The sequence below is a fragment of the Muntiacus reevesi genome, chromosome 3, assembly GCF_963930625.1.
Source record: "Muntiacus reevesi chromosome 3, mMunRee1.1, whole genome shotgun sequence".
Classification (NCBI taxonomy): Eukaryota; Metazoa; Chordata; class Mammalia; order Artiodactyla; family Cervidae; genus Muntiacus; species Muntiacus reevesi.
The window spans coordinates 72,079,240-72,323,153 of record NC_089251.1 but is presented as its reverse complement, the minus strand read 5'-3'; the positions used below and the strand labels follow the sequence as shown (position 1 = coordinate 72,323,153).

The 243,914-nt window shown below is 40.1% G+C and overlaps 3 protein-coding genes and 1 pseudogene across 7 annotated transcripts; 3 read left to right on the top strand and 1 right to left on the bottom strand.

Moving 5' to 3' along the window:
• The first annotated feature begins 34,453 nt into the window (after positions 1 to 34,453).
• PPP1R21 (protein phosphatase 1 regulatory subunit 21) lies at positions 34,454 to 106,140 on the top strand. 2 transcript variants are annotated; one of them, XM_065929302.1, is made up of 22 exons: positions 34,454 to 34,561; positions 47,138 to 47,206; positions 50,181 to 50,327; positions 64,048 to 64,149; positions 65,975 to 66,139; positions 66,689 to 66,747; positions 67,935 to 68,029; positions 70,680 to 70,732; positions 71,218 to 71,367; positions 73,142 to 73,243; positions 73,332 to 73,420; positions 76,265 to 76,401; positions 81,604 to 81,696; positions 85,718 to 85,845; positions 88,497 to 88,649; positions 91,326 to 91,418; positions 95,340 to 95,582; positions 97,740 to 97,772; positions 98,912 to 99,028; positions 101,380 to 101,478; positions 102,511 to 102,548; positions 105,484 to 106,140. In XM_065929302.1, exons 1-22 carry the CDS (start codon positions 34,505 to 34,507, stop codon positions 105,632 to 105,634), a joined length of 2,373 nt encoding a protein of 790 aa, XP_065785374.1. In that variant the 5' UTR covers positions 34,454 to 34,504; the 3' UTR covers positions 105,635 to 106,140. The 2 variants fall into 2 exon arrangements, with proteins under 2 accessions (XP_065785374.1, XP_065785375.1); XM_065929303.1 differs by having other exon boundaries at positions 102,511 to 102,639.
• LOC136162780 (ATP synthase F(0) complex subunit C1, mitochondrial pseudogene) lies at positions 50,920 to 51,361 on the bottom strand (annotated as a pseudogene).
• Positions 106,141 to 117,615: 11,475 nt separating the features above from the next.
• Positions 117,616 to 178,781, top strand: STON1 (stonin 1). Of its 2 annotated transcripts, none has more exons than XM_065929304.1 (4): positions 117,616 to 117,703; positions 154,945 to 156,918; positions 166,802 to 167,004; positions 169,177 to 178,781. In XM_065929304.1, exons 2-4 carry the CDS (start codon positions 154,992 to 154,994, stop codon positions 169,249 to 169,251), a joined length of 2,205 nt encoding a protein of 734 aa, XP_065785376.1. In that variant the 5' UTR covers positions 117,616 to 117,703; positions 154,945 to 154,991; the 3' UTR covers positions 169,252 to 178,781. The 2 variants fall into 2 exon arrangements, with proteins under 2 accessions (XP_065785376.1, XP_065785377.1); XM_065929305.1 differs by lacking the exon at positions 117,616 to 117,703 and adding an exon at positions 153,844 to 153,976.
• A 622-nt stretch (positions 178,782 to 179,403) lies between these two features.
• Positions 179,404 to 237,633, top strand: GTF2A1L (general transcription factor IIA subunit 1 like). Of its 3 annotated transcripts, none has more exons than XM_065929307.1 (10): positions 179,404 to 179,839; positions 196,124 to 196,262; positions 198,920 to 199,021; positions 199,211 to 199,334; positions 207,503 to 207,558; positions 211,442 to 211,526; positions 212,553 to 213,139; positions 226,127 to 226,387; positions 227,070 to 227,159; positions 237,396 to 237,633. In XM_065929307.1, the coding sequence occupies exons 2-10, from the start codon at positions 196,242 to 196,244 to the stop codon at positions 237,501 to 237,503; spliced, it is 1,434 nt and encodes a 477-aa protein (XP_065785379.1). In that variant the 5' UTR covers positions 179,404 to 179,839; positions 196,124 to 196,241; the 3' UTR covers positions 237,504 to 237,633. The 3 variants fall into 3 exon arrangements, with proteins under 3 accessions (XP_065785379.1, XP_065785380.1, XP_065785378.1); XM_065929308.1 differs by lacking the exon at positions 179,404 to 179,839 and adding an exon at positions 193,885 to 193,986; XM_065929306.1 differs by lacking the exon at positions 179,404 to 179,839 and having other exon boundaries at positions 195,617 to 196,262.
• The last annotated feature ends 6,281 nt before the right edge of the window (positions 237,634 to 243,914 follow it).

Genomic DNA, 243,914 nt, shown 5'->3' with positions numbered 1-243,914 from the left:
TTTTAGTCTCTGTTTCATTTAATTGTGTTATGATCTTTATTTGTTTTTTTCTACTGACTTTGGATTTTGTTTGTTCTTCTCTTTCTTTTTCTTTTGTTTACCTGTTCATCTATTGATGCACATTTCAGTTGTTTCTACCTTTTGTGTCTTGTGCATAACGCTGCTGTGGACATTGGTGTACAAGTATCTGTTTAAATCCCTACTTTCAGTTCTTTTGGGTAGACACCTAGAAGTGAAATTACCAGATGATAGGGATAATTCTGTGTTCAGTTTTGGCTTTTTTGTGTGTGTTTGTGGAACCACGATACAGTTTTCTAAAGCAACTGCACCCTTTTACATTCCCACAGCAATGTGCAGATGTTCCAATTTCTCCATATCCTTTCCAACACTTGTCCTTTTCTTCCTTTCTCCCTCTCTCCCTTTATAATAGTCATCCTAAGTCATCCTAATGGGGGTGAAGTAGGGTGTGTCACACTTTCGCATGTCTTGCAAGCAGAGGCATTGCAATATTTTCTTGCAGACTATATTTTCAAAAATATATGTATGGTAAATAACTGTGGAAAATAAAGTGTCTTCCTTCAGAATGGAGGACAGATTTGTTTGCAGTCCAGCATAATAAAGATAATGGCTCCCTCTGGGGCAAAGGTCAGACACATTTGCTTGCAGCCTTTATAAAATACTGGGGTTTCCTAAGCAGCATTCAACTGGGCTGCTCTGCACACCCCATGGGAAAACTAAGACCCAAACCCTGAGTATGAAGCTCATGTTGCTTGCTGTGAGTAATAAATTCCTTTGTCTCTGACCCAGAGACATGTTTTCTGCCAGTATCCATGAAACTGGAGCAAGCAAGCTTGTTAGCATGAAAGTATTGTAAAAGCTCACATCCCTCACAGTTTTTTTTCTAACTAATCAATTGTTCTTTGTTTGTTTTTCCATTTATTTGTTTTTGGTTGTGCTAGGTCATCATTGCTGTGCGTGGGCTTTTTCTAGTTGCAGCGAGTGGGGTCTACTCCGGTTGCAGTGCACGGACTTCTTATCATGGTGGTTCTCTTTTTGTGGGACCACAGGCTGTGGATCCTGCAGGCTCAGTAGTTGCAGCTCACAGACTCACTAGCCGGGGCACACGAGCTTAGCTGCCCTGCAGTATTTGGAATCTTCCAGACCAGGGATGGAACCCATGTATCCTTAACCACTGGATCACCATGGAAGCCCCATCCTTCACAGTTCTTGACATTCTTGTGTCTGATAAAGGCATCTGTGAAAAATCTACCGCTAACATCATATTGAGTAGTGAGAGGCTAACCACGTCCCCTCTAATTACGCATAAGCCAACCCATGTCCCCTCTCATTACTACTATATTTTACTGGGCCTCTTTGCCAATTTGGTAAGGTGAAAAAATAAGGGGAAGGAAGAAGGTGGGATAAAGGGCATAGTGTTTCGAAAGGAAGAAATGATGCCAGCTTTGTACAGACTACAAGATTGTATATGTAAAAATTCCTAAGGAATCTGGAAAAGGCTACTGGAACTAATAATTGAGCAAGCCCTCAGGATACTAGGTCCAATGATCGATAAAAATCAATTGTATTTCAATATAGTAGCAACAAACTTTTGGAAAATGAAGCTTTAAAAAGTACTATTTACATTAGTATGCAAGAAATGGAGCAATTGTAATGAAATATGCAAGACCTATGAACAAAGCTAGTGGAGGTGATAGAATTCCAGTTGAGCTATTTCAAATCCTAAAAGATGATGCTGTGAAAGTGCTGCACTCAATACGCCAGCAAATTTGGAAAACTCAGCAGTGGCCACAGGACTGGAAAAGGTCAGTTTTCATTCCAGTCACTAAGAAAGGCAATGCCAAAGAATGCTCAAACTACCGCACAATTGCGCTCATCTCACACTCTAGTAAAGTAATGCTCAAAATTCTCCAAGCCAGGCTTCAGCAATACGTGAATTGTGAACTTCCAGATGTTCAAGCTGGATTTAGAAAAGGCAGAGGAACCAGAGATCAAATTTGCCAACATCTGCTGGATCATCGAAAAAGCAAGAGAATTCCAGAAAAACATCTATTTCTGCTTTATTGATTACGCCAAAGCCTTTGACCGTGTGGATCACAATAAACTCTGGAAAGTTCTGAAAGAGATGGGCATACCAGACCACCTACCTGCATCCTGAGAAACCTGTATGCAGGTCAGGAAGCAAGAGTTAGAACTGGACATGGAACACAGACTGGTTCCAAATAGAAAAAGGAGTATGTCAAGAAGGTATATTGTCACCCTGCTTATTTAACTTATATGCAGAGTACATCATAAGAAACGCTGGGCTGGAAGAAGCACAAGCTGGAATCAAGATTGCCGGGAGAAATATCAATAACCTCAGATATGCAGATGACACCACCCTTATGGCAGAAAGTGAAGAGGAACTAAAAAGCCTCTTGATGAAAGAGGAGAGTAAAAAAGTTGGCTTAAAGAAAAACTGAGATCATGGCATCTGATCCCATCACTTCATGGGAAATAGATGGGGAGACAGTGGAAACAGTGTCAGACTTTATTTTTGGGGGCTCCAAAATCACTGCAGATGGTGATTGCAGCCATGAAATTAAAAGACGCTTACTCCTTGGAAGGAAAGTGATGACCAATCTAGATAGCATATTAAAAAGCAGAGACATTACTTTGCCAACAAAGGTCCGTCTGGTCAAGGCGGATGTAGTCATGTATGGATGTGAGAGTTGGACTATAAAGAAAACTGAGTGCCGAAAAATTGATGCTTTTGAACTGTGGTGTCAGAGAAGACTCTTGAGAGTCCCTTGGACTGCAAGGAGATCCAACCAGTCCATCCTAAAGGAGATCAGTCCTGGATGTTCATTGGAAGGACTGATGCTGAAGCTGAAACTCCAGTACTTTGGCCACCTTATGCGAAGTGTTGACTCTTTGGAAAAGACCCTGATGCTGAGAGGGATTGGGGGCAGGAGGAGAAGGGGACGACAGAGGGCGAGATGGCTGGATGGCATCACCGACTCGATGGACATGGGTTTGAGTAGGCTCTGGGAGTTGGTGATGGACAGAGAGGTCTGGCGTGCTGCAATTCATGGGTTGCAAAGTCAGACACGACTGAGTGGCTGAACTGAACTGAACTGAAAGATTTGAACAGACTGTTAACCAAAGATATATATGAACAGCCAATAAGACCATGGAAACATGCTGAACATCATTAGCTGTAAGAGAAATGCATACTAAAACCCCAATGAGATACTACTACACATCCAATAGAAATTATAAGAATTGACACCACCAAATGTATTTAAAAATACAAAGCCAGTATAAACTTCATGGTTGCTGGCAGGAATATAAAACAGCACAAACACTTTGAAAAACAGTTTGGCAGTTTCTTATAAAGTTCAACATATATAGCCCAATGTACTAGTCGGCTCGGGCTGCTTGCTATAATAAAATGCCACTGACTGGATGGCTTAGAAACAAAATTTTATTTCCTTACGATTCTGAAGGCAGGAAGTCCAAGGGCAAGGTGCGGTTCCTCCTGAGGCCTCTCTCCTGGGCTTGCAGGCCTTCTCACCGTACCCCACATGGCCTTTCCTTCGTGCACTTTAATCCCTGGTTCTCCCTTTTTGTCCAAATTTCATCTTCTCACAAGGACACCAGTCAGATTGGGTTAGGACCCATCTTCAATGGTCTGGTTTTAGGTTAATTCCCTTTGTAAAGTCCCTATCTCCAAATACAGTCACATTCTGAGGTACTAGGGGTTAGTGCTTCAAGATAAGAATTTGGGAGGGGAGCACAGTTTAGCCTGTAACACTCAGAAGTTTTGTTCTTAGGTGGCCACCCAAGAGAAATAAAAGATTTTTTCCTAAATGTTCATGTCAGTAAGCTTTCATAGCAGTCATATTCAAAATAGCTCCAAAAATGGGAAAAAATGCAAATGTCCATCAATAGGTAAATATTAATACATTATGAGTTCCTGCAATAGACCACTACCCAGAAACAAAAAGAAACAAACTGCTGGTATTAGTAACAGTGTAGATGAAAATTATGTCAAAAGAATACACACTATGTGATTCCATTTACATGGAACTTTAGAAAAAACTAATTGGGCTTCTTTGGTGGCTGGTTGGTAAAGAATCCGCCTGCCAATGCAGGAGACATGACTTCAGTCTCTGGTCCAGGAAGATCCCCTGGAGAAAGAAATGGCAACCCTTTCCAGTATTCTTTCCTGCAGAACTCCATGGACAGAGAAGCCTGGCGGGCTACAGTCTATGGAGTGGCAAAGAGTGGCAAACTTTGCAACTGAACAACAGCAATGGAATCTATAGTGACAGAAAGTACATCCATATACCTCCAGCTGGCAGGCAGGCAGGGTGGGTGGAGTGAGAGCTCAGAAACATACAGTGTCTAGAGAAAAGCTCCTTGACATTCTAATTTATTTTTTGCAAACCAAAATTAAGTTGTCCTATTTGAACTGCAGAGTAAGGGAGTTAATAAAAATTTGTTTGTAAGGAGCAAATGAGTAGTTAAATTCAACAGCTTCAGAGCTGAGAGTTGAATAAAAATTCTTCAGTTTTTATTCAGACAGGTGGTTCCCCTACAGAATATGAGCTAGATTGAAGAGAAAGAAATATTCTCTGGGGAGGATTGGGTGGGTATGGAAAATCACTTGCTGGGAGTTTAATGGCTTTTTAATTAAGAGCTACCTGAATCTGACTTAGTAATCTATGAAGGGTATTACCTGAAATGTTATAACTACTTACTGAGTATTTTCTACTTGACAGACTTGGCGACTACTAAATCAAACATTTAGATAGCTTATTTTATTTAATTCTTACATCACGTCTTTGAGGTTAATGTTGTTGCTGTGTTTAGTCGCTAAGTCGTGTCCAGCTCTTCTGTGACCCAGTAAAGTATAGCCCGCCAGGCTCTGTCCAGTGGGATTCTCCAGGCAAGAATACTGGAGTGGGTTTCCATTTCCTCCTCCAGGGGATCTTCCCAACCCAGGGATTGAACCTGTATTTCCTACATCTTCTGCATTGGCAGGCAGATTCTTTACAACAGAGCCATCTGGGAAGCCTAAAAAAAAGCAAAGTCTAGTTCCTAAACTTGTGCTTTAACTACCAGATTTTACTGCCTCTAGTTTACAGAACTAATCACGCACAAGAAGAATGCTTGGCCTTTTCTTCATTTATTCAACAAATCTTTGCCTAGGCCCTCATGGTTTGGCAGTGAGCAAAACAGATAAAAATCTCTCTGCCCTCATGGAGCTTACATTCTAGTGCGGGGAGACTAGCAAAACAAAAACTTGAAATAAAATACTGAAAGTGATAAGTGCTATGAAGAAAAACAGGTAAGGAAGGGGCAAGGTGACAGTTGCTATATGATCAGGCCCCTCAAGACGGCTATTCTCTCTTGTACATCCCGCTGCTTGACTAATGCCTGCTTCACCTGCACCAGTCACATGACTGACCTTCCTACATACTTGCCCCCGGCCCTGCTAGTGATTGTTCTAACTATCAGATCAGATTATCTCCACTAGGATAGCTTATCAAAGGGGCAAGAGGGGCATGCCCCTCGGCTAGTTTCCCTGGTAACCAATGCGTCAACATGATGTCAGTTCCCCTGTCACTGGTTAACCTCACCCTTCCACCGGGAGCAAAGAATGCCAGCATGTCTAGCTAGTCACCTACTGCACACAGTGGGAAGTCGCTCCAGGACCTTGTCTCAGGCAGGTAACCTCCCCATCTATTAGACCAGTGGTATCTGTTGCTGACTCAGAGCTCTTCAGTCTTGAAGCTAGGCAAGTCCAGGACTTGCAGGCCTGCAGGATACAGCCCAGCAGTTGGCCTTTTAGGTGGGGAGGACCTCTCACCTAAGTGGCTCTAAGCAACATTAGAATGATGTGCAGGAGTGCACACACGTCTCCAGAGGAAAGGAACGGTGAAGGCTAAATCAGAGGCTGCGGCTCTTTGATGTTCTTACAGCATTAGCAAGAAGAAGAGCTATTTGCCTGGAGCATCCCTTACAAAGGAAAGACTGGTAGGAGGTGAGGCCTGCAAAGTAGTTAGGTCCCAGGGGCCAGGTCTTAACAGAGTTCTGTGGCTACCATGGTAAGAACTTAGAATCCAAGATCTAGAAGCAATGGAATCAAATTGCATTTTCTAAGGATGGCTACCACACCTTGAAATTTGGAGAGTGTCCATAGCAAATTTTTAATACAACACAAATTAACAAATAATTAATCAAATACCTCTGACAAACAGGACATCTCTACACTATCACCTGTTACAGTTACCCTTCCAGCTAAAATAACTCCAAAACCAAGAAATGTACATAACATTATTGTTCAGTTGCTCCCAACTGTTTGTGACCCCATGGGCTGCAGCATGCCAGTTTTCCCTATCTGCCACCATCTCCCGGAGTTTGCTCAAATTATGTCCATTGAGTCAGTGATGCCATCCAACCATCTCATTCTCTGTCATCCCCTTCTCCTCCTGCCTTCAATTTTGCCCAGCATCAGGGTCTTTTCCAGTGAGTTGGCTCTTTGTATCAGGTGGCCAAATTATAGGAGCTTCAGCTTCAGCATCAGTCCTTCCAATGAATATTCAGGGGGTATAAAATCTATGCAGTTAAGAAGAAGTGGTATTTCTCTAAACTGCTACATATATTACAGTATCTTATTAATAAGTTTCATGGATAAAAATCTTACTTCTTCTCATTAGTATAAAGGTCAGGCTACATTACTGCAAAGTCTATTAAAATATATATTTACTAGTTTTAAGTGTAATTTGTTCTAAACCATCCACATTTTTTATGGCATTAAGGGAATAGAGAAGAATAATCTTACAATCAACCTGTCTGAGGGGTTTCATTAAGTAATGCAAGTATTTCCATAAGATGGGGCTTACAGTATTAAATCTCTTAATAAAATAAAAATAAATATAAAACTCAGTCTTGATCAAATTATAGCACTATCAGTTCTGCAACACCTAACTCACTGTTGTTTCCAAGCAAAGAACTAAGACATTAACTAACAGTCTAAGAACCCAGACATTTGGTATCTTTCTGGAGCAAGAAGCATGTTGCAGCAGACACTGCTCCTCAGGTCTATTAAGATTTCATTTAAAAGAACTCCCACCCACTTTCTACTTGCATTTACACACCAGTCTGAATTCTTAAAGAAAATTATATTACAAATGTAATTGGTTTTTCCTGAATTTATATTGTTTGATGATAATTCTGAGATGAAGTGTTTCCTTGTAACTTGATTCTGTGTAAATACTCTCTCTCCCTTCTTTTAAATAAATTCTCCCCAGGAATGTATGGTCAGCTTTAATTCACTCTAAGAAAAAATGTTGATTATTCAAATAAGAAATTGCAATCTTCAAATACTTGCAGACAGCTCTTGGGAGAGGCAGTGGTGTATTTACACATTTTAGCTGACACGCTACAGATTCTTTATCAGCGCAGGTAAAAGCAGGACCATATATAATTTATTAGTACTCTCTCTCTAATTGCTTTCCAGGAGAATTACAGAAAGGAATTCTCATTCTCTGTTTCCCCAGGAGGGTGTTGCCTTTGTTACAGCTTAACTCTAAGCTTTATATGGGATTGCAGCTTTTGAAATAGAGCATTAATTGGAAGTAATTGTCCAATTATAACAGCTGTGACTATGCTATATACCAAATATTTACCAAGAAAAGAACACATTTAACAGATGAATTAATATAGCAGCCTGGCATAATGAATCTGCAACCGACACTCCAGTCATATAGCTAATGTCTTCAATGGCTGAAATATTCAAGAGTATACATGTAGCGCAAGTCAGTGCAAAAAACAAAGACTTATCAAGCTTGATTTTCAAAGCAGTGCAAGTGTGTGATGTAAATTTTAAAAAGTGATCAAAGAATTTATGTTTGTTTATTATCAAAAATGCCTGAGAGTTTTCCAACTGCTTGATTTTAAAAGTAGGTGTGCTTTCAAGTTTAATCGACTTTCAAAAAACTTTTTTGGTGTCTGGTGTATGTGCGCTGAAGGAGTATTACAGGGCTGTCCTTGAAACTGATGCTTTGAAACTTCTTCAGGTACTTTTCAGATAAGCACCCAGAAGAATCTGCCTTGTGTGAAATTCCACACTGCAACCAGTGGTGTGATAATGAGCTCCGGGGCACTCATTTTCTGCCTGTAATCTGTTCAGCTTGTCAAGTGCTGACCAAGTGCATGGGGGAGAAAAGACTTCGGGGGGACAGTGTTGATTAAATGGATGGGAAGATAATCCATACACTATCAAGGAATATCTTTATGGGGAAAAATTCACTACTAACACCTGCAAAATTGGCTCAGCAAGAAAAGAGGAAAATGTTTCATCCAATTTGTTGGCTCTATATTAAAGAAACAAAACAAAGGAACCAAAACCCTTGGCCACCAACTCTTGAGTCATCTCATTGGTGCTGTCTTGACAAAGAGATGCCGTTCCTCTCTGGGCTATGATGTCAGCTTTGTCCAATCATAACCTTCCTTATGAGAGTGGGGGATAATTCTCTGGAGACAAGGTGAGTGACAGCAGCAAGCAACGCAGCAGTCACTAGGCAACAAGATCAGCCTTCAGTGGAAGAGAATTTTCAAACACTTAACCCTCACGCTGTCAGGGCTTCTTGTTGCTGATATGGCAATGATCTCTGGACAAAAGGCCTAATAAGAATATGACAGCTTTTTTTTTAAAGCTGTGTTTCTAAGGGCAATGAAAGGAAACTTTCTATTTAGACCAAGGACCTTACTTGGTTTAAAAAGACTGGTAAATTTGGAATTTTTTTTCACAGGGGTCATGATTTAACTCCCATGATTATCTCCTTGGTGTCTTCAGACTTTATATTCTCTTGCTCACTGTAAGCCAGGCTGTCACACAGGCGTGTGGTCAGTGTCCAACACAAAATCCAGTCAATGAGTGGAGCTGAGATCAGTCTAGGCTCCATGTGCCCGCACACACTCTTGTTCAAGTATTCTCAAGAAATGAGTCTTTATCTGATTTGTTGCCCTGGGGGGTGCCATTTTGTAATTTGTCTGCCTGGAGTGGTGGTTTTTCCTAATTTGCACAGAGTTGCTCTCTGAGCTCTTGGGTGGGGCACTTTGCAAGTATATCTTATTTCTCCAAACAGAAAGTTCTGCAAGCTTGTCCCTCCTCTTTTGCACTTGACTCTGCTAGAGAATTTAGCATAGGGCTTGACAGACCCACATGTGAACTGGTGGTACTGCTTCCAAACTACATTTCCAGAATAATCTTGTTCAGACTGCTTCCCAGACAAGCAAATTCTTTTTTAATTTCTCTCATGAAACTAATCTTTTGTTAATTTGAGAGCTCTAATTGTTTAACATTTTTTCTGCCCCCCTTTATACAGTATAATGTTTTCCTTAGGAAGAGAAATCTTTTTTTAACCTGAGGTAGAGTTGATTTACAGTGTTGTATGATTTACAATGTTATCATTTCTGCTATACAGTAAAGTGATTCAGTTATACATATATATATACTTTTTAATTATGGTTAATTACAGGATATTGAATATATTAATAGTTTCCTGCACTGTGCAATAGGACTTTGTTGTTTATTCATTCTACATGTGATAGTTTGTGTCTGCTAATCCCAAACTCCCAATCCAACCATCCCCTAACCCCTTCCCCTTAGCAACCACAAGACTGTTCTCTATGTCTGTGAGTCTGTTTTTGTTTCATAAGTAAGTTCATTTGTATTGTATTTTAGATACCACAGATAAGGTATATCATATGGCCTTTCTCTTTTTCTTTCTGACTTACTTCACTAAATATGATAATCTTTAGGTCCATCTATGTAGCTGCAAATGGCATTTTTCCATTCTTTTTTATGGCTTAGTAAATATATCCCACTGTATGTGTATACACACACACACACACCATTTTCTTTATCTGTCGATGGACGTTTAGGTTGTTTAAGATGTTTCCATGTCTTGACTATTGCAAATGGTGTTTCTGTGAACACAGGGGTGCATCTATCTTTTTGATTATACTTTCGTCCAGATATATGCCCAGCAGTGGGATTGCTGTATCATATGGTAGCTCTATTTTCTAGTTTTTTGAGAAATCTCCATACTGTTTTCCATAGTGGCTGCACCAATTTGCATTCCCACCAACAGTGTCGGAGGATTCCCTTTTCTCCGTATTTTCTCCTGTATTTGTTATTTGTAGACTTTTTTATGTTGGCCATTCTGATTGGTATGAGGTGGTACTTCATGGTAGTTTTGATTTGCATTTCTCTAATAATTAGTGATTCTGTGCATCTTTTCATGGGCCTATGGGCCACCTGTATGTCTTCTCTGGAGAAATGTCTGTTTAGGTCTTCTGCCCATTTTTTGATTGGGTTGTTTGTGGGTTTTGTTATTGAGTTATATGAGCTGTTTGTATATTTTATAAATTGAGCCCTTGTTGGCTGCATCATTTGCAAATATTTTCTCCTAGTCCATAGGTTGTATTTTTGTTTTGTTTATGGTTTCCTTTCTATGCAAATACTTATAGGTTTGATTAGGTCCCATTTGTTTATTTTTGCTTTTATTTCTATTGTCTTGAACTTAGAAAACATGGGTATAATTTATGTCAGAGAATTTTTTGCCTGTGTTCTCTTCTAGAAGCGTTATGGTGTCGTGTCTTACATTTAAACTTTTAAGTCATTTGGAATTTATTTTTGTGTATACTCTGAGGGTGTGTTCTGACTTCATTGATTTACATGCAGCTGTCCAACTTGCCCAACACCCCTTGCTGAAGAGACTGTCTTTTCCCCTTTGTATATTCTTGCTTCCTTTGTGGAAGATTAATTGACCATATGTGTGGGTTTAAAGAACAGAAATCCTTATTATTGTTGTTTTAGTCAGATAGTAAATGAATTAGCAGACACTGAGTTTCATGAGGACAATTGGTATCATGTTTTCTCTTGCAGTGCCTGGCACATAGTGAATAAACATATATCTTTGCATAATTAATTAATGGTATTCACTTGGGGGACCCAATAGAATCATATGTAATTCATTAGCACTGTAAGAAAACTTAGAAGTTAACTAATATAATACTCATTTTTTAATTCAGGAAATTGAGACTCAAATAACTAACCAATTCATACATCTAATTAAAGTGACCAGGTTTCCTTATAACTAGGTCAGTGTGGAGACTAATTTAGATTGTAATCATGCGGGAGGCAAAGTTCATTTTCTACTGACTTGTTCTATGCCTTACGAGTATTGTTAAATCTGTCCTCAATATGTTGGTACTCATATATTTGAAGACTATACTGAATTTGAGAAAATAAACCCAGGTCCAATTCAGAAGTAAACAGGCTCGTCAAGGCCACAAATACCAAAACTGTCTTGAGAGTTCTGTGTCTCTAGGGATTGGTGCAATATTTGGCTTATGGTAGGTGCTCTATAGGGCTTTCCAGGAGGTGCTCTATAGGGCTTCCCAGGTGGCGCTAGTGGAAAAGAATCTGCCTGCCAATGCGGGAGATATAAGAGATATGGGTTTGATTCCTGGATTGGGAAGATTCCCTGGAGGAGAGCATAGCAACCCATTTAAGTATTCTTGCCTGGAGAATCCCCAGGGACATAAGAGTCTGGTAGGCTACAGCCCATAGGATCACACAGAGTCGGATACAACTGAAGTGACTATCACACGTGCAGTTGCTCTATAAATAATTGTTGAAAGAATAAAAGGGTAAAATAAAAGAATATAAATTAAAAAGTGCTTTAAAATTTTTAAAGCTCTTATTCCATGGGAGATTGGCCTGTATTTTAGTATTAAAGAGTAGCAGACTATAGTTGTGTGAACCAGTAAACACAAGGGACTTTGAAGCCCTGAGAGCAATTTAAAGCAGCAAATGGATATCTAAAGTAGCACTTATTGTTCAAGTCAATCCCAAGGGGAGCCTGAACAGCCAAAATATCATGGCAGGGTGGAACACTGTCTAAAGGGTATTATTGGGTGGATCAAATATAGAATATATTCCAGTTTCATTAATTTGAGTCTGGTCAACTAAACACTCTTAAAAGTGAAATTTATAAGAAAAATAGAAAAATAAATGCATAAAACAAAAATCCAAAGTACCAAAACTTATGGGATGCAAACTCACAGATGTAGAGAACAGGCTTATGGTTGCCAAGGAAAAGAGGGTGCAGAGGAGGGAAGGAATGGGAGTCTGGGATTAGCAGAGGTAAACTATTATATATAGAATGAATAAACAATTAGACCCTACTGTATAGCACAGGGAACTTATTCAATATCCTGTGACAACCATAATGGAAAAGAATATGAAAAATAATGTGAAAAAATATAAATGAGTCATTTTGCTGCACAGAAGAAATTAACACATTGTAAGTCAGTTCAGTTCAGTTCAGTTGCTCAGTTGTGGTCCGACTCTTTGTGACCCCATGGACTGCAGCACGCCAAGCTTCCCTATCCATCGCTAACTCCCAGAGCTTACTCAAACTCAAGTCTATTGAGTCGGTGATGCCATCCAACCATCTCATGCTCTGTCATCCCCTTCTCCTCCTGCCTTCAATCTTTCCCAGCATCAGGGTCTTTTCCAATGAGTCAGTTCTTCACATCAGGTGGCCAAAGTATTGGAGTTTCAGCTTCAGCACCAGTCTTCCCAATAAATATTCAGGACTGATTTCCTTTAGGATGGACTGGTTGGATCTCCTTGCAGTCCAAGGGACTCTCAAGAGTCTTCTCCAACACCACAGTTCAAAAGCATCAATTCTTCTGTGCTCAGCTTTCCTTATAGTCTAACTCTCACATCCATACATGACTACTGGAAAAATCATAGCCTTGACTGGATGGACCTTTGTTGGCAAAGTAATGTCTCTGCTTTTTAATATGCTGTCTAGGTTGGTCATAGCTTGTCTTCCAAGGAGCAAGCGTCTTTTAATTTCATGGTTGCAGTCACCATCTGCAGTGATTTTGGAGCCCCCAAAATAAAAGTCTTTCATTGTTTTCACCATTTCCCCATCTATTTGCCAGGAAGTGATGGGACCTGATGTCATGATCTTAGTTTTCTGAATGTTGAGTTTTTAGCCAACTTTTTCACTCTCCGCTTTCACTTTCATCAAGAGGCTCTTTAGTTCTTCTTCACTTTCTGCCAGAAGGGTGGTGCCATCTGCATATCTGAGGTTATGGATATTACTCTCAGAAATCTTGATTCCAGCTTGTGCTTCATCCAGCCTGGCATTTTGCATGATGTACTCTACATATAAGTTAAATAAGCAGGGTGACAATATACAGCCTTGACATATTCCTTTCCCAATTCAGAACCAATCTGTTGTTCCATGTCCAGTTCTAACTGTTGTTTCCTGACCTGCATACAGATTTCTCAGGAGGCAGGTCAGGTGGTCTGGTATTCCTATCTCTTTCAGAATTTTCCACAGTTTGTTGTGATCCACACAGTCAAAGGCGTTGGCATAGTCAATAAAGAAGTAGATTTTTTTTTCCTGGAACTATCTTGCTTTTTCGATGATCCAATGGATGTTGGCAATTTGATCTCTGGTTCCTCTGCCTTTTCTAAATCCAGCCTGAACATCTGGAAGTTCATGGTTCACGTACTGTTGAAGCCTGACTTGGAGAATTTTAAGTACGTCCTTGTACTCCGCCGTTTTCAGGGACAGGCAGCAGCCGCCGTCGCTCCAGGGATCAGACCATCGCGCATTGGGGTCGCCACGTTTCCTCTCGGTCTCTCGGGCGGGGTGGGCAAGGAAGGGGGATGAGAAAGGTGCGCGATGCCCCCGACGCCGGGCTCCTTGCTGGCCGCAGCGGCTCATCTCCCCAGCGGGCTGCCCGCCGGCCGCAGCCTCGTCTGGGGCATGTCAGTCCGCCGCACTGTAAATCAACTGTACTTTAATAAAAACTTTTAAAAAGTCATTTTCTTCTAATGTCCAAAGTATAGATAAAGTACAGATAAACAAAAAAGAGGAAAATAATTCTGTGACCGAAGAGAACTGATAGCATTTTGAAATGAAGCTTTCAGGTATGTGTATATATATATATTAGCAGAAGGTTAAAATGGGACTCTTCCTGTTCACTTTTGGCTAACACCCTAAAGGTTGATAAAAATACAATAGGTGCCCAAGGATCCCACATCCTAAACATTCAAGTTAAGGTGTTATGGCATCTATGTAAGGGTAAACAGAGATTATGAAACAGGTCCTGCCAGGATTGAGCAATCACCCCATCAGCCCAAAAAGTAGGAACTGGAGTAGTGAGGGGAAATTTCATGGAAAGCCTCCCCCAGCAGGAAGAGGAGTACATCTCCTCATTCAAAGCCAAGTGAGAGGGCCTTCCGAGACCCGCTTAGAGAGCTAGACACGGCCTTCCGGAGCTTGGGGACTTGTCTGCCTTCCGACAAGAGAAGCCCACAGGTGAGCGACTGTGGCTGGGCCTAAGACTGCAACAGCCGCCAGGAGAAGGAAGGACCGTGCTGCCACGTTGCAAGCAAAGCTGTGTGAGCTTTGCCAGGGCTGTGTGGATCTGAGGAGGGATCTAGCCTGAGTTTTCTCCAAAGGGGACCACGGGGAGTTCCCTGATAGTCCAGTGGTTAAGACTCCAAACTTCCACTGCAGAGGACACGAGAGATCCCAGTTCAGGGAAATAAGATCCCGCCACCCGGTGTCTCAGTCAAAAGATGAAAAAGGGACAACTACTTAAGAGGATGCCTGAGTGGGAGGGCAGAGAATCCAAGAGAGAGGGTTAGTGCAAGGGAGATGGCTGAACTCTCCATGGGTGGAAGGAAGAACTGGACGAGAGGCTGCATCCTCAACAATGAATCCTGGGAGCCACCTGCAAAGGCATCTGCCAGAGAAAGGGGCGGCAAAGGTGCCTGTGCCACACACCCAGAAATCAGCGATGGCCCTAGACAGGCGTGCCGGAGGAGACTGCCCTTCCCCCAGTCGCATCCCAAGGCCCCAGGCTTGGAGGGGCGAGAGCTGAAGGGAGGCCAAGGAGCTCTGAGAGGGCAGATGGCAGCATGCAGCCTCTCAGGCATCCAAGCTCACAGCAGGCTGACCTGACCTGGAGGAGAAGTTTCCCTTTACGAGGAAAAGTTCAGAGCAAGTTATTGAATTAAGACTGCCCATCTGACTGAAAGGCACCAGAAAAGCTTTGCGACCTGCCTGAGACTTCGTCCACAGGCAGGAAAAGGACAAATCCAGAAAATAGGTTTGAAGTAAATGTGGGGGAAAGAAAACAGTTACTTTATTATCACATTTGTGGCCATCTTAACAACAAAATAATAACACATAAGAAAAGAAATACTTTTAAACAAGTATTGGATCATACTGGGTTCTTATGTAAGTTAAATGGTTGATGTTTGGCAGATAATAGCATAATTTTGGCACATAATAAAAACTATATAAGTGTTAACTATTATTTTTCTTAATAATAAGAATACTGACATTCTAACCCACTTTAACAAAAATTTTTTTTCCAGACCTTAAACTTTTTATTATGTATCGGGGTATAGCTGATTAACAATGTGTGATAGCTTCAGTGAGCAGTGAAGGGACTCAGCCATATATATACATGTATCCATTCTCCCCCAAACTCCCCTTGCATCCGGGCTGGCACATAACATTGAGTAGAGTTCCATGTGCTATACTGCCTTTTAAATTTAGTAATGTATTTTCAAGTTAATAAATATAATCATGACACATTACCAGAATGTTGAGATCCACATTGTCTGTTTTATTCACTTACGTCCTTCTATCTACAATAGTGACTGGCACATAGCAGGTAATCAATAAACAATTGTTAAATGAATCATTTCAAGTGGCTATAATGTGTTGTATGAAATTCACTATATTTATTCATTGATCTATTATTGGTTAGAAAACATTGGAAACAACCACATCTATCATCTTTCACAACAATGGACCCAAACTCTAACAAACACCCTTATTTTTGGATCTTTCTCTATATCCTTCATTATTTTCTTGGTTTAACTTCTTAGAATTGCTGAGTCAAAAGATATGAATGTTTTATTAAAACTTTGAAAATTGTTGCCAAATTGCCCTCAGGAGGTATTCTGAGGCTATGGAAGAATTAGGAATTTCCAACTACAGAGATTATTTTTATTATCTTTGCATATCACTGATATTTCCCAGTTCGAAAAGCTTTGGCATGGCTTCAACCAAGAAGACTTTCTGCAAGTTTGAAAAATTAAGCTATATTTTGGGAACTTTTTCTAGGACATAGCTGACTGAATGAAGTGGAAGGGAAAACAAAGCAATTCAGCTGTGATGAATAACTCCTCAGCCCAGGAAGTCTCAGAAGAGAACAGATTCCTCTCCAAGCATCACGGAGAATAATTTTAAATAAAAAATGCAACTAACTATTTTTATTACTATTATTATTTATTTGGCTGCCCTGGAGCAGGATCTTTTTAATTGCAGCAAGTGGGATCTAGTTCCCTCACCAGGGATTGAACCAGTTCACCCTGCATTGGTAGCGTGGAGTCTTAGCCACTGGACCACCTGGGAAGTACCCACAACTGCTTATTGAGCACCCACTAGGAATGGCATGGTGCTGGCTGCTGCGGACACACAATACCCAGTACATGCCTTTCCACAGCATGAACCACTTCAACACTCTCTGCTCCCCCTAGCCTTCCTTCCCTGACTCCTCCCCCCCACACCCGGAGCATAAGCTTTTCAGGGAAGCACCTTTGTTGGTTTTATCTTGCATCCCTGTCACACAGCAGGAAAAATGAGTAGATGCAGTGCATGTTTGTGAGCCTGAACAGAACTCCCCTAGGAAAATTTAGAGGGGCTGGCCCAAAGTCTGGAAAACACACACACATGTGTTTGTATGGCTAATGCCAGATGTGAGAAGCTCAACCATTGTCATCTTGGATTCTCACAGTAGACACTAAGGCAGATTTTGAGTTTTGAACCCCTTTTCAGATCTGTCTGCTGACCCAGATTTGTTCAGTGCCAGGATGTAGTCAGAATAGATCACTGTGATGAAGCATCACACTGCTCCCTTGAAGGGAATAGCATACAAATATTGAAGCCCACAGAAGCCTGAGGTCCTGAGCTAAGCAGCCCAAAAGACTGCATGCCCTTCTTCGCACCTGTGTCTTGAATCTACATTTGGGGTTTTGGCAGGATCTCTGGACGCAGTGGGTGAAGTAATATGGTAGAGATGACTGGCTGCCTACCCAATGTCCATTCACTCCTGCTTCTTCACTATGGAACTCATTATTATTAGAGACAGCAAAGTACCTACTTACATTTGTAGGCCTGCTTTGAGGACAGGGGTAGCTAATGAGATATAAAGGTAGTTATTGGGAGAGACTTCTAGAAACACTACTAAAGGAGCCTTATTCATTTACTACATGATTTTGCTCTTCCTGACTTTCTCCCTTCTTTCTTCATCTTAACTAGATCATAGATACAGTAACTGGGGCTCCAGCAGCCATTCTGTGACCATGAACTTAAGGATGGAAATCAGTACTAGGAATGTTGGAAAAGAAAAGATAGGAGACTTGGAAAAAATCAGCCCAAGACTGCCTGCTTCCAGATTTGTTTTACCTGAGAGAAAAACGAACCCCTATCTTGTTTAACTATTCTCTCTTGACTCTGTTAGTAATGGATAATTGTAATTGCTAATGGAATGACTTACTATTGAATGAAGGGCACAGTACTACCCCTAGGAGCATTTGGGAATTTTTTGGGGGGTGGTTGTATTTTTTTGTTGTTGTTGTCACAATATATGACACTACTTGTAAATACAATAAAATAGTAGATAAGAGCCATGGGATGTCCTGTGGCAGATGCTCATGTAGATTTAAAATAATAACAACAATGTTTATAATTACCTGTGCCTCAAACTTAACTACATTTTACCCATAAGTAAAATGTATATTTGCATGGTTTCAGAGACACTTAATTTTCCAAGAATGCAGCTGCCACATGAAGCAAAGTAATCTGGTACTTTGGTTTATGGAAGTTTACTAGGATTTATTCACAGCACTAACTGTATGCAACATGATACAGTTGTATTGATTTACATTTACAGTTGTCCCATTCATGGTGATGGAGAAGGCTATGGCAACCCACTCCAGTACTCTTGCCTGGAAAATCCCATGGATGGAGGAGCCTGGTAGGCTGCAGTCCATGGGGTCGCAAAGAGTCGGACATGACTGAGCGACTTCACTTTCACTTTTCACTTTCATGCATTGGAGAAGGAAATGCCACCCCACTCCAGTGTTCTTGCCTGGAGAATCCCAGCGATGGAGGAGTCTGCTGGGCTGCCGTCTATGGGGTCGCACAGAATCGAACACGACTGAAGCCACTTAGCAGCAGCAGCAGCAGCATTCATGGTGAATATATGAATAATTACATTTGACTCCTTCATGTTATCTTCTAAGATAGTTGGGTCCAAGCGTTTCCATACTGAAATACGTATTACTTTATTAGAAATGGTCTCTGTCTTATTTCACCTTTGAATCTTTCCAGTCAAGGCAATATGTTGATCTTAATTTTGAGAAGGTAGGGGCTTATGTAGATGGAGGCTTCCCAGGTAGTTCAGTGGTGCAGAATCTGCCTGCCAATGCAGGAGATGAGGGTTCGATCCCCGGAAGAACCCTGGAGGAGATTCCCTGGAGGAGGAAATGGTAACCCACTCCAGTATTCTTGCCGAGAAAATACCATGGACAGAGGAGCCTGCCTGGTGGGCTACAGTCCATGGGGTCGCAAATAGTCATACACAACTGAGTGACTGAGCCCAGCACTGCATGTGTATAGGTAGGTTATATTACCTTATACATTTCATCTCAGGGTCATAGTATTTATTTCATAAAAGGGAGGAACTTGACCTTGTGTCCATTGTCCTAACTGATCAGACGAAAACACACCCAGTCTTTGTCTGCCTTCTTTGTTTTCATGCTAAGAGGCAGAAAGGACCGGCCTTAGAGAGCTGAGTGTTTGGGGTTTGTATGTCAAAGCAAAACAGGCATGATTTTTACATTCACTGGTCACAAGGCTGGCTTTGGGCATAAGTACAGAAGATGCCTCGTGTGCAATGTCATTTGAGAGTTACTTATTTGTGAGAGACTTTAAGTGTTAAAACTTTTTATGGTAATACTTTACGTATTACCATGCCATTTACCACTGACAACTCTACACATGTTAGTTTGTCAGAGGACACAAAATTAGGACAGAACTGTCCATTAATAGGGGAGGAGCCAGGGCAAGGCACAGTTCTGAAACTCCAGGGACTCAGAAAGGAAGGAACGGGGAGAGGAAGAAACCGCAGAGGCCATCTGGGGGTAGGAAGAATGCCAGGGGAAGCAGCATGGCCAGGGGCATTGGGGGACTTGCAGCCAGCATGATCAGCCCACTGTTCGCCCCGGTCACCCCACTGGAGTGACTGAATTAACCACATCTCACACGCCTTAACTGGAGCAGATAATTGGCGAGCTGGCTTTGTGGAGAGGAAATATGTTCAGATAAACTTGGCAGAGTGGAACAGGAAGAATGGGACCACCTGATTTCATCTCGTGCCAAGAGGGAGACACAGAGAGGCGGTGTCTCCTATGCAGCCTGGCCCGGGCAGAGTGAGGTGAGGAGGCCCCTGTGTATATTGCAGGACAGTGTGTATATTGCACCAGGTGATGCTCAGAAGCTCTGGGACTGGGCTAGGTGGTTAAGCTGCTTTGGGCAAGTAATTTAACCTTTCTGGGTCTGTTTCCTCACCTGTAAAAATAATTGAGGAAAAAAATGTTATGACATCCTTAAAGTCATGTCACTTCATTCCATCTAATCACAATTGTGGCTTGATTGCCTCCTCTGTGGGTAGGGCTAGGCCAGGGGCTATGCCTGCTTCTTTGAACCTTATAGGAGTGAAAACAGATATAAAACCAACAAATTTAAGCATTTTTTTCAGGGTAGTGAAAATCTTTACCTTTTTCCCAGATAAATCCTTACCACCTTGCACTTCAGGCTGAGCTATATCTTGATCAAAACTTTTGACCCTGCCCTTTGCTCATCTTCTTTCAGGGGTGTCTGGAAGGAGACCTGTTTAGAGATGACGTTGCCAGGATGACAGAACCCAAATGCAGGCAGAGGTGTCATCATTTCTGAGGATGGGGTGAGTGATGTTTGCCTGATGGCTACCCCATGACTGTCCGGGGCTCTTTTCCAGATACATTTTGGAGTCTTCATTCTTAGAAAACTCTTTGTTTTAAAATGCTCTCAGGTCCAGAAAGGAAGGGAGGATCAGTCAGTAATGTCACCAGTGTGAGCTCTGGAATAGCATCTTCTTTTGAAAGATGTATCCTCTTTTGCTTTTGGCCTACAATTGGTTTATGATGACTGTTTCCTGGGGATTTCCAACCTGAATGGAAAGGATCCCAGCCCCCAGCTTGTGCCCACATGGAGAGCACAGACACCTGTATTTCACTCATGTCTTTCTCTGTCCAGCCAGAGGCAGACAAAGGGCATCCAGAGACTGAGCTTGTGTGACCTTGAGCAAGTCTCTTTACTTCTTGGAGTATCAGTATAGCAACTGAGGCACTTAACAACTTTTGTCCTTAAGGAAATGTTTAGAGCAACTTATCAAAGAACACTGAATACCCATTTGTCATGAATATTATTATTATTTTGCTTTTGGCTCAAGATTTATTCTTCATGATCTAACAGTTACTTAAGTGAGCATTTTCATTTAATAAAATCACTTGACTTAGAACTGTTCACAAATAATACTACCACTCATTAAAAATGTTGAAATCCTGAAATACATTATTGTTTTTCTTATTAAACTTGGTAATCATGCATAACTTAGCCTGAATTACAGGCAGTGTAGTCTTATAAAAGTGGTTAAGTGGAAAACAAATTGACCTTGCTGTAAAAATCTTCAAACATCTCCAAAGAGAAAATGCATCAGAAAGTCTTATGTCATTCCCAAGACTAGCTTGCAACAGATTGATTCATCAGAGGTTCTATAATAACATTTTCCTCACTGGGTTGTGAAGATTCAATGAGAGTATTAAGTTCTTGGTGCCCAATGGGAATCTAACATAGTTAGAGTAACATAGTTATTAATAGTTAATAACATAGTTAATAATAATTAATAATATAGTTATTAACATGTTTATGGGCTTCCCGGGTGGCTCAGTGGTGCAAAATCCACCTTCCAAACAGGTTAGACCTCTGGGTTGGGAAGATCCGCTGGAGTAGGAAATGGCAACCCACTTCAGTATCCTTCCCCGGGAAATCCCATAGTCAGAGGAGCCTGGCGGGCTACAGTCCATGGGGGTCACAAAGAGTCAGACATAACTTAGTGACGAAATGACAACAAAAACAACAATATGTTTATTCTCTCAAAAATAGATACACACCTACATTCAGGCATGTGTGCACACAGAAACACACACACACACACACACACACACATGCACACTCTTCTGGTCCTCTTCAGAGAAACCAACTCTAGTAGAGACAAATGGATACATTCCTCACAGTCTGAGCGTGAAAGGTGGCACCCACTCTTTCCTTCCTGGGGTGCAGGTCATTGTCTGAAAAGAGTAAATACCCCCGAGAGCCTCTGGGAGTCCAGCTCTGAACTCACACTTGCAGGCTAACTACGAAAACAAAGCTTACTAGAATAAAAAACAACCCCCGACTGTCACTGAGAAAGTAATCACTGGTCCTGTGGAGTAGGCAGGCTTTGGGCTGCTGATCCATCCAGAACAGTCTACAGGTCTGTAGTTGCACGTGTTGTGGAAGGGGTACATGCCTTGGGGAAGGGATACGCGTGTGCCCTGTGCAAGGAGGAGAAGCTATCTGTGGGGTGGGAAGAGATTTGAAGGATGGAAAAGTCAGCTTCCTCCCGGATAGCTGGACCAGATTGCTGATGACGGAGCTTTTACAGTGCTATAAAAACAATGATGCCTTGGTGTGACCTTACACAGCCTTGTTAAGGCGCAACTTTCAGAAGTTTCAGGCCAGTTTGTCTTGTGTTGCTGAGTCAGCCACCGAGTCCTGACCTGTCCTTTCTCCTCCCATCACACACACCTTATCTAAGGTGTGACGTCAGGTGAAAGATGTGGATGTTACAGATAACTCTGGCCACGTGAATTTTCAGCAGCAAACAAATGGGTAAAGTTATAGTCCCTTGTGTCTTGTCTACACATTCCGTCCTCACCCAATACTCCTGGCCTCTTTTCTCTTCTGGAAACAAGGGCTTGGTCTAAGGAAGGGCTCTGTGTTCTGTCAACTACGTGGTGGAGTGAATCATGGCCAGCCCATAGGTATGGACACACACCCAGTTGAGTGTGCAACCTGCCTTGTACGGCCTAAGGGTACCCACGCAGTCAACCCTTGGATTGACACTGAGAATTTCCCAGCCCCCTCAGAGAGGCATGTGCACTGAAGCTACATTTCTAATATAATAAATTCATTTGTCCTCTGGAAAAGATATCTTTGGTTGGGAGATGAGTGGGGGAATGGGAGGAGGTTTGTAAAGATAAGACTCACGTCAATCGGCTGATCAGTTCACTTACTGAACAAACAGGTACGACATGCCCACGGTGCTCTGTGGTCCACATGCAAGGATGACTTTGGAGCTGGTGCCGGGCCCTCCCTCCTCTCCCCTCCTCTCCCCTCCTCTCCCCTCCTCCTCCATCCTCTCCCCTCCTCCTCCCTCCAGCCTCACCATCACTGTCCAGGTGAGATGCCAGCTCTCTGTTGTGCTGATCAATGCTGCAGCCTCCTAACTGGTCTCACTGCCTCTGGATTCTTTAGTTATTTCTTCTTATTATGAACCTAGGCACATACTTCTCTGCTAAAATCCCACTAGGGGCTCTGCCCTGGCTACAACCTGAGTCCTGGCTCTCTCTGGTGGGGGGCACTCTTCTATCCAGCCCTGAACACAGCCTCTGTGCATATAACTGGCTCACTAACCACACCCCTTCCTTCCCCCCCCCCCCCCCAAATACAACATATGCTTACAACATGACTCTCACAGGCTGTTCCCTGTGGGAATGCCTTTCCTCTCATTACTCCCAAACCTTCCACTAAACCTCAGCGCCATCCTGTTTTGCTTTCTTTCTCTTGCACCAAACATCCAGTCCACCAAGAAACCAGGTGGATTTCAATATACCTCCTTCAGAATACACCCACAATCTGTCCAGGACTCACAGTCTCTGCTGTCCTCTCAGCTTGATCTTGGCACTAGCTTCCAACGTGGCCCCCTGCTTTGTCCTTTGCCCTCCCACCCACCCGTGATTGCTCTCAATACAGCAGCCGGAGTGACTTTGTTAAGACATGGATTAGATCATGTCACACTTTTCTCAAAACCCTCCAAAGCAATGGTGGGCTGGAAGAGCTGGTCCCAGGTGGTGAGAAGCCACCCTCACATGCCTTCTCTACTGTGTTCAGTGGTGTCACATTGGTAGCTGAGAATAAGCCATGGTGGGAGTATTTATACCACAGAAATTGGCTGATGCTGCAAGGAGATCCAACCAGTCCATCCTAAAGGAGATCAGTCCTGGGTGTTCACTGGAAGGACTGATGCTGAAGCTGAAACTCCAATACTTTGGCCACCTCATGCGAAGAGTTGACTCATTGGAAAAGACCCTGATGCTGGGAGGGATTGGGGACAGGAGGAGAAGGGGACAACAGAGGATGAGATGGCTGGATGGCATCACCGACTCGATGGACATGAGTTTGAGTGAACTCCGGGAGTTGGTGATGGACAGGGAGGCCTGGTGTGCTGCGATTCATGGGGTCGCAAAGAGTCGGACATGACTGAGCGACTGAACTGAACTGAACTAAAAAAAAAAAAAGCGTTTCTTTTTTTGAGACTCAATTTACCAACACACCATTGCTCCAGTGGTGACCCATTTCTCTCAGAGTAAAAGCCAAACTTGTCACCACTGCCTGCAAGCCCCCCTGGAAACTGATTGCTTCTCCAAGTCCCTCCGCTTTGCTACAGGCACATGGGCCTCCTCGCCTTCCAGGACACGCTCACTTCCAGGGACTGGCCCTGCCTGCTCCAAGTGCTTGGAACACTCCCCGCAGAGCCCCAGGGGAAGGGGGCCTTATTCCTGCTCTTCTGGAAGTCCTTGCTCAAATCTCGCTTTCTCAGGGAAGCTCACCTGACCCCCTCACCGTAAACTCCACCCCCTCCCCAGCTGCCCTGTGTTCCTTCCATTCTAACCTGTAGATACTGATTATGTTCACTAATATTCACACATGCTCTGCGTCTCCCACAATGCCACCTCCACAAGAGTATGGCTTTGGGACCATTTCTTTCCTCATGCGCTCCAATGCCTGACACAGTGTCTGACACACGAGACCCTTAGTAAGCATTTATTGGCTAACTGGCTGACTGAATCTCCAAATGCCCACCTCTTCTGTAAACCTTCCCTAATCTCAGTACTTTCTTCATCTCCATTCACAAAAGGTCTAGATTCTTTTGCTCTGTGTTACTTCAGAGCCTCATTGTATAATACTTGTGGCTTAAAACTCAAAATTCAGAAAACTAAGATCATGACTTCTGGTCCCATCACTTCATGGCAAATAGATGGGGAAACAGTGGAAACAGTGACAGACTTTATTTTTGGGGGCTCCAAAATCACTGCAGATGGTGACTGCAGCCATGAAATTAAAACACACTTGCTCCTTGGAGGAAAAGTTATGACTAACCTAGACAGCATATTAAAAAGCAGAGACAACAAAGGTCCATCTAGTCAAAGCTATGGTTTTTCCAGTAGTCATGTATGGATGTGAGAGTTGGACTATAAAGAAAGCTGAGTGCTAAAGAATTGATGCTTTTGAACTGTGGTGTTGGAGAAGACTCTTGAGAGTCCCTTGGACTGTGAGGAGATCCACTAGTCCATCCTAAAGGAAATCAGTCCTGAATATTCGTCAGAAGGACTGATGCTGAAGCTGAAACTCCAATACTTTGGCCACCTGATGCAAAGAACTGACTCATTTGAAAAGACCCTGATGCTGGGAAAGATTGAAGGCAGGAGCGGAAGGGGACGACAGAGGATGAGGTGGTTGGATGGCATCACCGACTCAATGGACATGAGTTTGAGTAAACTCCTAGAGTTGGTGATGGACAGAGAGGCCTGGCGTGCTGCAGTCCACGGGGTCACAAAGAGTCAGACACAACTGAACGACTAAACTGAACTGAAGAGCTTATGCTGTATCCTTATGATTTTATGATCTGCCTCCCCCAGCAGACGGCTGTTGGCGGGCTCTTCGAGGTATTTCCAACACCTGTCCCAGTGCCTGGCACACACCACCCCCACTGATATCAGTGAACTGGAGTGGGTTGCACTTCCTGTTTCAGGGGCCCTTCCTGACCCAGGGATTGAACTGTGTCTCTTGCATTTCCTGCACTGGCAGGCGGATTCTTTGCCACTAGTGCTGCTTGGGAAACCCCCTCAATGAACCCATGGAGGTGTAAGTGAATAAGGTGTAAGGTCTAAGTGAATGGCGACCAGAATGTAATTCCGACTCGGATTCCTCTTCTCACTGGGGACGCCCCTCTGCTGATGACGGTGTTGGGAAGGCCTGCAGTTGAGAGAGAGTCAGCCCCCCTTTTCTCATCCTCTCCCTCAAGTCCCTTGTCCTCTGGGGCCTTGCACCAGGGGCAGGAATGTGGCCTTGAAGCCACTGGTCTCTTGGAACGTGGCTGGAAGGAACGGCAGTGCCCAGGAAGTGCTGCAGACTCTGCTTCCGGGGTTTGTAGAACACACGGCACCACCTCTTCGGCTCTTCTCCAGCACAGAGGCTTCCTACGGCTGCACCTCCTGGCTCGGGGGGCTGCCAGAGAGGCCCCTGTCTTTCCACGGAAGCCCTGTCCACGAAGGCCAGCTTTGTTCCCGCTCTGCCCGCCCGGCCTACCCAGAACAAAGGAGGGGCTGCGCCCTGTGCAGAGGGGTGACTCGCCTGCCTTCCCAGCCATCAGGTGAGGAGGAAGGGTCCACACCCTAACTCTAAGCCGCAAGGGAATACCGGACGTCCCAACGCGTTCTGCAGAATGACTTAGTACTTTTCCAGTTACTAATTTGCCTTGCCTGTTATGTTCAAACAGGCTAATTGTTTCCTCAAAAAGAATTAGGTGTAGTGGGATGAGGTCACCAGAGACGTGCCTAAACAACGACAAACCCTGTGGTTCGTGTGGAAAGACTCACAACCAGCTCACTCGGACTGTCCTTTGATTTTTAGCTTTTCTAAACAAATTCGGTGTGGGCGCGCCCCCTGCTGGCAACGCGAGATTATACCAGGCAGAAAGGACCATTCTGCAGAGCCAGCACTCCTTCTCTGCTAGAATAATTAATAGGGCGTCAGTTCAGTTCAGTCGCTCAATCGTGACTCTGCGACCCCATGGACTGCAGCACGCCAGGCTTCTCTGTCCATCACCAACTCCAAGAGCTTACCCAAACTCATGTCCGTCGAGTTGGTGATGCCATCCAACTATCTCATCCTCTGTTTTCCCTTCTCCTGCCTTCAATCTTTCCCAGCATCAGGGTCTTTTCAAATGAGTCAGTTCTTTGCATCAGGTGGCCAAAGTATTGGAGTTTCAGCTTCAGCATCAGTCCTTCTGATGAATATTCAGGACTGATTTCCTTTAGGATGGACTGGTTGGATCTCCTTGCAGTCCAAGGTACTCTCAAGAGCCTTCTCCAACACCACAGTTCAAAAGCATCAATTCTTCAGCGCTCAGCTTTCTTTATAGTCCAACTCTCAGATCCATACTTGACTACTGGAAAAACCAAAGCTTTGACTAGACAGACCTTTGTTGGCAAAGTGATGTCTCTGCTTTTTACTAAGCTGTCTAGGTTGGTCGTAGATTTTCTTCCAAGGAGCAAGCGTCTTTTGATTTCATGGCTGCAGTCACCATCTGTAGTGATTTTGGAGCCTCTTTCACTGTTTCCATTGTTTCCCCATCTATTTGCCATGATGTGATGGGACCAAATGCCATGATCTTAGATTCGCTGTGGTTTACAGATGGGACTGAATGCCATGATCTTAGATTCTCTGCTCTATATATTAAATTTTTATTGCTTATCCATCTTATGTATAATAGTTTGTATCTGTTAGTTTCATACCCCTAATTTCTCCTTCCATCTTTCCCTCTCCCTACTGGTAACCATAAATTTGTTTTCTATATCTGTTACTCTGTTTCTATTTTGTATATATATTCATTTGTATTAGTTTTTAGATTTCACATATGAGTAATACCACTTATATTTGTCTTTCGCTGACATATATCATTAAGCAGAATATTATTTAGGTCTATCCACATTACTACAAAAGGTAGGATTTCATTCTGTTTTTATGGATAAGTTATAGTTTTATGTATACTGACCTAAGAAAATATTGCCATGATTTATGTTAGACTGTTTCACTTATGTTCTCTTCTAGGAGTTTCACAGTGTCATGTCTTACATTTAGATCTTTAAACCATTTTATTTTATTTTTATGTATGATATGAGGGAATGTTCTAATTTCATTTTACATGTAACTGTTTAGCTTTCTCAGCTCCGATTGTTAGAAACTTTTTAAAAGGCTAAGGTAAGAAAAACTCTTATAATTAAGTACTATTCAAAATGCAAATATAAGAATTTGCTCCCTTGGCTTTAAGAAAAAGGATCCCTAATATAGAAGGACATTGACGTATCAATGGACTTGGTTAGATTGTGAGCTAAAAGTAATAACAGTAGCTACTAACATTGTAATGATAGTAGCTACTAATGTTTATGAAACATTTCCTATTGATTTAAGTTAATTATTTAGCAATGATAATCTATTAATTATAGAAAAAATAAGAGTGCTAGTTATTCTGAGCATGGACTTCAGTAGTTGTAGCATGCGGGGTTTGTTGCTCTATGGCGTATAGGATCTTAGTTCCCTGACCAGGGACTGAACCCACATCCCCTGCATTGCAAGGCAAATTCTTAACTACTGGACCACCAGGGAAGTCCCCAGGAGTCATTTCTTGAGTGCTCACAGCATTAGCAAAATAAAGATGAATTAGACCAGACTCTGTGAGACCTCAGCAGCCCAGCAGATGAGTTTTCCCTCAGTAGTTCCTGGGTCTTGCCTCACCCGGATGTTTCCAGTCTTTGTTGTGAAAAATAAAAAGGGCACCGTGAAGCTGTAGGGAACACTCCAAAGTTAGGTGTTGTCTGTCCCATGCACAGGTGGCAGACTTGTGACCAACCGTGGAGTGGAGGGAGCCCACATTTGCAGCATCTGCCTATTTCCACAGTGTAAAGCCTCCATCATGGCCAGTTTCAGGCTACCAACATGATGCCACTGAATGCAGAGTTGCAAAGACAGGCATAGCACATCACTGTATTGTATTGTATAGATACAGTAAAAGTAAGTCATTTCAAGAGCTTAGATAATAGTTATAGATAGCAAATATAGTGACATAAGAAGTGATGAATTTAGAGTATTTATATTTGTCATATAATTTATTTAACGCTCATAGAGTTTAATCTTCAGTGATGGCTGTGTTCAGTAACTAATTTTCACAACTCCTGAAAATGTAACAAATGGCTCTCTCAAGCTAGTAGGAGCCTGCCCCCCACACCCCTGATTTACCTGTCACAATACTGCAGTGTAGCCGTGGTCATATACAACACGTGGCTGGGAACTGGAAACAGAGTGGGTGGGATGACTCTGACCCATGGATGATCAATGACCTTGGGTCACAGTAGAAGGAAGGAGCTGGGTGTAGCACTGTGACTTACCTCAATTATGCAGGTTGTTTAGTTTCCTGTTAATGGTGTGTTAAATTTCTCCAAACTTAGTGGTTGAAAAGAACACAAATTTGTCATCTCACAGTTTCAGAGGTTATTAGTCGGAAAGGGGTATCACTGAGCTAAAATCAATCTCTCGGCAGGGCTGTGGTCCTTTTGGAGGCTGTGGTCTCTAGGGGAGGATCCTTTTTCTTCCCTTCACCAGCCTCTAGAGACCACCGGCATTCCTTGGCTTTGTGGGCTCCTTCTCCATCCTCACAGCCAGCGATGTTGGGCTGATTCCTTTTCATGCTCCCATCTCTTTGGAAAGCTGATTAGCAAACTTAATTTCATGTGTAAATTTAATTTATGTTACTGAAGGTATACATACAATATAAGTGCCAGAGACTAGAACATGGATATCTTTGAGAGGCCATTTTTCTGTCTAACCTAGAATGTTTATGTCTGCAACTAGTTCTGCACAGACAGGACCTCCAAACCCTTCTGGAGAAGTTGCTTAGAGTCCTAAAAGGTGAGATATATGGAGGATTTAATGAAAGCTGCTGATTTGCCTCAGGTGATTTCAAATGGCAATAAATTTTATGGTGACAATAAAACAGAGCAGAGAGAGATGGGGAAGGGAACTATCTAAGTAGATGCTCAAGGAATGTCTCTCTGAATTGGCAATGTGTGGGCTAGCACCTGAATGTTGAGAAGGATGCAACTGTACTCAGTTCTGGGACAGGCCAGGCTAAATATCGTGAGCAGCAGCACCAAGGAAGGGCTGGTGGTGTCTGGGGTTTATCTCCCTTGAACCATTCTAAATAAGTACTGCAAGTTCACTATCCAAACTCATCTCTATGTGTCTCCTACTCAGTTCCCTCTTCCAGCTAGATCTAGCCTTCTAAATTCTCCCTACAGAGAAATTCTGCCACTGGAAAAAAACAGGTACAAACTTTTGAAGACTGTTTGAGGAACAGAAAGAAGGGTAGTATAGGAGGTGAGGGGTGGCAGATTGTTCTAATCTAAGGCCGTCAGTGAATCAGGATTCGCCTTGTTCATGCTCTTTACAACTGACCTTCCTCCTCTTTCTATCAAGAGGCAGGGTGTATTTCTCCAGTCCCTTCAAATCTAGTCAACCAGATTGATGGTCTGGCCATGCAATTTGCTTTGATCAATAGAATGTGGCAGCAGTGAGGTAGAGATTCTAGAGCTTAGACCTTAGGAAGGCTCAAGGCTTGGCTATTTGCCCTTTGGAACATGAAGTGGGGAGGTCACAGCAACTAGAGTTTGTAAAGCCTTAGTAGCGTGGTAAGGAATATGGACTTTGTTCCCAGTGCTCTGTGGGTTCTTGAAGGTTTTAATAAGAATGTTATGCTTCAGCATATCACACCGGGTGCTCTGTGGAGGAAAGATTGCTGCTGCGCAAGGGTGGAAGAAGGGTGACCAGTTGGAAGGCTTTTTGAAGCATCTAGACAAGAGATGGTAGCAATGGAGGTAAGAAACAGTGGACAATGGATTGGCTTGGGAAGAAAACAGTGAGTAACAATCTTCTTTTTTTAATCCTTTCCTTATATCCACTCACATAAACACTCTTTGTTGTCCATTACCTCAATAATCATGTGTTGTGACTGGCCACAGGAATGTGAAACCAGGCCAGAGAAAATCTTTACTTAGCTCTCTGTATGGGGAGCTGCTAGTGGGGCTAGCTGAGCTCCCAATGTCACTCTAAGAGCTGCTGCACACAGCAGGTTATGAAGTAGAACGGGTGGGGCTTTGAAGTTTGAAGGAAGTTCTTGATGTTTAGATGTATGCAAGGACAGAGAACACATGACTCTACTGTACCTTGAAATGATGTTTACTCAGAGACTGACAATATCATCTAAGTAACCCAGTGTCAAGACTGGTCATTATCCATATGACCAAAGGAAGATCCACACTGCTCTCAATGTATACACAATTGATTCCCTTTATTTGCAGAGTTGTATTCTATAAATCATCACATCCACTGAATTAGTGAATAGCACTGCTCCTAGGGAAACACAGGGTTAGGATCATGACAGCCTCTGGTCCCACTTTTGTCAACCAAACAACATATAACCTAGCTTTAAGTGTGTTTCTATTTAAAAGCACCTTATTTAATATACATTGTTGATTCACTAACACTGAACTAATGGCCAACAACTCTGAACTGGAGCTCTGCAGCTCCTGTTTTCTTCCTACTGTTCTCTGAGCTGCCCACACATCCTTCTAGGAAAGTACTCCTTTGGAGCCAAGATAGTTTGAGTCAGTTCCTGACACCTGCAACTGAAAAAAATTCCTAAAACAGTATGCTGTTAAACGCCTTAATGATCATCACAGTGTTTGCATATTTATAATAATTCCAAGTTAGGCCACTCCCTACAAGTATATCATGGTTACAAGTTGAGAACCATCACTGGTAAGCACATGAGTTAACAGAAAAATTTAAAAATTCTGTTATTGTGAAATGTAACATCCATACAAAAAAAGTGCACGAAACAAAAATGTACCTGGTGAGGAATTAACACAAAGTTAACACCTGTGTGACAATCACACATAAATAGAACATTGCTAGTACTACCCGAAGCCCATCTCATGGCCTCTTCCGGTAGTTATCATCCTCTTCCACACGAAAACAATAAAGCTTCTTTCTGACTTTTATGGCTATCACTTTCTTAACTTTCTTTCTAGTTTTAATACTTAGGCATGTATCCTAAATCTTATAGTTGAGTTCTGCCATTTTTTGAATGATATATAAATGAAGCTTTATAGTATATTTTGGGGGGAATCTGGTTTCTTTTGTTCTGTATTATTTTTTGAGATTCATCCAGTAGTTAATTGCAGTTGTATTTCAGCTTTTTTCATTGCTGTTTAATATTTCCTGATAGGAATATACAGTTATTTCTAGTAACTATCTATTCATTGATAAGCTTTTTTGGCTATTATGAATAATACTGCTATGAATCTTCTTGGTGAATACATGCACACATTTTTTGAGTCTATATATAAGAGAAGAATTGTTGGATCCTGAAATATGTATCTTTTCAGGTGAGTGGATAATAGCAAACTCTTTCCTAAGTGACTCTTGCTGGTTATATTCCTACCAACATTTAAAATTTTATTTTTGGCTGTGCTGGGTCTTCCTTGCTGCACATGGGCTTTCTCTAGTTGTGGTGGGCAGTCTTGTCGTGGCGGTGGCTTCTCATCTTGTACAGCACAGGCTCAAGGCACACAGGCTTCAGTAGTTGCAGCTCATGGGTTCAGTAGCTGCAGCTGACAGGCCCCAGAGCATGGGCTTCAGTAGTTGCCGCACGGGATTAGTTGCTTCATGGCATGTGGGATCTTCCCAGACCAGGGAGCTAACCCATGTTCCCTGCATTGGCAGGTGGATTCCTAACCATGGCACCACTAGGGAAGTCTCTCTTTATCAACATGTTATGATAGTTTCTTGTTTTATATTCTCATTCACTCTTGTCAATCTTTTAAATATTAGCCGTTTGTGTGGGTGTTTATGGCATTTCACTGTGGTTTTCATTTCACTTCCTCCTGGTTACTAATGAAACTTAACACCCCTTTGCACGTTTAATGGCCCGTTTGTGTATTTTCCTTTGTAAAGTGCCGGTTGGAAGTCCCTTGCTCATTTTTCTATATGGTTGCTGGTCTTTTTTCTTATTGATTTGTAAGAGCTCTTTATATATATGTATAAGGGACACCTTTGTTGGATATATATACTGCAAATGCCTTTTCACTCACTTAATGGTGTCTTTTGAGGAAGAGATTCTGAAATGTGTTCGATTTAGCAGTTGGGATTTGGAAACAATTTTTTGCAACAGACAGAACAACTAGATTAAGCAGTGGAAATATAAATTTCTCAGGTCAGTACATAGGCTCTCTAACCACAGTAGCACATTCTTTCTTTGGATTGTTAGTTCTGCAATGGCATTTTATTTTTAAATAATTGAAAATTCCATTACATTAAAAACTACAGAAATACACTTAACAATATTTAATTCTGCCGCTTGGTGGTGCCATGGAAAACTAATAATAATAATTTTTAAAATTCTGCAAGTTTGCTGGATAGTAGGGCTTGGCTGTTAGTCAACTGAAAAGTATAAACAACATTTTAAAAAGTTTGTAGTCCTTTTCTTACATTACAGTGGCTGAAAAGTGCATATACCAGCTCATGCTTTCACTTTAAAATTCCAGGCATACTCATAGTCAAACGTCAAACAGGAAAACTAGGAGGTATTTTTTTAATCATGGAAAAAATATCAAACGTTCTAAAATAACAATATAACTAACACCCCTTTCCCTACTACCTGGATAATAAATGTTAACTTCCAGTCACAGTCACTTGAAAAAATTAAATAAAAATAAAATTTATGCTTCTTTGTTCTTTCTCATTTCCCTTTCTTCGTTTTCTCACTAGAGGCAATCACAAGCCAGAATTAGACGTGTATCCTTCCAGTTCTTGTTTCTCTATTTTTAGTACACGTTCATGTGTCCATGAGCAGCACAAATGTTGCTTTATATTCCTCAAATGTATCTTTTCATGTTCTAGTATACTGCAATTTGCTTTTTACATTTCAGTGTTTTGTTATGTTGATAGACACAGATTCATGCAGATATATACAGATCTAGGTTATTAGTTTTATTAAACTGCGGTGCTGTAATTTATGGCAAACAAGTATCCTAAATTTATTTTTTATTCCTCTATGAACATTTCAATGTTGCAATAAATGCAATGCTTAGAATATCTAACATGTGAAACGTCCTCAAAACATATTTAATGAGCAAAGCGGCATAAAGTATTTCAGGCAGGCTATTATTTGCTTCAATTGTCCAGTTACGTTGTTAACGTCCACCCTATCTGCATGCGTGGCAGGGATCATTCCCTGAAATTTCCTAAAACCTTTTTACCCAATTCTCTGAGAAAACGCTCTGATGCAGTGCCAGTATGGGGGCAGGGCTGGGCGGGTGGAATGGGTAGAGAATGGACACAAAGACATCCCAACGTCAAAATATAAGACAAAGAAGGTTTGTCTGGAGCAGAACAGGGTGACAGAAGCGCGCTTTATAAATCTGGGGAGAGTTTACAATGCAGGCCATATCCGGGGCTACCATATCCGGATAGCAGGTAGCGGAATACAGAGGTCTTTCTCTCTGAGCACCTTCTGAAAGATGGAACCATCAAACGACAGGCGTTGCCATGGGAACCAGTAGGGGAGGACGGTGTGTTCGACCAGAATTCTTGATGCGCTTAGAATGTTTCTTCTTCCGGTCCTCGATTCTTCGCACCACCGCCCCTCTCCGCCGTCCCCCGCCCATTCTGTGGGCTCTTATCATTTTCTTCCCCTTTTAATGCTCTCCTTCCCTGTTCTGGGTCGCCATCTTGGACCATGAGTCAAGATGGCGCTCCCTGGTCCTAAAGGCAGAGCCCAGGAGCGCCAGCGATTCTGCGCGTGTACGTGCTCGGGCGCGGGAGGGCGGGGCGGTGACGTCAGACGTCGCCCCGCCCCCGGTGGTCGCTCCACCCCTGGCCCCACTCCTCCTTCCTCTCACCCGGCGAACCCGGAAGTGGAGGAGGAGGCGCGGCGGCGGTGGCAGAGCGGGCAGGAGCTGGTGGAGCCATACCCGGCAGCGTGTCTGGGGTTGGGGGCGGGGGGTGGGGCTGAGTGGCCTGGGCAGTCTGGCCTGGACAGGGCGGGGGAGGCCATGGCCTCGGCAGAGTTGCAGGGGAAGTACCAGAAGCTGGCTCAGGAGTACTCGAAGGTACCCGTCGTATGCGGGGAGTAGGGGGTCCCCGGTCCTGCGGCCTCGGGTTGCCTTGGCAGCGACTTGTCGGGACAGAGGGAGACGGTGGAGGGGGCACGCGAGCGCGCCCCTCCTGTCTCCTCCGCCTTCTGTATCTACCATTACCGCGCTTCCACCTGCAGTTCCCAGGAGATGGGGCCGGGCGGTGTCTGGTCAGTGTGCGTTTCTGCGGGAAGGAGCTGGAGTTTGATTCTTCCTTCTCACTGAACTAGCGGGCTTGGACAGGGATGTCAGAAATCCTGGCTTCCGCCTCTGGTGCTGGTCGGGAGGGGCAGGGAAAGGTGAGGACCATCGCTTTCCTGCTGCTTCCTCAGTTTTCCAGCCCGGCGATGGGAAGGATCAAGCTTTCTCCTTTGCCACAGGGATGATGTGAGGATAAAGAGATTTATCTGCCTCCCCCCGACCGCCCGCAATTAAATCTGAAGTGTGAATAGAGTCTTGCGTGTACGCTACTTCACCAGAGAGAGATGGTTACAAATGGATTCAGTGCTTTGGAAAGACGTTGTCTGAAAATGATTTTGAAAGCTGGAGTGCTAGGGCTGTGTCCTTTTCTCTTTTTCTTGGGTCGCCTGGAGTGGGGCAGAGCACCCAGAAGATGCTCAGGACATGTTGAATTAAGCAAAATAGTGACCTTTCCCTTTTGTCATATTTATGGCATCCGTCTGTTAAATGATGGGACCCTTTTCTTGGAAAAGGGCGTTGCTGCTTTTCTGGGTAGTGTGGTTCTGCCTCAAGAATATGCTAATGAAGTTCTCGAAGCAGAATCTCGCGTCTTTGAAAATAGATTCAGTAGTCATTAAACTTGGTTTTCAATGATCTTGGCATTCAAGGGAGCATGGGGAAGCTTAGACTCCTTTTTACTTTGGAGAAACCAAGACACACTTTAAAAATTTCATATAACAAATATGCAGCAAGGTGAAATGCATTGTTTTGTGAAAAATAAAACCTGTACCTAAACATACACACTTAAGTCTTCACAATCACATGGAAGCCTTTTGAGATTATTATGGCACTGTTATTCCAGTGGCGCTACTATTGGCAAGGGCTTCCCCAGTGGCTCAGAAGGTAAAGAATCCGCCTGCAGTGTGGGAGGCCTGGGTTGGGAAGATCCCCTGGAGGAGGGCATGGCAAGCCACTCCAGTGTTCTTGCCTGGAGAATCCCTATGGACAGAGGAGCCTGGCGGACTATAGTCCAAGGGGTCGCAAAGAGTCGGACAGACTGAGTGTCTTAAGTATGACCATTGGCAAGACTTCTGCATTTCCCTTTGAATTTGTCTCTAAGAGCCTCTGGCAAGATGTTAGTGATGACAAGTTTTTATCCTTTGAAGGCATTTTTTGTTTCTTTGTTTGAAAGGGCAAGAAATTATTTAGAACAAATCCATGTGATGAAGTGTGGTGGGTAGAGGATGGCAGCTCGCACACTTGGCTCTCCTATTTTGGGGTGAAAATGTTTCATGAGTATAAAGTAAGGGGATTGATTTCCTTTTCCGGAGAGTAAACAAGCTCAGAAGGCAATTCCAAATGGCAGAAGAGAGTTCTAGAAATATGTAGAGCGGTGACTGCACTGCTGAAATAACAGCCTCCCAAAAGTAGTGAAAACTTTGAAAAGATTTTATTCTTTTGGCTATGTAAGCTCTTTGGTTCAGCAGACAGTTATGTGCCACCTGTGAAGAGTCTGCCAGGCCCCATAGAGTGAGGCAGAATTCCACCTTAAGGAGAACCCTTTAATAGAATATTCAAATGTACTTAAAATTAATACAAGATGACAAGTGTTAGATCAGTGGGCGCACAGAAGAAATGGCAGGTAAGAGCAGAAGTTACTCAGTTGGGGAGTAATGGATAGGGAGGAAAGGATGGATGGTAGTATTCCAGGCAAAGGAGACAGTCTCTGCTGACTTGAAGACATGGTCAGATACATGACAGAGAGTGGTGAAGTATGGTTGGAGGGATAATTTGGACCCAATCATGAAGAGTTGTGGATGTCAAGTAAGAAGTTTGAACTTTGAATAAATGGAATAGACACTAAAGGTTTTCAAATGGGAGAGTGACATTGCTTTTGGAAAGATAACTGGTAGCTGTGTGGAAGATGACTGAAATGGGGAAAGACTGGTGAAAAGGAGACCAGACTGCGGGCTCCTTGAATAGCACCAGGGAGAGTTATATAGGATTAAATAAAGTTTGTGACTGTTAAGATGGAAAGGGCTTAAATTTAGGAATTATGGTTGACAAATATGGTTTAGCTTATCTGTTTTTTGAGTGCCTGCTTTGCACGTAGCCACAAACTTATGAAGGATATGGAAGTGTCAGGACACTCATCCTTGTGTCTCATTCATTCTGTGGGACGTCACGTGATGAGTGAGGGAAGACTTGAGAGTTGACTCTGAGATTAACCCATGGACTGCTCTGACGGAACACCACTGCCAACTGGCAGAGGAGGGTGGGTCAGAAGGCGCACCAGTTTGGAGTGAAGGTTAGATGTAATCATAGAATTATGGTTGGAAGGCATGCTGAGGCCATCTGATTCACATAGTAGGTTGAAGTAATGTTGGGGTCATTGTCGAAAATTTCTAGTGGAGACAGACTGGCTAAAAGTCAGGACAAAGGCCAGAACTTTTATTTATTTATTTTTTTCATTTATTTTTATTAGTTGGAGGCTAATTACTTTACAATATTGTAGTGGTTTTTGCCATATATTGACATGAATCAGCCATGGATTTACATAGGCCAGAACTTTTAAAATAATTCCCCTAAAGACGGTAGTTGAACTTTGAGAGTTAATCACTTTAGGTAGATTCCTTGGGGAACATCTGTGGGAAGGCTGTGACAATAGGAGATGCTAAGGGTACTGTAGGGGGTCTGCCAGACTTGAAGTTGTCTCCTTGTTGGGCCAGACCATTTTTCATCCTTTTAACTGTAACATGATGGAAATTTCAGAATGTGAGAACAGGGATTGGTCAAAAGATTTCATGTGCTTTTTGTTCCTTGTTGATTCTAGTGCCAAGCAATTTCTAGATAAGATTTATGCTATCAACTAAGCCTACTAACTTAGTGGTAAAGAATCCACCTGAAATGCAGGAGACCCAGTTTGATCCCTGCATCAGGAAGAATCCCCTGGAGAAGGGAATGGCTACCCACTCCAGTATTCTTTCCTGGAGAATCCCATGGACAGAGAAGCCTGGTGAGCTGCAGTCCATGGGGTTATAAGAGACTCAAATGAGTGACTGAGCATGCAGTATATATGCTACCTTCAACCCTGTGCCTATGGAAGGGGATATTCTACCTTTTTGTTAGCTTCCCTGGTACAGAATTTGTGGGCTGATGTTGAATTTCAGTTATGTCTCCCTTTTTCCTTACTTAGGATACAAAGAAAAATGAAGTCCTCCTATAGAAGGAGGCCTAAATATCAAGAGAGCAGCAAGCATGATCCCTCAACCAATGACATCACTTGCAGAATCTTCTCGTTCATATTTAATGCAGATCTCATCCTGTGTGCCAGGAGGGGGTCCATTTCTACCTTTATAACTTCTGTCATAATCTTTTTTCCCCCGAGAAAGAGAAAAAACAGTCTGAGCAGCTCCCATTGAAGAGACTGAGAGTTTCGTTAGATAAAAAAATGAACCATGGAGGCCGAAGCAGATGAAAATTTCTGAGGCAGACAGATTGCTAAAACACAAAGTGTTACGGAAAGGCCAGTTAAAGTGGAGATTAAGACGTTAGTGGTTTGGGCAATTAGGCAAATCACTGTAGGCTTTAAATTTCTGGTTTAACTGTTTGGGGGCGGGGAAGGGGTTAGAAGCTGGTTTTCAGAGATTTATGAAGTTAATAGGTAATAAATGAGGCTGCCTCTTTGAGCTGTGAGGGAGAGTTAATCAGGGCCTCATTTTGACTACATTGTTGACTTAAGAATCAGAGACCATTTCTTACTGGGTATTTTGTCCACGGCCTATTCTGCGTGAATGCTCTGGTATATCTCTTTATGGAAAAGAGGCTGAGGGCACACAGTCCTGACCCGTTTGATTTCGGTCTGCTTTATCTGCACAGGCTTCTGCACTCTTGCCCCGCACAATGTCCATGTGGAAGCAAGTGTCAAGTCTCACCATCTTCCCATTGTTTTTGTTAGCCTGGGTCGGTGGCTCAAAGTGTAGCCTCGGGATCAGCACCATCAGTGTTGGGGATGGGTTGCGTCTACCCTGGATTTACCGAATCTGAAACTGGTGGTCAGACCTGGGAATCTGTGTGGTAACAAACTTCTCCAGTGATTTGCGTGCACACCAGAGTTTGAGAACCACCAAGAAATGGTGTCAGTATAGTCGCTTTTGCTCAGATAAAGATAACTTTTCAAAGCTCTAAAAGCCAGTGGGAAAGCTAGATCCTATTTCTCCACCAGTTTACTTTGCAGTTGTTGCTTCTTGTAGTTATGAAGGAGATTGCCTTTGGAAACTTTTTAGATTGATACTCTTAGAGCTTCTCGTTTTAGGAAAGGATCAGTTTTACTTACCAGAGAGCAGGTAAACCTGGTAAGGTTGGCTGAACCTGGTTGATTGCTTCCTCTTGTAAAAGAAGTAAGACTCAGGAGCCGGACTAAAGTAAAACGGAGTATCAGCTTTTTTCTACCCTAATGTGTTGAGTTCACTACGAAAGATGGATTGAAAAACAGCCTGTGTTCAGTGCTGTGCGCTGGAGCTTTCCAGGAGAATGAAAATGCTCTGCATGTTTGCTGTCTGGTAGGGGATCCACGAGCACATGGGGCTGTGGAGTACTTGAGACATGGCTAGCTGAGCTGAGGAACTGAATTTTGGATTTTATTTAAGTCATTTAAGTTTATTTTTTATTTTATTTTTGGTTGCATCGGATCTTAGTTGCAGCACGCAGCCTCCTCTTTGCACCTCATAGGCTTTTCTCTAATTGTGGCATGGGGGATCCCAGTTCCCCAACAGGGATTGAACACATGTCCCTTGCACTGGAAGTCAGATTTCCATCCATTGGCTCACCAGGGAAGTCCCAGTAATTTAAGTTTTAATAGGAACATGTGGCTATCGACCACCCTGCTGAACTGTGCCAGGTTAGCCCCTCGATCAGTGCATTGCAAACATAAATATCCATGTGACTTACCTGAGAGGTGAAAGTGGTAATCACTCAGTCATGTCTGATTCTTTGTGACCCCGTGGACCACAGCTCGCTAGGCTCCTCTGTCCGTGAAATTCTCCAGGTGAGAATACTGGTGTGGGTTGCCATGCCCTTCTCCAGGGGATCTTTCTGATCCAGGGATTGAACCTGGGTCTCTTGCATTGCAGGCGGTTTCTTTACCATCTGAGCCATCAGGGAAGCACCTTGTTAAACTGCAGATTCTGGTTCAGTAGGTCTGGGGTGGGGCCTAGATTCTGCTCCCAGGTGCTCCTGCTACAGCTGTCCCTAGACCACACTTTGAATAGCAAGGTCTTAGAAAGTCAAGGGGTGTCCTACTCAGCTGAATTGCCAAGCAGTCACTGATGAGGCAGACTGCAGAGTTGGGGTGGGGGTTTTGTCCTACTGAATTTCCCTGCACAGGATCAGGGACAAGAGAAAGAGTTTTGTTTGAAGGCAGGTCTGAAAGACGGTTTTCTTCCCAGCTCAGTGACAAAAGGATCTCAGCCTTTAGTACACAGTATGTAGCCTAAAGCTACTTTATGCTTTTCCAGGGTGAGGAGCAAGTTAGTAGGCAGAGAGAAAGACTGAGTGGTATTCCCACAGCTGCAGAATACCAAAAATGTTACAACTGGGAGTTTTTTTAAAGGCTCATCCAGGCTAGAGATATTGAAACTGTGGTCTGCTGTTGACTTAAATATTCTGAAATCAGGGTTTTTGGTGAGGCTTAGGAATGGGCTTCAGGTTGTCTGCTGCATACATTATTTTGTAATAGAGAAAAGCTAGATGTCTAAAGATTTGTTTTATAGGGTTGTAAAACATGTATAAGGGCTTCCCAGATGGCACTGTGATAAAGAACCTGCCTGCCAATGCAGGAGATGCAGGTTTGATCCCTGGGTCAGGAAGATCCTTTGGAGGAGGAAATGGCAACCCACTCCAGTATTCTTGCCTGAAAAATTCCGTGGACAGAGAGGCCTGGCGGGCTACAGTCCATGGGGTCGCAAAGAGTTGGACTGAGCACGCATGAAAACATGTATAAACGTCAGAAGGCCCATTGTATGGAAGCAGTTATGTAAGAGTGAATTATAACAGTCTTGTTGAGGATTAGATGAGAAACAGCATATAGGCTATTCACCTCTCTTTTCCCACAAATGCTTCTAGTAGTTTGTGATAGGCGGTAGTACATCTCTAGTCTTGGAGCAGTTACTCCACCACATATTGGCAGAGCGGCATGAGAGAGATCATAGGTGGCTCACCCTGCTCTCTGTGTCCCCGGAGAAACCACTTTATGATAAGTCTGAGTGGATCTGGGCTGTTCCAGAACCAGAGTCACACAGAGCAGTCAGGGCACTGGTTATCAGAGAGTTAGGCTCAGGGCTTTTGAAGGTGCTTCATGTCCTTTAGCACCGTGAGGTTCAACTCATTTGGAGAAGGGCTTTAAAGAGGGACTGTTGAAAAAAAAAAAAAAAAAAAAAAGAGGGACTGTTGAAGTAATGACGGTCCCCTGTAGTTGTGGAATGCATTACATTTACTGTTTATTTTGGGCTGTGTTGGGTCTTAGTTGCAGCATGCAGGCTCTTCTTGCTGCATGCGGGCCTTTCTCTAGTTGCAGCGCCCAAGGCTTAGTTGCCCCCACGGCATGTGGGATCTTAGTTCCTTGACCAGGGTTTGAACCTGTGTCTCCTGCATTGGTGGGTGGATTCTTGACCACTGAGCCACCAGGAAAGTCCCTGCAAAGGATTACATTTAGACACCTTTTAGTTATATCAGTGGTCCCCAACCTTTTTGGTACCAGGGATCGATTTTGTGGAAGACAGGTTTTCAACAGACTGGCAGAGGGGAGGGGTGGTCTCAGGATGATTCAAGCATATTACATTTATTGTGCACTTTGTTTCTATTATTATTACATTGTGATATATAATGAAGTAATTATATAGCTCACCATAATGCAGAATCAGTGGCAGCCCTGAACTTGTTTTCCTACAACTAGACGGTCCCATCTGTGGGTGTTGAGAGGGCGATGGGCAACAGCTGTAAATATAGCCACAACTTCACTCCCTCGCATGCAACCCACCCCCTGCTGTGTGGCCTGGTTCCTAACAGGCCACTTATCAATAGTGGAAGGTGTCCTGGGGGTTGGGGACCCCTGATTTGCAGCATTTAATTAGATAATTAACTAAACATTTATCAAGTGCCTTCCCTGTCCATAGCATTGATCTTTCATTGTAGGCAGGAGATACAAGGGGTTATACTGTAGTCTCTACTGTGAAGGACAGTTTAATTGGCAGATGGGACACGAGTATAGAAATCACACATAAACTAGTGAATGTAAAATGTACTATTGACACTGAATACTTCTATAAGTGATGTCCTGTTACTAGTGAGTGCCCAGGAAACAGGGCTTGGTCTCTGTGGACCATAGGGGCACTATAGAGAATGGCTGGGGAAAATCTATGGAAGTAGGATCAGAGTAGGAAATAGGCTGTAGAAGAACAGTTGGGGTTTGGTTGGTCAACATGAGAACAGGTTGTGTTTTTGAGTCAAGGTGAAGCTAGTCAGAAGATCACAAGACCATGAAAAATGAGTTGAGTTGGGATTCAGAGGACCATTTCTCTACTGAATGAAATAGTAGTGCATGGCACAGCTGCTGGAAATAGGTTGTATCATCTCCTGGAGAATTTCCCTGTCCTAATGGAGACTTGAGGGCAGTTGTTTCTCAGTTAGTGTCCCCGTCCACTGGAATCTCCACACTCGTCTCCTAGAGTCATTAGTGACCATCTATAACTGTTTCTAAGACAAACACTGCATTTGCCTTCCCACTGTGGTGAATGCTGGTGAGGAGAAAGATAAGATTCTGAAAGACCAGACTGGTCACAACAGTATCTACATTTGACAAGATGCTGGTCAGTAATGCAAAGATGTGGCAGTGGCTGAAATGCAGGAAGATGCCAAATGCCAAGTGTAATTAACAAGGCAATGGGGTTGGCCGAGCTCATCCTTTTCTACCTACCAAGTAATAGAAAGGGATTTTAGATAAATATTTCTAAAAGCTGCATTTTTCTGTTGAATGGTACCACTGAAACACTGTTTGAATTGTTATCAATTCACCCAACAGTATTTTCCAAAGGAAAATCAAAATAATTTTTCTTTATGATCAGATTAACTTCCAAACCTCAGTAATTTGAAAAATTTAATTTTGCTTTTTTTTTTTTTTTTTTGACAAAGTAGGCTGTTCAGTTTGCTTTAAATAGCTTCTAAGTGTGCCTTAGAAATTACAGGTGAGGTTTTCCTGTTTGCTTGTTTGTTTTTAAAATGGGTACAATTCTGGTCCTGCAGAAAATTATCAGTTCAGCAAATTTCAAACTTCATCCTTAGTCTTTGAGGCAGTCAGTAAGAGGTTCTAACGACTGCACAAAGAAGATGATCATAGATCAAAGTTAGAATGGGGGTACGAAATGAAACCTACACCCTCAAGTAGTACTGCTGTCCTTTGGCTATATGAGTTTGAGAATATTTATTGAATTCTGTTATCCAAAATATATATCCAAAATATCCAATATATATCCAAAATATATTATCCAAAAATACATTGATATTGCTTAAAAGGTAATATACTATGTGATGGAAGTCAGTACTAAAGTGGTGGTTTAGTCTCTCTTGTGAACTTCAAGAGCAGAGTGTAAAGAACCTAATATTAATGGTAAATATTTTAGGCTTGAGGCCATATGGTTTCCATTGCATTTACTCATTTCTGTCACTGTAACTCAAAAGCAATCATAGACAATTCATCAATAATGAGTTAGGCTGTGTTCCTGCAAAACTTTAAAATAGGTAGCTGTCCAGTTTGGCTCAGGGACCTTAGTTTGATAACCCCTGTTCTAGAAAATTTAATGTCCACATTATTTTTTTAAGCAGGAAATGCTAGTATTATTAATTATCTTTTCTCTTCCCTTTAAACTGTAAACTTTTTAAAAACAAGGGCCATTTCTTTTACTTCTTTCTCTCCTTATGTCATTAGCATAGTCCCTTTGCTTTGTTCAGTCGCTCAGTCATGTCCAGTTCTTTGTGACCCCGTGGACTGCAGCACACCAGACTTCCCTTTCCTTCACTATCTCCCAGAGTTTGCTGAAACCTTTGTCCATGAGTTCATGATGTCAACCAACTGTCTCATCCTCTGTCACCCTCTTCTCCTCCTGCCTTCAGTCTTTCCCAGCATCAGAGTCTTTTACAGTGAGTTGGTTCTTCGAATCAGGTGGCCAAAGTATTACAGCTTAAGCTTCAGCATCAGTCTTTCCAATGAATATGCAGGGTTGATTTCCTTTAGGATTGACTAGTTTGATCTCTTTGTTGTCTAGGGGACCCTCAAAAGTCTTCTCCAGCACCACAGTTCGAAAGCATCAATTCTTCAGCACTCAGCCTTCTTTATGGTCTAATTCTCACATCCATACGTGACTACTGGAAAAACCATACCTATGACTATATGGACTCTTGTAGGCAAAGTGATGTCTCTGCTTTTTAGTCCACTGTCTAGGTTTGTCATAGCTTCTCTTCTAAGGAGCAAGCGTCTTTTAATTTCATGGCTGGAGTTACTGTCCACAGTGATTTTGGAGCCCAAGAAAATAAAGTCTGTTACCATTTCCACTTTTTCCCCATCTATTTGCCTTGAAGTGATGGAACTGGATGTCATGATCTTGGTTTTTTGAATGTTGAGTTTTAAGCCAGCATTTTCACTCTCCTCTTTCACCTTTATCAAGAGGCTCTTTAGTTCCTTTTTGCTTTCTGCCTTTAAGGTGGTATCATCTGCATATCTGAGGTTATTGATATTTCTGGCAATCTTGATTGCAGGTTGGGCTTCATCCAACCCAGCATTTTGCATGATGTGGAGGTTTAATCACTAAATCTTGTACGACTCTTGCAACCCCATGGACTGTAGCCTGCCAGGCTCCTCTGTCCATGGGGTTCTCCAGGCAAGAATGCTGGAGTAGGTTGCCAGTTCCTTCTCCAAGGGAATCTTCCTGACCCAGGAATTGAACCTGGGTCTCCTGCATTGCAGGCAGATTCTTTACTGTCTGATCTACAAGGGAAGTCTTATGATGATGTACTCGGCATATATGTTAAATAAGCAGGGTGACAATATACAGCCTTGATGTACTCTTTTCCCAATTTTGAACCAGTCTGTTGTTCCATGTCTGGTTCTAGCTGTTGCTTCTTGACTTGCAATGCAGGTTTCTCAGGAGGCAGGTAACGTGGTCTGTTATTTTCATCTCTTTAGGAATTTTCCACAGTTCATTGTGATCCACACAATCAAAGGTTTTAGCATAGTCAGTGAAGCAGAAGTAGATGTGTTTTTGAAATTCTCTTGCTTTTTCTATGATGCAACAGTTGTTGGCAGTTTGATCTCTGGTTCCTCTGCATTGTCTAAATCCTTTTTGTACATCTGAAAGTTATTGGTTCACGTACTGTTGAAGCCCAGCTTGAAGAATTTTGAGCATTACCTGGCTAGCATGTGAAATGAGTACAATTGTGCAGTAGTTTGAACCTTCTTTGGCATTGCCTTTCTTTGGGATCAGAGTGAAAATAGACCTTTTCCAGTCCTGTGGGCACTGATGAGTTTTCCAAATGCACTGGCATGTTGAGTGCAGCGCTTTAACGGCATCTTCTTTTAGGATCTGATGATCTGAACCACAGTTAGCTCCTGGTCATATGGCAAACTAGAAGTGCATCTGTTGTCCCTTTGATTCTACTCTCTTAATAAGAGGTCTGTTACTGTTTGTGGGGCATGTTATCATTTAGAAAGTGCTTTGACATAGATTTCTTATCTGATTCTCACAACCACCTCAGAAGAATGAAGATAGGGTAGATGTATTGCCCCATTTTGTAGACCATATAACCGAGACTCAGAAAGATTAAGTGAGTATCTCTAGTTTATATTGTCTAGGAAGTGACAGAGCAAAATTTGGATCTTCTTTTGTGGTAGTGAACTCTGATCTCTAACTTTCTAAAAATAGAAGCAGCTCATCTTTTTGGTCTGTCTTGCTCAAACTGAATATCCTGCAGTGTTCCTGTTTTTCTTAGAATCTTAGCTCAGTTTTCTCTTGAGTATCAAAGGCTCAGTTTAAAGTTTAGCATTCAGATATTCCTATTCTTTTGGCACAGAAAAGGGTCATTTCTGTTTTCAAGACACAGATGTGAGCTGCACAGAATTAGAAATAGGTTTTTTTTTTTTAGCTCATAGATAAAATCATCCCATTCATTTAGTTTCTCAGAGAAGAACCTGGTCTTTCGTGGCCTTTGTGCTGAGTCCTCAGACTGTCTGTGACCCTTTGGTGTCAGCTGCGCCGTGCTGGTGTATTTGTCCTCACATTCTGTGTTGTGCTTGTTGATAATTACAGAAGGGATTACTACAGAAGATTTATCTTTCAAAACCCTGCTGGTGATGGTGACACAGATGTAACCATAGATAAAAATCCATCAAGCTGTATAATTTTGCTTTGTATATTTTAAGATAAAGGTCAGCCCCAACTTAAAAAAGTTAACTCCCAAAGAAACCCAAGTCCTGCCTCCCCCCAAACTTCTTCCATCTCACCAGCCTACTACTGTTCTCATTTATATTTAGCTTTATAAAACAATAGCCAGTATTGTCTAAATGGCATTACACCTGGAGTCAAAACTACTGGTGTCTGATTGTCAGCATTGCCACTTAACTTCTCCGTACCTTAGTTTGCTCATGTGTGAAGTCGTGGTAATTATAGCACCTATTTCACCAGGTTGAGGATTGATGAGGTAATATATGTAAAGTATTTAGGACAGTGCCTGGTATGTAATGAGCATTCAAATGCTCTGAATTGAACTTGCTTCTCAGTTGCTTTTGTACACTGCTTCTGCTGATGCCTGATTGTAAGTCCTCCATTCCTGAGGCTGAAGTGAGTGATGGTTGCATGGCTAATATTAGGCCCAGTATCCTGCTGGGGGTGTTGATGCCCTATACTTTGGTTCGCTGTAGAATTCTTATTCCATACTTGGTCCAGTTGTATGTATTTTACAGGTGAATGGTATGTCAAGAGTTACAAGGAAAACGGCATACTTAGTACCCTATTGTATATTGTATTCATTTTTATTTAGGGAGGTGATTGGTTTCATGGAAAGAACCATGTATATGGGAAGTCAAGAGACCTGGATTTTAGTCTTAAGTTTGCACTGTTTAGTTTTATGTCATTGGGCAGCTCAGCCTCTGTGTCCTTATTTGTAGAATGGCGGACTGGCGATCTCTGCTTTCCTCTTGAGGGCTCATTTGTATGTGAGCTGATAGTTATTCAGTGTACAGATTCCTATACAGTGATGGTAAGTGATTTCCTTGCTATAAGTGGTTGCTTTATATTAAAAATTAATTATCACTTTCTCTGTTTTCAGCTCCGGGCTCAGAATCAGGTCTTGAAGAAAGGTGTCGTGGATGAACAAGCGAATTCTGCTGCTTTGAAGGTAGGCTACTGAGTGTTTCTCTTGTGAGAGTTAGGTTAGTGTTTGGTGAAGCTTACAGCAGGGAGTTCAGCCCTTTTTGTGGGTTAAATTCCCAACTCTGACACTGATTCCCTAGGGATAGGGGAGGGTAATGGAATTTTTTTGTGCTTAACTTTCTTACTTATTTAGGTATGAATGTGATGTGCTCTAACTTCTTAGCTAGAGATTACAGAAATGTCTTATTGGACTGTATCTAATGCATTTCTGTCATACCCAGTGTCTTTCATAGCTAACTTCGTCCGGATTAATGAGGCTTCTTATCTGGCTTCATCTGACAGCACTCTGCAGGGACCGGGTCATATTCATGTTTATATCCTTAGCATTCAGCAGATTGTCCCCTAATAAATGGGTCTGAAAGTGTGAATCATTTAGTGCGTTAATCTTGCTTTGGGTTGAACTGTTTAATAGTGGTGACCTGTGTTAATGAGGACTGTTTGACACCACAACTCTTTGTGACCCCAGGGACTAGAGCCCGCCACACTCCTCTGTCCATGGGATTCTCTAGGCAAGAATACTGGAGTGGGTTGCAATTCCCTTCTCCAGGGGAATCTTTCTGACCAGGGATTGAACCCAGGTCTCCCACAATTACAGGCAAATTCTTTACCATCTGAGCCACCAGGGAAGCCCAGATATTGCTTAGTGATATTCTTAATTGGATAAATTGATTCTAGGATATGGATTCCTTCTTGGCCAAGGGTCAGTAAAATACACTGCCTCCCTCATTCTTTCACTGCCTCCCTTGCTCCCTCTTCAGGGAAAAGGGCTTAGGAGTCCCTTTACTTTTCTGTCTTTCTGGAGTAGCCTGCAACCAGTGACACATCTCCTGTGTATTTCCACTCAGGTCACCAAGATGGTGAGATGCATCCTTTCGCTTGGCTAGTGTCGGACCCTTCTCTAGAGAAAGCTATCTCATAAGGGGTGCTCCCTCCTTGGGTGCTATTCCACCGACTCGGGGCTGAGATGGTTCAGGGCACCTTACCCTAAGCTCTCTGCACTTAAGCTGAGATGATTAAAATTAAGCTTTATAGTCAGGATTTGTTAGCTAAGTTACTATTTTGTCTAAATCACTGAGGAAATTAATCATTATCTCCTTATGATGTTTAAAACCTATCCCCAGGGAGAGTATTTCCTAACTCATCGTGGTCGCCCACACTGGTGTTTCACAGTCTCCTGTGGCTGATTGTGTCTGATTAACTCTGATAGTGGCTGTGGCGGTCACTCTGGTGATGGTGACAGCAGGCACTATTCCCTGAGTACTCGCTGTGTGTCAGGCAGGCATTGTGCTCAGCACCTTACACCCATTTTCTCAGTTTTCACAACAACCCTGTGAGGACACATGCCACTGTCATCATTGTCATTGCAGGAACTAGAATTTATAGAGAGATTGGGATGGATGTCTTCTGAAATCAATGATTGGTTAATGGGGTTGGAATATTAGTCACATAGTGATTAATTAATTATAGGGATGTAAAGAGATTATTTATAATTGAACTGTTCATTGCAGTAGGCATTTTGATTATATTAGGTTTGTCTCTTCAATGAGTTTAGATACAATGAGCATTTATTGATTTGAATTTCCTTAAATTGAAATATATAATAATTTGGACATGGGCTGGGCCTAAGTTTACCATTGAACTTCAAGTAAACATTAAGGATTTACTGAACAATCCACAGAAAAGGAAATTTTTTTTCTCTTTAATGGAAACATATTCTATCCCTCTAGCCATGCCCTCCACATGCAAATAATGTTAGCAGATTGCAGAACCAGCCTGTGGTTTTTAGGTTGCTGTTTCAAAATCCACTACTCAAAATTGGGAAAGTTGCATTGATATATATGTACACTATGATGTGTAGAATAGGTAAGTAGCAGGAAGCTGCTATATAACACAGGAAGCCCAGCCTGGCACCCTGTGACAACCGAGAGGGGTGGAATGGAGTGGGAGAGGGAGGCTTAAGAGGGATGGGATATATATGCAGTTATGACTGATTCAGTTGATGTTCGGCAGAGACCACCACAACATTAAAGCAATTATCCTCCAATTTAAAAATCCCCTGTTCATTAAAACTTGACCTCTTCTTAGCTTTATCGTGGTTTTTCAATGAAAGTAAACATACAGATCTTTCAATTTATGGTAGTATATGGCCATTTGTGTTTGATTAACAGTGAACACAAAGTTACCAGACTGTCATAAGGAAAATATAGTTAGAATAATATTATTTTTAAAGATAGAGTGAAGCTAAATATTTCTCTTGTTTCCCATTTTCTTACCCTGTCGTGGTATAAATAGTACAGCGTGGTCAGTAGAAGGTGTGTTGTTTAGATTTTAGATTTTGTTCCTATTTTCACTTTAAAGTGAACTGAGAATATTCTTTGTTAGGATATCTGGAAAATATTTTTTGGTAGGATAGTGTTGATTTTTATATTTGACAAATCAGAATAATTTAAAGTTCAGAGTATTGAAAAGACTTCATTTTGACTGACTTAAATTCAAGGAGGATTTATAGAAAAAAGTGAATACCAATATATTTCTTCCATTCTTGCTTATTGAAGGGCATCATCAGTGAGTCTGAGGTTCTCTTTAAAATTTCAGATTTATAAAATTGTAGCCTCAGACTTTGTGACTCCTCACCACCAAACACATGAATAACAACACTATATAAAAACACATTGTTGTGGATATTTAAGTTGATAAATGTTACTTCAGTAGTATACTCTTTAGCTTTATTTTTAAATTTGCTTGGTTGGACTAGAAAATGATTTTGGCACCAAACAGAGCTAAAAAACCATAGGAACTGGAATGATAAACATATAATTTTAATTCCTTAAAGAAAGTGGTTTTGATTATATTTTGTTGAAACAAAAAAAATTGTTTTTCATTATTTTTAAATGTTAAGACTAATTTACAAGGAATGGTCTGTTTTCACTTTGATGTAGGAACAACTGAAAATGAAGGATCAGTCACTGAGGAAACTGCAGCAGGAAATGGACAGTTTGACATTCCGAAACCTGCAACTTGCCAAAAGGGTTGAGCTACTTCAAGATGAACTGGCTCTAAGTGAACCCCGAGGCAAGAAAAACAAGGTAGGTCAAGTCAAAAGAAGGTCGGGTGACCTTATCATTAGGTGCAGACAGCTCCAGGCCATCCTGGTTTTAGCAGAAGACCTCACCTCCAAATACTCTAAAGGTCTCTTTATTGCACCTGGTTATTGGGTCCAAAAAGCAAACATTTATTGTTAATGTATACTAAGTATTTATTAGAGCCATTTTCACATGGAAGTGAGTTTTCAAGAGTTTATGGAAAACCAGCATGCACATAGTTGATTTAGTGGCTAAGAAAAATGAATGGTGTATCTCATGTTGGTCAAAATTACTGTTTTTTTAAGTTATACTAAGTTGCCATTTAACTCATGGTAGGGCAGATAGAATGAGAAACACTGTCGATGTGAACCACTGTCTATGGAAGTGGCAGTTGAAGTACTCATACATGAGGCTTGTAAGTTTGCTACACATGTATTTTCTTTGTTTTTATTCTTAGGAGTTCAGTTTGTGTGTGTTTTGTTTGTTTGCTGTTTTAGAGAGACGTTGTATTTAATGGTAAAGCTTAGCACACTCCAGCACCAGGCATGGCCTGGAGTCTAAGCAGCAGGGATGGGTAGGTGACCTCCATGGAGCTTCACATGGCAAAGATGATGAGAAAGGCACCCATCAAACAGAAGAGCTCCACAGCCTCAGACAGGGCAAAGCCCAAAACAGCTAGGAGAAGAGCTGCTGCTTCAGAGACAGGTTCCTGGCATAGCCAGTGATCAAGCTGCCAGCCCTGAGCCAGCCACGCCAACTGTGGCAGCCCCAATGCCAGTAACCTTGGCTGCTGTGTCAATATCCCAGGAGAAAGCTCTGGTCTGGTACTCCTGCCTGGCCACCGGGAGTGGGACACTGCTGTGAGAAGGCTGTTCAGGTGAGATCTCTGGCCTGCTCAGGAAGGAGACAGACAAAGGCCTGATGGGATCCCTGGTTGAAGAGTGGATCAGAGCAGGAGGTATGAGTAGTGCCCTGGTGGGCTGTGTTTTTTCAGTCTCCTGGCTTTTCCTCTTCTGTTTGATGCTCGTCTTACTCATCCTCTTCACTACATGAAGTTCCGTGGGGGTGACCTACCCACCCTTCCTGTTTCGACTTCAGGTCATGCCCGATACTGGAGTGTGCTAAGCTTTACCTAAACACAATGTTTCTCTTAAAAAAAAATCCCAAGGTGTAAATATAGATTTCTTTCCCTTCTGGTTTTATATAGTGAGGTGAGATTCTGATTGATCTAAGATGGATAATCTGATATTTTTGATCATTCTGTGGTTAAGAAGTTGCTTCTTTTTTTTAAGGACAGAAGCTAGTGATTGAGTCTTTAAAAGTCCTGTGTGTTTGTTGGACAGCACCTCGAAAATGTATGGACTGAGGCAATGATGACAAAATGGTCGGAGGGAAGAAGGTTCACAGTAACTCTGAAGCAGTGTGTGGGGAGGAAAGAGTGCAGGCTTTGGAGCTGAGCCCGGACTTGAATTCTCTGTCTTCAATTTATAGGTCTATGACCTTAGGCAAATTTTTTAGCTTTGCAGCCTCAGTTGTGGGAAAAACTTTCAGGTTTATTGTCAGGATTAAGTGAGATCATGTAAAGTGCCCAGGACCGTATGTGCGTATGATGGGCATGTTGACATAATTATGTCTCATTTCCCATGGAAGAATTCTCCAGAGTGCTAAATTTTCAAGTAAGTGGGGAGCAGTTCAGTTTAGTCGCTCAGTTGTGTCTGACTCTTTGTGACCCCATAAACTACTGCATGCCAGGCTTCCCTGTCCATCACCAAATCCCGAAGCTTACTCAAACTCATGTCCATTGAGTCAGTGATGCCATCTAGCCATCTCATCCTCTGTCATACCCTTCTCTGCCTGCCTTCAATCTTTCCCAGCAGCAGGGTCTTTTCTAGTGAGTCAGTTCTTCACATCAGGTGACCAAAGTATTGGAGTTTCAGCTTCAGCATCAGTCCTTCCAATGAATATTCAGCACGGATTTCCTTTAGGATGGACTGGTTGGATTGCCTTGCAGTGCAAGGGACTCTCAAGAGTCTTCTCCAACACCACAGTTCAAAAGCATCAATTCTTCAGCATTCAGCTTTCTTTATAGTCCAACTCTCACATCTGTACATGACTATTGGAAAACCAGAGCTTTCACTAGACAGACCTTTGTTGACAAAGTAATGTCTCTGCTTTTTAATATGCCGTCTAGGTTGGTCATAGCTTTTCTTCCAAGGAGTAAGCGTCTTTTAATTTCATGGCTGCAATCACCATCTGCAGTGATTTTGGAGCCCAAGAAAATAAAGTCTCTCACTGTTTCTATTGTTTCCCCATCTATTTGCCCTGAAGTGATGAGACCGGGTGCCATGATCTTAGTTTTCTGAATGTTGAGTTGTAAGCCAACTTCACCCTCCTCTTTCACTTTCATCAAGAGGCTCTTTAGTTCTTTGCTTTCTGCCATAAGGGTGGTGTCATCTGCATATCTGAAGTTATTGATATTTCTCCCAGAAATCTTGATTCCCACTTGTGCTCTATCCAGTCCAGCATTTCTCACAATGTACTCTGCATAGAAGTTAAATAAGCAGGGTGACAGTATGCAGCCTTGACATACTCCTTTCCCGATTTGGAGCTAGTCTGTTGTTCCGTGTCCAGTTCTAACCATTGCTTCCTGACCTGTATACAGGTTTCTCAAGAGGCAGGTCAGGTGGTCTGGTATTCCCATCTCTTTGAGAATTTTCCACAGTTTGTTGTGATCCATACAGTCAAAGGCTTTGGTGTAATCCATACAGTAGAAGTAGGTGTTTTTCTGGAACTCTCTTGCTTTTTCTGTGATCTAACGATGTTGGCAATTTGATCTCAGGTTCTTCTGCCTTTTCTAAATCCAGCTTGAACACTGGCAGTTCACATTTCACGTACTGTTGAAGCCTGACTTGGAGGATTTTGAGCATTATTTTACTAGCATGTGAGATGAGTGCAGTTGTACAATAGTTTGAGCATTCTTTGGCATTGCCTTTCTTTGGGATTGGGATGAAAACTGACCTTTTCCAGTCGGGTGACCACTGCTGCATTTTCCAAATTTGCTGACATATTGAGTGCAGCACTTTCACAGCATCATCTTTTAGGTTTTGAAATAGCTCAACTGGATTTCCATCACCTCCACTAGCTTTGTTCGTAGTGATGCTTCCTAAGACCACTTGAGTTCGTGTTCCAGGATGTCTGGCTCTAGCTAAGTGGTCACACCATCGTGGTTATCTGGGTCATGAAGATCTTTTTTGTATAGTTCTTCTGTGTATTCTTGCCACCTCTCCTTAATATCTTCTGCTTCTGTTCAGTCCATACCATTTCTGTCCTTTACTGTGCCCATCTTTGCATGAAATGTTCCCTTGGTATCTCTAATTTTCTTGAAGAGATCTCTAGTCTTTCCCATTCTATTGTTTTCCTCTATTTCTTTGCACTCATCACTGAGGAAGACTTTCTTATCTCTCCTTGCTGTTCTTTGGAACTCTGCATTCAAATGGGTATATCTTTCCTTTTTCCTTTGCCTTTAGCTTCTCTTCTTTTCTCAGCTATTTATTTATTTATTTATTTTTTAATATTATTTTATTAGTTGGAGGCCAGTCACTTCACATTTCAGTGGGTTTTGTCATACATTGACATGAATCAGCCATAGAGTTACACGTATTCCCCATCCCGATCCCCCCTCCCACCTCCCTCTCCACCCGACTCCTCAGGGTCCTCCCAGTGCACCAGGCCCGAGCACTTGACTCATGCATCCCACCTGGGCTGGTGGTCTGTTTCACCATAGATAATATACATGCTGTTCTTTCAAAACATCCCACCCTCTCGTTCTCCCCCAGAGTTCAAAAGTCTGTTCTGTACTTCTGTGTCTCTTTTTCTGTTTTGCATATAGGGTTATCGCTACCATCTATCTAAATTCCGTATATATCTGTTAGTATACTGTAATGTTCTTTATCTTTCTGGCTTACTTCACTCTGTATAATGGGCTCCAGTTTCATCCATCTCATTAGAACTGATTCAAATGAATTCTTTTTAACGGCTGAGTAATATTCCATGGTGTATATGTACCACAGCTTCCTTATCCATTCATCTGCTGATGGGCATCTAGGTTGCTTCCATGTCCTGGCCATTATAAACAGTGCTGCGATGAACATTGGGGTGCACATGTCTCTTTCAGATCTGGATTCCTCAGTGTGTATGCCCAGAAGTGGTATTGCTGGGTCATATGGCAGTTCTATTTCCAGTTTTTTAAGAAATCTCCACACTGTTTTCCATAGTGGCTGTACTAGTTTGCATTCCCACCAACAGTGTAAGAGGGTTCCCTTTTCTCCACACCCTCTCCAGCATTTATTGCTTGTAGACTTTTGGACAGCAGCCATCCTGACTGGCGTGTAATGGTACCTCATTGTGGTTTTGATTTGCATTTGTCTGATAATGAGTGATGTTGAGCATCTTTTCATGTGTTTGTTAGCCATCTGTATGTCTTCTTTGGAGAAATGTCTGTTTAGTTCTTTGGCCCATTTTTTGATTGGGTCGTTTATTTTTGTGGAATTGAGCTTCAGGAGTTGCTTGTATATTTTTGAGATTAATCCTTTGTCTGTTTCCTCATTTGCTATTATTTTCTCCCAATCTGAGGGCTGTCTTTTCACCTTACTTGTAGTTTCCTTTGTTGTGCAAAAGCTTTTAATTTTCATTAGGTCCCATTTGTTTATTTTTGCTTTTATTTCCAATATTCTGGGAGGTGGGTCATAGAAGATCTTGCTGTGATTTATGTTGGAGAGTGTTTTGCCTATGTTCTCCTCTAGGAGTTTTATAGTTTCTGGTCTTACATTTAGATCTTTAATCCATTTTGAGTTTATTTTTGTGTATGGTGTTAGGAAGTGTTCTAGTTTCATTCTTTTACAAGTGGTTGACCAGTTTTCCCAGCACCACTTGTTAAAGAGATTGTCTTTTTTCCATTGTATATCCTTGCCTCCTTTGTCAAAGATAAGCTGTCCATAGGTTCGTGGATTTATCTCTGGGCTTTCTATTCTGTTCCATTGATCTATATTTCTGTCTTTGTGCCAGTACCATACTGTCTTGATGACTGTGGCTTTGTGGTAGAGTCTGAAGTCAGGCAGGTTGATTCCTCCAGTTCCATTCTTCTTTCTCAAGATTACTTTGGCTATTCGAGGATTTTTGTATTTCCATACAAATTGTGAAATTATTTGTTCTAGTTCTGTGAAAAATACCGTTGGTAGCTTGATAGGGATTGCATTGAATCTATAGATTCCTTTGGGTAGAATAGCCATTTTGACAATATTGATTCTTCCAATCCATGAACACGGTATGTTTCTCCATCTGTTTGTGTCCTCTTTGATTTCTTTCATCCGTGTTTTATAGTTTTCTATGTATAGGTCTTTTGTTTCTTTAGGTAGATATACTCCTAAGTATTTTATTCTTTTTGTTGCAATGGTGAATGGTATTGTTTCCTTAATTTCTCTTTCTGTTTTTTCATTGTTAGTATATAGGAATGCAAGGGATTTCTGTGTGTTAATTTTATATCCTGCAACTTTACTATATTCATTAATTAGCTCTAGTAATTTTCTGGAAGAGTCTTTAGGGTTTTCTATGTAGAGGATCATGTCATCTGCAAACAGCGAGAGTTTCACTTCTTCTTTTCCTATCTGGATTCCTTTTATGTCTTTTTCTGCTCTGATTGCTGTGGCCAAAACTTCCAACACTATGTTGAATAGTAGTGGTGAGAGTGGGCATCCTTGTCTTGTTCCTGATTTCAGAGGAAATGCTTTCAATTTTTCACCATTGAGGGTGATGCTTGCTGTGGGTTTGTCATATATAGCTTTTATTATGTTGAGGTATGTTCCTTCTATTCCTGCTTTCTGGAGAGTTTTAATCATACATGAGTGTTGAATTTTGTCAAAGGCTTTCTCTGCATCTATTGAGATAATCATATGGTTTTTATCTTTCAATTTGTTAATGTGGTGTATTACATTGATTGATTTGTGGATATTAAAGAATCCTTGCATTCCTGGGATAAAGCCCACTTGGTCATGGTGTATGATTTTTTTAATATGTTGTTGGATTCTGTTTGCTAGAATTTTGTTAAGGATTTTTGCATCTATGTTCATCAGTGATATTGGCCTGTAGTTTTCTTTTTTTGTGGCATCTTTGTCTGGTTTTGGAATTAGGGTGATGGTGGCCTCATAGAATGAGTTTGGAAGTTTACCTTCTTCTGCAATTTTCTGGAAGAGTTTGAGTAAGATAGGTGTTAGCTCTTCTCTAAATTTTTGGTAGAATTCAGCTGTGAAGCCATCTGGTCCTGGGCTTTTGTTTGCTGGAAGATTTTTGATTACAGTTTCGATTTCCTTGCTTGTGATGGCTCTGTTAAGATCTTCTATTTCTTCCTGGTTCAGTTTTGGAAAGTTATACTTTTCTAAGAATTTGTCCATTTCATCCAAGTTGTCCATTTTATTGGCATAGAGCTGCTGGTAGTAGTCTCTTATGATCCTTTGTATTTCAGTGTTGTCTGTTGTGATCTCACCCTTTTCATTTCTTATTTTGTTAATTTGGTTCTTCTCTCTTTGTTTCTTAATGAGTCTTGCTAATGGTTTGTCAATTTTGTTTATTTTTTCAAAAAACCAGCTTTTAGCTTTGTTGATTTTTGCTATGGTCTCTTTAGTTTCTTTTGCATTTATTTCTGCCCTAATTTTTACGATTTCTTTTCTTCTGCTAACCCTGGGGTTCTTCATTTCTTCCTTCTCTAATTGCTTTAGGTGTAGAGTTAGGTTATTTATTTGGCTTTTTTCTTGTTTCTTGATGTGCGCCTGTAATGCTATGAACCTTCCCCTTAGCACTGCTTTTACAGTGTCCCATAGGTTTTGGGTTGTTGTGTTTTCATTTTCATTCATTTCTATACATACTTTGATTTCTTTTTTGATTTCTTCTATGATTTGTTGGTTATTCAGAAGCGTGTTATTTAGCCTCCATATGTTGGAATTTTTAACAATTTTGTTCCTGTATTGAGATCTAATCTTACTGCATTGTGGTCAGAAAAGATGACTGGAATGATTTCAATTTTTTTGAATTTTCCAAGAGCAGATTTATGGCCCAGGATGTGATCTATTCTGGAGAAGGTTCCGTGTGCACTTGAGAAAAAGGAGAAGTTGATTGTTTTGGGGTGAAATGTCCTATAGATATCAATTAGGTCTAGCTGGTCCATTGTATCATTTAAGGTTTGTGTTTCCTTGTTGATTTTCTGTTTAGTTGATCTATCCATAGTTGTGAGTGGGGTATTAAAGTCTCCCACTATTATTGTGTTACTATTAATTTCCTCTTTCATACTCGTTAGTGTTTGCCGTACATATTGCGGTGCTCCTATGTTGGGTGCATATATATTTATAATTGTTATATCTTCTTCTTGGATTGATCCTTTGATCATTATGTAGTGTCCTTCTTTGTCTCTTTTCACATTCTTTATTTGAAAGTCTATTTTATCTGATATGAGTATTGCGACTCCTGCTTTCTTTTGGTCTCTGTTTGTGTGAAATAGTTTTTTCCAACCCTTCACTTTCAGTCTGTATGTGTCCCTTGTTTTGAGGTGGGTCTCTTGTAGACAGCATATATAGGGGTCTTGTTTTTGTATCCATTCAGCCAATCTTTGTCTTTTGGTTGGGGCATTCAACCCATTTACATTTAAGGTAATTATTGATAGGTGTGGTCCCGTTGTCATTTACTTTGTTGTTTTGGGTTCATGTTTATACAACCTTTCTGCATTTCCTGTCTAGAGAAGATCTTTTAGCATTTGTTGAAGAGCTGGTTTGGTGGTGCTGAATTCTCTCAGCTTTTGCTTGTCTGTAAAGCTTTTGAATTCTCCTTCATATCTGAATGAGATCCTTGCTGGATCTAGTAATCTAGGTTGTAGGTTATTCTCTTTCATTACTTTCAGTATGTCCTGCCATTCCCTTCTGGCTTGGAGGGTTTCTATTGATAGATCAGCTGTTATCCTTATAGGAATCTCTTTGTGTGTTATTTGTTGTTTCTCCCTTGCTGCTTTTAGTATTTGTTCTTTGTGTTTGATCTTTGTTAATTTGATTAATATGTGTCTTGGGGTGTTTCGTCTTGGGTTTATCCTGTTTGGGACTCTCTGGGTTTCTTGGACTTGGGTGGCTATTTCCTTCCCCATTTTAGGGAAGTTTTCAGCTATTATCGCCTCGAGTATTTTCTCATGGCCTTTCTTTTTGTCTTCTTCTTCTGGGACTCCTATGATTCAAATGTTGGGGCGTTTCACATTGTCCCAGAGGTCCCTGAGGTTGTCCTCATTTCTTTTGATCCTTTTTTCTTTTTTCCTCTCTGCTTCATTTATTTCCACCATTTTATCTTCTACCTCACTTATCCTATCTTCTGTCTCCGTTATTCTACTCTTGGTTCCCTCCAGAGTGTTTTTTTATCTCATTCATTGCATTTATTCATTTTTAATTGACTCTTTTTTATTTCTTCTAGATCTTTATTAAACATTTCTTGCATCTTTTCAATCTTTGTCTCCAGGCTATTTATCTGTACCTCCATTTTGCTTTCAAGATTTTGGATCATTTTTATTATCATTATTCTAAATTCTTTTTCAGGTAGATTCCCTATCTCCTCCTCTTTTGTTTGACTTGGTGGGCTTTTTTCATGTTCCTTTACCTGTTGGGTATTTCTCTGCCTTTTCATCTTGTTTAGATTGCTGTGTCTGGAGTGGGCTTTCTGTATTCTGGAGGTCTGTGGTTCCTTTTTATTGTGGAGGTTTTACCCAGTGGGTGGGGTTAGACGATTGGCTTGTCAAGGTTTCCTGGTTAGCGAAGATTGCGTCAGTGTTCTGGTGTGCGGATCTTGATTTCTTCTCTTTGGATAGCAATGGAGTGCCCAGTAATGAGTTTTGAGATGGGTCTATGTGTTAGGTGTGACCTTGGGCAGTCTGTATGTTGACGTTCAGGGCAACGTTCCAGGGTTGCTGGAGAATTTGCGTGGTATGTCGTGCTCTAAAACTTATTGGCTCTTGGGTGGTGGTTGGTTTCAGTGCAGGTATGGAGGCTTTTGTACGGTCACTTATTACTTAAAGATCCATGTAGTCAGGAGTTTTCTGGTGTTCTCAGGTTTTGGGCTTAAGTCTCCTGCTTCTGGATTTCAGTTTTATTCTTCCTGTAGTCTCAGGACTTCTCCAACTATACAGCACTGATAATAAAACTTCTAGGTTAATGGTGGAAAGTTTCTCCCCCGTTAGGGATACCCAGAGAGGTTCACCGAGTTACATGGAGAAGAGGAGAGGGAGGAGATAGAGATGGGCAGGAGGAGAAAAAGGGGGACTCAAGAGGAGAGAGACAGATCTACAAAGTTGTCTGATCCCAGAGTGTTCTCCGTAGCCCAGATACCCACAAAGATTCACAGAATTGGATTGGGAAGAGAAGGGGAAAGGAGGAAATAGAGGTGTTCTGAGGTAGAAAACAGAGTCAAGTTTGGGAGAGAATAATCATCACACTCCTGAATAAAAATGGGAGCTGAATATTGGATTCTTAAATGTTCACAATTTATATCATATACTGAAAAACAAAAATTAAAAATCTAGAGTAGAGGTGAGACTCTTAAAAATACTATATTAAAAACAAAAACCAAAACACACAAAAGAAATTTTAGAAATATATATGAAGTTTGGTTTAAAAATAGGGCTTCTCTTCTTTTTTTTTTTCCTTTTCTCTTTCTTCTGTAAGGTTATAGTGTATTGAAAATGAAAATTAAGGCATAGTAAAAGGAGTGCTAGAGGGCTTTAAAAGAAATAAGAGAAAAAGAAAAAGAGAAAAGAGAAGAGAAGAAGAAAAAAGAAAAGAAAAAAAAAAAGAAGAAGAAAAAGAAAAGAAAGAGGAAAAAAAAATTGTTTTGCCTAATTAAAAAAATCGTAAAAATCTATGAAAATGAAAGTTAAGGAGTAATGGGGCAGTAATAGGGAATTTTAAAGGAAAATAAAAGAGAACCAAGAAAAAAGAAAAAAAAATTTTTTTTTCCTTAGTTAAAAAAAAAAAAAAGAAAAGAAAAAGAAAAAATATATCTAGGAATTTCTCTGGAGCTGTTGCGGTCAGTGTGGGTTCGGCTCAGCTTCAGATAGCTCCTCGTTCAGCTTACACTTCTCGATATCTACAGGCCCCTTCCGGTGTAGTCAGTCGGTGGTTTCTAAAGGGATTTTAATGTGTTGCACCGGTCCCTTCTGAAGTGGTTCCCTTTGTTTATTTGTGTTCTGTTGCGGGTCTCTTCCGCGCCTAATTTCCGCCCTGACACAGGGGGCGGAGGTGGACTCTTATTCAGGTAGCTAGTTCCGTCGCGCTGCGGGGAGGGGCTGGCGCTGCTTTCTCCGTCTGCGCTGCTCAGGCTCCCGGCTGCTCTGTATGAAGCGCGCGCCACGCTGCGCGCGGCTCCAGCCCTCGGGCGGTTCACAAATGCGCGGCACACAAAGCTGGGCCCGGGCTCCATCTCCACGCCGCCCGAGCGGCCCAGGCAGCCAGGCGCCTGACAGGCGCTCTCTCCCCGGGTGCGGCGCGTCTTCTGCCCCCCGCGGTCCCAGTCTCAGTCCCCGCCGGCGCCAGTCGGGCGCGCGCGCCCTCTGCCCTCCGCGTCCCCAGCCCCAGTTCCCGCCCGCGCCGGTCGGGCGCCCGCGCCCTCCGTCTCGCCAGGACCCTCCCCGCGGACTTCGGCCGCCCAGAATCTCGGTCCCTTTGTTCTGCAAATAGCCGGCAGTGTGTTCGGGCCGGTTAATTTTCTCTCTCTTTGCTCTCCCACAGTTCAAGTTGACAACTCACAAGAGCTCCCTCCGATTGTCCTCAGGGCACTCAGGCCCGGACCCTGCCCCAAGTAATGCCGCCCGCTCCTCTCCGTTCCGCCCCCACTTGCTGGTGGCGGATGCGGGCGTCTGGGGTACTTTTCTGCTGGGAGTTGCTTTTAGGCTCGTAATCTGTGGGTTTTATTTATTGTATCCCTCCCAGTCAGATTCAAACTCTGAGATTCCAACACTTCCCCCAGGCCCGCCAGAGCGAGGGTTTCCCAGTGTCTGGGAACGTCCTCTATTAAGTCCCTTCCCGGGACGGATCTCTGTCCTTAGCTCTTTTGTCTCGCTTTTTATCTTTTATATTTTGTCCTACCTCCTTTCGAAGACAATGGGCTGCTTTTCTGGGCGCCTGATGACCTCAGCTAGCGATCAGAAGTTGTTTTGTGGAGTTTGCTCTGTGTTCAGTTGTTCTTTTGATGAATTTCCAGGAGAGAAAGTGGTCTCTCCGTCCTACTCCTCCGCCATCTTGGCTCCCCCCTTCTCAGCTATTTATAAGGCCTCCTCAGACAACCTTTTTGCCTTTTTGCATTCATTTTTCAGGGATGATCTTGATCACTGCCTCCTGTACAATATCACGAACCCCCATCCATAGTTCTTTAGGCACTCTGTCTGTCAGATCTAATCCCTTGAATCTATTTGTCACTTCCACTGTATAATCGTAAGGGATTTGATTTAGGTTATACCTGAATGGTCTAGTGGTTTTCCCTACTTTCTTCAATTTAAGTCTGAATTTGGCAATAAGGAGTTCATGATCTGAGCCACAGTCAGCTCCCGGTGTTGTTTTTGCTGACTGTATAGAGCTTCTCCATCTTTGGCTGCAAAGAATATAATCAGTCTGATTTTGGTATTGACCATCTGGTGATGTCCGTGTGTAGAGTCTTCTCTTGTGTCCTTGGAAGAGAGTGTTTGCTATGACCAGTGCATTCTCTTGGCAAAACTCTATTAGCCTCTGCCCTGCTTCATTCTGTACTCCAAGACCAAATTTGCCTCTTACTCCAGGTATCTCTTGACTTCCTACTTTTGCATTTCAGTCCCCTATAATGAAAAGGACATCTTTTTTGAGTGTTAGTTCTAGAAGGTCTTTTTGGTCTTCATAGAACTGTTCAACTTCAGCTTCTTCACCATTACTGGCTGGGGCATAGACTTGCATTACCGTGATATTGAATGATTTGCCTTGGAAACGATCAGAGATCATTCTGTCATTTTTGAGATTGCACCCAAGTACTGCATTTCGGACTCTTGTTAACTATGATGGCTACTCCATTTCTTCTAAGGGATTCTTGCCCACAGTAGTAGATATAATGGTCATCTGAGTTAAATTCACCCATTCTGGTCCATTTTAGTTCAGTGATTACTAAAATGTCAGTGTTCACTCTTACCATGTTCTGTTTGACCACTTCCTTTTTACCTTGAAATTGGAACAGAGAGAGGAACAAAGAGCTCAAAACATGTATGTATCGGAATCTCTTGGAAAACTTTGTCAAAATACAGATGCTGTGGAAATTCTGGAAGACGCTTGGGGAGGGGAAATAGCCATCTGTATTTCATCCCCAGGTTAGTGAGATCCTCTCTCAGGGCTGTTTTTGTAGATTTAGGTGTAATTACTTCTGAATTAGTTTTAATAAAAACTTTCCAAATTTGGAATTACTGAGCAACCAGAATATGTCATTCAGCAGTGTTCTTTGTGTGAATGTATGTCTTGTGCTCACATTTGGTGTTTATGTATTTGTTTATTACATAGGTGCTCCATTTTCAGAGGGCTTTCTTTTTTTTTTTTTCTTTCAGTTTTATTTATTTATTTATTTTTTACTTTACAGTATTGTATTGGTTTTGCCATACATTCACATGAATCAGCCATGGGTGTACATGTGTTCCCCATCCTGAACCACCTCCCACCTCCCTCCCCACCCCATCCCTCTGGGTCATCCCAGTGCACCAGCCCCGAGCACCCTGTATCATGCATCCAACCTGGACTGGTGATTTGTTTCACATAAGATAATTTACATGTTTCAATGCCATTCTTCCACATCATCCCGCCCTCGCCCTCTCCCACAGAGTCCAAAACACTGTTCTATATATCTGTGTCTCTTTTGCTGTCACAGAGGGCTTTCTAATCGTGGATTCACGATCAGTAAGTGACTTCATTTTAAGTGAGGAGTGAAGTACAAGAAAGGCACAGGAGGGTGGTGACTGGTGTCTGAACAGTTTCATTGTTAGACTGTCCGTTGAATAGTGTCACTTCTGTGCGTATTCCATGAAAACAAATGTTCATTATTGGCTCTTAAATAGTGCTATTCTTCTATGTAAAAAAAGTTAATATTGGTATAAAGGCAAAAGGAAGGTATTTTTCATAGTCTTTGTACCTTTTCCTTCTATTTATTTGTAAGAGCTTTATCTTGTATTTTTTTAAATTAGAAATGTATGTGAACTTTTGTATAAATGTAGTTTTGTGAATGCTGTTAATTTCTTAAAGGAGTTTAACAACTCAAACTCATGGAATTGCTAAAACTTGTCACTTTTTAAACCAGGAGATCAATTGTTGAAATGATATTTACTAACATATTTATGTTGCTAACTTTCTGGATCTACTCTATCTTCCAGCAGAACTACTCCCAAATTCATCTGCAAAGAATAGTGAGCCTTATCTTTTCTTTTTTCTCTCTCTTTTAAGCTTTTCTGTTCATTGCAGTATTTGCATTTCCAACTTATGTCACATAGGAAAAGTTAAATGATGGACTGTATACCTTTTGCAGGATTGTTTGACAGTGGTGAACACGTAGAAGAGACAAGCTACTAAGGTGATAGAGAATCTGTGTACCTTAGGATGTTTCTCTAAAGGATGAAAGTTATGTGGACATAACTTATTCTTTCCATCAGAAAAGTGGAGAATCTTCTTCTCAATTGAGTCAAGAGCAGAAGAGTGTCTTTGATGAAGACCTGCAAAAGAAGATAGAAGAGAATGAACGCTTGCATATACAAGTGAGAAAATTGTCTGTTTTTCCATATGAATTAAAAAATGGGTCGTATGATCTGGAATGTGGAAAAACCAATGCATGATAGAGTGTTTTGTATGTGGGTAGGTGTTTTAATGTTTCCTGTGGTTGGTAGGTACATATGTCACTGTCATTCTTTCATTTCTAAGATCTCACACTTTAATGTGGATGTGTGCTTTGAATATGCACTTGTTCAGAGGACAGCTGAATAACTTTATAAGTTAATGATACAGAAGTATAATGGGGACTCTTCATTTTATATAGGACATGTTTAGATGGATTATTTAGATGGGGCTTATCATTTTAATTGTGGCGGTTGAGTTGGTTTTTGTCTGTTTCCCTTTTAGTCTGTAAGGTCTCACTAGGGTACAGACCGTGTCAGTTTTTTTTGTCCAGTCTTAGAACAGGGCCTCACTCATGGCATGCTCTCAAATATTTATGGAATGTCGAGTAATCAATGTCTGCTCCAAACCAGTCAGCATATTTTAAGAGTCATAGTATAATGTATTCAACTGTGCCTCCTGATTTTTTGTGTGTGAAATGGTGAGTGTAATCAAACAGTGGAAAATAAATTTTCATTCTTAGTGTTTGAAAATGTTTACAAAATGAACTTTTGACCTCATGAATTTTGTGTGAAGTAGTCATAATTCTTAATTAGTGTTGAATTCTCATTGGGCTTCTCTGATTGCTCAGTTGGTAAAGAATCCACCTGCAATGCAGGAGACCCCAGTTCAGTTCCTGGGTCAGGAAGATCTGTTGGAGAAGGGATAGGCTAGGATTCTCATTAAGGAAAGGAGCTTTACCTAATACAGGAGTAACATCTGTTTGCGTTTTGATTATTTAATTGTAGAAGTTTGCATAACAGTAGAGCAAGAGTTGTGCTCAACTGATCAGTTGAGTTAGTTCTCCGTGTGCCAGAGGTAGTTTGAAATAGAAATCAAGACAAAGCCAGACTCGACTGTCAAGAGTCCCTGTTTTGATAATAAATAGGCACAAGGAATGCATGTGAATAATACTGTGTAGAAATCAAAGCCTAGACATTGATCAAAAATCTGTATATTGGGTGAAAATTATAGTCATAACCCATTGATTCAGCTTATTCATTTAATGTTTTGAAACTTCCAGTCATTATTTTTGCAGTGACTATAGATATACTTCATAGTACTTTGTTCTCTGCTTTTCAAAAATAGTCTTTGGTTCACTCAAAAAAAAAAAAAAAAAAAAAAAAAGAAGTCCTTGAGATAGGTTGGGGAAGAAATGTGGGCTTTGAAGTCTGTCTGTGCCTGTGAAACAGTTGACAGTTAGGTAGCTCCTTGAAGCTTCAGGTTCCCCATCTGTAAAGGAGGGTCTGCAAGTAACAGTGCCTGTGACCTGCTGTGAGGACCTACTGAGCTCTTGCCTATGCAGTCTCGCACACTGAGCACATGGAACCTAATGGAAGTCACTCAGTGATTAGTCGGAGAAGGCGATGACACCCCACTCCAGTACTCTCGCCTGGAGAATCCCAGGGACGGAGGAGCCTGGTAGGCTGCGGTCCATGGGGTCGCTGAGTCAGACAGGACTCACTTTTTTACTTGCACTTTTCACTTTCATGCATTGGAGAAGGAAATGGCAACCTACTCCAGTCTTCTTGCCTGGAGAATCCCAGGGATGGCAGAGCCTGATAGGCTGCCATCTATGGGGTCGCACAGAGTCGGACACGACTGAAGCGACTTAGCAGCAGCAGCAGCAGCAATGATTAGTCACTGCCATTGTTTTCTCTTCATTTGTGTATATGAGGAGGTTGTGAGAAGAAAACCTGATCTTTTCAGTTTTTTGAAGCCGATGAGCAGCACAAGCACGTGGAAGCAGAGCTGAGGAGTCGGCTGTCCACTCTGGAAATGGAGGCGTCTCAGCACCAAGCCGTGGTCGATGGTCTGACGCGGAAGTACATGGAGACCATCGAGAAGCTGCAGAATGACAAGGCTAAGCTAGAGGTAAGCCCCCTGTTGTTGAGAGCTTGTTCAGAAATAGTCTGGGCTTTTATAAATCGTCCGCCTGCTTCGGAGAACAAAAGTTAGCCACTCAAGGCGGGACTGCAGCCTACAGCGTCTACTCAGCAAGTTGTCATCTGTGGCCTGATTCATCTGCTTTTCTTTTTTTCTCACAGACAAATATGCATATAATTTTGGTTAATAGTGATTCTCATACCACATTTCTAGCAAACAGAACACAGTTTCAAATAAATAGCTATATAAAATTTATAGGGGAAAACCAAAAAGAAAAAAGTAGAAAAAATTTTTCACCACCTTCAGGATTTCAAAATGGAAAGCCAAGCAATATAGTTTGGCATAGTTTATTTTAAAAATTTTATTGGCGTATGGTTGATATACAATGTTGTGTTAGTTTCAAGTGTTCAGCAAAGTGATTCAGTTATACATATACATATATTCATTCTTTTTCAGATATTTTCCCCCATTTAAGTTATTACAGACTATTGAGTAGAGTTCCCTGTGCTATGCTTTTCTTTTCCTTCTAAAATTTAGGTAAAATCTCAGACTCTAGAAAAGGAGGCCAAGGAATGTCGACTTCGGACAGAAGAATGGTATGTGGAAATGTGAATTCCAGGGGGCCCTGAAGTGAGAATCAGAAGACCTGAATTTTGGTTTAGTAGCTTCTCTGTCTCAATTTTCTCACATTTGCAGTGAGACAGAAGTAGGTCATTTCTAGGGGCCTTTTCAGTTATTTTATCTCTGGGACCTTAAGAATTCTTGGTAGAGTGGCTTGTGCAGCAGCCTTCAGCCTGCAGATGTTCTGGCCTGTGACAGATGGCATTCTGGGGCTCCTGTATTGAGGACTGGGTGCTTTTCTGTGACAGACTACTCTAAAAAGACGGTCTTCTCATAGTCCTAGGCAGGAAAACTGACTGATGATTGTGGTGTCAACCTTTTAATGTTTAGTTGCTAAGTCGTGTCTGACTCTTTGAGACCCCAGGGACTGTAGCCTGCCAGGCTCCTCCATCCTTGGGATTTCCCAGTCGAGAATACTGGAGTGGTTTGCCATTTCCTTCTCCAGGGGATCTTCCTGACTCAGGGATCGAACTCACATCTCCTGTGTCTCCTGCATGTAGGCAGATTCTTTCCTGCTGAGCCACCAGGGAAGCCCAACATTTTAATAAAATGGTGCCTTTTAAATAAAATGAGGTTGTGTAATCTAATCTGGAGATATTTACCTATTAAAATATTACTTGCCTCTGGATGGTAAGCGCATGCACCAACATTTATTTGATAAATGACATATTTTAGGTTTTGATAAGGTCAATCAAGTGAATTTCTTCTATTTAGTTGTACTGAAAAATGCATGATGTACCTATACTCTTAATTGAATCAAAACCAAAAATGATCAGATTTTGAGCTCAAAGAAGAAATCTGCTATAATACTTTAAAAACGTTTACCATTATACTTGAACAAATGTGTTGTAAAGAGAAAATCTTATCAGTTTGAAATGGCTCTAAGATGATTTTGAGCTTGGGAAAATAAAATTGTATAAGATACTGGGACTGTGATAAATTCTTTGCAACTTCTAGTTATTCAGCGGGAGTCTCAAGGGCTTTAAAATCAAGACAGTATTTTTCTTATCTTCATTTTTTTTTTAAACAACTCTCTACTACTAAGGGTATACAGATGTCAGGTAAACCTGTCAGTCCGAAAGCCTGATACCAGTTATTGAGGTAACATGCAAATGTTGATCCACTGTCTGTTGATCATATAGTTTTGTATTTTTTCTTTCAGTCAGTTACAGTTAAAGAATCTTCATGAAGATTTGTCAAGTAGATTAGAAGAATCCTTATCAATCATCAATGAGAAAGTACCTTTTAATGATACAAGTAGGTATTATGTACAGTTTTCCATTATTTGCAGCTCTGAACCTCTTTAGGATAGCCATCTTATTAATATAGTTTCTAATGTACTTGGCTGAAAATCTCACTCGCCCAACAGAAGGTTGCTTTCTTTTGTCCTTTTGATCAGCTTTGGCCCTCATGTCTTATAGGGAGATTTTAAGTTGTCACATAACTGTTCTGAAGCTAGTCTCCTTGGAAAAAGTCCAAAGCTACATTTTTCAATTGCATGTATTTAACATATCCCAACATGAAAACCAGGCTGTACACATAAAGTACCTGAATACTTACACAAGAAAAGCTGATCACAATGGGTGGCAAGGCAGAAGAGGAGTAGCGGGATGGGTGGGAAGTGAATATTCTCTGTCAGATATCTCCTGCCCTTTGGACAATGTGCAGCGATCGATAGTTCTGGAGCTGACTTGGGTATGCCTGCTTCCCCCTCATCCTTGGAAGAATCTGGTAATTTACATACCCAGGAGCACCAAAGAGAACTTAAAATTGACTTGCGTATATGTGTTTGAAAGTGTTAGTCACTTTGTTGTGTTCGACTCTTTGCAACCCCATGGACTGTAGCCCACCAGGCTCCTCTGTCCATTGAACTCACCAGGCAAGAATACTGGAGTGGGTAGCCATTCCCTTCTCCAGGGGAATCTTCCTGACCCAGGGATCGAACCCAGGTCTCCTGCACTGCAAGCAGATTCTTTACTTTCTGAGCCACCAGGGAAGCCCAAGTTTTAAGTCAAAATCTTAAAGACAAAACAGTTATTTGAAACTTACATTCAATGTAGTATACGTTTTCCTTTTTATAATTATATGATTGAAATTAATTTTTGACTTCTCAGTTTTTCTTAGGAAAGACCTAAAAAAAGAGGGAAGAAAAGACAAAGAAAAATAGCAGTTTGCTCTAAAACTGAAATCAGCATATGTCATTATCATATCAAAAACCTAAATTCCTCTGAAAACAACACCTGTTACTGCTTTCTACATTAATGTAAATAGCATCAGCATACTTTGATCCACTAGACTTGAATCCTTGGCATTTCATTTGCTCCTTAATCCTTAGTCATCAGGTTCTAATCATTTCCATCTGAATCTCTTTGGGATAATCCTTTCTTTTCCAGTACTAGTTGTCACCCTGTTTTAGGTGCTCATCATGTCACCAGTAGAGTTACTGCTTTTAGTTCTGAAATATTTAGAGATTATTTGCTGAAGGTCTAAATTTTGTATAGGATATGCAAAAATGTATAAGACAAAAGTCTCTACCCTCAAGGAGTTTATAGTCTAGTAGGGGGATAATAAGATAGAGAAATATCTGAAATATAAACTAAGTTATTCCATGAAGAACTTCTTGGGGTTTTAGGGGAAGGGTGGATTACTGCTGGTGGAGTTGTTTGGGGAAGGCTTCTGGAAGAAGTGTGCTTCGGGCTGGGCCAGGATGTGAAAGTAGGTTTTATTGGTCAGAGAGGTGGGGGAGAACCAGCCAGGGAATTGCTTGGAGTGTGGTATGTAGGATAAAGGTGCCGTCAGGGCCTGACAGTAGTAGTTAAGTATGACTGGAGGCTAGAGTGGATGGGATGTGGAGGCCAATGGTAGTAGGTAAGTTCTGAAAGGGTGGGTGGGGCTGGACCCTCAAGTTCTGGGCAGAGGACTTGGGACTTCATTCACCAGGCAGTAGGTTGTTGAAGATTTTAGAAATGTCCCTTTTAAAAAACAAGTATTTATTTACATTTGGCTGTGCTCGGTCTTTGTTGCTGCGTGCGCTTTTCTCTAGTTGTGGCAAGTGGGGCCTGCTCTCTAGTCGCGGTGTGAGGGCTTCTCATTGCAGTGGCTTCCCTTGTTGCAGAGCACAGGCTCTAGTGTGCACAGGCCGCAGTAGCTGCGGCACGTGGGCTAAGCTGCTTCGCCCAGGCTCTAGAGCACACGCTCAGTAGTTGAGCCACGTGGGCTTAGTTGCTCCAAGGCATGTGGGATTCTTCCGGATTAGGGATCGAACCTGTGTCTCCTGCGTTGGTAGGCGGATTCTTTACCACTGAGCCACCAGGGAAGCCCTGGAAATGTCTTGATGAGATTTGCGCACTCACTTTGTTTATCTGGCAACAGAGTATAGATTACACTGGAATGGGAGAAGGAGACTGATGCTATTGCGGTCATGGTCCTGGTGTGCTGGGATGGGGGCTGGAGCCCGAGATGTCAGGAGATGCAAGGAGGCAAGGCAAAGAGAACAGGCAGTGTGGGGAAAAGATGTGGTACAGTTGACAGAGATCAGAGAGGCAAATCTGGGGAGCAGGTTTATGGGAGAGATGAGGAGGTTAACTTGGATGTGGCTTAGTAGTCTAACAGATTGGTGTGCATCTCTTTACCTGCTGGTGTGCACATTTGTAAATAAAAGTCTAGAGCTGGGGAGAGAAGCTGATATTGACCCAGTTGGGATGGATGAACCCCTCTGTTGGGAATGGTGGGAATGAGGGTTATAGAGTACAAAGAAGCCTGTGCAGAGTGCACCCCAGTGATCAGGAAGGGAAGGGACTGAGTGGAGACGAGCTGGCAAATGGGGTGAGCATTTCTTATTTCTCAGTTAAGCTCTTTTTCTGTAAATGTAAAAATGACTTAATGTATATCCATTTTTGTTTTGAAGAGTGTAGCCAATATAATGCTCTGAATGTTCCAGTCCACAACAGGAGACATCAGGTAAAGAGGAGGTTTTTATTTTCAGTAATGTGCATGTCAAACTTTTCAGAAACACCAGTTAGTTGTTTGGGCCTCTATTTAGTGCCCCAAACCATTGCATTTAACTTTTACTTTCTTTTCTCATACATTTAAAAAAATCATGGAACACGTTATTTTTTTGACTTTGTAAATAATGCAGATTTTTGCTGTTTCTTGTCTTACAACATTAGAACTGAATTGTGGGATGCACTGATTTTTCTTATACCTTTCTTTTAGGTTGGTGGCCTTTGCACTTTAGATTAAGTGGAGGAGGTATATTAGCCAAAATGGACAGCTTTCTAATTTACTTAGATGGTAGTATTAAAATATCAGTGGGATCAAATGAATTTAAATTAAGGAATAATTATTTTAGAGTTCAAATGTTTTCTCCAAAAGCAGACTTAATAAAGTTGTTTGGGAGTTATAACCTGATAGTTGACTTTAACTGTATCTTTTTCATTTTAAAGCTGAAGATGCGGGATATCGCTGGGCAGGCCCTGGCTTTTGTTCAAGATCTTGTCAAGGCTCTTCTGAACTTTCACACCTACACAGAACAGAGGATTCAGATTTTTCCTATTGATTCTGCCATTGACACAATATCTCCATTGAATCAGAAGGTACGTTTAATTCAGGATACCTTTTGTCTGCCCCGAACAAATCTGGAGACTTGCTATTTATTAGACTAGTTCTGTGCTTCAGCCAAGTACTGTAGAGGACATGGGGAGAAACTCCCAAGTCATAGTCTTTACTGTCAAGAAATAGGGTAAATATGGAGATTCTTACGAAATGAAATAGTGAGGGATATGTTAGAAGACCTAAGTGTGAATAAGTGGTCTGGGCAGTAAGTGAATGTGACATCATCAAGGAGGGGAGACTGCTGTTGGTGGTAGTGTCTGGGAGACTCTTTGGTGATTTAACTGGGCTTTGAAAAATGAGCATGGTTTGCATAGCAGGAGAGAAGTGGGGTAGGTGTTTTTTCCTTACAAAACTTTTCACCACAAACCTTTTAAAGTTCATAAAAATTAAAGTTGGAATTTTTGAAATGCTCTTTAATATCACTGTGGGAAAAAGCTTTCAGATGACCTGGGTAAGGAAAATGGAACTGTAGCATTTTAAGGCCGTTATATTTTCTTTTATACTTTTTGTAATATAAAAGCATTTTTCCCCCATTGGTTCTTTGTCCATTATTTTATTTTTATTTATTTTTTTTGTTTTGGGGGCCTTTTTTTGGCCATACCATGCAGCTTGTGGGATCTTAGTTTTCCAACTAGGGATTGAACCTGGGCCCCAGCAGTGAAAGCACTGCGTCTTAACCACTGGGCTGCCAGGGAATTCCTGCCGTTATTTTACGTAGCTTGTTACCATATTGTGCTCACACAGGGAGAATCAAATATGTTAATCCTAATGGAAATATTTCATTACTCTGAAGAATTCATATTTTTCTCAGTATTTTACCTTTGGTACTTTTATCTCTGAAAGACCCTCTGTGACTTTTCTATTAAGTCTCTATTATTGAAGATTCAGTAACCATTTGTTAAAAGATGACCAAAGCATTTAGACTTGTTCATAAAATCATAAGGTAGACTTTTATACATGAGCTTAGAGTTCAGCTTATTTAACAGCCCAGAGAGACTGAGTTTTCCAGGCCATATTTCTGTGTAGTTTGCAGTTGGACTAGTTGAATCACATTTCTGCAAAATGAGACTTTACATTTGTAAAGGGAGAAATCAAAATTTGAGCCATTATACCATATTTAAAAAACTGAGATATTTCGCATGTGAAAAATTAACTTGTTTCTCAATTGTCTCAATGCCTGGGGGATCTTTTTCTGAATCTGTTCTTCATATTGAATTAGTTCTTCATAAGTATTATAATATCCATGACAGTTATAAAAGTTTTTATATTTTCATTTTGATGATAGTTACATTCCTAGAATGTGTTAACCTTGAACATTGTATGCATTGAATATAAGCTGTACTCAAAAGCCTTGTTTGTGAGAAATGAGTTATGTAACACAAAAATCTGTCCTACGGTTTTGACTCAAATATCAAATCTTTTTTTTTTAATCTTAACTGGCACCCCTATGAAGAAGTGGTTGTTTTGGAAAGAAGGCCTGTTGGTGCTGTGTTGTTAATAGTATCCCCTCCCCACTTGCCTCATGCCTAGCTGTTAATTATGTCATCCATCTGCTGGTTTGTCACTTTGCCATGGAATGGGCGCTTGGGTTTAGTATCTGGGATTGTTAGAGGGGAACTTTGTGTAAAAGTCAAATTTCCCAAGAAAAAGTTTGCAAAAGAATTAAGGTTTATAATTCAATGGGTCTATTTACAGATGTTTTGATATCCTTTATTTTCCAGTGATTTAACTCAGAATTCTTCCCCTGCTATTTAGTTCTCACAGTATCTTCATGAAAATGCATCCTACGTCCGCCCTCTTGAGGAAGGAATGCTTCATTTATTTGAAAGTATTACTGAGGATACTGTGACCGTCCTGGTAATTTTCTTCTGGTTTACTTCTGGAAGTGGGAGTGCTTCTTTTTCAGACAAAAATTATTAATCTTGAAATTGTTTTTCTTTTCCAGGAGACAACTGTGAAATTGAAAACTTTTTCAGAGCATTTAACCTCTTACATATGTTTTCTTAGGAAGATTCTTCCTTATCAATTAAAAAGGTACTTACTGCTCTGGGCCAGAGAGCTTGAGGAATTGTGAGGTGTCCTCTGAGCTGTGCTGGAGTTAATAAAGTAACAGCCTGTGCCTCTTGTTTTCTGCCTGACCTTTTTGCACCACAACCAATTTGGATGTTTGTGAAAAAGGAAAATCATGGCTTGAGCAGCACAAACTTATATTTAAGAAAACTGAATTGTAGTTTCTCAACTAGAGTTTCTTCAATAGTTTTGAACTGTAATTAGTGCTATAACCATGTAATGCAACATGAACCAGTATTTTTAGTAACTGTGAATGACACATTTATTAAAGGAAATATTTTAGTTTTCGGTATTTGTTATCCTTTTACTGAAAACATCTAGATGGGGGTAATAATAGTTAACCTCTATATTTGAATCTGTAATCCTTAGGTTTCTTTTAAATAGTATGCTGTTTTTATTATTGGTGATTTAAGTTAAAAAATAGAAATGGTGTACATCCTCCATCCCTCATGGGATGAGTCATTTAGTAACCTTAAATATTCCATCTTAAACATTCCTGAAAAGTCAAGGGAAAATAATTTATATAACTGGAAATTTGAGACTAGACCAGTCCATCCCTAAGGAGATCAGTTCTGGGTGTTCATTGGAAGGACTGATGTTGAAACTGAAAACTCCAATACTTTGGCCACCTGATGTGAAGAGCTAACTCATTTGAAAAGACCCTGATGCTGGGAAAGATTGAGGGCAGGAGGAGAAGGGGACGACAGAGGATAAGGTGGTTGGATGGCATCACTGACTCAATGGACATGGGTTTGGGTGGACTCCAGGAGTTGGTGATGGACAGGGAGTCTTGGCGTGCTGCAGTCCATGGGGCCGCAAAGAGTCGGACATGACTCAGCGACTGAACTGAACTGAACTGACTGTACATTTTGATACTTTCGATCTAAAACTACAAAGGCTCCTAATTCATCTAAATCCTTTCATCCTAAGATTTAGTCTTTTAAAAAAGACAAAGAATAATACAACTGGAAATAAGAGAAATGAGAACATATATGTACTATTATTGATATGTATTATTTTTGTTGTTTATTCCGTAAGTCATGACTGACTCTTTGCAACCCCATGGACTGTAGCCCGACAGGCTCCTCTGTCCTTGGGGATTCTCTAGGCAAGAATACTGGAGTGTGTTGCCATTTCCTTCTCTAGGGCATCTTCTCGACCCAGGGATTGAACCTGTCTCCTGCATTGCCAGGCAGATTCTTTACCGCTGAGCTACCTGGGAAGCCCATAGGTATTATAGTAGATTGCAAAATAAGGTTTAGGAAAGACATAGTTGAAAAGCTTACAGATACTGAAAATATACAAGTAATTACAGTTTTTTAGTCCTTATAAACTAAAGTAGTAGGTTTTAACTTTTCAAAAATATGAAATTTTATTGTTAAAAAATTTATATATGTTAAGAACCATCTTATTTCCTAATTCTAACCTAACAAGGTATTTCAGTAACCGAATTCTGTGATTTGTGCACATGACAGAATTTTAGGAATCAGGGAATTATGACCTCATAATTGTGAATTATAGTTTCTTTCAGATCCTTAAATGTTTTAGTTCAGTATAATTGAAGTTTTTCTGAAAATTGACTCTGAAAGTTTAACACTGAATTGAATATACTTTATTAATTTGGCTTATGTTTAAAAGAATGTAAGAACCATTGTAAAAGTGGTATTTACTACGTGAAAGAGTTAATGCATTTTTATTTTATCTTAATTTATTTTTTCACTATTACATTTTTAGAAACACTGGATAAGTCCTTTCTTAATCTAAGATTCCTGTTCTTGGGAATGTTCTGTCCCATATGCTTTCAGCCCTACCTTATCAGATTTTCATGTATTTTAGGCAATTTTTTTTGCCATTGGTTTAAATACCACTCTAGTTGGCAAGATGACATGTTCACTAGTAGTAAACGGGTTTAGTATTGAATGAAGCTGTCTGCTGTAAATAAATAGAGCAGAAGTGTCAAGGTCAAGGGAATGGATGTGATTCTTGATTTCACATCACAAGCATATAATTCTTGTGCTAATACCTTTTCTAGCTTTGTGTAAAAAGCATTTTACTTGATTATTGCACATTTTAATAAGTACTCTTAAGAGTCTACATAGTTTTTAACCTTACAATTAAGTTTTCCCAAGCACCATTTAAAATGGAAAATGATTATATTTTGTGAATGTTAAGCATTTACTTTTGTATTGCACTTATAGATTGGTTTTTCCAATCTGTCTGACGTTTGAAATTACACACACTTCCCTGATGGCTCGGTGATAAAGAATCCGCCTATTAGTACAGGAGATGGGTTCAATCCGTGGGTCAGGAAGATCCCCTGGAGAAGGAAATGACAACCCACAACAGTATTCTTGCCTGGTCCCACAGACAGAGGAGACTGGTGGGCTGCAGTTTATGGGGTCACAAAGAGTCGGACACGAGTTAGTGGCTAAACAACAGCTCACTGAAAAAGGTTTCTTATTGATTCTCTCTCCCAGTGCCTGTTTAATTCTCTTTAGAAATTCAACCTATGAAGTATTTTTCTCCTGAAAATATTTTAAAGGGAAGCATTTTTGTGCTGCTCTCAGGATGGAAGACAGTGGGCACCTTTTCTTCCATTTAGTTGTCTTCTGCTGCATTGGCATTGGAGGAAGCCAGTGTATACATGATGGTATAACAAAATGGAACCTTGTCAATGAGCTCAAGTTTTTTTTTTTTTTTTGGTACATTCTCTCTTCAGATATAGATGTTTTAGGATTTAGGTAGTTTCTTATAGCTGATTGAAAATCATTCGGGATGCTCACTTTTATAAAATCTGCCCATTCCTAGCCTAGAAGAAGAATGTGACGCTTCCCTTTGCACATCTGCATTACGAGCCAGGAATCTAGAGCTGTCCCAGGACATGAAAAAGATGACAGCTGTGTTTGAGAAGCTGCAGACTTACATTGCTCTTCTTGCCTTGCCAAGTAAGTACCTTTGTTACTCATGGTTCAATGTGAAGAGCTTAGAGTATAAGAAGTTGGAGACGGGAGGTGGTTTGGCAGGTTTGAGTGAGAAGAGCCTAGGATCTGGGGCCAGAAAGACTTGAATTCATATCCTGCAGCCCTTTATACATTTATGGCCTTGGGCAAATCACTTTACTTTTCTGCTTCTGTTTTCCCACTTATAAAATGAAGGTAAATGTATTACTGAGTTAAATTAAGAATGTACAAGGACATCCTGGGTGGTCTAGTGACTAAAACTTGTTCAGTCACTCAGTCGTGTTGTGACCCCATGGACTGCAGCTCGCCAGGCTTCCCTGTCCTTCACTATCTCCTGAAGTTTGCTCAAACTCATGTCCATTGAGTTGATGATGCCATCCAACCGTTTCATCCTCGGTCTCCCCCTTCTCTTCTTGCCATCAATCTTGCCCAGCATCAGGGTCTTTTCCATGGGGTCGGCTCTTCGCATCAGGTGGCCAAAGCATTGGAGCTTCAGCTTCAGCATCAGACCTTCCAGTGAATGTTCAGTGTTGATTTCCTTTAGGATGGACTGGTTTGATCTCCTGGCTGTCCAGAGAACTCTCAAGAGTCTCTTCTCCAGCACTACAGTTCAAAAGCATCAATGCTTTGGTGCTCAACCTTCTTTATGGTTCAGCTCTCATATCCGTAAATGACTACTGGAAAAACCATAGCTTTGACTATACAGACCTTTGTTGGCAAAGTAACACTTGTGCCTTTTAATATGCTGTCTAGGTTCGTCATTGCTTAGAAGGCTCTCTTATCTCTCCTTGTGCTCTGGAACTCTGCGTTCAGTTGGTTATATCTTTCCCTTTCTACCTTGCTTTTTGCTCCTCTTCTTTTCTCAGCTATTTGTAAGGCCTCCTCAGATAACCATTTTTCCTGCTTGTGTTCTTTTTCTTGGGGATGGTTTTGGTCACTGCCTTGTGCACAATGTTACAAACTTCCTTCCATAGTACTTCAGGCACTCTGTTGACCAGAGCTAATCCCTTGAATCTGTTCATCATCTCCACTGTGTAATCATAAGGGGTTTGATTTAGATCATACCTGAATGGTCTAGTGGTTTTCCCTACTTTCTTCAATTTAAGTCTGAATTTGGCAATAAGGAATTCATGATCTGAGCCACAGTCAGCTCCCAGTTTTGTTTTTGCTGACGGTATAGAGCTTCTCCATCTTTGGCTGCAAAGAATATAATCAGTCTGATTTCTGTATTGACCATCTGGTGATGTCCGTGTGTAGTCTTCTCTTGTGTTGTTGGAAGAGGGTGTTTGCAATGACCAGTGCGTTCTCTTGGCAAAACTCTATTAGCCTTTGCCCTGCTTCATTTTGTACTCCAAGGCCAAACTTGCTTGTTACTTCAGGTATCTCTTGACTTCCTACTTTTGCATTCCACTCCTCCATGAAGAAAAGAACATCTTTTTTTGGTGTTAGTTCTAGAAGGTCTTGTAGGTCTTCATAGAACCATTCAGCTTCTTTGGCATTAGTGGTTGGGGCATAGACTTCGGTTACTGGGATGTCGAATGGTTTGTTTTGAAAACAAACTGAAATCATTCTGTCATTTTTGAGATGCATCTAAGTGCTACATTTTGGACTCTTTTGTTGACCATGATGGCTACTCCATTTCTTCTAAGGGATTCTTGCGCACCTTTAGGTTTTCTTTTGTTTTATACGTCTAGCTCTTACATTTAGGTCTTTGATCCATTTTGAGTTAATTTTTGTATATAGTGTGAGGTAAAGGTCCAGCTTCATCTTTTGCATGTGACTGTCCAGTTGTCTCAGTACCATTTATTAAAAAGACTGTTTCTTCCATATTGAATGGTCTTGGCACCCTTGTTAAGAATCGGTTGATCATCGTTGTCTGTTTACCCTATATCTCCAATGAACCTACCAATTTCCTCCTAGTTACCTTCAGCGCAGGTGCCATTATTTTTGAGGGTACCCCTGGGCTTGAACTTCGCTATAGTCTGTTGTGAATAAAGTCAGTTTCTTTGGGAAAAGATTCAGAGTTTTCTGTTTAAATGACTATTTCTCCCCTGGGTTAAATCTCTGAGCCATAGTTCTGTGCTAGGGGTGAGGACAAAGATATACTCTCTTAGAGTGACATCCCTGTATGTATAGCTGAGTACTCCATGGAGAGGGTAGCAGCCCCCTGTTGCCTCTACTTGCCTCTTTCAGCAAGGAACTCCTGTTACTGAGCTAGGGCCAGGGTGTTAATGGCCACAGATTCTCAACATCCCACAAGTCAGGGCTGGGTGAAAGAAGAGAACCCCCACCCCTGAGTAATACTTAACTAGAATTTAGCCTCAGCAACAGGGAGCTGAGAGCAGGATAAGGAATGCGGCTCTCTTTTGAATTAGGGTGAGGGAGCTTGGTGTTCTTTGCTGTACTCTCTGGACTGGGGTTTCTAGCTCACTGACTGGGCGGGGGAATGGAAGTGGGTTCAGATACCACAGATTGTTGCTGTTGTCAGTGAATTGATACAGATTTTCTTGAGTAACTGTTTCTTCATTAGCTGGATGCCCTTAGGATAATTTCCAGAGTTTTAAGTGGTTGTTTTTAAATAATTTTCATCAGTTGCACTGGAGAGTGGATATGTGGAGCTTGCTTATGCTGTCATGCTGGAATTAGAATTACGATGTTTGAATAATAGTGTTTTTAGTGATGTTCAGCAAACAGTAATATGTAGGGAAAAGAACAAAATGAGAAATGTGTTCTGTAGTAACAGGTGAAATTCACAAAGACTTTTCATTTCATAGAGAATCATGAAAGACATAATCCTGCCTAACAATTTAATTTTGATTCTTAACCATTACTAACTATGGACATGAGGAATGCAAATCTGTTTCAGTTCAGTTCAGTCGCTCAGTTGTATCCAATGCTTTGCCACCCCGTGGACTACAGCATATCAGGCCTTCTTGTCCATCACCAATTCCCGGAGCTTACTCAAACTCTTGTCCATTGAGTCACTGATGCCATGCAACCATCTTACCCTCTGTCGTCCCCTTCTCCTCCCGCCTTCAAATTTTCCCAGCATCAGGGTCTTTTCAAATGAGTCAGTTCTTCACATCAAGTGGCCAAAGTATTGGAGTTTCAGCTTCAGTATCAGTACTTCCAATGAATATTCAGGACTGATTTCCTTTAGGAGGGACTGGTTGGATCTCCTTGCAGCCCAAGGGGCTCTCAAGAGTCTTCTCCAACACCACAGTTCAAAAGCATCAATTCTTTGGAGCTCAGTTGGAGCTCAGCTTTCTTTATAGTCCAACTCTCACATCCATACATGACTACTGGAAAAACCATAGCTTTGACTAGATGAACTTCTGTTGGCAAAGTAATGTCTCTGCTTTTTAATATGCTGTCTAGGTTGGTCATAACTTTTCTTCCAAGGAGTAAGCGTCTTTTAATTTCATGGCTGCAGTTACCATCTGCAGTGATTTTGGAGCCCCAAAAATAAAGTCTGTCACTGTTTGCACTGTTTTCCCATCCACTGGCCATGAAGTGATGGGACCGGATGCCATGATCTTAGTTTTCTGAATGTTGAGCTTTAAGCCAACTTTTCACTCTCACTCATGAGATACTCCACGTCCAAGGTCAGAGAAGCCTCAGCAAGACGGCAGGCGCTGGAGCAGCGGCTGCGCAACACTGGAGCAGCTGTGAGAAGATAGCCCACGTCCAAGGGCAAAGGGGAAGACCTGGGAAGACGGTAGGAGGGGCGAGTTCGCGTTTAGAATCAAACCCCATTCCCACCAGAGATGCTCAGAGGGCTCAAACAAACCTTGTGTGCGCCAGAACCCAGAGACCACACAGAGACTGAGTCAGAACTGTGTTTGAGCCTCTCCTGTGGAGGTACAGATCAGCAGTGGACTGCCACGGGGTCAGGGGCTCTGGGTGCAGCAGACTTGGGTATGGCATAAGCCCTCTTGGAGGAGGTCGCCATTAACCCCACCATGGAGCCGCCAGAACTTACACAGGACTGGGAAAAAGACTCTTAGAGAGCACAATCAGAACACTGTGCACCAGGACCCAGGAGAAAGGAGCAGTGACCCCACAAGAGACTGACCCTGACTTGCCTGGGAGTGTCCAGGAGTCTCCGGTGGAGGCGTGGGTTGGCGGTGCCTGCTGCAGGGTTGGGGCCCTGAGTGTAGCAGTGCCTGCAAGGGACCTTTTGAAGGAGGTCACCATTACCTTCATTGCCTCCACCATAGTTTGGCCCCAGGTAAATAACAGGGAGGGAACACAGCCCCACCCATCACCAGAAAATTGGATTAAAGATTTACTGAGCATGGCCCTGCCCATCAGAACAAGACCTAGTTTCCCCCTCAGTCAGTCTCTCCCATCAGGAAGCTTCCGTAAACCTCTTATCCTTCTCTATCAGAGGGCAGACACACTGAAAACCACAATCACAACACTAAGCAATCTGATCACATGGACCACAGTCTTGTCTAACTCAATGAAACTATGAAACTATGCCATGTAGGGCCACCCACGCTCTACTTGGTGGAGCGTTCTGACAAAATGTGGTTCAGTGGAGAAGGGAATGACAAACCACTTCTGTATTCTTGCCTAGAGAACCCCGTGAACAGTATGAAAAGGCAAAAAGGTAGGACACTGAAAGATGAACTCCCCAGGTTGCTTGGTGCCCAGTATGCTCCTGGAGATCAGTGGAGACATAACTCCAGAAAGAATGGAGAGACGGAGCCAAAGCAGCACCCAGCTGTGGATGTGACTGGTGATGGAAGCAAAGTCCAGTGCTGTAAAGAGCAATATTGCATAGGAACCTGGAATGTTAGGTCCATGAATCAAAGCAAATTGGAATTGGTCAGATAGGAGATGGCAAGAGTGAACGTCGACATTTTGGGAATCAGCGAACTAAAATGGACTGGAATGGGTGAATTTAACTCCGATGACCCTTATGTATCTCTGCCCTTGGACGCAAAGTATCTCCTCACAGTCGCTCCAGTGCTGCGCCGTTGCCGCTCCAGATCAGTTTAGGTGTCTATAATCATCACCATTCTGTCTGAATGTGTCTGCAGGAATTTTGAGAGCCATTATGTTCAACATGTCACAAGTGATACTGATTCTCTTCCCGAAGGTGGAGAGAAGATGGTGGGCTCAGTTTTTCAGGTGAAGTCTTCTGGGACAAAGCTTAGGTCTGTGATCTTGGTTTCCTAGGTACAGAGCCAGATGGACTCCTTCGGACAAACTACAGTTCTGTGTTAACAAATGTTGGTGCTGCTCTGCATGGATTCCATGATGTCATGAAAGGTGAGACTTAAAAAGAACATAAATAAGCTTCATCCCTTTTCTGAGATCTGCCTGAGTGAGATTTAAACAAATACTGCCAAGGCTCATAGACCCCAGATAAAGGCTTAGTAGCATTTGGCTTACGTTAAAGTACACAGCTTACTGCCTTCTGCTTTTCCCATCTGCTTCTTTCCTGAAGGTAAACAAAGTACTGATGAGAAACCCTTGTGTGCAGAACTTTAGCCACAACTACATTACGCTGATTTAAGGCAGGTGTATGAATTTTATCAAGTCAGACATGCTATTCAGAGGCATTTAGCAAAATACTGCACTTGTTAAGAGCCCAAGCATGAAGGGACTGAGGAAACAAAGGTATAAATTTCCTAGAAATAATGTACTGGTTTTCCACCTTCCTGTGCATTTTTATGTTGAGAGTACCCTTTATAAATCCTGTTTTGTTCAGGAGAAACTTACAGACTGAAGGTCTGTTTGCAAACTTTGGTCAGTTTTCACTTGCCATGTGCTCCTAAGAATATGCTTTTTGAAAGGCATTTCATTTGCTTTTTAGCATGTGATTCTGAGTCCTGACTTTTTAATCTGTATCTCTGCATGGCTTTTGGTTTCTTTCCCCTCTCTCTTTTCCTTTTGGTGGCTCTTGGAGTAGGAGCAGAAAGAGAGGGCAGAGCAATTATTCAGGACTATTGGAAGTAGGGTTTCTCTTGTAGCTTAGTAGTTAAAAAATCCACTTGCAATGCAAGAGACCTGGGTTCGAGTCCTGGTTTGGAGAGATACCCTGGAGAAGGAAATGGCAACCCACTCCAATATTCTTGCCTGGAGAATCCCATGGACAGAGGAGCCTGGCAGGGTACAGTCCATGGGGTCGCAAGAGATGGACATGACTTGGTGAATAAGTCACCACCTTTGGAAGTAACCCAGGTACCTAGATTTTTTATTGTGGTGTTTAATGTATGGTTAGTGACCAATTAATGATTTCACAGAAAATATATTTAAAAAACTTAAGATTTTGTTGGATTTCATGAATAAAATGTGTATATTGGGGGCCCTTCTATAAACTGACACATAGCCTGTGTTACTGGGAATCTATCTTAGTCTCAGCAGTATTACCCAATACTTCCTTAGTCTCGAAAATGGTCCTTTTTGAGGCTTGTCTTCAATTATAAGGAACTGTAGAAGTCACTGTACTTCTGGAGCTAGCTCTGGTTGCAGAAATCACAGCTTGCATAGACAGATTTGGTGGCAGGTAACAATAGTCAGTCCCAACTCTGCAGAACCTAGTCTGGTCCATAGAAAACCCAAGGGACTAGTACTTTTTTCCTGCACAGCTTTTGATTTGGGGAGCTCAGACTTAACCATTGTCTTCTATTCCAGAATTTTACTTAACCTAGAACTAGGCCATTGAAACCACAGATAGCTCTGTGGCTACAGATTTTTTGGTTTTGTTTCCTAAGTTTTCCTGTGCTAATATTTTTTGTTCCTACTAGTATTTTTGCTAGAATTTTGATAATGGAGGGGCTAGAGCCATGGAGGGGAGCTATCCATTGAGAAGGATCTTAAAGCTTTATTTACATTGAAAAATATTGATTTTATTTATATTTCTATAAATAATAATGTGTTTCTAGCTTTTCTGAAGATGCTTTTGTTCATATGTGGCATTAGATGCCAAGTGATCCAAATCGAAGGATGCTACTGTTATTATTTGTCAAGAGCTGGTGGAGATTATGGGAGAATCAGAGGCCTCCTAAGCCCTCTCTTTGTGCCTCTGCTCGTTTCTGTTCTTAAAAGTGTGCATAATGTAAATTAAAAATATTGGGAAACATGAAGAATGGTTGGCAAGCAGATTATGGGCTCTTGTTGATAGGTTTACAGTTCAAATCTGTCTTCTTACCTAGTTGGAAGAAAGAGTGTTGTGTATCTCTCATGAAAACTCAGAGTCAGCGTTAACTGGCATTAACAGAATAAACTTTGTTTTTAAGAGAGCTCTTATGTCAAATCTTTTCCCTGATGCTTTGCCTTGCATAATTGCTTGGTCCAAGTTGGGAAAAAGGAAGGAAGGAAGGCAAGCAAGCAGGCAGGCTGGTCTTAATATAAAAAGTGGGAGAGAGAGATTTATGAAAATGTGTGTCCCACAAGGAATTAAAATGGGAGTGAATTAATCTTTTAACAAGTGAGAATTGTTTGATCTTTAGTCTCAAGTCTAAAGCAGGTAGAGTGATAGGAAACATTAGACAAAAATAAATCTCTAGTCTAGGTCACATGATTTCCTTGTTCTTTTTGAAGTTAAAATTTAACGTCGAGGAACTCCCTAAATAATTGAAATATTTAGATTCAATAAATAGTAAACAGTTGGATGGGGAGAATTATTATCGTCAAACTACAGTAGCTTTGATCCACTAGAAGCCATGGGAGGATTCTCAGTATTATACATCTTGTATAAGTATTTTAATTACCTATACAGTCAGCCAAGATTGCCTGCCAATTCAGTTGTATTATACGTTGTATACAGACAGTAAAATATTGAATAAAACTTTCTGTGGTGTGTAGAAAGATGATGTCTGCTTTGGGAGCTAGCAAGTTCAGTATACCAAAAATGTCTAGCATTCCAACTGAATTTTTATTCACTTAGCTGTCTTCTGAAGTTATAGAAGATAATCATTTATTTTTTAAAATATATTAGACATAATGTTAATGTACCAATTAGTTGGTTTCTTCACTGTGACAGCTGTACTGTATTAACATAGGATGTTAACCATAGTGAAAACTGGCTAAGGGTATCTGGAAACTCTGTAAACTTTTTATAAATCTAAGACTATCTTAAAAGCTTTTGTATGTAAAAGTTTACACATATTTGTATATATACATAAAATGTATATAAATAACACAATTTCTTAGCTTTAAATTTTAGTAAAAGAAATCTTCATAAAACAGTGATTTTGTGCTAAAAATGTTATAGTCATACCACGTTAAATCTTTCTTTCTAGTCTTTAATAAATAAATTTAAATTGTGCTAAAATATCATGGTCATACCACGTTAAATCTCTTATTTCTAAATAGTCTTATTTCCTTTTACTTATCTGTAGTCTAAAATCAACTAAATTTCTTGATTCTGAATAAATGAAGGTCTTCATATACATGCCTGCTGCAACAGTCAATTTCCATGCCTTGTGGGCTATTTTTCGCTTGGTTGGTAGTGATAATGCTGTTGTAACTGTAGTATTCTAAAAATTCAGAGGAGGCTGTATTGTAAGCTCTTTATTATTTACAAATATAGTGTCCTTCCTCACAAATCAGTATTGTCTTGCTAATTCTGTTTCTCCCTTATTTCCAGGATGAAATTATTTTATTTCTTAGAGACCCAGAAAACCCCAAGTATAGCTGTTTGGCAAGTTTCACCTACTGCTGTTTCTCTCAACATGTTTATGTCTAAGCCTCTCTTCTATGCTTTTAGAACCACAGGCCTTTGTTGTAATTTTCTTGGACTGGAGGCAGTAGAAGGTGAAGCCAGACACTGCAGTGTTCAATCCTTATTTGGCCATGCAGACCTTTCTTATTGTTAAAGTGTGTTCTGGCAAAGTGGTTAAGATCTAATAAGGATTGTGGGTCACCATGCCTATGTTGGCTGTTCTTTTCCAGCCTCATAGTTTGTTTATATAAGCACAATAAAAATTCTCATTTGTGCCTACTAGACTGTCAAAACAAAATTTTTAACTGGTAAATACCGATCAGGGTCATTTACCCAGCACTAAAATAAGGACTGACTCTCAAATAAGGAGACCGAGACCCACATGCTCTAGGCTATAATAGTGACCCCAGGATGGTGCTAAGAGACCCTCACTACTCTCTGTTCTTTGCAAGTAGACTTGAGACCTAATTGCGATTCAGCCCAATTATGATATTTGGGACCGTTTTTTGTCAGACTTGTTTTGTAAATTTGTAAGCATAGATATGAGAGGTCAACGGGTTGGTTAACTGTATCCAACTTGTATATAGATACTGATGAGTTTTCATTTGATTGGGTTCATAGATATTTCCAAACATTACAGTCAAAAGGCCACAATAGAGCTTGAACTTCCAACAACAACACAGAAGCTCATAACAACTAATGACTGCATCCTGTCATCAGTAGTGGCACTAACAAATGGAGCAGGAAAGGTAACTTTTCTCTGGTTTATATTGATGTTAAATTAAATTCTTAAATGGACTCTTTTTTTTTTCCTTGAATGACATAGTAGAAAAATTAGTCTATAAAAGGATTTTAGATTATCAGACTGTTTCGTAAAATAAAGTTGTCTCCGTTTTCCTCCTTCCTACCTAATATGTGACACAGTACGGAATTCTGTTAAATGTGATGAGGAAGTGGGTCACTCACTGTTGATGTTTTAATGAGATATTTGCTGATTCAGAGATACCAGGTGGTCTCACTATAGGTCCTGGTGTGTATTCAAGGTCTGCTCTACAGAAATTAGGGTACAGAAAAAGATCTATAAGACTTTTATTAATATTTTGTTTTTTCTCCACCAAGATTTTTGTTTGTACCTTTGTGGTTTATGTACTTTAATTCGTACTTTTAAGGTGACTTCAAGACATGTCTTCTCATTGAATTCTTAATATTAGATAATGATCATTTGGATCATTAAGTACTTAATTATTGTCATAAACTGACCGGAGTGCAGTTTCTTTAAAAATTGTTCTATGTTGGCTAACTGCTTTCAGTAGGTGTCATATTCTAATTGCACGTGAATGTAAGTGAAAGTCGCTTAGTTGTGTCTGACTCTTTGCAACCCCATGAACTATATAGTCCATGGAATTCTCCAGGCCAGAATACTAGAGTGGGGCTTTCCCTTCTCCAGGAGATCTTCCCAACCCAGGGATCGATCCTGGGTCTCCTGCATTGCAGATGGATTCTTTACCAGCTGAGCCATAAGAGAAGCCCAAGAATACTAGAGTGGGTAGCCTATCCCTTCTCCAGCAGATCTTCCCAACCCAGGATTTGTACTGGGGTCTCCTGCATTGCAGGCAGATTCTTTACCAACTGAGCTATCAGGGAAGACATGTTCATGTGGCTGTCATCAAAGCCTTAAGTGACTAAGATTTCTCTGAGAACTACCCATACATATAAAACTGAAAGGGCTGTATTCAGGACTATCTTAGCCCATTTATTTCAATAGATCCTACATAATTTCTCAAGAAAATGCTAATCTCTATCTGTGTTATGTACCATTATTTTTCTGACAGGTTGACCTTAGTAGGAGGGAGCATACTTTTTTCAAGTGGTTTAAGTTAATCAGAAATGGTCATATTTTATGCTAGATATTCAGTGTTATCTTTCCCAAAGTCAGACTGGTCTTTGTGACAGTTTGCTCTCGTTTAGGGCTGTAGTCAAAGGGTGTTATCATGAGATTCTGTCAACTCAGATCAGTGCCTACAGGGCTCCTTAGCCAGATTATCCCCACTGCCTCCTCTGTAATGCTTTCATCTACAAGCATTCTGGAAACTTTCTGTTGTTGATTTTAACTTTGATTCAATTAAGGAAAATTCTGAAAAAAAGAGAATATTGGCATTTTACAGGAGTCTTTGTATTTGTCACTTTTTAATTAGAACTCTGGAATATTAAATTCCTGTATACTTCATAGTTTATTTTAGATTTGCTTTGCCTGAAACCTTAACAGGTGTCTCAAGGAAAAGTTTTGATCTTCACTCAGAAATTTTTATTAAAATGGTTTTTAACTAAAATAATTATCTGAACTAAGTGTTAGTTGGTGGCAGCTGAATACTTAGCTAATGTGATTTGATTAAACTAAATTTTATGATTTGTAATTTTTAAAAAACCCACTAGGAAGGTATAACATATGCATATTAAAGAACACATGGGAAATACAGAAATATTAGAGAGGAAAGAAAGTAAACTACCATGTACTACCATGACCTACATGCAAATTCTAGGTATGTCTCGTCTGTGTCATGCACATGGAATATACAATTCAAGATTTTAGAGTTTTCTAAATGCTACCTAACATAGAATTTCATTTGACACAGTAAAATATTAATGAAAACGATAACCTTTTAGACCATTAGTGAATACTTTTGCCAAGGTAAAATACTCTTGTTTCACAAGTCACTTTTTCTTGTTTATTGAAATTGAATACTCTTGAATGTATCCAAGACTTTAATTTTTCTGGCTAATAACCTCCTTAGACATTTTAATTTATATCACCATTGTGTATAGACTGTAGATTGAAAATACGGTCATGGATCTTTGTTGTTGTAAGCAAATGTTAAATCTGTAAATGACAAGGGTCTACTGAATTTTCATTTTCTTTCCTATTTTGTTTGTAATGCACAGATTGAGATTTACAGAATGAAATTTAAGTAAAAATTATATATTCAAGATGCTTGTGTCATATCTTGTGTTGGAATATGAAACAGTCAAAGTTAAGATGCAAATGGAATGTATAAACCCAAACATACATATTTTGAGCACAGGCGCAGATTTGGTGAGGTAAACAGTTCATAAACATTGTCTACAGAATAAATCAGAATCAGCCTTGGTTTTTAGGAACAGTAGAATTTGTCTAGATTAAGAGGTGTCACCAGTCTGGACTGAAAATTTAAACTGATGTTGTGTTTATTATAAATCACTGCCTAAGTATTCTCTTCAAATAAATAAATGTGGGCTTTTGAGCATGTGTTGAACTTTCATTTCCATTCTCAATATCCTTAAGTTTGCTCTAAAAACTGTTAGATATATATTTTAAATATATTATTGGAAAACAAAATCGATATTCTTGTCGCACTTGGTTTAGATTGCATCTTTCTTCAGCAACAACGTGGACTTCTTCATTGCTTCCCTGAGCTATGGGCCCAAGACAGGGAGTGGATTCATCAGTCCTCTTTCAGCCGAATGCATGCTGCAGTATAAGAAAAAAGCTGCTGCCTATATGAAGGCTTTGAGAAAGGTTTGTGAGCTCTTGTTAACATTTAAATCAGAGGGAAAATCTGAAATAATTCCGGAGAATGGAAATAATTTCCCTACAGTTTATGTTTATGCGTTATACAGTTTTGAGGAGCAGGTGTTGGTGGGTGTTAAAAGGGTGGGAGGACTTTGGAAAGTAGGTTATGACAGAGACCTAAACCTCACCTCTTAGGCCGTGTTAGACTTTCGTTTCCAGTGCCTGATAGAGTGTTTAGGGTGAGATAGCCAGGCAGTCAGTAAGTGTCAAACTTAAGGAAATCTTAAGCTTGTAGAAACAAAAAAAAAATTGAAATATATTTATAATTTTTTCTCAATATAATACGAATACGTGATCATTACAAAAAAATCAGAATAAATATTTCTGTACGAGAAGAAAATTATGGTCACATCAAATTTCACCACCCAAAGGTAGCTACTGTTAACTTTGTTAGAGTATATGTCTAGCTCCCTAAAATTTTAAAGTATATACATGCATGTATGTGCACACACACTGTAAAAGCAGTATATCTGGATACATACACTGTTTTAGAATTGTTTCTTTTCCTTTTAATGCATTGTGGATATCTTTGTATATCAAAAAATTCGTATCTATACTTATAAATTGCTATCACTTTAATGCATCTAGTATTCTATATATAGTATTTCACTCTATAAATGTGTAATAATTTAATTAAGCCATCATTGCTCATGGAGTTTTAGGTTGCTTCCTATTTTTCACCGTTATATGCAACACTGCATGACATATTCTTGCACATGGAACTTTGTGTATTTGTTTTTACCTTTTTCTCATTTCTTTTTAACTGTTAGTTATACATAATGCATAAAATTACATGAGAACATTATAGGTAAATTACAATTCCTAATGCCAGTTCCTTCTCACTGGTAGTTGTAGTTATCAGTTTGATGTGTAACTTTCCAGACTCTTTTGGAATATTTATACTCATCTGTATAAACTTTGAACTATATGTAATATAAAGACTTTTCTAAATTTCTTTGTTTTTTTTTAAAAAAAAAACTTGTATGTTTCATTGTGTAGCTTTTTTCATTTAGAGTAAGTTTTAGAGACCTATATCAATACATATGATGGCTACTATATTCATTTTAAATACAGCATAGAGTTCTATAGTGTAAATGTTCCATGTTTCATTTAGATATTCTCCTTTTGGAGGGCATTTAGGTTGATTCCAGTTTTTCACTGTTAGAATTTTACCTCAATGGATATGTAAGTGTGTCCTTGGGTGTATGTGTGGAATACTAAGGGGTGGGACATTCTGAATGATGTGATTTGCCTATTTTAAATTTTAATATTTACTGCCAGATTACCCTTAAGGGTGGTTGTACACTCCTAGCAACATATAAGTTCACCTAAATGTTTTAATTATTAATTTCTAAAGATGGAATTGCTTGTTCAGAGTGTGTAAATGTTTCACAATTTGGTCACTTTTTTTCCTGACTACACTTCGAGAAGGTTACCTGTTTATACTTTACCAGAAATAGAGGTATAAATCTAACCCATAAATTTCATTTGTCAATCTCAGAGACAAGAGGTTTCTTGTTATTGTTTTATTTTTTTGTTGTTACTATTGTTTTAATTTGCATTTCTTTTCTTATTATTGAAATGGAACGTCCTTCCATAAATTACTGTTTATATTATTCTGTCAATTCCCTATTTAAGTTGTTCACCAATTTTTAAATAAATATTCCTAATTAGGTTTGAAAAGAGCTCTCTTTGTGTTAAGGATTCTAGTCCTTTGTTTATGTTGGAAATATTTTCCCTTCAGTTTGCTGCAGTAATTTTTCAAAATTTAGAAGTTTCAATTTTTATATCATCAAGTCGTTCTTTTTCTTTATGGTGATGATTCTCAGGGGAATCTTGGAAAGTCAGTGCTTTCTTTTCAAGATTATAGATATGTTCACCTGTATTTTCTTTTTTTTCTTTAATATTTAGAATTTTTATTTTCTAATTACCAAGAGTTTTCTTTAGACATAAACATAAATTATATTAATCATTTTGATCACTCCTGAATATTTTATATGCACGAGTGTGTGTGCGTTCAGTTGCTCAGTCATGTCCAACTCTTCGTGACGCTGTGCCCTGTAGCCTGCCAGGCTCCTCTGTCCCTGGAATTTTCCAGGCTAGAATACTGGAGTGGGTTGTCATTTCCCACTCCAGGGCACCGGTTTTTTTCTTCCAGTATTTTTGTGGTCTAAACTGTTTAGATTGAAATCTTCAACCCATCTTGAATTTATTTATTTTGATATAAAGTATGAAGTCAGGGTCTAAATTTTCTGAATTATTAGCTGGTTGTCCTTCCATGATTTATCCAGTTTACCTTTTCTCAATTAACATAAAAATGCAACATTTGTCACATAGTAGATTTTTATATGTGCTTTTATCTGTTTCTAGATTTTTTGTGTCATTCTTTTCTCTATTTTGGTACAAGTCCTTTGATTTTATATAGTGTTGCTTATAACTGGTATGACATGTTCCCCTTCATTCTTTTTTTTTTTAAGGTTCTTTTTCACATGTATTAAAGGAGCTAGTCTATATAGACACACACCTGAATTTCATTATTAAACTTCATTTAGCACTTTTATTTGTAAGATCAGGGAAATCATGCAGCTTTTTTCTTTAATTCTTATGATGCTTTCTCCATAGCCCCTCTTGGAATCTGTGCCTTATGAAGAAGCTCTGGCAAACCGCAGGGTCCTTCTCAGCTCTACTGAAAGTCGAGAAGGCCTTGCACAACAGGTATGGTGTTGGGAAAATCATGATGCTTGCTAAAGATCATGAATGTGAAATCCCCTGTGGAAGGTTTTTAACGTACATCGAGTGATTTAAAAGGCTATGTAAGTAAAGGTCTAAAATTAACACATGTACCATAAACATAATCCATTGAAAAACACTTGCTGATACTCTAAATAAGTCATCCTGATTCAGTTGGTGTCATAATTGCCATTGAAGCAATATCAGCACACTTTCGCCGTGCTGATTAATTATTTAGGCTAGATTTGAATGTCTGAAATAATAAGGCAAAAAAGGGAGAAGGCTAGAAAGTCAGTGAGTTATTTTTATTTCTTAAAGGAGCAGGAATTAAAAATTTCCAGTACTCAATTGGTCAGTTGAATTTGGGGGTAGGTGGAGGTAGGTAATACTGGTTTTTTCAGAAGTTGGTACAAACTGACACCAGTTAGCATTTACCAGCAGTTTATTTACTTTAACACCTGGCTTGCTTTTAGTTTGGGAAATATTTCTTTTAAAGAGAGCACAGATTATCTGAGACAGTGTTTAGGCCTAAGCTGACCTTGTTGTCATTTTTAGATACTTATCACTTATCTTTTCAACATTAATCCGAGAGGATGTTGAAACTGAAAATTTAATCCACATAATAATTCCTAAAAAGCAAAATTCCTGAGACAAACGTGAAATGTGGAGTATCTTAATTTATTTTGGATTTCTGTCTTATGTGAGGAAGGTTAAGACTCAAAGCAATTAAGAAGTTTTTATCCAAAGTATTAATACCTAATAAGTGGCAGAATGATTTGACATCAGAGCTATTGCTTTTCCCACTCTGGCACAAACCAGCTGCAGGCTGGTCTGATAAGCACTCCAGTCTCACATCTGCCTCTCTAAATTGAGGATAATATCTACCTTGCAGGGTCTCATAAGGATTAACTGAGCCAATAGGAGGCAGTGTAACATGGTGAAAAGAATCAGACTAATGAACCAGACACGTGAGGTCCCCAATCCTGGCTCTGCCATTAGCTTAGCAAGGGTTCCAGCTGCTGGAACTTCAGGTCTCGTCTTTGAGAAGTGAGAATTGTAGGTCTGTTAGGAGGCTTCAGTGGGATACTGGCAGGAAAATAAATGAAGAGTGTCTGGTACGTGGTAATTGCTCAATCATTTGGTAAAGCATTTGGAATTCACTCAAAGGTTGCTTTTATTTTTATTTAGTTCTCAAGCTTTTATTTGCCTTGAGAATTAGCTTTTTAAAAACTCCTTATTTAAGTACAGCATAAAAAAAGTATATAAATTATTAATATATTCCAGTGAATTTTCACAAGTAAACACTTTAACCAGTAGCTAGATGAAATTTTTAGAAAAGAACATTTCTTCATGTAAGAACACATGAAGAAATGTATTTTAAGAAAATATTTGCCGGGACCCCTGAAACCTCCTGCATTCCCCTCTCCAGTTGCTGCTCTCCTTTTTCCCAAAGATAACCATAATCCTGCATTCTTTGTTTTGTTACATGATACTGAACTTTATATTAAATGAGAATTATGCTGCATCTCTTTCAGATCTGGCTTCTTTTGTTCAACATTATATATGTAATATTACATCCATGTTATATGTAGTTGTGTTTGGTCCATTTTCATTCCTGTTGAGTATTATGTTGTGTGAGTTACATAATTTATCCATTCTTACAGCTTATGGAAAAGGTCAGTTTTCATTCCAATCCCAAAGAAAAGGAATGCCAGAGAATGTTCAAACTACTGTACAATTGCACTCATTTCACACACTAGCAAAGTAATGCTCAGAATTTTCCAAGCGAGGCTTCAATGGTATGTGAACTGAGAACTTCCAGATGTTCAAGCTGGTTTTAGAAAAGGCAGAGGAACCAGAGATCAAATTGTCAACATCCGTTAGGTCATAGAAAAAGCAAGAGAATTCCAGAAAAGCATCTACTTCTGCTTCATTGACTACGCAAAAGCCTTTGACTGTGTGGATCACAACAAACTGGAAAATACTTAAAGAGATGGGAATATGAGGCCACCTTACCTGCCTCCTAAGAAACCTGTATGCAGGACAAGAAGCAGCAGTTAGAGTATAGAAAGACGGACTAGTACCAAATTGGGAAAGGAGTACGTCAAGATTGTATGTTGTCACCCTGCTTATTTAACTTATATGCAGAGTACATCATGAGAAATGCTGGGCTGCATGAAGCACAAGCTGGAATCAAGATTGTCAAGAGAAATATCAATAAACTCAGATATACAAATGACACCACCCTCATGGCAGAAAGTGAAGAAGAGCTAAAGAGTCTCTTGATGAGAGTGAAAAAGTTGGCTTAAAACTCATCATTCAGAAAACTAAGATCATGGCATGTGGTCCCATCACTTCATGGCAAATAGATGGGGAAACAGTGACAGACTTTATTTTTTTGGGCTCCAAAATCACTGCAGATGGTGAATGCAGCCATGAAATCAAAAGATGCTTGCTCCTTGAAAGAAAAGCTATGACCAACCTAGACATTATTAAAAAGCAGAGACATTACTTTGTCAGCAAAAGTCTGTCTCATCAAAGCTTTGGTTTTTCCAGTAGTCATATATGGATGTGAAAGTTGGACCATAAAAAAAGCTGAGTGCTGAACAATTGATGCTTTTGAACTGTGGTGTTGGATGGGACTCTTGAGAGTCCCTTGAACTGTAAGGAGATCCAGCCAGTGCATCCTAAAGGAAATCAGTCCTGAATATTCATTGGAGGGACTGATGTTGAAACTGAAGCTGCAGTACTTTGGCCAACTGATGCAAAGAGCCAACTCATTAGAAAAGTCCCTAATGCTGGGAAAGGTTGAAGGCAGAAGGAGAAGGGGACAAGAGAGAATGAAATGGTTGGATGGCATCACCGACTCAATGGACATGAGTTTGACCAAGCTCTGGGAGATGGTGATGGACAGGGAAGCCTGGCATGCTGCAGTACATGGGGTCGCAGCACGACTGAGCAACTGAACAACAACAGCTTATGAGTATTTTCAAGTGTTTTAACTATCATAGGGCTCCTGTGGGTGTCTTATACCTGTCTTTTGATAAACATGCATATTTTTCTGTTGGGCATATATTTAGAAGTGGAATTGCCGAGTCCACATGGTGCTACTGATAAAGAACCCACCTGCCAATGCAGGAGACAGAAGAGACTCAGGTTCGATCCCTGGGTCAGGAAGATCCTCTAGAGGAGGGCGTGTCAACCCTTTCCAGTATTCTTGCCTGTAGAATTCCATGGATGGAGGAGCCTGGTGGTCTACAGTCCATGGGGTTGCAAAGAGTTGGACATAGCTGAGGCAACTTAGCATGATGCACAGGATATAAGTTCAATTTTCAAAGATCCTGACAAACAGTTTTCAAAGTGTTTGTCCCGAATTCCACTCCTCCCAGCACTATGTGATAGTTCCAATTGCTCCATAAATATGTCCGTCTTTGTATTTTCTGTCTTTCATTTTAGTCATTTGAGTGGTCTTAAATTGCTTTTCCTTGATAAATAGTGACAATGAATACCTTCTTTTTTATGTTTATAGTAGTATTCAAGTGCCTATTTCAAGTCTTTTTTTCTCCTCTTTCTCTGTTGGGTTATCTGTCTTTTTATCATTGATTTACAGAAGTTCTTTATATATTCTGGATATTAGTCCTCTTTTGGATACATGCTTCTTTTTACTCTTTATTTATACCTTGTGATGAATAGAGATTTTAAAAAATTTTATTCTTGTTGAATTTCTCAATTTATGGTTGTGCCTTTTGTATCTTATTTAATAAAACTTTCCCTATTCCAGTGTCAGGTGGTTTTGTTTTTGCACCTGTGAAGTAGTTTTGGTTTGCATTCCATAAAGTATTTTTTTGGCCACTAAGTTTTGTCCACATCATCCTCTAAGGTTCAGAATTCTCTGTTGCTTTCAAGGTTCAGCAGAGTTTGGAGAAGATTTCTAAACTGGAGCAGGAAAAAGAACACTGGATGTTGGAAGCACAGTTAGCTAAAATCAAGCTGGAGAAAGAAAACCAGCGAATTGCAGATAAATTGAAGAGTACAAGTAGTGGGCAGGTGGTTGGGGTGGCCCAGGAAAAGGCTGCTGAGGTGACTGCTACGGGCCAGGAAGACGCGTCGGCTAAGGCTGTGCCAGAACCCATTCACAGCACCAGTGAGGTAAGTGTCTTTTTTTATATAATGGTAACTAGTGGGGATCCACCTTAGTGTTCAGAGTTTACCATCTAAATTACAGGAATTTATAACAGGAATAATCCATGTGCTCTGGAAAACTCAGGTTGGTGAGCAGGATGCCCCCTTCAAAACACAAGTTTATTCAATTCTCTTTGATTTTACATGCAAGAGTTCCCCATGGTAAGGGCTGTGTTTCTGGTGAAGATACACTAAGTCAAATTATGATGATTCTGTTTTTCCATTGAAACATTTGTTACATGGGGCTTATGTTTCTGACAAAGGACTAAATGCCTAAGTTTTTACAGAAATGACCATAAATATGTTTTAAAACTAATTATATGGTATATTCCTAGGTAATATAAAGCTTTATGATTTACGTATAATATAGTTAGACTTCCTAAGGCAATATAGTGACAAGTTACTTCGCAGCTTTGTATTTCTTGCCTTATATTTAATTGCAGTGATTTAGAAGGTAAGGAAACATCTCTATTGGAATTACAGAATTCATAGTTACATGGAAAAAAATTTTCTGACTATAATATTCTGCCCACTATAAAAAATAACTAAAAATTTAGAAAAATGAGAAATCAGGTAAAGAAGGGAAAGAAGACTCTCAAATTAGAAGGATCTCATTAAATGTATTTTTGTTAGCATTTTTTGAGAAACTTGAGGGGAACCGTGGTACTTGCTGATGGCCCTGTCCTAAGGCGTGTGTTTCCCCTTATAGCTCACTGATGCTATTGAAGAGCAAGTCATGGTCCCTTTCACGTCTACCTTGTGTCTGATTCAGAGCATACTTAATAGTAATATATACAAATTAAAATATACATCTTTTATTTTCAAGATGTATACAGACCTCACTGCACCTTAACAGTGTCAGAAACCAGGAATTATTGCTAGTTTTCTTAGATGTGATAATGATATTTTGATTATTTAGGAGAATATCTTTATTTTTTGGAGGTAAATGCCAAATTACTTAGAGTAAGATATCATCATATTTGCAGCTTACTTTCAGATACTTCAGGAAATGTACACACACAGATAAATAAAGTAAATGTAACAAATTGTTCATTATCAAATGTATTAATGTATTGATAATACATTGATAAATGTATAAATGTATTAATAGATTGTGGGTGCACAGGTGTTTATTATCCTTTTTCCCCCAAGTTTACTATGTGTTTACATATTTTCATACTAAAATAGAGGAGAGGAAAAAAGAATTAAAATTCTTAGAAAAGTGGAAACCACACAGCAAACTTCCTGGAGCAGTGACCTGAATGGCCAGCATGCTCACCGGAGAATCCTCTGTAAGCCCCGACGGTGAGGTTGAGTCCTAGCCGCAGGTGTTGCTCTCTCCCCCTGACAAGGGAAGGTGACTGCCTAGAAGGACATTGAACCAACAGAACAGAATTCTGACATCAGTTTAGGTACCATTTGGGGAAGTGCAACATTGCCAGCACTCATCTGTGGACTTCCCTTCAGAGTCTGTCTCATTGATCAGGTCAGACTGAATGTTTTCATGATCTTTATTGCTAAATTATTTTCTGAAGGACTGTATTAGTTTATACTGTTTATCAGCAGCATATGAGAAAATGCCCACAGCAGTGAGAAAATGTTTAGTTATTAGGGTCACCATGAACTGTTCTTCCTCTCTTTCTTCTCAGACCATTTGTTGGGTTTCAGTAAAAATCGCTAACAGCATTTGGATAGAGGAAGTAGTGATAGTCATTATCTATTACTGCCATATGACAGAAATCATGAATATGGTTATATATCTGAAGGGCCAGCTTGTGTTGAAAGATGATTTGTATCAAAAGATGATTGATTTGAGGGTGACCTTCCAAAACTCCATTGCAAGTGTGCTTTTGTTTTTTTTTTTATTTCCCAATGTTTCTTGTTTCATTTTATTTTTTGGCAATACCACACGGCTTATGAGATGTTAGTTCCCCAACCAGAAATTGAAACCGGGTCCACAACAGTGAAAACACTAAGTCCTAACCACTGGCCCACCAAGAAATTCTCCTTAGTGTGCTTTGAAACAATGTGAATCGAGAAGAGGAAAAATATGACAAGGGTTTAAGCTGTTGTGTTTAAAGTATAAACAGTCTGTTCTAAAACTTTTTCTCCCTTGTGTTCTAGATTGGCATTTTAACCAGGACATCTGACAGTGAGGTAATGTATGCTTAACATCATGTTGTTTGCTAGTAAATATCTGGCCACATGTTTGTTGACAAAGTCCAGCAAAAGTCAACTTCATCTAATTACATTTCTGACAGTCCTAGTCAGTATGAATCCATGTTGCTTTTCTCTTGGGTCACTGTTAACTGTCACCGACAAATCACAGCCTGTTTCTGTAATTGTCTTCTTGAATGACTTGACTTGGCAGTTTGACAGGGTGTGGCATGAGCTTGCTGGTATGTGGCTGGAGGCTGCGAGCCATTACCTTCCCAGTGGGCCGGCTGGCAGAGCAGGGCTTTTCAGGGGCTTGACCATCAATGGGCTTGTAGTTCTTTCCAGCCCTCACGTGACGGAATCCAGGTCAGATTTGGCCTGTCAAATAGGTTTGCACCTTTTCATTTTGAAATATTGCAAGTATAAACTTACAAATAATCATTAAAATAACACTGAAGTCATTCAGCTTAACAGTCAGAATGGTGAACTGGCAAACATAGTTCAAGTAGGTTGGTAAATTCTTTGGTTTTCCTATTGGCCTTATACTTTAGGTAATCTTGAACTTCTGCATATACTTTTAAACTCAACTGAGTAGGTGCCATTGCTAGAGTAATTAGCAGAAAACTAGTCTGGGACAAGGGCCATAAATTGTTCATTGTAGAAATTGTTTAATTTGTTAGTATGTTTAGAAGCATTAGAGCAATCTTAAGATAATTTGAGGGAAAAGAATGTTCATATTTCTAGGAGTACCAATAAATGCACCCCTTCTCCCTATTCTCTAGTTAGTGGAAGACATAGGAGGCAGGCAGATAGAGATTTTGAAAGTTAGGTGTGTGGCACCTAACTGAGAGACGTGGCCCCATGGCTGGGGGGCCTCCCAAGACTTCACTTCTGTGTTCTTCTCTTGAAGCCACACCTTCACTGTGAGATAGGCAAGGAGCTGAATAAAAGCATCTGTCCTATTTAAAGTTTTTCCGAAAGGTGGGAAAACTATGATTTCCTGTCAAATTTCAAATGAATATGTATGAAATGTCTTCTTTTTATTTGGCTAAAGTGATAGTAATCTTTTTTTTTTTCCCCTCTTAGAACTGCTTCATCCCACTGGCATTTATTTACTGAGTTATGTGTGCTCTCTTTAGGCTCCAGATGTGGAATCTCGGGAAGACTTAATCAGAAATCACTACATGGCAAGGATAGTGGAGCTGACGTCTCAGCTGCAGCTAGCTGACAGCAAGTCAGTGCACTTTTATGCTGAGGTGAGTGGAGAGTCAGTTGGATCAGGTGGATTTTCCTGACCCCTTCAGCAATTAGGTCGCTGTCTTGGCCTCCTGCTGTTCATCACAAAAGAGAGATCAGAGTCAGTGTGTTTGCAATGTGGATTTGGTTAGAGTTCATGTAGACTGGTCCACATACCAACGAAAAACCTGATAGACTTTCTTAGGGCTATATAACATGTTTTGGAACATTATTATTATAGATTCCTTGTTTTAGAGAGTTATAAGCTGGTGACATGCAGGGGTGAAGGAATTTTCGTTTAGGGAAATTCAAAGCCAAGTGTGCCTTTGTTTCTCTTTAGTGTACTCTTCAGTTTGTAAATGACAGCTTGTGGTAATTCTGCTGCTGCTGAGTCGCTTCAGTCGTGTCTGACTCTGTGTGACCCCATACATGGCAGCCTACCAGCTTTCCCGTCCCTGGGATTCTCCAGGCAAGAACACTGGAGTGGGTTGCCATTTCCTATGCCAATGCTTGAAAGTGAAAAGTGAATGTGAAGTCACTCAGTTGTATCTGACTCTTCGCGACCCCATGGACTACAGCCCACCAGGCTCCTCCGTCCATGGGATTTTCCAGGCAAGAGTACTGGAGTGGGGTGCCAGTGCCTTCTCCGTTGTGGTAATGAGTTTTTATAAATGACAAAATGTAAAATATAACCTCTTTCAACCTTTAAAAAATATAAGACGTTGCTTTTTGTTACATTTTTTTCTTCCATTATCATATAATTCATTTTCTTAAGAGGATTAGAAAAACACTATGCAAGATAATAAAATAATACAAATTCAATGATGAAGAGGAGAAAATGAAAGAAGAAATTACAGATATCAAGAAGTAAGAAACAAATTATAAGATAGAATGGATATCGCTCAACATATAAGGATACTTGTAAGGTCTCTGATTAGAAACTTTTTCTTAAAAGGTTAGTTGTAGATGTCAGACAGAGATGTATAATCCTTTAAACTGTTAAGGAAATTGACACAGGAAAGATCGCACCCTTTACTAGAATGTGACTTTGTGATTTTCTCCTGTTCTGCAGAGACAGGGAGGCTGATAGGAAGCCAGGTGCTAGGAGTGAAGAGAGGCTTTGCTTCTCTCTTCCTGCTGAAATAAACGATATGCATAGCTTAGTGTTGCATACCTGTTTGAGAAGATGATCAGTGGTGATAGCTGTTGGATTGTAGAATAATGAGGACAGCAAGTTGGATGCTGCAGTGCCTGCGGTTTGAACCATGTGGCACAGTACATCCTCTTGTCCCGGTCCTTGTCTTGGATCCCTAACTACCTTCTGAGTTACTCTCCCAGACTTGATTGTCATCCTCACAAGGACCTGTGTTTTGCAGAGCTCTCTCCCTCTTTCTCTGGTTCGATGCTGAGCACATAGATGTGTGATTAATAGAGAGTGGTTGATTTGGTTGGCTGAACTTGCCTGAAGTTCTCTTATGAGGAATGAATTGAGTAACTGGGGAATTTCTGAGGCTATTTTATTTCCAAGAGATTTGCTTATCTTAGTAAATTCTTTTAGCACAATTGTGATACAGGAATTCTAAAATTGTTCTAGTTTTTCCTTGTCTGTAAACAGGAAGTGGTGACCCTCAGTATGACTTTACTGGAATGGTCAGTCTGAGCATCTGATGTTGACATAGCATCCAAATGTGTCTCAACAGATTCTCCGTGTCAACCTCATGGTTTATCAAAAAATTTAGTGATCCTTTTAATGGCACACCTTCTTTGAACAATAGTATGAAATAGAATTTTTCTTTTTTCTTCTTCATGTACTGTCTCCAAATAGCCTCAGTTTAGTAGACCCCCCAAAAAAAGCCAGCTGGGGTCTTCAGACTGCTCTCACTTTTTTTCCCCCCATCAATAAAATGAGGCTGTAAAGATTTCATTGTTCCTGTGATATGGTCTCCAATAAAGGACTTAAAACACAAGAAGAAAAGTATCTGAGGATTCATACTGTTTGATGCCACTGATCACTTTGGAAATAACCACTTCCTCTCTCATCCAGAGTACATGAATCTTGGGTAAATGTAGAAAAGAAACTTCTTATGCTTTTTGTAACGTGTGGTCATCAGGCTAGAGCTCGGAAAGAAGTACTGATGAACTTGGGATAGTAGATGTTTTTTTCCTCATTAAACTGATGTGAGTGAGGACCATTTACATTTCTTATGTGTGCTCAAGGGTATGGTACAGGGCCTATGGCTATTCAGCAGATGTTTGTGGAATGGAGGGAGGAAGTGTGGTCTTGGGGATTGTTTTCTAGTAACCTTCCCTGAAGTAAATTCGATTTGGGGAAATGCTTACTGAGATAATGGAATGTTTTCTGATTTCACAGTGCCGAGCACTCTCTAAAAGACTGGCCTTGGCTGAAAAGTCTAAAGAGGCACTGACAGAAGAGATGAAAGTAGCCAGTCAGAGCATTAGCCGACTTCAGGTGAGTTTCATGTTACCTACGCAGTATTAATATGTTTTTCATTAAAAGTTTTTAGGCTGAAAAATCAGCATTTCCTTTCTAAAATGGTGACATTTGATCTCTAGATATAGTACTTTTCTTACCATTTTATTTCTAGCTCATTTTCAAGTTACAGCTCCTTTATGGCTGGCAAGAAGTGGTTGTATTATTTGTTTCTCTACTTTGATTTTAATTATAAATAGTTTTTTAGTCAGCATTTCTTTAAATAATACTTATTTATCCATAGTCCTTCCTTTTTCTCTTCCTCCCAGTTGATAATCCCTGTTCATGGCTGGCCGGAGGTTTATTCTGTTCATATGACTCAATTCCTTCTCTACTGAATCATAAAACTGACATAAACTGAAAGATAGGGCTGCAAAATATTCCTTCTTACTCACTGTTTTGTTTTAAAGCCTTGTTTCCAGAAGCCGTTATTAAATATAAACATGCCAGAGGCAAAGAAATAACTCATTAACAGCAATACACACTTCCTTCTGGTTTCAGATTCATTTATCAGATTTTCTAGAATCACAAGATTAGATGTTAAAAGGCCGAAGAGAGTCTGAGAGATGAGAGGAATGAAGAAGGTGCTTTTTCCAGGGAGAGGCCTGCCCAGAGGGCTGTGGGATCCCCATCAAGTGTGGGATGGTGGGAATGTGCCAGAGACTACCTTTCCCGCCTCACCAAAGGCTCAGGAAAACCTGAGGGAAAGATCATGAAGCCCTCTTGTGTTTTTTTTTTTTTTTTTGGTGACACTTTTATACCTGGCATAGAAGGAAACTCATTTCTGCAAAGAAATTCAGAACCCATTTTGAAGGTTGAGAAAAACTTCTTCGCCATTTTTACTTGTTCTCTTGTTAGACATTCGGCTTAACCTACTTCTTAATTGATCAGATAGGTCATCTTGTTAGGTTGCTTTTCCAACATTTTTTTTTTTCTTAAATTAAAAAAACTTTGGAGTGGTATAACTGGTGGAGTTTTGCTTTCTCTTTTCTTTTTTCTCTGGCCATTCAGGATGAACTGACAACTACCAAGCGGAGTTATGAGGATCAGTTAAGTATGATGAGCGACCACCTGTGCAGCATGAATGAGACATTATCTAAACAGAGAGAAGAGATTGATACATTAAAGATGTCCAGTAAGGTAGGGGAGGGAAGGGTCTCTCTGAGGAGCAAGAGTTAATATTTAATGTATTTCATATAAGGTACTTCATTGCTGTGTGTTTCAGGAGCAAAGGATTAAGAGATTTGAAGTGTTTATAAATCATTTCACTTGTCCTCTTATCCGAACGTAAAATGAAGATTGTTTGATTGAGTTACAAGCTGAGAGAAAGTCTGACCTTCAGGCCCTAACTCTGTGTTGCTTGCTTTTTGGTATTTGGGGCATTTCTGCTACTGTTCTGTTAGTTAGGAGCACTCTTAAGAGGGTTTATGATGGGGATTTCTCTTTATTTATATGAATCTAAAATGGTCTCATTGAAAAGTAACCTGCTTAGCAAATTTATTCTCATAACATATCCATATAACCTAGGATTGTTTTGTCCTTTTAATTCCAAAGTCTTCTTAAATTTCATTTCCCATAAAGCCTCTGATTGTCCAGGCTGGGGTCAGTAGATATGGGTAGTGTTTTTGTGTTGAAAGGCATATCCATGTATCATGTCTCTTTGTTGTATCATAACATACATATATATACATATATGTATATATGTATGTGTGTATATATATATATATACACACACACACACACACACTCTTACCATGAGAGGTAGGCTTCAAGAGGCCAGCAAGCTGGTTTCATGCATGATCTCATATGCTTGGCATATTTTGGTAACTCAGACAACAACCTGCCACCAGCAGCTTGGATCTGCTGTCTCCACCCTGTGCTCTTTGCAGTCCATGCCGCCCCTCACTGATCTTGTAGGCATGTACTAAGTTCCTGTTGCATGCTGGCTCTGGGAAGGACATAGAGATGAACAGACCATAGCTTCATTTTCGCATCTGCTACTGGTGGTCCAGAGCTGCATTATGCTCAGTTGGTGTCTCCTTGCAAGTGTATCATGTTAATGCACTAGAATCTGCCTTATAGAATTTTGTTCCTCAGTGTAGTTTGGTGGTATTGATTGGCCTCTGGCTGCTTCAGAGAATGTCTGTGATGCTTTTCTGGGACATCTTGTGATGGTTGTGACCAGCCTATGTAGTTCTGATTAGGGTTCTCCAGTTACTGGTGCTTGGGGAAACTTGAGCTTGTAGATAGGGGGTAGGGTATTGGTCCTTTTGAAGAATGCCTGCTTAACCCTTTTGGCCTCTTGGTGTTCCATCAGGGCAGTGGCTGACTCATGTAGAAAGCACATGTGTTAGTGGGAGTAGCAGGAGAAAGCCTGCTTTTAGCACCTAACATTTGAAGAGAAGTAGCAGTCATTATAGGGAAAGTTTTCAGACCTCAGAGATGCAGAGAGCATTTGGTTCTGAATTGAGGAGGGTTAATGTTGGGTATTGGAGAAGGAAATGGTAACCGACTCCAGTACTTTTGCCTGGAGAATCCCAGGGATGGTGGAGCCTGATTGGTTGCCGTCTATGGGGTCGCACAGAGTCGGACACAACTGAAGCGACTTAGCAGCTTGGCAGCAATGTTGGGTATAGGGGCTTCGCTGGTGGCAATCGAGAGACCTGGGTTTGATCCCTGGGTCTGGAAGATCCCCTGGAGAAGTGAATGGCAACCCACTCCAGTGGAATTCTCCTGGAGAATTCCAATGACAGAGGATCCTGGTGAGCTATAGCAAAGCTCATTGTCCCAAAGGTAATTAATTGTATTGCAATCACTTTGGGAGTGAGGAAATTTTTAAGCCCTCTTGGAAATTTTTAATCTAGTCCTTCCCCTTGTGGCTCAGAGGGTAAAGCGTCCGCCTGCAATGCGGGAGACCCGAGTTCAATCCCTGGGTCAGGAAGATCCCCTAGAGAAGGAAATGGCAACCCACTCCAGCACTCTTGCCTGGAATATCCCATGGACGGAGAAGCCTGGTAGGCTACAGTCCATGGGGTCACAAAGAGTCGGACATGACTGAGTGACTTCACTTTAGAATATCTATTATTAATAACGCATAGAGTTAGCGATCCTTCTTTACTTTCTGGTTTCTGTTGTTAACCTTTCTTTGATCTTTCTGAGGTCCCTGTATTTTGTCCCATCCCCACCCCCCATTTATTAGTCATTTAAATTGCTATAGCATCAGATAGCTGAGTTGACATGGCCTCCATTGGATACCAAGTAAACATCCTGAAGCCATTTGTTTGCTGTTATCTTGCTCTGAATGTCTGTGTTCTGCAACCATTTCCCACGTGTATGAACTGAGTATTTATATGTAATAGTTAAATGTAGGAATTAAATTAGAATGCTTTCCTAAAAAGTGAATTTCTCCAGAAAAAAGAAAAAGTTATGTGAAACTGGAAAGTCCAAATCTCTGTATATGAGGGAATCAGGAATTAAGTTAAGACATCTTCCAAGTTGCTGTCAGCTGGTTTCTGAGCTTCCTTTTATCCTGAGATTACCATTGCCACTGGGATGTTGGTTGGCACATATTAAAAATAAATTCCTATTAAGACCTTTTAAAAGGTGTTCATTTCAACAGCAAAGGAACAAGTTTAGGCTAAAATATTTTATTCAGCTTTATGAAATCATAAAGTACCTTGTCTTTGAAACAAAATGAATATATGAGGTTTGATAAATCCAAGATATGCTTTCTTTTCTTTATTACTTTAGCTCAGGCACCAGGGAAATAAGGTAGATGGAGAAAAGTGGGGAGAGTGAAGAGTAACAAACTGCTCTGTGATTCCTAAATAAAAGTTAGCGATGCAAAGTTATCAGCTCTTCTCCCTCTTGGAAGCTCAAGTTTTCCACAGGGAACTATGACTTCCATACAGTTTGAACTCTAAACTGTGTGGATGATTTTTCTAGAAGTTGACCTTCTTATTGTTGATATTTTTCTTTGCACAGGGAAATTCTAAAAAGAACAAGAGTCGATAGTTTGCGGATAGCGGGTTGGCGACTTCTTTCCAGAGCTGCTACTGCTGAGCGGAGCTGCAGGGCCGACCCTCCACGTCCAGTGCTGGCTGTCTTCAGGAAGCTGGAGTGTTGTTGGACCTAGTAAAGTAGTCAGTGTTGTAAATGGCCTTGAAATATTTAAAATATATTTGTAACCAGTAAGGCAAATACAGAACTTGATGTTGACAGTGAAATGGAAAACCGCACACATGCGTGGATATTGTAGGTTTCCTTATGCTGTTTCTACTGTGCACTTTTTAAAATTAGGTTTTAATTTCAGTATGTAAGAACAACAAATATTTTGTATATTTTCAAACTCGATGATATGGTAATCAATTTGGTATCTATGGAATAGATATATGTTTCTGGATAAAAAGCTTACATTGTCAAACTGTCATTACTTCTCGCTATAATTGAAAACAGTCTCCAATTCTTTTTGAAGACTTATCATTCTCTCTGTCTCTCTTTTCTCTGTTCTGGAGGGATTGGGCCTTGAAAACTCCAGATCTTGTTGGTTTATTATCATTGTCATCAGCTCTTCAGTACCTTCTCTGTGTTGGAATAATAGCTTAAGGAAATTGATGTCAATAAATTCATACTTATATCAAACTTTCAGTCTTCTGAGAATCTGATGAAGGAAACTGGAACATATTAAAGTAGGCTTCACAGAATGACCAAATCCCAGTCCCAGTTGATTTAGATATAATCTTTCTAGTCCTTCAAATTGGAATAATTGTACAGTTAATCCTTTATTAAGGCTTTGAGTACCTCTCAGGTACTTGTAACTATACTTCAGGCAAGGTTGCTAAGCCCTTTCAGGCTCCTGTTGGTTTATTTCATAAACGTTGTGTCATTTCAGTGTACATTTCAGAAGTGTCTCTCCCAGCACCTCCCTCCCCAAGTCTTGAGTCTCCTGCACATGCCCATTTCACTCCATGTCTACATCCCCAGGCTGAAGCCCCTCCTTCCCCACCCACCTCCCTGCCTGCAGCTTCATCTCCTTTGAGCCTCTTCTCCGGGCAGTCGCTGGTCACCCTGCAGCACACTTTACCCTGTTTCACCTGAGTGCTCAGCACAAAGGCCAACTCCTCAGCCTCCGCCCCATGCTCTTGGCTGCCTGCTCTAGAGGCAGACTGGCTGTTGTGCCCCGTCTTCACAGTGATGGAAGTGTCTGGATCCTGCCTGGGATCTCCGGGTGAGCCCTCCGGTCCCATCCTCCCTAGCCCCTTGGCCCTTTCTGTTTCGTGTGATCTGCTCATTTTCATTCTCTGTCAACTGAACCAGCTGTGCTCACTGTAGCTGCGCCTGAGCCCCAAGCACCATCTCGCTTAGCTCCACCGTAAACCTAGAGTTTCCAGCCCCTGCTATACCCTCAGTGTTCTGTGACCCTGCATTCTGAATTTCTCGTCCATTTCTGTTCTTCCTTTGGAGGGACTAAGGAGCGTTGTCATCTGGCTTATGCTTTAATGGAATCTTGGGTTGCTAGGCTGAAAATCGATTGTAGGGGAGCAAGGGTGGAAGTAAACACAAGAGTTGGGAGGCTCTTCAGTAGCAGGAGGCAGTTGAGAGATGGTGATGGACTGAACCATGCTGGAGGAAGTGGAAGTTGTGCGAAGGCTATTTCTGGATTTGTTTTGAAGACAGTAGATAGGAATTGCTGAAATCGCAACTCTTTCCCCTCTATACTTTTATTACTCTTTATACTTCTATTACTCTTCTCTGCTTTTACTCCTAATACTTACCATAACCTAACCTACAATATGTTTTGCTTATTTATCTTGTTTATTGCCTGTTTCTCCCCTTTAGAGGATACAGTTCCATAAGGGCAGGTTTTTGGTCTGGTTTGTTCACTGTACCTAAAACACTGCCTGGCATTCAGTGAATGTTTGTCAAAAGGATGCTGCCTGGGCAGGAATGTGGAGTGTGAGAGAAAGAAGAGTCAGTCAAAGGTGAAGCCAGGGATTTTGACCTGAATGCACCTGACTGCAAGAGAAGATCGAGGGAGTAGCATCTTGCTTCTACCTGGCTATGAGTTAAGCTGAACATCTGGGAGTCACCTTGACTTCCTCCTCACTTCACATATCTCGCTTTTTATCTTGTCTTGCTGAACCTTCCTGCCTTTTCACATATCTCGGCTCTAACTTCTTATTTGATGCCTTACATTGAGTCCTGGCTGCCTGCTGCCTGAATGACATCTTCCTGTTCTGCAGACATCTCTCTCTCCACTTAGCACATTTCTGCAGAGCCATCTCCTGGATGGAAAGAAAGCCTTCACAGTGGCCCCTCATTGCTCTCTGGCTGTGGTGTGTACATGTGAGACGTGTATACTAACTGTCACTCACTTTTTCCTTGTTCTCTTCCAAGCACCCGCCCCCCCGCCCCCCACCTTGCTGTAGTCTCTGTCTACCTTTATGAAAATCCTCAGACCTCTGGGTCAGGAAGAGGGTCACTTCTCCTGAGAGATGGGCCTGCTTTTCTTTTCTCTTAGAGAAAATGTGAATCTTGGGTTGTGTCCTTCTTTGCTTTGCTGGCCGAGACTTGTATCTGTCCCCGGCTGAGAGCTGCCAGAGCTCCCAGACCCGCGGCCCCTATCGCCCAGCATGGTGCCTGGTCCCCCAGACCTTCTGGCCATCCTTGTGGAATGCTTGACCTTTGTGTAGGGGTCAGTGCCTCTGGGAGGTTTCCTGGGCCTGAGGAACAGGGCGGGACTGTAGAGGGTGCAGTTGGTTTCCTGGTAAAACTGTCCCTTTTTAACTTAATTGCTAAGATCTTTGTTTTCTAGGCAGAGTCTCTTGCCAAAGCATATAATGACCACCACTGGTTAACCATTTATTCAAGTCAGGCATGGTAAAGACTTGACTTACTTCATTTAAACTTCCAATAACTGTATCTCATTGGTGCTATTACTGTCCCTGTTTTACAGTTAGAAAAATAAGGCTTAGCGAGGATAAGCAGTTTGTCCATAGTCACACAGCTAGGTCCATGTGGGGCCAGGATTCAGATCCAGGCTTGTCTGATTCCAGAGCCTGACTTATTCACTACTGTAGTATAAGCCTTTTGAATTGGGGACATTCAGTTCTCTTCCTACAAGAACTATATATTTTGAGGATAAAATATTAAATTTCTCAGTAACTCCTGTACTTCATGAAACTTTCCCTTTCCATGTCTTCAGTAAGTATTCCTATCCCTTCTTTCAGCATTTATTTAGCTTCTTGAGCTAATGGCCTGGGTACAAGTTTTGCCTTTGATAGGATTTTTTTCTTCTCTGACCCTTATTTTTATTTACATATTCCTTGTTACATAAACCTTCCTAGCTACCAAATTCTGAATTTAATAAATTTATGCCATGATTCTGCCCCTTCCTTATAATCCACTTTCTGTACAAACTTTGCTATTTTTTTAAAAGGAATTTTCTAACTACAAAATTAGAGATTAGTATGAACCCTTATGTTTCTATCACTTCTTACAAACATTTTGTTAATCTTGTTTCATCTTTTTTCCACATGGCTTCTTTTCCTGGAGTATTTTAAGGCAGGTCCCAGGCATTGGACCATTTCCCCTGTGAACACTTCAGTCATGCATACCTTTTGTAAAAATAAGAGCACTAACTTGTTAATCTGCCTCACCCATTGCATCATTCATTCGGCAAGTCTGTGTCGAGTGCCTGCTGAGCGCTTGGTGCAGATGAGACTGTGATAAGCAAAACAGTCTGCTGGCTGCCCTTGAGAGCTTACAGTCTGCTAGTGAAACAACAAAGTGATCCTGTAAATGCATAATTACAAACTGCCATATGTCCTCCGTCTTACCCTGGGCTTGTCTCAGACAAGGCGGCAAATGAGAGATAAAACATAGAGGCTGCTACTTCCTTTATTAAATGTCTGTATTTTTACCAAAATTTTAAACTCAATTTGAGTCAAGCTGTTCTGAAATACCTACTACAGGAATGTCCCTGGTGGTCCAAGACTCTGTGCTCCCAATGCAGGGACCCCGGTTTGATCCCTGGTCAGGAACTAGATCCCACATGCTGCAACTAAGAGTCTGAATGCCACAACTAAAGATTCTGCATGCTGAAACTAAGACCTGGCACAGCCAAATAAATATTTAAAAATAATACCTATTACAAAGAGAAAACAAAACAAGGCAAACGAGACAAAGTCTCCTGATTTTCACGCTCATTTCATGCTCCCCAGAGAAAAGCACTTGCACTCACTGTTTTGACCTATCTCCCTATTTCTAAATGACATGCTACTTTCACTTTTCCTGTTAGGCATTGTTAGTTGATTTCACAGTTAGAAGGTGAGGATTTGTCTCTGTTTCATCTGCCTCCCTTTCCCTGCTACTCACATACATGTACACGCTTTCTCTTTTCCTGTTGTCTCTTCAGACTATATCAACATTTTGATTAGATCGATACTCCATGTATATTTTAGGATGATCTTTTAAATGCTGTTGTTAACTGAGTCATGTACGATGCCTTTTCCTTTTTTGTACAACTTTTTTTTTGTTTTCCCTGGAGTTAATAACTGTATCTATCTGTCTTCCATGGTGCTTATCACTAATTTATTCCTAAATTCTCTCCCAGGTGCCCAGGTGTATAATTCTCATCTCAGTGTGATCAGATTCAACTGGGTGTTTAGCCAAATTTATCTTCTTCAAGAAGTCTCTCTAAGGGGATTCCCTGGTGGTCCAGTGGTTAGGACTCAGTGCTCTCAATGCCGGGGCTCTGGGTTTGATCCCTGTTCTGAGAACTAAGATCCCACAAGGCATGTGGTGCAGCCAGACAAAGGAAGGAAAGGAAGAAATCGCTTCGAGAGTCCTTTGATCTGTGCCAGGCTATCCTGGTTGATCTCTTGGCCAGCAGTACTGCTGCTCTCTTGGGATCTCCCTTCCTCATCATCCTGGGCATCGTGTCTCCTCTTAAAATAACTCTCCACAAGCCTTTCCAGTGAGTGTCTTTTGTCTCTACTTGCCATTGCTGTGCCCTCTCAAAGAATCATCTGTTCTGTCTAGGCCTCTTAAAACATGGAAAGTGAAAAATGAGAAATAATTCTCAGTCCAGGAACAGATAGGGACTCAGTTGACTGAAGTTCACGCAGAAGCAAATAAAAAGGACTTTAATCATTCATTGATTCCTGGAGGTGATGGAATTTTCAGAACTTACCGAAACAACATTTCTGACTTTTTCTTCATTAAATACTATATGCTTATTGTGGAAAATTTGGAAAATGAGGAAAAGTGTTGAATACACACCTTTTTGGAGATTCAGCTATTAATATTTGTTTATTCCTGTTCTTTTTTCATGCATATATATGATACATGTTTTCAGTAAAAATTGGGATTATAATAAATTCCAAATGAGAAAAAGAGGCTCTTTAATATGAAGTCAGGGGTGGGTGGGGGGTATATAGGTTTGCTGGCTGCACAACTCCAGGGGGCATTGTTCACATTCTGTTCCGTAGCAGACCTGGGTGAAGGGAGGAGACGCTCCAGGTTCAGCTTGAGCAGCTGTGATAAATAGCATGTATTTTGTTATGTCATTTTTACACACCACTCCCCATTATGCTTGCTATAAGCAATACTGCTCACTTTTCAAAGCTGATAAATAAAACTGGATTCTCCACTGCTTTCGGGAAGAGACTTAACTCCACCAGTTATGCTAACAGATACTTTTTAGCAACACAATCATTTCCCAAGTTCATTAGCCACTAAAACAAAACAAAAATTCATCTGCACTATTTCCAAACAAAAATGTGAGAGAAAAAAACAAAATGAGGAACCAATTAGTTGAGAAAGCCATCAACAATGTTGGAGCAAAAGGCTCTCTCCAAATGATCATGAATTAAAGCTTTCTTCATCATAAAAACCCTCAGACAGAAAAATGAGCAGTTTATAGTTTTGTTCTTTGCAGCATTGACCCTGGAAGTTGTTTCCAGCTCTTAAAAGGCTGGAGATAGCAACTTGGTTGATGAAGGCTAAGAAACCATCTGGCAGGGCCACACTGACAAGGAATAGTCTGTCTTGGGACAGAAGAGAAGCTTCTGTTCTCGGCTGAGGGCCACGTTCTCAGACACTGTGGCGATAAATGGAAAGCTTGTCAGTAAGTTTTGCCTGTGCTATACATTTTTAAGCAGTTTGGTAATTAATTCTAAAATAGGAAACTAACTGGCAATCAGAGCATTAGAGCAGGAAAACCCATTACGTTTTTTCCAAATCTTTGAAAGAAAAGGTCGTAGAGCAGGATTAGAATAACTGTTTTTGTAAAGAAAGGATCAGAAGAATTGACTCCTGCGTGGAAACATGCTGAAGGCTATTATTGTCTGGCTTGTAAGTGTAGGCACCTCAAAAGGCACCTCCCCCACTTAAATCCTTTGTATTGTTTTAAATGATCTCTGTTCCTTCAGTGGCCCCACTGCTCCCCAAACATCAGAGGGATAGCTGGGTGGTGACACCTCATAGGTCCAAGAAGAGAAGAAACATGGTTCAGTTAACTAGCAAAAAACATGTTGCTTACTATCTCACTTAGAGGCTGAAGAATATTTTCCCTTAAAACATGGAAAGTGAAAAATGAGAGAGAATTCTCAGTCCAGGCAGAGGAGGGACTCAGTTGGCTGAAGTTCACGTAGGAGCAAAAAAAAAAGAGACTTTAATCATTCATTGCTTCCTGGAAGAGATGGAATTTTCAGAACTTAGTGAAAAAACATTTCTGAATTTTTCAGCTTTCCTGTATTTCTTTGGGTACCGCTTCTGCTATGTTGTCGACACATCTCATGCTGTCATTTTCACATATGCCATCTCCCTCAATAACTACAGGTGCCGTGAAACAGGAACCATGCCTTATACTTACTCCCTGACAGTGCCTAGCAGAATGTCTTATACACAGGAGGTGTTCAGTTAATGCTAATTGGATACATATTAGGAAGCAGGCCAAGGTACCATATACAGCTGTAGCTCAAGCCATACCTAGGGGTGTCCTATCTCCAGAACAAAGGATAGCCAGTCTCAGGCCATTCTGGGTTGATTAAGCGATCATTCCTCTATGTATTATTGATTTCATTTGGCATTGTCAGTGAGGATGTACGCTTTTTATTTATCTCTGGAAATTGCTTTTGGAAGAATATTTAAGTTTCCTCATGGATAAAGTTGTTTAAAAACATCAGTCCAGAATGTATCATGTACCTAAAATGGTGTGTGTTTTTATTTTTTTCCTGTTTCTTTTTCACTGCTGTTAATTTTTTTTAATACCACAAGGCTTTACTTTATCTTGAATGAATGTTGTAATATAAACAGACTGACTGTTGTAAAGTTTTTAGAGAGGGACGTTCTTATCAAGCATTTTGGGCTAAGACTGTCCTAGATCTGAAGTCCTCACTTTCCAACAAAGTCTCCTTTCACATCTGGCATTTCCAAAAGCTGGTTTGAATTTATATTGATCCTGACAGCTTCGGCTAATTCGAGATTTGAGGAATTCCAAGTTAATCTTCTAGATCATATTTATAGACAATGTGGGGACTGCTGTTAAACAGTGTGGAAATTCTAAATGGGTTCTATAAAAGGCTGCCAGGAAAGGGAAACCTGCTAATGAAAAGAATGATACAGCCTGAGGGTCTCTTTACTGAAGAGCAAAGGAAGGGACAGGGACTGGAGGGAAATGAGGTCACAGCTCGCGGTGGACAGCTGTGGTCGCCTGCCTCTTTAGGCCAGACTGAGCTGTTTACCACCAGATTTTGATACAAACAGACACTGCCAGAAAGGGGCCTTTCGAAAATACCTGGAAGTGTTACAAGAAATAAATCTGCATTTGTGAAAAAGGCAACCTTTCGGGCCATGCTGAGTCACACAGAAGAGGAGGGCCTGTCCCTTGCAAAAGATAAATGGTTTTCAGTCAGCTGTATTTGCCCTTTAGAAGATTATGGGCCTGTTTGCTTTGCAGAAGTGTCAAAGTTTCCAAAAAAAGATTTCTTTCACTGGGTGGGCTACCTACTAACCAAGATCATAATGCTTGGAATTAAAAAGAAGATGGAATTTAAAAGGTGAACTCAGGACTCTCTTTAAGCTCAGTGGTAATTACTGGTTTGTCCAATGTGTTGTTTCCGTTCTCTAGTTGTTACCTGTGGCATTTTCTGTGATGGGCTGGCCTCTTGGAAGGCCCAATGACTAGACACAGGAATTTCAATTTGGGATTTCAGCCAGAATGCCTGGAGTCAAGACATCTCTTGTTTATACTTAAGATTGTCTTTTCTCAGATCATGAAACAATCATCACTTAGCTTCATTATTTAATCTTGTTTCATATTCCCACTCTTCCCCTCAATTTTCTTGCATTCAAAAGGGATGATGATATTTTATCATGTTTTTTTCTGCTTTGTGTTGCCATCATGTAACTTTTTCCAGGTCTGTTAACATCTCTTTTCTTTTCTTCTGGTTCCCTCTTCCATTGTCCTTGTTCTGCACTTTGCTCAGCTCCTTACCAGAAGGCTTGGGCCCAGTACCTGTCTGATTCCATAGAAGAGTCTCTGAAAAGTTACCAGTCATTTGACTTCCCATGTTTTAGACTCCTTTTTCTCTCTCAACCCTTGATCATCATAGGGATGGTAGCTGGAGGACAGGGACTATGACGAGGACCTGATGTCTTTTTGTTTGCATAGGGTGAGATCAGTCCTGGGTGTTCACTGGAAGGACTGACGCTGAAGCTGAAACTCCAATACTTTGGCCACCTCATGTGGAAGAGTTGACTCATTGGAAAAGACCCTGATGCTGGGAGGGATTGGGGGCAGGAGAAGGGGTCGACAGAGGATGAGATGGCTGGATGGCATCACCGACTCGATGGACATGAGTTTGAGTAAACTCGGGGAGTTGGTGATGGACAGGGAGGCCTGGTGTGCTGCTATTCATGGGGTCGCAAAGAGTCGGAAACGACTGAGCGACTGAGCTGAAGTGAGGGTGTCTTAAGCTTAAGCACAATTAGAAATTTGATCTGAAACTAAATGTCTCCTAAACAGATCCCAGCTGTGTGACTTGAGGCACTCCTGTGCCTCTCTAAATATTTCCTTCCTTCTTCAAAGCCCTCAGCACAGGTTCTAACCACTGGCTGCTGGTTGAATAGGATACTGATTATCTTTTCCATTTCACCAGGGAATTCCAAGGTCAAACACAAGACTCCGCAAGGAAGCGTTCAATCAGAATTCCTTCCCTTCCTCTCTGTCATCCAGGCGCTGCACTTCAAGTCAAGATACTCACTAGGGCCTCCTAACTGCTCTCCTTGGACCCAAGCCCTCTCTTCACAGTTCATTTTTCAGACCATTAAGTCAATATTCATCAGTCACCATTTGGAGCCCACAGAGATTTACTGGGTGCCTACTGTGTACCAGACTCTAGGGATACAAAAGTGAATTATATTTTTGTATGTATGTATATATATACTAATATAAAAATATTCCTTTGCTTAAAAACTTTCACAAATTTCCCATTTCCTTCTTTATATATAGTTCCACCTTCTCATCCAAATATATCCCACCTTTCCTAAGATTTCCAGCCTTGCTAGCCTTCCAAAGCTCCATGTCCCGGGCCTTGGAATGCCCTCTTTTCTCGCCTTCTGAGTCTGTTCAAAGTCCACCCAAGTCTCCCATCCTGGAGTGGGGTGTCTCTTCAGTGAATCTTCTTTTTCCAGTGAGGTAGCTACACTTGTGGAAGAGATTCAGATGTCGAGTGACTTGCCCAGAGTCACCTGTTTGCAAGTGATGGATCAGGGACTGAATGTCAGCCTCTAACCTTTCCTCAGAGGATAACTCCCTTCTTCTACATTCTGCAGGTAGCCTCTTGCCGCATCCACACAGCCTGGCCCTTCTCTAGGCATCTTTGTCCTCCTCTTTCTCTTAATGGGCCTATTGATGGGCCCTGGAAGGTGGGGTACCATCTTAGCCTCTGAATAGGGTTGGTCTCACCTTAGGGGAAAAGAGGAGGCGTTCAACAGAGGCTTAAAAAATAATTCTTAGTCAAGATATGGACGCAACCCAGTATCCATCAACAGACAAATGGATAAAGAAGATATGGTGAGATATAAATATAGACTACACTAAAGCCTTTGACTGTAAAGATCACAACAAACTGTGAAAAATTCTTAGATGAGAATACCAGACCACCTTTAAGTACCTCCTGAGAAACCTATATGCAGGACAAGAAGCAGCAGTTAGAACTGGACATGGAACAATGGACTGGTTCCAAATTGAGAAAGGAGCACATCAAGGTTGTATCTTGTCACCCTGCTTATTTAACTTCTATGCGGAGTACATCATGTGAAATGCCAGGCTGTATGAATCTCAAGCTGAAATCAAGATTGCAGGGAGAAATATCAACAACCTCAGATAGGCAGATGATACACTCTTAATGGCAGAAAGTGAAGAGGAACCAAAGAGTCTCTTGATGAGGGTGAAAGGAGAATGAAAAAGCTGGCTTCAAACTTAACATTCAAAAAACTAAGATAATGGCATCCTCCCCTCACTTCATGCCAGATAGATGGGGAAAAAATGGAAACAGTGGCATGTTTTATTTTCTTAGGTTCCAAAATCACCGTGGACAGTGACTGCAGCCACAAAATTAAAAGATGCTTGCTCCTTGAAAGAAAACTATGACAAACCTAGACAGCGTACTGAAAAGCAGAGACGTCACTTTGCTGACAAAGGTCCGTATAGTCAAAGTTATGTTTTTTCCAGTAGTCACGTACAGATATGAGAGTTGGATCATAAAGAAGGCTGAGTGCCGAAGAATTGATGCTTTTGAATTGTAGTGCCAGAGAAAACGCTTGAGAATCCCTTGGACTGCAAGGAGAACAAACCAGTCAATCCTAAAGGAAATCAACACTGAATATTCATCGGAAGGACTATACTTTGGCTCCTGATGCCAAAGATTGAAGTCAGGAGAAGGGGGCAACAGAGGATGAGATGGTTGTATGACACCACTGAATCATTGGACATGAATCTGAGCAAACTCGAGCAGATAGTGAAGGTCAGGGAAGCCTGGCATGCTGCAGTTTGTGGGGCCGCAGAGTCGGACACAACTTAGTGACTGAATAGCAACAACAACATATATGTGTGTGTGCATACAGATAAGAATGAAAATCTGCCATTTGCAGCAATATGGATGGACCTAGGGAATATTTTATGCAGTGAACTGTCAGAAAATGACAAATACTGTATGATATCACTTACATGTTAAATCTACAGAATAATGCAAAGGAATGTAGATAGCAAATCAGAAAGACTCATGAAAACAAACTAGTGATTACCAGAGAGGAGAGGGGAAGGGAGGGGTAAATTAAAGGTGTGGGATTAAGAGAGACAAACTACTATGTAAAAAATAGATAAGCAACAGGGTTATACTGTATTCCACAGGGAATTACAGAAATTATTTTCTAATAACTTTTAATGGGATATAATCTGTAAAAATACTGAATCACTATGCTGTGTACCTGAAACTAAAATAATATCGTAAATCAGTTACACTTAAAATTTTTAAGAAGGCAAAAAAAGCAAAAATCAAAACCTTCAGTTCTAATCAGAAGAGAAAACAGAATCCGAAGCGCAATGAAGCAAGGTGGAAAGCATGACTCCCAAGTCACCTCACCCCTCTCCCCCACCGCCGCCCTCCCCACCCCCCACCCCCCTATCCGCCCCAATCATCCCACCACCCCGAAGGTCAAGATCCTAGATCCTAGATGGAGGACAAGATCCTAGAGGGCGATGGATAGTTTCAGACAGCCAAAGGCTCCATGCTTCTGCTTCCAGGGACTTCTGAAGGTAACTCACACACCTCCTCGCACCCCGCCCCACGTTTGCTGGAGAGAGCATCTTCTCCCCGACTTGTGGGGAGCTGGAGACTCGGAAGAAAGATACGGGGGCGGGTGCGGGGAAGAGAATGGAAAAAAACTTAGGGGGATCCCGGGCGGGAAAGGAGCGAGGAGAGAAGCGGGGCGGGGCAGGGGGCGGGGCGGGGCAGGGGGCGGGGCGGGGCGGGAGAGCGCCCGTGGAGTGGCCACGCCCCCGTCCCCGCGCCGGCCGCTCGGGGCCCTCCCTCTCCGCCCCTCCGCCCCTCTCCTCCGTCTCCCCCTCCTCCTCCTCCTGCTCCTCCCTCCGAGGTGGATGGCGGCTGCCAGAGTCCGAACCCCAGCCGCGCTGCGGGTGAGTAACCGCCCCCAGGGGACCGACAGGGAGCACGGGGAGCCCCCTCTCCCGGGCGGGTTAGCTCCGGTTTACCTGGAAAGTTTGAGGACGGGGAGGCGGGAGTGGGGGCGCAGTGGGCGCCGCGGGACGGGGGCATCTCCCGCGCTGGTCCGGCGCCCCGCTTGGTGCCTCTTCTCCCCGCCGCGGTCCCCAGAGCGCAGGGCCCGCACTGACTGGGCCCCACCCGGCTTCTCCTGCGCACCTCAGCTCAGAGGCGGCTGCCGAGACCTAGGTCCGGCTCTCAAGAGAAAGAAAACTCAAGAAGCAAAGAATCTCGACTCCGTTCTGGGGGGTGGGGGGGAGGGGGAGGGACGGGTGTTCATCCAAACAAACCCGTGCGGTCCCGGCCTCAGCGCGCGGTCACCAGCCGCCGTCCTCCCTCCCGGCAGGGGCTCAGCGTCCCCCGAACCCCAGGACTCTTCGCTTTCCTTTCTCCTGCCTCCTGTTACCGGTGCAGCTACCTTCTCCCCGGCCGCCCCCCGCCCCACAACCTTTCCCTGGGAGGCTCCTGGCCCGCAGGCTGGTAGCGCCAGCCTGGTGCCCCCTCGGTCCCAGAAGGCGATTACCCAGGTCGGGGAGTCACAGCCACAGGGGTCTTCAATCTTGCTCAGAGTTCTGCAGGCATGACTTTAGCTGGAGTTTGATGTTGGGTCCCCTGGCCCCGCACATTGTGCGTTGCATGTCCAAAGGGAAATTAAAATATATTCCTTGTTGGAATTTTACTGTTTCTGTTGGGCACCTTTGTTTTTTTTTAAACCTCTCTGTTCTTTTCTTCCAATAATAACTTCATTTAATTAACCTTTCTAATTCTGAAAGAAACGGGAAATAATAATAATAAAACAAGAAAAGACAGAAAAAGAGCGCTTGCTAAAAATATTGTGCAGAACCTGGTCTTTGGAAAGTAAAGACTTTATTCTGCACTTAACTGTTTTAGTGGGAGATGAGACTTCACTGGCGCTTATTTTCGGACAACCCCAAACAGACACTTACAGCCTCCCCCAGGCTAGAGGTTTTAATTTGCCTGACATAAACCACACTGTTTGTTGGCATTCCCCAGCCTGGCTACTCACCCTGCATTTTTCTTCCCTCCTCTCCGTCCCTCCCCCAACTTCTCATAAACAGGAGTTGTGGACACAAGGCATTGGAAGAGGTGAAAATGAGCAGGACCTCAAAAAGAAAAAACAACCTCGCTTCTTTTAATCCTCAGGCTGTTGGCTTCAGCTTGACTCTGATCGGGTAGAGGAATGTTTAGTTCATTTGTGTGGTTTTTATGGCTGTTCTCATTAGGGTTGAATCAGTGTTTCCATGACAGGCTCAGTTCTCTGGGTGCTTAGAAGGGAACTTGTTAATTCTAAGATGGATCTGGTCAAGCCTGGAATCTGGAGGTTTTCAGATTTTGTTTAAGGGATTGATCTGGGTTGATATTACTAACTTCTGTCCACTTGGAACTGGAGCCCCAGGGCTGAGAGGGAAGCAGCCTGGGGTTTGCTACCACAAGACCAAGGAAGAAAAAGCTTTCCCAAGGAGTGAGCTGTACAAACAGGACTGTAGGGAGTGTTGAACTTGTATTGTTTTTAGAGAGAAGGCACTTCTCAAGAATGTCAGCCATTCCTGTTTTTATGTAGATAATAAATGTGATTGTAACAAATGTATTAGATCAGATTCAGAACAACCCATCAAAACAGGTTAGGTTTTGAGCTATTCAGAAAGATTTAAAAAATGAATTTCATTAGAAAGAAACTTGTTTTAAAAAGGGTGTAATTCATTTTTATGTGTTGATTGAGTGTGGTAGTTCCCCATTAGTATGAATTAGTAAGGTTTTACTGGGGTTTCAGAATGTCATTGGTAAGGAAGCATTGTGACTTCCATTCAAAAATAAAACCCTTCAGCGTTTTGAACTTGTTTGACCCTGGTACTTAAAAACAATGCACTTAGATAATAATCTTCAGTCTCTTCCTCTTCCTGAAAATTTTTAATAGTGTGTTTAATGCCCCAGAAGTCAACCTGATACTGTTTGGAGAGAAATCACCTTTCTGCCTTCTTCAACTTTTGTAGCAACTCATGAAATCTTGTTGAACTGAGTGAGTTGCCATTGTTTACGAGCGTTTGTTGTGCAGCCCCAGATAGGTTGCTCTGAATGATGGGGATATAATGAAGGCTGGCAACGTGTCCCTGACTTAAAGGAGCAGGTGGTCTGGACGGCAGGATGAAGGCTACATCCCCAGTTAGCCAACAGAAAGCAGCCAGTTGTCATTTGACTGGCCAGACGCATTGGAATAGATGGAGTGTGGAAACTGCAGAGGAGGAGGAAGGGAAGGGGTTATTTTTTACTTCTTATTTACTTTAAGAAAAATAACCTAAAGGAATATGATGTGACCTTTTAAAATCATGTGTACGAGGATACCAAATTATATTAACATGCTCAGGGTATTTTGTTAAATTTTCAAAGAAGTTTTATTTCAAGTTATGAAATACAAAGCTTTGTATCTCACTCTGAAAATACACCCCCAAAATACTGGAATGGTATGCATGGAAATGGATGGTGGGATTACAGGTACTTTTGATTTTCTTGGCGCTTGCCTGTGTTTCTCAACTGTTTTGCAATAGTAATAGCTAACAGTTATTGAGTATGAAGCGCATTCATATGGTATTTCATATTAATGCTTTAGAGGTAAGTACTGTTATTCTCATGATACAAGATTCAGAAACTAGAATCTGAGGGGAAACTTGCCAAGGTTGCCTAGCCACTATGTGCTAGAATCAAATCTTGAAATCAGGTCAGTGACCAAAGTCTTTTAATCTCTGTCACTGTTGTCTGCCTTCTCCCTGCACATGTATTATTATTGTTATCTTAATTATCAGAAAAAAAATAGAAAAGGAAGGCAAACTAATTTGTGGTTTAGTAAGAACTGATATTTTGATTAATTGGAAAATGCCCCTGTCTCCCATCTCATCCACTTCTCACTATTGCTTGTCTTTGGAAGTCCTTGGGAGTTGCTCCTAACTTAGCCTGGGGTCGCTCATCTTCCCTTGGGAGCCAGCTGTATCTATGAGAAATAATCCAGAATTCTTCTGAGGCTTCCTGGACAGCCTGCGAATGCAGGAACCCCATGGAATTCTAGAGCAGTCCTGATAGAAGGCAGGATTTTTTTTTTATTTTTTTTAATTTTTACGCTATGATTTATTACTCAAATAAGAAGGCAGGATTTTTAAAAGATTAGCAAATTATGTCTGTCCTGCCTGGTAGAAGGCAGGATTTTTTAAAATTGACAAATTAATGATTAGCATTCATTTTTTTTTGGCATTGTCAAGGGAGCGAGATGGGTAGGGAGGCCCAGAGAAAGATGCCAGATTTCCATTTATCTTATCTATGTGTTATATGGAATATTGGGATTGCTTCTTGATGTTTATTACTGTGAAAACACAATAATGAACTATTTTTTGGAAGCCTTGGAATGCTACCATGCACTGGCAGATGAACCGGTTTAGTGGAGATGGAAATATTCTGGGGATAGCTCTGGGAAAGAAGCCTACATCCTTAGTCATCATGGTCTGGAATGTACCTGGAGATGGGCTTTTCTAAAACACCCAGTCATTCAAATAGCACACCTTATGTAGGAGGCTTTCTCTCCTTTATTCTTCCAGGAAGAGATTTCTGACGGGCTGATGCTTCTATATCACTTTCTTGTTGAAACAATATTGTAAGAGTCAAGGACCTATTTCCCAAATTATCATACTTGGACCAAGATGGACAAGTCCTAGATCTTGTATCCATTTGAACATTGGAGAAATGTCTTTGTGATCTCAGCGCTAGGAATAGGTCTTGTGAACAACTTGTCTGTTTTGTCTTGTGGGTGCTGTGAATCCTTTAATGTTTCCCATTTCTGATTTGGCCAGAAAGAAGCACAGAGCCCGCTTAGTGGCCTTCGTTGTAGCCTAGGCATCAGACTTCATGGCCTGTACTTTGAATAACTAATAACATTATTGTATACCTTCTGTTACCTGTGGATACTTAGTTCCACTTTTCTCATCTACTTTAAATTGTTTTGTTTCATTTATCCAATGCATTTTGGAGGCTGCTACTTCTGGTAACCCACTCCTTCCTTCTGAGTTCATGAGAATGGAGATCAAGACGTTCTTTCGTGGAAAGTCTTTAATAAACTTTAACATATTTGTATTCCTGAAAGTATCTTTATGTTGCTCTTACAAATGAGAGTTTGAGAGTGGAATTCTGGACTCACAATTATTTTCTTTCAGAATTCGGAATATGTGACATCATTGTCTTCTTTTGTCTATTGCTACTCCTAAGAATACCAAGTAACCTTGGGCACCTTTCCTAATTTCTCTCAGTCTCCCTTGTCTATAAAATAGATAATAGTATCCACTTTAAGGATAATGTATGCAGAATATTAGAATCGTGCCTGCCATATAAGGAAGCACGCAATAATTGTTAGCTATTACAGTTACTTTTATATTTTTTCAGTATTTCTTGGCTTTCATGGACTTTACTAGTTCATGTAAATATTAATTTGTCTCATTGAACACAGGTAAAAATCATGTTGGGATTTTTATTGATTTTGTTTAATTTTTATTCAAGAGAACTGATATCTTTACAATATTCATCTTCTCCTTTTATCCAGGTGACTTCCCTATAAATGTGTAAATGTTTTTACACAGATTTTGTTTTATCTATTTCCTATTTCTGATAGGTTTTGTGTGTATTATAAATGATATCTTTTTTGAATTATACTTTGAAATTGATTATTTGCTGGCCCATAGAAACATTCCTGATTTTTGAATTTTGATCTTGTATTGATCATCCCAGTTGAAGTCTAATTGTTTTTTATGCAGGTATTCTTGAATTTTCTAGGGAGGCAATAATCTACCTAGATTATGGAACATCTTAATTTCCACTGACATGAACTCAGAAGTAGCAGCCTCCAAAATGCTTTGGATAAATGAAACAAAACAATATAAAGTAGATGAGAAAAGTGGAACTAAGTATCCATAGGTAACAGAATAGTAATGTTTTTTTCTTTTGACTCCTTATGACCATATCTTTTTATTGTCTTGCTGGATTGGGTAGACCCTCCAGGACAGTATTTAATAGTAACAGTGATGGTGAGGACCCTTGTCTTCTTACTCTCTTTAACGAGTGCTCTGAATGTTTCTCCATTAATCATGAAGTTTGCTTAAGGTTTCAGTAGATATTTTTAATTGAAGTAAGGACTTTTTCACTATTAATACTTTTTAACAACTTACATACTTTATCTTGACTGAGTGTTGATTTTATGTAATGCCTTAATGTTTTGTGTAAATTGTATGAGGTAATATAATTTTCTTTCTTCATATTATAATGTGATAGTATGAATATATTTAATTACTTTGAGATTTTTTGTTCAGTTGCTCAGTTATATCCAACTCTTTCTGACCCCATGAACTGCAGCACGCCAGGTTTCTCTGTCCTTTTCTAGCTCCTGCAGTTTGCTCAAACTTCCGTCCATTGAGTCGATGATGCCATGACTTTGAGACATACGTATACATATATACAAACACACACACACATATACACATATATTCTTTTATTCTATGGAATATCATTTGCTAGTATCTTATTTAGATTTTTGCAACTGTTTATTAAGTGAAACAATTGTCTATAATTTTTTTTAAAAAACATTGTTCTTACATTGTTTGGTATCAAGTTTATATTAGTTCCATGAAATAAGTTGGGAAACTTTTTCATATATATTTTTCTTAAGCAGTTTTTGAGAGATAAAGGCTGCCTGTTTCTTAAAAATTTGGTAAAATGCATTGTAAAATACATGCTTGGCCAGGGTATGTGTGTCAAGTTTTTGACAATTCAGTTTCATAAATGATTTTGATAAGTTTGATCTATTTCTTTTTGATTCAGTTTTGATAACTTGTTTAGATGATCCATTTCATGTGTTCTCAAATTTACTAGCATAAGTTTATTTGTAATTTTCTTTTATTGTTTTTTAAATGTTGACTGTTTTAAGATATATTCTCTTCTTGGTTCTTAATACTATTTATTTGTGCCATCTCAAAAGTTAATATAGAAGTTTAATTAATTGATATAACCAGCTTCTTCCTTATCTATACTTCTCATTTTTCATGTCTTTTTATGTCCTCTTATTTGTATTTCTTCTTTCCATTTCTAGCTACTTCAGTTGACTCCTAGGTCTTTTATTTTTTGTTTTTCAGTACATCCATTTTATGGAATTCCCTGGTAGGATAGTGGCGCTTTCAAACTATTTTAAAGCTATAAAGTTAGCTCTACATATTGCTTTAGCCACATCATACAGGTTTTGGTGTGTGTACATTCAATACCACTTGGCTCTGAATTTTTTGTACATTTTTAACTTTCTTTTGAACATATGGATTTAATTTTCCATTTTCAACTTAAAAAAACCTTTTCTTTAAACTTTGTTTAAATTATTGTTGACTTCTAATCTGGTTGCATCATGAAAAGACAGCATGGTTTGTGTAATAGCCATCCTTTGTGTCCAGTTACATGAATAGCTTTTCCAAATATATCATGTATCGTTTAAAAGAAAAATATATTCCCTGCTTGGTGGATGCAGCATTCTGCATCAAGTGTATTGATTAAGTGTATTTTTCAAATTTCTCATGTTCTTCCTGATTTTCTTTTGCTTGTTTTCTGAGTTCTCTTCAGTCTCAGAGAAAGGAATGTTAAAATCTCCCACTCTGTGGATTTGTCAGTTTCTCCTTGTAATCCATTAATGTTTATGCAAATTCATGATTGTTTTTTCTCCAGGGTGAATTTATTATGTACAGTTCTTTGTTATGTCTGTTGATGCTTTTGGCAGAAATTCTATTTTGTCTGATATTAATGTTGCTATACCTACTTTCTCTTGGTTATTATTTTTTATGTCTTATATATCCTTTTATATTAACTTCTGTCTATAATTTTGCCTTAACTGTTAATCTTAGAAATAGTTTTTATGTGTTGCTTCATTTTTTTTTATGATAGCCTGGAAGTCTTTCAATAATCGAATGTAAACTTTTACATTCTTTGTAATCAATATACATTTGGCCTCTTTCTGCCATCTTAAGTTTTTGTTTTTTCCCATTTAGCATTTTTTGCTTGCTTCTTTTATACTTCTTTTCATAGTTTTCTTTGGATTGGTCAAGTTTTGTATATTTCTACTTTTCTTCTATCAACTGTTTTGAAAGACAAAATTCTACTTGTATTCTTTTAGCGGTTATTCTTAAATTTTTAACATTGTGTCCAGTTAACAAAGTCTAAAGTTGATTTCTCTGTTTCCTCTTATCAGTACAGTGGCCTTAGATGCCTTTAAATCTGACCGGCCTCTCTTCCCATCTTCCTGTTATTGTGGTCTATTGGTTTAATCCCACATCATTTATGGTCCTCTCCCCATTCCTGAAGTTAGTCATCATTGTTATTTCTACTTTTTTTTCTTTTTTATAGTAAAAATTTATTTAACTTTACCAATTTCTTTTTTTTGCTGGTGTGATTTTATTGTTTTAAATTGGAGGATAATGCTTTATGATGTTGTATTGGCTTCTACCATACAACAACGTGAATTAACCATAATTATACACAAATACTGGAGAAGGCAATGGCAACCCACTCCAGTACTCTTGCCTGGGAAATCCCAGGGATGGCGGAGCCTGGTGGGCTGCAGTCCATGGGGTTGCGAAGAGTCGGACATGACTGAGCAACTTCACTTTCACTTTTCACTTTCATGCACTGGAGAACCCACTCCAGTGTTCTTGCCTGGAGAATCCCAGGGATGGCAGAGCCTGGTGGGCTGCCGTCTGTGGGGTTGCACAGAGTCGGACACAACTGACAGACAGCAGCAGCAGCAGGATACACATATACCCTCCCTCTTGAATCTCCCTCCCCCCCCAACTTTACCAATTTCTTACCTCAACATTGCCTCTTGCATACCATTCCTTACTCCCGTGTTCATTTTCTTCATACGGATCATTTTTTCACTGAAGGTCTAGAGTTGTAATACTCCAGTCTTGTGGGTAGCTTTGGTATTGTTTTGAAAATGTCTTTATTCATGTCCTTCTTGAAAGATAATTTTTCAAGGTATAGAATTCTAAGTAGATATTTTCCCCTCAGCATTTTGTAACATTACTCCACTGTGCTTTTGTTTTAATTGATCCTTATGAAAAACCTCTTTTTGGCCTGCCATTCTTTTGCAGGTAATCTGTTTTCTCTCTTGGAGCCTTTCGGTCTTATCTTTATTGTCCTTCATGTTGTGCCCTCTCATTATAATGTGTCCAGATATAATCTGTTTCTATATATCCTACCTGGAATTCTGTATGTTTGTTAATCTGGTCACACCTCTGTTTTTATATCTAAAGGTGTCTCAGTTATTTCCCCTACAAATTTATTTTAAAATAATTATTGAGCACTTATCATGTATCAGGAATGCTTCCAAGTTCTAGAGATACAGAAATGAACATAAGAGACAAAACCCCCTACTCTGATTTTGAGTCCCTTATACCCTCCAGTCTTCCCTGAAATACCCGTTAGGCAAGTGTTGAACCTTCTGATTTTACCTTCTATGTTTTCTTCATCTGAAGTTTCCCTTTGTTAACTATAGTTGACCCTTGAACAATTTGCATGCACTGGTACTGACCCCCTGTGCAATTGAAAATCTGTGTATAACTTATAGGTGGCCCTTCATAGATGCAGTTCTTTTATATCTGCAGTTCCTCTCAATCCATGATTTCACATCCCCTGGATTGAACCAACTGAGGACAATGTAGTATTTACTATTGAAAAAAAATTCTGCATATAAGTGGACCTTCACAGTTCAAACCCATATTGCCCAGGAATTAACAATCTCTTTATCTTAACTATATTCTGAGTGATTTTTTTTTTATTTCCATTTTCTAGTTTATTAATTTTTTTAACTGCGTTTGGTCTATTGTTCAATCCACCCACCCATTGTTTCTTCTTTGAAATTTAATGTCTATATGTTTTTATTTCTAGAGTTTCTATTTGGTACTTAATATCTACCAGTGTTTAAAAATATTATCTCTTTGCCTTTTAATTTTTAAATTTCTAGCCTTTTTTCTGTTTTTCAATATTTTAAGCAGATTTTTAGATTATTTGTTATTTCTGTTTTTAAATTTTTTTAAATGATGATTTATTTTCTCTTGTGTGTTACATCTTCATCAAGAGTTGTTTTTCATAGAAATCCTACCTACCTCAGGATTGCTAGCATATCCTTATAAAGCAGTTTGACATTTGCTTCTGCTGATCTAATCTGGGTTTTGCCCATTGCCAAATTTACCTTTTTGTTAATGTCTTGGCATATAGGCCCTGTACAGCCTGAAAGTATGCATTTAAACTTGTCCCTGCATGGTGGTGCAAGCCTGGATTTCAGATTTTTTTAAGGTCACTCATTTTCTACTCTTCACTCAAGCACATGACAAGCTTTCTTGTGGTTTCCTCAAGTTGGCAAGTAATGTTCTTCTAGAACTGTTTCACTTATGAAGCAGGCATTTTTGACCTTCAGCTTTATGTAAGTGCTTCAGCGACAGCTCCTCGCATCAGGTGGCCATTACAAGACTCGCCTCACTGCATGCCTGTCATTAAAGTCTCAGCCCCTAGCCATTCAGTCTTCGTACTGGTCTGGATTGTTCCATAGGCCCCTTGGCTTCAGCTCCTACTATTTGATCCACTTTGACTTCCCTCTTTATTTCTGTTATCTGGAGATTTCTGTTTTATCTCTTTTTTTAAACTTTTTATTTGATATTGGAGTGTAGCAAATTAACAATGTTGTGATAGTTTCGGGTGCATAGCAGAGCTACTCATCCATCCATACATATTTTCCCCCACCTCCCCTCCCATCCAGGCTGCCCCGTAACATTGAGCAGAATTCCCTGAATTACCCCTTCCAATCCAAACACTTCAAAACACTGAACAAAACTATAACAACAAATGTTACTACATTAAAAAAAATAGATTAAATACTGCTGTATTTAAAATGGATAACCAATAAGGATGGGAGGGGAGGTGGGGGAAAATGGATAGATATGTATGTACGGCTGAGTAGCTCTGCTCTGCACCTGAAACTGTCACAATATTGTTAATGTGCAGACAGCCAACCTCTGTCTGTGTGATCACATGGTCGAAAGGGTGAGCTTGCTCTCTAGGACTGCTTTCATAAGAATCCTCATCATGAGGAATCCAGTTTGGTGACCTAAACACCTCCCAAAGGCCCCACCTCCTAATACCATCATCTTAGAGGTTAGGGTTTTGACATGAACCCTAATGAGAGACCCAAACATTCAGACCATAGATGTTAAGTAACTTATCTAAGGTAATTTGCTTTGGGCAAGTACTTAACTTCTCTGAGGCTGTTTCCTTTTCCATAAAATGGTGATAATAAACCCTCCCTCAGAAGGTTGTTTTGAAGATTAAGTGAGATAAACAGGAAATAACATGGGCCATGTGCTTGGGCTGTGTTAATGCTCACACATGTTAGTCTCCTCCCATCATCTCCCTTCTAACTGGTTCTACCGAACCAGGATTGTGCTTCAGTAGTTCTGATCAGAGAGACCTCTGGGGAGAGGCCATGGGTACATCTCTTAATATATTGTGTTTTCTTGGTAATCCGTTTAGACTTCTCTTGGATGAATTTCCACCGTTTTTATTCTGCATCTGTACCACCTCTTAATAGCCCAACCTATAGACCAACTTAAAAATATATATATACATTTATGTAGTAGGGTAGCAGGGAATGCAGTTGGGTTTTTTAAAAAATTATTTGTATTTATTCATTCATTTGCCTGCACTGGGTCTTAGTTGCGGCATGTAGGATCTTCCATCTTCATTGTGGCTTGCAGGATCTTTAGTTGTGCTGCACATGGGATCTAGTTCCCTAGCCAGGCATCAAACCCTGCCTTGAGAACATAGAGTCTAAGCCGCTGGACCACCAGGGAAGTCCTAGATCAGCCTTTTTGTAGAATAACTGTTACTACTTAAGACCTATGCCCCTCTTAACCAGAATATCTCTTTCCTTTACTTGTTGGTGTTCCTGTTCTTTAACGAGATAAAAACCTTTCATTTCATTTTTGAATATAACATTTTAAGTGCAAAGACTTCAGAGAGCATACATAAGGAATAAATATCAGAACTACTTCTGGGACTAGGTTTTCCCAAGAGAGATCATGAAGGCCCTGAGTGATTGAGGAGTAAGTAGGTGTAGAGAACTGACAAAGAAGAAGGCCATCATAGTGTATAGATGAACTGAAATTATTTCTTAAGGATTTCATAAGATATAAAATCTGCCTGTTTGCAACAATCATTTATCTGGGTCCTATGGAATCTGTACTTGGCCCAGAGCTTTTTCATGTGTCTTATCAGAAATAATAATCACGATAGCTATGATTGTTTTTAAATAGAAGAAAAGAGCATCATGAAAACAGAACATAATTGGAATTATGAATATGCTTCCATATAAATATCTGTGGCTCAGAACACGAAAATAACTTTTCCATTGCAGAGCTAAGCCAAGAGTCTGGTGAAAGCGGCACTGAGAATCTAATTTAAAACAGCAGTGGCCCAGAAATTCCGAGTTGGGGCTGACATATGGCCTCTGTTCATCCCTCTGAAGGCTTTTTCCCACTAGCTCATGGTAACTCATATTCAGGGCCAACTTGGAGGCTGTGGAAGATGGTAATTGATGCGACAAACCTTGTTTTTATTGGCCTCAGTTTAGCATTAATGAAAACATAGAGAAATGTTTTAATCTCAAGTCTTCACAACTGAGAACCCTTACTAGTGCAGCTCCAGGCCTGTTGCTAGTCTGTGGCTTAAGGCAGAACCCCGTCAATTTCGTGAAAATCCCTGGTGCTGCTGCTTGTCGTGCCTTCACTGGAAGGTGACTAGTTGGGGTCTTTCTAAGTAGTACAGGATTGGTCCGGTGGTCTGGTTTTCAAAAAAATTTTATGGGGGCATGGGGAATAGCAATTGGAGTTTCCTAGGAACGGGTTCCTAGGACTTCCCAGGTGGTGCTAGTGGTAAAGAGCCCTCCTGCCAACGCAGGAGATATAAGAGACACAAGTTCTACCCCAGGGTTGGGAAGATCCTCTGGAGAAGGAAATGGCAACCCACTCCAGTATTCTTGCCTGGAGAATTCCATGGACAGAGGAGCCTAGTAGGCTACATGTAGTCCATGGGGTTGCACAAAGTCGGACACAACTGAAGTGACTTAGCACAGGAACTTGGTGATATCTCAGAATCTCCCAACTCCAAGAAGGCTCAGACTTGCCTAGATGAGCATTTTTTTCCCTCATAGGGAAGGAAATTATTTAGGTTTTTCGCCTTCCTCTTCTCGTTCATCTTTGACTCTAAATTCCCAGTGAGAATGACTCTATACTGCACCTGATGGGGTTTAGCTACTCAAACAGTTCCCGGCTTGTTGAGATCTGCCTCATCCCCACACGATCCCTTCTCCACCCAGATGTTTCTCCTTATCCGGTCAGCGTGCCCATCTGTGCGCATGCAGGCTCTCACCAGCTGAGGGTGGGAACGGCGCTGCAGGCTGCTTGTGGCCTTCTTCTTGGTCTAAAAAGAGGGGACACCTTTCCCAGATTCCCACAAGGGTGGTGAGTGGGCTCCCCGAACTGCATCCTGCCTGCCAAGACCGGATGAGACAGGTGCTGGCTCTTGTGTTGATTTCCTCCTCTGTGTTCAGTCCCTGTTTCCATGGAGAACTGGTTCCTTTAACCCCTTCCCTCTTGGAACTTTTGTTTGTCTTGTTTCCGATTTGTTGCATTCCTCTAACCTGACTTACTCCTCCTTCTAGGACCCTGCCTTTGCTTTGTTTAGGGCTGGTGCATCCCCACCTGCTTTTGGTAGATGTGGCTTCATGCATGCAGCCATAACTTACTTCTCTTGGAGGCTCCTACACACCAAGATTGGTGGTGATGCTGTGGCCGACATCACTCTTCCGGGGCCACCGCATCACTATGGAGAATGATGAAGGTGCTGTGGTTCTGCAAAATTTTGGTGGCCAGGAGAGATGTACATGAAAACAGTCTCTTCTCTCTTCTAATGTTTCAGCCTTTAAAATTTTGTGTGTGTAGGCAGGAACCCTCAGGTTCAACCTGGGTTCCTACCAATAGCTTCCTATCTGATTTCCCTGTCTCTGGCCAAAGGTGGACTGGACCACCTTCCAGTCCAACCTCCACTGTCAGAACTTTCTTTCTCAAATTCTTACCTGATCCTGTTTATTCTCTAAATTCTTTCACTGAATCCTGTTGCTTTTAGGATAGAATCAAGCTCCTTAGTATGATACAGTGGGGCTTTTGTACCTTACTCACCTATCTGCCTGTTTTGTGCTATCACCCACATTAACTCCTGACCCCAGCCGTGCCCACCTACCTATGGGATCAGGTTCTCTCCTGCCTGTCAATCTTTGCACACACCCTCACCCCTCTCTGTTCTGCCCGATCAATTCATAGCCTCCTTCAAGACCCAGTTCAGAAGTCCCACTCTTTTAAGGCCTTTTCAAACCACCAATACCAGCAGCTTTATTCCTCCAACCACAGTTATGGACACTGCCACCATCTCTGGCACCAATCTTAATGAAGCATCTGGCTTAATTAAATACCACAACAGCCTGTGCTGGGCTTTATCACATTGACATGACATTTGAGAATTGTCCCTGCGGGACACAGACTGCCTGGGGTAATGTACTGTGACTGTTTCACTTGCATCAGCGCGCAGTGTGGTGTTGAGGGTGCTTAGTTATCATATTGTTGAGTGAATATGTGCATGCATGAAAGAATTAACTCATTCACATACACACATTGTGTGTACACACACACACCGAGATGTAAATCCCTATGGTGCTTACTTCAAATCTTACTGGGATATTTACAGAGCACATCCTAGGTGCTCAGTACATGTCTGTTGAATCAAAGAAAGAATGAATGCAGAATCACATTATGGAAAATTTGCTCTAAAACGTACTCTGAGCTGCATTGTGGCCTCACTTCCTCTCAATTGCAGTAGAAAGAACGTTGGCCTAGGAAACCAAAGATTAGAGTTCATGTTCACCTTTTTGACTATGAGTGCATCACTTTGCCTGGTTGGGCCTCTATTTTCTCATCTGTCAAATGAGTTGTTAGAAAAGATACTTAATGCTGATTGAACATTCTAGATTCAGTCTTTATCAGAAGGCCTAAAATCAAATGACCAGTTGCTTCCCATTGAGTGGCCTGAGTTTGAGACTCACAGTTTTTGGCCTTATCATGGAACATGTCCATGACAAGCCCTGGGCACTGGGTAGGGAGCTGAGACCACGAGGTGGCCCAGTGTCTGCCCCAACAGTGGCGGAAGGAAAAGACCTAGTTGTAAAGCCAACACAGAGCTCGCGTTCCTGGCCGGGATGAGGTGCCCTAAGCAAAGCAGGGGCAGCCGTCAGTGTCCGATGGCAGTCTGAGATCACAGCTGGCTGGAGATAACCAGGAAAGAAGTACTGACAGGAGCTGAACGACATGCTTTCAGGGATGTGCTAAAAATGTGCCCCTGGCTGGCGAGGCTGTGGGACAACCTAGTACAGGTCATCAAGACCAGCTGCCTTCAGTTGTTTGAAGAACAAATAGGTGAAGAAGTATTTAGACCTAGTCTGTGTCCCTCTCAGAGCATCAATGGAAGCCAGGAGGAGGTTAATTTAGAGTTAATAGGAGAGAGGAGAGTTTCATTCTGTCCAAATGATAATGTGATGAACTCACTTATAAAGTAATAAGGTCTCCATTACTGCAAGTTTCCACAACAGCTGCATAATTCCTCAGCAGAGATGTGGTACTAGAGATTTCTCTTTTCTGAAGATTGGACTGGAAGATGTTTAAAGTTTTTTTTTTTTTCTTCTTTTCTGATTCTAAGAGACTTTGTTTTTTGTGTCTTCCCCAGGTCTTATTTAGGGAAACACTTTCAGATGTTGTAGCCCTTCTATTTGTGATCTGATCTCAGCACACCCTATCACTATTAGTTGGTGACCAGCCTTTGGGCTGATCGTTTTTGAATGTCCTCCTTAAAATGAGCACCCTGGATGGGACTTCTGTGCTGGGATGTGGCCTGGCCAGGACCTCTCTGGTAACATTCCACAATTATAAAAGGTAGGAGGCCTCTTAAGTCCTCATCTACCTTTTAGCTCTGTGTGGAGCTGTAAGAGTGAGCAGCAGTGAGCCTCGGCTTCTAGTGTATCCTGTCCCACCTCAGATGATGCACAGACTTCATTTCCTTCCACCCAGAAGGTGCAGTTCAGATGTCTCTGTGGTTAACCTTCTCATCCCAGGCTTGGGGGGAACTTTCTTCACTGGGCTCTTCCTTGCCATCTCAGGAGCCTCACATTTCACCCTAGATGCTTTCTCTTTCTGGTATTTGTTTTCCTCTTTCTTTTTTCTTTTTCATCTCTTCTTTCTCAGCTGTCTGTGCCTGCTGTATACTATGGCATTTCTATTTGTGCAGTGTTTTTCTTTTCAAATTCTTTGGCCTCCTGGTATACTGGTGAATAGGAATGTGGGTGGCTTGTCAGCTCCATTGTGCATATGAGGAAAAATGCCCAGAGAGGTTAAGTGATGTGTTTAATTTACTGGAACTGGGCTTCCTGACTTCTGTCCCAGCCCCAGCCGCTGTCCAGAGAACACACTGCATTTGCTAATAGCACTGGAGTCACAAAGAGCTTCAGATTTTTCTCTCTGTGTGTGTGGTCACTGTACCAAAAGAAATTTACCCTGGGACTAATCTCAGGCCTTTAGAGACTCATAGTCTGCAAACACACTGAAATAAACTAACAAGCATGACCAGAGCCAAAGAACTTGTGGAGTGCTTCATATTTTTTTCAAAGAAACTTTCAAGTATGTGATGCTTCTCAAAGTCCCTTGAGGTGGGAGACCACCTGTGAGCCTTACTTTGCAGGTAAAGGTCACAGGTGGAGTCCAGGCCTGAGATGTGGGGAGGAGGTCCTGAGCAGACACCCTTGTTCCTGGTCCACAAATTTGCCTCATTTATGCTTCTGGAAAATCAGGGAAAGGGTGTGATTTGTGTCTATCTGGTACCAAAGGCAGTAGAGACCATAGCGGCAACCTAGGGATCTGGGTTTTTCAATTGGCTTAAGAAATAGACTCATGCTATGTTTGGAGGTGAGATCTGGGCCCAGGGGTCTGAGGAAGGGGCTAGGGACAGGCTCTGGCCGTGGGGATCAGGCCATATCCATCCGAGTGGATTGGGAGAATATAAGGCCTGCTGGGAGGAAGCATGCAGGCTAGGGTGTCAGTTGTTGAGACATAGGGAAAGAGGTGGCTTTCTAGTATCTGGTCAGTGCGCTAACTGACAATTCCAAAATGTGAAGGACACTCTGCTTACACCATATGTGAGTCTTGTTGCAACCTTGCTTTATTCTGCCATTTATTCAGTAGGTATCAGCAAGCACCTACTAAACATAAGTAAATCTCTTACATAGTTATTGTTTTTCTTATGAAGACCCCATATATGTGTGTGTTTGTGTCTATATCTTTCTGTATATCTCTATATATCTCACATATGTTTATTCTTATTAATGCACATAAACAAGCTATGGGGATATGTAGTCTTTTCCTCTGTTCATGAATTAGGAAACTGAGGTCCAAAGATAATCATTGGTTTGCTCAAATTCCGACAGTGACTTGGGGCTCCCCAGGTGGCGCTCGTGGTAAAGAACAACCCACTTGCCAATGCAAGAGACGTGGGTTTGATCCCTGGGTTGGGGAGATCCCCTGGAGGGGGGCAGGGCAACTTACTTCAGTATTCTTGCCTGGAGAATCCCCAAGGACAGAGGAGCCTGGCAGGCGATAGCCCATAGGGTTGTACAGAGTTGGACATGACTGAAGTGACTTAGCACTACAGTTACTTAGAAACTGAGCGAAGTCCCAAATCCATGTTTTCTGAGTTCTGTTTCTGGTACAGCACTTACAACTGCTTTGCACATGGTAAGCAGTTCCTAACCTTCAAACTTATGGTATGCTTTGAAGAGAAATAGAGAAAAACACCTTTGTAGTTATTAACCAAGGTTTCATTTTTTCTTGAGAGGTTAGAAAACCTAAATGCAAAGTTGAAATGCAATTTGAGCCCTTTTAATTAAACTCTTTATGTGGGCATTTATAGGGATGGCACTCCCTGTTTAAGTCAGGTACAAGTCATCTTTTTAGATTTGGAATTAGCTTTCATGTTCTGGTTCATCCTGACCTAGTGTCAGGCACCCTAGTTGAGTGGCCAAATGGAACAGTGCTACAGGAAGAATAGGCTGCTTTCCTAGGTAAAGTGGTTGTGGGTGAGAGGGCTGGGGTCACTGTGCCACCAATCTGGGTCCTCCTACAGTAAAGGAAGGCCCCTACTCCCAAGCTCCCAGGGCCAGAATATGCAACTCAGCTCACAGCTCACGTCCCCTTCCCTACCCCCATGGCCTATACCGTGACCATGAGCTGAGCTTCTCTAAGTCCTGTGCCTGCCCCTGTAAAGGACATATCAGCTTCTACTGCCTTGAGCCCTGGGAACAGGAACAAGCTGACCAAGGCTGATTCCAAATGGTGAAGCTCCTGCTAAGGTTACCTAAATCAGGGTGGATGCTTCGATGGAGACTCAGCTTCCTGGGAAGCCTGGGGCCTGGCTATGAATTTTCCCCTGTCAGAAGGTCCTTCTGTCCTATCTTCCCACCTGCCCATCTCCTCACCCTCTTTCCTTTCCAGCTAGAAGGAGCTGTTCTGTGCTTTCCTTGGCGCAGTTCTTGCCCTACAGGAACCTATAAGAATCTTTGGGATGAGTCAGAACCTGGCTTCAGCATCAGGTACATTCTTCACTCAGTCACCAAACATTTATTTGACCTGTCAGCCTGTGTCAGGGCAAGGAACTCAGCCCCAGATAAGATCCTGCCAAGTCCCTACCCTGTGATTGCTCCCACCTAAAATCGAGACCCATGAGATGGCCAGCCCACTGTGACAAGTGCTATTGGAAATGCCCATCTGGATTCCTGGCCGATCACCTACTCTAGGGGGTTAGTGTCCTGGTGCTCTGTGTTTCTGCCACATTCTTCAGGCCTCAGCATCTTCCTTGGGAGCCTTGCTCTGCTGTCCTAGGGCTGCAGTGTCCTTGCTCCCATTATCTGTAGTTGCAGAAAACGACTCTAAAGCATAGAGGTTTTCATCGATGTATGAATGAATAAACAGAAGGAGGTATACATATACAATGGAATGTTTTTTAGCCTTTGAAAGGAAGTTCTGGCACATGCTTCAATATAAGTTAACCTTAAGGCTAAGTGAAATAAACCTCTCTTGACACAAGGACAAATATTGTTTGATTCCACTATATGAGGCATATTGAGTTATCAGAAACATAGAAGCAGAAAGTAGAATGGTGGTTGCCAGGGGCTGGGGTCGGGGGATGGGGAGTTAGTGTTTAATGGGCACAGAGTTTCAGTTTGCGACGATAAAAACGTTCTGTAGATGGATGCTGGTTGCACAGCAATGTGGATATAGTTAATGCCATAGAACTCTCTGCTTAAAGATGGTACAAAGGGCTGATTTTATGTCTATATGTATCTTACCACATAAATGCTTAAAACCACAATTGAGTGTTCTCTCTTCTGGTTTGTGGGTTGACTGGGCTCAGCTGGATGGTTTTTGGTTAGGGTCTGTCATGTTATGTGGCCAGATGGTGACTGGGACTAGAATCACTGGAAACTCAAGTGGCTGACGTCTAAGATGGTGTGTCAGTGTGGCCCCTCCATAGCCTGGGATTCTTATGCGGTGCCTCAGGGCTCCAGCAAGCAGGAAATGGCAGCCTCTGGGTCAGTTCAGGCCCAGAATTGTCACAGTGTCACTTCTGTCACATGGAATTGCTTAGAGGAGTGAAAGGCCCACCCAGATTCAGGGAGAGGGCGAGGAACCCTCCTTCCAATGGGGGAGGGACAGAGTGACCTTTCAGGACACTAGATGGGAGACATTGTTGTGGCCATTTTTGGAAAACTTCCAGCCTGAAGTGTGGTTGCAGGAGTCCTAAGACATTTTGGTAGGAAGACACATACTTGGTAGAGAGGCACATACTTCTCTGCAGACCTCTTTTTAGGAGAATTCATCTTCATAGATTGTTAAGAATTTAAAGGGCCCTTGGAAGCCACTTGCTAGCAGTGACTGGTTTTAACTTTCAGAGCAGAGAGGAGCAGAGCTTGAACAGAGCCTCTCAAACACTGGTCTCCTGGCTCCCAGGCTGGGCAAGCAGCTGTGGGGACTGTGAGCAGTAGCACAAAGGTCTGGTGGAGAGATGGGTATAGCAGGAGAACAGTGGTGATATCCTTTGGAGACCCAGCATCGTAGAGGCTGGGAGAGCCCCTTGCTGGCTGGTTCTGACTAGAGCATGTGGACTTCACTGGGCAGGTCTCTGCAGGGACACCCTGGGCACTTTGTGAGGAGGCTGGAAGGTCAGTTCAGTTCAGTTCAGTCGCTTAGTCATGTCCAACTCTTTGCGACCCCATGGACTGCAGCATGCCAGGCCTCCCTGTCCATCACCAACTCCCGGAGTTTACTCAAACTTACGTCAATTGAGTTGGTGATGCCATCCAACCATCTCATCCTCTGTCGTCTCCTTCTCCTCCCCCCTTTAATCTTTCCCAGCATCAGGGTCTTTACAAATGAGTCAGTTCTTTGCATCAGGTGGCCAAAATATTGGAGTTTCAGCTTCAGCATCATTGAATGGAATTCATTGAATTCCAATGAATATTCAAGACTGATTTCCTTTACGATGGACTGGTTGGATCTCCTTGCTGTCCAAGGGGCTCTCAAGAGTCTTCTTCAACACCACAGTTCAAAAGCATCAATTCTTCAGTGCTCAGCTTTCTTTATAGTCCAACTCTCACATCCATACATAACTACTGGAAAAACTATAGCTTTGACTAGACGGACCTTTGTTGGCAAAGTGATGTCTCTGCTTTCTAATATGCTATCTAGGTTGGTCATAACTTCTCTTCCAAAGAGCAAGAGTCTTTTAATTTCATGGCTGCTGTCACCATCTGCATTGATTTTGGAACCCCCCAAAATAAAGTCTGTCACTGTTTTCGTTGTTTTCCCATCTATTTGCCATGAAGTGATGGGACCACATGCCATGATCTTAGTTTTCTGAATGTTGAGCTTTAAGCCAACTTTTTCACTCTCCTCTTTCACTTTCATCAAGAGGCTCTTTAGTTCTTCTTCACTTTCTGCCATAAGGGTGGTGTCATCTGCATATCTGAGGTTATTGATATTTCTCCTGGCAGTCCTGATTCCAGCTTGTGCTTCATCCAGTCCAACATTTCTCATGATGTACTCTGCATATATGTTAAATAAGTTACTTATTTAAATGAAGGCTCAAAGTCAGGATGAAGGCAATCACTCTGCTAGAAGCTCAGCTGCCTTAAGGTTAGAGATCCTTAAGTTTAAATATAAGCCAACTCCCATTGCTCAAAGTGTCAGTTGGTAAATCATTCATTCACAGCCACTTACACATTTCTGATCATACTTCGCTCAAAGTGCAAAAATTCTTCCTTAAGCCTTTAATGGCCTTCATAATGTGCTAAGATTCACGGATATTTTGCATGTACTCCTGTGGACTTAGAGACACAAATACTATTTTTGTGTGTGATACCTGCATTTGAGACTAAGAGCCAAGGTAATTGGTGATCTTCTATGCTTGGTTTGTAAACAGGACCTTACTAAATGATTTTTAAAAATTTCCCCCTATTCTTAGAATCGCTTAAGTTTTGTATATTTATACACATGTACATTTAAGGAATTCCCAGTATTCACGAGAGTTGAAGCGAACATTCTTTGCCCTCTGTCAGTCAGTTCTTCCTGCCTCTGTATTCCCACTGATGTGGGCGTTGCCAGGTGAGTTCGGTGGTCAGTAACGGCCTCAGACTAGCCATGGATAAACCCAAATACTTTTGATTTGGAGAACACACATGGCCCTCTTTACCTCTGAGGTCATCTCCATGGCTTGTGGCCCAGTTTGGGTGGCCAGAGAGGAGACCTGCCATAGTGATGATCAGGGTTTTGTGATGTGTTCCATAGTGATGTAACTGAGTTTTGTGTCTGCATAGTGGAGTGAATGCAGTCAGGCGGGAGAAATTCTTTTATGCTGGTGTCAACTGGCATGGGACCCAAATACACAGACACGTGGGCAGAAAGGTATGATCACTGCTGTCTGATCTGCCACCCCACGTCTCTGCCTAAGCAGATGCCCCCTCTGAGGGAAGCTACTTGCCCCTGTGCTAAGACTTTCTTCTCTTAACCTCCTGGTCCACATTAGTGCAGGAGGAAGAACAGATGCTGCCTGTTACTTGAAGCGGCTTTCTCTGGTCTTTCCTTCCAGGTTATAAGCACCTTAGTGTTGTTGAACCCAAGTTTATGTGCCCAATGCACAGTGAAGCCAAATAAAGTGAAACATTAGCATTTGGAGTGGAGAACGGTTTATTGAAACGAGAACAGGGTGGCTCATGCTCTAAAGGCCTGAACTCCCTGATGGGTTTCAGGAAAGCATTTTTAAATGCAAGGTGGGGGAAAGAAGCCATAAGATGTGTGATCAGCTCTTGTACAATTCTCTCTTTGGTGGATGGGGTGAAGATTAGGACAGTTTACAGGGGTTCACATTATCAGTCCTCAGGCTCTAGTAGGGGCTCTCTGGGAACTGTGTACTCATGGTCATCAAGTAGTTAATTTCTTCCATTTGGTAGGGGTTTTAGCATCTGTAAAACAACTCAGGAAATGTGTATCAGGTACAGTTATCTAGGTACTTCAGGGAGGAACTAGATTCTGTGACTGCCAGATGACTGATTTACTGTTTAAAATGTTACCAGTTCTCCTGGCCCAACTGCTACGTTCATCAGTACATATTCAGGTTTTCTCAATCATTAATTCTTGAACCAGTCTTTTGTGATTCTGGGGAGGTGTGGGAGAGGATAGCCTTTATACAGATAAGAGACAGAGAACACGGTGGGGTGGTCCGTTGTGAGGAGTCACCATAGGTTACATTAGGAGCAGGAGTCCATAGTAATAACAGCCTCTACTTATGTTTTTCCCCCATGCACCTGCCATTTTAGAGATGTTACTTTATTTAGTATGTGCAAGAACCCTGTCTTAGTTTGTTCCACCTGCCATAACAGAATACTATACAACTGGGTGGCACCAACGACAGAAAGGTATTTCCCACAGTTCCAGAGGTTGGAAGTCAAAGATCAAGGTGTCTGCAGGTTAGGTTTCATCTGAGGCTTCTCTCCTTGGCTTGTGGATGGTTACTGTCTCTCTGTGTCCTCATGTGACTTTTTCTTTGTGTCTTTGAATCTCTGGTGTCATGTATCCTAATTTTTCCTTTAAAAAAATCATTAAAAATTTTTGTTTACTTTTAGCTGTGCTGGATCTTCTTTGCTGTGCATGCGTTTTCTCTAGTTGCAGTGATCAGGGGTTACTCTGCAGTTGTGGTACATGGGCTTCTTGTTGCAGTGGCTTCTTTCATTTCAGAGCAGGGGCACTAGGTCATGTGGGTGCAGTAGTTGTGGCTCACAGGCTTGATTACCCCGAGGCATGCGGAATCTTCCTGGACCAGTGATCGAACCATGGCCCCTGCATTGCCAGGCAGTTTCCCAGCCATTGGATCACCTGGGTAGTCCAAGTCCTAATCTTTTCTTTAAAGGACACCATTCAGATTGCCCCAGGGTTTAACCCTAACTTTAACTTAGTCACCTTTGTAAAGGCCCCGTCTCCAAATACAGTCACATTTGGAGGTCCTGGGGGTTAGGAATGAATTTGGGGTGGATACAGTTTAGCCCCTAACAAACCCTAAAAGTTAACTATTATCCCTGTTTTAGACCTAGGGGAGCTGATGATCAATGTCACTGAGGCTGGAGGTCACACAGAAGTCAGTGGCAGGACTGGGATTTATAATCTCTCTTAACTACTAAGAGAGCTTCTTTCCCAACCAGATGACCAGGGACTCAGGTTTTAACCTGTGGTATGCAGGGTGCTTCTCCCAGGATCCAGCACTCAGAAGGCCCATTAACCTCTTAGCTGAATGAATGAGCAGGGGATGTGTAGGATGAGAATTTGTACCAGAATATTTGGCAGGTGCTCCCCAAAGCCCATCATCCAAGAATCAAGATCTTGCATCACTTTTGGCAAATGATGGTTCTTCGCTTCTTGTAAAGATGATTCCAGTCTGAATGCAGTGAGATGAGTGTGTGAGGAGGAATCACATTTGAAAGCATTAAATAGCCTTTCTGGGCGATTTAGCTCCTGCCTCCTTTCAAAACACTAAAAAAGCAATTACATGGTAATTAAGATAAATTACTTGACCAAGTTTCATAGCAAAGCAGTTGACTTTGGTTTTTCCACCACTAAATATTGAATTCCAGAGACAGATCCTCTTTGTAGCTCTTTAAACTTCCAGGACTTTCTGCTTATCTTCAGGAGGTCTGCTGAGCCTGCAGGGAAGAGGGGAATGAGGAGATTTGCATGTTTAAGATGTATGATCTGAGCCAGGCATCCTGCAGCTAACTTTAGCCCACGTCTTTTTCAGAACTCAGAATCCAAACCCCGTAGGGGCCATCTAATAACCATGGGGTCCCACACCCAGCCCTGCCCTGGTGGCCCCTATGAAGATAATATTCTTGCTCATAAGCCTGGCTCTTCCCACTGGGAGACCCACAGTCATATAAATACCAGAAGGCAGCCCTGAAAGCAGGCCTTGTTTGCAGGCCCTCAGAGGCTCGAAGGCTCACTTGTCTGCCGCCTCCCCATGGCCAGGGGTGGGCTGGATTTTTCCTAGAGTGGGAGGCCCTGGGCATTTTTGTGCTCCTGAGCCCAGGAGGTAGGTAGGGTATGAAGAGGCAGGCTGCCAGGAATCGGTCCACCAGGGAAGCAACACAGCCCCAGAGCTGCAGAAACCCAGGAACTGAGACGGGGAAGGTGGTCAGATAGCGCCCAGCCTCTGCCCAGGGGCCCCCACATTCATGCTTCCGTGGCTTCGGAACTGGCAGCCTGGCAGCCCCACCCTGTCACCCTGATCTAGTCACCAAATGCAGAGATTGTCTGTCTCTATTGTCCTGCCTCCTGCAGGTCTTCAAGGGACCCGTGAGGACACACCTTCTGCCTTTGGGGTCCCTGCACCTCCTGCTTTTTTGCCTTTTGGGTGCATCTTCTTTTTTCCTTCTATTTTCTTCTTCCTATAAGGTGACCCAGTCCTCAGCCTCGGGCACCCCGTGGCCTCTCCCTTTCTCTGCTGCGTTCAGCTCTCATCTATCCAAGAAAGACCCCCAATTCTACATGTCTGGTCCCCTGTTTTCTCTCCAGGTACTGTCCGGGTTTCTAGCTCCTTGCTAGGCGTTTCGTTTTGGATCTGCCTCAGACCTGACCAGTGTGTGCAGCTCGGCTCCCCTTCTGGCCTCCTGTGTCTCCACTTCTTGGTGTCAGACTTCCCCGTCCCCCTGTTTTCTGGGTCACGTTTGGTGTCCAAGTCCTGACTAGTCTTCTTTTAAAATATCCCTTTATCACCCTCTCTCCTATTCTTTTTTTTTCTTAGTTAGATCTGTATTTACTGAGCTAGGGGAATATCTGTTTTTTTTTTTTTTTTTTTTTACTGGACTGCACATCTTGTGGGGTCTTGGTTCCCAAACCAGGGATCAAACCTGGGCCTTGGACAGTAAAAGCACAGAGTCCTAACCGACTGCCAGGGAATTTCCCACAATATGCTACTAAGCAGATATTTTAAAAAGCAAGCATGTATAGTATGGTTTTAAAGCAAAACTTCCATATGTGTGTATATATGTGTGTTTATGTTTGTATGAACATGGAAGCAGTGTGGAAAGATATGTATTGTGCTTTTCACTGAATTGCAATAGTGGAATGAAAATAAATGGGAAAAGGATTACCTTTTCTTTATGCATTTTTGTATTGTTTTATTTTTTGAAATGAGTGTATATCACTGTTATTTATTTTTCTTTGCCATTATAGTTTATTAAAAGATATTGAATATAGTTCCCTGTGCTATACAATAGAACCTTGTTGTTTATTTTATATATGGTAGTTTGTGTCTACTACTCAGACTCCTAATTTATCCCTTTGTCCCCCATTCTCCCTTTGATAACTGTAAGTTTGTTTTCTATGTCTGTAAGTCTATTTCTGTTTTGTAAATAAATTCATTTGTGTCATTCTTTAGATTATACATATAAGTGATGTCATATGATATTTGTCTTTGTTTGACTTCACTTGGTATGATAGTGTCAAGGTCCATCCATATTGCTGCGAATGGCATATCATTTCTTTTTTTAGGCTGAGTAGTATTGCATTGTGTGTACGTACCATATCTTTATTTATCTGCCAGTGGATACTTAGGTTGCTTCAGTGTCTTGGCTGTTGTGAATCCCTCTCCCTTATCCTGATTCCTGCTCTGCTAGACAGTGTGATGTAGTAGAAAGAGCAGGAGATTTAGAGCCCAACACAGGGTTCAGTTCTGACAGCACTGTTTCCTAGTTGTGCCACCTCGGGCAGATCCCCGAACCGAAGCCCCCGATTCACTGTCCCTAAGGTAGACATATGTGGGAGAGTAGATACCCAGCTCACCACGCTCAGCTCACTGACCTCAGTACAGGGCAGGATTTCTCATCCTTGGTGCTGTTGATGCGTTGGGCTGGATAATTCTTTGCTTTGGGGCTGTCCTGTGCATTGGAGGACCTGCTGAGCAGTGTCTCCTCACTGCGTGACAGCAGCCCCTGCCCATCCCCTCGTTGTAAAGACCAAAGATGTCTTCAGACAATGCCGCACGTGCCTTGGAAAACTGAATCCCTCTGGTTTGAGAACCATTTGTACAGAGTGACTGAGTCTTGGGTTGTGGGTCCAGGTTTTTAGGTTTTAACCTTACAGCCACCATCCACATGTAGAAAGGGAACCAGCATGGATAATATTGAAAGACACAGATACATATTGCTGTGGTTTAATATTTTACAAATGGTATTTCCTGTCACATAGCTGAACTAAATGCCGCATGTGTTTGTGATTAAATATTATGGGCTGCAGAACATACATACTAGTAATATATTCAATACATGCAGTGAACACCTTTCCTGTGACTTAAGCTGATAGTGTAAATACTTTCATAGAAAATTCTTTTAAGAACAGAATTTCATTCTGTTAAATTCTTTCTTAAACACTTTTAAAGAGATTCTTCACAGATGCATTTTGCACCCTGGGCTGTCCCTGATTTTGGCTTTGTTTCTGGGATGTAAATCCCCAATGCTAAGAGGGTAACTAAATTTCAGACCTCCAGCCACACAAAACAAGAGGGAGACTGTTTTATTTCAAACACAGCTCCAGCCTGGTTCCATTATTGCAGTTGAGGAGTCAGGCATTGCAGAGAATGGAAGAATTCCTTATTTTGGGAGGCAGCCAATGAAACCACACAGAAATTGACATGAAGACATTCTTTCTCTTGATTATGCAGCATTGCTGTAGAGCAAAGACGTCACTGGCATAAAGGACTAGATTCAGCCCCCTGCAGAGGCGAGGGCACTGCTCAGGGCTCTGATGTGTTCATGGGGCTTGAGTAGGAGTCAGCCGGACAAGGACAGCTTGGGCGGCGCTGAGAGCAGGAGGCTGCTGCTAGGTGCTGGCGTCGCCTCCCTGAGCTCTGCTGGATAGATCCGTCTTCAGCATCAGTCCTCCCTGAGCACCTGGCAGAGACAGAAGCCAGACCCTAGAGGTAGTCCTAGAGGGTGGTGGTCTTCACAGATGACCCACTGACGTGGGGACAGAGGGTACCGCTGCATACCCCCTGGAATGCTGATTCAATAACCAAGTGCCCCTAATCTGATTTTGTTTGACCATCTGTGGTGAAAGGTACAACTTAGTATTTATGCTTGACTTTGATAGTTTCTGAAGAAAAGCAAAGGAAAACAGGCAAGAACAGCAGAAGCAGACCCTTGAGACTGGAGTGGTGGGGCTGGCATGAGAGGAGGGATGAATGCCGGGACTTAGTGTACCAAGATGGTCACCAGAGGAGGGGCTGGACCTCAGTGTATGTGTTGGGCAGCAAGTCTGAACAGTTTTCATCACCAAGAGTGAGATATCCAGTAGAGGCAGTCAAAAAGGGACCGGAAGTAGAGCAGAGTGAGTTGTGAAAGCGCTCTTAGATTTGACCTAAATTGCTCCTCAGCTGTTGTTGTTGAGAACAGCTGTCTCAGAGTTTGTCTTTCCCACAGCCTGATGTCCTGGGGCAGTCACTTGGGACTTTGTGGAGAAATAGGCTCTTCTCAGGTGAGAACAGCATCCTTAGGTCAGAGAGTTCCAGGCTCCAGGAAGTGGTGGCTCCTGACCTGGAACTTTCTCCTTAGTGACTTGGGGACACTGGCAAGTCCTTGGATCTCTGGGCTGGTGGATGCCATCAAGCGTGGACTTGGAATCAGACAGCCCCCGTCCCAGTTCAGGTCTGCCTCTTCCTGGCTGGGTGACTTTAGGCAAGTAGCTTAACCTCTCTTATTTTCCTTTTCTAAAAAAATGGTAATATTATATATATATATATATAATACATATATACATATGTAATTTTGTGGTGGTTTAGTTGCTAAGTCATGTGTGACTCTTCGTGACCCCTTGGACTCTAACCCGCCAGGCTCCTCTGTCCATGGAATTCTCCAGGCAAGAATACTGGAGTGGATTGCCATTTTCTTCTCCAGGGGATCTTCCTGACTCAGGGATTGAACCTGTGTCTCCTGCATCACAAGCAAATTCTTCACTACTGAGCCACCAGGGAAGTCCATATACATTTGTATTATATTATTATATCAACCCCTCATGGTGTTGCAAGGATTAAATGAGATTATTTACAGACAGTCCTTAGGAGACCATGAGCACTTGATAAGTGTTTTTGATGCCATTAATTAAACAGAATACCTCCCATTTCTGCCTAACTCTAAATTCAGTATTTCTTTGAACTGGAGAGGGCAGTGTAGAGATTTACTTTGTGGAAAACTGAGAAGACCATTTAAACTTATTCAATCAAAATTTTACTGAGCTACATATTTATGTCAGACATTTTCAGGCAATGTGGAAAATGCCCTAATGAATGAGATACAACTCCTCCTTCTAACTTTTTGACTTTTTCCTACAATAACTTGAAAATTTGTATCCCTAAATTCTTTTTGGTGAGACTGTTTTTCCATACCAGTGCTTCTTATTTATAAAGCTTATTGTAAATCATTTTCAATATTATTATTAATATTTAAGATGTTTCTGTTGGTGAAAGATTTACTTTTTAAAATAATTTAGAATACATTTATTACAATCTCCATAATACTTTTATAAGAATGTGTGATTTCTTTGTTTTTATTTTTTAAATTGAAGTGTTGTTGATTTACAATATTGTGTTAGCTTCAGGAGTATAGCACAGTAATGCAGTTACACATATGTATGTATATAGCTCTATATATTTTTGATTCTTTTCTATTATAGTTTTTTACAAGATACTGAATATAGTTCCCTGTGCTATACAGTAAATTTTTATTATCTATTTTAATATGTTGGTGTGCATCTGTTAATCCTATACTCCCAGTTTATCCCTCCCTCACCCTTTATAACTCTGAGTTTGTTTTCTGTGTCTGTGAGTCTGTTTCTGTTTTGTAAACAAGTTCATTTGTGTTACTTTTTAAGATATGCGATAGCATATAACATTTGTCTTTCTCCCGGTATAATTTCTTCAGTGGAAGAAGGGGGTTGGGTACAAGAATTGTGTGTAGATATAGCCTTTTTCATGTTTGTTGTGACCTGACCTTTTGCTGACCTAACACTTGGAATGGTGCTGGTAATTAATAATTTTAGGGCTTCCCTAGACATTTTGAGAGGTTGTTAAATGCTTCGTACAGCCAAGGGAATGTGCTAGGTTTCTGAATGCCAGCTGTCCCACGTGTTGAGGTGAGAGGTTGAAAACCACTGTCCAATCTACTACCTTGTTCCCAGTGTGAGTAAGCATGTGCATTGGCTTATAATTTGTTCTTAAGTTCACTGGACTCTGATGCTGCTTTGAAAATAAGCAGCTGAAAAGAATAGTCTTAATAGTTTCTTAATAGTCTTCAGAGGAAGCAAACATGCTCCCCTGGAACCCTTAAACCTCAGAGACTGACTTCTAGAAATTTTCACCACGATACATTTTCCTTTTCTATCTGTGCCTCGTTTGGAGTCTTGGTGTCTTACCCTGTTTGTGGAAGTTTGGTTGGACTGTCTTCTAGGAGTTTCAGGATAATCCAGATTGACTGAAAAACAGATCTCTGAAAGAGTTAGGGCATGTAGGGTGGGATGGAATTGAAGCTGAGGAGAAAGCCACGGAGTCAAACCAGGGGAATCTTTGCCTCAGGGGAAGGCAGCTGGGACTTGGGGCACAGAGTCCTGGGTTCCCAGCTCTCCACTACCCAGATCTTGACTTTGGAGAAGGCTGTTCACTGCTTTGGTCATCTTGGGATTGTTGTAAAGTTTAAATGAGATGGTGTACCATTTTTCTACTAGAAGGACAGGAAGGACTCAGTAGATATGTGGACATGGTGGGGAGGGGAGAGTGGGATGAATTGGGAGAGTACGATTGACATATATACATTACCATGTGTAAAACAGACAGCTAATGGGAAGCCCAGGGAGCTCAGCTTGGTGCTCCGTGGTGACCTAGGGCAGAGGGCGGGATAGGGCTGGACAGGAGGGAGACTCAGGAGGGAGGGGTATATGTATAGCTGATCCAGTATTTAGCTTTGTTGTGCAGCAGAACTAACAACTTTGTAAAGCAATCACTTTTTGTTGTTCAGTTGCTCAGTCATGTCCGACTCTTTGCGACCCCATGGACTGCAGCGTACCAGGCTTCCCTCTCTTTCACTGAGATGCTGAGATGTTGCCCTTAAAAGGGCTCTGGGGTGGTAGAACTTGGACCCTCTGGGAGGCATAGATTTAGATCCTGTTCCATTTGCAAGACAGGGAAAAAAAAATACTGAGGTTAAATAGGTGTTATTGCTTGAATACTTTTGTATTCCAGTGCCTTGAAGTAGATGGGGAGAAGTTGCAGATGATTAAAAGGAGATACATTCTAGATCTCTCGACTCTGAGCTGTCTCATCCCTCCCTGGGCCCTGGACAGCGCTGTGGACAAGATGTGGCCCCCTTTCCCTCCTGGGAGTGGGGATGGGTCAGGAGAGAAGGTAAGGGCTGGATGGAATTCAGTCTAGTTGTTGACTTTAGGAAAACTGCCTGGGGTGGAGAGCTAGAACTTTGAGACTAAAATAGAAAGATGAGGTCATACAGAGAGGAAAGGGGCAAAAGCAGGTAGGAAGGACTGATAAGGAAGAGTGTGGAGGGATACAGAAGAGGAGAAAGAGGAGCAGGTGGGAAGCAAACCTGTCCTGGACCACAGGGAGCCGGAGTCTTACCTCAGAGCGCATCTGAGTGCTGTCTTTGCAACAGGGACGAAAGCTTGGGTTCCTGTTGGGCTCAGTTCTGTTTGGTTGAATTAAACTTATATTATATTTGCTGTGTTCCTTCTTGTGGATGAGTCCTACATAGGGCAAAGAACACTTTCTGTAGATTTTGCCTTCAAGGTAGATTTTTTTGCAAGGTGTGCTTTTAAGAAGTTCAAGGGTCACTTAAAAAATAATGAGACTGATTTCTTTATTTAGCTTATGGAAGTCACTCCCCCCTCCACCCCCCATAATAAGCAAAAACTCTGATGAAACCAGTATCACTTTCAATTTGTGAAGCTCCCAATGGAAAATGGAAGAAGTGAAATGTTTGGTGTAGGTTAGAAATAGGATTCAGTCTGAAGCTGAGCTATTTTTTCTCTTGGTGTTAGCTTTTTATTTATTTCTCATAAACCCAACTAAAGCAAATATTTACCCAATCTCTCACCCTATGTGAAGAATTATTTTGGCTGGATTTCTTCGGAAGAACATGGGATGGGATGGATCAAGAAATATTGTTGCCGATTTCCCCGGTCTGAGCCTCCTGGCTGCATCCCATGGAAACACCGCTGTTCGTGCTTTGGAGGGAAAGTGCTTTATGCCCAAGGCCAGTGACAGTGAAATGCTCTCCAGAGAGAGCCAGCTGGCCGGGGCCGCTGCTCCACTGGGTGTTCTGTGCCCTCAAGAATGTGTAGATTTAGCGAATGACAGCACTGAGGGGGCCTGTCCCCAGTGGAGCCCCAGGCCCCTCCTCTCTTTGTGTTGGCTCTTTTCCAGGCTTGAATGATTGCATTGGTTGAGCCCTCATTATCCACAAGGAGAGATGAGGAAGCAGACTGGAAGGAGAAAAATGTGCCTTTCTCATGGGCTTTATTCCAACAGATTTTGAATTTTCATATCAGTAGATCTCGTGGAGTTTTATTTTCTGTCAGTTTGGAGGTTTGGTCAAAAATCCCAGTGGTAACACAACTTCTGCTTTAAAAAAAATTCAGTTGGATGTCAACCACCATAGAATTATTGTAGAGTTGGAAATGACCTCATCGATTATTCTTCTGTAATCACTGAATGTCTGGAGTGGCTTAACACATAGTTCGTGAGTGGCAGAGCAGCGACCAGCATTTGGGTACCCAGCCCCTAGTTCCATGCTGGGACCTGTATGCCTCTCTCCTCTGATACCATTAGAATACTTTCAATAATTTTTGCTCTACTAGATCAGAATGAGGTGACCCGTGTTCAAATTCTGATTCTTTCCAAGTTTAGGTATATACCCTAGAGAAATGATCACACCAAAGCTTCTACACAAATGTTCATAGCAGTATTATTTATAAAAGCCAAAAAATAGAAGCAAACCAAATGTCCCTCAACTGATAAGTGGATAAACAAAATGTGGGATATTCTTATGATGAACTATTACTCAGCTTCAAAAGGGAATGAGATTCTGATACATGCCATAACATGGATGAACTTTGAATGAAAACATTATGCTGAGTGAAAGAAGCCAGACATAAAAGGCCACATGCTGTAGATTCTATCTAGATGAAATGTCCAGACTAGGCAACTTCATAGGAAAAGAAAGTAGATTGCCAGGGCCTGGGGGAGGAGGAGAATGGGGAGTGATTGCTCATAGGTACAAAATTTATATTTAAATTTATAAGAATGCTCTGGAATTAGATGGTTGCACAACTCTGGATATCGCTGAATGAAACATCACTGAATCGTCATTTTACATATGTGAATTATATGTCAATAAGTCTATTATTTAAAGAAAAAAACTTAGTTCTATCTCTTACCAGTTGGGTGACTTCAGACAATGACTCTAAATCCAAGTAATCTCAACTATGAAATGGGAATAATGATATATACCTCCCAAGGTTGTTTTGATAAATGAGACTGTGAATTTGAAAGTGCTATAAACCATAAACCTTTGGAGCTGTCAGTAGGTTATAGTTCATTATAAATTGGGTTTTTATATTCTCCTGTATTTTCTACAGCACTGACAAGGTCTCACTACATAGTAGTCATTCAGATAAAGACTTTTTAAATTCAAAGGTGTTGCAGTTTTTAAAATCATAGTTAAAAACTTAACAAATTAACAGTTAAAATCTTTTATCAAAAATCTCAGTGTACAGTACAGTGTTGTTAACTATTGCACGTTGTTGTACAACAGATCTCTAGAACGTGTTCATCTTGAATGACTGAAATTCTGTACCCGTTGAGCAGAAACACCCCATTTCCTTTCCCTGGTGCTCCCGGTAACCCCCATTCTCCTTCCTATTACTAACTGAGATACCTCACATAAGTGGAATCATACAATGTTTGTATTTTTGTGATTGGCTTATTTCATTCAGCATTATATCCTTAAGGTTCATCCATGTTATAGCATGTGTCTGAATTTCCTTTCTTCTTAAGGCTGAATAATATTCCATTGAAAGTATATACCACACTTTTAAAATCCATTCATCAGATGATGGACATTTAGGTCATTTTCACCTCTGTCAGATTTTGGACATTTAGGTCATTTTCACCTCTATTGTGAATATGCTGTAATGAATGTGGGAGTGCATATGCCTGAGGCCCCCCTTTTTTTTTTTTTCCCCTTTTTCAATTCTTTTGAATAAATACACAGAAGTAAGATTGTTGGATCATATCATAGTTTTGTTTGTTTGTTTGTTTGAATTTTGAGAACTTCTGTTTTGCATTTTACAATCCACCAAAAATACACAGGGGTTCTAACTTCTCCACATCCTTGTCAACATTTGTTGTTTTTTTGTGTGTTTTGTGTGTGGGTTTTTGTCATCTGTTATTTTTCTTTGTTTTGGTAATAGCCATCCTGACAAGTGTAAAGTGATTTTATTGTGGCTTTGATTTCCCTCTCCCTGGTTATTAGTGATGTTGGGTACCTTTTATATCCCTGTTGTCCATTTATATATCATGTTTGAAGACGTATCTATTGAAGTATGTTGCCCATTTTTAAATTGGAGTACTAGTTTGTTTTTTGCTATCAAGTTGGAGGAGTTCCTTACATGTTTTGGATATTAAACTCCTCATCACATGTAAGATTGCAAATATTTTCTCCCATTCCATATATTAACCTTTTCACTCTGTTGATTTTTGTTTTGTTGTACAGAAGCTTTTTAGTTTGATGTGATCTCACTTGTCTGTTTTCACTTTTATTTTCTGTCCTTTTGGTGTCATACTCAAGAAATCATTACTGAGACCAATGTCATGAGGCTTTTTCCCTATATTTTCTCCCGGGAGTTTTATAATTTCAGGGTCTTGTGTTCAGGTCTTTAATTCGTTTTTAGTTGATTTCGTATATGGTGTAGGATAAGGGTCCAACAAGGAGCTTTCTTTTTGCTTGGACAAGGATCAATTCCTTTACTATGGATATACACTTTTCCCAACACAATTTGTTGAAGAGACAATTCTTTTCCCATTGTATCATCTTGGCACCCTTAAAGAGGATCATTTGACCATATATATGTATCAGTTTACTTGGGGGCTTTATATTCTATTCTGTTGATCTGTTGGTTTTTATAACAGTACCATACTGTTTTGATTACCAAAGCTTTGTATATGTTTTGATGTTACGAGGTGTGGAGCCTTCAACTTTGTTTTTCTTTCTCAAGATTGTTTTGGCTATTCAAAGGTCTTTTAGATTCCATACAAACTTTGTGATTGCTTTTTTTTTTTTTAATTTCTGTAAAAAGGTCATTGGGATTTTGCATTAAATCTGTAGGTCACTTGGGTGGTATGGACATCTTAACAATATTAAATCTTCCAATCTATGAACATGGGGTATCTTTCTATTTATTTGAATCTTTTTAGTTTCTTTCTGCAATGATGCTTTTATTTCAGTGTACAAGTCTTTTGCCTCTTGAGTTTAAGTTTATTCCTAAAGTTTTTTTTTTATACTGTTGTAAATGAAATTATTTTTATCAGTTTTATTTTTGGGTTGTTAATCGTTTGTGTATGGAAATACACATGTATTTTGCTTTTGTATGTATGTTGCTTTTGTATCCTGCAACTTTGCTGAATTCATTTATTCTAAATTTGTGTGTGTGAGTGTAATCTTTACAGTTTTCTACATGTAAGATCATAACATCTATAAACAGACACAGTGTATCTCTTTGCTTTCTGACTTGGATGCCTTTTATTTCTTTTTCTTGCCTGATTGCTCTGGTTAGGAGTTCTACTACTGTGTTGAATAGAAGTGGTAAGAGTGGACATTCTTGCCTTGTTTCTAACATTAGAGGAAAAACTTTTAGTTTTTTCCCATTGAATATATTAGTCATGGGCTCTTCATATGTGGCCTTTATTATGTTGAGGTAATTTCCTTCAACTCCTCGTTTATTAAGTGATTTCTTATTATGAAAAGATATTGAGTTTTATAAAATGCTTTTTCTGCATCTACTGAGATGATCATATGATATTCATTCTTTGTCCTATTAATATGGTATATTATATTGATTGATTTTCATTTATTGAACTATTCTTGCATCCCAGGGATAAATCCCACTTGACAATGGTGTATGATCCTTTTAATCTGCTATTTAATTTGGTTAGCTAGTATTTTGTTGAGGATTTTTTGGGCTTCTAGTTTTCTTGTAGTGTCTTTGGCTTTGGTATAAGAGTAATGCTGGCCTCATAAAGTGATTTTGGAAGTCTTCCCTCATCTTCAGTTTTTGGAAGAGTTTGAGAAGGGTTGCTGCTAATTCTTTAAATGGTAGATATCTTAAGTGAAGCTGTCTGTGTCTGAGCTTTACTTTTGGGGGGAGGTTTTGACTACTGTTTCAATTCCTTACTAATTATAGGCTGTTCATATTATCTATTTCTTTATGATTCAGTCTTAGTAGATGAATATTTCTAGGAACTTACCCGTTTCTTCTAGGTTATCCAATTTGTTGGAATGTAATTGTTCATAGTAGCAGTCCCTTATAGGGACTTCCCAGGTGGCACAGTAGTAAAGAATCTGCCTACCAGTACAGGAGATGCAAGACCCCCAGCTTCAGTCCCTGGGTCGGGAAGATCTCCTGGAGTAGGAAATGGCAACCCACTTCAGTATTCTTGCCTGGAAAATTGCATGGACAGAGGAGCCTGGTGGGCTGCAGTCCATGGGATTGCAGAGTGGGACACGACTGAGCACACACACACACAGTCCCTTATAATAATTTTTTATTTCTGTGATGTCTCCTCTTTGATTGATTAACTATTTAAAAACAATTATTTTTGTGTTGGAGTATAGTTGCTTAACAATGTTGTGTTTGTTTCAGGTATATAGCAAAGTAGTTCAGTTATATGTACGTCTGTTCTTTTTCCTCTTTGATTTCTGATTTGATTATTTTCTCTTTTTCTCTCAGTCTAGTTAAAAGTTTGTCAGTGTTGATTTTTTAAAAAAAATCAGCACTTGGTTCATTGATTTTTAAAAATCTTTTGTTCCCTGTTTCATTTATTTCTGCTCTAACATGTATTCTTTCCTTTCTTCTGCTAACTTTGGGCTTAGTTTGTTTTCTTCTCCAGTTTCTTGAGATATAACTTGTTATTTATTTGAGATTTTTCTTCTTTTTAATCCCTGGAGAAGGGAATGGCTACCCATTCCAGGGCTCTTGCCTGGAGAATTCCATGGACAGAGGAGCCTGGTGGAGTGCAGTTCATGGGGTCATGAGGCGTCAGACAAAACTGAACAACTATTACGTTCACTTTTCTTTTTTAATGTAAGTGTTTATCATTGTAAACTGCCCTCTTAGTACTGCTTTTCTGCATCCCATAAGTTTTGGTATGTTGTATTTTCATTTTCGTTGTCTTATGATATTTTCTAATTTCCTTTTCAGTTTCTTCTTTGACTCCTTGATTGTTCAAAGTGTATCGCTTAATTTCTACTTGCTTGTGAATTTTCCAGTTTTTTTTTTTCCCAGTTTCATTCTGTCGTGATTGGAAAAGATTCTTGATATGGTTTCAGTCTTTTTAAATTCGTTGAGACTTTTTTTTTGTAAACTAACTGATCTATCCTGAAGAATGTCATGTGTGTGCTTGAGAAGAATGTGTATTCTGATGCTATTATGTGGAATGTTTTGTATATATCTGACAGGTTCATTTGGTCTACAGTGTTGTTCAAGTCCTCTATTTCTTTATTGATCTTCTATCTGGTGGTTCTATCCATTATTGAAATTGAAGTATTGAAATCTATTACTATTATTGTGCTGCTTTCTTTTTCTCCCTTCAGTTTTTTAATGTTTGCTTCATATATTTGGGTGCTTTGATGTTGGGTTTATATGTACTTGTAATATCTTCCTAGTGAGCTGACCTTGTTTTCATTATATAATGCCCTTTTTTGTCTTTTGTGACAGTTTTTTACCTAACGTCTATTTTGTCCTATTAGTATGGCTACGCCTGCCCTCTTTTGGTTTCTATTTTCATAGAGTATCTTTTTCCGTCTTTTCACTTTCATCCGGTGTATTTTTTAAATCTAAAGTGGGTCTCTTATAAACAATGTGCATTTAGATCTTGATTTTTTTTAATCCATTCAGCCATCAAACTGTTACAGTTTCAAGCATTTCTTTAAACTCAGTTAATCTATAAATCTGGATATTTTAAAATTCAAGTATTTCTCAGAATGAAGACTTCTAGTAACTTGAATTTTTTCCCCCTCATTTTATATTATTTTCTCTCTCTCCTTTAACAGAGACAACATATCTGATTCATTGACAAGACCACAATCTGATCCCAAAGATGTGTTCCACGAACCCAGGCAACTGGGTCACATTTGATGATGACCCCACTTTTCAGTCTTCTCAAAAGTCAAAGAATTTCCCTCTGGAGAATCAAGGCATTTGTCGGCCAAATGGACTTAAACTGAACCTTTCTGGCCCTAAGGAGTTTCCCAGTGGATCTTCCTCTGCCAGCAGCACCCCTCTCTCCTCTCCCATCATAGACTTTTACTTCAGTCCAGGACCTCCAAGTAACTCTCCTCTTTCTACACCTACCAAAGACTTCCCAGGTTTTCCCGGCATCCCCAAAGCAGGGGCTCATGTGCTTTATCCTATTCCAGAATCATCTTCAAACAGTCTACTTGTAACAGCAACAGGCTCTTCCTCATTGGCTACTAAGCCAACCTGTTTCTCCCAAGCTCCCTTACCCAGTGACCACTCATGTATACATCCAGCCTCCAAAGTGGGTCTTGCAGATGAAATGAGCCCTCACCAGGCTGAAGGGTTCCAAAGTGATACTCCCCAATTTCAGTATTTTCGGGAGGACTGTGCCTTTTCAAGTCCATTTTGGAAAGATGAAGGCAGTGCTTCCCAGCTCACCTTCGACCCTCCAGGAAGCAGAAAGATCTTCCCATCAAGAGACAGAGAGGTGCCTGTGGATCAAAAAGGCTTAAATCAGTGTTCATTCAACTACATCTGTGAGAAGCTTGAATATCTCCAATCAGCTGAGAACCAAGACTCATTTGGAAATTTGTCTATGCAGTGTCTGTATGCTGAAGACGCTGCCTCTTCCTTTGTCCCCCACATGCTGTTCAGGAGTCAGCCGAAAGCCGGATGGTCTTTCATGATGAGAATTCCAGAGAAGAAGAACATGATGTCTTCCCGTCAGTGGGGGCCAATTTTTCTAAAAGTCTTACCTGGAGGAATTTTGCAGATGTATTATGAGAAGGGGTTAGAAAAACCATTTAAAGAGTTACAGCTCGATCCGTACTGCAGGCTTTCTGAACCGAAAGTTGAGAACTTTAATGTGGCAGGAAAAATCCATACTGTGAAGATTGAACATGTGTCTTACACAGAAAAAAGGAAATACCATTCTAAGACGGAAGTAGTTCACGAACCAGATGTAGAACAAATGCTGAAGTTGGGGTCCACAGAGTACCATGACTTCCTCGACTTTCTGACCACTGTGGAGGAGGAGCTGATAAAGCTGCCGGCTGTTTCAAAACCAAAGAAGAGCTATGAGGAACAAGAAATTTCCCTGGAAATTGTGGACAACTTTTGGGGTAAAATCACTAAAGAAGAAGGAAAACTGGTTGAAAGCACTGTGATAACTCAAATCTCTTGCCTCTGCTTTGTGAATGGCAACACTGAATGCTTTTTAACCTTGAATGACCATGAGCTACAGAAGCGAAATGAACGCTATTTTGAGAAAGATCCAGAAAAGAAGGGGATTGATATTCTTGACTGTCATTTTCATAAGTGTGTGAAAGCACAAGAATTTGAGCAATCAAGAATCATTAAGTTTGTACCTCTGGATGCCTGCAGGTTTGAACTGATGCGTTTCAAAACTTCATACAGCGGGGAAGATCTTCCCTTTTCCCTGAAGTCGGTAGTGGTTGTCCAGGGGGCGTATGTGGAGCTTCAGGCCTTCGTCAACATGGCCCATCCCATGTCGGTCCAGAGACCATCCCAAGCCGGTTCCTTGAGGTCCTGTGACAACATAATGATACACTTTCCTGTCCCGTCTCAGTGGATCAAGGCCCTCTGGACCATGAACCTCCAGAGGCAGAAGTCCCTGAAAGCCAAAATGAACCGCCGGGCATGTCTGGGGAGTTTACACGAACTTGAATCTGAACCTGTCATACAGGTCACGGTGGGGTCCGCAAAATATGAGAGTGCCTACCGGGCTGTGGTATGGAAGATAGACCGGCTTCCTGATAAAAATTCAAGTAAATATTCAACATGCTAAGCTGGTTTTCATATGAAATCTCTTAAATGTTTTCACCCTCCTGCTCGGATTGAAACCAGACTGAGGCAGTTGATAACGTCAGTCAGCTAAGGCCATGCTTATTACATCAGTGGGTGGGAGATGGAATATTTAGTCAAACAACTGACTTATTTTGTCCCTTTATATCTATTTCTACCAGATAAGTTTAACTGAATTTTTTTTTTTTAAAATAGCATAAGAACTACCATCCAAAGCTAGGATTTTATTATGGATAGTGATTCTGAGGGAAATTTCTAGTTGGACCTCTTCACATCAACCTCATATATTAAAATTATTGTTCATATAGCTTAGATTCCTACTTAACCTTTTAAGATCTGTCATCCTTGAATATATCTGAACCTTTTATATTCTCAGCCAGTACCAAGACTTCCTCCTTACTTCAGGTGATAGCTAAGTTGGTAAAGAATCCGCTTGCAAAGCAGGAGACCCCGGTTCAATTCCTGGGTCGGGAAGATCCACTGGAGAAGGATAGGCTAACCCACTCCAGCTTTCTTTGGCTTCCCTTGTGGTTCAGCTGGTAAAGAATCCGCCTGCAATGTGGGAGACCTGGGTGTGATCCCTGGGTTGGGAATATCCCTTGGAGAAGGGAAAGGTTACCAACTCTAGTATTCTGGCCAGGAGAATTCCATGGACTGACTATACAGTCCATGGGGTCGTAGAGAGTTGACACGACTGAGCGATGTTCACTTTTACCTTGAAATAAGACTGCCTTTTATCTTTACCCAAGTTAATTTCCTGTGCTGAATTGACCAATTTGACCATCTTGACAAGTTGTTTTAATTTTAATTAAGCATTGAAACAGTTACTTTTTTTATTTTGCAAAGAAAACAGTGAATCTAGAAGTTTAGAAATTTGAACAGACAGTTCTAGCATTGCGTTTATTTTAAAGTAGTAGGTTAGTGGGGGCTTCCCAGGTGGCACTAGTGAAGAACCCACCTGCCAGTGCAGGAGACATAAGAGATCTGGGTTCGATCTCTGGGTTGGGAAGATCCCCTGGAGGAGGGCATGGCAACTCACTCCAGTATTCTTGCCTGGAGAATCTCTTAGACAGAGGAGCATGGCCAGCTACAATCCATAGGGTCGCATGGAGTCAGATATGACTGAAGCGACTTGGCATGCAGGCACAGTAAGTTAGTGTGGGTGTAGCATCATAAAGCAAAAAAGCAAAATTTGAAATTAGGGCTGCTCCCTGTTTTAGTTCAATTATTTCTAGCAGAACACTGGGCTTTGGAGCTGAGTTGGGGGCAGGTTTGGAGCATTTGAGTTGATGCATTCATCATTTAGGCAAACCTTTATTGAGCACTTTTTGTATTCCAAGTGTCACATCAGGTCCTGGGGCTCAAGAGAAGTAAGATTGTTTCCTGCTTTCAACTAGCTCTCAGCTGGACTAGTCCTTCAGGGAAATCTAACTTCATTGTAGGACCTCCATGCTGTAGACTTAAGAGGAAGCATTTTTATTTGGGGTAGGCCTCCAGCAATGATTTTCAAAACTGGCTATCTGTTGGAATAGCCTGCTGTGCTATGCTTAGTCATGTCTGACTCTTTGCAACCCCATGGACTGTAGCCTGCCAGGCTCCTCTGTCTATGCGATTTCCCAGGCAAGCATACTGGAGTGGGTTGCCATTTCCTCCTCCCGGGAATCTTCCCCACCCAGGGATCAAACCCGTGTCTCCTGCATTGTCAGGAGGATTCTTTACCACTGAGCCACAGGGGAAGCCCATTCAGGCTCTGCTCTATGCCAGTTAAATCAGAATGACTTGGGTAGGGGCCCAGGTGAACCTAATGTGTAGCCTGAGTTGAGAGAAACTGCTCTGCAGGTCTTGCAGTATTCTGGGGCAGGAAGAACAAGCCACAGACAACAGCGGACCTTAGGGGTGCTGTGCCATCTTGTGGGTACCCTGCAGCTTTCTGGCTTAACATCTCTCAGCTAATTGCAGCTTGAGTTACGGACAGGGCCCGGCAGGGGAGAGACAGAGCTGGTGGCTGACAGGCCCCAGGCCCCTGTGTGGAAGGGAAGCCCCTGCTCCGTAGCCCTCTGTCACAGAACTTGCTCTTCTCCTTTCATGCCCGGGTCCCCTCCACAGTGTTCTCTGGACTCGCAGTAATTCATAGTTACCTCCTAGTTCCAAGGAATAGCCAGGAGAGCCCAGGCCCCGGGGGAGAGGCAGTGATGGGTAGTATGCTCACAGGTGTGGCCTCTAAGGGCACCTCCTGGTCAACTCTTGACATGATGGGATTGTCTTCCGTGATAGAATCCGTTTAGGAACTGTTTCCTGCCTTCTTGATAGCGTTGCTGGAGGAACAAGTTAAAACTATTCTCAGATTATCTTCCTCCCAGAGAAGCAAATTGTGAGGTTTTGAGTATGTGGTTCCCAGGGATCTACTCTCAGAGTTATTTGTGACTTTTATTTTGCTAAACAGAAAGGGAAAGAAAGGGAGGCAGGCTGGAATGCTGACTGTAATCTCGGTCCAGAGATTTCCCCTGAGGTCTGGGTGATAACCTGACTCCTGTCGTTCTCCTTTAGTCCTAGAGGTGGTCACTGGACCTGGAACAAAAGGTCAAGTGTAGCTTTTGCACAGATTTGAAGAATGATTATGCCTCTGAGGGACGAGCACTGAGGGTTCAGCCTGCTGGCTTGTCTGGCTGGGGTCAGGGGGCGAGGTGTGCAGTGAGCCCGGTCCGGCTGCCCTGTCTTGGTGCAGCCTGGACCCGCTGGGGCAACCACACTTCTGTTTCAAACCGAGAACCCATGCAAATCATCCTTTTTTTGATTTTAGAAGGGGAACAACATATATAAAGCTTCTTGCAAAAATGATCCTGTTCAGAATACTGCATTTTCTCAGAATTAATGGTATTGGTAATTTATCCATTCAACAAGAATTTATTGAGAAGGCTCTCATTCACGCATCTATTCCACCAACACCCACGAAATTTCCTGTGGGTACAGGCTCTGTGCTGGGTGCTCGGGGGACGTGGATACAAACATGTTCCCTGCTCTCCAGAAACAGATGTCTAACGGGTGAGGCAGACGTGGAAGCAGCTATCCAAATGCTCAATGGCACTGTGCTCTCTTCTATTGCAGGCATGTACTGATGTACCTGATGGGGATCCCAGAGGAAGGGGTGATCAGCTGCGGGGTTGGGGGGACGGGTAGGGAAGGCTCTGCTGCAGAGGTGATGCTTCAGCTTGGCCTGTGAGAATCAGTGGGATTCCATCAAGACAGAAACAGCAGAAACACAGGCGTGTCGATGGGAGATCTTAACCTGAGTTTCAGGACTGAGGGGAGTGTTGGAGAGGAAACCAGGATGCAAAGAGTGTTGTGAGACATGTATGGGGTGTGGAGATTGTCAGCAGGGCCTCTGGAATGTTTTCAGGCACATTTGTGACAGAATTCTACCTTGTTTTAGAAAGTCGGGTGTACATTGTGGAGGAGAGATTCAGAAGTAAAGTAATGGGAGGCTGGTAGGAGGGAGAGACTGAATAAGAAGGGGAGGGGGCAGTGGGAGAACTGAGACCAAGGTGAAGGGTGGCCCCGGGACAGTGACAGGTGGTCTGTGGGCTTGGGGGGAAGGGAGGGGTGGGGAGGAGGTCAGGGCCTCTGGCTTTTACGAAAAGATGGGCAGTGGTGCCATTAGCTAAGATAGCCTCTCCTCACTCCTTTTAAAATCTGTTTCCAGCTCTGGCTGCATGTTAGAGTCCTTAGAATCATTAGAGCTTTAATATTTAAAATACCCACATATAGGCTGCATCCCCACCAAGCAAACTCCAGGCCTGAGGCCCAGGTATTGGTGTCTTTGAGAGGCTCTTCCACGCTGCTGGCCTGGTACCTCTCCTGGGAGAACTGTCCTGGCCTCCTAGGCATCAGTCCTCCCTGCATGCTGTGTCTCCTAGAGCTCCCTTACTACCCTCCCGTCTGCATTTACCAGCAGTTGCGCTCACTGAGGACAATTGGAAGAATGCATTCCCAGAGAGACTCGCTGGACTTGGTCCTGCCCTTTGGGAATTCTTGCAGAGGACTGTCCTAGCACCAGGCTCATGCAGAAAGATGTTTACAAGCATTCCAGCTAACTACATAGTGAGAACTCACTGACCAGATAAATCCCTTGGGATCAAAGCTGCTTCATTCAAATCAGGCCTGTGCACCAAAGGGGGCCATTGAGAAGGCAGTGAAGCTGTAACCAGTGAACTCTGGGGGAGGGGGAGCTCTGAGCCAGGCTGGGGCTGGACACTTCTGGGGTCACGTGGACTTGTCACCCAGGCTTCTCCACCACCGGGGTGGTAGTGGGTGGTAATGCAAAGAGTAAGAGGCTTCCTGCCACTTTTTTCTTGAGAAGCATAGAAAGAGTAAGGGTAGGGTAGAGAGGAAGTCTTTATCCTGAGGCAGTGCTTCTCAAGTGTTCGAATGCACATGAATCACCTTATTAGAATGTGGATTCTGATTTTGCAGGTGGAACTCCCCATAGTGTGTCTCCCACACATGCTCCAGCGATGCCAGGACTGCTGGCCATGGGCCTCATGCAGAGGAGCAGGGACTTAGAATGCATCTTGATGTTTCTATACGATTGTAAAAATCACTTGGGTATTTAGAGAACAGAGGATTTTAAAAGAAATTCTTTAAACCGTTACCCTTTCAAGCTAGCTTCTGATAAACCTACACTATTAGGAAAAAAAAATTAGAAAAATGGAAACTAAAAAGACTATATGAAGTACTTGTACTCATTAAAAAAAATTTTTTTTTTTAAATGCTCCTTTCTTTGGGAGTTATGAGATCAGTATTGACGTTTCCTGTTGGTGAAATCACTCATGTGATTTTAGGGGAGGTGTAGGGGATGTTGGCTCCTTAAATGTCTTTTCTACCATCATGCCACTGCTTAATATGCCTTTAACAGTGCGTGAGCCTTTCATTTTAAACAAAGGTTGGCCCCAGATAGTTCATTCAGGCTAAGGTGTGGATGACAACAGAGGACTCTTCTTGAATGCAGGTTTTTCTGGGGGTGGGAAAGACGGAGGGAAGGAGGAGAAGGCGATGGATAAAGAGGGGGAGGGTGAGAGAGGAAAACAGAGGAAGGAGGGGGAGAGAATGAGGACAGAGGAAAACACTCATTAGCCATAGAGGGTGCATATGGTAGCATAGAATTAGAAAGAGAAGTGAGAATGGTGGAGGGTCAATTAACAAATACGTCTATCTCCACTTTCCTGGTTTTACCAATTTTAAAATACATCCTGCTATTATTTTTTTCTTTGCTGTCTCCAGTACATTGGTTTTTCTCTCCTCCACCGATGTCATCCTCCTACCATTCATTCCCTCCAGCTGTCACCAATTCAGTTTCAGATGTAAAATATTTTGGTTCAAGAAGGACTGGATATCTACTAGACCTAAATACATTTTGTGATTTGCATGCATAGTCCTTAGAAAGCGATGAGAGACTGATTACCAAAGCCTGGGAGTGCCCCCTGCTGGTCAGTGCTGAGATAACATGATTTTCCTCTTTTAGTTACTCACTTGTAAATTCCACAAATAGCCTTTCAGCTCTAAATGTGCCAGACTTGTGCTAAGGATAGACATGATACTTTTCTTCATGGATATCAAAGTTCAAAGGGAGTGTGAGTTACTAAACATTGTAGAGTATTTAGAGTTTTAAAAGCCAAGAAAAAATATGTCAGAAAAATGTTCTTTATCTTTTAATCTTTTTTTTTTTTTTTTTTTAATAGAAAAGTGGATAGAAAGGTTTTTTTTCTAAACCTATTTTTGGAGTACTAAGTCTTAAAGTTGGGTTATTTTCATTGCAAAATTCCAAAAGAATTTTTCTTTAAAATGTGAGTATCAAATTAGATCATCTTTAGTATTATTTTCAGCTCTAAAAGTGTAGACTTCTCAGTCCTTTCATTAGCAGAATTACAGTCATTAGATGATAATATTGAATTTATAATCGAATAGCACTTTGCATTTCTGTCAGTACAACTCTCAAGATGGTAAAGAATCTGCCTGCAATGCAGAGACCTGGTTTCGATCCCTGGGCTGGGAGGATCCCCTGGAGGAGGGTATGGCAACCCACTCCAGTATTCTTGCCTGGAGACTCCCCACGGACAGAGGAGCCTGGTGGGCTACAGTCCATGGGGTCGCAGAGAGCCGGACACGACTGAGCGACTAAACACACGGTGTACTGCGGCTCCACAGCTGTGTGCCAGCTGGCTTGTTTAACCCTCACAGCGATCCCCTAAGGTTCATACTGTTCCCATCATCACACCCATTTTCAGATGGGGAAATTCAGGCTCGCAGCGATCAAATAACTTGCCAAGGGTCTCACACATCTTTCAAGTAGCAGAGCTGGGATCTGATCCTGGGCATCCTGAGTCGAGTGTTTATGTGCTTAACCCCCATGCCAAAAGGACTGAGGAGTGCCTGAATTAAGTTTAAATAAACTTACTGTATTCTGCAGACAGAAGGCTAGAAAAGCTAATGGATTGTGGAATCTCCCCTGGGTGTGTGTGTGTGTGTGTGTGTGTGTGTGTGTAGTTACCACTTGACCACAGTGGGTGTGTGTGTGTGTGTGGGTGTGTGTGTGTGTGGGTGTGTGAAGTTACCACTTGACCACAGTGATCTGGCTAGTGTAAAGCAGCTCTGGGGCCGTTGTTGTCTTCCCTACAGGTGAGTGGTGGAGACGCTAATCAGCATCTGTTGGTGGGTGGCTTCTCAAGGGCTTTTATAGCCTTACAATTCTATTAGTCTCTCTATAAGAAGCAGGTTGTAAGGCATAAAAGGAAATTTATCTTTTAAGAAGTGAAATCCTTTAAATTCTTGTTTTTGTGCCTAAAGCTATCTTTTGATGGAAATGTTCTTTCTTACGTCATGTCAGTGATACAGTAATTTAATCTGGCTTTTGAAATCATTGTCATCTCTTGCATAAGTGAAGATAGCTACAAGGAATATGTAGTTGGAATATGCCAATGCAGGAGACATAAGAGGTGTGGGTTCAATCTCTGGGTTGGGAAGATCTCCTGGAGGAGGAAATGGCAATGTACTCCAGTATTCTTGCCTGCAGAACCTCATGGACAGAGGAACCTGGTGGGCTCCCATCCATAGGGTCGCACAGAGTCGGACATGACTGGAGTGACTTCGCACACACAGCTACATGGAATATGTAGACGCTGTGGGCCGATAGAACAGAATCACGGAACATTTATAGAGTTACTGCAGTGATTACATTGAAAATATTAGCTTCACTGTAACACACACACACACATGAACACACAGTATGTAACTCCTCTTAAAAGTTTTTGTGTATATCTGATATCTCAACAACGACTGGCAGAGAGTCTGGTTTGGTATAGAGTAGATGCTCAATACATGGCAAAGCGAATTAAGTGAAGAAAACTATTACGTGGAAACATTGAAAGTCAGTATGCCCATCTCTACACTGTACGTTTGTTCCAGTCAAAGCTTTGAGGAGGGTAAGTGGGGATTAATGTACTCAAAATTAATGTCCCACTAAAAAAAAGAATCCTTGGCTTAGAATCTTTTTGAAATGCAAGAAAAAATTTCAGTAAGTTGAACTTTAAAAAAGCCATAACTCTTTAGAAGTGACCTAATTTACTCTGAAATTTTCCTTTACATTATCAGTAAATAGAATGGTAAGAAAATGAAAAAAATTAAGAATTATTATAAGATCTTAGTCTACTTAAGAGAAAGTTTTCTTTTTAAATAGGTCTTATGTGCATTGTAGCCCAACAATGATGCTTAATTTAAATATTACTCATCTTTTAATTTAAAAAACTTACCACACTTATGTTATTCTATTATTTTGAATTAGGATCACTCAATAGAAGGCACTCACATATGTTCAGTTCAGTCACTTAATTGTGTCTGACTCTTCGACCCCATGAACCGCAGCATGCCAGGCCTCCCTGTCCATCACCAACTCCCGGAGTCCACCCAAACCCATGTCCATTGAGTCAGTGATGCCATCCAACCATCCTATCCTCTGTCGTCCCCTTCTCCTCCTGCCCTCAGTCTTTCCCAGCATCAGGGTCTTTTCAAATGAGTCAGTTCTTTGCATCAGGTGGCCAAAGTATTGGAGTTTCAACTTCAACATCAGCCCTTCCAATGAACACCCAGGACTGATCTCCTTTAGGATGGACTGGTTGGATCTCCTTGCAGTCCAAGGGACTCTCAAGAGTCTTCTCCAACACCACAGTCCAATAGCATCAATTCTTCAGCACTCAGCTTTCTTTATAGTACAACTCTCACATCCATACATAACTACTGGAAAAACCACAGTCTTGACTAGACAGACCTTTGTTGACAAAGAAATGTCTCTACTGTTTAAAATGCTGTCTAGTTGGTCATAACTTACCTTCCAAGGAGTAAGTGTCTTTTAATTTCATGGCTGCAGTCACCATCTGCAGTGATTTTGGAGCCCCCCAAAATAAAAGTCAGCCATTGTTTCCACTGTTTCCCCATCTATTTGCCTTGAACTGATGGGACCGAATGCCATGATCTTAGTTTTCTGAATGTTGAACTTTAAGCTAACTTTTTTATTCTCTTTCACTTTCTTTTTTTTTCTTTTTTCTCTCTTTCACTTTCATCAAGAGGCGTTTTAGTTCCTCTTCACTTTCTGCCATAAGGGTGGTGACATCTGCATATCTGAGGTTATTGATATTTCTCCCAGAAATCTTGATTCCAGCTTGTGCTTCCTCCAGCCCAGCGTTTCTCATGATGTACTCTGTATATAAATTAAATAAGCAGGGTGACAATATACAGCCTTGACATACTCCTTTACCTGTTTGGAATCAGTCTGTTGTTCCATTTCCAGTTCTAACTGTTGCTTCCTGACCTGCACACAGATTTCTCAAGAGGCATGTCAGGTGGTCTGGCATTCCATCTCAGAATTTTCCACAGTTTATTGTGATCCACACAGTCAAAGGCTTTAGCATAGTCAATAAAGCGGAAATAGACATTTTTCTGGAACTCTTTTGATTTTTTGATGATCCAGTGGGTTTTGGCAATTTGATCTCTGGTTCCTCTGCCTTTGCTAAAACCAGCTTGAATATCTGGAAGTTCATGGTTCAAGTATTGCTGAAGCCTGGCTTGGAGAATTTTGAGCATTACTTTACTAGCGTGTGAGATGAGTGCAATCATGTGGTAGTTTGAGGATTCTTTAGCATTGCCTTTCTTTGGGATTGGAATGAAAACTGAACTTTTCCAGTCCTGTGGCCTCTGCTGAGTTTTCCAAATTTGCTGACATATTGAGTGCAGCACTTTCACAGCATCATCTTTTAGGATTTGAAATAGCTCAACTGGAATTCCATCACCTCCACTAGCTTTGTTCATAGTGATGCTTCCTAAGGCCCACTTGACTTCACATTCTGGAATGTCTGGCTCTAGGTGAGTGATCACACCATTGTGAATATCTGGGTTGTGAAGATCTTTTTTTTGTACCTATGAACTTGATATAATTCTGAATTTTTTTCACTGTTGTTGGTCATTGTTTTATTTGAATAATTAAATGAAATATTTAACTTTCTTTTTGAAAAAAGAAACAGCCTACTTGAAAACATTTTGGGAGTTAACATATGTAACTATATAGTGCTAAATTGTACTTATTTGAAAGATAGTACTTAAAAAAATGCAGTTAGATTACTCTCTTCCCCCCCATTAATGCAGGATTGTGAATTTTGAAGATATGTAATTTTATGGAATTCACAGCCAGAGTGCTAATGGAAATGTTTATTAAAAAGGGAGATGCATGCCTTTTACACTCATGAGAAATGTGCACTGCCCATTGAAATGCTTTGACTGACCTTTTGATTTTTTTTCTTCAAGGTCCTGATCATCCCCATTGTTTGTCTTACAAACTAGAACTTGGATCAGACCAAGAAATTCCCTCTGATTGGTATCCATTTGCTACTGTTCAGTTTGGGATTCTTGACACCACTGCTTCAAGGACAGAGGTCAGGTCTCTGGGGGTGGAGAGTGATGTCCAGCCCCAGAAACACATTCATCATCGGGCTTGCTACAACATCCAGGTACATCCCAAAGCCCTTGGGTTAGGATGGGACTTTCGAAGCTGTGACCTGATTTGGCTTTAGATCCTTGCTTTGCCCTCTTAAGTAACTTTGTGTGTATGTATGTATTAGACCTAGAAAAGAGCCCAGGTGTGGAAACTTGATGGTCACCAGTTAGCCTAGTTCTTCCCCTCAGTTCTAGAGAACATTAGGAGCCTGAGGAGAGTGCCATGTACTTAACTCAGATCTGAGTGAAAAATTAGTTCACATTTCAGAAGCACATTTGTAATAAAAGTTTTGTCAGAATAACATTTCCCAAGATGTGTTCTTTAGGACATCTGTCCCATATAATGATCTAAAATATAAGTTGGGGAATGCTGTCCACCTAATATTGAACAAAGAAGTCCTGCAATAAAGAAACTTATTAAACTTAGCTCAGTTTCTCCCTACTTGCCAATTAAGGAATCTTGTCTCCTGTAAAACACCTATCAGTATCTTCTGTAATAGTATTCTGTGGTGTACTGTTTGGGGAAATGCGGAGTTACTGTGTCACCACAATTTTAGATTTTCACCATGAGCTCATCAGCATTCGTGAGCCAGTTGAATTAGAGAGTGACATACACTTGCACTTGTTCCTAAGCCTGCTTTTCCTTCTCAGCTTCAAAGTTAGTAGGTACAGAAATAACCTCTGTCACACATTTCCCATAGTATCTTGAAATGGTGTGATTTTATGATATCATTAGCACCAACTCGTGGCTCTGTAATATAGTGACCTAAGTCTGGATTTTTCTTCATTTTGGACTGTCTGTTCAGAAACCTGTATGTTCGGGTCCAGTAATTTTTTTTGTATTGGTAAAACCAATAATGAGTGGGTGCTGTTCTGTGCAGTCCCTTCAAGACCAGAGGACTGATTCAGCAGCTGGGAATTACCCTGGATGCCGCAATATGCCACTCTCCAGGTCACATCCCCTTCCTGGGGCAGCCTGTGTCCAATGACTAGTGGATCAGGGGTCTAAACACCCTTCTACCTCAAGTTGCAATAACCCTGCAGGGCCGTCCTAGCTTCATCCCTCTCTGGGGATTGGCTGAAACCTTTACTATGACTGCTTTGTAGCCCAGCTTCTCTCCCTTCCTGTTCTGCCCCTTCCTCCCGCCTTTCCCTCCCCTCGCCTCCCTCCCCTCCTTCTCCCCTTTTTGTGTCAGCCAGGTGTTGACCCCAGGAGCTCCCCACAGTAACCTTTCTGCACCCCAGTCTCCATCTCAGCATCTGCTTCTTGGGGAACCTGACCTACAACACTAGGTGTCTAAGTATACGTGTGGCTGAAATGTGTGTCAGGTGCACATGGAGACTTCATGCCATCTGCTGTTCCTGGGAAGTGCCAGTTTCACAGAGTTGAAGAGGACCACTCAGAATTATATACCAAAGTCTCTTTAGCTTTATTGGCACTCAGTTTCACAATGTTATCTTCCATTTAACAAGTATTTATTGAGCAATTTCAAAGTGCCATCTGCTGCTGTAGATCCTGAGACACAAAGGTGAACTCCCTGTCCTCGTAAAGCCTTCCTTCTAGTGACAGAGCAAAAAGTAATTAGTAAAAAAGTACCATAATTTCAAGTACTGACAAATTCTAAGAATAAAAGAAGGTCACAGGATAGAGAGGGATGGAGGGCTTCCTTATCTAGAGTGGTCCCGGAGGGACTCTGTGAGGAGATTACGTTTGAAAGGGTGAGATGACAAAGGTGAGGGACAGGTGGATGGTTTGGCCCAGATGGATTACTGTTGTAAACTAGTTTGTTTTAGTTAGTTAGAGAGATGATTTTGGGTGTACTCTGAATCTCAGGGAGGCCTGAAGCTGGATGTATGATACTTGTGGGATATAATCGATCACATGTCTAGCTAGATTTGTAAATGTCTTATCAGTATGTGTTTTCTGTGTACACCTGTGTTTAACTGAGAAGAAACTTTGTCCTCTTCAAGATTTGACCCTAGAGGGAAGGATTTAGGGGACTTGTTGGCCAGAAGGAGAGCAGTGTGCCTCACTTGGGAATGGGCATGGCAGGGTGGAGGGGCTGTGTTTGTGTGCAGAGGATGAGGTGGCTACCGTGCTTGCTGGCTTATAAAACAGAACTGAAGAGGTATTATGCTGTGCTGCATTCATTAATGCTTCCTCCTGTTTTGCTTTTGCACAACAGGTTGAAATAGAAAAGAAGTGGATTAAAATCGATGGAGAAGACCCGGATAAAGCTGGTGACTGCGTAACTCAGTAGGATTAGCACGAGTCAATGATCATGACCCACTTTGCAAATATGTAATTCACAGAAACCGCACAAAGTCCTGCTACTGTATAGTGGAAATGACAGATCCACTAGCTATGTTTAGAGAAGTTTAGACCTGTAACCGAACTGTCTATCCTTTATGCTTTTGATAGGTTTGTGCCCCAGGGGCTTGATCTAAAATAAGTCTTGTATTTTTGTGTTGGTTTTGTTTCCTAGTAGAACTCAAAGGCACTCTTCTCCAGAGTGTGACCTCGAAGCCACTGACCAAAGCATTTTTGATCTTTGATTACTTGGTGGCTGATTGTTTTCCACTCTGGATTGATGCCATGTTTATTATCCTCCAACCCCATCTCTTCTTATTAAGTTAGCACCTGTGCTAGAGGAGAAGGCAGTTGAAGGAGACATAAACCAAAGTACTTAATTTTCCCTCTTGCTCTTCTCTGAAACGTGGCTATTGTAGAATGATGTGGAAACCACAGGTTAAAATGGAGATGTGGAACTATCTCTGATTCTGAATTATTTATCTTCCTGTCTTGTTATCACATTGGTGAGTAATCATCAGCTGTATTTGGTACCTCTCTTTCCCCCGTGGTATTATTATTTTCAAAATGTGTTTGTATGCCGATATGTGCAGCAAAGACGCTAGTTCTGTTACTATGCATATTTTAGTACAAGTCATTGAGACATACTGCCTTTTGCTTGGAGAGATTCCTTTCAGAATGAAATACTAGTATGGACACTAGTTAAAATATTAATGTATGTTAAAAATGAATTTTTATAGTTCATGAATGTTGTTTCTCAAAAGTATAGATTCTAAGAATGTATTTTGAAAAGTAGTATTGTAATTAACACAAGCCTCTCTTGAGTAGAAGTCTAAATCATGATTATTTTATGGCTAGTCCTGCTATCATGCTATTTATGCTTATTCTGCTTAATTTAGAGTGATTTTCTTTAAAAGATGAGCAAAGTGAAAGACACTAGATTATTTTGTCTACAATATCTAACAAGTGATATTTCTATTTTTCAAAGTCAGATAAATGTTTGTTTTTTTAATGAAAAGTCAGTGGTATTAACAGTTATAATTCTGTTTATAATTTCCTTTAAGTGTTTATAGTGAAAAGTCAGACTTTTAAATTTAGGAAATCTATGTTCTAGATATTTTTTTAGTAGGAAAAACATGGAAAAAAACATGGTTTTAATACACCTTCAATTTATTGTTGATCCTTAAATATGATTAAGAGATATTTTTCTCTATTTACCAGATTTGTTTTGAGTCAAAACTGATATGACAGTATTCTTCCAAACAACATTATTTGTTGGCCCTCATGCATTTTATTTAATGTTACATTACATTCATTTTAATCTGTTCAAAATGCAAATTAAAACAAACATTTATGATGGCTTGTATCAATCAGCAGATTTACTGCTTTTCATTATTTTACTGTAAAGGCAAAGAATGCAAAAGTTGGCTGTTAAAATGAATTGATATTGCTCTTTTTAACTTCACTTTATGTGTTGCTCATAATATCATATGCTTGAGACCCACTATAGATATATATGAGAGCAAATCTGTGTGTGCATCATATAAAAAAAAAAAAATTCTGCCATCCTGACTCACCTGGTGTGGCACATTCTGGAATGACTTCAGTCTTCTCAGAGCAAATACGGAGGCAGGCTGAACTTGGTGCTGCTCCACAGTCCCAGGGACGGTAACTGAGTTAATTACCGCTGGTCCTTTCAGATCTGTTTTATGGCATCCTGCCCATAAAGAACTCAGAGTCTAATTCGGATGAACTTAATGAATATTTACACCTCAAAGTAATTTCAACATAGGGTCCAATTAATCACCCCTCAGGCTTTCCAGGTTGCCAGTATGTGCGGGGACCTCACTGCTGGAGTCATTTATTCACCAGCCCTCCAGCCTTCAGGCGCATCTCAAGATTCATTGCTGAAAATAATAACAAAAAGCTGACTGAAGCCCAAGTTGAGTTTTTGTGGCAATGCAAAGGGTGATGGTAGGAACAGAAGGGTGCTGCAGCATAATTGTTCATTTGCACATCTATTAGGGTCCTTAAATATTCATTACTTAGCATTAAATTAACATTCTCTGTTGAGTGGAGAGGATTTTTAATACAGTTCTTCTGACCTGAGCTGTGGCAGAAGGTCAGATGTGATCTTGGTGCTCTAAGTGAAAAATCAGGTAGGGTCCACTTAGACTTACAAATTAAAAAGTAGAATCTCCTTTTCCAGAAAGTAAATGATGATCTTCAAAACAGCAATGACAAAAACTTCTTTTAAGGTCAGGAAGGGAGGAAGGAAGTGAGTGAAGGAGGAACTACTCCTTACTAGCATTTTAATTTAGGTAATTTATTTAGATGAATGCTTTATGAGTTTGACCCATTAGGGGTCCTCTGTTTAATTGACTGAATGGCAGACTTCCAAGCAGTTGGCCAGTTTGGGATGCGTTACTTTGCTCTAATTGGCCTGGTCTAGTTGCCTTACCAGTCAAAGGATCGTATTAACTCTATAAATGAATCCATGGCTTGATGGTTACCTGATCAATGTACAGATCTGAATTTAAGGACATTTCCTTTTTTTTAAATGGGACTAGAAATAGTTTATCCATTTAAAAAGTATGAAAAAAAAATCCCTTCTAAATATAAATAAAGGCTGGCATTTTGACCTGATTTATGTTAGGTAATTGTAGGGTTTTAGTTCCCTTCATTCTGGGTTTGTGTTTTGATATAGCCCTTTTTCTCTTATAAATTTGTTCAGGAGGTTTTCCTTAATAATGACTAAGTATTATTATATCTTACTCAAAATATGATTTTATTTCATCAATACAAATATAAAACATTGAGCCTTAATAATCATGTAACAAAGTATTTTGTAGATTGCATACTGAGTTTTTTAAAATTAAAGATGTATTTCAAATGATTCTTGCTATGCAATGGACTTATATCTTCTTTTGCAAGGTCTGGGGCTGTTTTTTTTAATGTATGAAACCCATTTCAGTAACCTTAAACAATTGACTCTGTCAGGCAAATGCATGCTTCCATGTGTATATGCTCAATTGTGTACAACACAATTGCTACCTCGTGGACTGTAGCCTGCCAGGCTTCTCTGTCCATGGGATTCTCCAGGCAGGAATACTGGAGTGGGTTGCCACTTCCTTCTTCAGGGGATCTTTCCGACCTAGCGATTGAACCCATGACTCCTTTCCTGCATTGGCAGGTGAATTCTTTACTGCTGGGCCACTTGGGAAGCCCCCAGACAAATGTATGAAGTGAAGTGCAGTCCTTCAGTCGTGTCAGACTCTTTGCGACCCCATCGACTATAGTCTACAAGGCTCCTCTGTCCTTGGAATTTTCCAGGCAAGAGTACTGGAGTGTGTTGCCATTTCCTTCTCCAGGGGATCTTCCTGACCCAGGGATCAAACCCGGGTCTCCTGCATTGCAGGCAGACACTTTACCGTCTGAGACACCAGGGAAGACAAATGTATACTGCTTCACTATTAAGGAGTGAGTGTACATGGTGTTTTGGCATATCCTGGAAAAAATATCACCATTAAAGTACAATTTGTGATGTTAAAGAATTATTTTTGAAAGAGGGTATAATCATTATTCTCATGAAAAAATGATATGAGTGTGTGCCCAAGTTTTACTTAACTCATTAAGTAATGAGGGAACTCTTAAGATGTTTGTTACAAGTGGTTCTAAGGAGAATTCAAAAGAGCAGAGACATGTACAGGGAATAAGGAATTCTGAAATGAATTTACAAACTGATGCAGAATGGATTGGTGCATAGGGCAATATTACTAATAATTTCTTTTACCCCCACACAATTAATTTGTATGGACAAGGATGATGTATGTTATTATCAGTTTTCTAAAACTTACAGAGTTGGGAAGTGACTCAAGGACAATGCAATCTGTTGATAATTTGGATAAATGAGCTAGTTAAGACACTTTACAAAGTCTTTCACAATTTTTCCCAATAACTGAACGAACTTTATTCACAGGAGAATTCTAAGCAATTTTCAAACTTTGGCAAGTAGTATTAGAGAAATGATGTGCTTTCAAAGCGATTTTTTTAAGTTTAGAAAATTATTTTTATCCAATTGTACAGAATATATTTTAGGTAAATTGTATGTTTAGGGGGTCTTAAAGATCCTGATGCTGGGAGGGATTGGGGGCAGGAGAAGGGGACGACAGAAGATAAGATGGCTGGATGACATCACCGACTTAATGGACATGAGTTTGAATAAACTCCAGGAGTTGGTGATGGACGGGGAGGCCTGGTGTGCTGCGATTCATGGAGTCGCAGAGTCGGACATGACTGAGCAACTGAACTGAACTGCACTGAACCGAAAGATACAAAGATAAATCAGTTCTAATGAAAACCAACCTAAGAAACTTTCCACCTGCTCTTTGTATGAGCAAGCTACCTGTGTTGAAATTAAATTTTTATCTAGCTATTGCAGCTAAATTTCAAAATTACATCAGGAAATAAACCTTCATAGAGGCTGGGTCATTGGGAACTGTTTTAGCCACTCCTGGAATTAACAGGGCTTGACAGAATTCCTCAGATTCCATCAGTCATTTCTTTCCTGTTTTGTTTCAACTCCACCTAGACTCTCCTGCCTTCTCTGTGTAGTTAGATAGTGTTTCCAGTTCATTTTCTTGCCTCTGTCTCAGCCCCTCCCCATTCTCAGCAGTTTCTTCCTTCCCAAGACCTTTTTTTACCCTTACCTAGAGTCCTGAAGGACAGGGCTAGGTGTGTTCGATTGAACCATATGAAGCTGACAATATGTAACCTTTCTTGATGACAACTTCATGGTGCTAAACCTAATTCCCTGGATGTTTCCCCAGTCCATATGAAATAAGATTTTTCTTGTAATTATGTTAATGAGTTCCTACTTAGAACTGGCATCTAAATATGAATTTGTCAATTTTTAAAGCAAGATAGAATTGGTAGTCAGAAAGCAAATGGGTGAATTACAAAAAATACCTTAGGTTAAAGCTCCAGGTGATACAATGACTTAAAATCATGTCCTATCTGTAAGGAAAATGGATTAGACGAGTTGCCCCATGTTTTAAAAGATTAAAGTTCATTTCTATGCGACTGCCTGGGGAAGAAGTGAAAACCACAGTTACACTTCAGAGACTGCAGCGTTTCCCTCATCTTCACCACACCTGTCTGCTCCAGAAGAGGTGTGTGAAAACCTCAGGTGGGAGGATAGCACATTTAAAGAACACGATTATGTGTGTCGACATTTTCCTGAAAAGCCCATTTTTGTCCTGTCTAGAATTGCTGTGATTTTTCTGTAACATAAGTTGTGGTATACTCTTGAAACAGAAGAGGGTGCTCTCAGGCAAGCCGCTGCTAGCCAGAATAAGAAACAGTATTTTGATTTGGTGGTGTTTGTATATATTATGATTAATAAGAGATCCCGGGGCCATTTTGTAAAGCATTTCAAAGCATTGTGAATCCAGTGGAGTATGATTAAAATTAATGCAATAGACAAAGCATTTATTCTTAATGCCTTGTCTAAAAATGCTGTTGAATATAATTTTACACATCCTGAAAATTTAAATACTGTACTTATCACTAAACATTTCTAAGTAGTAAGGAGACAAAAAAAAAAGTCTTCTTTCCTAACACATTTGAAAACTTTTTAAAAAAAGAGCAACAGTTAGAATTGGACATGGAACAACAGACTGGTCCAAATAGGAAAAGGAGTATGTCAAGGCTGTATATTGTCACCCTGCTTATTTAACTTATATGCAGAGTACATCATGAGAAATGCTGGGCTGGAGGAAGCACAAGCTGGAATCAAGATTGCTGGGAGAAATATCAATAACCTCAGATATGCAGATGCCACCACCCTTATGGCAGAAAGTGAAAAAGAACTAAAGAGCCTCTTGATGAAAGTGAAAGAGGAGAGTGAAAAAGTTGGCTTAACGCGCAACATTCAGAAAACTAAGCTCATAGCATCTGGTCCCATCACTTCATGGCAAATAGATGCAGAAACAGTGGCTGACTTTATTTTTCTGGGCTCCAAAATCACTGCAGATGGTGATTGCAGCCATGAAATTAAAAGACACTTACTCCTTGGAAGGAAAGTTATGACCAACCTAGACAACATAAAAGCAGAGATATTACTTTGCCAACAGAGGTTCGTCTAGTCAAGGCTGTGGTTTTTCCAGTAGTCATGTATGGATGTGAAAGTTGGACTATAAAGAAAGCTGAACGCCGAAGAATTGATGCTTTTGAACTGTGGCGTTGGAGAAGACTCTTGAGAGTCCCTTGGACTGCAAGGAGATCCAACCAGTCCATCCTAAAGAAGATCAGTCCTGGGTGTTCATTGGAAGGACTGATGCTAAACCTGAAACTCCAATACTTTGGCCACCTGATTCGAAGAGCTGACTCATTTGAAAAGACCCTGATGCTGGGAAAGACTGAGGGCAGGAGGAGAAGGGGACGACAGAGGATAGGATGGTTGGATGGCATCACTGACTCAATGGACTTGGGTTTGGGTGGACTCCGGGCGTTGGTGGTGGACAGGGAGGCCTGACATGCTGTGGTTCATGGGGTCGCAAAGAGTCAGACACGACTGACTGAACTGAACTAAAATCTACGTACTTTAAAAAGTATAACATATTATAATGAATCCATCATATTTGGCTTCTGAGCGTTCAGGTACATGTATCAAGATTGATGTGGTCTCTAAAGAGCTCCAGCCCAGAATTGTACTTTCAGGTTCTGAGGGAAGAACAAGCAAATATTTGCTTTCAGGAGAATATTCCATGCCACCTCGACTCAAGCCTTTACCCTGTTCAGCCCTCTGAAATTAGGAATGAGCATTGTCTTTTCAAGATGGGCTCTATCTTCCTCTCAGAAATCTTTCTGGTGGATGATATCATTCCCTTATAAAGCCTGTTGGAACAATGTGTTTCTAAAAGTCGTGGAGCATGAGTAGGTCTATGAATGTGGTTTAACACATGAGGCCTTCCCAAAGCTGTCTTCCACCCCTTGAAGTGCAGAAGGCTTGCTTAAGATATTGGGTACCTGAAGTGGTGACTTTGAATCACCTCGAAATGCTGTGTGGCCATTGCTCCCATTAATTGTCTTGCCGATTTTAATGTTCATTGCATTTCTACTAGGTAAATGGCATTTTTCTAGGCACTGGGGATAAGCAATAATAAAAACTGTAAATTCTTGTCCTTGTAGAGGATATATAATAGTGGGGGAAGTCAGACAATAAGTTGATATCAGGCTGTGATCTTTGCTATGTAGGAAATAAAAAGCGACAGAGTAGCAGAGACTGCCCTTTCAGGTAGGTTGGTCCGGAAGGTCCTGTCTGATGAGATGACGTTCTAGCAGACCTGTAAGAAGCGAGAAGAGTATATCCGGCAGAGCGAACTCCTAGTGCAAAGGTGCTGCAGTCAAGTTGTGCTTAACTTATCAGAGGAACACCAAGGAGGCAGGTGGCTGTAAGGTGGCCAGGGCAGAGTGAGCAAAGAGGATGGGTGGGGGAGGGATCACAGAGACTGGGTAGGTGAGGGGAAGCAAATCAGTGAGGCTTTGTGGGTTATGGGAAGGACTTTGAATTTTATTCTGAGTGAAATGCAAACCACTAGGAGGTTCTGTGCAGAGGAGTGACGTGAACTGAGTTACGTGTTCAGATGGTCCCACAGACATAGAAGCAGAGCAGTTAGGAGGTTACTGCAATAACCCAGGTGAGAAGTAAAGGTGACTCGGAGTTGTGATGGAAAATGAAAAACGGTTGGACTCAGAGCATGTTTGAAATACAGTTAATAGTGTTTGCTGATGGATTGGGTCAAATTCCCTAAGTGAGGGAAAGAAGAGAACCAAAAATGACTCCCAGAATTTTGGCCTGAGCAGCTGTAAGATGGATCTGCCTTCTATGGAGAAGGGGAAGACTGTTTTAGGAGAAAGTTTGGGGAGAAAGATCAGAAATTCAGGTTTGGATGTGTTGACTCTGAGATGCCTGTTAGACATTCAAGTGGAGACAGTAAGAAACAATTGGATGTATAAGGAAGGACAGAAGGCTGGGCTTGCAATGTGACTTTTAGAGACGTGAGAATATATGAAATTACCTAGGAGTGAATATAGAATAGCAGTGGTCTGAGGATTGATCCTTCGGAGTTTCCAAAGTTCCAAGGTCAGGCGAGTGAGATTGATCCAGTTAAGGAGACTGGGGAGGAGTAGCTCGCTAGAATAAGTGTTGTCAGTTGCCTCAAATGCTGCTGATTGGATGAGAACAAAGAATTGACCACTGAATTTAGCAACATGGAGGACACTGGTGAACTTGACAGACAACTCAAGTGCATGTGGAAATAGTGAGTAGATGGTTTTTGGGGGGAGCTTGGCTGCAAATATGAACTTTGGGGCAGTAGCTGGTAAGGATGAGATCTTTTTAAACGCTTTTACCGTTGAAACCTTTCTTGGTGTTGGTCTTCACTAGTGTGTCTTTTTCATTGTTATTTTTTTAACCTTAGTGATGTTTACTATTACTAAAATTCCCTCCTCTTTCTCGTTGTCAACACTTATAAAAAATGATTCCTTATCATCTTTCAATCCCATGTCATCTGAATTGTATGTTTCCATCTTCGGATGTGCCCATTTCTTCAGTTTTTCATTAACTGTATGTATGGTGTTAAAGATGTTGTATATTAATACTCCAAGATAAATTCAGCCACTGTTTTGATCACCTCTTGTTTTGCTTTTAAGTATTCTTGATTGAATTCTACTGGTCAATGTCATTTCAGGTTGGATATCTCACTTTAGATTTTATTATGAAATTTAGAATAATTGTAAACAATCTTGTGAATACCTACAAACTCCTCCAAGTTTCTAGAGAGTGGAACATACACAACTATTTATTTAGTAGTTTTTATATTTATATAAGAGTTTGTACTTTGATTCTTTGTTATGGTCTGGTATAATAATACTTTGTAGTTTTCTAGTAACTAAGTGAATTTTAATAAAATATTTGCAAAAAGTACAATTTAACTACTGATGTAATTTTAATTTTCTTGATTCTTTAGTTTTAAAACAGCGATTAAAATAGAATGCCAATTTTAAAGATATTAGTATTCAAATACAGTATGTCATGTATACAACCAAACAAAATTTACTAAGCAAAATTCTTACCTCTTGCCATTCATTGCACACTTTTAAAGACACAAATAGCAACTCCTAAGTGGTCACATAGAATGACAAAATTGAAGTAACTCAAATTGTGTTTCTTCATCTTTATGATCATTGTTTTATTTTGAGTATATGATGCAAACCCAGGAATACGTAGTACTGAAGGGGCTGGAGATAAGAATTGTGCCTGCAGCAAGTTTGAATGATTCTGGACCATTGTGAATTCCAAAATAAATATAGATATTGAAGTTGTCCAATGTCCAACTGTATAACAGGGGGTTTTCTAAATTAACTTCTGTGTAAAATACTGTTTATTGCTAAGAAATTAAAATTTGCCGATTTGAAGCTTACATATGCATTATTAAAACCCGACAGTAATTGTAGCAATTGGGTTGGGAAGATCCCCTAGAGAAGGAAATGGCAACCCACCCAGTATCCTTGCCTGGAAAAATCCCATGGACAGAGGAGCCTGGCAGGCTACAGTCTGTGGGGTCACAAAGAGTCGGACACGACTGGGCGACACACATGCCAATAAAAAAGTTGGGGAGGGGGGCATTTTAGCTCAGACAGTGCTTAGAATTGTCAGCACACAGTGATAATAGAAAGCAGATTTTTATGGGAATTCCCTGGCAGTCGTGAGCAGGGCTCTGTGCTTCCTCTGCAGTCGAGACGCCCCACCCTGCAAAAAAAACGCAGACTTTTAGTCAATTTCCTTGTGTATTTTTATAATTGTTTATTTTTAATTGGAGGATAATTAATTTACAATATTGTATTGGTTTCTGCCATACATCAACATGAATCAGCCTTAGGTATACATATGGCCCCTTCCTCCCCCCTCCACCCCATCCCACCTCTGGTTGTCACAGAGCACCAGGTTTGAACTCTTTGTGTCAGACAACAGATTTCCACTGACTATCCACTTTACACGTGGTAATGTATATGTTTCAGTGCTGCTCTCTCAATTCGTCCCACCCTCTTCTTCCCCCACTGTGTCCACAAGTCTCTTCTCTATGCCTGTGTCTCCACTGTTGCCCTATAAATAGGTTCATCTTTCTGGATTCCATATATATGCGTTAATATACTGTATTTGCTTTTCTCTTTCTGACTTCATTCTGTATAATAGGCTCTGGGTGCATCTGCCTCATTAGAACTGACTCAAATGCATTCCTCGTTCCTTATGTATTTAAATTTTCTCCACATGGTGTGTGCCATTATTGCCTGCACCCAGGACTGACTACTCTCTCCCCCATCCTTGGTGTACCTCGGATGGTGGATATGTGTCCCTGCAGGCTAGCAGTGAACGGAAAACTGATGATGCAGAAGAAGAGAGGGAGAAAATTGCTCAGGCCATATCTCTGAGTAGACCAGAGGGGATGAGATCAGCCAGCAGAGGGCTGATTTAGGTAAGAGTGTGAACAGTTCACCCATTGCAATTGGAAGCAAGGCAGAGTTTATGGGTGCAGCTGCAGGCAGGCCCGTATATCCAAGGTATTATTTCTTAGTTTCTTTTACAGAAATGGAATTGGATTCAGAGACTTTCCCCCTTCCCACAGAGGGTGGGGTGTCTATGAATTCCCTTTAAGGACCTTTTTATGACTGACTTCAATTTTATTTTCTTGAGTACTTTGGTCATGTCCTTCAATTTATTTGCACTTTACTGGTATTAATGACTGAATATCAATGATACTGACCCAAATGGGGACATCTTTGTAGTTCTGGGAACTGAGACTATGGAATTCCCCTCTAACAGGGAATGTGAATGTCACTCAGTCGTGTCTGACTCTCTGTGACCCTATGGACTATACAGTTCAGAATAATGGAGTGGGTAGCCGTTCCCTTCTCGAGTGGATCTTCCCAACCCAGGGATCAAACCCAGGTCTGCTGCATTGCAGGTGGATTCTTTACCAGCTGAGCCACCAGGGAAGCCCCTAACAGAGAATTAAATGTTCTGATTTGCGAATCCCGATTGTGATCGCTGTAGGATTTAGTCTCTTTCTGCTTCTCATCTCCGAGACAGATGCTGCAGACCTGTGAGTGGCTGCGTGGGGGTGGGAGATAGCTCCCAGTTGTAGCACTTGTCCTTTTCTCTAGGGTTTTGTTTTGATATTTTTCACACTGCTCAGAGAGAATTCTTCCCAAAGGTCCTCAAGTGCCTGGAAAAGGACAAGGAAAGAGCATCTCTGAATGGTGGCATTGTTAAATGCCAAGAACCTGCCTCTCCAGTGGATTATCTGAGACACTGAAACACTTTTCAAAGGCTTTGCTAAGTATTCATTGTGGTAAAGGACAAATTCTATATTAAACTCACACTGGGGCCAGAAGTGGCCTTGGGTTAAATTGTGAACTGGATGATATTCATCGCCTTCTTTTTATTGCCTTTTCCCTCATAGTAAATGCTCCATCCCTTCCCCCTAAAATCCCTTGGAGTCTTCCCTCTCTCTTCCTCTTAGCTTTATATGATTGGGTGCCAGGAAAGGCTATATATCGGTTACTTAGATCTTGTTCCTTCCCAGGGACATTGGTCCCGCTGCAGGCTTTTCAAACACTGGCTCATTCTTCCTTACTCTCACAGACTTCTAACAGCTTCTCTGCTTCTCTGTGTGGTCTTCTTACAATCTACCTCCACGCTGAAGTCAGTGGAGAACATGTGAACTGGCCTTATTTACCAGCCAACCTTAGCTTTGTCAAGACTTCCCCTGCTGTCTATCCTCCAGCCAAACATTCGAACTACTCTGGTTTCCTCAAACCCACCATGTTCCTTCTGTACCCCAGGCTTTGGCTTGTAGAGTGCCCTATCGCTGGAACATCCTTCTTTGCCCCTTTCCTTTGTCCCTTATTCATTCCACAGATCTAAGTCTAGGTGTCCTACTCTAGGAAACCTCCCCTGACTCCTCTCATTCAGGTTAGTTGCTCCTCATAAATAATTTTTAGTACTAGCCCCATTATATTGTAAAAGTTTATATGTTTCTCTTCTCCCTCTTCCCCAACTGAGATTTTCTTTGGGGTGTGGCTCTGTCCACATGATTTCCCATTCTCGGGGAAGAGACCCAAATACAGGGGTGGTGGTAGGTGATGGTGATATCAATGTCAGCTGAACATAAGCTTAGCCAAGGCGTAGGACCTAAACTTTGAATGAATGAATGATAGGTTGAATTTGGATCAATGAACTGCCTGCATGCATGCATAGTTGCTTCAGTCGTGTCCGACTCTGTGACCCCATGGACTGTATCCCACTAGGCTCCTCTGTCCATGGGATTCTCCAGGCAAGAATATTGGAGTGACTTGCATTCCCTCCTCCAGGGTATCTTCCTGACCCACGGATGGAACCTGCGTCTTCGGGATTAGCAGGTGGATTCTTTACCACTGAACCACCAGGAAAGCCCCAGATCAATGTACTACCTCTCTTAAACATAGATATATTTTAGTCCCTAATTTTCTCCTACAAACAGGCTAGAAATCCCATTTTATAGTAGTATAACAATAAAATTAAATCAGTAACATTTAATAAACGCTTTTCATATTGGAGGTACTATGTTAGGAACTCAGGAGGCATATAAGGATGAATAATACACAGCTTCAGTCCTCAAGAAATTAAAAATCTATCACACTTGTAAATACAAATATACTTTTTCTTAATAAACACACATATCTTCAAGGGGTTGGAAAGATTAAAATGTTTATTTTAAAATTTGATGTAAATTTGGAAAGCTGCTGAAAGTGAAGAAGAACCTTTAGACTTCTAGTGCCTACTGTGTGCTGTGGTTTTCTCATTCAGTGGTTTTCTCATTTAATACAGAATATCTGATAAGGTAATTTTTATTTCTGGTTATGAAATGAGAGTATCTGTCTTTTGTTTGAAGTATTTTGGAACCATTCTATAGCTGGAGAAGGTATTTTCCTGCACTGGAAACAAGACCAGATACTTAATTTCTTTGACCTGTCCATATAAGGGTAAGATATAACCTTAAATTAAAATGAGGAGTTATTATTTTAAGGGTAAAGAGTTTCACTTTGACAAGATGAAAACAGTTATGGAGATGGAGGGTGGTGATGGTTGCTCAACAATGTGAATGTACTTAATGCCACTGAACTGCACACTTAATGTGCTAAGTTAACAATGACAAATTTTATGTGTATTTTATTAACACACAATGTAAAAATATAGGTCCTCACCAGGGAAGGCCCCAGCCTTCAGTTTTAAATGTAGTTTAATTCATTCTTTTATTCAGCACTTTTTGAGGGCTGAGTATGAGCCAGGCACAATTCTAGGTACAAGAGACAATGAAAGAGAGATTGCTTTTCTCCTGGAGTTTATATCCTAATGGCAATAAACACTAAACATAGTGAATAAATTATATAGTGGTTAAAGGAGTTAATGTCTACAGAATAAAGAAAAATAAAAAGGGATAGAAGACATGGGAGTGTGGGGATAGAAACTGCTAGTTTAGAAGGTGTTCAGGATGGGCTTCATTGAAAAGGTGACATTTAAGAAAAGACAGTAAAGAATCTGCCTGCAATGCAGGAGACCCAGGTTTGACCCCTGGGTTGGGAAGATCCCCTGGAGAAAGGAATGGCTATCCACTGCAGTATTCTTGCCTGGAGAATTCCATGGACAGGGGAGCCTGGCAGGCTATAGTCCATGGAGTCACAAAGAGTCGGACATGGCTGAATGACTAATACTTTTACTGAAAAAGTGATATTTAAGAGAAGACTTAAAGAAGAGAAGCTTTTACTGAAAAGGTGGTATTTAAGAGAGGACTTAAAGAAGAGAAGCTTACCCTAGAAGTGGACATATGGCTTGATGCAAGAGACATGAGTAGAATGAAATGAGTTAGGAATATAACAGGAAATGAGATCAGAAAGGGAAATGGGGGAGTGGGGGCGGTGAGTCTACAGTAGCCTATTTCATTAAAAAATGAGAGACTTTTACTACTTTGAATTGGGATTTATTCTTCTGCATATTTTCAAAAAGCTGTATTTTTTACTATTAAAAAAAATAGGGCCAATCTAAAGAAGGAGCCTCCCCCCCAATATCTTTCAAAAGTTTTGCTGAGGATTAATTTATATATGATAAAATATACTTGTTTTAATTATACAGCTCCATGGTTTTTGGTATATTTACAGAATTACACCACCATCACCACAATCAATTATTTTAGAACTTTCTATCTCCCCTTAAAATCCCTTAAGCCCATTTTCAGTTACTCTTTGTTCTCATCCCAGTCCCAGGAAACCACTAATCTTATTTTCTGTCTTTATATATTTGCCTTTTCTGGATATTTCATATAAATGGAATTTTACAATATAGGCATTTTGTTTCTAGCTTCTTTCACTTAGTCTATTTTAAGGTTCATCTGCTCTGATTATCCAGGTTCGTGTATGTATCAGTAGTTTATTTCTTTTTATTGTCAAATAGTATCCCATTGTATGACTATATCACATTTTATTTACCCATTCATCCCTTGGTGGACTTTTGGGTTTTCCCTTTTCTGACTGTCATCAATAGCTCTGGTATACACATTCATGTTCAAGTATTTGTGTCAATATATGTTTCATTTCTCTTGGGTATGAGTGGAATTTCTGGGTCATATAGTGAATTTATATTTAACTTGTCAAGAAACTGCCAAACTGTTTTCCAAAATTGTTGTACTGTTTTATACCTTTTTCACATTCTTCCCAACACTGGTTTATACCTTTTTGTTTTTTGTTTGTTTCCTCTTTTCGTTATTTCTTTTTTTCTACCTTCCCACTGATTACTGATACATTTTTTTAAGAATTTCATTTTGATTTATTTCACGAATGAACATCTGAGCACACACACAAAAATAGCATTTGGGGGTATATTTCTTTGTGTATCTTTTTTTAGTGGTTACTCTATGTATCATATATGTATAACTTGTCATCTTCAACATTTTTATCAGCTCCAGTGAATTGAAGAAACTTTATTTTCCTTTATCCTCTCCTATTGATGATAGGATTTGAGAACCACATGAAGCAATATTACAATTTTTGCTTCAACTGTCAAACATACCAGCAAATTCAAAAGGAGAGTCTACTGTATTTACTCATATTTTTACTTTTCATTCTTCTTTCTGTCTTCCTGATGTTCCTCCTCTTATCATTTCTGTTCTAGTTAATAACTTCCTTTAACCATCCCTTTATGGTGGTTTTGCTGGTGAAAAGTAGTTTTAGTTTTCTTTAATCTGAGAATATTTTGATCTTCCTTGTTTTGCCCCCAAAGAATATTACCACTGGGTATGGGATACTTGGTGGGTCAGACAGTAAAGAATCTGCCTGAAATGCAGAACACGTGGGTCCCATCCCTGGGTTGGGAAGATTCCCTGGAGAAGGGAATGGCAACCCACTCAAGTATTCTCGCCTGGAAAATCCTCATGGACAGAGGAGCCTGGTGGGCTACAGTCCATGGGGTCACAAAGAGTCAGACACAACTGAATGACTAACACTTTCAACACTTTGATGGGATTCTGAGTTGACAGTTCTTTTAGCACTTTTCTCTCAGGCCACTTCCTTCTGGCCTCAGTGGTTTCTCTTAAGAAATCCACCAACAATAAAACCACTATATACCCTAGCAATTCCACTACTAAGCATATATCCTGAGGAAACCAAAACTGAAAAAGACATATGGAACCCAATGTTCATTGCAGCTCTATTTACAATAGCTTGAACATGGAAGCAACCTAGATGTCCATCATCAGATGAATGGATAAAGAAGCTGTGGTACATATATTCAATGGAATGTTACTCAGCCATAAAAAGGAATGCATTTGAGTCAGTCCTAATGAGGTGGATGAACCTAGAGCCTATTATACAGAGTGAAGTAGGTTAGAAAGAGAAAAATTATCATATACTAACACATATATATGGAATCTAGAAAGATGGTACTGATGAACTATTTGCAGAGCAGCAGTGGAGACACAGACATTGAGAACAGACTTATGGACATGGCTGGTGGGGGAAGAAGGAGAGAGTGAGAGGTATGGATAGAGCAACACGGAAACATACATTACCATATGTAAGTAGACAGCCAATGGGAATTTTCTGTATGACTCAGGGAACTCAAACTGGGGCCTGAAAACAACCTAGAGAGGTAGGGTGGGGAGGGAGGTGGGAGGGCTATTCAAGTGGGAGGGGACATGGGTAAACCTATGGCTGATTCATGTTGATATTTGGTAGAAACCAATGCAATACTATAAAGCAATTATCCTTCAGCTAAAAATAAATAAATTTTTAAAAAAGGTTAAGGTAGTAAATTTCATGTTATGTGTATTTTAGTACTATTAAACTTTTTTTTAATTAAGAAAAAAAGAAATCCACTTACATTTGAATTGACTATTCAAATTGGGTTATTTCTACTGTTCTTTTTTCATGTTCATTTAGTCTTTCCTTTTTCATCTTCATTCTGCTGTTGAGCCCTGTACTTACCAGGGCTGCCATAACAAATTACCGTAACCTGGGAAAGTTAAAATAACAGAAATTTATTGGCCCAAGTTTAAAGTTTGGCTAGAAGTTTGAAATCAGTGTGTTGATAGAGCCATACCACCTCTGAAACTTGTTGGGGAGAATTTCTTCCATGTTTCTTTTAGCTTCTGGTGTTTGCCAGTAATCCTTGGTGTTAAGATGCATCACTCCAATCTCTGCCTGTGGTCACATGGCTGTCTTCTTTGTGTATCGTTGTCCTTTTCTTATAACTGCATCAGTCATATTGGATTGGGCTTCCCTGGTGGCTCAGTGATAAAGAAACTGCCTGCCAATGCAGGAGACGTGGGTTCAATCCCTGGTTCAGGAAGATCCCCTGGAGAAGGAGATGGCACCCCATTCCAGTGTTCTTGCCTGGGAAATGCCATGGACAGAGGATCCTGGCGGGCTACAGTCTATGGGGTCACAAGAGAGTTGCACACGGCTTAGCAACTAAATAGCAACAGCACACTGGGTTAGGGGCTCATCTACTCCAGTCTGATCGCATATCTTAACTAATTATATTTGCAATGACTCTTATTTCCAAATACAGTCGCATTCTGAGGTGCGATGACTTAGGACTTCAAATACCTTTTGGGAAGAACATATTTTAACCCATAATAAACCTATCCATTGAATCTTTTATTTTGGTCATTGTATTTTCATTTATAAAATACCCATTTGGTTCTTCTTTATATCATCTGTTTTTTGCTGAGATTTTTCCACTTTTTCATTTGTTTAAATCACTCTTTAAATTACTTGCTTAATTGCTCATCAAAGCAGTTTTATGAAGGCTGCTTCTAGGGTCCTCGTCAGATAATTCCAACATCTTAAGTCATCTCTGTGTTGGTGTTGATTGTCTTTTCTCATTTAAGTAGAGATTTTCCTGGTTATTGGTATGACAACTGATTTTCAGTTATATCCTGGACGTTTTGGTCATTATGAGACTCTGGATCTCATTTAAATCTTCTGTCTTAGCAGCTCTCCTCTGACACAGGGCCAGTGGGGGAAGGTGAGAGTGCCCACTTGCTGTTGCAGGTGGAAGTGAAGGGTCCTGCTTCTGGCTCAGTCTCGCTGCCAGCCTAGGGGAGGAGGGTCTCCTAGCGACTGCTGGATAGAGTGGGCGTTCAGGCTCCCCACTTGGCTTCCACTGACATTCTGCTGGCAACCACAACACGCTGGTTGACACAGGGAGGGGAATCTTATAACTCCTTCTTCTGTGGCTTCCACTGACACTTCAGGGGGAGATTTCATTATCACCTAGCAGGAATGAAAGTCTTGGTTTTCTTTGACACCACCTTAGTCATTAGTGGGGATGACTCCTTAGAGTTGGGTAGGGAGACAAGTCCAGGCAACCCACACGGCCTCCAGTGACATCGTGGGGAGGTCTGCATCTCACTGTGGCTGGGCAAGAGTGGAAGTCTAAACTCTACTCTGCCTTTGCTGACAGGGGTGAATTGGGGCCAGTTTTTTTCTGTGGTGTTTGAAGTAGAGCAGTTTTTGTCTAATAAGAGTTTTCTGTCTTGCTGCCCATTTTCTGGCCCTTGGCTGGAGAAAAAAGATTTCTATTCTTTTTGTCTGTGACCTTTGATGTTTCTGGATTGCCAGCTTCAGCAGTACCCAGTCAGTTGTAGGCAAGGTAAAAAAAAAAAAAAAACCAAGGAAATTTATCGCTGTGCATTCTTTGGGGTGTGAGGTCCCTAACTGGTCTGTGCTCTTCTCTCCATCTTTTATGTGTAATGTCCAGAGTTTTTTTTTTTAAAGCTGTACTTAGTAGTATTCTTGGGCTTCCCTGGTGGCTCAGCTGGCAAAGAATCTGCCTGCAATGCAGAAGACCTGGTTCAATCCCTGGGTTGGGAAGATCCCCTGGAGGAGGTCATGGCAACCCACTCTAGTAAGTATTCTTGCCTGGAGAATCCCCATGGACGGAGGAGCCTCGAAGGCTACAGTCCATGGGGTCACAAAGAGCCAGACACAGCTGAGTGGCTAAACACAGCACAGCGCAGTAGAAGGAATGAGCAGGAGTGTGTCTACTTCATGCTGTCCCTGCCTCTCCTGATATTTGAAGCACCTATGATAACACAGAATATTCAAGATCCTACCATTACACCTTACAAAATGAGACCAATTAGGAAAGAAGATAAGTACAATTATTGTGGGAACAAAGCTGGTTGGTTCTTTCCAGGTCACAGCCTTAAGTTCAATGTATTAGTCTTTACCTCTGTCTCCTCTAAGTAGAAATTTAGGTTGGAAAATTCACTGGAGACAGACATTATTCTTGCTAATATTTCATGTTCATATTTGATTATACATGTTGTGATTAAAGTAATGAAAATGGAATCATTTGTTAACTTGGGAAATTACCGAATTCTTATCAAGACCCTGATGAGAATGTTGAAAAGTAGCCACAGGGAAAATTGTGTTTGAAGACATCATTCACACTTTCCATGAGTTAATTATAGTCACTAATTTTCATATGTACACAATGTGTACATCTCTTCAATATTAATGTGTTAGCCACTCAGTCTTATGTGACCCCATGGACTAACCCACCAGGCTCCTCTGTCCATGGAATTCTCCAGGCAAGAATACTGGAGTGGGTAGCCATTCCCTTCTCCAGGGGATCTTCCTGAACCAGGGATCGAACCCACATCTCCAGCATTGCAGGCAGATTCTTTACTGTCTGAGCCACCAGGGAAGCAAAGAAATTTGCACAAGTTTACATGCTCAGTTCAGTTCAGTTCAGTTCAGTTGCTCAGTCGTGTCCGACTTTTTGTGACCCCATGGACTGCAGCATGCCAGGCTTCCCTGTTCATCACCAACTCCCAGAGCTTACGCAAACTCATGTCCATCGCATCAGTGATGCCATTCAACCATCTCATCTTCTGTCATCCCCTTCTCCTCCCACCTCAGTCTTTCCTAGCATCTGGGTCTTTTCCAATGAGTCCAATCTTCCCATCAGTGGTGGCCACAGTATTGGAGTTTCAGCTTCAGCATCAGTCCTTCCAATGAATATTCAGGACTGATTTCCTTTAGGATGGACTGGTTGGATCTCCTTGCAGTTCAAGGGACTCTCAAGAGTCTTCTCCAACATCACAGTTCAAATGTAAGCACCACAGTTTATATGCTATCCATGGGCAAAGCTGGGATTTGACCCCACGCAGTCTGGCTCCAGTCTTTGTGCTTAACTGTAACACTATACTGCTGTGCTAAGTAAATGAGATAAACACTTAAAAATAGGTTGTAATGTGATCATGAACCGTGTTCCACCATGAGATAAAGTCACCAGTTGGCCACAGCACTGTGTCACATGGTCACTTTAGCTCAATTCCTGTTGAGGCCGGGGGAGGGATTCTGCATAGTGGAATTGTATCTGATGTTCCAATAATGTAAGTTGATTTTAGAGTTGTATTAGAAAATGGAAAATGTTATAAAAGTGCAAAGTATAAATAAATCAGAACTACTAACATTGCAAACATCGCAAAGTTACAAGGTAAGGCAGTGATTATCTGAATTTTCATTTCCTGAATGATGTGAAGGATGAAACAGAAGTAGAGAAACACAATGCTGCTGGGTTTAGTGCATTGCGTAAAAAATGTTCAGAAACCAATTATGAATATTTGCTGCCTTAAGCCATATGCTCATAGACTAACTTGTATTTTTCATTACTGATAAATATATTATTTAGAGTCTAGAGTTACTGAAATGCCCTGTGTTTGACTGTAAAATTTAATATGTAAAAGATAATGGGCTGTCTCTAAAATACATTTAAAAAAACATTCTTATTCAGAGAAAGGACTTCATAGATATGGCCTTTTCTCACAATAAGCAAAGAGAAATTGTTTCTTTACTTTTGTAATAATATCACTGAAACCTCCAGGCAAAAGTAATAAGAACATACAGAAGGCAGAGAAATTAATCTGATTATTAAGATTTGCTTAAATGTTGTAAAACCAGCGTTGATTACAAATGATATATTAAATAGATATTATAGCTTCTAAACAAAGCAGGAGGAAATGAAAATCTGATGCTTTGAACTGTGATGGGCAATTGGGGAGGAGCTTTATGCTTTGCCACAGGTGTAATTTCAAAGAACTACATACTCAAAGAAGGACCAAAGCTCAGCATTCCTTTTTTATTCTCTATTTACTAACATAAAAAAGAGTCACTGTAAAATTGCCTCACTGAGACTTTGGGATCTTGAAATTTCAATTTTAGCATCAAAAGTGTTTTGTGTATGCACCACACTTCCCTTCTGAGTTTGAAAAATTGACAAAAGAAATGTGATCATTACATGACTGCAACAGTCTGCTTGTTTGATGATAACCTGGGGTCAACACTATCAAATATCAGCCTGTACAGATTCCTTTAGATACTTTTCAAATGCTCTTGTGACTGATGAGGATATTCAAGAAACTTTAAATGCTGAGATTACAATGAGAAAAAACCAAGTCTTCACTAGTCACAGTTCAATCAGAGAATGGGCCTCTATTAGTTATCCCATTTTGTGTAACAAATTATCCCCCAAATTAACTGCTTAAATGACAAATATTTATTATCTCGCACACTGAGGATTGGGAATCTGGGAGGTGCCTAGAGGGTGTTTCTGGTTCAGAGTCCCTCAAACAGATGCACCAGGCTGTCAGTCAGGGCGGCAGTCATCTGACAGCCCATATGGGGAGGGATCAACTTCCAAGCTTACAGGCTTCTGATCCTTGCTGGCTGTGGGCTGGAGTTTTGGTTCCTTATGCATGGACCTCTCCATAGGTTGAGTGTTTGACTGTCTTCACAACATGACAGCTGTCTTCTCCCAAGTGAGTCATCTGAAGGAATCCAAAGATGGAAGCCATAGTCACTTATAACATAATCTTAGAAGTGATACATCATTATTTCTGCTTTATTCTCTGGGTCACCCAGATGAACCATGGTACAGTGTGGGAGGGGCAAACACAAGGTCGTGAATACCAGGAAGCAAGGATCTTTGGGGGCCGTCTTGGAGCTGGCTATCACAGGTTCAGAGCAGATTTGCAGCCTGGATTCACCTGGAATGTAGGTTAGAGTATACCTCCTTTATTAGTTTTTTTCTTTTCTTTCTTTTTTTTTAATTTATTTTTTTATTGAAGGATAATTGCTCTACAGCATTTTGTTGTTTTCTGTCAAACCTCTACATGAATCAGCCATAGGTATACATATATCCCCTCCCCTTTGAACCTCCTCCTATTTCCAACCCCATCCCACCCCTCTAGATTGATACAGAGCACCTGTTTGAGTTTCCTGAGCCATACAGCAAATTCCCGTTGGCTATCTGTTTTACATATGGTAATATAAATTTCCATGTTAAAGTATACCTTCTTTAAAAGCCATTGTCAACTGTTGGGAAGAAACTACGTCTCAGTCTATTAGTGACCATGCAAACAGACCCTCAGGGGCAAATGGAAAGTTACTGACATCGCTCTGCTAAAGTTACATAACCTCTCTGCAACCTGAGTCCACTAAATAAATATACTAAGAAATAACAGTTCAACTTAGTCACTTTTTATGAGAGGCTAAAGTTGAATGGTTCTATGAAGACCTACAAGATCTTTTAGAACTAACACCCAAAAAAGATGTCCTTTTCATTATAGGGGACTGGAATGCAAAAGTTGGAAGTCAAGAAACACCTGGAGTAACAGGCAAATTTGGCCCTGAAGTACAGAATGAAGCAGGGCAAAGGCTAATAGAGTTTTGCCAAGAGAATGCACTGGTCATAGCAAATACCCACTTCCAACAACACAAGAGAAGACTCTACACATGGACATCACCAGATGGTCAATACCAAAATCAGACTGATTATATTCTTTGCAGCCAAAGATAGAGAAGCTCTATACAGTCAGCAAAAACAAGACCAGGAACAAGACTGTGGCTCCGAGCATGAACTCCTTATTGCCAAATTCAGACTTAAATTGAAAAAAGTAGGGAAAATCACTAGATCATTCAGGTATGACCTAAATCAAATACCTTACGATTATACAGTGGAAGTGACAAATAGATTTAAGGGACTATATCTGATAGACAGAGTGCCTGATGAACTATGGATGGAGGTTCATGACATTGTACAGGAGATGGGGATCAAGACCATCCCCAAGAAAAAGAAATACAAAAAGGCAAAATGGTTGTCTGAAGAGGCTTTATAAATAGATGTGAAAAGATCAGAAGCAAAAAGCAAAGGAGAAAAGGATAGATATACCCATTTGAATGCAGAGTTCCAAAGAATAGCAAGGAGAAATAAGAAAGCCTTCCTCAACTATCAATGCAAAAAAGAGAAGAAAACAATAGAATGGAAAAGACTAGAGATCTCTTCAAGAAAATTAGAAATACCCAGGGAATATTTCATGCAAAGATGGGCTTGATAAAGGACAGAAACTCTATGGACCTAACAAAAGCAGAAGATATTAAGAAGTGGCAAGAATACACAGAAGAACTGTACAAAAAAGATCTTCATGACTCAGATAACCACAGTGGTGAGATCACCAACCTAGAGCCAGACATCCGGGAATGGGAAGTCAAGTGGGCCTTAGGAAGCATCACTATGAACAAAGCTAGTGGATGTGATGGAATTCCAGTTGAGCTATTTCAAATCCTAAAAGATGATGCTGTGAAAGTGCTGCACTCAATTTGCCAGCAAATTTGGAACATTCAGCAGTGGCCACAGGACTGGAAAATGTCAGTATTCATTCCAATCCCAAAGAAAGGCAATGCTAAAGAATGCTCAAACTACTGCACAATTGCACTCATCTCACATGCTAGCAAAATAATGCTCAAAATCCTCCAAGCCAGGCTTCAGCAATACGTGAACCATGAACTTCCAGATGTTCAAGCTGGTTTTAGAAAAGGCAGAGGAACCAGAGATCAAATTGCCAACATCTGCTGGATCATTGAAAAAGCAAGAGTTCCAGAAAAACATCTATTTCTGCTTTATTGACTATGCCAAAGCCTTTGACTGTGAGGATCACAATAAACTGTGGAAAATTCTGAAAGAGATGGGAATACCAGAACACCTGACCTGCCTCCTGAGAAATCTGTATTCAAGTCAAGAAGCAACAGTTAGAACTGGACATGGAACAACAGACCAGTTCCAAACAGGTAAAGGAGTATGTCAAGGCTACATATTGTCACCCTGCTTATTTAACTTATATGCAGAGTACATCATGAGAAACGCTGGGCTGGAGGAAGCACAAGCTGGAATCAAGATTTCTGGGAGAAATATCAATAACCTCAGATATGCAGATGACACTACCCTTATGGCAGAACGTGAAGAGGAACTAAAGAGCCTCTTGATGAAAGTGAAAGAGAGTGGGAAAAGTTGGCTTAAAGCTCAACATTCAGAAAACTGAGATCATGGCATCTGGTCCCATCAGTTCATGGCAAATAGATGGGGAAACAGTGGAAACAGTGGCTGACTTTATTTTTCTGGGCTCCAAAATCAGTGCAGATGGTGACTGCAGTCATGAAATTAATAAATGCTTAGTCCTTGGAAGGAAAGTTATGACCAATCTAGATAGCATATTAAAAAGCAGAGACATTACTTTGCCAACAAAGGTATGTCTAGTCAAGGCTATGGTTTTTCCAGTGGTCATGTATGGATGTGAGAGTTGGACTATAAAGAAAGCTGAGCGCCGAAGAATTGATGCTTTTGAACTGTGGTGTTGAAGAAGACTCTTGAGAGTCCCTTGAACTGCAAGGAGATCCAACCAGTCCATCCTAAAGGAGATCAGTCCTGGGTGTTCATTGGCAGGACTGATGCTGAAACTCAAACTCCAATACTTTGGCCACCTGATGGGAAGAGCTGACTCATTTGAAAAGACCCTGATGCTGGGAAAGATTGAAGGCAGGAGGAGAAGGGGACAACAGAGGATGAGATGGTTGGATGGCATCACCAACTCAATGGGCATGAGTTTGGTTAAACTCTGGGAGTTGGTGATGGACAGGGAGGCCTGGTGTGCTGCAGTCCATGGGGTCACAAAGAGTCAGACAGGACTGAGCAACTAAACTGAACTGAACTGATGAGTACCAAGGTCCACATTTAATTTCAAAAGTATGTATGTTAATCTGAGAAGGATAGAACATATAATAAAGTTTCTTGCATGGTAGGCAGATTCTTTACCTGCTGAGCCATCAGGGAAGCCCCAATATAAGATAGTATGCCATCACAGTAAGTTAAGTGATTACCAATTCTATGCATTTAGGAATCAAGTTTTAAAATTTCACTATGAAAAAGATGATAAACAAGAGACCTTTCAGCTTATTTCCCAGGTTGAATAAGTTAATTGGATATTTTGATATCAGCAGGAATCAATAACTGCTTCTAGCTTTTCTATTTTAGGTGTAAGATGTCACTGAATTATTCTGGTGGTAAATTGGCAGGTAGTGATACAATCATTAAAAATTATTATATAAAATTCTTGACTTTTTGAAAAAGAAATTTCAGATAGTTTTCAATATAGGAAAATCTTCTAAAGAGCTTTATATAAATCAGCTTCTTGAAACTCATCAACCATAAGGTACCTGACCCAGGCAAAGCAAATACAGAATGGTTGGGCATAAGTAGCTCTACTGAATTTACATGCACAAATACTCAATTTTAAATCTGATAGGATTTTAATCATTAACTAACTTAAGTCTTCTGGTGAGCTCAGGACCTATCTGATAGGATAGAAAGGCTTCTTTGAAAGGCAGAGTATTGGCAATAGATGACTTCTTCCCTTACCTAACCCCCCAGGTTATCTGTGCTTACACCTGTCCTCAGCCCCAGGCAAGCTGTGCCCCTGGATGCTTTACCCTTCAAGGGGAGGACGGAATTATAGGTGAAGATTTCTGCCTGAGGAGGAAAAGGAGCCTGGGTGGTATTGGGATGCTGACTTTATTTTAGCAGTGGTTCTTCACCTTGGCTGCATAAGATAGAATCAGATTCTCTCGGGGAGAGACCCAGGTGCCAAACCTTTAATAATCTCTGCAGGTGATTTCAGTGTACAGACAAAGTTGAGAATCCTAGTTCTGGGACACCAAGTCTCATTTAAGTGCCCACCAGAATCACCTGGAGAGAATGTTAGTTATAGAAGGCTAGGTCCTCACCTCCGGAGTTTCAGATTCAGGAAGTCCGGCTGTGCTGTGCTCAGTCGCTCAGTCATGTCCAATCTTTGTGACCCCATGGACTGTGGCCCGCCAGCCTCCTCTGTCCATGGGGATTCTCCAGGCAAGAATACAGGAGTGGGTTGCCACGCCCTTCTCCAGGTGATCTTCCCAACCCAGGGATTGAATCCAGGTCTCCCGCATCGCAGGCGGATTCTTTACTGTCTGAGCCACCAGGAAAGCCCAAGAATACTGGAGTGGTAGCCTAACTCCGGGAGAAGGCAATGGCACCCCACCCCAGTACTCTTGCCTGGAAAATCCCATGGATGGAGGAGCCTGGTGGGCTGCAGTCCATGGGGTTCCGAAGAGTCGGACACGACTGAGCGACCTCACTTTTACTTTTCACTTTCATGCATTGGAGAAGGAAATGGCAACCCACTCCAGTGTTCTTGCCTGGAGGATCCCAGGGACGGCAGAGCCTGGTGGGCTGCCGTCTGTGGGGTCGCACAGAGTCAGACACGACTGAAGCGACCTAGCAGCAGCAGCAACCTAACTCTTCTCCAGGGGATCTTCCCGACCCAGGAATCGAACCGGGCTCTCCTGCGTTGCAGGTGGATTCTTTACCAGCTGAGCTACCAGGGGAGCCCAGTAAGGTCTGGGGTGGGACCCAATAATTTGCATTTTTAACAGCTTCCCAGATGAAGCAGTTGCTGCTGTCCCACACTTTGAGAACCCATCTTAGAAGAGTTAGGTTCTTGATACATACTGGAGTTTAGCTGTGACTGGGGCCTAAGGAGTGGAATGAAAATTAGAAGGAGAGGACAGACACCTCTAATTCCTCTCTTTTCAAAGGTAAAGTGAACTGAGATCTACCACTGCATTGCTCATCCCCTATTTTCGTAGCCTTTATTTTACAACTTGAGAAAATAAAGGCTCTTTAAGGGTCATGTGAATAGCCCAAAGCTGGTTACACCGCAATTAACCATCACACTTTAGCTGGTTTTCTTGCTCCTGCAGACCCACCTCTGCCCTGACTCAGCACGAATCTCCAGTTAACCGCGATCCAGTTATTAACCTTCTCTCCCCCCCTGCCCCGCCCGCAGCGTTCTGACGTAGTTGCCCGGACGACGTGCACCCACGTTCTCAGCCCACAGCCGGCCGTCCTCGGGGGTGCGCCGCGTGCTGCGCAGGCGCAAGCCGCAAGGCGCCGGAGCCGGTGTCATGGATTGCGTCAACCGGGTGGTAAGTGAGGATCGGCAGCCGGGCCTCTTGGCCTGCGCCCCGTGAGGAGGGAGTGTGACCCTGGGGTCATGGCAGCTGACCTCCGCACACCACTTTTTTCCCTCCTGGCCCTTCACAGACATTCAGAGGCCCTCTTCCGTAGGGGCTTCGGCTGTTCGCCTCCGTGTTGGAGGAAACGGATTAGAACCGGTAGCTCACCTGGAAGTTGGATCTGGCTCCCATCAGAAGAGCAGATGTCCCTTTTCTTCTTCTCGCTTCTCATCCAAACTGAGGTCCTCTAGAATACGGATGTGAGCTGGTGGTTAGAGGTGGAATGCACCTTAGCCCTTCCAGTTTCCTACGTGTTTAGAATTACTAAATTCAGTTGTCCTTTTAATTGTAGTCCTTAATTTTAGTATGGCCACTGTTGATTCTAAGCTGTATTATTTACCAGATATAACAGGTAATGTGATACTTTGTTACCCCACCACATATTTTTACAGGTCTCCCTCACCCTTCCACTTTCCCATCCTTAATCTTAAGGATTAAGATTATCTTAATCCTTAAGATTAAGAAATCCTTAAGATTAAGAAATCCTTAAGATTAAGAAATATCTTAATGTTTAAGTGTACAATTGAAATTGATAAACAGAGACATTTGCTCTCCTACCCTTAAGGAGTACCTAAACCTCACATGAGAAGTGATAGGCTAAATGGCCTTGTGAGACCTTCTATCAGTCTTAAAAACTTGAATTAAAGATAAGTCAAGGAGTCATGTTACATTTGGTAAAAGGCAATGTAGCTTGTCCAGATCTGTGGTATTTTATGGGTTCCACCTATACATACACAGCATAAAAGGGTTCATGTCTAGAGAAAAGTTATTATCTTAATGTGTATCCATTGTCTGATTTTAGTGTGTTTTAAGATATGTAAAATAATTATACTTGAGTTTACCATGTGCACCATTTGATTATAATGAAGGTAAATATAAAGTCTAACTGTAGTCCTAGAAGAGAAAGTACATTCAGTTCCTGCTTTACTTTTGAGATTTTGTGCTGTAATGGGTCATTTTTGATGGCTGCTGTTAACACTCTGAGGGTAGATCTTAAAAGATGTTTTTATTCCTAAAAGAGTTTTTCCCTCTAATTTTAAATGTGATCACACTAGCTGAGACCAACACTGAAGCCTCAATTTAGCACTCCTTTATCAGGGTAAACCGTTTTAGAAGAAGCAGCTAATCTAGAGCACCTAATCTTACTGTTTATACTTGTGAATAACTTATTACTTAAAATAGTACTGATTGGCTTATTTGTAGGCTTACCCTTGGTCTTCAGAAGGATAAGTTTAAAACCTAACTACTCTTGGCATGAACGTATTTATTTACTGAGTAGTATCAAAAAGCAGTCCTTGAATAACAGAATTTTCAGTTTGACCTGTTAATTGCTGAAATAAGAGCAATTCAACTACATTCCTATTTTGTCATTTCTTATCAGTCCACTAGGTCAGGTCAGTATTGTTAGTATACTTATCATGGCTCTTTTTTTTGCATTGAGTAATTTTAAATTTTTATTTATTTTTATATTTTATTTTATTTTTTGGCCACGCTGTATGACTTGTAGTGAATCTTTGTTCCTTGACCAGGGATTGAACTCGTGCCCCCAGTAGTGAAAGCATTAAGTCTTAACCACTGGATTGCCAGGACTATGGTGGAAGTGAAGCACAATTTACATAGATTTGAAGGACTGAGTTTATTTCACAGGGCTATTTTTCTATTGATACTGACCAATTTTTAATCTGGTAAAAATCTGCTTTTAGGATGTTATTTACTCTCTGCAGACTATGGAAGGGTAAGGTTCATTTAGTTTCTTAGTTTCTGTCCTTAGTTTCTCTTAGGAAATCCTTTTTGTTGCAGTTTACTTGACTATGGTTCAGGATATCTTTTGGATTATGTGTGTTTTGGAAGTGGGAAGCATTTTGGTGACTATTGTAAATGCTTGCCCCAAACTTATGAGTTGGAATTTATTTACATTTGTGGAAATAATAAACTCTAAAAAAGCTCTTTGGTCTGTTTGAGGAAAGAGTAAACTGAAAACCAAAGGTTCATTTCCACCTGCCTTAAATTAATTTTCGTTCAAAAAGGACTGGGGAGGTTAAATACTGACACAGAAGTCAGGGAACATGAAAATAAGCATACGTCTTGACGAGATTTTTATCTCATATTTTCTTGTAATATTGTGATTCAGGGCTTCCCTGATGGCTCAGCAGGTGAAGAATCTCCTGAAATGCAGGAGACACAGGAGATGCCAGTTTAATCAGACCTGGGTTGGGAGGATCCCCTGGAGGAGGAAAGTGGTAGCCCACTCCAGTATTCCTGTCTGAAATATCCCTTGTACAGATGAACCTGGCAGACTATAGTCCCTGGGGTCACAAAGAGTCAGATTTGACTGAGCAACCTACATACTCATTGTGATTCAGCCTTGTAGATAGATTGAGACTATGGATCTGAAATTAACACAATTTATGAAAAGCTAAGACTATACTGGGAATAGGATGCATTTAGTGAACATCCTTGCGATGGCTTTTCTTTAGATATAAAATTAGAAAGTGTACATTTCATGTTTTCTAGGCTGGGCACACTCAAACTTGAATGTAAAACTTTTAACAATTGCTTTTATGTAGGCTAAACTTTACAGATCTGTAATTGAAGATGTGATTGAAGGAGTGAGGGATCTCTTTGCTGAAGAAGGTGTAGAAGAACAAGTCTTAAAAGACTTGAAGCAGGTTTGTAGACAGTAAAAGTTTCTGTCTTTTGTTTTTTCAGCTTAAAAAATGGCTAAACTATAATTTAGACCTCTTAATTAGCATTTAACACCCATTGATTGAGATATCAGTTGACAATTTAAAAGTTAAAAGAATAGCAGTAAATATCCTATTTTTTTTAAAAAGCAAACATTTTGTTTCTTTCTGCAGCTCTGGGAAACAAAGGTTTTGCAATCTAAAGCCACAGAAGACTTCTTCAGAAATAGTGTTCATTCACCTCTATTCACGCTTCAGTTGCCACACAGCTTGCACCAAACATTGCAATCATCAGCAGGTTGGATACAGTTAGTAAATTAGTAGTATTTGTAACAAATTCTCCTTTGGTGGTGGTTTTGAATTAGGGTAATATTCTTAAGGTAAGAGGGCTTGAACTTCAAAAATCATTGTTAAATAAATGAATGCAGGATAAATCATCACTGCCATGTAATTATTGATAAGAAAATTAGGTTGTTTAAACTTTTAAACTATTTTTTTTTTAATTCTATAGTCACCAAAGGTGACAAAGCTATACTGCAGAAGAACAAGTGGTATAGTTCATGGGCTATTGGGAATACCCTCTGGTTATTTTAGAAAATTTAATTGGCTGTAGTCAAGGAGTAATCCAACCATTGTTGGTAAAGAAGCAGAGGGAAAGATGGGTGCTTGCAAGCTTGAGCAGCCTTCTTGCTGTCTGTATGTATGATAAATTTGCCATTTAATTGGAAGCAAAATGGAGCTTTTGTGAACAATCCCTTTTATAAACAGGGATATGGAGGTTATTCAGGCTGCTTCACAGTTTTGGATATAAAATGATGGCTAGAAATGGACCTTACGCGTATTGTCACTAATCTTGGTCCTACTGAATCTAGATCTCTGCTTTTAAGGGAAATATTTGTCCATAATATGTCTATTAGTTTACACTGGAAAAGATTAGCTGTTAAAAGATAAAGCAATACTATTATGTCTTTCTAGCCTTTATTTCTTTTTTTCTCCCCTGATTCTTACCATCATTATGAGGTCCTGATATGTGTATGTGTATACATCTGCTTGTTGATACACAGAGATGCAGGCAGAGACACCGACAGATGCAGAGGCACACACCAGCAGACATACCTAGATACAGACATGCCGAGACACACACACACACACACAAAAGTAGATTTTATTGGATTTAGCTGGAATTCAGTAGATTAATGTCTGCAAGGGTAGATTAAATTGTCAATACAACGTGGATCGTTCATGGTGTACTTGGGAAAATTCACATGAAAATCATGTGAGCCAACGTAAAGGAACAGTAGCAAGGAGGCTTGTACCGCCTCTATAATAAGATGAGAGAGTTTAAGTGTGGCAGCAGTCGTAACTTATAGAGATGAAACCAACAAAGAGGGTTGAGTTACCAAACACAGCTTTTATCTAATGCTGTGCTTAAGATGTAGAATATTGCACTTTAAGAATTCGCCATGGCAGTTTTAATTACTTAGTTGACACGCTGAAACATTTTCCATCAAATTTTGGGTTTTTGGCTAATCTTTCATTTTTAACTTTACTGTTTTATTAGGGCATTTCTTTTATTTCTGCGTTTAAATGGCATTCTTTTACTCTTTTTTTCATCATTAAGGAACTTTAAAGTTTTTTTTCCTTATGAGTGGCTTGAAGTGTGATCACTGTGGAGGAGTAAAATACTTGATTGAATTTTATCAAAAGCGTAGTTCTTGAAAAAAGAATAGCCAGAACACTTCCACTTTCTGTCATTCAAAATTGCAATACTAGATTTTGCCGCAAGATGGTAATATTACCAATGATTTAAATCACAAAATAGTCTTGCAACTAATATATCTAGCTGACTTTCACTCAACACTTCATTCTAATTTCTTTCTTAGAGGTTAGAATAATGGAAATAATTGCATTTAAACAAGATAGTTTTTCTTATTCTTTTCTGCATCATTCATAATGAAGTGAAGAGGAAGCACGTGTATCCTGTAAAACTGCACTATAGGCCTTATTGCCTTCCATCTTCATTTCTAGGTTACTCTAGTACCTAGTAAATAACCTCATAAAATTGGAAGTGCTTTTTATGTCTTCTCATTGTATGCTTTTAAAAGCCTGATTAAGATGACCTAAACTTCTACAACCTTTTCATCTCTTGATAACAAGTTCTAATTAAATCTACAATGGAGTAAATCATTTGCCTTTGTCCGTTTAAAATTTGTTTGCCCTATTGTGTTTTCATTGACTGTATTACCCGTTTTTGTAATAATTTGCTGTATCTTCAATTGTCAGCTTTTTTTTTCTTTTTTTTGTGGGGGGGACGTCTCAGGACCGCTTTACACTTTAAAATCGAGAACCTCAAATTACTTTCTTTTGGGTTATAGATATCTATCATATTAGAAATTAAAGCTGAGACATTTCTAAAATGTTGATTTATTAATTTAAAAAGTGATTGTATGTTAATATATATTTGTTAAAAATAACTTTTCTAGAACAAAAAGTATTTAGTGAGAAGATTGGTATTGTTTCACTTTTCTGCAATTCTTGTTAATGTCTGGCTTAAATCAAGACAACTGGCTTCTCATATCTATTTCTAAATTTAATCTGTTGTGACATGTAGTTTTAGGAAAACATACAAGAAGAAAATCTAATATTCCACGGTTAGATAAGTGAAAAAGCAGGAGTATTTTAATAGCTTTTTCAGGTAATTTGGTACTAAGCTAAAACTCAACAAGTGGTAGCTTCTGAGAGGTTAGGTGCAAAGTAGAATTAGTATCAGTGGACTTTTTGTTAAAGTTCCCTGGTGTATCTTGCACTTTGAATGACACTCTAACCTGTGTGTAATTTTGTAATATATGTTGATGACTTGGAAAATGTTGGTTCACTGAGTTAAATATTTGACACATTGTTCATGATATAGGATAAAAAGTCATTATCATCCCCCACACCTCATCAGAAAAGTGTTATAAGTATTGGAAAGCAATGAAACTCACTGTTGTGGATATAGTTTCCAAAATTCTAATTTTTGCTTGAAAACTTGAATTTTATCATTCCTAAACAAACACTGTCAGTTTGTTTTTCTTTGAGGTGATGGGCACACTTAGTTCATTTTCAGAAAACTGCCATATACCCAACTTTGAAGAACCATGGTTGCTATCAGTTTTTCTTTCAAGTAAAACTAGTGTTTCTTAAGAAAAAGAAATTAGCTATGTCAGCTCCCAACTTAAACAATACTACCATTGCATCTCATTGTACTTCCTCGTACTTCTGTATGCTACAGAAATGCTTTATATGTTCTTCCAGTTTCCTCATACAGAATATTAAAAGGAAGTATACTTGAGGGTTGACATTTAGTAAAACTAATTATTTGTAGTTACATTAAGGAACTTCTTAAGTGAGACAGTTTTGTTGTTGCTGGTTTTATTTTATTTATTTTTTTAGTTGTGAGTAAATAGCAATGGGGAATAAATACAGTGAGCACTAGAGGGTTTGGTGCTTACAGGCTTAATTCACGTGACAGCGCCTTCAGTTTTAACCATTGCGGCTTTGTGCCGTAGAGCAGATGTCAGCAATACCCTGCCCCAGATGCTCAGTGAGAAATGAAAAAGGCATAGATTGCCCTGATAGCCTGGTGGCTCAGATGGTGAAGGAGCTGGCTGCACTGCGGAAGACCTGGGTTCTATTTCTGGGTTGGGAAGATCCCCTGGAGGAGGGCATGGGAACCCACTCCAGTATTCTTGCCTGGAGGATCCCCATGGACAGAGGAGGCTGGCGGGCTATAGTCCATGGGGTCACAAAAGTCAGACATGACTTAGTGACTAAACAACCACCATTCTAATCTTATATATCATTTATAGTCTTTTTAAAAAAAAAAGATTAATTTTAAAGAGCATCTTTAGATTCACAGCAGATTTGAGAGATATTTCCCATGTACTGCTTGCTCCCTACTCAAGCATAGCCTCTTTAGTTATCAACACCCCTTAGGAGAGTGGTGTATTTGTTATAATTTATGAACCTGCATTGATATGTAAAGTCACAGTTTACATGGTCATTTTTGGTGTTGTACATTCTGTGGGATTGGGCAGGTGCATAATGATTTGAATCCATTGTAATAGTTTCATACAGAGTATTTCCATGGCCCCAAATACCTTCTTTGCTCCTCTTCATCAGTTCCTCTTCACACCAGTCATTGGCAACCACTGATATAAAAATAAAAAAAAATATAAAATAAAAAAATAAAACCATTATTTTACTGCTAATATCTCTATAGTTTTGGCTTTTCCAGGTTGTCTTGTAGTTGGAATACTATACTATAATATATAACCTTTTCAGGTTGGCTTCTTTCAGTTAGTAATATGATTTTAAGATCCTTCCATGTCTTTTCATGGCTTGATAACTCCTTTTGTTTCAGCACTAAATAACATTCTATTGTCTGGAAGTACTGCAGTAATTGCATCCATTCACCTCCTGAACAATGACATATTGGTCTCTGCATTTGGCAATTATGAATAAAACTTCTGTAAAAATTAGTGTACATGTTTTTGTGTAAAAGTTAGTTTTTAACTCCTTTGGGTATAAATACCAAAGAATGTGATTGCTGGATCATATGATAAGAGTATATGTCGTTTGGTAAGAAAGTGCCAAACTTTTCCAAAGTGGCTGAACCGTTTTACATTCCCCAGCAATGAATAACTATTTGTTGCGCTGCATATTTGTCAGGATATTGGTGTTATGCCTGCCATCTGTATATCTTCTTTGGTGAAGTGTTTATTTAGGTGTTTGATCTGTTTTTTAATTTGATTATTTTGTTGTTAACTTTTAAGAGTTCTTTGTGTATTTTTGATAAGTCTCTTATCAGGTATGTCTTTTGCAAATATCTTTTCCCAGACTGTAGCTCGTCTTCTCATTCTCCTGACTTGTCTTTCACAAAACAGTTTTTAATTTTAATGAAGTCCAAATTATCAGTCATTTCTTTCATGGATTGTGCTTTTGGTGTTGTATAAAAAAATTCATTGCTATATTCAAGTCATCTAGATTTTCTCCTGTTATTTTCTAGGAGTTTTATGGTTTTGCATTTTACATTTAGGTCTATGATCTATTTTGAGTTAATCTTTGTGAAGGGTGTAGGGTCTGTATCTAGGTTCCTTTCTTTTTTTTTTTTTTGCATTAGATGTTCAGTTTCAGCACTTTTTGTTGAAGAGACTGTCTTTGCTCCATCGTATTGCTTATGCTCCTTTTGTCAAAGGTCAATTGATTATATTTATGGAGGGTCTTTCTGGGCTCTTTGTTCTGTCCCATTGGTCTATTTGTCTATTTTGTTTTGCCATATTACAGTCTTGATTACTGTAGCTTTACAGTAAGTCTTGAAGTTTGGCAGTATTAATAGTTCAATTTTTTCTCCTTGAATATCATATTGGCTATTCTGGGTCTTTTATTTATAATTCGCTTTTGAGAGAGAAGTGGGATTCTGTTGATAATAACCTCAGAATAATAGGTGTAAACTAGGACTGTCGTGAGCACACTGGGGTGTGTTGTCAGTCTGCCTATGATTGCCGTATTCCTAGGGCAGTTCCAATCACCATCTGATTTTTGGTCTTCATGTCACATAGTCTTTTTGATGCAACCATCAGTCACTGTGGGGAAAAGATAAGGAAGAACCAGGAACATTGAGAGATTTGTTGGCTTTCAGCTTTGAGCATTAAAACTCTTAAACTTCAGGTACAAACTGTTATGTCCAGTTGTTCTTGAACTTGGATCTGTTGAAAATTTAATCATTGCTGTGGTTTCTTGAGATGATTTTGAATTGGAATATTCAGTTTGGTCATCAGGAGACAGCCATGTGCTAAAGAGTAGTCACAAAGAAGAAATTTACCAGTTTTTGCACCTCTTGAATAATGTGATTTGGATATTAAAATTTGGAATGGTTCAAAATGGAACCAAGTTTGTTAAGGTGCCTTAATGTATTAAAGACTTTTTGGTGTGTAGGGAAAAATACACTTATAACTGTGAATGTTGTTATGCTGTATTATATAAATATATAATATATATTATGCTATCTTTTTATAAATTTCATTAAATTATATTTGACAGATTTAATTCCTTCTATATTCTAAAGCTTATTGTTTGTGAAATTTGCTATTTCTTGAGTATGCACAATCACCAAAATTTTGACTCTTCCAGCTCAAGTAAAAACATGTATTCAGTTAAAACTTAATTGGTTATCAAAACTGTCTTGAGTATTTTAAAAAGTACATGTCAGGCACATATTATTTGTGAATGTGTATGAATGGTGAATTTAACTTGTGAATTTAATATCAAAATTAAGTAGGAACTGCGTGAAACTTTACTATAAAATTTTGTTAGTTCAGTTCTTTTGATCACTGTAAAGAAACTCTTAAATCTCTCTTATAGCTCTGATTTATGAGAGTAGAGAGAATTATCCTTTGGGATTTATTTCAGAGTATTTAAAAGGGGAGAATTGTTGCTATTTTTCTTCAAGAAATTCTTTTAATTGCTGCAGACAGTATGTTAACAGATTTTTGTTTCCTCTCAGGCTATGACTTAAGCTGTACCAGCCTAAGCTTTGCTCACTTCAGCTAATTAAGACTAATACCATTGTGTTCCTGCCACTCCAATTCTTTCTAATTTAGCCTTTCTAAAAGAATGCCTGTTAATAAGCAAAGCCATAGATGGCAGAGGATAAAAATAATTTTGTACCTCATTAACTATCAATCTCTGTAGCTTCACTTCTGTTGTCTTAATGTGACAAGAATGGTTAGTTAAAAAAAATTTGCTCTTCTGAGCTGTTTGTTGTATGTGATGGAGCCACTCTAGTGTCAGAAATGGATCTTTGGGAAAGTCTTCCTTAACACAGTATGTGAAAAAAAATACCATAAAAATATTGTGTTTAAGACAACATGCTGATTGAACATGCAAAAATGTTTTTTATTTCTTTAAAGAAAAGACATGGTCTTCTAACAGTCAGATTCAAGTAGATAAAATGAACCTTGAGGTAAGGTTTAAGGTTATATTGGTCAACTAAGACCCTTCTAGTAACTTTTGTTCTTTAGACTGATGTTTAAATAAATTTTATTGAAGCATAGTAGATTGAAAATGTGTTAGTTTCTGCTGTACAACAGAGTGAATCAGTTATGAATATACATATATCCACTCTTTTTTAGATGCTTTTCCCATATAGTGGAGAAGGCAATGGCAACCCACTCCAGTACTCTTGCCTGGAAAATCCCTTGGACGGAGGAGCCTGGTGGGCTGCAGTCCATGGGGTCACTAAGAGTCAGACACGACTGAGCGACTTCACTTTCACTTTTCCCAGATAAGTCATTACAGAGATTTGGGACGTTTCCTGTGCTATACAGTGGCTCCTTATTAATTACCTATTTTATACATAGTAATATGTGTATGTTATTCCCAATCACCCAATTTATCCCTCTCCCACCTTTTCCCACGCTAGTAACTGTAAGTTTGTTTTCCCCATCTGTAACTCTATTTTGTAAATAAGTTCATTTGTACCATTTTTTTTTTGATTCCACATATAAATGATATTATATATTTGTTTTTTTCTGTCTGACTTCACTTACTATGACAATCTCTAGGTTTTCATATTGCTGCAAATGACATTATTTTATTCTTTTTTAGACTTAAAAATTTTTTTTTTCCCTTTTATTTTTATTAGTTGGAGGCTAATTACTTTACAATATTGTAGTGATTTTTTTAGACTTATTTTTAAACAATTGTATTTAAAACCATTTGGCCAACCTTTTAGATGTATAATAACCAAAGGAACAGTTAGCATAGGAAATTGGTGCAAATAAAGATAACTGAAATGATACGTTTAATGCAGGTTGAGTTGGTGTTCTCTTAAGAATTTATTGTCATATTTTTCTTCGCAGTTTACCTGAAGTCCTGCAGAGACTTCAGGAGACGTGTTCTTTTAGATTTACTCTTAAAACTGTGCATCTGTGTCTGCATAATTACTTGATTAAAGTACTATAAATAAATTTTCATGAAATAAATGAATTGAAATTTCTTTTGAACCTATTAAAACTTAGAATGGTTTATGGTAGTTTACATTTTCGTTTTTTTTTGCTCAAAGTATAGTTGCTTGGAAACATGCCATAAAATTACTTTTTTCCTCTATGAAAAGTTGTGATGGAGGTACACTGACTTCCTAAAGACAATCTAGCTGTTTTCTTATGGATTTCTATAGTACAGTATACTTGATTGCAATGGGATTTTCTTTTGGTACTTAAAATAGTTGTAAAGTCTTTATCTGAAATTGTTGGGTAAAGATATGATTAACTATTTTTACCTCACTTGGAATCAGAAAGTATAGAATTTATCATGGTTGAAATGTTAGTGATGGAAAGCATTAAAAAAATAAGGTATACTTAGGGCAGTTTTATTAAATTGGTAAAATCTAATGACTATATAATGTTTATTTTGTTTTCTATACAGCATCGTTAGTTATTCCTGCTGGTAGAACTCTCCCCAGTTTTGCCGCAGCAGAATTGGTATGTAGCTTATTTAAGATATATTTTTAAAAGAGATGCCCCAGTTTTAGTGAATGGTGGCCGAAGGCTGGGCAGAGATGTAATTTGTAAAACTTTAGTTGAATGAGGAAGGATGTTGTAAGGGATGGGAAGACAAAAATAGCTTCTATAACATAGGTGTTGGAAAAATTCAGGAGTTTCAGATGTAATATTTTCTTACCAGTTTTTCACATTTTCCAGAGCAGCTGTTAGCATCTGCCAAGACTGTACCTACAAGAATAGGAAATTTCTAAAGTTACGTTGTATGGAGTTTTAATACACTGTATAATGTTTTATACTTAGTGGTTCCTAAGTAGATGATTTTGATATGCTGTATTTTCTGACTTTTTCCCCTCCTAGCGTTGAGGCACATCATTGTTCTTCCTTTTATTTAAGTGGAATATTTTGGTTATTTTTTACCTTTTATAATAGAGGTAGGTTTTCCCCCTAGGATATGGGGGCAGAAAAAATTTAAAACTTAGATATAGAAAATTGACTAGTTTTCAGGTGGGGAAAAATAGAACTATTTCTCTCTCTCTTTTTTAAGGTTTCCCTGGTGGCTTAGTGGTAAAAAAATCCACCTGCCAGTGCAAGAAATGCAGATTCCGTCCCTGGATCAGGGACATCCCCTGGGGAAGGAAGTGGCAACTCATTCTGGTATTCTTGCCTGGAGAATCCCATAGACAGTGGAGCCTAGTGGGCTACAGTCCATGGGGTCTCAGAATTGGACACGACTTAGCAACTAAACAGCAACAAAAGATGATATATGATTCACAGTTGAGCTATTTCAAATCCTGAAAGCTGACGCTATGAAAGTGCTGCACTCAATATGCCAGCAAATTCGGAAAACTCAGCAGTGGCCACAGGACTGGAAAAGGTCAGTTTTCATTCCAATCCCTAAGAAAGACAATCCCAAAGAATGCTCAAACTGCCGCACAATTGGACTCATCTCACACGCTCACAAAGTAATGCTCAAAATTCTCCAAGCCAGGCTTCAGCAATACACGAACCATGAACTTCCAGACGTTAAAGCTGGTTTTAGCAAAGGCAGAGATCAAATTGCCAACATCTGCTGGATCACTGAGAAAGCAGAAGTGTTCCAGAGAAACATCTTCTTCTGCTTTATTGACTGCACCAAAGCCTTCGACTGTGTAGTTCACAATAAACTGTGGGAAATTCTGAAAGAGATGGGAATACCAGTCCACCTGACCTGCCTCTTGAGAAACCTGTATGCAGATCAGGAAGCAACAGTTAGAACTGGACATGGAACGACAGACTGGTTCCAAATAGGAAAAGGAGTACGTCAAGGGTGTATATTGTCACCCTGCTTATTTAACTTATATGCAGAGTACATCATGAGAAATGCTGGTCTGAAGGAAGCACAAGCTGTAATCAAGATTGCTGGGAGAAATATCAATAACCTCAGATATACAGATGACACCACCCTTATGGCAGAAAGTGAAGAAGACCTAAAGAGCCTCTTGATGAAAGTGAAAGAGGAGAGTGAAAAAGTTGGCTTAAAACTCAACATTCAGAAAACTGAGATCATGGCATCTGGTCCCATCACTTCATGGCAAATAGATGGAGAAACAGTGGAAACAGTGGCTGACTTTATTTTTCTGGGCTCCAGAATCACTGCATATGGTGACTGCAGCCATGAAATTAAGACACTTACTTTTGGAAGGAAAGTTATGACCAATCTAGATAGCATATTAAAAAGCAGAGACATTACTTTGCCAACAAAGGTCCATCTCGTCAAGGCTATGGTTTTTCCAGTGGTCATGTATGGATGTGAGAGTTGAACTATAAAGAAAGCTGAGTGGCGAAGAATTGCAGCTTTTGAACTGTGGTGTTGGAGAAGACTCTTGAGAGTCCCTTGAACTGCAAGGAGATCCAACCAGTCCATCCTAAAGGAGATCAGTCCTGGGTGTTCATTGGCAGGACTGATGCTGAAACTCAAACTCCAATACTTTGGCCACCTGATGCGAAGAGCTGACTCATTTGAAAAGACCCTGATGCTGGGAAAGATTAAGGGCAGGAGGAGAAGGGGATGACAGAGGGTGAGATGGTTGGATGGCATCACTCACTTGATGGACATGAGTTTGAGTAAACTCCGGGAGTTGGTGATGAACAGGGAGGCCTGACGTGCTGTGGTTCATGGGGCTGCAAAGAGTTGAACACAACTGAGTGACTGAACTGAACTGTTCTTCATTTTCTTTCAGCCCATGAGTTACCTTTCTAGGGTACAAGATTTTTGTTGTTGTTTAGTCCCTAAGTTGTGTTTGACTATGTTGTGACTTGTTGGACTGTAGCTCTCCAGGCTTCTCTGTCCTTGGGATTCTCCAGGCAAGAATGCCGGAGTGGGTTGCCATTTCCTTCTCCAGGGGATCTACCCCCCCAGGTATAGAACCCGCATCTCCTGTATTGGCAGGCAAGTGCTTTATAGCTGAGTCACTTAGTGGACCATTTATTTTTCTTCTTTAAAAACAAAAATCATAGTCTTTACCATAATTTTTAGAAAGAATGTTGCTGCTTTTGATAGGAAACCAATGAACTATTTCTGTCTTTGAAATTCTTGTAGATAAGTTCTCCTCATTAATGATGGGCTTCCCTGGTGGCTCAAATGGTGAAGAATCTGCCTATAGTGCAGGAGACCCAGGTTCGTTCCTTAGGTCGGGAGTACCCCCTAGAGAAAGGAATGGCTACCCACTCCAGTATTCTTGCCTGGAGAATTCGACGGACAGAGGAGATTGGTGGGCTACAGGCCATAGGGTTGCAAAGAGTTGGACCTGACCGGAGCAGCTAACACACACACACGAAGAGTAAAATCAGATTTATAAAGTAAAAAGTCATAAGGCCCTACAGAATTATATCCCAAAGTTAGCTGTTTTAACTGTATGACATATATCCATTTAGACTTATTCATTAAAGAAAGTTATATTAATTTTCATAGTAAAAGTAGGATCATTCTCTGGACTATTTCTGTAATTTCTTTTTCTAAATTTAGTAATATAGATGACCCTTTTCAATGCCAGGTAAATGTTGATTAGACTTAGTGGATGTATCACAATTTAATTAACCAGTCTTTTGTTTATGGGTATTTAAATTATTGTTAGTATTTTTCTAATATAGCATTACATTGGTGATACTTGTAGATAATGTTTTGATGTGTTTGTGATAATCAGGTAATTGGGATCAATTTCTGGAAATAGAATTTCTGGGTCAAAGATAATGAATGTTTTTAGTTTTGATATATACTATAAAATTGCCCTCCAGAAGGATTGTACCATATATGCTCATATAAGCAGTGGTGTTAGAGAATATGATTTTTATCATATTCTTAGCAACATTGGGTAATATTAATCAGCCTTTAAAATTTTTGCATGTCAGATAGGCAAACATGTTTCTTTATATTTTCATTTAATTTTTAAAAAATTTTAAAACCCTAAGGTTTGATTATTCCAAAATAAAAATGATACACTTTTATCTGCTTTAAAATAACATTAGTGATCAGACTAGAGGACTCCTATAAACAACTGTGGTTCTTATATTTGACATCTTGAGGATCAGTGCCCATTTTAAAGCTATGTTGTGGGCAGATTTTATGAGTCAGTGTTTATGTTATTTATGAAGACTTACTGACTTCATTGCTAATAGCCATAGGACGAAATTCCTTTTATTTTTAATGAGATGATCTACATCAAATATTAAAAAGCTGTTTTACTCAAGAGAACTCAGCCCTAATATTGGGTTGCTATTGTCCTGTTGACCTTAATCAGATTTTTTTGTATCCTGTATGAGATCAGGAAAAAAGTTTCAAGTAAAGCCTCTTTCTAGCTTTCTAATATAAAATTTTCATATCTAGGGCACCTCAAACTTCAGTGCAAGCTTTGCTTTTCCTGGTTATCCTATTCATGTACCGGTGGGTGTGACACAACAGACTGCATCTGGTAAGAGTATAGTCTTAAGAATATTTTGTTTCTAGCGTTGGTACTGACTTCTGGATATTAACTGCCATGATTTTAAGTTAACTATACCACAAGTCATTGAAGTTATAGGAACTTTTGATAAAACTTACTTAAAAGTAATAATAAATTGTAGTTGTTATGAAAGCAATCTACCACAAAAAACACTAGGCCTCTCTATTAAGAGAGGCACTAAGCTTGTCCCCACATTTCACTTCTAGTTCTCTTTCCCAACATTGTATAAGATGCTTTGTGTAGGTTTTCTCTAGTTTAAGTCAGTTCCCTGAATTTTTATACACATGTCCCAGCTAGGTCTACTCAAGAAAAACTAAAGATTAGATTTATCAGCCTTTACCTCCTTTCTTATTGGAGGTTGTATCGGAATATTTGAAAAATTTGGAGGTTTAACTTGTGTCTGCTTTTCAGAGAACGGTTTCTTTATTTGAAAGAGAATCATACCTTTTTTTTTTTTTTTTGGTCATTACAGAGTTTAAGCAAAGCAGCTGATTCAGTGCTCAAAGAGTAAATTTCTTTCTTCCTTTTAGTATTATTTTAAGGGAAGAAGGGGAAAATTTGTTAACTTTTGAAATTATTAAACCCTTTTTGGATAGCTTTGTCTTATGGTTTTTCAGTATCTTATATCTAAAGTATACATTCTTCATGACTAGGTTTCTTAAAAATCCCAATTTAGGTTATTAACATTGCAATTTATTACACAGTGGGAAAGGCTCATGGAATAAATATTGGTGGCCTGTGTATGTTTCAAAATGTGCCATATAGGCAATAGTGGGAAAAGGCTAGAGTTAAAGCAAGATATATTTAATTTTTCAAAATAAGAGTAATACATTATTATGGTAGAAGACACACAAAAAAATTTGGAAAAAAAAAAAACTAGAAATAACCACTATTAACCTGTTGATATATTTCCTCCTGGCCTCCTGTGCATGAGATTGTTTTTTAAAGGACATTAGGATTCTGTTATACTTACAGTTTTGTTTTCTCCTTTTTAAGCTCATCTTTATAAAGTCAGTGTACCATTTATGGTGACACAGACTTCTGAAAGAGCAAGTGTTCTTCAGCATCCAGTTCAGCAAGTATTTCAGCTACTTGGGCAGCCGTCAATAATACAGACCAGCATTCCACAATTAAACCCATGTTCTCTTCAAGCAACTACTGAAAAATCACTGAGAATGGAAACTCTGCTCCAGCAACCTATAGTTCTTCCTTCTGAGACAGCGGATAGGAAACATTTAGAAAACCCTACCAGTGATATTCTTGTAGCTCCTGGAAATGAGCGTAAAGTCATATCTGAAGCTGTACTGAATCAGCTGGTGAGCTCTCAGTACTTCAGCTTTCCAGGTGTTGTGTTTACTCCACAGGCCTCGCCAGCAGATCCCACTGTGGAGCCAGTGCGCCGTGTTTCAGCTCGCATGACTCAACGTCTGCATGGGCCCCTTTCCACTGGCCCTCAGGGAGCTCCGCGCCAGCACGTGCCTGAGGCTCAGCCTCGTGTTCTCAAAAACAGGATGTGTGGATGTGGTTCTGTAAAGCAGCCAGGAAATACAGAGGAGCCCAGCAGCCTACCTGTCTCGGAGAAGGTAGTTCTGTGTTTAACTTACTGGTATTAAGAGATAAACAGTAGCCAGTGATTAGGTGTCCTGAGTGGCTTTTTTTTTTTTTTTTTTTTTTTTTTGTGAACTGTAACATTACTCAAAAGTATGATTTGCTTTTTCATTTAAAAGATTGTTTCTTTATTTTATTTAAATACACCTGTCAGTTTTTAAAAGTATTAATGCTCAGCATTTCTAAACTGTCAGTTTTGATGAATGAATTAGAATATTTTTTTGAAGAAAATGCCTTTGTTTTAAGCTTCCCTGCTGGCTCAGGTGGTAAAGAATCCGCCTGCAATGTGGGAGATCTGGGTTCGATCCCTGGTTTGGGAAGGTCCCCTGGAGAAGAGAATGGCTACCCACTCCAGTATTCTGACCCGGAGAATCCCATGGACTGTATAGTCCATGGGGTCACAAAGAGCTGGACACGACTGAGCAACTTTCACTTTTTAATCTGTTTTATGTTTCCCTTACATTGTGAGGATTGTTTTTGTGTGCAGATAAAATTTAAGATTCAGAAGTGCATCCTAGTAACTAAATGAGTATTTTGAGGTAATTCATTAAATGTTCAAAAGAGATCCAAAGTCTTATTTCTTGTTCTACCTTTGTGCTTAGTCACTCTGTTCTACAGAATTTTCCTAAATTTCCATATGAAAGTTTTCTCTGCATGAGGAAGTATCTTTCTAGTAGATATTTTGTTTCTCTGCTAAAATACTAATTTCTTTGGGAATTCAAACCACTAAAAAATGGCTCCTAATTAACTTTCCATGTTAAAAATAGGTTCATGTTACTAATTTCCAAGGAATTCATAGTGATTGCAAAAAGATTTATGGAGAATTTTGCGTGGTAAAATTAAAAAAATCTTGTGTTATCTTTTTACAAATGTAAAATGTCTTACAGCTAACTCCACTTATACAATTTAGTGACAAATGACAAATAATTGAAAACTTGTGTCTCTGACTAATGATTTAGTAGTCCTTTAGAACTGCTGTACACATCTGTAGCAATGTAGTAGTTAAGTGCAACCTTAATACTTTTAGATAGAAGGGAAGGGTATAGGATAAGGTTTACTGTGAAAGAGAAAGTCACTCTTTCTGTCTGACTCTTTGCGACCCCATGGACTGTATGTAGCCTGCCAGACTCCTTTGTCCATGGAATTCTCCAGGCAAGAATGTTGGAGAGGATAGCCTTTCCCTTCTCCAGGGGATCTTCCCAACCTAGGGATCAAACCCAGGTCTCCTGCATTGCAGTCGGATTCTTTATTGAGTCCGGGAAGCCCAAGGTATACTATAGGGTACCATGAAGGATAACGAACAAAGAACATGTTTATCAGAAGCCATTTGACTTATTATTAGAGTATTTCAGATGTTTGATGAAGCCTGTTCAAAATCTTTTAGCACGTGTTTTTAGTTTAGTTTGGCATAATGTGTTAAGGGCTCTCTAGTGACTCCGATGGTAAAGAATTCACCCGCAATGCGGGAGACCAGGGTTCGATCCCTGGGTCGGGAAGATCCCCTGGACGAGGGAATGGCAACCCACTCCAGTATTCTTGCCTGGAGAATCCCCATGGACAAAGGAATCTGGTGGGCTACAGTCCATAGGGTTGCAAAGAGTCAGACATATCTGAGTGACTAAGTACACACGTTAAGGGTAAATAAAATACTTTTTGAGCATTTTTTATCATATTTTCACAAACCATATAAAATTTGAGAAAAGGATAAATTCCTAATTATGAAACAGTTGGTTTTGAGAGAAAATGACTATAAGTGTTTTCATCACTTATAATTTTAGAGGCATTTTCCTGCTGGACTCTGAACTTTGAAGATTTCTGGAGTGATGATTCAAGGACTTATTCTACTGTCACTTATTAGATGTCATCTTGTACTTTGTTCTGATATGGAGAAGTAGATTAGTTAAGGAGGATTAAGCAAGAATTGTTTAGAGGGTAGTGGTTAAGAGCTTAAGCTTAAAGCCACAACAGGTTCAAATTCCAGGTTTGCCTCTTAAAAGCAAACTATGTAATGTTGCTCTTTAAAATTCAGTGATTGTCTGTAAACTGGGCATAAAACCAGCCTCATGATTTTTAGAGTTATCAGAGATGTATATGGAGTTTTTAATAGCTTCTGTCACCATAATAAGATTTAGATTAGTGCTGTTATGCTTTATGGGCATGTGACATATTGCATAATGGTTCATACATCTTGTTGGTTGATTTTAAAATATATCTGTATTTAAAACACAGACATTGAAAGGAATTTAATTTATAACATTTAAAAATTTTTTCCATTGGATATCTTAAAATAGTAATCTGGTAAAATTTATACTAGTATAATTTTCAAAATTTATAAATAACTATAAGTAGCTTTTCAGAAATTCTTATTGCTGAAAAAAAGTTACAGTTAGCCCTTTGTGTACAATTAGCCTGCTTTTCCTGTGTAGACTGCCAAGATCTTAAGTTTTTATGTAGGTTTAACATCATTACTGTTGCATAAAATATATTCCTGACAGTTTTTGACGTGCTCCTATTTTAAGGTGCATATTGTGGTATATTACTATGTTAAGTTTTTCCTCAGTGGAGGAATTTTGTTTTCTAATCTTATAATGCTATAGAAAATGAGGAACTCGGGTTTTCATTGTAACTCCCAAAAGTAGGAGAGAAATGGGTATGATAGTGTATCTTCTCCAGCTCGTTTTCATCTCTTGCTTCTCTCCCCACCATCTTCCTTGTCCCTCTCCCAAATATTATTTCTGCTACCTTTCCTTTTAAATATCTACCTTTCTGACTGCTTCCTCTTATCTCCTTCATGACTCTTCTTTATCTGCCCTTCCTGTTTTCTAAAGGTTCTATCCTCAGCTCATTTCTTAGTTCATGTTTTCCATGGGCAGTCTCATGCAATATCATGGTTTTAACTATGATCTTCTTATTAATAACTGCATTTCCAATCCTGTTATTCTCTTGAGCTTCAGTCTCCGACTCGATGGACATGAGTTTGAGTAAGCTCTGGGAGTTGGTGATGGACAGGGAAGCCTGGCGTGCTGCATTCCATGGGGTCACAGAGTTGGGACATGACCGAGTGACTGAACTGAACTGAAAGTATTGAAATCATATAGAGTCTGTTCTCTTTTCATACAGTGGACTTTTAAACAGCACAGGGGTTAGGGACCCTGAGCTCTCTGCAGTGAAAAATCTACGTATAAGTTTATAGTCAGTCCTCTGTATCCATGAAAGTGAAAGTCGCTCAGTTATGTCTGACTCTACTGGAGTGGGTAGCCTTTCCCTTCTCCAGGGGATCTTCCGAACCCAGGGATCCAACCCAGATCTCCCTCATTGCAGGCAGTTTCTTTACCAGCTGAGCCACAAGGGAAGCCCTCTGTATCCATGGGTTCAGCCAATCACAAATCTTGTAGTAGATATTTATTGGAAAAGATCCATGTATAATGGACCTGCACATTTCAAACCTATATTGTTCAAGCGTCCACTGTATAACATAAGATTTACCATTTTAACCATTTTTTAGGTGTACAGTTCAGTGGCATTAAGTGTGTTCCATTGTTGTGCAACCATCACTACTGTGCATCTCTTGAACTTTCTAATCATCCCCCAAATGAAATTCTGTACCCATTAGAAAATAACTTCCCATTACCCCTTCCATTCAGCTACTGGTAACTTCTATTCTACTTTCTGTTTCTATGAATTTGATTACTCTAGGTACCTTGTTAATGGTATCATACAATATTTGTGCTTTTGTGACAGGTTTATTTTACTTAGCACATTTTTAAGGTTCATTCATGATGTAGCATATATAGGAATTTCATTCCTTTTAAAGACTGAATCGTATGATTTTTGACATCCTTTAAAATCAAGTATTTCTGGACTCTGTTCCCTCTTCTCCATCTATTGCCCTAATTGTCTCTCACTTGGGATAATATAGTTTCTAACTAATTACTAGCCTTATGGTCTCTGTGGGTTCTTCTTCCACTCTTCCCAATCCACCCATCCTACAGGTTAAAAGATTCAGAGATGAGAAATATTTTGGATTCCTTTTATATCCCTTAGTAACTATGTGAGTTGGGCAAGTTACTGTATCCTCATTTGTAAGTAAAGATAATCGTATCTACCATAGAATTGTAATGGTGGGAAGATTATGTGAGAAAATCAGTGTGAAGTGCTCAGCAGCATACTTCCTAGCACATGGTAAGAACTCATTTACATTAGCTATGATCTCTGCTCCTCTTGGCTACCATAGATTTACCCAGTATGCAGCCTGCTTGCCATGTTACTGCCTGCCCATCAAGCTACAGGATAAAATTTAAACTCCTTGTGGAAAAAAAATTAATAAAAACCTCAATTAAATACAGTTGGGAGACCTGCAGGGGGCACTCTTCACAGCCAGTGACAATGGCAGAGCCCAGCTAGACGGACCCCTCTTGTGTCCTGACAACAACTTAACCAATGAAAAGCCGTGGGATCTTCGTTTACTGTAACTTTCCCCACTTCCTTCTTTCTATAAGCTTTCTTCCCTCGAGGGGACTTGCACATAGCTTGCCATGGTTGCACACCCCAAACCTCTGCTGATTCTGAGTAAACCTGTCTATGCTGGGAAATACCTGGCAGTCTCCTTTGATTAGGTCAGCACTCTTAGTGTGGCGTACAAGGACCTCCATGTTGCTTTCTGCTGGTTTCTTTCTGACTCTTCCTTCATTTCATACCTACTGCTTTATTGGGAACAACACACTGTGAGCAATTAGCTGTGCTGACTTTGTTGTTTCCTGCCTCTCTTTGGTTTTTCTATCCCCTCGGCTTTGTGCCTGGATTTTTCTCCCATCATCCTTTCTTTTGGTTAATTCCTACTTAGCCATTTATTACTTTCTCCAGAAGTCTTATTTTAATACCTTTCTGTCTACCAACTCCCCTTTTATTATTAGTTTGGATGTATCTCTTCTGTGTCAGCATAGCCCCTTAAGCGTGTATCTGTCATAATGTAGTTAAAAGATATGTTAAAATGTCCTCTGTGCACTGAGAGGTATATTTTATTAATATCTGTGTACCCAAAACCTGAGGGGCAAAAATATATATGTATATTACAATATAAACTTTAAAAGACAGGATCTGTGACTAGTTTATTTGGCTCAATAATTCTCAACTCTGTCTAAAATTAGAATTATTGTGTGCATGCATGCTAAGTTGCTTCAGCCGTGTCTGACTCTGTGACCCTCTGGACCGTAACTTGCCAGGCTTTTCTGTAGTTGGGATTCTCCAGGCAAGAATACTACAGTGGGTTGCCATGCCCTCCTCCAGGGAATCTTCCTGACCCAGGGGTGGAGCCCGCGTCTCTTACCTCTCCCTTGCTAGTGCCACTTGGGACACCCATTAGAATAATTGGGACATTAAAAAATTCCACCTCCATTCTTATATTCCTCTAAGATAAATTATCGTACTGATAGTTATTTGAATTGATGATTTAGTTAATTGAACACTTATTTTTTGAGTCACTATATGATACTTTGAAATGAATACCACTTAATCAGATTTTAAAACTCAGCAGTGGCCACAGGACTGGAAAAGTTCAGTTTTCATTCCAATCCCTAAGAAAGGCAATGCCAAAGAATGTTCAAACTACCGCACAATTGGACTCATCTCACACGCTAGCAAAGTAATGCTCAAAATTCTCCAAGCCAGGCTTTGACAGCACCTGAACCATGAACTTCCAGATGTTCAAGCTGGATTTAGAAAAGGCAGAGAAACCAGATATCAAATTGCCAACATCGAAAAAGCAAGAGAGTTCCAGAAAAACATCTACTTCTGCCATATTGAGTATGTCAAAGCCTTTGACTGTGTGGATCACAACAGACAGTGGAAAATTCTTTGAGATGGGAATACCAGACCACCTGACCTGCCTCCTGAGAAATCTGTATGTAGGTCAAGAAACAACAGTTAGAACTGGATGTGGAACAACAGATTTGTTCCAAATCGGGAAAGGAGTACGTCGAGGCTGTATGTATATTGTCACCCTGCTTATTTAACTTATATGCAGAGTACATCATGAGAAACGCTGGGCTGGATGAAGCACAAGCTGGAATCAAGATTGCCGGGAGGAATATCAATAACCTCAGATATGCAGATGGCACCACCCTTATGGCAGAAAGCGAAGAACTAAAGAGCCTCTTGATGAAAGTGAAAGAGAGTACAAAAGTTAGCTTAAAGCTCAACATTCAGAAAACTAAGATCATGGCATCTGGTCTCATCACTTCATGGGAAATAGATGGGGAAACAGTGGAAACAGTGACAGACTTTACTTTTTGGGCTCCAAAATCACTGCAGGTGGTGGCTGCAGATGGTGACTACAGCCATGAAACTGAAAGACGCTTGCTCCTTGGAAGAAAAGTTATAGCCAACCTAGGCAGCATATTAAAAAGCAGGGACATTTCTTTGCCAACAAAATTCCATCTAGTCAAAGCTATGGTTTTTCCAGTAGTCATATATAAATGTGAGAGTTGGACTATAAAGAAAGCTGAACACCGAAGAACTGATGCTTTTGAACTGAACTGTGGTGTTGGAGAAGATTCTTGAGAGTCCCTTGGACAGCAAGGAGATCCAGCCAGTCCATCCTAAAGGAAATCAGTCCTGAATATTCATTGGAGGGACTGATGCTGAAGCTCAGACTCCAATACTTTGACAACCTGATGTGAAGAACTAATTCTTTGAAAAGACCCTGATGCTGGGAAAGATTGAAGGTGGGAGGAGAAGGGGAAGACAGAGGATGAGATGGTTGGATGGCATCACCAACTCAATGGACATGAGTTTGAGTAAACTCTGGGATTGGTGATGGACAGGGAAGCCTGGTGTGCTGCGCTCCATGCGGTGCAAAGTTGGATACGACTGAGTGACTGAACTGACCTGATGTGATGTTTTTATTTCTTTATAGGAGAAAGCCAATTTAATAAAATACTGTTTTTTGTATTTGTTAAAATATGTTGAGGTATATTTCACCCCAGGTAAGAGTAGAGTGGCATGGGATGACCTTGTACATGGTTAGGTAGTAAATAATCATTGTCATTGCTTTATGGGAGATACTTAGATTCAATTTCTGTTAAGAATTAAAGAAGATGTACCCTGCCATTATGATTATTGTTGTTCAGTCGCTAAGTCGTGTCTGACTCTTTGTGACCCCATGAACTGCAGTATGTCAGGCTTCCCTGTCCTTCACTATCTCCCAAAGTTTGTTCAAATTCATGTCCATTGAGTCAGTGATGCCATCCAACTATCTCATCCTCTGTTGTCCCCTTCTCCTCCCATCTTCAATCTTTCCCAGCATCAGGGTCTTTTCCAATGAGTCAGCTTTTCACACCAGGCAGCCAAAGTATTGGAGTTTGAGCTTCAGCATCAGTCCTTCCAAAGAATATTCAGGACTGATTTCCTTTAGGATGGATTGGTTGGATCTCCTTGCTGTCCAAGGGGCTCTCAAGAGTCTTCTCCAACACCACAGTTCAAAAGCATCAGTTCTTTGGTGCTCCCCTTTATTTATGGTCCGACTCTCACATTCATACATGACCACTGGAAAAACTATAGCCTTGACTAGGTGGACCTTTGTCTGCAAAGTAATGTCTCTGCTTTTTAATATGCTGCCTAGGTTGGTTATAACTTTTCTTCCAAGGAGTGAGCATCTTTTCATTTCATAGGTGCAGGCACCATCTGCAGTGATTTTGGAGCCCATGAAAATAAAGTCTTTCACTGTTTCCACTGTTTCCCCATCTATTTCCCATGAAGTGATGGGCCAGATGCCATGATCTTAGTTTTCAGAATGTTGAGTTTTAAGCCAACTTTTTCACTCTCCTCTTTCACCTTCATCAAGAGGCTCTTCAGTTCCTCTTCGCTTTTGGTGGTGTCATCTGCGTATCTGAGGTCTTTGATATTTCTCCCAGCAGTCTTGTTTCCAGCTTGTGCTTCATCCAGCCTGTTGCTGAATGTAGAGTTTTAAAAATATATTCTGTATATGAACTCTGTATCAGATACATAATTTGCAAATATTTTCTCCTATTTTGTGGGTTTCCTTTTCACTTTGTTGATAGTATCCTTTGATACACAAAAGTTTTAATTTTGATGAAGTCTGTTTTATATATTTTTTTCTTTTTGCCTGTGCTTTTGGTATCATATCTAAGAAACCATTCCCAAATTCAGTGTCATGAAGATCCTCCTCTATGATTTTTTTCTTGAGTCTTGCAGTTTTAGGTCTTATGTTTTAGTTTTTAACCCATTTTGAGTTAATTTTTGTATATGATGTAAGGTAAGGGTTCAGCTTCATTCCTTTGCATGTAGATATCTACTTTTCTTAGCATTTGTTGAAAAGACTGTTCTTTCCTTGTTTAACAGTCTTGTTATTTTTATTGAAAATCATTTGACCATATATGTGACAGTTTATTTCTGGGTTCCCTGTTCCACTGGTCTTTTTCCTGTCGTTATGCAAATATACTGTTTTGACTACTGTAGTTTTATATTAAGCTTTGAAGTCAGGATATGTGGGACCTCCAGCTTATATCTTCTTTTTCAAGACTGTTTTTGTTATTCAACATCCTTTGAGATTGCATGTAAATTTCAAGATGGATTATTCCATTTATACCAGAAATGTCATTTGCATTTTGATAGGGATTGCATTGAATCTTAGATGCCTTTGCATGCATGCTAAGTCACTTCAGTCATGTCCAACTCTGTGCAACCCCATGGACAGCCCACCAGGTTCCTCTGTCCACGGGATTCTCTAAGCAAGAACACTGGAGTGGGTTGCCATTTCCTTCTCCACTTAGATGCCTTTGGGTAGTATCAATATCTTAATATTCAATATTAACTCTTATAATCCTTGAACGTGAAATTTATTCCCATTTAGTTGTGTCATTTTCAACTTCTTTTGGCAGTGTTTTGTATTTTTTAGTGAACAAGTCATTTTCCTCTTTGGTTATGTTTACTCCTAAGCATTCTATTTGGTGGTATTGTAAATGGAATTGCTTGCTTTGTGTTCAGGTTGTTAATGTATAGAAATGCAACTGATTTTCTTTTTTTTTTTTTTTTTTGTATTCTCTACTTTTTGTTGAATTTGTTCTAACATTTTGTGTGTGTGTGTGTGTGTGCGTGAAGCTTTTGGCATTTTGTACATAATAAGATGTCATCTGCAAACAGAGTTGGTTTTACTTCTTCCTTTTCAATTTGGATGCCTTTTGTTTCTTTATCCTGCTTGATTACCCTAGCTAGGATATATTGAATAGAAGTAGCAAGAGTGGTCAGGGCACCTTGGATGAAAAGGAAGAGCTTTCTTTTCACTGTTGTCTTAACTGAGGTCTTCTCACAGTTTGCATTTATTATGTTGAGACAATTTCTTTCTATTCCTAGTTTGAATTCTTTTAAATCATGAAGAGGTGTTGAATTTTTCAAATGCTTTTTCTGTATTAATTTAGATGATTGTATAGTTTTTTCTACCTCTTCATTCTGTTAATGTGTTAATATTGATTTTTCATGTTTTGAACCACTTTTGCATTTCAGGAATAAATCTGACTTGGCCATGGTGTATGATCCTTTTAATGTGCTATTGAATTTTGTTAGTATTTTGTTGAGGATTTTTTTTGGGGGGGGCTATGCTGTGCTACCTGTGGGGTCTTAGTTCCCTGACTGGGGATTGAACCTGGGCCCTTGCAGTGAGAACTCAGAGTCCTAATCACTGGGCCATTAAGAAATTCCGTTCTTGAGGATTTTTGAGGATTGAGGTTATATGAATGTTTAGTAGAATTCTTTAGTGAAGCCCTCTGGTCCTGGGCATTTCTTTGTTGAGAGATTTTTGATGACTAATTCAATCTCATAATTGGTTATAAGACTTTATATTTTCTCTTTCTTCATGATTCAGTCTTGGTAGGTTGTGTGTTTTTAGGAATTAGTTCATTTCATTTAGGATATCCAGCTTGTTGGCATGCAATTAGTCATAGTATTCTCTTATAATTCTTATTATTTCTGTAAAATCAGTAGTAAAATTTCATTACTTCTGATTTTAGTTTTCTTTATCAGTTGATTCATATATTTATCAGTTTTATAGATCTTTTTAAAGAAATAACTCCTGATTTTATTTTCTCTATTGTTTTCCTTTTCTTTATCTGTGCTTTACTTGGTATTATTTCCTTCCTTCTACTGGTTTTGGACTTTATTTGTTCATCTTTTTCTAGTTCCTTAAGATTATTATTAATAATTTGAGATCTTTCCTCTTTTTTTAATGCAGACATTTACAGCTGTCAGTTTCCCTCTGAGCACTGTTTTGCAGCACCCCGTAGGTTTTGGTGTGTTGTATATTCATTTGTCTCAAGATATTTTTAATCTTTTGACAAAATTTTCTGATTCTTTTGATTTCCTCTTTGATCCATTGATTTTTTTTTTTTTTAGACTGTTGTTTAGCTTCTGTATCTTGTAGATTTTCCGGTTTTCCTTCTGCTTTTGTTTCTGGTTTCATTCCATTGTGATCAAAAAAGATACTTTGTATGAGTTCAGTCTTTTTTGTGACCTGACTTACCAGCATATCCTAGAAAATGTTCTGTGTGAACTTGAGAAAAATGTGTGTCCTGCTGTTTTGCATGTTTTGTTTATGTTTGTTAGGTGCAATTAGTCTGTCATGTGTAAGTTCTTTATTTCCTTATTGATATTCTGTCTTGTGGTTCTGTATTATTGAAAGTGGAGTATTGAAATGTCCTACTATTACTGCAGAGCTATTTCTCCCTTTTTGTTGCATATATTTAGGAGCTCTGATGTTTGGTGCATATATGTTTGTAACTTATATTTCCTTGATGAATTGATCCTTTTATCATAATATAATTTCTTTGTTTTTAACAGTGGTTGGCTTAAAGTCTATTTTGTCTAATGTTGGCATAGTTTCCCCAACCCTTGTGGTTACTATTTGCCTGAAATGTCTTTTTCCACAGTTTTACTTTTGACCTGTGTGTGTCCTTTGATTTAAGGAGAGCCTCTTGTAGACAGCATGTTGCTGGGTACTGTTGGTATCCATTCTGCCAAACTGTTACTTTTGATTAGGGAGTTTAATCTATTTACATTTAACTACTGATAGAGGAGAAGTTATTCTTGCTATTTTGTTATTTTCTGTGTGTCTTTTAGCTTTTTTGACCTTTATTTCTTTCCTTATTATATTCTTTTGTGTGTAGTTGATTTTTTCTAATGACACATTTTGATTCCTTTTTCATTTCTTTTGTGTGTATTCTATATTTTCTTTGTGGTTAAAGTTGTTAACAGTCTATTTTGAACTGATATCAACTTTAATTTCATGTAAAAACTCTGCTCCTTTTAATTTATTTCCTTATTTGCTGTGAGTTGATTTGGTCTTCTCATTTTAATTTCTTACAGTGGAATATTAGGTCACTGATTTGAGACTTGTTTCTTTTCTTATATAATCATTTAATGCTATAAAATTCCCTCTAGGCACTGCTTTAGGTTCATCTCAAGTTTTAAAATGGCATGGTTTTGTTTGCATTCAGTTAAAATTATGTTTTAATTTTCCTTGTGACTTATTCTTTGACCCATGGGTATTTAGAAGTGTGTTGTTTAATTTGTAAATATTTGACGATTTTCCAGATCTTTCTATTACTGATTTCTGGTATAATTAATTTTGCTAAGTGAACATATACTTTGTGTCTGTTGCATTTGTCAAGATTTGTTTTATGGCCCAGAATACGATACTTCCTGTGAACATTCTGTGTGCTTTTGAAAAGAATGTGCATTCAGCTCTTTGGAAGTAGAGTTTTCTGTAAATGCCAGTTAGGTTATGTTGGTTCATTGTGTTGTTCAGGTTTTCTACATTCTTACTGAATTTCTGGTTACTTTTTAAAGTGATTACTATGGAGAGGAATGTTGAGTTCTCCAACTATAATTGTGGATTTGTCTGTTAATCTTTTCATTTCTGTCAGTTTCGATTTATATTTTCTTTTAGTGTTTGGCTTATTCTAGTTAGTACAGTCCTTTATATTTTTTATTTATCCATTAAATGTGATGTCAGTTGTCCTTTCTACTTCATTGAATTATTGTTTAAAATAAAAGTTCAAACTTTAGAGGTATTTTTTAATTTTAAATTAGTTTGTATAAAAGCTGATACTTTTTTTTTCTGGGCTGTCTTTTTTAAAAAAATTATTTATTTTAAATGAAACAAAGGTGAATATTTTTAATAATAAAAGGTACAGTTCACCAAGAAGATAGATGTCATAAACCATTAGACACCTTAACAACAAAGATACTTAAAGCAAATATCAGAAGAAATAGAAGGGAAAAGAAAAAAATATATAATCATAGTGAGACATATGAACATTTCTCTGAGAATGTTTTATCAAATGCATAAAAAAATAAGAATAGGAGCATCTTGAAATGATGTCATTTTTAATTTAAATGTAATAGATTTATTTAATTTATATTAATCATATCATACACAAATATATTTAAAATTTTATATCTCATTGGTTGTTGTTAGATGTCCATAGGACATTTAGAAAAACTGGCAAAAAGTAGAATTCTTTTTTGTGTATGTGACACATGTTATACATATACACATGTTAATTTTGAAATTATTTTCCATTATAGGTTATTATAAGATATTGACTATAGTTCCCTGTGCTATACAGTAAACCTTTGTTGCTTGTTGCATATCTTTTTTTAATTAGAAATATATAAAAGCTGATAAATATTACCTGAAAGCAGACAACCAGTTTCTGTCTATGTATGACTGTGAGTTTCTTTACAATTTAAATATAAATTTATCCCCATATTACGTAGAAATGCTAGCAGTGTACTATAATTCAAAATTAGGGAGCCTCACCTGACCAGGGAGAAATATATTTTAAGAAGCCACTTATGAAATGTTTATGTGATTTTATATTTTGCTGATTCAGTGTTTTGTATACTTTCTTTGACTTGAAAAACTTTATTGCATTTCTTTCTATTTTTAGGATTCCAGTTCTCGGATGGATTTAAGCATTCAGGTAGCTGATGATGACATTAATGAGATAATTCAAATAGGTGGAACTGGAGATACATCTTCCAATGATGAAATAGGAAATACAAGAGATGTAGATGAGAATGGATTGCTAGGGATTATTGATGCAGGAGACCTGAAGGTACCTGAAGAAGAAACTGGCAGTGTATCAAATGAAGATTCAAGTGTGAACAGTAGTGATAATGAAGACCCTGAGATAGACCTTGTGGAAGAAGTAAGGATTACTTTTGAGTTGAAAGTTTTAAAAATTTATAGCATTTGTGCTTTAATATACTTTGTAACGAAGAGGAATAACAATTCAGATCAATGCTGTCTTTAGTCTTTAAAGTGAGACTTGTATTTGTACTCGTATTTAAACTTTTGACCTTAAGCTGCAATGTAAATCAGTATTAAGTATTTAGGAATCAGTTACTATATTTGTTAGTTTTAACTAGAGATAATGGGAGTTCGAAGGGATGGGAGTGAAGGTAAAGAAGGCAGCCAGGGTAGAAGCATAATGTATCTGCTCTAATCTTAATATACGCCATGAAATTTTTGTGGAATGTGATAATTAGGAAGCATAAGTGTTATTAGCTATCGTTTATGGTGTCCTTACATATGTGCCAGGTACCATACTAAATCTTATTGCCGTTTGTTATTTAACATTCCACTGCCCTATGGCTCTTACTACTGTTCTCATTTTGCGAAAGAAAACTGAGATATGAGGAGTTTTAATAACTTGTCAAAAAGGTCAGTCTTGTGGTTGTTGAGTGGCCAAACTGGGAGTAAACCTCAGGCTGTTTGACTTTTAAGTACAGTACTATTCTTTGCACTTGGAGAGACAGAATATGTCCCTCTATCTTTAAAAAATTCAAAGTATCATAAAATTCATTAATGTGACTATCCTTCATCTTTAGGACCCTTTAAATTCTGGAGATGATGTTAGTGAGCAGGATGTGCCAGACCTGTTTGACATGGATAATGTAATTGTCTGTCAGTATGATAAGGTACTGTACTCACCTTTTAGACTTTGGATTGATTAATTGCATTTATAGGAGAAAGTAAGCAAAATGATAGGAAATTCTATGATGAGTTTTTATTCAGTTAAATTAATCTCAAACAGATAATTAATTCTATAAATTTGAGGGGTATTTTGGGTCTAACACTGTGCTGTGTGGTCTCCGTGATACCAAAAAGGACTTTAGTCCTTGTCTTAAAGAGCTGACAATCTTATTGAAGCAAGATGTTTCTGTATGGAATAATAGAGTGGCATACAATAAGATGGTAGGTAAATCAAAAGCTAAAATATGTGACAAATCAAATACTAAAATACATGGCATATAAATCAAATACCAAGATGAGTGGCATGTAAATCAAATGCTAAGATAAGTGGCACAGACAGTTAAGTCCTAGAAGTGGCTAGGAAATGCAAGAAATCATTTGTAGTTGGAGTTCTCCACAAATCCTTCCTGGGTGATGTCGGGCTTTTAAATAGGTGTTGAATGATTTGTGGGATATAGATAAGTGTGGAGAGTAGGCATTCAGGAGAGTAGAATAGCCTGATAAAAGGCAGAGAAATGAATGCATGTAGAATTATAAGGAACAGCGAAGAGACAACTCTGCCTTGAATAAAGTGTTTTTCTTTTGAATATTTTAGGAAATGAGGCTGGGTGGGGGACAGAGGTTGAAGCACATTGGAAAACCCAGAATCCTGGTAGGGAAAATTCAAACTTGATTTGGTGAACATTAGCCCTCTAAGGATGATATTGAGAAAGTTTCAATTGGGTTTAAAAACTGGCTTTGTTAATTTGTAAGTGGCAAATAGTAAGAAGAACAGGGATGGTACATAAAGTAACAGAGCCCAGACTAAAGATGGCAGCATAGAACGTAGAAGAATTAGAGATTATGATGGAAGAATCACTGGACTTTCAATACTATGTTCAAGAGAAGTGGTGAGAGTGAGCATCTTTGTCTTGTTCTAGATTTTAGCAGGAAGGCTTTCAGCTTTTCACTGTGGATTATTATATTGACTGTGGGTTTGTCATAAATAGCTTTCATTATATTGAGATATGTTCCCTCTATACCTCCTTTCATAAGGGTTTTTTTTTTTTTTTTAATCATGAATGGGTGTTGAATTTTATCAGATGCTTTTTCTGCATCTGTTGAGAGGATCACATGGTTTTCATCCTTTCTTTTGTTAATGTGGTATATCATATTGATTGGTGTGTATTGAACCATCCTTGTGCACCTGGGATGAATCCAGCTTGGTTGTGGTGTATGATCTTTTTTACATGTTATTGGATTTTGTTTGCTAATATTTTGTTGAGAATTTTTGTGTCTGTCTTCATCTAAGATATTGGCCTGAAGTTTTCTTTTTTGGTAGTGTCTTTGTCTTGTTTTGTTATCAGGGTGATGGTGGCTTCATAGAATGTTTTGGGGAATATTTCTGTCTTTTCAGTCTTTTGAAAGAGTTAGAGAAGGATGGATGTAAGTTCTTCGTATGTTTGGTAAAACATACAATGAGGAAAAGACAGTCTCTTCAGCAAGTGGTGCTGGGAAAGTCGGACAGTTGCATGTGTATCAGTGAAGTTAGAACATACCCTCACACCATATACAAAAGTAAATTCAAAATGGATTAAAGGCCTAAATATAAGATAAGACACCATTAAACTCCTAGAAGAGAACATAGGCAAAACATTCTCTGACATAAGTTTTCTTAGGTCAGTCTTCCAAGGCAATAGAAATAAAACCAAAAATAAACAAATGGAACCTAGTCAAACTTACAAGCTTTTGCACAGCAAAGGAAACCATGAATAAAATGAAAAGATAAACAACAAGGTCCTACTGTATAGGTCAGGGAACTAGTTTCAATATTCTGTGATAAACCTGAATGGAAAAGAATAGAAAAAAGAAATGTCTGTGTGTGCATACCTGAGTCACTTTGCTGTGCAGCGGAGATTTGCACAACATTGTAAATTACTATACTTCAATAAAAACGTAAAATTAAAGAGAAAAAAGCTGACGAGGACTTAAGTTTCAGAATATCCAAATAGCTCATACAGCTGAACAACAGCAAAATAATGCAATCCAAAGATGGGCAGAAGACCTAAATAGATATTTCTCCAAAGAAGACATACAGATGACAACTAGGCACATGAAAAGATGATGAGCATCACTAATTAAATTAGAGAAATGCAAATCAAAGCTACGGTGCGGTACCACCTCACACCAATCAGAATGACCATCATTAAAAAGTCTACAAATAACAATTGCTGGAGAGGGTGTGGAGAAAAGGGAAACCCTCCTACACTGTTGGTGGGAATGTAAATTGGGATAGCCACTATGGAAAACAGTATGGCACTTCCTCAAAAAACTAAAATTAGAGTTGCCATATGATTCGGCAATCCCACTCTTGGGCGCTTATCTGGACAAAACTGTAATTCAAAAAGATACATGCACCCCAATGTTTATAAAAGCACTGTTTACAATACAATAGCCCAACACATGGAAACAACCTGCATGTGCATCTACAAATGAATGGATAAAGAAGATGTGGTACATACACACAATGGAATGGTACTCAGCCAAAAAAAGAATGAAATAATGCCATTTGCAGCAACATGGATGAACCTAGAGAGTGTCATAAGTGAAGTAAGTCAGACAGAGAAAGAATACCATATAATACCACTTATGTATGGAATCTAAAATACAACACAAATCAGCATATCTGTGAGATGAAAACAGACTCACAGATGTAGAGAACAGACTTGTTGCCAAAGAGTGGCATAGCGGAGGGATGGATTGGAAGTTTGGGATTAACAGAGCTAGATTATACATAGGATGGGTAAATGACATGGTCCTATTGTATAGTGCAGGGAACCATATTCAATATCCTGTGACAAACCATAATGGAAAAGAATATGAAAAAGAATATGTATATGTGTGTGTGTGTGTGTGTGTGTGTATAAACTGAGTCACTTCGCTGTACAGAAGAAATTAGCACAACACTGTAAATGAACTCCACTTCAGTAAAATTAAGAAAAAGAAAAAAGAATCATTGGGATCTAGTGATTAGCTGGATATGAGAGAGTGATTGACAAGGGAGAGTTGAAGATGCCCTATACACTTTACCTGTTTAAAGTGTACAATTCAGTGATTTTTAGTATATTTATGGATATGTGTAGCCATTGTTATTGTTCAGTCACTCAGTCGTGTCCCACTCTTTGTGACCCCATGGACTGCAGCACATTAGGCTTCCCTGTCCTTCACTGTCTCCCAAAGTTTGCTGAAACCCATATCCATCGAGTCGATGATGCCATCCAACCTTCTCATCCTCTGTCACCCCCTTCTCCTGCCTTCAATCATTTCCAGCATCAGGGTCTTTTTCAGTGAGTCAGCTCTTTGCATCAGGTGGTCAAAATATTGGAGCTTTAGCATCGGTCCTTCCAATGAATATTCAGGGTTGATTTCCTTTAGGATTGACTGGTTTGATCTCCTTGCTGTCCAAGGGACTTTCAAGAGTTTTCTTTAGCACCACAGTTTGAAACTGTTAACACAGTCAATTTAAAAAAATTTTCATCACCTGAGAAAGAAAGCCTATTCCCTTTAGTTCTCACTCCCATACTGCTCCATTTCCTCCCATCCTCAGTAGTAAGGCACTATTAATGTACTTTCTGTCACTGTAGATGTCCCTATTCTGGAGTTTTATATGAAAAGAATTTGATAATAGGTGGTATTTTATAGCTGATTTCTTCTACCACACAGTGTTTCAAGATTCATCCATATCATGGCTAGTAACAGTTCTTCATTCCTTTTTATTGATGTATATTAGTTCTTTGAATGGATATACCACAATTTGCTTAGTTCATCTGCTGAGTGACATTTGAGTTTTTTCTAACTTTTGGCTATTATGAAGAATTTTGCTATAAATACTCAGGTTTTTTTGTGAATATATATTTTCATTTCCCTTGGAGAAATTCTGGTTAGTAGTTGTCTTATTTGAAGAAGTATTGAATGTAACCAATCTCAAGTAAATTGAAAAGCTTCAGTAATAGTCTCCTAAGAGCTTCACTGCACTGCTTAGTGTGTTTTGAAGGCCAGTAGTATCATTTCCCCTGGGAGAGTGTTAAAAATAAGGAATTTTGAGTCTTATTCTAGAGTTCTGGATCAAAATGTGCATTTTAACAAGACTCCCAGGTGATTTTCATGCTCATTAAACTTTGAGAAGAGCTGGGTTTTTTGTTTTCTTTTCAGTATATTTTATCTGACTTTGATTATCATATGAGATTTAACTTTACAATTTATAAGCTAACAGTCAAGGGAGAAACTTTGAGATTAAGATGTGCAGTGAAAAAGGGTTAAATGAAGGTCACTGATAAACATTCTGAGTGAGAGTTATGGACATACTATTTCAGAGGCAGAGAGAATGTACAAGATCAATATAAAGATTAAAATAATGAAGATATTATAGGGAAGATTAATGGTGAAATGAAACATTTTACTATAGTTAGGAGTTTTCTGTGCTATAAATAGAATACTGTTTATAGTGGAATGTGAAACTATTTAAATATGTTCCGTTTTAATTTAATACTTTAGCTGACTTTGTCCCTTAGATGCTACTATTACAGTGGGTAATTACTAGGTGTGTAGCACAGTCTCTGTCTTTTGCTTTTGCTTTTTGAAATAGATATTGCATGCACATTATTGCATACACTGTAAAGGTTATACCATAAAGACTCTGTCCTTCACCATCTGCCCTTCCTACCAGTAGCTCCCTGTCAAAATGCATTAAATGGTATGCTTAGGGTTTGTCTATTTCAGTGCAAATCAGTAACCAGTTACCTTAATTTCTTTATATATTTAGTTTCTTTATTCAAGTAGAGTCTAAAGGGGTAGCATAGACAACACTATATTTTGCACCTTGTCTTTTAAGAGATTAACAATATATCTTAGAAATCTTTGGATATTTTTATATATTCCATTGTGGAATTATTAAAATTTATTTTAACTCATCTCTTATTTGAGCTATTTTTCAGTTGTTATTGAATGACCATGTACATAAAACATTTCATATGTGGGCAATTTTATCTATTAAATAAATCTCTATATGTGGAATTACTGGGTTAAAGGGCAAATATATTTGGTTAGATATTGCCAGAACACTCTCCTGGAGATTATTCCAGTATATATGCCTATTACAGTGTTTGAGAGTCCTTTTTCTACAGCTTTGCCAATGGAGTGTAATGAGACATTTGGATCTTTGCTATTATGAAAGGTGAAAAATGATACTTTGGTGACATTTTTCACTTTTTGTGTATTATGAACCATTTGTATTTAATTTTATGTGAACTGCTTGTTCATAACTTTTGTCTGTTTTATTTTTATTTATTTTTAATTGGAGGATCATTGCTTTCCAATGTTGTGTTGGTTTCTGTTGTACAACAGTGTGAATCAGCCATAAGCACACACGTATACCCTCTCTCTTGAGCCTCCTTTCCCCCTTTTAGGTTGTCATAAAGCACCGAGCTGACCTCCCTGTGTGATACAGCAAACTCCCATTGGGTGTCTGTTTTACATATGGTAATGTGTATATTTCAATGCTACTCTCTCAATTTGTCCCACGCTCTATGTTTTAAAAAATTGAATTATTAGTCAGTTTATTGATTCCTAAGAGTTCTATAATATTTTAGGAGAGATTAGCTCTTGGTGTGTGCAAAAATACTTTTTCCTCAGTTATTTGCTTTCAATGTTTTTTCTTCCTTTCATGCAGATGTTGAATTTGTCAACCTTTATTTTTATGGCTTCCAAATTTTGAGTCATGAATAGAAAGTGTTTTTTTACCTCAGGATTTTAAAGGGATTCACCCATGTTTTCTTCTAGTATTTCTTTGGTTTCTTTTAAAAATGTAAGTCTTGATTGATGGAGCCATTTTTCTTGATGTGACAGGTGATTATAAATTTTTTCCCAGATGGCTACCCAGTTTTCTTAATATTGCTTATTGATAAGTCTGTTTTGTCTCTGCTTAAAAGAGAATGATTTCTTTATCATCTACTGAAGTTCATTATTTTGAATTTACTTCTTGATTTTCTGTTTTTTTTGCATTGGGTTGTCTATTAACCTCTGCTACATTGCTTCAATTATTTTGAGGTTTTTAATATCTTTATTTTATTTTTTTAACATTTATTTATTTTAATTGGAGGCTAATTACTTTACAATATTGTAGTGGTTTTTGCCATACATTGACATGAATCAGCCACGGGTGTACATGTGTTCCCCATCCTGAACCCCCCTCCCACCTCCCTCCCTATCCCATCCCTCAGGGTCTGGGATCCCAGTGCACCAGCCCCGAGCACCCTGTCTCATGCATTGAACCTGGACTGGCGATCTGTTTCATATATGATAATATACATATTTCAGTGCTATTCTCTCAAATCATCCCACCCTTACCTTCTCCCACAGAGTCCAAAAGACTGTTTGTTCTATGCATCTGTGTCTCTTTTGCTGTCTCGCATATAGGATCATCGTTACCATCTTTCTAAATTCCATATATATGCGTTAATTTACTGTATTGATGTTTTTCTTTCTGACTTACTTCGCTCTGTATAATAGGCTCCACTTTTCATCCACCTCATTAGAACTGATTCAAATGTATTCTTTTTAATGGCTGAGTAATATTCAGTTGTGTATATGTATCACAGCTTTAATATCTTGTAGGGCTGGTATTTCTTCATATTCTTTTCCAGAGTTTTCCTGGACATTCTTGTTTATTTCTCTGTATTGACTTAAGAATCAGCTTCTCTGGTTTAAAAAAAAACCAAAAACATGTTGATATTTTCACTGAGATCACATTAATAGAATTTGGTATTTTAGTAATATTAAGGAGGAGTGGGTTGCAGTTTGGATGCGATGTCCAGGGGAGGCTTTACTGACAACGTGATAGGGTAAAGTTTGAAAGAATGTTAGAGAATGAGCCATGAGGATATTTGGATAGAATCATTTCAGACAGAGGGAACAATAAATACATAAGTCCTGAGGTAGAAGAATACCTGTGTGTTCAGGGAACAGGGAGGAGACCAGAGCATTAAGTGAGGGGGAAAACATGACGTTATAGGCCATTTTAAGGACTTTATTTTTGAATGAGAAGTCATTGGAGAGTTGGAGCATAGAAATGGTATCTGATTTATGTTTTTAACAGGGCCACTCTGTCTACCGTGTTTAGAGTAGACTTAGTGGGGGACAAGGGTGAAAATAGGGAAACTAGTCATGGAACATATCAGTTCAGGTGAGAGAGGATGGTAGCTGAAACAAGAGTGATAGTCGTGGAGGTGGTAGAAGTGGTTGGAATATGAATGTGGCTTGTAGGTAGAACTAACATTTACTGATGGATCTGGATATGAGGTGTGAGTAAGAGGTGTAAAGATTATCTCCAAGATGCCTGAATAAGAATGAGTGGCCATTCCCCACTGAGATGGGGAAGACTGTGAAGTTCAGGGGAGAATATTTATCAGTGTCCTTGTTTTAAACTTGCTTGAGATGTTTATTGGACATTCAGGAAGATGTGTTGAAGCAGTTGAATGAAAATCAGAATTTTAAGGGAGACATATGAGCTGGGGATGTAAATTTTGGGAGTCATAGTTGATATTTAAAACCATGAAATTAGATAAGATCACCAAGAGAGTGATATGAGCAGGGAGAAGATTCCTGGTACACTCTAAAAGTGAGATGAGGGAGAGAAGGAGAAATCAGTACAGACAGCAAAGGAATGGTCAAAGAAATGGAATAGAAAGAAGTGGAAAACCAGGAATGTTCTGGAGGCCAAATGACAAAAATATTTCAAAAAGGAGAATGTATTTAACAGTGCTGGTAGTCGAGTATTTGTAAAATTTATTCCTAACTATGCTATGTCTTTTTTTGCTATGGGAAACAGGTTCTTTCTTCATAGCTTATAACTGTTGCTTGTATATGTGGAAGCTCTGAATTTATTTATATTAATTTTGTACCAGTACTGAATTCTTGTTTAGTCATTTTTAATTGATTATCTTAGATTTTTCAGATATCCAGTCATTACGTCTGCAAATTTATTTCATCTTTTCCAGTTTTTTAAATCTCTAGTTCTTTCTTATCTAATTATGTTGTTTAGTACCAATTGTACTTTCCTTTTGTCTATTGTATTGGCTAGTACCTCTAGAGTGAAAAGTTAGATAATAGTTTTCTTGTCTATGTTCTGACTTGAGTGGGAATATTTTTAGGATTTTCCTCTGTAAGTCACTAAGTCACAGCTTTTGGGTTGAGTAGTAGAGTGTGTGTGTGTGTGTGTGTGTGTGTGTGTGTGTGTGTGTGTATTTGTAGGACATAGTCTTAAAATGCTTGAGTTTAATCAAAAGTTTTTTCAGCATCATTGGGGATGATTATATTATTTGTCTCCTTAGGTCTGGTAATACAGTTTTTATACTAATAAGTTCCTAATGTTGAACCATGGTTGCATTTCTAGAATAAATACAGAAAATACTTAATAAATATAGTCACTTGATAAAGGTAATGGGAAGAGTTGTTGCTGCTTCTGCTATTTTTCTTTTCCTAATATTGGTCAGATTTTATCATTTGTGTTAAGGATGCTGTTGTCATGGTTGTGTTCCCTGAGACCAAAGATAAGTGCACATGAAAATTAGAAAGTCAAAACTCAGAGGAAATTTTCCGTCATTAGGACATTTCCTCCCTCCCCACACAAATAGAGGATTTATCCTTTGTATTTTCTTGTGCCTTCCAAAATGCATCTGAATACTAGACACAGGGCTTTCTTCCTCAGTTTGACTATTTGCAGTCAACAACTAGGTTTAATTTTTACTCTTGATTTCAGATCATGTACTTCTAAACTTTTTAAATAGTCACTTGTGATTTACCCAGAAGTAACAATAATTGTATAATTTGTTACCTATTAAGATGGTAGGATTTTCTAGTTTTTATTTTGTATCAGCCTGACTTATTGAATCTAAAGAATAGCCAGTAGAATCTGATAGATTATAAGATATATTTTCTGACCTTGCTCAGTGTGTTATTTAGGACTGTTGACTTTCTTTTTCAAAATGAAACACAACTATTTTTTTCATTCTTGATATTAACTGCATCCTTTCTATTCCTTTGCATATATAGTGACCTCTGCTGTTCTTGAGCAATCCAGGCATGCCCCTCTCAGGACTTCTGTTCTCTTTGCCTATAATGCTCTCTAGTCAACATATTCTTTTTCAGTCTTTGCTCAAATGTTACCTCAAGCTTGCACTGATGCTTATACTTAAACTTGTAACCCCACCTCTGTGTTTGTGACAGTCTTTTTATCCTGATTTATTTTTCATAACACTTCCCAGGTGGTGCTAGTGGTAAAGAACCTGCTTGTCAACGCAGGAGACATAAGCGACGTGGGTTCGATCCCTAGTCGGGAAGATCCCCAGGAGGAGGGCATTGCAACCCACTCCAATATTCTTGCCTGGAGAATCCCACGGACAGAGGAACCTGGCAGGCTACAGCCCAAAGGGTCATAGAGAGTTAGATGCGACTGAAGTGACTTAGCTTGCATGCACACCACTTTTTAATAGTCTGTGGAATTTATGGTTTTATTGGCTTTGTTTTTCCCATCCTTAGTAAAATGTAAACTCTTCAAAGATAGGAATTTTTTTTCTTGTTCTAAAAAAAATTATATATCTTCCTTTTTAAAAAACTAATAAGTCTCCAGTGCTTAAAGCAATACCTGATACATAGGAACTCAGCAAATATTTGCTGAATGAATGAATAAACTATCCTAAAGAGATTTTATTTATAAAGAACTCCCTGGTGGTTCAATACTTAAGAATTTGCCTTCCAATGCAGGGGATGTGGGTTCTATCCCTGGTCAGGGAACTAAGATCCCACATGCTGTGGAGCAGCTAAGCCCACACATCACAACTAGAGAGCCCACATGCCACAACTGTTGAAACCCACATGCTCTGGAGCCTGCACACCACAACTGCTAAGCCTGGGAGCCACAACTGGAGAACTCATGCACCACAACAAAGGATCCTGCATGACACAATAAAGACCCTGCATGCCACAGCTAAGGCCCAAGGCAACCAAATAAATAAGTAAATAAATAAATATTAAAAAAAAAAGGACTCCCATTTAGGGTCAGAATAATCCCATGGGATGTGCAAAGAAATGTAAATAATCCTTTAACTTCTTAATTTGCTTATTTTAGACTATTTTTCTCCCTCCAGATTCATCGAAGCAAGGACAAATGGAAATTCTATCTGAAAGATGGTGTTATGTGTTTTGGAGGGAGAGACTATGTATTTGCAAAAGCCGTTGGTGATGCAGAGTGGTAAAACTTATGAGCTCAGTACATCATAAACATCAGAGGGACTATGTCACATATTGCTCACTGTATGGAATTTAATAAAATTGTAATTCAGATGCAGATACAAATATACAATGTTACATTTCTTTCATATTTCACACTGTTTAACAGGTTTTTATTTTTTAACCCTCATTGTCTGTACCATTACAAAGCACAGATGTACTAAGTGTGATGTAGCATGAAGAAATTTCATATTTCTTTAATTCTAAAGTAAAATTTAAATCAGACTCCAGTTCTCCATCATGGCAAAGTCAGTATCAGTTATGAGACTGGGGCTGGTGTTCCTCCCACCACTCAGCAAACCATGTTACAAAAGATCCTGGAGAGTCTTGTGAGTACCTAGATATTCAGGAAGGCGTCTCTAGGTAAAACTAGTCTACATTTATCACTAACAGTATGCTGATTGCGCAAGCCCAGATGGCTTCTTGGAGACAGATGCCTCAGTTGAGCCTACACTAGAACATGAAAATCTTTGTTGATGCCAGGATCCCTAGAGCCAAGGATTAGCCTCTGGGTTTATCTTGTGGCCAGACCATTCTTCTTTGTACCTGATATTTCCCTGGGGACTTATAGGGAGTGGGTTAGGTTCCCATTTTAATTCTTAGGACTTCATATTTCTGTCTTCTTCCCTCATATCTAATTTTTTTTCTACTTTTCTTACAGTGGAAGACTCCTTTGCAAAGTCTTATAACATCAAACATACTGTCTCTCTTCATTTTTCCTAACAGGGAATTCCCTTATTGAGTTTAGGCTTTCTAAATCAAAAGTCAAGAAGAGAAGTTCTCTTCAGGAACCTTCTATTTTGGTGAGACAATCTCATTTGAAAACAGAAGACCTGGATAATTCTTAAAATCAGAGAGCGGAAGCAAAATAGCTCTCATTTTCTTAACACCAATGAAAACAGAGCAAATTAATATTTCAGTAAACTATTCTGTAATATTCTCTTCCTTAGTAATAGGTTCAAATTCCTTAAAGGAAACTTTTCCCCATCATACTGCTTCTTCTAGTGGATGGTGTGTGTGTGTGTGTGCGTGTGTGTGTGCGCGTGCGCGCGCACGTGCATGTTAGTCACTCAGTCGTGTCTGACTCTTTGCAATCCTATGGACTGCCATAGGTTTGGACATGGGAGACTGCCAGGCTCCTCTGTCCATGGAATTCTCCAGGCAAGAATACTGGAGTGGGTAGCCATTCTTTCTCCAGATGATCTTCCTGACTCAGGGACTGAACCCAGGTCTCCCGCACTGCAGGCAGATTCTTTACTGTCTGAGCCACCAGAGAAACATGGTCTCTAAGTCTAGGATCTACTTTTGGCCCTGAGTAGTGTTCTCCCCTACGGCTTCCCTGATGGCTCAGCTGGTAAAGAATCCGCCTGCAGTGAGGGAGACCTGGGTTGGGAAGATCCCCTGGGGAAGGGAAAGGCTACCCACTCCGGCATTCTGGCCTGGAGAATTCCATGGACTGTATAGTCCATGGGGTCGCAAAGAGTTGGACATGACTGAGCAACTTTCACTGACTCACTAGTATTCTCCAGGACAGTAATTCTTTCACAAAAAGAAGTTCTGAGGTGGAATGGGTGAAAAGGTCCTAGAGGATTAGATTCCTGTATGTGGCTGGTCACAGGGTGAATTCCCCATCTCTTTATCAGAGGCATCCCTACTTAATTTATTCCAGTGCTTGTTCTCTTCTACCCAAGTGACTCAGCTACTGTTAAGTCTTTTGAGATATTTGGATGAATCTCATCTGGACCGTGGACGACATGAGTGGGGCACTGTCTTTGGCCTCAAGTTGGCAGCTGCATGAGGATTCAGTTAGTGCTAGTTGGGTGGGCTGGTGCCTCCTTCGTCCTCAGGCTCACTGTCCTTTTCACCACCACCTCTGCTACTTCACGTCCTGCTCTGGCTCTTGAGAACTTCCAGGAGCTATGGGTTCTCTTCACGGATGTTTCCTACCAGGAAATGATCGTCTTTTTCCTTCAAGGATGTTAGCCACCAGGAAATGTTCATCTTTTCTACATGGAAAGCAAAAAGAGGGCATTTATTTTCTGTGTCGTTTCTGAAATGTGCTCCCCCACCACCCAGTGTTGAGGAGGACACTTTCTAGACTTCAGGTGCTTTCAGCCACCCTCTATTAAGTGCTGAATTTATCAACAAGGTATGTTCACTTGGATATTGGGCTTTAATGTGTTGGTTTAAGTGTTTGGGAGAGGTGATAATAGTTTCTGAAATTCCTTTCCTCTTTTCCGTGGTGAATTTTAAATTCTCACTTTGCTTCAGTAATGTTTTTTTTAAACTATATTACAAATACCACTATGTTGTCCTCTTTATTTATGGGGTACATTTTATCAGAGAAAAAAGTCATTGTCTCATTTGTGTCTTTGCATGTCCTCATGCCTCTGATTCTTTTAAAATGTAAAAACATCCATTGAAAATAGACTTACCACAAAACAAGCTCCATAATGATTTCCTTTGCATGATAGTATAAATGATGATAGTTTGGGTGGTGAATGCACAGAGAACCAAGAGTCCCCAAATTATTGTGGACCTTGATGCCCTTCTATCAGTCTCAAACAGTACTAGAAAAGAATCCTGAGTCTTGAAAAGTTGTGTAAATTAATGGTTTAAAAGTTATTTTGGCCAGTGCCATACTAAGAAATGGGCTTCCCTGGTGGTTCAGCTGGTAAAGAATCCGCCTGCAATGCAGGAGACTGGGTTTGATCCCTGGGTTAGGAAGATCCCCTGGAGGAGGGCATGGCAACCCACTCCAGTATTCCCGCCTGGAGAATCCCCATGGACAGAGGGGCCTGGCGGGCTTCAGTCCATGGGGTTGCAAAGAGTTGGACACGACTTTGAGTGCCTAAGCACACACTAAGAAGTAAATTGGAACAACCATTGTGTGTTTGCATGTACATAGATACATATAGTACAAATAAAACAAAAATATCAGAAAATTATATTTGTTTTTAACATGATAGCCTCCTATATTTGATTCTATTCTGTTCATTAGAAAAAATTTTTGATGGCATTGGCCCTATAAGTTGGTTTTACTACCTAACTGATGGGTCATATTAAAAAAAAATTGTCTTAACTCATGTGTTAAAGATAAAATAAAACAAATATTAATCTATTTTGAAAAAGAAAATTACTCTTTAAGTCCTGTAAGTTGTGAGTGTATCTGAGACTTGGCTTTAATATAGTATTACTTTTAGGAACCTCTTTATCGTGTCCACGCTTAACATTCCTTGTTGCATATTTTAACAAAGTGTCATAAAGTGAGTTATATGTTCTTGTAAATACAGTACCCTGGCAAATACCATCCTACACCCTTTTATAGGTGGTGAATGTGTCCCTAGTAAAGAGGTTACAGTTTATTGTGGTATGTGAAATTCACGTATCATGTATAGTAATTCCTAACCCAGACTTTTTCTCATGCATGCATCCCGTAGGGCTTTTTTTTTTTCAACATACTTTTCACCTTTCCCTGTTGACTGTGAAGATCTTGAGTTTGCATAGTCAGTCTCTTAGGCACTGACCAGCTGACCTTGCCTGGATTACCTTCTTTACCTGTTTCATTCAATGTGCTATAATATGTGTAAAAACATCATCTGTATAGCTCAGACTTCATAGGGCAATGAGACGCCAGTTCTGGCTGAGGAACTCAGTCGAAGTCACTTAAGTTGTGTAGCAAAACTAGTAACTTTAGAATGAATAGCAGTGGTTAAGTGGGTGGTGAGAAGAGGAATTTAATGGGGGATTTATTTAGACTTTTGTTAGTAGGTTAGCACAGTGCTGTTTGTTTGTAAATATACTCTGAGCTAGTTGGAAATTTTATAATTTGTAACTAGACAGCTAAATTATAAAGAGGAAGCTTATGGTAGTAACTCTTAGGAAGTAAGTTGATATTAATAAAAATATTGTACATTAGGAAAAGATTTTTTCAAGTTGTGAAGATGTTTATTGAAATCTTTGTGGCATGAAGATTCTTAATTTGTATGTGAACTTAATACATTTTTGAAAAAACTAAAACTAGGCCCGTTATCACAAATGTTATAACTTTTGGACAAAATGCCTTTTAAAAATATTTTGTAAGTTTAGATGAATTACTCCAAATTGATTAAATCTTTTTAGTCATTCTGCAGCATACATCAAACATGGTAATGAAAAAACAAAAATGCAAGATATAAATTTCTTGAGCATTCGATGTTTTATGTATGAGAGATTATGTAGATTAGGAACATACATTTTCTATGAGACCATCTCATAAGGAAAATGCTCCTTAACAAGGATTGTTTTATATTTCAGTTATAAAAGTGAATCGGTTAAAAATATTAATTGCCTTACATGTAAGACTAGGATAGATATAGTGGGAGAAACAAAGAAGTAGGTGAGAAATTACTAAAAGAATTTATAATGTGTGTGAAATAAGAGATATACATGTAAGATAATATCATCAGTGTAGAACAAAAAAGAAGTGATACAGATGATAGGTGCTAAAGAAGTTTAAAGAGATAAACCATTGTGAATTACATATTTATTATTTATGCCTTGCTCTATTTGAAGTAAAGACAGTGTCTTGACTTTAGTGGATTGGGGAGGGAATTTTGAATTTTTGATAGGTATATAATAAGATGAGATAGAATTTTAGGAAGGTTAATCAGTGGTGGAAGAACTTTTCTTTGGAAGGAAAGTTATGACCAACCTAGACAGCATGTTAAAAGGCAGAGACATTACTTTGCCAACAAAGGTCCATCTAGTCAAAGCTATGGTTTTTCCAGTAGTCATGTGTGGATGTGAGAGTTGGACTATAAAGAAAGCTGAGGACCGAAGAATTGATGCTTTTGAACTGTGGTGTTGGAGAAGCCCCTTGAACAGCAAGGAGATCCAACCAGTCCATCCTAAAGGAAATCAGTCCTGAATATTCATTGGAAGGACTGATGCTGATGCTGAAACTCCAATACTCTGGCTATTTGATGAGAATGGACTCATTGGAAAAGACCCTGATGCTAGGAAAGATTGAAGGCAGGAGGAAAAGGGGACAACAGAGGATGAGATGGTTGGATGGCATCACTGATTTCAGTGAACATGAGTTTGAGTAAACTCCAGGAGTTGGTGATGGACAGGGAAGCCTGTCCATGGGATGCTGCAGTCCATGGGGTCGCAAAGAGTTGGACACAACTGAGCAACTGAACTGAAATAAACTGAATCAGTGGTGGTGGGTATGATGGTATGGCCATAGGAAAGGTTAGATATGAATAAAAATGAAGGAGGTGTAGAAATACTCGAGAGGTAAGGGGAAATGGCCTGAGATGTGGGAATGGTGATAGGAACGCAAAATAAAGAACTGATGTGGAAGACAATTTGAAGGGAATAACTAATGAATGAAAAGATGTGAGGATGAGGAAGATAGTACACTATGACTCTGTGTGTTAAAACTTAAATTATAATGTAGAAAGTAAAGATCAGAATTTGTGGGAAAGACTGTAAAAGTTGTTTTCAGAGTATAGATACGAGTATGTTAGGCTAAAACAATAATTTATAATTTAAAGATATAATTTATAATTTAAAGTTTATAAGGATTCATTTTTTCTTTTGTTTACTTTCTGCTGTTTTGCTTGCTTAGTTGTTTTGGTTCTGTGATTTATTAAATCAGGAAGTTTACTGTGTGTGTGTGTGCATGTATATAGCAACATGACTAATTAGCATTCTCTCATCATTGAGACAAATTCTAGAACACTTGCTTACAAGAGAGAGAACAGCATCTGAATAAAGACAAGTGACTAGTTGTGGAGTAGAGAAGTCAGAAATACAAAAAACACATTTTAGAAAAGAGATATTTTAGAAAGTTTATACTTTTTTACAATCTACTTTGAAATACTTTGCAAAATGGCATAATGATTGGAAGCAGACTAAATGTGTGGAGAGTCTAGTTGTGACTTTACATTTATTTAACAAATGCCAAAGAAGAGCTAAAAACTGAAAACAACCCAGATATCCATTGATAAGAAAATAGAAAACAGTGTTATAGTCATACAGTTGAATACTATTCAGCAATGAAAAGGAATGAACTATTGATTGAAGCAGCAGCAGCAGTGATGAATAGTAAAAACATTGTGTTGAGTCAAAGAGCTTTATACAGAAGAATATTAACTGTATGATTCTATTTATATGAAATTCTGGAGCAGACAAAAACATCTCTTAGGGAAAAAATCATAGCCATTATTATCCTGGGCTTCTCAGATGGTGCTAGTTGTAAAGAACCCTCCTGTTGAGGCAGGAGACACAAGAGCCTCTGGAGGAGGGCGTGGTAACCCACTCCAGTATTCTTGCCTGGAGAAGTTCATGGACAGAAGAGCCTGTAGGGCTACAGTCCATGGGGTTGCAAA

Coding starts and splice junctions, on each gene's coding strand:
- PPP1R21 (XM_065929302.1), top strand. CDS start 34,505: ATGGCCTCGGCAGAGTTGCAGGGGAAGTACCAGAAGCTGGCTCAGGAG. Junction 70,733..71,217: donor TCCACAACAGGAGACATCAG/GTAAAGAGGAGG, acceptor TTCATTTTAAAG/CTGAAGATGCGGGATATCGC. Junction 99,029..101,379: donor CAGTGCACTTTTATGCTGAG/GTGAGTGGAGAG, acceptor CTGATTTCACAG/TGCCGAGCACTCTCTAAAAG.
- STON1 (XM_065929304.1), top strand. CDS start 154,992: ATGTGTTCCACGAACCCAGGCAACTGGGTCACATTTGATGATGACCCC. Junction 156,919..166,801: donor GCTTCCTGATAAAAATTCAA/GTAAATATTCAA, acceptor TTTTTCTTCAAG/GTCCTGATCATCCCCATTGT. Junction 167,005..169,176: donor GGGCTTGCTACAACATCCAG/GTACATCCCAAA, acceptor TTTGCACAACAG/GTTGAAATAGAAAAGAAGTG.
- GTF2A1L (XM_065929307.1), top strand. CDS start 196,242: ATGGATTGCGTCAACCGGGTG. Junction 207,559..211,441: donor GTTTTGCCGCAGCAGAATTG/GTATGTAGCTTA, acceptor TTTCATATCTAG/GGCACCTCAAACTTCAGTGC. Junction 211,527..212,552: donor GACACAACAGACTGCATCTG/GTAAGAGTATAG, acceptor CTCCTTTTTAAG/CTCATCTTTATAAAGTCAGT.